At 39.9% G+C, this 288,358-nt stretch overlaps 2 protein-coding genes across 3 annotated transcripts; both read right to left on the bottom strand.

Annotated features, from left to right (window-relative positions):
* Nucleotides 1–142,643: 142,643 nt before the first annotated feature.
* On the bottom strand, nt 142,644–247,198 carry DCHS2 (dachsous cadherin-related 2). Its single transcript, XM_021530219.3, has 20 exons — nt 245,375–247,198; nt 203,240–203,431; nt 196,892–197,123; nt 183,910–184,146; nt 181,574–182,593; nt 180,052–180,227; nt 179,566–179,665; nt 174,188–174,345; nt 172,264–173,098; nt 171,091–171,330; nt 167,016–167,150; nt 166,563–166,772; nt 164,461–165,318; nt 159,651–159,758; nt 156,703–156,914; nt 155,084–155,235; nt 152,319–152,449; nt 150,556–150,842; nt 147,670–147,808; nt 142,644–146,270 (listed from the first exon to the last, which is right to left on the bottom strand). The coding sequence occupies exons 1-20, from the start codon at nt 247,196–247,198 to the stop codon at nt 143,644–143,646; spliced, it is 9,873 nt and encodes a 3,290-aa protein (XP_021385894.2). The 3' UTR covers nt 142,644–143,643.
* A 20,632-nt stretch (nt 247,199–267,830) lies between these two features.
* PLRG1 (pleiotropic regulator 1) lies at nt 267,831–283,207 on the bottom strand. 2 transcript variants are annotated; one of them, XM_021530167.2, is made up of 15 exons: nt 283,141–283,207; nt 281,368–281,474; nt 281,001–281,143; nt 280,039–280,092; nt 278,714–278,807; nt 278,223–278,313; nt 277,909–278,010; nt 276,951–277,043; nt 276,453–276,602; nt 276,243–276,344; nt 275,635–275,737; nt 274,959–275,067; nt 273,301–273,440; nt 271,621–271,814; nt 267,831–270,696 (listed from the first exon to the last, which is right to left on the bottom strand). In XM_021530167.2, the coding sequence occupies exons 1-15, from the start codon at nt 283,147–283,149 to the stop codon at nt 270,637–270,639; spliced, it is 1,551 nt and encodes a 516-aa protein (XP_021385842.1). In that variant the 5' UTR covers nt 283,150–283,207; the 3' UTR covers nt 267,831–270,636. The 2 variants fall into 2 exon arrangements, with proteins under 2 accessions (XP_021385842.1, XP_077639049.1); XM_077782923.1 differs by having other exon boundaries at nt 271,621–271,689.
* Between the last annotated feature and the right edge of the window lie 5,151 nt (nt 283,208–288,358).

The raw sequence follows: 288,358 nt of genomic DNA, 5'->3' as shown, positions 1-288,358 counted from the left end.
TTCTGGAAATACTTCTTGCCAGAACATCCCTGGCATCACAACAGAGACGGTACTTCCTCCCTGAGCCGTGGTGGCCGAGCCAGGACAAGTGAGGGAAATGATGGGCTTGTGGTGACAAACTGGTGCCGCTGCGCTGTCCCGTCACGGCTGTGTGTGTGGCCAGCACCGTGTGTGTGCTCAGGGGCAGCACATGTGTGTGGTGTGACCCAGTGCCACGTTCCTGGGACACCTGTGCCCTAAGCTGCTGCAGCCCAGTGCTGCAGGCTGGAGGCAGGTGTCCCACCCCAGCCGCGGCAGCACCACCGGGGTGCTGGCTGCTCCCGCGGGGAGCGAAGGAACCCAGAGCGTGTCGGGCACACTTGACTGCTGGTCACTGGAGAGAATCAAAAAATTAGAGAATTAACCAAAGCTGTATATAAAAATTAGGTTTTATGTCTACTCTGGGCATTGAGGGGGGCTCTTTTTTTCCTGTAGACCAGAGAGGGGAGCTCACCTGCTTTTTATTCACTGCCACCCTGCTCTCTGCACCAAAGTGAATGCTTTCTGTAACCCATTAGGAAGGTGGAAGACTTAGGCGTTATTCATGTTGTGTCTATGGCCCTTGCAATTATAAACTTCCTGAGATCAGAGGGAATAAATCCTTGCCAATTAGAAGGTCTTTTAATGTCAAGTTGTGACTAATAAACATCTGAGCTGCAGATGTGGTACTGTAAGTGTACCTGTTGTCTCAAACTTTTCTAGCGTTAATTACTCTGGTGATTGCAAGTCATGGTTATGCACCTTAGCTATTTCTGAGGATGAAATAATGCATTTTCTCTTTGTTCCTTGTCCATTTGTGCAATGCAGAACTATCAGCCCAGTTAAAAAAGCAAATTTCCATTTCATCCATAATTTTAAGCTGTGTTTACAACTGCAAAACAATGCTATTTGCATGCTATATGCTTTTGAAGGTGTGCTTTCGCAGTCACCATCACCAAAATTCAACATCTTAATTAAGGAAAACCTTACCATCTGGTAAAAATGAAAATTAGAGTCCCAGTAATGCACACAAACACAGCTTATACAGAACTCGGGTGGGTTTGGATGCCAACAGGTATTAAGGTCAGGCATCAGTGCTCCTTTGGTAAAGTTAAAACTCATTTTTCTATGTCTAGAAATAGTTTTGAACATAATTGGAAACTCTGGATCCTAACTCTGAAATCTGAGACTGTCTGGCATCAGCACAGATTTTAATGACTTGACATGTCTTTGTTCACCCCAGTATCCCAGGGCAAAACACCCCCATATGAGGTGCTTTTTACTCCAAATTCGTATCTTAGTTCCATGGCTGTGGTAATGACAGAAGTAGTTGATTAGTAATGGCCATCCCCTTTCTGTTTCCCCTGGCCTTGTTTATTTCTTAAATAGAGTTTAGAACTTTTTTTTTTCTTTTTTGTTTTCCCTTGGCTTTACAGTAGTACTGCATCAAACGTTACCCATCATCTTTTGTCCTAAGCATTTCAAATGCCTTTCATGAAGCCAGGGCCTCCATGCTGTGAAACACTGACCCCACTGTGATTCCATTTGCAATGTGGTTTCATCTCTTACAGTTTCTTGCTCTGCGTTTCCCCACTGCACAGTTGTGTGTGTGTGTTGGGAGGTAAGAGAGGGGACAGGGACCATTGCTTGAAATCTTGTCTTTTCTCACTCCTAGTTTTCTCCTCATCATCCCACTCCAACTTCTTAATTGTAATATTACCCAAAGCAACCTAGCACAGTATAATTGTGTCTGTGAGTGAAACCTCGCCTTGTATTAATGGTAAGTATTTCTCTTACTATGCTAATGTCTGGAAAGTATTCTGCAGAAAGGCTACCATTTGCTTTAGAATATTTTCTTTGTGTTATTTTGCTCTCTTCCCTGGATCAGCAAGAATATGGTTCAAATATTAATTTTATGGTGTGCCTCTCAAGAGTGGAGTATAATGTTCAATTATGCATTCCATCTGCAAGGCACTGGATGCACAATCCTGCATTAAATAAAAAACCCAACGTGTTTTAAAGAAAAACAGAAAGAAAGGATATGGCACATAAAAACAATGGAAGAAGAGCCTTCCATTATGCTTGCCTTTGTGTAAAATCAGAGGGAGCTGTGTAAACCAGACAGAAGTCAAACGTCTTAAAAACAGAGCTTGTACATGACTTAGATTATGTCATGCTATTAAAATCTTTCTGCAAGATACAAATTTAGAAGTTGAATGATGCCTCAGATAAATATACTGGAGACCTTATGATGCACACATTTCACACACTCATTCCACACACCCATACTCATATGTGCAGGTGTTCTACTTTGCTGTGTAAGTCCCTTAAAGCTCTGCCTCTGGGAAGCATCCTGTCACTGTGGGCTGTGGGAGGAAGAGCTCTCGTGCTTGCAATGACATTCTCTCCTCCTTGGTGTTTTCCCTACAGCAGGAAAATCTGAACAAGGCTGTGGCTTCTGTCTCTGTCTAGAGATATAAAAGTATAATTATCTTGACCCCTTACCCAAGGTTGGTGATTCAGGGTGATATTTGCTTTGGAGTCAAATGGCTATCTTTGTATCATTCAGCACAGTGTAAATCTCCCTGATGATGCTGCCCAAATTCTGTGTTCTCTCAAGAACATCTCTATTTTTCTCACAGCGCTTTTTCATGTGGACTGTGAGATCTTGGTGGCTGTGGAACTTCTCCCCACAGGAGCAGCTGGAACCAGGCTTAAGACTTGCATTTAGGTAATGAGGAGGCCTAGTGAAAGCCCAGTGTTGAACAGCAGTGCTCTGAACCATGCCTGACTGGGGCAAAGGCAAATGCAGATTATCAGGCTGAAATTCAGCAGCAAAGGATGTCTTCAAAGTGAACCCAAGCATAGAAGGAGATGGCCACTTTTCAGTGCAGATGCTTTGAATACTACTGGGAATGGGGCACGTTCTGGAGAGGGAGAAACCTGGTGGAGCTTGTTCTCTGCTCTCCCTTGGGATAGTGGCCCAAGTGCTGCTCTGCGTGGGCGCTCAACCATTCTGGTTTACTAGAAGGAGTATTTCAAGTATTCCTCCCCAGAGTGTCTGCTTTTTTCAGGAAAGCACACTGCTTCTTTCTTTGGCACTTCCCCAAGTGCTCTTGGCAAAGCTGTCAAATGTGTCATTGTAATGGGAGGCCTCTTTGCCGCGGTTTGAGCAGCAAGAGCTGGCTGGGGAGTGCGGGGCCGGTCTGAGGAGGACTGGTTGCAGAGAGCTCTCAGCGGAAATCCTTTGACTCTGGAACTTGTTTGCTCTGGCAAACTCCCTATGCCTGTCTGGACATAAAGAGGGTTCAAGACACATGGCTTTTGTTTGGTTTTCCTGGAGGGAAGGCTTTGCTTTTCATTTGGCTGAATTTCTGGGTGGTAGAGAGCAAGAGAGAGAGAGCGTGCTTCAGGCTGTATTATCTGTGTCTTGTGTGAAGGTGATACTGATGCTTTTCAGTGACCTTTTTGCTTTCTGAATCAGATATAAGTACCACAGAGGCAGGCTCTTCGTGTGATTTTGACAATGAAATAGAGGTTAAAGTATATGAGGGAAGGGTTCTCTAGTTTCTTAGCTGCAGGTGGAGATCAGATGGGTGCTTTCACTCTGTAGCTCCCAGAAGCCTCTCGCTCTTTTTCTGCCAGCTCTGGATCTTCTGTCACAATCTCACATGGCCCTGACCTACCTGGAGAGCTCTCAAGAAGTTAGGAAAGGGAATTAATCAGAAGTGTGGTGTGCAGAAGACCACAAGAACTCCATGAGCAAGAATTACCTGAGTGCAGGGAAAATCACTGTAAGAAGACAGCACAGTCTCTAATGTAATTTTTAAATTTTTTTGGTTGTGGAGAGGAAAGCCTTGACTTTGCCTTCTAGAAGGATTAATTATTTATTTGTGAAATATAATCACATGAGGCAGTGCTTGTAATTGTAGACTTGTTCTGAGAAGATAAGACACAACATTTTGTTAATCCATGGATTCTGGAGAGACTCTAGTTTTTAAAAATGCTTTGAAACCTTGCCATGCATTGAATGAAAAGGCACACAAGTTGAAACACAATGTAGCAGCAAGTCTGATCATTTTGTCTCCCCAAATCCAATCTGCCAGATCCTAGATCATTGCAGTATGTATTAGAGGCCATGTGGCAGGGAAAACTATCAACTTGAAGAGCATAATAAAGTGATGTTGTGCAGCCCCTACCAGCCAGGGATGTTGCTGAAAAACAAATTGTCAAGAAGTGTGTTTTCAGGAGCATCATGTGAAAGGCTGAAGGTTTGCTATTCTGAGAAGGCTGCAAATGTACAACTTGTAAACACTGACATGAAACAGGAGTTCTGAAATTTGAGATTTATTTCCCCCAAACCCTTTTTAGACTCTGGAAAAGAACTTCAAGAAAGCATCAGCCTTGAGCACTGAACACCTAGAACTGAATTGCTAACCCCCTGAAGGCACAAACTTGGGGATTTTTTCACTGATTTTTTTTTTCACTATGGGCAATGCTCCTCCAAATTTTCAGAAATCAGATATCAGTAATTGCACCTTCCTTCTTGTAATAGCTAGTGTGATTTCTAACAAGTTTCACAAGGTGCTTTAAGCACACACCTGTTTCCCTGAGTTACACTGTGGTTTTGCCAGAAATTTGTAAGTTAGATCACAGTCCCTGCTGAACCAGTGGGTGCTCCCAGTGTGCTACCACTTCATCAGATAGTACAGGAAAGTAGGAAGAGATTAAATTACACTAGGGAAAGATGTAAAAGTGCACTGTGTGTCCTGTGAAACCAGTCTAGGGGAAAAAAACCAAACTTCAACAGTGCAAAGGGAAGTCAAGTCTTTAAAAGGGATTGTCCATTGGAAAGTACAATGTCTATAATAAGTCTTTGAATGTATGTTTAGCACAACGCTTCTTGCAGAAATGAATATGTGGGAACTAGACCACCATAACTATCTCCCACAAATACATGCCTGGAAAGTGCATTGGCTGTCTCTCTGCCTTTTATCACAGTACTTTGCAGGTCAATGTCTCTTGGAAGGGCTGAGATTCTTGGTTTGTGCACATGCAAGCATGGAATGAGCTACAGGTGCTGCAGAGCAGCATCTCCTTGCTGAGCAGCAGGAGGTGATCTGTTGCTCAAGCCTTATCTCCCAAAGACATTTCTAATTGAGATCTTTACAGGGCGAGGTGGATAACCTGCATCATGCTTCAGTATCCTGGCTCAATTTGAGTTTAAGGAATTTCACTCTGACTTTTTTGCAAGGTCATCCTGCAGGGGTATATTCCTTTTCAGGAGAGTATTACTTCAAATGTAACATTCATGCCTCATGCTAGTGTACCTGCAGTATTTCAGCCTATGGAAGAAAAACAATTTCTGTGCATGAAGTCAACCAGAGCAACCCAAATCTGCAAAGTAAGTGAAGGCTACTCCTTTCAACAGCAGTATCTTTGCAAAGAATCTTTTATCTAGGAGCCTCACAAAGTTCAGCCAGGGAAGTGCAAATACCTGCACCTGGGGAAAGCCCCTGGGAAGTGGTACATGTTGTGGGCTACCCAGATGTAAAGCAGCTTGGGGAGTTGTCAGTGTGTGCTTGTGGCAAAGACAACGAAATGCACCCCAGGCTGCATTAGGAGTGGTATTGCCAGCAGGTCAAGGGGATGATCCTTCTCCTCTAGTCAATGCTGCTTAGGCCTCACCATGAGTTCTGTGTCCAGCTCTGGGATCTCTGGTACAAAGAAGTAATGGATACACCAAAAGAGAGTCCAGCAAAGGATCATGAAGATGATGAAAGGATTGGAACTCTCCTGTGAGAAATGGCTTAAAGAGCTGCTGCCACTGTTCAGCCTGGAGAAGAAAAGCTTTGAAGAGGATCTCATCAATACTTGAAGGGAAAGTCTATAGAACACAGACAAGCTTTCTACAGTGGTGCCCAGTGACAGGACCAGAGGCAAGGGTCACAAACCGAAACATGAGGTGCTGTGTGAACATAAAAAGAAACTCTTCTATTGTGAGAGTGAATAAGCACTGGCAGAGTTTGCCCAAAGGGGCTGTGAAATCTTCATCCTCAGACGTATATTCAAAACATACTGGACAAGGCCATGGGCAACCAGTTCTAGGTGGCCCTATTTGAGCAGTGGGGTTGGACAAGATGACCTCCAGAGGTCTCTTCCCACAGCAATCATTCTGTGATCTAGGACAGTTACTACTTTAAAAAAATATTTTTCTGAACTGCTTTGAAACTAAGCCATGTGAAAAATAAAGACCCATTTAGGAGAGCAATTTGACATCACATCTTTTTTTGTCCCCCTGTTTTGACTCCCCAACTGAGATTTGCCAGATACGCTGTTGAGTCTTGACTTTATGATCTTCAGTAGCACCAGAACAAGAAAGCAGATGCCAAATAAGTAATTGTGTAGTTTGGCTGGCTTTTCCCTGGTACTCAGCATGAGGGAGGTTGTAATGCTCTCTTCAGTCTTTGATAGAAAATCGTGAATGTTGCAGTCTGTCTCTTTGCGTTCATCTCATATGCCTGAGTCTGAGTGTACCTGGTGTCTGATTCAGTAGCCAAATTTTTAATTCATACTGTACAAAGCAGACAGGTGTGTTTGGTCTGTGGTGGTCTTTTTACTGTCAAGAGTCCACCTGGACTGTGAGTAGGTCCTGATTGTTGTCTATATTGACAGTCTGATCTTGAGAGTTACCTTAGAGGATTTGATAGGATGTTCTAGACAGAGATATTGCATCTTGTGATCTGCAGGGTACAAATAAGGAGGCAGTCAAACCCCAACCTACTGCTTTAGGAAAAGAGGTCTCTTCCAGCCTCCTTGGGTAGGGGCGAAGGGAGTTTTAGACTCTACAATCTGCATACCAGCTAAGCAAGGAAAATAGCTTCCTTCCTTCCTAACTTGGACACAGTAAAGGCAAATGCATTCTGGTGACATGATTTTTCCCTGAAGCAAAATGCTTTCAGAGCTTCACGGGCCATATGGAGCTATGCACATGCAGTTTTCCATGAATATTGCATTAATCCATATTCCAAGTTATGAATTGCAATCAATCCATTCTTGTGCTAACCAAGCTAAAGCTGCTCCCAGCTGAAAAGTCTTTTGAACTCTGCCAGACTAAATATTCCAAGTCTCGTTCCAAGGTGCAGTAATTGTCATTGTGGTTCTCAGACTTTCATACATATTTAATTTAGAGAACATATAGAAATGTGCATTCTGCTTATACTGAAGCTGGTGCCAGTGCTTACAGTGATGTTGTCTGAAAACTAACAAAACACCAAAATTGCTTCAATACTGGTAGTATGTTGATTTCAACTTTAGTACAATTAAGCTCTATTGGTAGTAAATAATTAAAAACCCAGTGTGAATGTGCTGCATGGTACTTTAAAGGAAAGCATCTGCTGCAAAGTGTCAGGCTGTATCTGGCCTTCCTCTGTATTTGTGGTGTTCAGAGCTAGGAGACAGCTTTGCCCTCTTGCAAACAGGAGCCATTTATGAATGGACATATGCGGTGACATGATAACTGCAATCCAAGTTTTCTGGTGGTTCCCATGTCATCCAGTTCTGCTTTGGCTTTTGCAAGGAAAGAATGTCACTTCTGATGTGTAGACTCTGGTGATCTCACAGGGGATTTAGGGTTCTTAAATTATTATTTTAATATCTTAATATTAGTGAATTATATTTAAACTCTCTAAATGAATAAAAATAAACATTTTGATGATGCTATGTGGGAATTCTGTTCCATTCCACTGAATGTGGACAATATTATGCTGTTTGTACTGAATCCTCTTTCCTGTAGATGGGGACAGCAGGATTTATTCATTTTATAAGCTCAGGACTCGGATGTGCTGACAGCTGAGCACCAGATCCTTCAATTTTTAGACCACTTTTTAGAATTGTTTGAATGCTAATTGTTTAACTTCAGTGAAAAAGAAATTCTTAGTACCTTATGATTGGTTTTTGGTGGAGGTTTGAAAAATATTGAGCCTGATCATATTTTGCTTATTTCTCAGCTAGTGGAACTGTAAAGCAGTTTTATTCATTTTAGTATAACACAAGGGATTAAAAATGAGCAATTTGGGGATTTTATAGGGATTCAAAACTCGGTATTCACTCTCCTCACTGCCTTTACATTTCTGTGTATGTAGAATATTTGTTATGTGTACATAGAAATATATATAAAATCAACTGGATTTCATAAAAAATTGCAAAGTGGAAATGGCCCAATCAAACCTTTTCAGAGTAGTTTTTCTGTGAATTGCCATTCCCTACTGAAAACCAAGGACAAATGCCAAGCAGCTCCCTTGGTCATGCTGTAATCCAGCTCCTTCTCATATGGAAAGGGGATGGGGAATGGGGATGGCAGTGAGACAAAGGTGCCAGCAGACTTGCATCAGGCAGAGGCTCATGTCCTGAATTTCTGGTGGGTTTGAAGGTGCCTTGCATTTCAGATTATTCTGAAACTCTTAGAAGTATCTGAGGACTGTCCTAACAGATCTGAAAGGCTTATTCAGCCAAAATTCTGAGGAATCCTGAGGAGAAGATAATTAGCTCCTGTCATTCCTACCCCATTTCTACTCCTTACATTCCTTTGGAGACTCCCAGGAAGGACAGTCCATTTGATATGAAATGCTGAGACAACAGTCATTTTATGTTTTTTCATAAAATTACATTTCTAACCATGTATTTGTGATTAAGCCTTTGTTTTTATTAGTCACAAGGGGTAATTGCATCCAGAAGTTCCCAAAGAAAAAGCTATATTGGGGAAACAATATTTCACTGATGTTTCAATTATATGAGTAATTTTCTAGCATAGATCAGCAATAAACCTCCCTAAAGGGCCTATTAAATAGGAAGGAGGAAAATGGAGGTGGGGTAGTTGCCAGACATTAGTGTGTCTAGTACTTCTGTGTCAGTTCATGCCCTCACTCTTTTTGTCTTTTAGGCAATGTCAAGCAGTTGGCAAAATCCCACGTCACAGGTCGGTCACAGCAGATATGCACAGGAAGGCTTTTTTTCTGGAGAAAGGAGACTACTGGGGCTTGGGTCTCTAAGGCTTTTTTTCTGGAGAAAGGAGACTACTGGGGCTTGGGTCTCTAAGTAATGAGTGCCTGATTCCCTCCCTGTTCAAGTCTATTTCTGACTCTCCTTGCAGTGGAATCAAGGATGTTCTGTCTTTCAATTAACTTTGCTCATTAATTGGGAGAATGCATGATGGAATACAGGATGCCAATAGAAGATGGGGGTGCTTTTCCTAGGGCAGAGTCTGGGATGATGGACAGCAGACAAGGTTCACCCTCCCATAACTGAAGCACCAATGCTCCTACTGACTGAACCCCTTTTGAAATACTATCTGAGGAAGCAAACAGGAGTTAAGAAGTGCCTTAATCACTTATCAGGAGTACCAAGCACTGGTTTACTGCTTTAATTCTTCTCTTAGCTGTGCTGCCATACAAGCCAAAGCCCTAGCATAAATTTTCATTATCCTTTCATAAGACTGTTTTTATTAGTGATGGCTTATTTCACAGTGTCCTGTTTTATGATGTTCTGGCAAAGCAAACAATCCATTAAGAAGATTTTCTGATAGGGCTGTGGCAAAAAAAATATACTCTTAAACATTTCCTAATCACAGTGAGGCAGAAAAAATGGTCCTGCTTTCCCTATTCCCTGTGAAACCCAGCTCAACTTGTGGTGCTTTCTGCTGTGTTATTTATGCCTGCAGAACCCTCCTCTCCTCCACAGGTTCAGAGAGTCCCTGCAGGAGCAGAGGGACTCCTCTGCAAAGGTTGGCAGTAAGAGTTTCTAAGGGGTCTGTTCAATAGCAAGGAAGTATTCCATGAGTTAGTCTCTACTGTGTCTCATGATGGGGCAGGCAATTATTAGTGGTGGCACAGGAGATGCCATTGCTGGATATTTATGGTGGGTTATGCCAAGAGGTACACCCATGTGCCTTAATACAGAGGTAGGAAGAGATGCTTGAGCTGCCAAGGATGCTGGAAACAGCACAGCTTGATGAATATGACATGGCTGATATGTCCCTCTTTATCCCTGGAGAGGTGATGAGGGTTTGCTTCAGAATCTAAGCAAGGCAGCATGCTCTCTGTACGTACTTGGTGAGGGAGCTTAGAAAGGGGCTGCTCCCACTCCCTCCTGTGATGCTCTCTGGAAGGATCTTGGGTATTTATGCCCTCCAACAGCATTTGGATGACCTCATCTGTGCCCTGGAATTACCATCTTGCCCTAATAACAGGATCACAGCTGTATTTTCCTTTTTTTCTTCTTTTTTTTTTTTTTAATTATTATTTTTTAAAAACTTTCCCACTAGCAAGATTATGATCTCCCTGCCCGATTGCTTCACTCCAACTCATCATCACAGCCAAGGGCAGTCTCTCCTCCTGCTCCTCCTAAAGACGTCTGCCACTGGCTGCCACCTTGAAGCACTTGTGAGCTAAGCCTGTATCAACACAGTCTGTATGGACTTCCTCAGGCACTGCTTGTCCTGGGGCTGAGCTCATGCTTTGTTTTTTGGAGGGAGAGGCCAGCACACGTGAGCTCATGCATGCAGAAGGTCTCTTCTGCCCAGCAGGTCAAACATGCTCTTCTCCAAGCTACATTCATTCATTCCTCTCTCCCCCTTATTTTTCTATGTTGTTTTTCCTCCTTATGCCTGTATTTGAGTTGCAAAAATCTGCTAGAAATTAAACTCTGTCCACTACTGATTTAAATACAGGCACGTTCTGATTAACTTCTAGCTCTGCTTATATTTCCCCTTCAGTTTCTCTCGAATTAGCCTCTAATTATCTCAGTTGTAATCACCCAGTGTGATAAAGTTAAAGTAATAATGACTCTTTTTGATAGTACAATGTTCTCCCTCAAAGTTTGATAGTACAATGTTTTCATTCTCAATGAATGTTGTAGTTAATAAAGTCAGAATGCCAAGCTGCTTATGGGAAACAGATTTTTACAGATCCTAAACAAATGCCCTGCATAGTTCATGTACAGATAATAAAAGAACAAAGTAACCATTCTAAGAAAAATTTATATCTTGGTAAGAAAAACCCTATCTGTATATTTATGTTCCAAAACACTGCTTTTAAAGGTCCAGAACCTAATGTCATTGCTTGAGGCCAGAGTTGGGGACTTGAGATGCCTGCTCAGGTTTCTGCACCTCTGTGGCTCTTGGAGCTGGACTGCAGCTCAGGCCATGAAGATATGCACTGCTGAGGGAACAGGTTAGCTTCTCTCATGCCGTGTCCCATATGATATCCAGACATGATGTTTTTCTCTGGGACTCTCACTCTAGGAGGTGTTTTTAAGCATGCCCATTGTACTGCCTGTTCACAGGAGCATTTTGCTTCCAGAAAGGAAACCAGTGTGCCTCAAAACTGAACTAAGCTGTAGCCACAAGGGAAAGTGTTTGCTGGGACACAGCATGGGGAGTGTGACTTGGAGCACCCTTCTTCTGAAGCTGTGTCATGTCACATAAAATAAATCCCATTGCAAGTGGATGGAGTTACAAATGTATGTGACTCAGTACTGAGTGTCTAGGGCATTCAGCTGGGAAAACATGGATGCATGTGGGGAGACAGTTCAGGGTTGCAGTCCATGCATGAAGAATGGCTTTTGCACTTTGTGGTAAGTCAGACATTTGTTAGGACAGCTAGATAGAACCCAGAGACTTGTCTCCAGGTTTCTTTCTTTTTCCTGACCACAGTCACCATAGAGGGTGTTTGTGCCTCCTTTCTCATTCTCAAAGAGCCTTTAACTCACTTTTTAAAGGTTTGCAAACATAATTTTTTATTTTGTTGGTTGCTTTTACCTATTCAGTTGTAAATTCATATCAGGTGTGGGAGCCATGCTGCTGCTTTCACCCTGGATTTACTTGGATAACACTGGCCAGTGGAATTGTCGAAGAGAGGCTTGGGACATTGAGCAGTCAAATGACAGCTGGTATGTGCACTCTCTTCTTGGCTCAGCCAGGTTCTTTCTGCGCTTGAGCCACTTCATCCCCTCTAGACTTTCCATAGTCCTATGCCTATGCAAAAAGGGGCTTGTGGGGGTGCGTGTGTGCAGTTTATGTTAACATTTGTCAAGTGTTGTGTGATCTACAGCAGTGTGTCCTCTTTCTATAATAACACCAGCACTTTATTGGAAGTCTTTGGACAAATGTGTTGTTAGAATTGACTACTGTGATTAGAACCTGAGGTTTCACAGAAGCTTTGGGATAGGCATGTGCTGTGTATTTGTCATCATATCTTTGCCCTCTCTGAATGCAGGGAGCTGTGAAGGCTTGCGCAAAAGGGCTGCCATAGGTGTCATTTTCTTAGAAGCAGAAAATCCTTGATAAATCTTTAAAAGAGCAAGCAGGAGTGGAAACTGGGTTTAATGGTTACCATCTTGGTGGTGTAAATAATGGACAAAGCAAAATGAGGAAAAGAGGCCTTGACTTTGAGGTTTATACTATGTAATTACTGATCTAATTAACATTCATAGCTGTTTTGGTAGCTTCCTCTTCAGCAGCCTCTTAATTATTTAAACCAGTGGGCACATTTGTATATTGCTTGGTATCCTCAGCTTTATGAATAACCATGGGAGATCTTATCAGTGGTTAGAACGGATGTGCTAATAACCACTTTCAAACCCAGAAGAATGGGTGCTTCTGGTATCTTTTATTCTAACAAAAGAAGAACCAAACCTTTCCAGTTCATCATCTAGGCAGAAAAATGGCTAGCCTCATTAGAGAAAGATTTCTCAAAAGCAGGGAAAGCATTTCTCACTGTTTTTGGCATGCTGCAATATCAAACTTGTGAACTTTATGTAAGACACTCAGGAAAGAAACAGCTGTTATGGGAAATGTGCTATTAGTTCTTAATTAACATAACTAATAAGGTCCTCAGTTCAGTGTGAAAAAAAACTAGTAAAGTGCTGCAGTGTGTAGCATTGTATTACTCAGTCTCTTTCTTGACTTGAGCAAACTTCTGCATGGCAAGGCATCAGTTGAGTACAGGACCTGTTTATAAATCCTGAGTGCAGCTCAGGGTTTGACTGGTGCCACCACTGCTCATTCTTACTTGTCTCTAACTTTCTGCAGCTTGAAATTCTCCATGAAATGAAGGATGGTATCTGTTTCAGAGAGGCTTCTCTGACCTAAAGTAAAGTGACCAAACTCCTACTGCATCTTGAAGTCCTTACCTGGCTGTGTGGACAACCCAGGAACGAGCCAAAAGACTCTCAGGATCAGTCTTCTAGGTAAATAACATTATAGGCAAGAGGAGGATATGAGGTTTGTGAATTTCCGTAGGTTATTCCTTATGAAAAATTTGGCACGAGCTCCACTGATCCCTGATGGAAGCATCCAGTGTACTGTCAAAGAGGAGCCTGGCCGCTACGTACAGTTGTCGACATGACTGTGCCCTGGCACACGTGCAGTGAATATGGGCCTCACATTTGAGTCCCACCAAACATGGGGTCAGTCAAGAACCTGGTGGAGTCAGTGGGACCCTCACTGCTGACTCCAGTGGATGGAGCTTGGTGTCAACCTAGGGAGCAGGAGCACCTTCCACAGCACCGCCTCCATGCCATGTGCTCCCTTGCTGCCTCTGGCACTTGCTAGGTTACTCTGTTAGCTGATTTAGCTTACTAGACTGGCCCTAAAGTAGAAAAAAAGTAAAAAAAAAAGAAATTTGAACTCTTGTGCTAGTGTTGGTTTTTGCCTTCTAGTGAGTCATGGTGGTGGAAGGAACAGGCACTGGAGGGAGGGAACAGTGGGGAAGCCTGGGACTGGGCAAGGCTGAGGCTGGGGCAGCAGCAGGAAAATTTGGTGAGGGGAAGAACAGCAGCCCTGACTTGGTCACTGAGCTTCTAGACTGTCTGGGCTGCCTGTGAAACCACAACAAATTCCTCATGTCAATGTCTTTATTTTGATTATTGTTTGAAGGAATCTCCTTGTATCCACTTTCCAATCAAAACATCATGTACTCTCTAAAATCTGAGCATGAATCTGAACATGCTGCACTACAGGGACCGAAGTCCACCCATCATATAACATAGATGAGTGCCTTTGGGAAACAAATACTTAGTCAAAGTTACACTCAATTTGTTTTTTAAGTTTTCATTTTTCCATTTAAGTAACTGTTTCATTGCTATGAGAAACATTAAGAGTTTTCTTGAATTTTTCTTCTTGTGGGTCTTTTGAAACTGAATGTACCTGGTTATTAATGTCCCATTGGAGGATATTTTCACTTACTTAGCTTTAGTCCAAGATTACCTGTGAAGGATTTTGGTGTTTGCATGCAGAAAATTGTGCATTGTTGGTTTGACTATTTGAGCACTTCCATTGTAGTATTTTTTTCTCACTGTACTGTTGTAATTATATATTAAGTTAGCTGAAGGCAGAAATTATTTTTCTTGTGTTACGTCTTTTTTTGTCAGGCTGCAGTTAATTCAACATTGACTTATAAAAACAAAGTCAATGGAATTACAGTTTCAACTACGTTGTAACTTCTTTCTTACATAGTCACGGAAAGAAAGTAAACCCAAGTTGCAAAATGTATGCAGTTTCAAAAGGCCAATTTCAATGTGAGAAAAATGAAGAAAAGATACCTATCCTCAGAAAAAGATACACTAGGTATGCTAGCAAGTACTTTATTTCTAAACAGGTACTGTCTGTGGTCAAAAAGACTGAAGAGTTATTTTTCTGCTCAGACTTCCTCCTATGAACACTTAACCAAGGTGAGAAAGTCACTGCTGCAAATTGCCTCTGACACTCACACTGTATTTTTCCCTGTGGGATATTCTTTCTGTTTGAGTGGAGTTTTTTAAATGAATGAATCACCATCGCAAATAATAGTCAACTCCCCATATTACCAGATGAGCTTTTTGAAGTTTGGTGAAAAATATGTTTTCATTCCTGCATGAGTTTCTTCCAGAGCAAAATAAGACTTGTGGGAAAAGCTGGGCTTTTCCAGCACTTCACCTCCTGAAAATGTCAGCGGTAATTTGTTTTGAAATGGTTATTGGAACATATTCAAAGCACATTATCAAAATATTTTGTCTAAAAACCCCCAACCATAACTACTTTTGATAAAAGACTGTTTCAAAGCATGACTCAACAAATATACAAACCTCAAATTTCAGAAAACAGCAAAAAACTTAACATTCCAGATTTTCCCCCCAATAAAGATTTTGTTTTTAAATAATACTTGCCACCTCTAATAGTCTACTCAATGAGACAAAAGGGTTATCTCTGGAAAGAGGTTCATCTCAGCTGTTTCTCTGGATTCACTTGTTGTTTCTTGGTACCATCTGATTTTGAGGGCAGCTTTGCTCACGTCTGTTCTTTTTGGATTTGCAGCTCTCCCAGCAAGCTCTTCCATCCAGCTCTGTCTCTGTGTCTGCTCCTTCCAGGCACGTATGTGTCAGGTTCCTCATATTCATTCCTCTTTTGGCAAGCCAAAAATAAATCATCCAGAGTAATTTAATCCACTGCTAGGTGTCTTTGCACAAGAGTTTGTCAAGTTCCTGTGACAAATTACTCTGGAAGCACAGTGTGCTTGCCTTTCACCTTTTTTACATTTTCCCCTTGACAGGCACCAAGAAGAATTCAGTAGTAGTGTAGCTGAGTATTTCTTACAAGTTAAAAAAATAGAACTTAGTATTCAGTCCCATCCTCCTGCTGGCTGCACATCCACATGCAGGTAAATATTGCTGCATCCTTTCAGAGACATGAGTGCTATGCAGTATTATGTAACAGAGAGGGTTAATGTATGCTGGAAAGCTGTGAGAAAAGTAAGATGGAACTTTTATGTCAGGATAGGACAATGGGGTTTTTTTTGTTAAGAAAAGGTTTGCTAAGAAGTTAAGAAAAGGTATCTAAAGGTATGCTTAAGCCCTTCCAAGGTATCACACAGGTCACTATTACATCATTGATGATTTACATTTTCTGCTCTGTATCATTTTCTATTCCTGACTTAGAAAAGCAAGTTAAAGCTAGATAAATGCTGGATCTGCTCAAACAGTGCATTTAACTTCTAATAGCTTAATAACCACTTTCTTCTCTCTCATTTGTCATTATTGTGTCTGTTAACAAGAAACTGCTCAGCAGAATCACAGAAGAGCTGCCTCAAGTTTTACTACCAGATTTGTGAGAAGTAATAGGGTAGGACAATGAGGAATAATTTTCAGAAGTGAGGAATAAATACAGTCTTTTAAATTTAGTTTCTATCTGTCATCATCCTAATTAGCAATGGGTCTATTTGATGTCTCAGTTCAGAGAGTGAGCATAGTGCTGTTTTCTGTCACAGTGATTAATGTCTTTTTTGTTAATAACCCAGTAGCACGTACAGAGTCATGTGTTAAATCTATAGAGTATGCTGTCCCAGAACAATTACATGACATATACCCAGTTACATCAGTGATGATGTCCTGTGTTTGGATTGCTGAAAGAGCAGACTGATGACATGGTGGGTGTCTGCTGAACCAAAAATTTCAAGTGACTAGATAGAAGCCATAGCCCTGTGAATATACATTTAATTTAATAATAGTTTTTTACCTTCTTGTTGCTACTCATTTTGGATTGTTTTCCTTGTCACAGGAACCAGCTTCTCTGCACCTTCCACAGGACAGCAGAAATGGAGGGACAATAAAATCACAGCTAAGTGCATCGTGTTCATCGTGTAATATCTCTTATCTTTTCCTGGATCTGGTAAGAGAAATGGGGTATATCCCATAGAATTAAAAAATGTGGTTTTGCTCATATTACATGAACAATGGTTATGAAAGGCAGATATTAAAACAAATCACTAAATTCATATTAATTATAGTGGGATTTTGACCAGCCCTAAGCAGAAGCCTATGGCTTTGAGGAATTTATATCTACATTTTTATTTCACATTTAAACAATTCTGAGACTCCTGACATTCATTTCTTATATTGCAGCAACCATTCTCAGATGTATTTTCACATGCTATGCAAACAAGAAGGTGGCTGGAAGTTTCAGAAGCAGATGAAAGAGAGCATTATCTGCTTTCTTCCTAGAACAGTTACTTCTTCAGCTGCTCTTGTCTTGAAGAAACATTCAGATTTGCATTTTTTGTTTCTGTGAAGGAGAGCAATCATACTTAATGTGGCAACTGACACTAAAATATTAGCTTATTAATATTAATAAATATTCATATTTGAGCAATGTTATTTTTTGCTTATTCATCACATAATTAGGAGTGAGTTAAATACTTAATTGAAAACTTGCAAGATGCAATAGATAATTCTCTGACCAACAGTAAAATTCACAACAACTTTCACCTGACCACACTTGTATTGTCTAGGTTTCATTTTGAGAAATGTAGCACTCTGAAACAACTGGAAAGTGATGCCAAATATTAGTCCTAGTAAGCAGTACTGAAGATTTATCATTTAGGAGGCATCACCAAAACATTCTTCTCTTTTGACTTGACTTAAAAGTTACAATAGTTTAGGGTTTTTGTGAGATTATGACATCCTCACATTGAATATCATCCTATGCTGTGTTAGTGAAAGTCAATGTTAATGTATTTGTGTGATTAGAGTTAGGGAATTAATAATATGTAAGATTTACTTTCCAAACTAATACCCGGAACGCTAAGCTCTTCAAACATTTCTATGTATAGTTGGCATGCATAGCCTCTGTTTTGAGAAATTTGGGAGGAATTGGTTAGTCAAGATCCCACGATCTCTGTAGGAAAGTCAAATACAGATTGTGATTCAGCTGAGTCCTTAGTGCATTAACCCCTGCAGAGCACTGTTTCTCGTTGATTTAAGGGATACATGTGAACCGTGTGTTTTTCCTCACTCAAGGATAGTTGTCAAACTTTCTGTGCATGACTGAAGATGATGTACATAAAAGGGTTTGCACTGACAGCAAACATCTGTACTGGTTTTGTTTCCATATAAAGGGTGCATGCACAGGTTTCTGTGTTACTGCTATGTGTTAATACACTGTTTGCCAGTAATTCTTCCTCAAAAAACATGCAGTTTGACTTTTGCACAATATTTCTTAGGCTTTGGCATGCATGGTTTCACAAAACTATGTCTCAGTGACAGGAATGAGATTTTGATCTGCTTCTGGCAATGGACCTACTGGAGCAGCACTCTTTTAGGAGAAGAATTATGTTTGTTGTGTTTTGTTACTTTTTCCCCTCAGTGAACCATAGGCATGCTAATTGTAAGGTATGTATCACTGGTTAAAGGAGAAGATAAGTCCTGCTGGGTGTCCTTTTTATTTCCTTGTTTGGAAGTGGGAGTGCTGTGTAGAGCTGTGGATGATTTTGCTGATACATGCTCCAGTGTATAGTATGTACTCAGAAAGGTTCATTAGAGCTGAAATAAGCTCCTCAAGGTGATTGATATGATCTTGAAGATCCTGTCCTATCTGCTGCTGAGTTTCCAGATTGGATACACAGGATTTTTTTTTTTAAGACCCATAGCATTTGATCTATCTTTGCAGATTATTTTGAAAAACTCCATACCTTAAACTCTTAACACTGCAAGCTACTTGCTTCTTATTTTTACTTTGATCTTTGGTGTGTTCAGTCTTAACAACTTAGTCTCACTGTCATCTTTCACAGATCTGTGGGAAAACATTATTTCTTTTTGGTACAGCCTATAATGAATCAAAAGAACGAATGTGGTTTACTTTTGCCTATTATTTCACCTGTTTAATTAAATAATTAATCGTAATTGAAAATTCAGCAGAGACACTCAGAAATTCTTGTTCGCTCTGAAATTATTGAGAAAATTTGTTAATTGCCATCTCGCCCAATGGCACTTCATCAACTAGTCTTTTTTGAATATAACATGAATGCTGTAGGTTAGGAAACCTATTTGATGTGTACTACAGCAGCAGTTAGTTTCAGAAGGAGGAAATACATAGTTCAAGTAGCTTTTCATGTTTGATGTCTAAGAAAGGAAGTAGTCACCATGAATTGTGGGCAGTGCTGACTAAATCCAAAATAAAAAAATTTCAAATGTAAAGGTTTAAGAGATAATCTGTTTTTCTGTGAATTTAGTAAATTAATATATAAATTTTGTATGCTGAATTTTTATGCCAAAGTGTTGTGGTTTGACATGGAAAAAGAATTTTTCCGGAAGGAAGAGGCCAATTTGGATATTGACCAATTGAAGGTGGACACAACTCTGAGAACACAGAGGGGTTAAAAGCAGAATTCCCAGGAGAACTCGCTCTCTTTGGTTCCGGTCAGCGTGCAGTGCAGGACTCTCCCCTGCCCGGCCGTGGCTGGGTGGGGAGGGGAGGGCCCATGGCCTGAATGAGGTGGTCCCAAGGGTGGAAGGGCTGGAATCCCTGCCGATGGAAGGGTGGAGAAATCTGGGATGTCTTCGTTCCTCCCCAGAGTCTCCCTCTCTCTCTCTAGAGAAAGAGACAGCAGCAGCAGCAGTTTTATCAGCGGTTCACCGTGGGGAAGGAGAAGAGCGGGTGGAGCCACAAGGTGCCCAGTTGCCTGTGAGAGCCGGAGAATCCGGGCAGAGAGCCAGCCAGGGAGTTGGGACTTTTAACCCTTTCTGAGAAATGAAAGCTTTGTGAAATTTTTCCTCTCCTCGGTTTGAAGGAGAGGAAGAGAGACAGCTTGGACCCTGGGATGTTAGAAGGAGAAATTCTAGGTGGGAGGAGACGACTAAGTGGTTTTTTTGGCTGGACTTTTCCTTGTTGGCCATAGACTAAACCAATCTTCTCCTCCAAGAGAGACTGTATTTTAGGAGGATGCCAGTGAGCCAAGAGACCTGCTTCAGCTTGGAAAAGACAGAAGTGGAGCAAACAGAGAAAAATTAGGGGGTTTTGCCCCTGTCCTCAAAGAAGGAGAAGAGAAGAAGATCTCTGTTTTTGGACCCTCAGCCCCAGGGGAAAATGCAAGGGGACTGTGGTCCCAAAAAATGAAAAACTGAACTCCCTTTTTTTTTTCCCCCTCTTGGCAGGGCATCTTTGAAAGGAAAAATCCTAAAAGCAGTCTGTCCATCCATGCATTAGTGGTGAGAGCACTGTGCATGGAAAGGAGAAGGGCCACCATGGCAAACTTTTTCTCCGGGCGGTGCCATGTGTGACATGGAAACACAGGATGTGGAGCTGTGTTTCTTGGGGGGTCTGTGGCACAGGAGAGACTCTGTTCCCTCGATGGACTGAGTATCGATTGTCTGGAGGGTGGAAACATGATTGGGGTCCAGATTGTGTCTCACTGTGGTTTGTTGGAGTTGGGTGGTGGGAGGAGGAATGCTTTGCAAGGTTTTCATTTTGATCTTTGTGTGTTTTTTATTTTTTCTCTTTTTTTCCTTTTATAGTGGTAGCTTAATAAAGTTTTCTTTCTGTTATTAAGCTTGGGCCTGCTTTGCTTTGTTCTCAATTTCATTTCACAGCATTCAATTGAGAGATTGCATTTTCATGGGGGCACTGGCATTGTGCCAGTGTCAAACCATGACACAAAGTCACCTGAAAAGTCTTGGCCTCAGACCAGTAAGACAAAATGGAAAGAGAGGGAGAGTTGGTTGGGTTTCCCTGTGAGCCAGAGGATGATCTCTCAGTTTAAGGACAAAGCAGGTTTAATTTCTGTTGTTGCTCCTTCCTTGCAACACAAACTCTTTCCTGGACATGAACATTCTTTCCTCTCTCTGCTTGGTGCTGTGGCTAATAACTATTTATGGAATGAACCCAACAGGCTGAGTCTTCTGCTTGACCAATGGTGGTCTTAAAATGCAAAATAGATTAAGAAGCTGATGATATCATTGCTTTTGTGCTGGTGAGTGCAGCTAGCCTTGTACTTTAATAGCTTGCTGGGGAACAGTTCAAAAATTATTTTTGCTGATCTCTGGGTGCCATTATGAACTTACTTAACTTCTATTCTCATTTCCAGACCATTTAGTTTTAAGTCTCTCATGTGGCATTTGTTAATCAGGATATCTAGAATCAGAAGCAAATGAAAGTTAGAATAATGAGAACGGAGTACAAAAAATCTGTGATTTTTCTGTTCGTACATTTTCATTTTTATTACAGCAGTGAAATGCTTAATAATGCTTTCAGCTGGTGTAATATATCTTGAGATGGTAGACCCCATTTGGAAAATCTCAATGACAATAGAAGGATATGCAGTTTTATGACTAGGTAGCAAACTGGAATATCACCTGCATGCTAAGTGCAGCTAAAATAACCTAAGTAATGAGATAATATGAGATAACATATGGGAGTAAATAAAAAGGTGTTGGATGGGTGAAGAAATGCCATAAGTTAAGTCCATATATAGTTCAAAAACATTGCAGTTCTGACTCAGGCTCATGAAATTGTGGAAAGTGAGAGTTAAGGCTGCCTCTGTACTTAATATGCCTTGGTGCCTTTCCAGCAAATATTTTATTATGTGAGCTGTCCCAGTGATTTTGGAATGTGAGAAGCATTGTGCTTGTCTCTGAGGGTTTGACAGTGAATTGTTCCCATAAATCTACAAGCAAGGACAAAAGTCCCTAGAATGGAGAGAAAGTTCTCCAGTTCCGTTTTGTGTCTTTTGTAGACAACCTGTCTGTGCAGCTTGCCCCCTCATATTAAGGCATGACTGAAATTGTTTATTTACAAATTTAGACTATGGTTAGAATTTAGACAGAAGATCTTAAGTTATTTCCCCAGAAAATGTTTTAGTCATAGAGAAAGTTACTTCCACCACTTAGCACAGGCTGTTGTGCAAACCTGCAGTCAAAGCTCTCTTCTTTTTGTCTTGGAATGAAGGCTTTCTCCTTAAATTTTTTAAATGCAGGGGTGAGCTCAATGTAGGCTGGTACCCCATTATTGAGCTATTCTGACATGATGCCATGAAAATCATTGTTTCCTTCTTCTATGAGACAAAAGGAACAATCAAAGCTTTAAGAACTGGCATAAAATAAAATGGCTGGTCTATGCTTCAGATGGTGATGCTAACAGAGGATGAGGCTTTCAGTCTCAGCTCTTACATGCTCCTCCTTTCTTCAGTATCTGAGCCTCTTGCACACCTTAATGAACTGGTTCTATAGCTGTCTCTTTTAGAAATGGGAATGTGAAAGTAGGAAAATGTGTTGCGGAGCTGGAAGCTGATTCCTCTTCCTGCACGTACCTCACCCAGTGCAATTCTCTCAGGGTGTCTCTTCCCATAGCTCCACCTCTTCTGCATGCAGCCATTAGGTTGCTGATTTGTACTGCATTTCCATTAGGTTGCCATTTTGTTCCTGTGTGCTTAGGATGTCCATTTTTCTAATTAACATCAACAGGAATAAAAATAACCCCCCAATTTCTTTAGTTGAATTGAGAGAAAGAGGTACAAACCATCTCCCTGGCATCACTGGCTGTTCTGTAGGGATATCTCTTCAGTTTAGCTGTTAACTCTACTCTGAAAATAAATTCTTTTGTTTTCAGTTTTCTTTTTCTTAGGTTGAAACAAAATACCTTTATACTTACCACTAATATCTCCCAAGACTTAGGGAAAATTAGCAAGGTTATAAAATCTACAGTGTGTGTGGTTTGCTTTTGCAGCTGCACATTAAAGGAAAAGTAATATACTCAATTGTTCTCCTTAGAAAAGCATCTATAAATTAGCAGTCTTTGAAAACTTCCTGATGCCCAGCACAATTTCTATATGTTACAGTCAAAATGTGGGCAGTCCATTTTTGTCACTTGAACCAATTTAAACATTCTTTCCAGGATCTGAGTGGTCTCTGCTCCAACTTTTTTTTTTGGTAACATTTTCTGAACTTGTCTCTATTCTCTAGGGGTTGGAGAAATGGGGTGCCTGAGAGGTGCAGAGTCCCCCCAGTGACTCGGTGCCTTTGCAAGGGTTGGTAAGGCCAGCTGTCCATACTAAGAAAGAGGAACTTAAGGCAAGTGAGAAGATTTGTGTTAACTCTGTTGCCAAGGAGTTTTTCTTAAATTCTCACCTTCCATAATATCTGAGTAAAAATAATATTGAATCTATTAAATCTTGAAGTTTCTTACTTCATCAACACTAGGATGAAGCAGTTTACAGTTTCCAGAAATGCACATGAGTGAGGCAGAGATATTAGAGTTGTTCTTGTCCTTCCATGCCCTGTCCCCTGTGTTTCTTAATCTGCATGTGCAAATTAAACTGAAATTAAACTCTTAATTTATCACCATGTTGTGGTGACAGCAGGCAGGATCAGAAAACTTTAAAAACACGTAGTACCACATTAACATCAGAAACAGATTCTTCCCCAGAGAGGAGAGAAGATTTTAAAGAATGCAGAAAGATGCCACAGGGCTGTAATCCCTCTCACTGCACAGAAAACAAGTGATTGTTGTTGAAACACTTGGAGAGGAGGTGAGTCCAATAATCTGCAGACCATATGTAGGATAAGGCCTTTCCACTGGAGATGAGAACTTGAAATAAACAACATTAGGAGAAAAAAAAAAAACATGGCAAAAGAAAAGAGAGGAAAGATGTTGTATGGTTATAAGTCAGTGTGACCGCCCAGAGAAGTGAACTGCTCCAAGGACCATCCCTTTGGATGTCTTTGTTATAGAGGGCTGCAGACTACCCACGTCCCCATGCTCTCTCTTTGTGCTTGCCATGGTATGCTTTTGCAGGGGTTTGAGCAGCTTCCTTGTCCCTTCATGGGGTACTAGCAGGTATCCCAGGATCTGTGAGGGCCATTTGTGAAGAAAGCCTGTGGTTCAGTTTTAGGAAAGCTCTTAAACACGTGCTTAAGGGATTTGCCGATTTGGACGCTGTGTTCTCCGCTGGCTCCCTCCACGTCTTCTGGCTTACTGACTGCTTGGCTCTGCAAGAGCTTTAGGATACTCCTGCCATTGAAAGCTGGACCCCCTCTTCTCTGCAGCATTAGAAGTGGAGCAGGCATGCTAGCCTTGCCTCAGCAGGTATGTCTTTTCTCTCTTAATTTGTGGTGGGAGATGAGCTCGCTGGCCCCATGATCATCCCAGCAGGTAGGAGCATGCTGTGGCGTGTGGGACCACAGTGGATCATCCTGTCCTGCTGACAGTCCCATAGAGCATGGTCCCCAACCTTCTGCCTGCCATGTGCCTGCCAGTGGCACTGCTCTCCGTGAGGTGATGTCCCATCCCATGGACTCTACTCCAGTGCCATCACTCGCTGCTCAGAGAAACCTCACCTTGCAGTGCGTCCTCTACAGGGCTTTGTCTTCTCTTGGTGGCAGTGAGGAAAGGCATGGGAAAAGGCTTCACTTAAATGGTTGTGCTATAGAAACATTTCTGCTTAAACTTGTCGCATGGGGAGCGGGCAGGGGAGGGGTGGTTGCCTTTCCCATGAAGAAAGGCAGGAATGAGATTTCAAAGCCTTTACAAATATGGCAGTTTTGAATGAAGGCCTTAGACATCACTTTTAAATGCTGAAATTCCCAAACCTCTAGAGCACCAAAGTGATTTAAAACCCCACGTCTGAAAGTGTTTGGCAGGAGTAATTTTCAGAGCTCCTAAGTCACTGTTCTTTTAAATTAAGTTTTACTGCCTTAGGATCTTTTCAATATGTTACCCTTGTTTCTATATTAAACTTCAGATTACAAAATCTACTTAATTGTTTGTATTCCTACAGAGACTGGGTAAATTTGGTTTATTTTTTTTTTTACTCCTGCTTTGCTTCATGCAGGAGATCCCAACTGAGAGAAGCTGGAGATCCCCATTTGATATGTTTTGTCCAGTCCCTGCCTGCAGCAGTGATGCTCCGCAGGGAAATGCAAACTTGTCAAGGTTTGCTTACCTCAGCCCAGCAGGTAGTACATCTCACTGAGAGAAGCACAAGCCTGATACACTTTGGAGATTGACCAGGAGAGATGTATTGCCTGGCAGAAGCAGGGCATGTGTCCCTCCTGCACTGCTTGTGATCTGTGTGCCAGGGCCCCCTCAGGCTCCTTTGCCAAGACAGGTGCTGGTGTTCTTTGTACAGCCACTGCTCCTTCCTTCATGGGAACAGGGCAAGAGCAGAGCCTGTGGCCGTGCCAAAGCCTCTTTGTAGACACCTGTACCAACAACTCAAGATGCAATTATATTTTCTCCACAGGGATTGGGATACACACAGGCTTGTGCACCCATGGCTGAACTGTTGGTTCACTGCATCCAGACTTCCCCTGGGAGAACCTGATGTTAGGTATTTGGAAAATCTGTGCCTGCAAGCTAGCACTATGGCCAAAGTGCCTATAAAAGTGGTGTTTCAGGCCCTCAATAAAGAAGTTGATAAAGAAGTAGTGGGATTGTTTTGTTTGGAGGTTTTCTAATAGGGTTGAGGAACTTTGTAAGGGGCAGAGTTGGGACTTCTGTTAAATCAAGCTTCAGATTTGGATTCTCTATCAAATAGTGCTTGGGCACAGCAGAGAATACAGGGCTAAGGGCTGCAGCTGGGCACTGTTGCCCTGCACAGTGCTGCATTGGAAAAGGAAGGGGGCAGAGAGAAAACTATACCTGAAACTATTCTGCAAACCAACATTTCTGCTAATTCACCTGCAAGGAGCAAACCACTTCAAGGGCTTCATTGAAGAAAGAAATATTTTTCCCTTAAGAAGCTTTAAAAGAAAGAGCCCTCTTGACAGAAAAGAAATCCTGGTGATTCAGCTGAGCAGAGTGCCGTGTACTCGGCAAAAAAAAGTATGAAATGAAAGTGTTAGCAAAGCCTTGATTATTGGTGACAGAGGAGCATTAGCCAAGTTATAATGGATTGTCAAACTAGACTCATGTTTGCTTAGCCTCCCAAGTTCTTTGCACTGAGTCAACATCTAGCCATCTGGGATGGGAGGTGGGGGGAAGTAGGTTTTTGTTAAAAAAAAAAGTGAAAATCAGTTGAATTTATGTTTCTATTCTAACGGAAGAAGTGTTTAAAAGGAAAACATACCTTTCAGAATGAAGCATTTGTTTTTGTTCTCCACAAGTGCTTATTTGAATTCATGTTTGTTAAAGGGCTTGTAGTTAGTAAATCATGGAGGTTTCCCTTGGTAACATAAAAATAGGTGTCATTGGAAAATTTGTAGCAAGAAAATAAAACTGCCTTTTACCCACTTGGACTTCACTTGACTTGGTGAGATATTTCTAAACCTGGTTTGACTTAGAAGTACATTTCTTTAAGAAAAAAAGTACCATTAAGACAGAAATTTTCCAGGAAGACACACAGAAGTTGCAGCAACAGCACCATGAATCATGTGTCTACCCAAGGACACAGCCATTCCCAAGTAGTGGTGCTTGCTGATGAGGGAAACAAAACACTTGAATATGAAAGCAATAACAGCTTGGGAAACAAAGACAGATTTTTCTGTAGCACATATAATTTAATTTTCCAACTTTGTCCTTCTGTATATTAATTCAGTCACTTATATTTAGGACCCCTTGGCTTTGATAGGCACAGCCACAGTGACCTCGTCATTGTATTTGTGTGTGAAAATAATTGTGCCCAGTTTATACCACACTGAAAACTGTGCTGGTCAAAAGCCCAGGGGAGCAAACAGACAGAAAACAGCCAGCTTGAGATGGCTTTGGGTCAGGACCTTGTTCTGATGAAAAAATAAATGATACTTCTGAATACAAAGTTTTGTCTTTGTCCTGCATCGCTCCCTAAGGGAGCTGGGAACAGTGCAGGTATTTTCACACACTGACAGAAGTGCACAGGTAAGAGGAGGCAGGCACAGCCACTGAGATGAAGATTTGACTTTAGCCCTCCAGTCTCAACCAAGGCATTTTGAGAGCCAGAGGTTACCATAGATTAATTTACAGCATATTTGATAGAAATATTTCATTGAGGGTGCAGCTGCTGCTATCTTCAGAGAATTATATGCCTGTTGGTTTTAGTCAGATAACTTCCTGGTGAGAGGGGTTAATCCCAATGGATTTCCTTGAGAGTCGCTATGCTACTGCATCTGTCTAGTTTTGAACAGAAATTGCGGTTGGTGACAGAGTCACAGCATTTTGTTTTGGTATTTTATATGTGGGTAGATTTAGTAACTTTCAAAATTCAGTGCCTCATAATCAGTTTCTGGGTCACTAAAGAGACTTGGCAAAATTTTGGTGTACTTTATAATGTGTTTTTTCTGTTTTAAGTCAAACCAGAGTGAGAGCCTTGACTTTGACTGTTCTGATTTATTTCATCTGCTCTTAGAAGATACCTTTTGTTTTGTTGCACATGGGAAAAAGAAGACCCTGGTGGAACATTGCACTCATAAAACAACAGGAAAAAAGAGAAAAAACAATTATGAAACAGGAATATTTGAAGATACATTATGTCAGTAATTTAATTTTTATTCAAATTAAACTATTTTTAAAGTACGATATTCTTTTGAATTCTGATACACTACTAAAAAAGGTTTATTCAGCAAGGGTTAACTTTCTCTTGTGCACAAGGATCTAATTCATTTAAATCCCAGTTGTGTTTTTAGCACACAAATGAAGTGTTATGTGGTTATGCTGGAGCACTTGGCATTGGGTGGATTTTTCCCATCGTAATGTTGACTTACCAGACACGTGCAAAGCCTGTCCTGTGCCTGGCTGTGGCTGTGCCTGTGCAGCAGCAGGCAGCACTGTGAGCAGCCCCGCTGTGGATGGAGCAGTGCAGCTCTGTGTGCAGTGACCCTCCTGCCACTGGGGAGGACAGTGCATTTTGCTGGGTAGATGTCCTGACCCAAGGCACTCTGCATTTTCTAAACTCCAATTAGGAGTTTACAGGTCTTTCAGACCTGGGAAGACTAAGAAAATGCTTGTGAAATTTAAGCAAAACTGAGCATCTTTACATGCTGTAGGTAGGGTCTTTGGTGCATACGGATTTGCTTTTGGTAGCTGGAGGGACTTTATGCTGAGAAGTATTTTAGAGTGATGACACTCAAGGCCAGGATTGTAGTTCTAATGTAAGGATCACAGAGAATTGGGGTAATACCAAGCCTAGGCCTGTTTGTGACACATATTTGCAGTAAGATGAAGATGAAAAGTTGGTGTTTGCATGTGACATGTTGAGCCCTACCCCTGTATATGATATAATAATAGAAACTTAAGCAATTCTGAAATGACAAGGGTGTATGTTGGCTTCTTGTTGTGAAAATACACATTATTCTAAACTAATCCCATTGAGTGAGAAGGGAGGAGACAGTAATTCTTCATATACCACTGCTGGGCTGTTTCTCATTTACCAAGCCTTCTTTGTACTCTTTTGACAAGGCAAAAGTCTTTGTATGGTTGAAAATATAAATTGCACCTCAGAAAAGGCTTTTTTTACAATGCCAAACTAGCATAAAAGATGTTTGGTGTAGAGATGGCCAGACTTATTGCTTGTCTTTCCTTGGCCTTTTCTCATCAAGACAAACCAGGCTGTTCTGAAACTTAATCAGTATGTGTACTGGAGTTATAATTTGGTTTGGACCAAATTTTCTTTTTTTTGAAGGAAGTGTTAATGTTTCCAAAAGAGAATGATTTTCTTAGGATGTTGAAGCAGCATGGCACTTGTCTTCTATTATGTTCTTTATAAATGTGCAGCCAGGTATTTACAGTGTCTGTGCTTAGCAAATATCTCTTGATTGGGAATTTTTTGCCTGCATGGTTGTGCTACAGGCATAGGAAGTCCTTTTGGATGTTAAGTTAAAAAAAAAGCATTGTAGTTTTTGAAATCAATAGAAGTCTTTCTTCTATCTGAAAGTTAAATAATTAAGACAAGGTGGTGTTAGGTTAGGTTAGGTTGGACTTGACAATCTCAAAGGTCTTTTCCAGTCTAGTTGATTATGTGATTCTGTGAAGATTAAAATATAGTTTTTCGTGAGAGTTTTCATCTCATGTTCATTGCATATTCATTTGAATACTCAATAAACTGAATTTAGCCTGAAAACCTATCCAGAAGTATGATGGGGTTTTAATTCTCAGTGGTAACATTGCATGCAGGAATAATGTGTAAAGGAAATGTAGGGAGTAAGTAAAAAGTAAATGAAGGGAGTAAAAATTACATCTGTTTTCGACCAGACAATTCTGTGTTTACAGCTAGTCACTCGTCATACTTGTATTTTCATATGTTTTGTTTTCAGTGTTAACCTGAAAGAATATGAATCATGCAGAGGGCAAAGATCGAGTTATTTTTTCTGAATATTTTACTGTGGGATTCACAGACTACTTACCCTCAGCAGTACGAAAATCTTCTCCTTGCCTTTAGGCTGCTGTGTTGTGAAAGGTTGCGGTATAATTTGTGTATCCTACGTCCTGATTTCTCCATGGAATAATCCAAAAAGTCCTTGAAAATTTAGAATGCTCCCTTTTAATTGTCACGGTACTTTGGAGTCACTGTGTGCTTAATAAATCTCTATCCCTCCCCCCTTAGTGTTTGATATAGAAGTACACCTTAACTGGTTTTGATTTCAGTATTAGGTTATGGAAAAAATGGTGTTCTACTTTGGATCCGGAGTAAAAAAAAAACCAAAAAAGGAATAGAAATTGTTTTGACTTTGGTCATGATCAATGTTACATGTCAATATTCACCTGTTTCAAGATTTTGCTGTATAGGGGAAATGAAGCCTCTGCTAAATGGGAAAATGTTCCTGAATTATGAAAGATGAAAACCTGTTAGAAAAATGAATGGCAGCAAGCAGCCTGACATTAAATTGTTGATGGTGAAGAGGGTGCATGTAGTTTTTCTTCTCTAAAAGCTACTGCAAACTGATGTGCTATTTTAGCCAGTAAAAGCTTCTCTAAGCATGGCTTGTTTGTCACAGAATTATTCTTATTTTCATTTCAAGCTGCATTCTCTTCTGAAACAGACTTATATGTAGATTAACCTCTTTGGCTAGGGGTACTTATGCCCAGATCCATCAGTAACTTCAGTGCTCAGCATCTCTACCCCTGACTTGTAAGCTCCTAGCACAGGAAACAGAAAAGAGAAATCCAGCTTAGAGACCTAAGTTCCATATTCAGTGAATAAACAGAAATCCATATATGAGAATGCAAAACATTGGTTTTTGCAAAACATTGTCCATAAATATCAGTAATGAGAATTGCTAAGAATACAAATAAATAACATAAATAAAAACCATGTAGTAGATGGAAAACAGAGATGTTCTATTGCATCTCCAGAAGGCTTAGATTTTGGAACAAACTTTGTTGGGAAGTAGCCAAATTGCTGACACTGAGGTCTTTCAAGAAGAATTTAGACAGAATCTAGAAGGGACAGTCTGGGCACAGACTGGAGCTTGATTGAAAAAAAAAGGCAGCACACATTTCATGGGATAAAATCACAGAAATATCATGCTGGAAAAGATTTCAAAATATGAACTTATTTGGTCCTGCTATAAACATACTGACAACATGGTTGCAGTAACAATTAGCTCTAGCTATTTTGTGAACATGATGATATTGGAAATCCATGAGCAATTCAAAATCATTGTGATGTTTTTGAAACTAAATGTTGATTTTTTTTTTCTTCTGAGCTAAAAGACTACTACACCATGAATTAGTGGTAAACCCCTTGCTGTAATGTGCCTAGTGAATTTTGGTGTCTCTAAAATGGGGAGGACAACACTGTCGTAATAAATTATTAAGTAAACAATAAATATTAACATACATTACAAAAAATTACCAAACTTATGTCTGCAAATGGTATAATTGCAGGCTAGACTGTCCTCAGCTAGTTGTTATGTACAGAATGTCCTGTTGCATCCCTTTTAAAAGCAGTGTATTTCTTTTTCAGCTCTATGCTTCAGATGAGTTCCACATGTACTCCAGATTTAACAAATTTATCATTGGTATCTTATTATCATTTGAAATTGCTTCACAGTTAGGTCAGATCCAGAATTCTCATTTGTTTTTCATAGCATGGATCATATTTTAAAACCAAGTGTCTTGTGTATCACTCCTCTTCCAGTTCTCAGTTGTGAAACACCCTTGTGGTATGGATAGTTATTACATCCATGGAAAAGTGAAGTTAAGAAAGTGTTTCATGCAACTTCAACTTCATAACAGTTTAGCAGCTGGGACTATGGAGAGCCAGCACTGTGTGACTGGCCAGTTCTTCACTGCAGGCCATTTCTGAGAAGATCTGACAATCTTGTTTTACTAACTTGTCTGTCTGAGTACGTTGTTGGTTGTTTCTAAGGATTCTGCCTTCCTTGAGTGTCTATCCCTTTCTATCTCTCTTGTCCTCTCTGCTGAGAAGGCCAAAGCTAGAAAGCAGTGTGAAAGGCAGCACCCTCCAAGTCACAGGTTACTGACACTATCTATGTGTGAGTTCAGGGGCAAGAGGGCTACAGGCCAGTACAGCCTTTTCTTCCAGGAAATTGGAAGGAGATCTGGTCAAGTATTCCTCAGTTTCCCTGCTTTTTGAAAAAGGATTTAATTTTCAGCCGAACACCTATGTCTAAGGAAACTGGTTGTTTTTTCTGGAAATTACCAGTACAGAGCTGAAGCTGTACCTCTGCCTGTACTGGGTCCTGCCTACACCCCAAGAGTTGTTGGTGAGGGAAGATGGGGTACATCACAGAAGTCTTCAAGGCATTCTTCCTCTGAGAGACTTCAGGCTGGCTACAGCTGTGTTGTGCAGCCCCAGGGGTTTTTCAGGGGTGTGTAGGGACCTCCATCTTCCTTTCCATACAGTTTATTCTAGTGGGTTTTCCACTTTTTTGAAGATGACTAACAACATGGGACACTCCCTCCATGTCCACTTAGAGCAATTTTCTGTCTCTGCTCAATAAAACGTGCTGGCCAGGATGAATACATTTTAATAAGCCAATTTAACCTGTGGGGTTTGTATGTTCATTTAATGTTTCTCTCCCTTTTTACTCATGAAGAAGTGCTGCCTGCTCATTGTTTGTAATTAGACAGACTCTTTGAGAATGGCTTAAGGGATTAAACTGACCAAGTTTATTTTGTTTGGTCATTAGGATTGTACAGAACACAATGTAAATGTTGTAAATGTGAACATTACCAATCCAAAATGATGTTCTTTTGAAGTGATTACAACAACAACCGGAATTGAGTAAGCTCTGCCAGATATATTACTGCATTTTTATTTGTACACACTTATTTACAGTACAGCCATTGTCACAGATAGGTTGCAGGACTGGGTGGATGACTGGTCTGGGCCCAGTTGCCTGCCTTGTTGAAAACCTCAGAAGCCCAGGAGCATTCTTGGATGGCTTGTACCAGGGCATCCCAAGGCAAAGATGTGCTGCCAGCTCCACTTCAGGGTGTAGCACCTGGGAGCACCACCATGCTCCTGTCAGGTGAGGCATCTATCGTAGGAATACAGTTGACAAGCTTGCAGTTCAATTGAAATATAAAACATTATGGACTCTGGCTAAAAATACACCATTTTGACCAATCTGATACAGAGGTTGTATTGGGATGTCTTGCTCCGTCAGTCTTTCATAAAATCCCTATAGCAGTTAAAAGTAAAAGTTCTCTTGGAAGTGTGATGTGTGGGAAAAAAAGCATTCTGCATTTCTGCTGTTCTTTAATATGGATATTATGAGAGGAGATGCCATTGTCAGGTAGAAGGTTCTTAGAAGGCCAAACCCACTGTGAAAATCTGTTTCAGTATTTATGTGGAAGCACGAATTTAGTTGCTCAGTGGTTACTCACCAGTTCTGAAAAAAACAAAGAAATTATTTTCAGGTTCAAATTAGACAAAACAATGTGAGCTCTGTGACACATTGGACCTCAGTTTTATGGCAAGAACCTCCAGTTTCTTTGGCAGTTCAAAGCAGAACTCTACAACACACTGAAAGATTTGTGGCAGCTTCATAAACATTCCCAAACTCTGCAATATATTGAGCAGTGAGCGATTTGATTATACATATTAAGTAGATTGAAATTGCTCCTTGTATATAGATTAAATGAGGCTTGATCTGGGGTTTTGGCATGGTGAAGAGGGAAGGAACTTGAGACAGAGAAAGGAAGATCTTCTGTGTACATTGAAGCCAGAGGACTTAGAAGAGGAATTTTGTGGATTTAATGAATATAAACTCCTCCTATTTTTTCTATATTTGCTGTAAGTACTAGTTTTGGTGCATGATGGGTGGGCAGGAAGTGTAAGGTGTGTTCTGGGTGAGCTGGAAGATGACTGAGTGCTCTGCAGAAACCAAGAGTTGGGCCCAGGCATGCGAGATCCAGACAGGGCTGCTCTACTTGAAGGGACCTCTTCTGGGATGTTGCAGCACACAAGGTAAGGTAGTCATTGAAACAGTTTCTGGGCAGTATTTGCTAACATAGATAACTCAAAATTACAAGAATGTTGAAAGCTGAAATCTGTGTTGAAATGGTTTTCTTCTCTCTTTTGGACCAAGTGGATTTTTTTGATGATAACTGGCATATTAGCTGGTGCAATTCCAGAGCAAAGAACTTCCAAATTTGATTATTTCTAAGTATTGGGACCTTTCTATAATGTAACTCAGTGCCATCAATGGCTTATCTGAACCTTTTGATGAGGTCTGTAACTGGAGACAAGACCATTTTCTAACTGAATATATTTCACCTGATTAGAAGCAGGGTCCAAAAAAGTCTCCTCCACAGTCAAATAAGGAGGGGATGAAGATAAAACTAGTCCAAGTATTATCTCAAACTAAAGAATGCTTTTGTTTGATAATGAGACTAGATTTTGTAAGGCAGACTATAGGAACAAGGTAGTTAGGAGTAACTGTGGAAGTGCAAATAAGTATGTCTGCAATTGAAGAGTAGTTGGATAATGTCCATCTCATAATAGTCCAAGATATGGAAGAGGAAATTGCAAGTCTGGTAGAAAGGATTTTTATTTTTCATAACCTGTGAACTCCAGCACTTTATGGTTGGGGGATAATGCCTGTATCACCCTCTGTTACAGACAGGGAAAAATAATCTGGGCAGCTCATTAGTGTCATCACAGTTGTGTGAAGAGATTTGAAGTAATAGAGAACAAAGAAAGGCAAGTGCAGAATGTAAAAATTAAAAGCAACAGGAGTTGTTTCAAAGGTGAATTGTACCAGCTGAGATATTTCTCTTTTACAAAGTAAATCCTCTAGAAAGGAATTGAGGTGTAGAGATTCAATATAGTAGGGCTTCAGTGCCACTGAGCTGTGTAGGAGTTTGAAAGAACCTGAGGGAGATGGGAATTTATAGGCAGACTCTCAAGTGATAGGGAACAGTTTTAAGAGGCCACAGAGTCGCCACCTGAAAGGGCAAGGGTTGAGCTGGAGCCACTGTGTTCCTCCTGTAGCATCTAGAAAGTGTTCCTGGTTAATTGGAACACTTAATTGTGCCATTGATAGCTTTGTCACCACAAGTCACAGAGTGCTAAAGCACAGGCTGAGGATACCAGCTGGGCAGCATTGTTTTCTGCTGAAAGAAGGTTTGAAATAATATCTTGGCAAAACCAGATGGATCTTCTGGATGGCGTTTGAGCAGCTGGACAAAATGCAGCAAGGCAAAGGACAAGGTGAAGGAAGTTAGCACCTCAGTGCACATTCCTTTGATGAGACATCCTAACGTAACCTCTATGCTGACTAACAGTTGCTTGCTTTTTAAACAGTCTTTAATTAGGTGATCTAAGTTACTTTTTCTCATAGCATGTCAACCAAGTTTCATGTAAAGTTGGCTGGAGTTACTCCAGCAGTTAGAGGTGGATCAGGCAATTTGTTTTGGGGACTCTTGCTTTTTCTTCTGCAGACGTTAAAGGTATGGATTTTATGAAGGGCAATGCAGAAAGATAATAGTTAATGCATATAAGCACTGTTGATTATCTACAGCAAGAACAGGACTTTCTGTCTCTGATGACAGCACTGCTTAAACCAAAATTTCCATTTTGGGAAAAACAATAACAAGGAATTAAAAAAAATATTTATGAAATTTTGGAAAAAGTAGAATCTGTATTTGGGAATGTTTTGACAGGCAAAAAAGTTTTGGTTGTTCTACTGCTTCCTAAAAAAACTGATTTTTTAAAAATTAAAATTTCTAGATGTTTGGAGCATTGCTTAATAAGCACAAGTAAAATATATCAATATTAAAAAATACAATAATCTTATCTATATGTATACATGCTGGATTTATATTATCTAGTTAGTACTTTTTAAAGTTAAATAGAATAACGATAAAGTATTTGATATTATCATATCTCTATTCTCAGCTCTAGCACAGGAGGTTTTTAGAGGCAGATTGTTGAGACCTACTTTGCAGTGACTATGACAAGTTAGTGTTGGGCTGGGGAATCACTTAGAGAAAGTTTTTGAAATTGGGTCAATCTAATTAACTTACAGTTCCAAATTAATGTGTCAGCCTATGTGGCATATGTTTCAGAGACCCCAATCAGCTAGTTTATACTAGCTTTTGGAGTAGAGATACAAATTAAAAAAAAAAAAAAAAAAAAGCAAATTTTGGTGCTGACTGTCAGGCATCTGATTTTGAGAAAAATAATACTTTGAATCTGTCTTGCTTTAGTTTCTTCTTAATGTGAGATCCCAAGTTGCAAACCAAGATTATCTTGACTTTTTCCTTTGCTCTTTTCAAGGAAAAATTCTTGCTGGCTTCCATTCAGCAGAGCTTTGGACAGAGCAAGGGCTGAGAATAGAATGATTAAGCCTCGGTCAGAACCTCTTTTGCTTCTTTGTGACTTCCAGAACTCCATTCTAAGTCACTCAGATGCACCTCCAGCACCAGGAATTAATCATCTGCTGACAGAGGGAGAGTGAAAAGACATTAGTTTTATAGGAGCTTTTCCCTCTTGAAATTCCATTGCTGTTTGACTCTTTCTGAGAGATGTTGAAACTGAGGATAAATTCAGTTTCAGCATTTTCATACTATTTGCAGTCACTGCCAGGAAAGCGCTGAAGTCTTATGCAATAATGGCCTGGACTCCTTTCAGCGTTTGCTGTGGTCGTCATGGCACTGTAATGATCTCAGCTCCATACATCCCAAGTGCTGGATGCAATCTGCTTGGGGAGGCTTCTCTGCACAGGGCTGAAACTTCAGAAGCAGTCAGAGAAGCAGAATCACAGAAACCCCTGAGCTGGAAGGGACCCATTTGGATCATCAAGTCCAGCTCCTGGCCTTGCACAGAATCATCCCCAAGAGTCACACCATGTGTCTGAGTGTTGTCCAAACACTCTGTGAACTCTGGCAGGATTGGAGCTGCGACCACTCCCCTGTGGAGCCTGTTCCCTGCCACCCTGTGGCTGTGAAACCTTTTCCTAATACCCAACCTCCCCTGACGCAGCTTCATGCCATGCCCACAGGTCCAGTCCGTGTGTTGTATTTGCAGGAACCTCCCGTGTGGCACTGGCCCAGATGGATGGAGTGGCTCTACGTGCAGCACAGGTAGAGCGCAGGTACAGCAGTGTTCCCACCCCTGGGCTCCCCTGCCTGGCTCTGTGGCAGCCTCGCCCAGCAAACAGGATAACAGTGATGCAGTCTGTGAGCCCCAGTGCAGGAGCCCACAAAAGCTTGCACATGGGCCTTCACATAGCGCAGCCTTCCCACCCATTGTCCTGGGGCTCCTCTTGATCCTTTAGCACAAGTGGGCTTTTTGTACCCCCACAGCTCCTGGGAGATGCAGATGGCAAGAAGCAGGCTCTTTCACGTGCCCCACTCTATTGTTTAGAGCACCATCTAAGCACCTGACTGGTTTTATTTTAATGTAGACAGACACACAATGTGATTCAAAATTCACCTTTGGCTCTCGAGGTTTCACAGAAGGCTGCCTTGTGTAATAATTTTCAAGAAGTTGCAGTGGTTTCCCCATTCCCCTCAGACAGCAGTGTTACTGACTTCTGGTTCCAGAAGGATATGGTGTTGGCTAATGGCTGGAACACTGTAGCCTTGTCACCTTGTTTATAGCACCTCTCTCTTTCTATCCATATGACCTACAGCAGGGGGGCTAAGCTATTTCTTTATCATTTTTACTATCTGTGAAAGAAGGTTAAAAACCACCAACTTTGTGGGATGTTGTAAAGCTTTAATGGCTCAAAAGTACTTTGAAATGGTCAGGTAAACAATGACAAATAAATGATCAGTTATTAGAATTCTCTAATTCTCCTCAGACGCATGATGTCTGGCTGCTTTGAAGTGTCCCTTCTGTGTTTGTTTAGGGTTTTTAGTAGCTAAATTGCCTTATCGTGGAGAAACAGGAATAATTCGTGCAAACACAAAAAGTCCTGAAAATGGAAAGAAACAGTACTTGTATAAGACAGGAAAAGAATGACTCAGTATTTAGTTTTTGGAAGAGAACATTTGATAGGGAAAGTGGATAAATTTAAAGGTCAGTCTTGGTTACAAAATAATATTCAGATTACTTAATATAATACCAATTTTTCTGTTATTTCATCCCTACGAGGCAAAGTGCTTGCAGTTATTCAGGCAGCAGACTCTTCCCTTAAGAAATTCAAGCAATCAAAAGCGTATTTGCTTCTCCCTCATTGAAGGCATATTTCCACAAACTCTCACCTCTTTCTCCAACTTCAGGGTTACTATATGGAGAATATAATGAGAAGGAAACTTGATATAGTCTTTGTCTTCAAACTTGTAGAATTGTGATACCCAAAGGAATCAGTACTGTGTGATTTATGACTCCTCTATTTTGTTATGAAGAAATGTTAGACATCTTTAATACGTTAAATATCATGTTATCCAAGTTTGGCTGCTGATTGCAACATGCTTGCCTTTTATTCCCTAGAAGAATTTGCTGAATACCTTTCTGTAACTTTCCACATTGCTATCAGCTTTGCAGTACTGTGCCTTATTTGTATATTTGGAAGTTTTTCCAGTTGTCTGGGTAATTGTACCATCTGAGGGATATTACCCTGCTTTGTAGCCTGCAGATTCCTCTGAATTGTTTCCTGTGTTAATAAAGCCTTTTAATTTTCTATTAAAAAATCTCCAAACCTGATTTAAACTAAATGCATAGTATGTTCTTCTCTTCTCAGAGGGGTCCCACACAGCCCTTGACTGCACTTCCATTAACACCAAGAAAAATTCCTTTTCTGCTTGAAAGGGAGTAAGTGATAAAGTGCTAAAGTGCTGTTGGGGTGTTGGTGATAGTATCAAGCTGTACAGAATTTTTAACAGATAATACTGAAACATGAGGCAAACCTAACCAAAAGAAAAAAAAAAAAAAAAGGAAAATGAAAAAAGAGAGAAAAGACTCAAAATAATTTAAACTGAAATGTTGTGTAAGCCAATGACAGGACAGCAAGTCAGGAATCAAACAGGTCTGTGCTCCGTTCTGCCTTTTGCCTGGAAATCATGTTCCAAGTCAACAGTTTAACCAGGATGCAAAACATCTTTTTTCTTAGGAGACTGTGAAGCTGTAAGTACTGGAACTGTTTGAGTGTGGGAATGTTGCTTGATTGTCTCAAGGTGCAAAGTTTTTAAGCATTATTGTTACATTATCTCTAATTTAAAATACAAAGCTGACTGGTAAAAAGAATATTTGCTGCTTGGTCATGTCACTTCCTTTAAATTTCTTTTCAATTGGTATTTGGTTGTTCAAGCAAAAATAAATATTTTTTTAGAAGTTTGGGATGAAAAAATCCCAAAATATTCACCAGGACAGTACTTTACTGCTGAATCATAACTTTGCTCTTCCACAAGGGTTTGTGGTGAGAAACAGATGTATTCTGCAGGGAGATGGCAGTGGGAAGCCTTTCCCCTTTCCTTCATCCCATGGAAACACATTTCTGTATGCATGATAGGTGTCACTTTCTGCAAGAAGGAAAGAAGTCATCTGAACAGAGAGCTGAGCTGAAGCCTGACCTGAAAGCATATGGGTTTTGTGCAACCTCTCAGCCTGAGCCCTGGAGGAAGATATGTAAGCTTGAGCCTTCACAGCTGATTTCTTCAGATTCTTCCACAAATGCAAGTTCTACTGGTCAGAAATTGGAGGTCTAAAAAGTCTGCTTCATTTTGCTTAGTCTGAATAAGTGATCCCTTACTTTTCAAGAGCACAGTGACTTCTCATCCCAGTATGGTAAAACATGCTGTTGCTTTTCTCTAATGGATGTAAAAAAACTGTAGTGACCTAACAGCCCAGAAGGGGAAAAGCCCTATGAAAATGAAAAGATGAAAACAACAGAGTATTGCAGATCTCCTTTTGTTTAGTTGAGAAAAACTCTTTAGGAGCCAGAAGGTGCTGCAGTAGTACTGAAGGCTAAGATTTCAAGAACAGAAGTTTTACAAATTTACAGAAACTTTCAGCATGTGCTTTTGTCCCATTGTAACAGCTGTTGGTATATGTGTTGAACAGGGATCAGATTATACATGTTCTTTAAATTAAGTACATGCTTAACTGCCTAGTTAGATCAGGGTCTTAGTGGCCTGGCTATGATGAGAAGTACCTCAGATCCAAGGGTGTGCAAACAAACTGGAGAACTGTATTAAGAAATCTGAATTTAGGATGCAACAGATTAAAATTCCTCTGGAAAAAAATATGCAGAGAACAAGTAAAAAACCAATGTGACTTCACAAGGGACCACTCAAAAAACCTGAGGTTAACAAATGAACTCTGGAAATGGAAAACAGAGGTGGCAGCTGCACAAGAACATAATCTAAGTTACTACTAGCAGGAAAAAATGAGAGTTAAAAGCCGTGATGAGTTAAAACTGGGCAAGGCAAAGCAATTCAGGGATGAGGAGGGGCATTTATAAGCATTTTAATGGTACCATATGCAAATGTGAAATGGCTTGATAATCACTGAGAGGAAAATAACCCAAAATCTTCCACATTGTAGATACTTAATTTCATTTTGAAGCTATGTTAGCAGACAGATAGGGGTTTCAAGTAAGTATCTACTGATTGAAACAGAGGAAAGATGTCTCAAAACCAAGAGTGCTTAAAAATCAGCAAATGGAAGTGTGTGCATCAGACAGTCTCCAGTGTCTAAAGAAACAGGCAATAGGGAAAATCATGGGTTAAAAAGGGTGAAGAATACTTATACTTGCTTGAAGCTTGGGACCCCTGAAAATTTCATCCAAAAAAATGTCACTCCTACCAACGCTGTTATGGCCTTCCAAGAGTACTCTTCTGCCTAGCATATCTATGGCTACAAAATGAGTCACAAGTCACTGTGGTGAAATTGGTTTTTGATCACTTGGAATATGTGTCAGTGAACCACTTGTGATAGCATTTATGGCATTCACAACTCTGAACTCACAAAGCCCTCTGAAGCATCCCTGGGATCCCACACCGAATCTCCATCCAGTTGCCTAGCTGTCCTATGTAGCTGTCAGCATGACAGCATTTTCCAGATGAATAAAAAAAGTACATGGAGACCAGTTGGAAAGGCAAAACTTGGTATGTATAATCCTGTGGCCACCAAAGGAATAGTGAAACATGGTCTCTGTGTAGTTCATACACTCATGGCTTCAATGGAAGTGTGTGCCCTAGTGTTTGTTCTCCTTTCTCTGTTCTTCAAGAAGTGTTCAGGCATGGCAGCACACAGACAGCCACACATCCACCCACCACTAGTGAACAAGGGAGCTAGAAATTCTGGGGCGAGGAGGTGGCCTAAAGACTAAATAGAAGGTTGGTGAGGTTGGAAGTGCTTTGGCAGGGAGGACACAAGGAAGGGTAGCTGGGCAGGGAGGAGATGTGGGTAGGGTGGGCTGGGTCTCCAGTTCAGATTGGGTTGGGAGCCATGCTGATATTCCTGAGGAGTTTTAGATCTAAACCCAGCACTGCTGGCTTAGGGAGGCCTGAGGGGGCCTGGCCAAGGAGGTGGAAGAGACAGACCTGGAAGAAAACGAGCTGAAGTACAGCATGAGCCAAGGCTGTGAGAGAGACCCACAGGTGCCTTAAGGATCTGCAAAACAGTGAGATTTTTGAGTTCACAATTTCTCTGCTGCCAGCAGATGCCTGGGGAGGTCACTGGAAATTAACATGTCCATATCCCAGGAGAGCTTTGACAACCTACTCAGACCACTCTTTGCTTCTCCTTGCTCAGATGCAGAAGGTTGGCAGTGGTGTAGGCAGTGGAGATCCAGATGATTTGCTGCCACTGCTCATTAGGTAGTGCCATCAACCCTGTGTGTTGAGACACAGAAAAATCTACTACTTGGTAATGGCATTCAGGGCCCATATGTCCCTGGAAGTTGTACTTGCAAAGGCTAAAATTAAACAGCATGGATGATTTTAGTTCTGGGTTTCTTCAGCAGTATTTTGGGAGAAACCTTAATATCTTGTTTTGAACAGAGATTTCTGTGCCTAATTTCCCTACTACACTCTTTCTGCAGGCTACTTGAGTGGAAATATTTCCTCCTGAACTTCCTCCTTTCAGCTGTGCCACTCTACTTTGGAGTATGATGGATTCTTCCTTCTCAGCACCTGAGTCCAGTAGGACAGAGGAGACAAGGCAGGTGTGTGGTCCTGTGTGTCAGCTGTGCCCAGCATGGGCAGCAGCCCTGAGCAAGCACAAGGTGGACTTGGCACAGGGCATCCCTTAGTATCTGCAATCCATACTGTTTCCAGGGTTTTCCAGTAATTAAACCTCAGGCAGATTTGTAACACGGGAGAAGGTAAGTAGGGTAAGTAGGATAAATGGGAGTATTTCAGCTGTAGATATATTGACTTAAGTAAGCAGGTGTCTCTTGTGAAATGCCAGTAAATGAGAATATATCATGTGAATCCTGATGTTCTTAGAGACGGGCCACCTATGAATATTTGTGGAGCCAGAAAAGGCAAGGTGCATAAATTCAGGCTCTGCTGTGTTACATCTGCTTCCATGGGCTTTTGTTTCAGCATCACCACTCAGTCTTGGGAGTGAGCATATGGCCAAAAATTAATTAAAGAAATCTAGGAGTTCATGGATCTGCAGCTTGCCATTGACAGTGCAGCATGGTGCAGCACACTGGTGGGGACAGCAGCTCTTGGTTACTCCCCATTTTGGAAGACCCATTTTGGTGAGACCCATTTTGGTCTCACCCTGCACTGTGTGCAGGTGATGGGCCCGTCAGCTCACATCCCACCACTAGGCAGAAATGGCTTCTGGTTCTCTGCTGCAGCACTCAGTCATTTTTGTAAAATGCAGGTCCTGGAGTCTGTAAAATATAACCCTGGGTTTTTATACATTGCTGAGAGGTTTATGAGTCCATCTGCCCTGAACCAGTGACATGGTACAAAGTTGTTTCTTCAAAAATTAGGCAATATTTCCTTAAATATAACTTGTGGTATGAGTTTCAGCATTTTGCTATTTATCTGTTCTAGTGAATAATGGAAATAATTTTATTTAAGTGACAGTAGAGGAAAAATTCAATGCCATGAATTAAGAACAGTTTTGAGTTTCAGTATTCATACTGAAATGCTGTTATCTGGAGTTTGCAAATTATGGATTGTAATTTGAGGCTTTTAATAGTGTATTTACATTCTATCTATTTATCTATCTACCTATCTATATATCTATTCATCTCCAGGAGCCAAAGCAAAACTCATCTTGTCACCGCTGATCTCACTTCATTTTTTATTTCATTTTGATCTGTTTAGGATATCTTTGGGCTCTCCTCTTGCCCAGAGAGGAGTATTTAAAGGACGTAAGGAATATTATATAAAATTTATTAAATAAGTCCTGAGAGGTAGAATAGTACAGTTCTCCCAGTTATGACTAAGGAACTGAGATGTTTATGTAGAAATAAATGGGATTCAGGTGCTAAATAGTTTCCAGAGTTGGCCTGAGAGGTTTTAGACTATTGGGACTGGCCGATATGCATGTTGAAAAGCATTGCAAGAAAGCTGTATGAGCAATGTGTTTTGAAATGTGATACTAAAAACTCATCCAAGGACCAGCGTTCAACACTGCAAACATTATTGCATTCTTATTTTAACAGTTCAACAGATATTGTGGTTTTATTTGGAATTTTATATTTGGCTTTCTTTTTGGTTGGTTTTATCTTGTGCTCTCTTAAAAACTGTCAGCTTAGTAAGTAATTAATTCACTCAGCATGAGTAGATTTTGCAGTGATAGAAGTATCAACAAGGACTTTTCTGCCAAGAATGTGGTGGTGTTAGATGCTGTCTAACTCTCTAGGTGAAAGTATGTGTAACAGTTAACTGAAAAACTGGGATCTAAAGGTAAAATTTGAATATGCATGGAAGCATCTAGAAAGCAACTTTTTTCAGACATTCTGGATATTTTTCAAGTATATGTCATACAAAGAGACATATTTATCTCTTGAAAACCTTGCACATATTACTGAGTTTACCAGTTGGCTTGGTCATGTACTTGTGAGAAGAGATTGATCTACAAGTTAATTATTTCATGGTTACAAAATGATCATTGATAATTGCTAAAAGATCAGGAGAGAGGTGAGGTCTTGTACCCTAGGGCAAAAGCACAGGATATGACTAGAACAAGGTGGAAAATACACCAGCTTGGAAATGAAAGCAGCAATAAAAATAACAAAATGTCAAGGTGCTAACATCTTGTGGCAGTATTAAGAAACAACCTAAATCAAGACCAAATACTTGTGGTTTTTCATATAGGATTATGCATGTGATAAAGCCTTTTTCCTGTTATTAATTTTTATTGTACAGTTGAATTTCTCAGGAGAAGGAAGCGCATGGGGATTTTAGCATTGGTGTGCCAGTTTATTTTGTTGATCCAGTTATAAGTGCAGTGCAAAACTCTGTTAAAAAGCTGTAGGGACCAGCTCATGGATAACGTGTAACTAGTTCCTTGGGAAGGCTGCCTCTTCCAGGCAGGACCAACACAGCTCACAGGGATACACATGTGCAGCACTCAGCTGTCAAAAAGTGAAGGGATTCCTGAGAGCAGCTCAGCCTTCAGCAATCTGCATACTAAGTAATCCAAAACTATTGGGCTTGCAAAAGCTACTTTTTAAAATTTGGTCTGATTAACTCACTTTATTTGCATACCTCAAAAAATACTTGTTTTACATGAAGAAGATGTTAACAGAGGTTCTCTTCTTTGCTGATTACAGATTTATGATTTTGGATATATTTTACAATACTTTGTGGTTTTCTATTTTTGGTTTTTTGGCTTAACCCAGGCCAATCAACTCAGTCTCTTGAGGTAACAGAGCAACTACAAAATATCACTTAGCAGCAAGCGAAATGAGTGCTATACAATACCATGGTGGATGATTTTAGTGAGTTCCCATCTATGAATTCATCAGACTTCTTGGAAGCAAAGCAACTTTGTCCTGAAAATAAAAGTAAGTGTCCACAAAGGCATCAAATCTCCCTAATCTGCCAATTTTAATTCCACTTTTTATATTCTTAATGAATGTTCACAGAGTAATAGTGATTGAGTTCCTTTATACTTCAGACTATAAATTTCTCAGTGAACCATTCTCTGGCGGTGTTACAGAATGGGTTTATTTTAATTGAAAACCATGCTGGTAAGCGTGGGATGTTTATATGCTCAATTCAGATTTTCTGCCTGCAAGGAGCCACCGTATCCTCAACATAACCTTTTGCCTTTCTCCTTCCCCATCCCTGTGGTGGGCTGCCCTCATGGAGGTTCTTTCCCACACATGGGGAAGCAAGGATGGCTGTCCCTGCAGCCGTGGTTGCTTCTGCTCACCCCAGTGTGGCTGCTCCCACTCACTGGTGCACTCCAGAATCTGTCAGCTGCTTTCCTTGCCATCCCACTGTGCTCCTCAGTGGGGATGCACATTGGGATCCTGCAGCCCAGCTTTGGACTACTGTTTAAATGTACAGAGGCAAGCCCGAGTGTCAAAGCCAAGAAAAAGAAAGAGGGATCTCTGTGCACAGCAACATGCAGCCTGAAAAGGAATAGATATGTCAGAATGCTCATTCCTAGGCTACACATACAGAAAAAGGAAAAATTTCAATGTTAAAAGAAATAAAAGGTTTCCTGGGAGTAGAAATATTTCAGTCTGCACATTGATAATTTTTTACAAGCTGACATTTGTAAGCAGTATTTCTGACAGATTATTAAAATCTCATCTCTCATTGCACATCCTAGCTCTTCTCCTCAGCTCCTTTTCTGCCTGAGGTGCTCGTGGGTCTGCAGTGCTGAGCTCCTGCTGCACCAGGTTTTGTCCTCCAATGCTGTGAAGGAGAAGCCCACTTGCCCCCTCCTCTGTGGTGCAGTCCCTTAGTATGCAGGCAGGTCCTGTGGGCAGGGTCCAGCTTCCACTGCTGACCATGTGCTCACTGGGGCTGGCAATGGGCAGCCCAGCTCCAATTCCAGGATGGGGATTGTCACAGCCAGGTACCCGGAGTGGTGTGGAGGGAGCTTGTCATGCTGCTAGGAAGAATTTCAAGCTTGGTTTTCCTGTGATTAGTTATGAAAATAAAGCAAAACTAAGCAGGTTATTTACAGGAAGGAAAACAAGTCCACACTGAGGGTTGCTGTGCCTGGAGTCCCAGTGGTTGAATTCCCAAACTGGTGCCTGCCGGCTCAGGAACTTATGGTATTGCCAAGCACCAGGACTTCCCTGGGTCTTGAGAAGTCTGCTTCTTGCTAAGATGGAAAATTACTGGGATAGCCCTTCAGTTGTGATCATCTGGACATTACATCATCCCCTCTGGTGAGTGGAGCAGGGCCACAATATGCCCCATGGGGCACAGATGCTGGGCAAGCAGACCCCCTGGCCAAGGTGGCAAGTGCCCAGTCAAAACAAGACCATTTTATTGACTGACCAGAGTTCAGTGTGACCCCTCTTGGGTTTCCTTTACTTAAAAAGGTCCTGGGTCACGAATAAATCCATGTGGAGGAAGGCAGATCACTGGAGAGTTGATCCCAGGGGCTTCAAGGATGAGCAGGATGCTGCTGAGCCCTGCTGCTGCTTGCTGGGAGCCAGGAGCAGCCAGGAAGGAAGGAGTCACACTGAACTGATCCACAGTGGGGACAACACCCAGATCCAGCAGCCTATGGCCAGGAGAAGGTAAACACTGCAAGAGTGCTTCTGATCTCTCCTTGTTGACCGCGGGGTGCCAGCAGCCACCTCAAGCAGTAAGTGCCTTCTGCAAGCGCTTACAGAAGGGTACAAGTGGAAAGTTAGCATATGTAATCAGGAAACCCAATATATCAGGTGGAAACCACCAACCTCAGTTGGATCCAAGCTGGATTTCTATTACACAAAGTTTTTAAATTATGGAGTAATATCAAAGTCAGCAATAAAAAGCACTGTGCATCAGCTGAAGAGAAGATAGACAAATTTATGGAAAATGAGGAAACCTGAGACACAGCCACTGGCTGGAATTTTGTGGTTGGGAATAGATGCTGAGATATCAATGTATTGTATGATGTCTGTATTACTTACTGTCACAATTGCAGGTTTAGATGACCATTGCTTCTGGCTCTGACATACCTATGCTTTTGTAAAAAACAATTGCTTCCATAATACAGGAAGCAACAATGGAATGATAAAATCTAAGTATATTGGAAACAAGCATTCTGTATGAAACTTGTGGTTTGCTGTCCGTTTTGTAAAACTTAATCTTCTCTCTACAGCAGGAATTTTTTGGCAGCTCTGGTGATTCCACATTATGTTTGTGTATGTTTTGCTGTAGGGTATAACCTCATTTTTGTTCCTAGTTTCAGCACAAAGGATGGAATAAGTAAATATGAATGCATGTAAAGCACACACACACAAATGCATACACATACACACATATATGTGTTTAGCAGCAGGTATTTGTGAAACCAGACAACAGATGGTTCTATGACACTGTGAACATCCTACAGGCTATGAACAGCAATTTCCTAGTGTGCATAAGGTAAAAGGTTTTTTAAAAAATCTTTAGGGACTGTAACAGACCACTTTCTGCTATATTGAGTTTCTGATTAGATTTCATTGCTATTTTTCAATGCAGCCTGTCCTATTCCTTATTTTTCAAGCCTTGCTCTTCGATGGCAGTTAATGAAGCAGGAGTTTACTTGTTATGGTCTGTCTTTCCTAGGTGAGTTCAAAGCACTGAGGTTTTTGGTGCTCTGATCCATTTTAAACCAGTCCTCCTGCTGCAAGGGAGACATGTGATGTGGTCCTGGCCAGCAGCAAGCAGTCAAGGATAGCATATCTTGTCATGACTCTTTAACCCATAGCTCAGGCTCCATGTGAGCTGTTGGTGTCATGCCTTGGGAACTGGAGGGCTTGTGTTAACAGGTCTAAATTCAGATGAAGCTGTATGCCCATGGCATAGCTATGAGGCCTACATGGAAAACCAAAAGCACTGGTGTACACTTGGAATTTTCATAAAAAATGTCATGAAAACAAGAAGTGATTCTTGGGATGAGTGTGGATATTAGAGTTGGGGAGGTCCTCTGAGATACTAAACTTTACCTTCCATAGCACCCTTTGGAGGATTCTTACACATGCTCTTCATGGAGATATAACACGGACCTTGGATTTTATTCTTTCTTGTTAACTCATTATATTTTTTTAAGATAGGGATTATGAAATCACATTGATTGATTCCTGAATATTGCAATACATGCCATTTCCCATCCAAGACAAGAAAATGTATTACAAGTGCCTTTTTAATGAAAGAGAAAGCAAGACCTTCATGTCCTGCAACATCTGCTGGAACATAACCTAAATTGAAAACGTATGTTGTTCTTGTGGGTAGAGAGAACCAGAGGTCTTCCAGTGACAGGAAGTATCAGAAAAAGTTAATGCTGAAATCAGTAAAACAACTATGCGTGACAGGAGGAAAATGAGTACATAACTTTTTTTTTTTTTTAATGAGGTGGAATGGAGATGGACAAAGACAAGACAGAGATGGGGGAAGTAGAGAAGTGGGATTATCTGTGTATTGACAGAACTGTTTATTTGCTCCTGGCAGAAATAAATCCCAGCATATATTCCCTCTAGCTTTCTCTTATTTACAGAGATGGAAAGCCTAATATGTTGCCAAGACCCATTATCCTTCGACTTGAGTCAAACAGTACATCTTGGTTATTGAATCAGGGAATAGTGTGTGTTTTATGAAGACAGAAAGGAAAAGGTAAATTTACTCTTGCAACCTTCTCCTGTTTATTAGTGTTTATGGTTACTACCACTACCATAATGATAGAACTGCATTTTAGGCATAGCAAAGCAATGCAAATAAATAAATAACATCTATTGAAAAATAATTAATTTGTCCCAAACTCTACCATTTTGACTATGTGGGATGGTTCTGTGATGAGGAACACAACATTTCTGAAACACTTCTGGTTGTGATGTGTCATCTGGTTAGCTTGATTTTACCTGTGTTAAGTTTGAAAATATTTCTTATGTGTGTTTTATGCTTTGCCTGAGCTCAAGCATCTCTAAGTACTTCCAATCTCCTCATAAATACACCTTTGTATTCTGCCTAATATATAAACATCACGACCCATGTCTGAGAATGTTGGGAATTTTATTAGGTTCATAAAATTTTAGTTGCGGTCTAGCCCAATGGGTCCAAAATAAATAAACGCAGAGAGCAAAAAGAGTAACAATTTTGTACTTATTTCTTCTCCTCTCCCCTGAGAGTTTCCCCAGTACTGGTGAAGTACTTGCTGCAGTGGTTTCTGTGGCTTGCTATCAAAGTATCTGCAAGCCACCAAGTGAGAGACAGATAAAGAGTATAAAAGTAACTGGTAAGTAAGGGGAGAAAAGTAACTGAAATAGTCTTATTAATGCATTTCACTGATTTCCTTGGTCTCTTTCCATCTTAAGGATTGAAAGAAACTGTAAATAATTGTGAATGACTTGTGACAGTCTCTCCTGCTGCTCTAAGTGAAAGTGCTTGGTTGGGACAGCTTCCTAACCCCTTTGGATGGAACATGTAAACAGTGAGCGTGGCAGAATGGAAACCTGTCTTTTAGCATATAGGGGGAGCTGATTCTTGGACTGAGATCTTTGGTCTGGGCTGGCCCTTTCTCTGGCTCTGGACAGAGAGTGTCATTGTTCCTCCCTTAGCATGGAGCTGGCTTTGCCTACCGCATCCGCAATTGACAGCTAAGTTTGATGCAACAGTACAGAAAAAGAGCTATCAACAATGCCAACATCTTCACCTGATCTATGGGTGAGTACAGCCTTTGCTTGAAGATAATACACTCCATAGATATTTCAGGCATCTCTCTCTCTGCAGACTTACCATGCTCAGGACATGCAGGGTACACAGGACAGAAGCTGTTGCTCCTTCCCTGCTTGTGGAAAGGTGTTGTCTTATCTTGAGATAAGCCTAAATGCATGCAGCCACCATGCTCTTTAAAAGAATTCTGTAGTAAGCTTTTAATTGCTCAGAAAAATGTAGCCCTGCAAGCTTTGAAAACCCAAGAAATCAGCAGGCCATGTCTTATGTGGGAATCAAAACCATATTTTGGGGCAATTACAAAGCTAAATACATGAATTTTTGTACAACCATTGCAAGAGCATCAGAGCCAGAGACACCACTTTTGCAGGAAGAATTCAGAGGTGAACCCTTAAAGCACCTTCTGTTTGTTTATATGCACTGCACTCATTGTGTTTCAATACTGTTGGAAAATTATTTCTGGAAAGTGCCAAATGGCATACATGTTACAGATCTCTTTCCTAGCTAGCTACAAAGCTTACATTGCCTTTTAGGGGAAATAAAGGCAACTTTTTATTGCTCAAGAATTTTAATAAAGGAAAAGATTTTTTAGAGCAGATAACTGTAACTGAGCTACAATTGCAACCCAAGTAACACCATGCAATTTATTTTTTATTTTTCTCAACGCACAACTGCACAGTCAACTCTTCGATTTCCTTGGAAATTTTTCAGCAAGTCAAAATTTTGTTGGAAACATTTACACAGCTTTCATAATGCAAGTTACTTGGGCTTTTGAAGTGCCTTGGATTTGACAGACTCCTGTGAGCTCAAAGGTGAGCTCCTGGCAGCTTTGGCCAGAGGTAGGAGCTGCCAGGCCCTTAACCCCACGGCAGCTGTCGAGGAATCCATGCAGGGCAGGCAGCTCAGGGTGCGGCTCGGATTGAGCCCTGCGTGGGGACAGCTCGAGGGAAGAGGCTGTGACGTGCTGCTGCCCCTTTGTCCCACAGAGGGCAGGAGGAACTTTGGCTCAGACAGGTGTCCAGACACTCAGAGGCACAGCAGCAGCTGAGGACTCAAGTGGAAGACCCCAGCCTCAGGGTATAAAAGCCCAGTGTTTCCTTTGTTCAGTGTCCCTTCTCCAAGGCACAAGCTTGAGCTGTTACTCTGTTGCTGCAACAAAATAAAATTACTTAAAGGAAAAAGAGGTCTGAGCCCCTGACTTGGGAAACCTGGGATTGAGCTGCTAAGGAAATCTTGTCTGTGTGAATGTGAGATGTGTAGGGGGTTGGGCAGGGCACCTGCCGGGGCACTAGAGCCGCCCTCTGTGAAGGGGCTTTGGTCCCAGCATTTAAAGTCTCTGACGGTGGGACTGTGACTGCCAGAGTGCTCCTGAAAGGTCAGAGGGGAAAGTGTCAGATGCATCTGAGGCAATCTGAGGCATGTTTTAATTTGGACTGAGGAATCATGAGTCTTACCATTCTGCACAGTGCTGAACTGTTCTGAACAAAATGGGTTGTAGGGGACCAGTCTGTGGACCAGCTCTAAGGGGACAATGTAGGGACATGGAAGCCAGGTGGAGGAAGGTGTCTTCCTTCAGGTGACTCGAGATGTTGATTAGACCCTGAGTGCTCATGTCACTGCTCTGCACTGGCTGATTTCCACTGTCTCCTGCTCATCCTGCCAGTTGCTGACCCTCATGTTTGCAGGGAGGGAGGGAGTGTGCCTGTTCTGGATGCAGAGCAGGGCAGCGTGTGTGCTGTCCCCGGCTCCATCAGGCATGGCAGCGAGTGATGCTCTACTTGCCTCACCCTCAGCTCAGCTCCCAGCGTGGAGGAGGTGGAAGGGGAGGGCAGGCAGTGCCAAGCCCCAGAGCAGGCAGTCTCCTTGCCCCCGCAGGGCTGGCTGCCAGCAGTCCAGGTGACCCTGTGGGTCTAGCACGGCTCTGGCTGCAGGCCCTCAGCAAGCTTTTAACCATTTTAAAAATTTTCTCTAGCTCCTTTTTTTTTTTTCCAATACAAGTGCAAAAGCCCAAAATTATTAATGCTTCTTCCAAGGCAATGACCACAAAACAGAGAATCAAACCCACAGAAATGTTTTCTTTTAGAAATTACTCACATTTCATCGGGCTTTGCTTATACTGAGGTGACACAGCCAAACCCACTGACAGTTCAGCTATGTGGCCTGAGAAACTCAACTGCATTAACAAAGCTACTCTCAGATGTAGAGCTACACTCTTCATCTTTTGTAAAATACCACACTGCTACTCCATTCCTAGCCTGTCAGCATCCCTTCTCATTGGCCCTTCTGCCTGTCCCACTGGAAATTTGGCAGATGTTGCCAAACTCCTTGCAGCTATATGAGTCAAATATTCACTCTCAAGTGCCTTAGACATATGGGGAGAACTGCTTCTTTGCTCTTAATTTTTCAGAAACCTAACCAAATCTTCCTATTGTGTGAGTTACTTCTTTCTTTTATTAAGAACACTATATTTCATTTCATTTCATTTCATCCTACAGTGAAACAGTTGCAGGCGGCTGCCCAACACTTGTACTCTTAAAAAGGGAAAACAATGCAAAGAGAGGATATCCCTGGAGGAAGATCGTGCCCTGCCCCAGCTGCTCACACATGCAGGACAGATTTTTTTTTCAAGGACAGCAACTAGTCAGGAACATGACTGCTGTTCTTGCCCTTGGAAACGCCCCTCTTTGCCTTGCAGTCTTTGGAAACTTGGCTTTCACTAATGTGAGGGTAGCTGGGGACTCTACTGGTTTTGAGCACTGGCATTTCAAAGGAATTATTATGTCAATGGCCAGTGGCCTGACATACTCTGGGGTGGGACACATTTATGTGCCTGCAGTGGGCAATAAAGTTGAAGGGCTGGTTTCTTCTGCCCTGTCCTGTCTGGAACTTAACAATCTTTGATGGATGAGAAGGAACTTGCACCGACATTGAGTAGGATCTGGCAAACAGTTTTGTTGTTCTGCTTTTGGCAGTTAAGCAAAAAAACCTTGGTTGTCTAGTAGAAAACTAAGCAGTTAGGTACTTGCTCAACATGTGTGTCCTTGGGCTTTCTTTCCTAATGAAATGGATAACATTTTTGGAGCACAAAACCTGGAAAGATGGAAATGCTGTGGTCACTAGCAATTGCTGCAAGGTTGGTACAAAAATAACAGAGGGCCACAAAGCACAGAAAATTCTGGTGAATACTGTAGATAAGTGGAATTCATTTGGCACTGCAGGATGTGTGCCACGAGGGCCAGAGACATACAGGGAGAGGCAGGAAAGATGCAAGATGCTTGTCCCAGCAGCTCATGACTTCCCTGCCACTTAATGCAAGATTATCCCTTCACAGAGGTGTCTTTGTAAAGCGTCAACCAAGGTAAATGTATATGGTTGTCTCCTACTTTAAAGTGTGCTGTAAAACACATGAACAGTGCAGTGCATAAGGAGGAATTTGTATGACAATGTATTTTTCACATTGAATACTTTAGATCAGCTACTATAGCTATGACAAGAACATATCAAAACCCTCTCACTGGAAGAATATTAGGGTTTTTTTGGATGTTTACTGATTAGAATAATTGCTTGGAGGTCATCTGGTCCAACCCCATGCTGAAAGCAGACCTGACTTTTGCAATTAGATTATGTATTCCACAGTCTAGTTTGGTGAAGCTGTGCATCTCTCTGGGAGCAGGAATGCTGCAGACCCTTTCGGTGTTCCTGTGCTCAATTGCGCCCTGTGACAAGAATTTTCTTCCTTCTTTCAAGAGACAGGTAAGAAAACACCTAGTTCCTGTTTTCCAAAGAAAAGCCCAGGTGTAAGTTGAACACTGGACTCTTCAGGCATAGCTGTGCACATTCCTGGTGATAAAGACATTTTCTTTTCAAAGCTTTTACCTATTCTTTGACTGTTCTGTGTCAAGCAGTTCCTGACAAGGGCTGGGAGCAGTCTCTGTGTTGATTTTATCAAATATTTGGTGAAGTTTTTCTTTCTGTTTGTGACTTTTAAATGATAATTCAGTCATTAAGATTCATTAACTGCTTGCTTTGAGATCCGGGGCTCTGCTGGGGTTTTTTTTTGTGTGTTTTTTTTTGGTTGGTTGGTTGGTTGTTTTATTTTTTTTATTTTTTTTTTTTATTTTGGTTTGGTTTGGGTTTTTTTGGTTGGTTTTTTTTGGGTTTTTTTTTTTTTGGGTGGTGGGTTTTATTGATTGTGAGATTTGGCTAAAAAATGTACCCTATTTTGTTTTTAATACTGAGATTGGGAGAAAAAAACTAGACTTTTCCTGTAAGGTGTCACAAATCATAGACCTGTCACTCTGACAGACTGTAGTGGTTTGACCTTGGTTGGTGCTCACCCAATAAACAATTGCAAACCCTATATACCATTGTAGACCCATGAGTAAATGCTTCAAGTGGGACAACATGCAGTGTGAGATACTATAGAATATAGTACAGAAAACTGTTATAGAAAGGGTAGGATAAAGGGGAAAGTGGTACTGTTATGGTGGTTTAAAACCCATTGGCCCGGGTTATCCCTCTGTTTCAGCTGTGAGTTGAGAAGCCGTGGGGCCTGTTCATCTGTTTTCCTTCCCCTCTCCCCAAAAATTCTGTACAGTGATAAGCAATGTCCAGTAGGCAGTAGCCAGGGCCCAGTAAATTACACTGATGAAATGAGACTGTGAGCAAAATTTTAGTAGAATGAGTGTGAATGTTAAGCAGGCAATAAATGTTAGTTTTTATCTTACATAGTGTAAGAACACATGTTATGATCATACCCAATTGCCTTCTGTAGACTTAGATATTTTGTGTTTACTGAATATCGTAAAAAATGGGTATGGCTCCTTGATGATGTTCCTCTCTTTGGGGATGCTTCTTCTTTTATCCCTGTCTTCTAGTTGTCATCAACATTTCAAGGCAAATTTTTAGACTGTGGGCAGAGAATGGTATATAATCTGAAACACATGGGTTGTTGTGTTCTTCTCCTGATTTGTAAGGGAGTGGAGTACCACTTTAAGGTCTACAAACAGAAGCTCACTTCAATATAAATAAAAAGTAATGCTGATAATTCTGTGAAAAAGAGCAATAATTTCTGGTTTTTTGGGCATCAATCATTAGCTCATCATCAAGTTTCTGGATGCTACTTAAGCTGCAACAGCATGGAGGAAAGGAAAGTTTCTTGTGTCACTATCATTGGCCTTCAATCACAAGTTATGAATGCATTACTTTCTGGTCATTAATTTTATGATGTATAAGGCTGTCAGGTATTTTGGGCCCTGGTGATTTATGGTTTTGGAAAAATAGAGCTCTCAGACAGATGGATTTTTGGGGACTGGAGTAACTAATGTAGCAGAGAAGGCACCCATTTAGGGAGAAATCTGTGAGAGATATAGTGTGCATATGAAGAGGACAAGCTACTGGCACAATAATTGTACTATTATGGATAGCTATATAAAATAACAGATGTGGAGAAGTGGGATGCCAAAAAAGCCAACAAGATCTTGGTGGGAAGCTTTTGGCCTGTCAACTTCAATGATCGAGCAAGATGCCATGAAAAAGGAGATATTTTTTTCCAGGAATCAAAAACCAGGGATGTGGTTGCTAAAAGCAAGAATTCCAGGAGAGTGAAGAGAGAGACAAAATGTCAGATAGAGATGTACAATGCATTGCTTGAAGGCTTAAACCTTAAAACATTTGAGTAAAGGCATTCCAGTTTAGAAGTCACTGTGTTAAAGGATAATAACTAGCCAAGAGAATCACGAATAAATGGGAAGTAATTGTGTTTCTCCACTCATGCTCTAGCACTACTGCCCTAACACAGCATAGTCCTTTTCCCGTGGGAAAGGACTGAGTAAGGAGGTCATTTGTGAGGAATGTGCCTAACTCAGAGGTCCTAAGCAGGTATCTCAGCCTTCAGTGGGAGACTGCACTAGTCTTTGTGTTTCACAGGCAATGGCACACAGGCATAGCTAGAAAGAGCAGGATGTCTTCTGCCTGTGGCACACCACTGAACGGACATCTCAGCTTATTCGTAATTCTCAGTAATGAAGTACCACAGGGATATTTTTGCTGGGATAATCATGTTGGCTCTGAAATGTTACTTCTTTCTGGAGTAAGGATATGATTCTACTGCATTTAAGGCAGTCACTTTTCCCACAGTCTAATACTGCAGCTCTACATTTTTGGTATTAGCCAATCAGATGTGTTATAAGTATGAATCGGATGCTGGTTTTAAGGCTTGAAGGGCTCTCTCATAAAGCTTTAATTTCCTCAATGATTTGCAATATTCATACATCTGTCACATTTGCAAAGTATCTGGGCAGGGTAGCGCCAATGGGCAAGGCTGTGCCAGGCACAACACTGTATTATGTCTGCGGATTGTACCTAGTTAAGCCCTAAGTAGGGCTTGACAAGTCACTGGCACATGATCCAAGTCTTTCTTATTTATCAGGGGTACAAGTGGTTTGTGGTCAGTCAAAAGTTGAATTAACTCTCTGGAAGAGCTTTTTTCCTACATTTTTCACATGTTTCTTTTACAATGAGACAGTTCTTAGTCTGCAGAGAGTGATTTATATCATCAGCAAATGTCTAGCAGTAGTATGTAGCAACTCCATCAGTCTGACTGGGTTGTATGTTGCAGGTGGCTCTGAGTGGTTACAGGAAAGGAGAATTATGTGCTTTGGGTAGGGCTTCCACTCAGTTGAAAACATATTCTTGTATTATATTCAAATATCAGTTGATGTCATTTTCCAGGAGTTCATTACAAGGATATATATGCTACTCATAACCTAGTCTTCATTTCACTTTGACATAGATTCAGGAGTTTGCATTAATTTATTACTTTCTTAGGCCAATTTACCCTTCCTCAGTCTTCCTTAATGCCTTGTGTTCATGTGTGTTATCTCAGTTGTTCAGCTAGTTTTGATGTAGCCCAGTCTTTATTGCCTTTCAGACCTGAATACCAAGTGTCTCTGGAAATCTAGACTGGCTTTTATCATATTTCTCTTCCCAATGGCAATATCCCAGGACTTTGTCTGTACAAGCAACTATCCCTTTCCAGGTGCTGCAGTAGCTTTGTCATTTCCTTTGGAATATATTGGGTGCAGTAGCAATGCCAAAAGGAAGTCTGTGGAAGGATTACCATCCAAAAGGAATAATAAAAGTAGTTAACTTGGCGCCATCTGGGTGTAGAAGCATCTGCCAAAAACCATTTGCGGCATCTAAAAGGGGAATAAAACTTGGGCATTCATTTTGGAAAGATGCTGTCCACTGCGGATACGACAGTGCTTCTCCCAAGCACTTTGTTTTGTTGATTTAGGTCAAAGGATGTGCTGACTTGGCCGTTTTTGCTAAGGCTTGTAACCGCTGGTAAATGCCGTTCAGTGGGTTTGGCTATTTCCCCTGAGCACTGACAGGCCCTGGGCTGTCTGCTCCTGCTTGTTGATTGGGAAGCACTGAACTGAACACATCGTGACTCTGTACATTGTGTGTGGGGAGTTCTATTCCATTGAGTAGTGGGGGGTGAGTTTAGTCTCTCCTCCAGTGCTTTTTTGTTGTTTTCTTTAGAATGATGCAGTGATGCCATCAGTGTATTGTATTGAACAGTCAGTTTTTTAACCTCTGGGAACAAATACATCCTCCAGAGTGTCCTGTAATATTGCAAATTACTGCAGACCTTATTGGCATGTATGTTCATCCATGAGTGCAAGTGGTGGAAATGACCCAGCCACTTGTTATTTGTTTTTAGCTGGTTCTTTCCCACTTATTTCCGAATGCTGTCCCGTGCCTCCTCTCATGTACTTTGTTCTTGTTTCTGCTTTGCCTTCCAATACAGGAGACTGCTTTATACCTGTTTATTTTCCTTCTCCAATCTCTAAAATCTGAGAGAACCCTATTCAACTTTCCTCACCCAACTCACTTCCCTCTATTCCTGCTGGAATGGATACCACTAGTGTTGTGTCAAGGCCTCTGTTCAATTAAGTTCTGTATCCTTGCAGACATGTCCTTCTTGCACTAGAAATCTGTTCTAATGTAGCAGAATATAGAGGTGTGAGGGCTCATGGGACGTTTCATCAGCACGGACATCTTAAAATCAGTCTTAAGTTTAAATCACTGAAAATTGAAAATAAATACTGAAAATGCTGACTTAAGCTCCTGCTATTGTACAAAAAGCATCAAAACCTCATTATTCAGGGAATGAGGCCATCAAATACATGTGTGCTTTCCCATTGTTTTCCCTGGCAAAGAATGAATTCATGTTGCAAAAAATTACTAAAAAATTTCTTCCATTTCCTCCTGGTCACTTTATTGTATTGACAGGAAGGTGGCTAAATTGTGAGTGCGCACACTTTCAGCTGAGACTTCACAGCCAATAGTGTTGCCAAAAGGCAAGTACCATCATAGTCAAAATGTGTGATTTTAAAAAATTAGAGCTGATATTGATTGTGCTACATTTCATGTGACTGGAGCAAGGGGTCTGGCTTTGAGAAATCATCATGCCTCTTTAAAAAGATCAGGGCTCAGTCTCATTTTAAAACACTTAAAATTGAAAATAAATCCTGAAAATGCTGACTTAAGCTCCTGCTATTCTACAAAAAGCATCACAAACTCATTTGACCCTCAGAACTGAAATTTTCTTATTTCTCCAAGTTCCAGACCTATATCCTGCACACTTTCTTCATATCCCTCTGTTAAGTACTTCCAGTTGGATTTCACAATGAATAAGGGAAGTAGAAGTTGACTGTATCTGTGCCTGTGTGTGCTCCTATCTGTATCTGTGATCAGGATTCGTGTGGCTCAGTATATATGTGTATATTCTTGTTAATTCTGCCTTTATGAGCCCACAAGCTGAGATGTTTTTGTTGCTGAAGCTATGAGGAAGGAAGATGAAATTACTGTAGCCAAGTAGAAAACTTTCCCTTCTGAATAATACGCATAAGAATATGATGCTAGAAAACAGAGGCAAAGCTAGGAAATCTAACAGACACTGAGATAATTTTATCATATTTTGTGTGTTTTGTTTGTTTGTTGTTGTTATTCTAATATGAGAAAAAGGAGGAGGGGAAGAAAAACTGTCCCATTCCCATCTGTGAAACTCTTGCCCCTCATAAATCACAGGACTCTGCACCACAATGAGCAGCTCTGAGTGCAAAGTGATGTAAATAATGTAAAAGATGTGTTAAGAGAAGTCCCTACTTTTCAAGTTTTGTACATTTCATAAAACATCAATCATTCATTTTTATTTGCCTGTTCTACACAATTAAAATTGAAAATTAAATAAGCAGAAAGGAATTAATAGGATAAACTACTCTTTTGGGAGATCCTCTTGGTAGAGTCCGATTGCATCATGATTTTTCACATCAGTATCATGCAGTAGGTTTTTCCCAGAAACCCTCTTGGGTTTAGAGATGAGATTATTTTTCTCTCTGATCCCCTTTGATGGGTATTTATGGCTCAGATGAGGGGTGGTTTTGGAAGAAAGCCCTTAGTTCTCATCTTGTCACAGTGGCAGTTAATCTTAGTATCTATAATTGTCTAATCATTTGTATTTGCCGTATGTTTTTCTCCTTAGCTCTGGTGTTAAACTTTCGAGGAGTTCACTGAATCTGGCACACATGCTTTTTCATTTGACTACACCTTTGATTATCAGGAGTCAGTGTTTCTAAATACTCAAATAATTTAAAGAGGTTGAGATATCTAAATAATTGAAATGAGAATAGCAACAATAAAACCCATCAAACTGTTTTTAATAATGCTTTTCTTGATAATGACTGTCTCTGCTGGTACCATAGCCCTCAGCACAGCACTGAGAGGCACTGCTGGGAGAAGCCCTATGCAGATGGAGGTTCTCTCCAAGAGGTGGTGCTAACAATTGCCACAGTCGGAATAATTTATTTGTAAAATCTCTATAATCTGCTTGCAACTGTAATTAAAGGTTTTATGTGGACATGTGCGCTTGTGCAGGAGTATGGTGTCCTCCTATTTATGAGCTGTGTAATTGTACGTTTAAGTCTTTTCTGGCGTAGGAAAGCCGCACCATAATGTGTAATTATAACCTTGGTAAGTGTAACACCATTAAAGTTGCAGTAAGTGGTGTGTGCAGCAGAGGAATGATAGGGTGATGACAGAGTGACATGCTGTAACCAGCGTGGCATAATAAGAAGAGTCTTGTTGATCCTGCTATTCTGGCTGCTCTCTGTACCAGCTAACTTTCAGCTCCCCAGGAGAAGGGCAGTGTTGCTAAGCCTCACAGAAACACTGGCTGTGTCAGTAGCTGTGCCCTTTGCTGGACACTTACCCCGGGGCTCTTAAGGACCTAGGGGCTTCAGGGCCTGGGGGAGGGGGGTGGCACAGCCTCAGGAGGTCCTGGCACACCCTGGGGCAGCGGTGCTGGCTGTGCGTGGATGAACCTTGCTGGAGTGCTTGCCTTGGGGTGTCTGTCCCAGCCAAACCCTCCCTGGGCACCGAGAGCCACCTCAGCCTCAGGCCAGCAAACAGCCTTTTTCACAAGTCAGTCTGGGGCTTGCTAGCTGCACCAGGTGCAGACAACTGTCCTCTCTGTCGTCTCTGTTTTCTCAGAGGAGGGGAAGCGAAGCAGCAGATGCTCAGAACTGCAGGCTGCAGGAAGCTGTGGCAGGCACTGTGGTGGGAGTGGTGGAGGACCCAGCAGTGCCCCATGTCACTGATGCCTGTGGTGGAGAAGTGATGTTGGTTTCACAGGGAAGATGTCCAGGTGAAATGCTGTAGGCTGCTCTCCAGCATATCCTGTAGGTGGAAACAACCAGTAATGTCATGAAAAGCAGCCTGGGAGAGCTTTGCCCAAGAGAGCACCAATGTTGCTTGATTTTTTTAATATTGCTGCCAGCAATTCCATGCTCATCTCTGTGTTGGGAAGTTTCCACTACTCTGATACCTGTGGGATGCTGTTAGCCACATTGGAAGTGCATACCAATTAGCATCACTGAGGAAATTAAAGTTCTCAATGTGCGTATGTGGCTTAAACTACACTGCAAATTGAATTAAATTCTCAAAAAGTCCTGCCAGAGAAGACAGCATTTTATTAAATCCCAGCCTTGCAAGCACTTTTATATAAGATTGCAGAGGAGAGCTTTAAAATCGTCCTTATGGCATTTTTAATGGAAGCAAGTCCCAGGGCTGGTTCAAGGCAGCTGGTCCAGTGTTTCTCTTTTTGCATTGGCAGGAATACATCACTAATCTGAAAGCTGTTGAGAGTCTTCTGGTGATGCCTTTTTTCCATGTTTGTGTTTTGTATTTTCTGGCTGAGTTAGACCGTATCCTGTAAACTTACTTATTGTGCTTCGTATTCATTGCAATGACATCTACTGTGGAAGGGAGGGAGAAAGTTTATTAACCACAGGCTCACCTCCTGCTGACTGCAGTCAGAGATGGCCTGGGACAGCACTTTCTGCAGATGTTTCTGCTTTATAGATCAATGGAAACTTTACAGAGATATTTCCCTCTTCAGTCCAAAAACAAATGCCAATAAGTCAAAGATCCACTAACTTTGTGCTGGACAGCAATAATTTTGTTTTTTTAAATATTTTTTAATATATGTACAAAGTAGCTACCAAAAAGTTGTCTTTAACATAGCTTTAAATGGCATCTCTTAGAGCGGTAAAGCTCTGCTCTCCACTTGCAGGGAGCAGTCCTGCTGTCTTTGCCTGCAAATGAAACATCAGTGTGGGCTACAGCCTGGCAGAGACAGGCATGCACAAGACACAAACAATCAGCCATCATCATTAGTTGGTATTTTCTGAATCTCTGTGGACTCTATGAAATAAATATGTACTTCAAAGGATTTTATCCAAACAAAGGAGAGAAATGCCTCTTTCTTTCTGCAGATTATCTTCTTGCTTTGTCAAGGAAGAGCTGACAGGGGAATAAGGGATAGGGATTGGGGGGAAAGGAAAGGCTGCACATCTGTGCCCACTCATGAATCCACAGGGATGGGAACACATGACCCCTTTCTCAGCACAGCACTCCTGTCTGCTACAGCTTTGGGTGCAGTTGTTTCCAAGCAAAGAGGAAATAAGTACTTTTAATATTTTGGCCAAGAAACCCCATCTATGCTTTCAGATCACTAATGTGAAACCAGCGTGAAATGGGTACCCTCCAGGACTTATCTTTGTCTCATACTTTGTGTTTGTGTAAAGGAAACAAGATAATTGTGACTGAAGGAGCTGCTTCCTTTCCATGTGTGTGTTTGCTGCAAGAGTGATGGCATCTGTGGGAAACAGACTTATGCATCCCACTCATGTGTTACAGAGACAGGGAGAACTCTTGGCTCTACAGATGTCTGTAGGAAACTCTGAATTTAGAGACACATCTTTTCATGATGGAAACCTCAGCTGTGTTGAAACTCCAACTGATATTTCAGTGGCAGAAAAATCAACAGTCCTGTCATGAAAGACAAGTTACTTAGAGTATTTTTTGTGGCAGCAAGTAGCAAAATTAATTCCACTGATTGCCTGCCATAAGGGGGCTAGAGATGTCCTCTGACTGAATCAGGCCATAGCTGGAGATATTTAATGTTCCTTTCATGTTTAAACATCTGTGTATTTGGTGGGATATCTGCATGAAGAAACTGCTGTGCTGTCTCTGAGCATTATTTTTTCTCAAAGACCCCAGAAGCATGTGCACAAACTGCACAATAGCAAGAGTTTCCTATAATTTGCTTGGCATTTCTCTGTTGGGTCAAAAAGCCCATGAGGCCATGAAGTTTGAGAGAGAAGATTTCTTTTAGTAGCTGACAATTAAATGCCCACTATTGTGTAACACAGTGGTCAGTCCAAGCAGGTCATGCCAGAGACTTGTAAATGCACAGCTGCCTTTTCCTTACCCAACTCAGCTTCTTTGTTCTAATAGTATTTAGCAAGTGACATTGAGATTAGAAAGGTTCTGAAAAGCTTCTCATTGGTTTGTTAATCAAAGTGACCATGATAATCCAATTTACATTCTGCCTACTCCTTACTTCCCCATGAGCACTGGGCAGAAGTAAACAATTTAGTGCTATGGGGAGCTCAGGCTAATGCAATTATCCTTTCTGGTTAAAATTTCTGTAGACACATTCCTCATCTTCCTCCTGCTTAAGGTCTGTATAAGGTGCTTGAGACAGTTATTTCACAGACGTGCAGAACTACCTCTGGTTTCCTGTACAGATGTACAGAATCATTTCCAGTGCACAGCAGCAGCTTTCAGGATGGCCTATTGTGTTTTATTATTGGCTTCTCTTTAAATATTTCTTCATGCAGCAGCAAGTTCCTGAGCTCACTTTCTAATGGCATAGGCAATCTTGATTTCTCATTACTTTTCAAAAAAATGTCTGCAGCTGACAGCCCATATGCCCCTTTTATTATTTTATAATTTGAGAGTACTACATATAGATCTGGTTACCTCTCTCTCCTTTGCCAATAGGTGCTTTATTACACTGATAGCTTTGCTCAGTGGCCCATCATGCTGGTATAAAGGGGATGTGCAGCCACGTGTCTGGGAGTTCACTGCAATTTATTTAAAACTCTGGATCACTGGTGGGTGCAACCTATAGTCCTGCACCATTATGTGAAGAGTGACATTCTTAGTATAGCAGCTCCTTGTTTAGTAGTGCTGTCTCCTGCTAATCCTCTCTCCAGGAATGAGGGGCTTTGAGCTGTATGAGGAGGCACTCAGCCCCTGCATGCTCTGTGCCAGGAGATGGACTCTGCAAGGGCAGAGCTTGGAGTGTCTCACTTCCCCATGCTGGGGCTTGAGGTATAAAAGTGGGGCCTATCCCTATGAAAGTCTGTAACAAGAGAGCATCCTAAAAATGGCTGGTTGATCTCCCCCTCCTTGCCTTACTGGGAAGGAAATTACAATTTTCCTTGTGATGTAAAGATGTGTCTCTTGCTCCCTTTGGCTGGTACTGCAACTCTTGGAGGAGGAGGGCTCAGCTGTTCCATTCACTAGGGGCCACTGCAGCATCACCCACCTCTGGTGTTTTCACCTGCATTTTAGAGTGTTGCTCTAGAGACCGTGTTTCTGACTGTGATCTCTTTTCTAGGTTTTTAATATGATATATTAATATTCTCTCTTAATAACAATGAAATCTTCACTGTTCCCAGGGCAAGTTTGTCATGCTCTTTTCAGCAGTAGCAGTAGGTGACATAGTGTCCTTTCCAGCTGTTATAAGCAACCAGTCCATGGAGACATGAAACCTTTGACACCCAAATGCCATAGTCAAACCTTATTCTCTTTTACAACACACTGACACTTTTATTAGACTCTGTGAGACTTAAACTTGTGCTTTAGGGAGGATCTCCCTAGTACCTCTCATGGAAGAGTCCAAGGGCTTCTCTGTTTTTCACTTACTGTTTTAACTTTCAGGGCTGAACTTCTCCTGTAAAGTACACTGATTAACTACCTCAGACCTTCTAATGCTACCAGCATTTTATGGTCCTATCTGCACAGATCCATTTTCAGACTCTCATGTCAAGTAGCTGGATTAAGCATAAATTTCCTTTTTTAATTTGTAATTTTGAGGGACGCCTGTCCTTTTTTACCTGTCTCCCCTGGTGTACTTAGAGTGTGATGGTCTTAGTCCTGGTACCTCTCTGGTCCTTTTGCTCTGTTCATTTTTCTCCTAGGAATGTATTTATATTACGCATGTGGGGTATTTTTAATTTTTCAGCTTTACCACAGCACTCTGTTTCTTTCAAGTCTTGTGCAGAGTCTCTACCCCTGATAATTTCTCTCTGATCAAAACTTCATTTATGTAAACCTTTGCAAGCTTTCCACCATCAAAAATGTCATGTGTTCATTCAAATAATCAAAGTCATTGAACTTTAAATCCCTGTAGAGTAGAGGTCTTCTCCTTTGCTACATGAACACAAATCTGTGCTCCATTTGTGCACTGGAACCTGCCAAAACTTTGTAACAAGCACAGGGAAAACATTTGGCATGAACCACCTCCCCAAAGACTTCTCCCCTGAGAGGGGAAATGCCATTTTTTCTGTGTTACATTCTTTCAATAATTTATGTATATGAGACTTCTAAAGGTTTGGCCATGTTTCTGCCCCTCTGCAAAGTCTGGACTCACTGCTTCTGCTCTCTCTTTGCCTCCTTGCCTCCCCTTTCTCCATTTGGTAAGACCTGTGCTTTCACTATTAACACACTGTTTTCTGTAGTTTTCCTTGTAATGTTAATGTTACTCTTCCTGGCACTAGCCTATCTAGAACTTGAATGCACCAAGGAAATCTCATGATGGATCTGGCTTCTTCATGCAAATGCCAGCTCTCTGCTTAGTTTATGCCTCAGAAAATGGATCTCCATGTACAATTCCTCCTGATTTCAGCTATGCATGCCTTTCTGTGCTGAATGTCTTCATTTGGGATCTCTGGCTCTCTGGGGTGGCCAGACCATTATGAGATTCAGTCTTTGAGCATGCTGGGATCTCCAAGTGTCCTCCTGTGGTACTTCATTCCCAGCTTCACAACTTAATAACATCTCAGACACCTGAGAATATAAATGGACATTTTTCAAGCAGACAGGCTGCCAGTCTTATCTTAAAAAGTGTGGATTTCAGTAGAGGACTGAGCATCTTCAACTAGGATTGTGCTTCTGGCTCCATCACTGTTCATTTTTGGATATAACACATTTACCATGACTCAGCTGCCTTATCCATAAAATGAAGCTATCAGTCTCATCTTATTTGTACAGTGCCCTAACCAGCAAAGGAATTGTGGCACTGCAGAGCTAAGTTGACTGAAATAGGTGAGTTATTTTTGCTGAAGCCCCTAGCTTCTCAAAAGCCTGAGCTAACTGAAGCAGTAGTTAGACAACTGGAGAAGTAACTGGATCAGGAGCTATATTTATGAACAGGCAAGGGATATTACTCATGTGAATAATTCATCTGACAAAGACATATAGTTTGCATAATTTTCTAAAACAATGGACTGTAAATATTGCAGTCTGCTAAATTATTTGAGGGATGAGTCAGTGCAATTTAAGATCCAATTATTGGATTCCTTACTCCCAGACACTTATTTGAACAGCACCAGCTGCTGAATGAGTAGGTTCACACTCACTCCAACTGGAAGTTGCCTTTGAGTACCAGCTCAAACATGGCTGATAGAAATCTGGTCCTTCCAGGATCATGGGCTATTGGCTGCTGTTGCAGGCAGTACCTCACCAAGTGTTAACTGTTGCACTAAAACTTGTTTTAAAGAACGGACACTTGTGGTAAAACCTTGCCTTTCTGCTCTAGGTAGCTAAATTGGCTTGGCTTGGTTTTTGTATGACACTAAAGCTCAGGTATGCACAGTAACTTTTGCTCACAGGAACATTTCTGCTCACAGTGAACTTCTTTGAGCTCCGCAACAGCTAGCCTTCATAAGGGATCATTCTGAATTTAGCTTAGCACTCTTGAAAACATTCAACCACTGTGTTTGTTGGTTCCTGGACCCTCACTATCTTCTGGTTAAATAAGCCTTTGTGGCAGAATAATGCTTCATCATAGTATCTGTTTGAATGTGTTTCAGTGAATGGCTTTAGTAGTTTCTGAATGTTATTCTTTCATTCATAGTTGCAAAAAAGTGTCTGTATCTCATGGGAACAGTGACAACCACTTCTTTCTGTAAACTCCTCTTTTTTTCCATTTTATTTCACAAGATGAATTGAGTCAGTGTGCTGAATGGCCATCTGGTTTCTGTAGGACCTGCTGGAAGTGGCTCAGAAGACTGCAGTTATGCTGAGTCAATTCTCTGGAGGGAGAACAGCATCACTGGTAGACAGGACCTTGCTGGGGGCTGCTGCAAGATGTGGCTCTGCATCCTGTTTTGTTTCTTTAGAGACATAATGTTCCAGTGAGAGTAACTATGTCTTGTGCCCCTCAAGTCCCCTTGATCATGATCAGATCTGTGCTCCCCTCCTACTCTTGGGTCAGAGCTGCTCTTTCACCTGGTTGGTTGAACTGCATGGTACAACCTGCACGGCTTGGGCAGATCCACCAGATCTATTTGTTCACACCCACTTGATTGTTATTAACTTACAGTCTGCACCACCCTCCCCCTTCCAGACAGCAGGGAAGGCAGAGATGGTCTTCCTTACCAGAGAGGAACAAGCTGAACTCTCATGAGTTCCCTTGGCTGGGAGAAGAGTGCCAAACAGATATTTCAAATGGAGAAAGTAGCATGGGACAATGAGGACAGTGAACTTCTTAGAAAAGAGAAATTCAGTCAGGTAACACGAAAAATGAGATGGAAAAAATAAAAAGCGTTGGTAAAAGAGGGGGTAAATGGCTTCTTAAGTGCAGCTGGCAAGGGTAAAGACTCTAGTGTCTTCCCAGATCTCTCACTGCTTTTGTGTTCATCCTGGAAGTAATTTCTTTATTTCCCTGGTTTTTGGGATTCAGTTTTGGTGCACCAAATTTAGAATTTTCAAACCACCTTTTTCATCTCTGGGTTAAATAGGACGCAAGACATGGTCTATTATGTGGCATTTGGAGTTAGGGAGGAGAAGACCCACAGGGAATCATAGGCTGCTTGCTCTGTTAATGTGCTGCCCCCTTACTTACCCATAGAATGTCAGTGAAAATAATGGTATTCAGCTCTGCCATGGCACAAAATACAGAATTTCAGGACTGAAATTACTGTCCTTAAGTGAACGCTAACCATGTGACCAGACAAAGGAATGCATTTGCTTGGTCAGTAAACATCTTTTTAAGGGCATTAACATAATTGGCTTCCAGTTTCTCCTCACCAGGCAGGTTTTATTTAGTCAATACCAGAACTATCATAGGCTGTGCTGTTTTGTTCTGCACAAGAGCACTGTTCTCCATGTTACTGTGCTGGAGCTCTTCTTAGGGGTGGTTGAGGACAAACCCAGGCACAGGGCATGAAAAAGTTCAGCTGCTTTACCAATATTGTAGCACCCTCAGCAACCTACTCAGAAAGCTTAGAACTGACTTTGCATTTTTGGACTTGATCTCTGGCACTAAAGTTAATTGGGATAATTCAGAGTTCACACCCATCTCTCTGAGGGTTTGGTTTAAAAATACATGTAATGTGAGTTTTAAAATAATTTCTTTTGATTGAAAGTATTTGGAAATGTTTCTCTCCACTGGTTTTAAAAGGTGTCATTTTTTTATGAATGCTGAGATGTTGATTAATAAAATTCCAAAAGCATTAACTCAATTGAGTGGACTCCAACTTTTCCTTTTTTTATTGTTATGATTTGTGAAAATAAATGCAATTAAAAAAAAATCCCAGCAGCTCTGTTAAACTGTATCCTCAGCAGTCTCTCTCCTGATAGCCTTACCAGATGTTTTACGATGTTAGACACAGGGCTGTTTGCTCCTGGGGGAAGGTTGAGCAAAGCCTTGGCTTAGCACCATCAGGCTTCAGCTGGTGACCCTCTGTCTCAGGCACCTTGGACACCAGCCTCTACCCTGGTTAGGAACCAGGTGGTTTGGTCTCTGTGCTTTAAGGACTTCCCAGGGAGGAGCAGCTACCTTTGGTTGCCCTCTTCCACCCTCCTGATAACAGCTTGTAAGATGTGGTGCTCAGGTCCGTCTTCTTGATATCCCATAATTTCTGAGTCTGGTGGATGGAGGCTCTGGCTGTGCCAAGTCAGGGCCACCTCCCATGCTAGGATGGCTATGGCCACCCAATGCTGAGAGACCCACCAAGGGAGACCCCTCTCCCTGGAGGCTGAGCTTCTGGTTTTCTTCCCAGGTCTTCCCTGGGTTATGCCCTCTGAATGGAGCTGGAAAGGCTGCAAACCTTTCTGTTTGGAAGGGACGAGGGGGGCTGAGGACTTGGGAGGCAGAGGCAGGGATGGCTCATGCTCCCAGCTGCTGATCAGGGAAGGATTTATTGCCCTGGCTGTGTTTGGGACGCAGACTGCTCAGAATAGCCATCCATCCTACATGTCTGAGTGAGCTGCCATGGGAGATTCATTTGTAAACCAGCCTTCCTTCTTCCTGAAGATTCTTTCTCCTTTGTACTGCAAAGGCTAATATATTGTTCAAATTAAAGTGGGCCTGGGGACTGAAGACAGAGCTGGTTATTGAGTGGAATAGACTGATGAGGAGTGGGTAATATATTTAAAGACTGTGTAGGAGCCACCAGGGATGATGTAGTCTGATTTATTTGATTTAGCGTAATTTATAGTACACTAGACTATGTTGTGATTCTTCAGGATTTTTATCAGGAAATTTGCATTCAATATTTAAGTATCTCTGGGCAGAAACATTCTCATTCTTTTATTATTTTGGCTTTAAACCTATCATGTACCACAGAAGAATTTATAAGTGTATGAAGGTTTTTAATAAGTTCACATAGAAAAGGAAAAAGTTTGAAATCTAAGATCAACAAGGGAGTGGGATTCCTGCTTCACCCTTCCCAAGGGCATGGGTGGATTTGTTAAAAAAAGGCAACACTATATCTGCACTAATTTTGTGGTTTTTTTGTCATTAGGATAGAGCCAGCCTTTCTAGAGTCACTGACATCCAAAAACTAGTCTCAGTTGGTGTTGATGGGGACTGAACCTCTCTGCTCGTGCCCACTAAAAATCACAGATGTGGTCTGTTGTGCACCACCTTCTTTTCTGAAATGTTCCTTGATATTCAGGCTGGAATTTTGCTTAGTTTAATAGATGTTTTTTTTAAAACTATTTCTTTGATGCTCTAAGTATGATTTTTGCATGGTAAAACCATTGTATTTTGTAAGTTAGTCTTCTAATAATTTTGTCCCTTTGAAGATCATCAATAAATGAAGATAACTCAGGTGAAACTGGGTCTGTCATTAGGGTGGAAGTGCTGTGGCACAAGATCAGGTCTTTGAGCACCATCAAGACAGACTCCATTGTTTTTCCTGGAAGCTTAAACTTTTCCACTAGAACTTTTCCTGGAAGTTTAAACTTTCTGTTTTCCAGAACAGGAGGGTGAGGTAGGGTGGCAGTGCCCAGTTTGTGCCTTGCTGAAATACCTCATGATACACTGAACATATCAGCAGATGCCATATTCAAAACATCTTAAATGTTCATAGAAGGATCTTGCTCTAAAATTGGTGACACATCATGGTTTCAGGAAGTCTTCTGGGCCTTCTCCTAATGTGATTTATTTCTAGGCGTGTTTCATGTTTTTGTGGTTTGCATCTCATTAAAGCATACTGCAGCCCTTGAGCCCTCAGCCTTAAGGTGTTCAGTTGAGAAAGTCGAATCCCTGGTGACCTGCAAACTGCAACACCATATAAAACCTTTGTTGACAGTCAAGCACACTTGAGTGTTCAAAGTTTTAATAGGCTTAGAGTTAATTCTGGAGTCCACCAACATCTGCATGCATCTGTAATTTCAAGCACCTCTTGGTTGATTTCATACATTATACCTGAATGTGTTTTTGAAACTTTGTCAGCTCTGTGTAGTGTTTCATGATTCATTTGTGTCTTCATAAGCTGCTTCAGTTCTTTTCATTTTGTTTCTTACTTTTTTCCCTCACCCCTTTTCCTCACTGGAAGACGTTCTTAAATAGTCAGTCAGGACTGTGGTTTGGAATGCACTTTATCACACACCTTTTCTGTGCCAAAACCCTTTGCACGCTCTATTGAGGATAACTTTCCACTACTAATGTATTTATTTATGAAATGGCTTTTAAAGACGGTGTAGATGGTGGAAGGCAAAGTGTGATGGGCTAAATCCACATTTGGAGGGAGCCCTGCCCGTTTCTCACAGCTTGCACCCCTGATGTGGAGGCAGGGCTTGTGATCCTGCAATCTCTCCCTCCTGCAGTACCAGCAGCACGGGCAGGGCAGCGCCGCACTGTTTGAGGGGAAAAGTGATGTACTGGGATCTGTGGGGAGGAAGGTGTGGGTGGGTGTGCCCCATTTCTGGCAGGTCCCCGAGGTGTCATTGGGTGCCTGATTTCTGGCCAGGGACATTTGCTTCAGCTGGGAGGATCCTGTTGAGAAAATATAGAAGAGTTGCCTGGAGGCAGATGGAGAACACTGAGGCTTCCAAAAAAACCTCTTTGTACCTTTGCCCTGGACAGCCCTTAGGAGCTGGGCTGGGAGCCGCTGTGCTGGTTTATTGTAAATAGAATAGTCAGTCTTCCTTGCATGTATGAACCTTTACTTCCTGGCAGTTCTTGTCAAAATAATCCTGTTTTCCTCAACACACGTAAATGTCTCTGGGCTCTTGAGAAGGCTGAGTGCCTGTGCTTGTCTCTTCAGGCAGCTAGAGGTGGTGGGGACACAATAGCGATGTTGGCTACACTGGTGGCTCTCAAAACTTCACATGTTATTTTTATTGTTCCAACCCCCAGAGTGCTTTGATTTGATTAGAATCCTAGCTTTATGGTTTTTTTTTTCTTTCTTTTTTATTCTTTTTTTAAAAAAAACAAATTTCTAGCTCTTGTGGCTGTGGTAAAAGGAGCTTGAAAACATGCTTTGGATGTGCTAAAATCAGAAAGGGAACAAAATCCTCTGCTGGGAAATGTGGGGCTGGGACATGTCTTTTTTTAAACTCTGGATTGTTTCCTCTGATTTCAATAGTTCCGATCCTTTTATGAGGTTTTTAGCAGAGGTGTGAGGCCATGGCAGTTTGCCTGAGGTGACACGGCAGGAAAGGAAGTGAAGAACAAGGTCAAGGTGTCCTTGCCACGTGCTGTGCTGCTGCCCCACTGCTTCACACGGACATTTCCCAAGGGCCGGCTGGTGTGTGCCATGGCCATGATGGGAACAGCTGGCAACAGAAAACCAAAGAGTTGGAAAAGGAGTGCTTGCGTCTCATGGCAGGCTAGCTTGCTTCCACATCATGTTTCCTCCCCAGAACATTGTAATGGTGCATTTTCAGTGTGGCAGGTTTTGGTACCTCCAGCCTTGTTGGCACACGCCAGCAAGACCCAGTGCAACAGTTCTGCTGCAGTTGGCAACTCAGTAAAATTTGGCTTTTGGCAGCATTAGTCTGAGTGTGTGTGCACTTTGTTCCTCTCAGATGTCACTCCTTTCTGAAAGAGTGGAGCTTTTGTCATGCCTCATGGCTGAGCAGTAAAGCAGTGAATATACAATAATGTGTTCTAACCTCCTACAAATTAACGTGTAGGAATTACTTTGTGAAAAATAGTCAGATGTGAGCTGGAGAGACACTAGTTGCCAATTGCTTGTGTTCTGCTGCCACTTGGAATTGGTTTACAGTTTTCCTATGGCAAAATAATAGTGACTGATGCTATTGTGTTTATGCTGGTTGATGTGACTGAGGCAGACAGCTCTTCTGGACTGATAAAAGATATTTTAAACTGCAAAGAGACAAAGTAAAGGGTAAAAAAATATACAAAGAGCAAGTCCCATCTTAAAAAAAATTATTAACTTGCAAAGAATAAATTTGAGTATGTTTATATTTGTCTATCAGATATTTGTCTTCTGTCTGATATTTGTCTGTCTGACATTTGGTTGATACTAAGAATTGGTGTCTACTCTCTCAGTAGAAATATTTTATTATTATTAATAACTACTTGTTAACTCTGGCATCTCTAGTATGCCAGGCACTCTGTAAAACCTGAGGAAAACATAGTGTGTCCCCAGAGAGCTTATGCTAATCTATTATATTCCAACAATATTTTTTTTAGTGCCGTGTATAAATCATTCTTCTGGCAGTATTTAGTGCAGAGGTTTACACTTCCCCATTTGTGACAAACAAATTTGCCACAGTGAAAATACTATGCAGTTCAACCTAGCTGTATTTTATGGAGTTTCTTTTTGGGCAAACCATTGAAAGACATTGCTGCAGAGAGGCCCTTAACACACATTTAAATTTGAAATCTGCCTAAGCACCATTAACTTTAATGGCCCTGAGCACAAACTTCAGGCTAAGCATGTGCTGAACTGCTCTACTGATTGTGGACAGATTAGGCCCATAAAATTTTGGTGAAATGTGGTGTAAGCCATCAGAGATATTAAAATCCCCAGGGATTCTCTATGGAAGTGGATATCACATCACCTGTCATGAGGGGCTGTGTTCAGATGCTCCATCAGGCAGCACAAGCTGACCTCCCATCCAGGACTATTTTTCCATCTGAGGGATACTGAAATCTTCATCAATCCTGGGGATCATTAGCAGCATGGACTCTAATTTGGTATGTGTAGAAGTGCTGCAGTACTGCCCCACGTGTAGGAGAAGACAGCAGAAGAAATCATGTTGGTCAGTAGTGTGAGACAAAGATTTGAAAAATAGCAGACACTCACTGAGTCTAACTAGAGCTAAATCTGTAGTTAAATAAGAGAATATAATGAAAAATAAGTAAGAAAAATAAATTTAAAGTGCCCTGAATAAAAAGTATAATGTAATTTCAAGGGGAGAATAACTGACAAAGTGTAGTATTGGAACAACTTAAAAAAAATAAAGTAATACCTAATGAAGTTTATGGGGACCATTAATGTAGTGGCTTGATTCAAAAGGGTGCTTTACCCATATTCAGAATAATGCCCAGTTCAGTCTTATTTATTTAACACTTGGAGCCAGCTTGCATCCTCTGTTAAACTGCCATCAGGAAGCACTGGAGATGAACGATGTTGCCCCCCTACCTCCTTGGGAATCCGATATGGTGGATCCATATTGACACTTGCCTGACGGCAAAGACCTTTTGATTATTTGCTCAGTCACTGCCTCAAAATTACCCCATATGAGCATTTTGTGAGACTCAGGGGAGTCAGACACAGAAATCCTTCCTAACAGAGAGAAGTATCTGAGCTAACCTTTTTCCACAGGACCATGGTACAAAAAGTTCTGTAGAAAATGTGGAGGTAGGGAGCAAAATCAACTACAAGTTCCTTGGTTGCCTCACCACATCTCATATGGCTTCATCCTAAATTTCTGAAGAGATACCACTGACTGAAGGGATTTTTCTGTTCTACAATACCAGACCTTTTAGCTTGAGAATAAATTCAAGTGGGCTTTAGTTTTTCATTATAGGGAGCACAGGCAGAAGTGGACTGTTTCTTAGGAAACCATCTAAGTTGGGTGGTTTGGTAGATCTAAGCTGTGCTGGATGTTATGGAAAGACAATATTAAAAAAACGCAAAATAGCTGATTCTCTTTAAGCTTTATGAATGAGTATTTTTTTGGCTTACGCTTGGGAATTAGGTCAGGTTGGCACAAACTGTTCACTGAAAACTTTACTGAATGCATGAAAGCCCTCAGAAAAGAAAGACTGCTGCAAGACTGTGGCTCAGACAGATGGGTAAAAAAGCAGTTTCTATCCCTCTGATATATTTTTAAATGTAAATATATAAGTACAACCACTTGGAGTAAATACATGTGTGAGGGCAACTGCATTCATTTGTTGTGAGACTCTCTAGAGCCAGGAGTCTTCAATAATTAAAGTTCTAAAATCCCAAAGCAGTTACATGGTGGTTCCTCTGTTTTTAAACTCAGTGAAAGTCACCTTGTTTTTCTGTTTAGAATATGCCATCATAAAGAGGAAATCTTCCAAAAATTATTCAACCACAGCATGACTTTGTGGACTTGCTTTAACTTGTGTGACATGAAGAAGAGTATGATTCATGTCCTCAAACAGCTCTGTTGGATTGTAAAATTATTTACTAAACAAGCAAGAAAATAGTTTATTTAGAAGTACTAATGACAAGATTGACAATTGGAAACCAGTAAGAAAGAAGGGAGCAATAAAATACTAGGCAGCCAAACGATTGTGGCTTGATATATCTTGTCTCAGCTTTTCTTTGATTTTTCCCAAAAGAAGTTGGCAGTGACAATAGTAAGGCTGTGAACAATGTAACAATACAATATACTCATGCCAAAATGTAAATACAAAAGAAATGTTTTAAAATATACTGTATCAAATTATCTGCAAGAAGCAGAGAAAGATGAAACACATTTTCAGTTCCTTGGAAACACAGAGAAAAATCAAATGCAGAGCTTAGGAGTTTATCTTTACATGGGTATAAATTCCTTATTTAAAATTTGATCCCAATTATATAAGAACAAATGAATACTTTCATGATGATATGATGGATGGGGTTTGTGAATATGTTTCATCATGATCCTAATAAAATGAATTTTAAAAATCCCAAAACTCTGAATATCTCAGCAACTCTTTCTCTAAAACTAAGGGTAAATGAGGATGTATTGATTTTCTAATGAATTTTAAATTCCACAAATGGGAGCTTTTTAGGACCAAGTTATTAGGTGAGCATGCACTATGACATTTTTATAAGGCTGTCAGATATGGTTCTTAATGCAATCCCCTTGTATGGACAATAACTCTTTATTAACCCTGGATCGACACAGGCAATAGAGAGAATATGGAGGGAGGAGAAAACAGTCTTAAGCCAGTGTCCCACCCTGTGTGCCTATATGTAAAGCACAAGAGGCACAAACAGCTTTTCTACCTTTAAGTCCCCTCCCCTCCCCTCCCCTCCCCTCCCCTCCCCTCCCCTCCCCTCCCCTCCCCTCCCCTCCCCTCCCCTCCCCTCCCCTCCCTTCCCTTTCCCTTTTTCCCTTTCCCTTTTTCCCTTTCCCTTTTTCCCTTTCTCCCTTTCCCTTTCCCTTTCCCTTTCCCTTTCCCTTTCCCTCTGTTTTTATAACAAAACAAATGTCTCATTTGTATTGTTTTCTTACAGAATGCCATAAAGTGATTATGTTTTCCAAAACTATTTCAGTGAAAGCCCATGAATAGGTCTGCAGAAGTTCAAGCAGATGTTCAAGTATCTGATCTCCTTTTCCTCAGTTCTGAGTCAGCTGAATAGGAGTCCAGCCAGTCAGCCTGGAAAACGTGAACTTTATCCCCAAGTTAATGTCTCTGGACTCATGGCTGAAGCAGACAGCATGCTTTCCCAGGGAGGCTCAGGGTCACAGCTGTTACAATTGCTGGGTGTCTCCTAACTTAGGTAGGTGTACTAGAACTTATCTGAAGCACCAGAGGTTGCTTTGGTTTCAGAAGGGGAATGAAAATGTTTCCCTCTAGCAATGTTAGTCTTCTCTGGCCTACAGCCAAGCCAGTTTGCAGGTGAAATTTTATTTCCCATCAAGACCATGTGCCTTGGTCACTACTCAAATACTCTCTTTTGCCCCTGTAAGCCAAAATATATATTGTTATACTGAGACAAATATTAACTATTTGATACATAATGCCCCATAGTCCTCCTGCAGTCTTTGATAAAGTTCCCTTCACTGCTCTTGTTTTCCTAGCTAAGAGCTAGTTCAGGAAAGAGATGGGTGATAGCATGCCTGTGATGTTGAACTCTGAGAGGAAAGTTGAACGCTCTGCTTTTTGTTCAATATAAACTTGATCTGACATCACTGGGACTTTGTTTCTAGGGGGTTCTTTTTGCCTGAAGTAACCCACTGTCTTTCAGTGGTCAGTAACAAAAAAACCAAGTAGTCAAAGACGAATACTGTGATGGTCCTCTCTTCCATCTCTAGCCTGTAGATTTTTCAGCCTGATTTTACTTATTTAGTGGCTATGTTTGCATGAACAATATGCCTACATCACTCCATAAGATCAAGAAACCACCACTCATAAAATGTGTACCTGAATTATTTTTATTCTTTTCTCAACTCAGAAGAAATTATTAGATTTTGTGCTATGCACTCCCACAACAAAAGAGTATCACAGTATCCTCTGATGAGTGAGTGTAGGAGGCTGTGAATTAAGTGAAATACATTTATTGGGATCATCTAGTTTAACTTTAGGAGAGAGCTGGTTGTCTCAAACCTCGATGCCCTTTCTTTTCTTAATGTCATGTAGATAGGACATCTGGCAGAGGCTCAGTCCCAGTGCAATCATGAACATTAACCCTGACTAGCCCAAATCACAACCAGGTCGGTTCATTCTCTATAGCAAAAGAAATCAAGCACAATGTCCTAGTTGCCATTTTCTCAAGTACATGAAATAATTCTGCTTTCAATAAATATCTAGACCAGGCTGATTGCAACACCTCCACTCCAAAGAACCTTTGTGCTAATAAAAGAACACTATACTTTTAAAGTTAGTCTCGATTTAATTTTCAGCAAGGGCATGGCAGTATGCCTCTATAAAAACTATAGCCAGATCTCATTTGTTCTGTTCCCTCTATGGGTTATTGCTGTAATCTAACTGACAATTATTGCATCTTATGAATCCCTGAACAAATATTAATTTACAACATGTTCAGTTTTGTTAAACATCAAAGAGAGTAATTTATTAATTACATCAGCAATATTTTTGACTTAACTCAGGGCCATTTCTCCTGCCAGTCCAGGCGTGGACTCAGCATGCCAGCTGATAATTGCCTGCAGGCACCATATGAAGCCCAAGCTCTGCCTTCCAGCAACATGGATGTTTCTCTTTTTGAAGGCAAGGGGGCAGCTCCCTCCCCACATTCCTGGGTGGAAGGCTTATCCCAGAGAAGGATAGACTCCAGGGACATCTGCCTGGTGCTAACTTGACCTGCAGTACCCTTGTACTGAAGGAGAAAGTCCTTTCAGTGTGGTAGCCTCAGTGTTGTGCCACTCCTCCTTCTTCATAGGTATTTCACTGGCCTTGGAGATGCTGGTTTTGCATGTCTAAAGCAACCTTTCCATGTGCCTGCTAGAGAATGTGCTTGGCACTCCCCTTGTGGTACAGGTCTGACAACTCAGCAAGCAGCAACCACCTTCTTCCAGGTCACTGGGAAGCTGGAACACCCTTGTCTAGTTCTTCACCATTTTTGCCTCCAAACTTGGCTGCTATGAATTGAATTTGGTGCAACTGATGTTCCACAGAGTGTAGGAAGCTCAAGGAAACACTGGGTGTACACCCTGAGCTGTAAATGTGAGATACCACTGAACTCTCCTTCCTCTTAGGGAACCACAGCTCTGGAGAGGAAACGTTAAGATAACTGATTTTGGTGCCATTGATTCACATGGTTTTTTCCTGCCTGGGCCTCCTCCCTCAGACATGTTCTATGCTTGCACCACATAGGATTTTATCTACCTTCTTCCGCCACTTTCTACCCTCCATGATGGACATTCCACTCCTGTAGCTGCAGATATGATCTTAAAATGGTCAGGATGCTGTTATTGCTGGATTTTTGTTTTTCATTTCACATCTTCTCTGATAAAGTGGGCAAAAAACTTGTGAGGGTCACAGTCTTCTGCAATTGGCAGCAGAGGTACTTCCTACTCTCAAGCATTATTTCATGTCAGTGTGTAATTGCACTCACAAAGTTGTCTACACTAAATGTGAGCTAAAAATGTCCCCCCGTCACAACTGGAGACTCTGGATGCAGGAAATACATAGTCAAAATGTAAGAGTCCAACTTATGGCTTGCCTGAATGTTTTATTGTCTTTGAAAGGCCTGACAGTTGGTGTGAACTTTATATCAGATATCATTCCCGGCTTCAAATATTTCCATGTGACTGGTTTTGGTTAAAAAAGGCATTTTGTTGAATTTAATTAGGTAGAAATACAATTTAAGGGCAGATAACACCCCTTCTCCTTACTAAGGAAGATGGCCTGGAGCATTGCTTTGTGCTAAAGTGTCTCCCTAGCATAACTTTCTGGCTGAGAAAACAATGTGCTGCATCCAGGAAAAATATGAAGGCTGTAACTGTGCCTAGAAACTGTCACACTGGTATCTTTATAAATTGCACTGATGATATGAAAACAAAGTGCCTTAATTTAATTATGCGTGTTTTCCTTGGTTAGTGTAAGATGAGTTCTGATGGGAGATATGAGGACCTTTATCCTATCAGACTGTCTTGAAAGGCAGAGGCAGAAGCAGCCTCTGTCTGCACTGCAGGGCCATGGGGTGCTCACCCATCCCCTCTTTGAGGATCACGTTTTGCTCTTTCCATATTCACTGTACCCACAGCTTGGACGGTGACATTTCGGCTACAGCAACAGAGAAGCAAAGGAAGGGACTGGGAAAAACATCTAAGTGGAAGACTTAATTCAGCAATTTTCTTTCCTTTGCTTCTTTCTTTGTGAACTGCCTGCAGGCGGGTGGGACATCTTCCAGATGAAGTGGTGACTGACAGATGAGTTTCCTGGCCTTCCTGAGTGCTGCTCTCTGGGCAGACCTACACTCAGACCCTTTTGATGTGCAAGGACAGTGCATCCTCCTGCCACAAATGCATAGGGAGAGAGAGTTTGCCCTGGCTTGATGCAGCTCCCTGGGCTGGTGTAGGAGAAGGAGTGCAGGAATCTCCGTGCCATGGGGCTGGGAGGCTGCTGTGCCCTCACCAAGGAAGGAGCTGCAGCTCTAGGAGGATCTAATGGTCTCTGACCTTTCTGCAGATCACATGGAAGAGGGAGATTCTTTGCAGCTGTGTATCGTGATATAAGGCACACCAAGCACAGAAATGCATTGCGAAGAAAAACAAGTGCTTTCATTTGGCATTTCAAAAAATACAGAGAAAATGAGAGAAGAGACTGCAAAGTTTAGGAGAGGTGATTGCTGCCAATGCATTTAAGTGGGAGACATCTGCAGTTAAGCAATCTATGAACTAAAAACCACATCAAAACATATTTGGTGATGCTCTGGTCTGAGCATATTGAGGAAGAGGTAGGACCCTGTTATCATACTGAGCATCCTAGGAAATGGGAATTGCACCAAGTATCATGCACCAAAAATAGTAATATTTTTACAGGGTGTCAGGCACTGCACTCCCAGGCAGTACTAAAGCAAATGACTGGGAGTAAATGGACAAGAAAACAAATGGCTGGAAAGATAGCCATCAAATTCCTCTTGCTTCTTTCTCTGGCACTTAGTTTCCTCTTAAAAATGTTGACAATGTTCCTTAGACAGAAAGAGAATAGAAATGGAAAAAGTAAGTGGATAGACCGTGGTTATGGCTTATTTTCTTTCCCCAACAGGGGAGTATTGTGTAACAGAATTTTGTTCAAGTATCATTTTTATTCTTAAAATAGTTATTATTCTCCATACTTCATATGAAACAAGAGCTATGTTTTGGGTCCAACATAATTCTTGATAGGCTGTGAGGGGGATTTTTTAAAAGTTATAAATAAAAAAAATATATTAATTTTACATTAAATTAATTTAAACTAGAATAAAATTAAATAAAATATAAAAGAAAGTATGAAAAAGGCTTTTTAGTGTGTATTTTGGGGAAAAAAGGGTATTTGCTGACCCAGGCGCTTTGAGTACAGTATCTTCTATCCTCTCTTCTCTAATAAATGAACTACAAAACTGGAGACAAAGACAAGTAAATTCTGAAGACAGTGACCAGATTCTGATATCAGGTATAATCTAATATCACTGGATTGCCATTACTCAGAGTCAGAATGACATCCACTGGGAGACTGAGGGCCTCTCTTTAAATAACTCCATGAGCAGATACAATTATTGTATGGTCAGAATGTATAGTGCAACAAACAATGTGTCTAAGTGCTCCTGTACCAAAACAAGATCACAAGAAACCTAAAAGTGCTGAAAGAGGAGAGATTTTGTATGGTTACTCTTCAGAAAATTACAGGAACTCTCCATCTAAAGCCGAAAATCTAAGTGGCAAAATTCCCAGCTCAATCTTTCACCTTTTCTTTTCTGTTTGGGATTCTTTTACTTGCATTGGGGCAGAAATATTATTAAAAGAGCATCTTTCAAAGTGACTTCAATACTTCCTTGAGTCTTGAGAAAAGATATATAAACCTGAGAAAAGTGTGGAAGAGAGGGGAAGTAGCAAGGGGAAGTAGCGTTGAAAGACTGTGGTTATTCATGGGCAGGTTGTGTTGCAGGGTCAATGTGTTTCTTTCTGAGCAAGACAAAAGGTTTAAGCAGTCCTTTCTCCAAATATATTGCCAGTATAAGACAAACTGTTGGACCTAATTCAGTTTTCATTCATTCTATCCCAGCTGAAACAGCTTTGGGAAATTTAGTGTGAGAAGCTTCCAAAAATAGGTAGAGAAGTTAAAAGATTGATGGTGGAGATGGCAGCATTCATGGGAAAAGGATCAGGTAGCCACAGACTCCCTCATCTTCTCTATGCCTTAAAAAAGTGTCTGGTTCTTGATGAGTTTTGAGTGAAAATGGATTTCTCTGGTGTTATTAATTTTATATTCCTTAGATCACCTTTCCCTTTATATTAGTCCAGCAAAATAAACAAAATAAAGAAGTCATAGTTTTGATTTTGAGGTGGATATGTGTGAAATTGAGGTCTATGTACTGTTATATGTACTTTATATATTTTTTATATTTTAATATTTATATTTATATTTATATATAATATGTATATGCATATACATATGTAATATATGTATATGTCCTGTTATATGTATGTCACATAGACAGATAATCACAAATAGGAAAATGCAATCAATCATGCCATCACTTTTTTCCCAGCCCCTCTCTCATGTGCCTGCCCCTGTTAAACCATTGATATGCAAAAATGTGTTAACAAAAGCTGGCATATTTCCATTGCTTTTGCATTTTTGTCAAATCCTTCTGTAACACAAGGGAAATACTTGCCCCTCATTGTTTTAAGGAGCAATAATCCACTTGGTAAGTGGAAAGACTACAGTGCAAAAGGTTTTAATTTAAAATCCCAAAGCAGAAAATCGATTATTGCTGAAACAACCAAAGCCCAAAATCCAAGTATCGTAAGAAGAACTTCTTTTTTAGAACTAAGTTGCTTGATAATGCAAGAGGGTAATAGCAGTTATCTGAAGTTTAATTAGGGCAGTTTGTGCAAACTTCCTTAAAAACATTCTTCACCTGTGTGACACTCCTTGCTAATGCAGCTGGCCACATCACTGTCCCTTCTGTGATGTGGATCTCCAAGTAAAGTCACCAACTCCCCCTCTATAGTGACATCTTGAAAAAGGAATATCCTGAAAGATCCTGTAAATTTACCTGTGGGGAAAAAAAACCCAAAAAACACCAACAAACCATCAGCTTTAATAGGACTTGTCATCTACCTTACTGCTTTCAAAATGGCGATTTGCTTCAGCTCTCCCAAAGTTACTTCTTGATAACATCCATCATATATCTGATGGGCCAACTAAACTGCACTAAACAAAAGCTGCTGACACATATCCTAAACCCGCTACTAGAAAGTAATGATTTTGAATTAAGTTTCCTTGGCAAGCTACAGAAGTAACTCATCTTTCAGGCTTTGTGAATGCACAGTTTCTGGAGCTGGGAAGCCATTTAGTGTGTTGGCACAACAATATATGAGCTCTGGAGATTTGGGAGCACAAGCTTAGGATTGGTTAAACAAGCAGATGTCTTAAACAGGGCTGCTAAGTGGTTTAAATGAAACCAATGTTGTGCCACGTAAAAGCATAAATAACTCTCTTCCACAGGGCAAATAAATGAAATTCTTCCCAGAGACCTCTAAGGAAAAGAAATCAACAAGCTCCCTTGAAAGACCTTTTCTGTCTTAGAAGTTTATTACTGGTTTCTGTGGCCAGTTGAGCTGCTCCACTTTTAATAAATGACAGTGAAATTCATTTAGTGGCCACTATTTCGACACTTGGGTACACGAGGTTGTATGGCTCTGGGAGTGCTGGCAAGGGAAACGGTGACATCCACCTGCCCATGGGTTATGTGCAGTTCTGTGCTCCTGGGGCTTCTCACTGGGAGCTGTCCCACCTCTGCCCATATGCACAGACACCAAGCAGCACCAGCACTCACTGACTGACACTCACTGCCATCACATGCATGCCTTTCCTGGACTGAAGGTATTATCTTCCTTTTTTTATTAAAAAACTGTTTCTTAAAAAAAAAAATCCAACTAACAAAAAAACCCCTAAAAAATTAAAACCAAAGAAAATCAAAACAAATCAAAATAAAACAAAAAACCCTAAACTAAACTAAACTAAAGTGAGCTAAATTAAAGGCTCTGCTGTAAAAAAAACAGAGTGCTGACTCTGTACCATCTGGTGACTTCTTAACTGCAACCATGCAGCACAGCACAAGTCCTTGGAGGGAAGACACAACTAATGAGATGCAGAGATCCTGAGCTGGTTAGAAGTAACACTAGATTTTTGTTGTCTTCACCAGTTAATGTGATATGTAAATGAGGAACATATGATAGGATTTGAAGCCTGTCTGTAGGAAACACACCAGTGTAAGTGCTTAGGAGGAGGTGGTCTTCCTAATGAATATGCTCTTTGTTTGAGAATGGAAGTGAAGTCCTAGTTTTATTCCATCATTTTGTGCTACTTGTCTAAAGCAGTACTTATTCCAGGGAATGGCAAGTGTTTGAAATTTGAATGTGATGCACTCCATTAGCTGGAATTTGTACTGTCATGCCCTGACTTCTGCACTGCAAAAAATCCTAACCCCTTCCTCAGCTGCTAGAAGTGGACTTCACAGTGTATCTGAAGCCAATAAGAAATGCCTAAATCTGCTGATTTGTACCAAAGCTAGAGTTAGCACAGCAGACATTTTAAATCAAATATAAGACAGAAATTCCAAAAGAGACACCAGGGGTTGGATTTCCTCATTGTATCATGGCACCTAGTCTAGGGCTTTGCTTTCTGACCCTGCTCAGTGTCTCAGCTTCTGTGGATTTCTGTGAAGTCAGGCAAATGGTCAACATCTTTGCAAATCAGTTCCATGCTAGGACACTGGCTAAGAGCAAAGGAAAACACTTTTAGACATCAAATTATCAAACTGTTTAAACTTTCTGCTGTGTAGTTCTTCTCATTGCACTGAAAGCCATTCAACACAAGTAGCAAAGCTGGGGAGGTTCTCATCTCGTCTTCCTGCTATCTCCTGGTTTTAATTTCTTGTATCTTCTGTTAGTCCCTGTTCACAACTTTCCTACATTTTCTTTATGTGGAGATCCTGGGATGCAGCTTTTATTTTTGAAGCTGGTATAATTAAGAGGAAAATGAAATGCAGAGACAGAACACAGCCTTTAGCTTTATCTACCCTGAGAGGGTGGATTGAATTGCATTCTTAGTCCACAAATTTGAGAAAATTTAAAATTTTCTCATCTTTTCTCCAGCAACTTAATCCTTAATATCAAAGTCCAGTAGTTAAGAAACAGAAACATACAAAAAATCTTAGGGATCCACTTAAAATAGCAGATATTTTTGATGATAAAAAGTTGCAACAAGCTATTTCCCAGCCAGCTTTAAAGCAAGAAATCTTGGTAAGGATTCTTTTATAACTCAAATCAAATAAATAAAATTGCCCACTGCAATAAGAGGAGTGTTATTTGCATCTTAAATACAATTTGTAAATTTCAGATTCCTTTTATTTAGATGTAGTCCTAGGGACTAGCAATACCACATCCATGGATTCCCACATTTTTTCAGTGTACTGTGAAAACATCTGCTAGTACTCATCAAGCTCCTCTGTGGTTTGTTGTCCCCATTTTACAAGCTGAAGGAATTAGACAGGTTAAAGGACTTGCCCAAGACCACACAGGGAATCGGATGACAGAGTAGGTAGTAGAATCATAATTTCCTGGCTCTACTTCCAATTACCTTGTGCCAAGGAAAAGGCTTTTCTTTCTAATGCAATGCCTAGGTTATGTGACTTTGTTCTTTCTCTCTCTCTCCCTTACTCTTGCTCCACCTCACCTAAAATGTAATTGAAAAAAGTTCTCTCCTTTAGTATGCAGCTTTGTATTTAATCTGTGGTGCCAAACAGACCAAATGAATGTTGTCACAACTCCAGAAAATGCAGGGAGAGTTTATTTAGCTGATGTGATGGCATAGATTGGTTATTAAAACCTCACAAACTTCTGCCAGGGAGGTGACCCCTTGAGTCTTGACTAAACACACTTGTGTTAATCAGGCTGTTCTGCAGAACTTCTCAGACAGGACGGGTGCAAAGCTGACAAAACAGTACCCTGAAGCCACAGTACTCCACTATGGATATTACCCAAAATGCTCCCATCTACTCCTCATTTTTCTTTTCCTGTAGCTCTCCAGTCAAACATGCCTGTCTTAGTGACAAATGTTGCGATGCAGTAGGAAAAAGGTTACTTTGCCTTTCGAAATTAAGTCTCCTGAGAAGGTAACCTTCTTTTTGTATTTTAAAAGTGGTGTTATTTCATTTCCTATTAAAGGTTGAAGTGATTTGGTATTATTAACATATCTTCAAGATTATTTTTTTTAGAATCACTAACCAGTGCCCTTTTACAGATGCCTTTCAGAACATTTTTGGACAACTAGTTATTATCATTCCTGCAGATCAGCTATCACCTTATTCTCACCTGATTTTGTCCAGTGCCTTGTTAGCTTGAGCATCCAATAATAACTAGAGATTAATTAATTAGAAGTTATGTTTTCCATCCAAATTATGAGCAGCCTTGCAATAGCTGAATGTTGCATGGTTCCTCATCTGCCTCTGAAGTTGTTCTTGCAGGGAAATGGTTTTCTTATAGTGCAGAATGCCTTAGTGCTGCATTATCTCACGTTCTCTGACCACAAGGCTGGACTACATCCTTATACATTCTTATACATAGATATAGGACCAGAGTTTGAAAAACTTTTAAGCTTCCAGTGAATTATTGCTTAAAAGTAGTTAACTGATTCTTTAAAGTGTCTCAGATACAGCATAATGGTCTGCTGCCTGAGGGCAAGGGCTGCTCCTTGGGGGATGTCTGAGGAAGAACCAGTACCCACTGTTAACTGATGACACTGTTCATGGTACCTCTGAGCAGTGCATGAGGACACTACAAGCTGTGTAAAACATAAATGAGTTCATATCTGTCATCATATTAAGCTGCAAAGTTCTCACACCGCTCTTGTAAAAGTGACAAGAATGGGACACAAGAAACTGCATGGCAAAGATTTTCTGTGGCCTCATCCATATGAGCAGAGAAAGTGTTTGTTAGTGGCATACCTTAATAAAAAAATGTGTTCAGCACAACAGAATGGATTAGCACAGCACTACGTATTCAGCAGAGAAGTTCAGGTTTATATCTAAGTAAACATATGGTTACTTATCTTCTCTGGTACCAGGTGGTATGATATGTGTCCTGCTTTACTGTTGCTCTATCATAATCCTCAATACTTATATTATATGAACATGGATCAAGTTGTTTTGGTTTCTAATAATGCTTTTTATGAGGAGTCACTGGGCATAGTCGTCTGTTTATAGAATATTCTCTGGTTTTATATTGGCCAGAGGTATACACAGGCATCAGCAGGGATATGGTCTGTCTAGATGCCAACTTTTCACAGAAGAAAAGCTTCATAAATCACTTCCCTGAACTGTCAGTTCTGTTAGCAACTCCCTCTGGTGTTGTACAGCTGAGGGGGTTATGTTGAGCACAGCACTCGTCTACAGCCAGAGGAGCCCTGCTTTTGTTTATTTTTCTTTCCTAATTACCTATAGTAAGAGAAAACTGGTCCAAGCTGAGAAACCTTTAGAAAACACACTGGATGATCAAAATACCATGACAGGCTTCTTCAGTGCCTAAAACTTAATTGTGCACAGTAGCCTGCATCTCTGCTAGAGTCAGCTTGGAATCACTTCTTCCAAAGCATTGTGGTAATAACCATTCCTTGCTGACTTTAAAAAAAACCAAAAGTGTTTCTGAAAAAGAAATGGTGTGGATGTCTGGACCTGAAGACAGACAGCTAATGCAGACGTATGGACAATGCACACAAAATCTTCCCAGTGTCAGATGAGAAGAACATGGGCCATAAATTCTCTGTCCTTAACTTATAGCCACACATGGTTTTGCTTATAGCAGATGTTGTGTGAAAATTAGCTGCAGCTTGTGGCTAATGGAGGAACATTTGTAGAAAGGGGTTCAGGAGGTGAAGGCTATTTTTAAGACTTCTGTATGTAAAACTAAATCTCTGTCTACAGCAAGGTGGCAGAGTTAACTGAAAGTGCAGGTTGTAGGCACAGAGGGGTAGGAAAATAGTTTGCTTTGCACAGCTGCCTTATATGAGGCTGCTTGTAGACGTGCAAACATGCAACTTAGTGATTGCACTTAGTTATTTTATCTGCTTCAACCCATTGCCAGTTGCCACTTGGCATGAAAATTTCTCTGCTGAATATCAGAGAAGGAAATTAAATGAGGTGAAAGTGCCTGTATTGTCTTGCATGCTGCTGTTCTTTCCCATGCTGATGTGCAAAAATAAGATGGTGCAGACTGGCCTTTCATGCTAGCTCTGGTGCAGGAACCAGGAGAGGTTTCTCTTTCCAAGCACTGATGCCCATCAGCATTTGCACCTGGTTGCCACACAGCACTGCTTGCCCCCTTTCCCCAGATCCATGTGGCCTGATTTAGGTGCAGAAAGGTGCATGCATACTGCAGGTAGTGTTTCAGGGAGCTGGAGCCACCAGGATTCTCTATCAGGCATCAGCTCTCAGAGGGGTATACAAGGGTTGACCGCTGAGGCTGATGGGGAAAAACTGTCCCTTGGTGCCTTAGTTGTATTTCCCTCTTCCCTAAATACCTCCATCATGGCCTCTTTCAGGAAGGTGACTGGGGTGGTTTTGCCAGGACAGGCGATGGGGTTTGGAGGCACAGAGGGCTGGGCCAGCCACCACTGAGGTGCCAGGCACGTTGGGCAACTCTTTGCCTTCCTGTGTGGAGCGTTTGCCTTGGCAGCCAGTGCTCAGCATACATCTCCAGAACTTGGAGGGAAATTTTCTGTAACTCCAAAGATACTGGGGAGAGAGAAAAGCAGCTCACAGTAGCTTCATCCTCACAACATAGCCTGCCTCCAGCAATCACCCTAGCAACCAGAAACTGAAAAGAAGAGCCAATGCATCTTTCTTCAGACATCTAAGCTTTATTCCACCTCTGTTCGTCTTTCTGCTTTTCCCTGAATATGCAGACAGAGCTATCTTCCATGTAATATTTGCTATATGGAGAATTATACAGACTAATTTTCTGCTTTTTGAAACTCCTTAGTTAGCCAGTTCAACTCCTCTGTACCTGAACATTTGCTTTCAATAAGAAAAAATGTTGATTAACTCGGTGGCCTGGCCAAATCTAGTAAGTTTTTTCTGGCAATAGCTCTAATGAGTCCCATTTATTAATTTTTCCCCATACCTTACTTATGTAACAAATTTCCAGATATTAACATCAAGAAAGGCAATAATTTATGTGTTGTATGAGAAAAGTAAAAACAAACCAGCACACTTCCTTTTGTAGTTCTGGATTTCATGCTCACTTAATACATATAAAAGGACCATTTTATAATGTATAAATCTGGAGCTAAGTGTTAAAGCATGGTAGTTTATACATGTGATTACATACAGGCATGTATGTGCTTGTATATACACATGCAGATTGTAAGATGTCCATTGTAATCAAGTGGCCACTGATCCATGCTGCCTTTTTATTTTTGGCAGGTCTTTACTCTGTTTTTTTAACACCCACCTCTCTCTGTGTCTCAGGGGAATGCTATTTAATGTAATTATGCTAAACTGACATTCTCCTTGTGGTATTTAACAAAAAAGAGTAATAATTTTTTAAGCATTCATATATTACGAGTCTGTATTTTTTGGCTCTAAATTAGAATGACATTTGATTATGTTTTTAAAATATTATGGCTGGATAAATTAATTACTCCAGAAAATCCAGAAGAAACAAACAATAAAATAATAATAAACATTAGCTGCCACCTCAGTCCAAGCTCATGTAGTATATGTTAAAACTTTATTATTTCAAGTGTATGTGTAATTACAGGAAGGTGGAGGCCATAACTAATGTCAGTGCTAATGGAAACCCATGGTTCATGAGCATTTTCCTGGGAGCGTATGGTTCCCAGAGAAGGCAGGGGGCTGATGGGGTCCTTGCTTGCCCTGCTGGGAGGTCTCTGGGTTTAGCACCTCTGTGGGGCTCACACAGGACACTGGGCATGCTGCCCCAGAGGAGGAAGGTGTAGTGCCATGTGATAGTGACACAAGAAGGGTAGCACATGCCTTGCCCCATGGGCTGCACCTCACTCTGGTGGGACCACTCTCCTCGCTAAGAAAGTGGGCAGGTTTCCCTCAAAGCACTGTCCTTTACTTGCCAGGTAGAGCCAGCAGCCAATTAATTCCACTTCTGGTTCTGCTTTTGTGATGCTTGCCTCTGTCCATGGAAACTGGACTCACACTATCAATTTATTTCTCATTCTGTGGGCTACCAGCTGGTAATGATATTGTTTACTCTTGTTTACTCTGACCTTGGCTGGATGTGAAAGAGAGACTTAGATGTAAATGGTTCCATCTCCCATTCCCAGACCCTTGAGCCATTATTTTCTTCTGCCCTACCAAGAAACATGCTGGTTTTAATAAAACATATTGCCATTGCTTTGAATATTTATACCCATGAACCATTCAAAAAATCTATTCACATTAGTCAAGTTAGGCAAAAATAGCTCAAAGACAGCAACCACTGCCAACATTTTCTTTGGTTAGTGCTACCGAAATGTCCCATTTCATTCTATAACTGAATTTCAAGATAGTTATTCCTTATTAATCATGAGCATACTGCCATTAAGACTGCCAAGTAACAGTATAGCCAATATAACTCCTACCCACTTTATAAAGACAAATATTAAAGTCATCACTTACTTTGTGGCTAAAAAATGGAAAAACACAGGAGCATACCAGATGAACCTCAGACATCACACCCTTTGGCACTTGCCCCAGAATTTGCTGTAAATGCTGTCTGCTGTCAAATCCACCTGGTTACTGTGGATCCTGGTTACTGTTGTCCTGGCCATCCAATGAAGACAGTGGCTGTGTGTGCCAAAGCTGAAAGGCTTCTGTGGTGAAATTGTCTCTGGCTGGGAAGATGCAAGGACACACCTCCTGGTCTCATACACACAAACTTATCTAAAGCTATACCTAATGCCTTATCAGGGCCACTTTTGTGGACCAGCCTGTGGCAGTGTCATATGTTATTATGACTTTTTAAACTCATATTTCTCTTAAATTTTTCCCCTGTATGGGAAATAGACATTTCTACACCTCAGTCCAGTTGCAGATAACAGCAAATGTTGCATTGGAGTTTCCTATGGGACAGAAAGTCTCACATTCAGAAGGCTATTGGCAATATGCAGCACTACATGGTGCTTAAAAAGGAACAGGCAAGCTTACCTGGGGAACTGATTCACAAGGTACAGTAGCAGGGCTCTGGGTCTCTGACAGGCAGTAGCTCATCATTATGATACTGCTTTTCAATGACAATGTAATCTGGAGCATTGCCTCTGCTCCCTGTCGCGATTTCCTGGAAAAGGATGGAGAAGCTGTAGTGATTTACTTGGGTTGTTGTGTCATTTTGAATTTAATAGACTAAGAGATCAGTGTGGGTGCTTTGTATGCCCTTCTGAGAAGTGCACAGCACAACCTTTCTAGCAGGATGAATAACAGCTCATCTAGCAGAGAGTGGTGCAGCAGCATATTCTGCTGTCTGCTTAGCCTTGGAAAAATGCATTTTCCTAGATAAAGGGACTGAGGCTGGGGTTTAAGGGCATGCAGATATCTTACTGCTGCTCAGATGAGTCTTTTCATTTATCAGTGTGCATTTTTCACACATTCAAAGTACCTGATCATTTCTTCTTAGCTTTAAGAGTTTTCTGCACATGAGTTAAAGAAAACATTGCTTTTCTTATTTATCTCATTGTAAACTTTAAAAAGGTGACCCTCAGTGAATTGTTGTGAGTACTTTGGCACATACTTATTTGAGCTTTGGCAAAACCTACTCAAACACATTAACAGTGTACACACAGGCACAAATCACCATTAATCCTTGTTCAGGGGAAAGTTTATGGGGTCCCAGCTGTACAGGGCTTGATGCTAAGACGCAAGGTCTTGTCCTGGCGGAGCCACCTGCTATTTTCCGAACCCAGAGGGCTGCATTTGCTCATCAAGGCAATAAAACATACTCTTGTTCTTGCTGGCAAGAGGGGTTTTGAGAACCACAGTCCCGATGACATAATGGGCTGCAACACACAGAGGGAGACAGCGTCCCCAGCTGCCCCGTGCTGAGCACAGTGAGCTCCTGCCTGCTCACTCCATAGGAGCCAGGCCCTGGAAGGAGTCCCTGGGAGGAGAAGAATGGGCAACTGCAGCAGTCACCCAGCAGTGCAAAGGTGCAATCCTGTTGGTGCAAATAGATGAATATTTGTGGTTTAACTGCAATGGTTTAGCTGGAAAATTATTCAAGTAGCTTGCCTCTAAAATGTGGGGATCTTCTGGCAGAGGTGAAAGAGCCAAGTCTAGTTGTGGTGCTGGCACATCAGGCTCTAGGGACAGCAACCACATCCACCTCAGCACAAGAGCACACTGTATGGACCACTGTTGCATTTATTGGACAGACAGCATTTATTCCTCCAACTGCCCTAGGACAAGAGCATGACCAGTTGGATGTGGTCACTTCCATCCTTCTGTTTTTCATGTCCATTTGCCCTGAGTGGCCCTTTAATTCTTCTCTGGTAGCATGAACTGCCACAAAAATTTACAAGTGACTGAAGAATTCCATGAATTTGGAGGAAACTGATGTCTGAATGTAGATTTAAGCCCAGTAGGCGACTCTGCCCAGGCAAATGTCTCCTCAATAGACTGGTGCACTGGGCTGCTTTGCTTGGGCAGCCATCTATGTTACACAACTGGCAAAGTGGGGTCCACAACTGCTGTTTTAAATGCATTCATTAACATGCTCTAGATGAAAAGCAGGAGTTATATGAAATATCCATATTGCTGGTACTAAATGAATACTTACGCTAGACTTTAATAATATTCTGTGGGACAATAACCTCTCAGCTGCCTTTCCAAAGTGTTGATTAAAAAAAAAAAAGGACAAGAAAGAATGGCCATAAATTGGTTACAACACTCATTAAACCTGTCTTAGAGCAGCTTCTCCCTGCCGTAAGCCAGGGCAGGTTGCCAGCAGAGAGGCAGCACAAGGGCTAACTTCTTCCTGTCTGTATCCCACTGATGGAGCCACCTGAAATCCAGAAACTGGATTCCCACTCACCTAGAAGCCCTGAAACAGGGGGAGCACTGAGGCAGCCAAGCACTGGATCCTTGTGCTTCCTGCATATGCAGCCAAAGGAGCCTCAGAGGGAAAATAAGTGACATGGAAAAGTGTCCAGCTGTAAATTATGCTGTACATGGGATACAGAAATCTGGGAAGCTTTGTAGCAGGCAGTTCGTCTGGGGAAGGGCCAGTCCCTAAGAAGACTGGCTCAGAAAGTCCCATTGTGCCCTAAATGATGGACCAGAGATGTGGCCGCTCTTTGGCTGGGACAAGTCACCCCTCCAGAAGTATTCATTTCATCTGGTTTCAAAAGATCCTGGAGCAGAAAAATAAGGCTTTTTAAAATATAGATTATATAAAAATGTTTTTGTGGACCTGTGTAGGGGGTAATAGACAAAAAGTTATTTTTTCAGTGCATATTTGAAAATAAACCTCCAGTTTGTATAGCTGGAAAACACTCTCATCATGCTCATTGCTCATTAAAAGTTTGGGGTATTTTTTTTTGCATATGGTGACTTCTTCTAAGAAAGGTTATTAAAAAAAAGAGTGATTAATGACATAAACTGACTATAAAAAAATTTGCAATTAAATAAATTAGAAGAAATCATAACCCAGCTTCCTTAGGTCAAAGAAAATGTTGACGTGCCTACAGAATGTATTGTGCTGTTACTGCTGTATCTATAATGGAAAGTTCCTCTTCATCAAATTCACTAAAGCCAGGCATGTTTTCTTCATGAATCTTTCCTTCTGTTTGGGCTAGAGAGAGATGAGGAGAGCTCCACTCAGCAGAGAGCAATAACATTTTCGCAGAGGGAGCAGTTTTTGTAGGGAAAGAATAATCTAATTTTTAAGAAAACACATCCTTGCAAATGTATGTGTAGGTCATCATAGCTAAAGCAACCTTAGAGTTGCTAGCCCTTAGGGAGCTTTGCTGATAAGTGTTACACACACTGATAAAGTATCTGCATAGAAAATTCTGTAAGATGACTTCCACCACCCATGTGGAAATCCCTCTCCGTTTCAGAATAGCAGGTATAAAATCTTAGCGTGTCAGTTTTATCACATCCTGCAGTCCTTATCCAGACAGAGAGGCAGTGGGGAGAGGGGAAATTAAGGGAAATGACTGAGATGAGAGCCACCCAGATCTGAGCAGATTTTGAAGTGGGTGTCACTTTAGGATCTTCCTTTCTATTATTTGTTGTCAGCCTCTTTCTTCAGGGACAGAAGAATCCTGTATGAATTCTGATGGAGAAACTGGCTTTATGAGCCTCTATGAGGATTCAGTTTGTATAACAGGGTGATGTTGAAATAATTGGAGGATTCTCCAAAAATTTTCCTGGTGTGAAATATCACAAAAATTGATCTTTGAGAATTCCACTGTTACCATTTTTCCCTGGGGCTGATGAGAAATGCTTGTGAAGCTACATGCTGCTCAAGAGAAATTTTCTTTCTCAATCCCTTCATCAAAGCAAATGAAACAAAGTCTTTGGATTGTTTTTTTTTGTTCTTTTTTGTTTTTTTTCTCAAGCATCTCTGGTGGACAGAACCTGGCCTGAGAGCAAAACCAGTCTTGGAGCTCCCTGAAGGACTGAGCATCCTAATGCTAACCTGGAGCTCACAGCTATGGATGACAAAACCATTCTGAGATGCACAGTCAAACTGCTCTTTGCCCCTACTGTCAATTTTCAATAATATTTCAAAAGCACTTTGGTGGACCTCTCCCTCTCAAGGAAACCAAAACACAGGAGTGGCAGAATGGATCTTGCAGACAAGTCTTTCATTGCTGTGGGGAGTACAATGGTAGTGAAAGATGCCAGCTGTTCAGTAGTAGTTCTTCAGTGGATGGTGAGTTGTACTACACTGTATCATAAGAGTATTCTGACAAAAAACTTACTTCCACAAAGCTAAGACTTCTAATTGAATGTTTAAGGTACTACATAATTTTTTACATAATGTTTTCAGGATGATATCAGAAAGTAGAATATACATCTGGTAATGTTATTCTCACACAGTAAAACACAGAAAAATGTGCAGTTAATGTACAAAGCCCAGAAAAGATGCATTTAGATAAAGGACTTATCTAAAAGTCACAGAAGTCAGATATGCAGTGCCTGGGGCTATGCTGGGAAATTGTATTTACATTTACTGAAGTGTGCTTCCCTTGTTTTTCCCTTGTGGTCGTAATGATTCAGAAACAAGTGTGAAGCAGCTGGCAATTAGGTTTTGCCACTCAAAAAGCTAAAACTCTGTTAGTAATCATGGCTAGGAGGCTGAAAAGGATGGATGGAAGAGAAACACTTACAGAGACATGTATTTCTGCACATAAGAGGTGACAGAGGTGGTGGAAACAGTGTGTCAGAGAACATGCTTTTTGAATCCCTACACCTACATCACTTTTGTCTGTGCAATGGGACTATAAATGTCTGAGCCATACAGGACAATCAGGAGGGTGTAGAGGCTTGTGGAGGTCTCAGACTTTTTCAGCATTGCCACATGAGGAAGAAGAGGCTTAAATCTGGACAGCTTTGGCATGGGATACTGAAGTTGGGGATGCAGCAGAGCTGTAGATAAAGAGGTTTGCTCCTGAACCATCAGAGCTGGGGCAGACAGGGGCTGCCAGCACTGCTGGTGAGCCCAGGGGGGACAAGGCTCTTGACCTCTCTCTAACTCATGAGACATCCCTCACAGTGACCTGAGACAGGTTAAAGTTGCAATCTACAGAATTAGAGGTTGCATCCTTTGTTTCCTGGTCTATCTAGAGACCTACTAGCCTGCCTAGAGCCTGACTGGTGTTTAGAGCCACAAGAAGAAGAGAAGCTTGCATCACATCTGATGATTAGTGACAAGAGCTGAACTCCTTTGATTCACAGTGGTTAAAGAATAGCAGAGAAAATATAGGTAAGTGGCTGACTTCTAATATCTAAATGCTACAAGCTAAAACTAAGGATATATTTTAAGGAACACCTTGCACTTAATTTCTTTGTAAGCAATATGCTGTAAGATTTTTTAAAGGCATTATATATGTGACTGAACTTAATTTTAACTGTAATACATAAAGCAAGATTTAATAGCTGGCTTACAAGAACTAATAAGCAACTAAAGCTATCCTAAAGTGTCAGTGTGAGTCTGGATGAAAAGAAATGCCTTCTCTCTAGCCATCTGTTACACACTGGAGTTAAACAGACACACAAGTGCTTTTTCCTGGAAGCCATCTGCACAAATATTGATTGAGTAATTTCATAAAATTCTGATTTAGTAATTTACCAGCTGACAAGGTGATAGTGCACAGTGTAGGCTTAAGTTTCCTGGCATTTCTACTGCAGCTAAAACAACATTGATGTGCATTTCTTTTGCCACTAGCATTATTGCAAAAGGAGACATTGGAATCAAATCCAACATAACCTATTGAGAGAGTCTGTAAAATATTTTCCTATTAACATCAGAATAAAAAATAATGTGGTATTCCAGAAAATTGAATGGCACTTACATTCCATAATCTTCATCAGATCAACTTGCATGGGGTTTTGTTTTTCCTTTGCCTGGTTTGAGGCTGTTTATATTAATTCCATCCAGTTTTATTTTAATTAGTTTAAAATTTTAGGGATTCATGATCATCATGGTATTTAAATAACTGAGTTTCAGCATCTGTCAGCAGTGGCTTTTTCAACCCTCAACTATTTAAGAGCTGCAATCTTTCTTCATTTTCCCTCCCTCCAGACACTGACTTTGCTGTTGTGACTCATGCCCTCAGCACCCCTGGCAGGCAGGCAGCTGTCTGCAGCAAACCACTGCTGCTGGGTTTGGAGCAGCAGGTCTGGGCTGGGGAAGCAGGCACGGAGATGCACCCCCCGTGCAGCTTGTCCTTCCACCACCTCTCTCTGTCCTGAGTTAGCAGTGCTCTTGTCCTGCCTCTTCCCATAGAAATGGATTTTTCCAGGGATAAACTATCTCACTGTGGTTCCACTATATTTTCCAGTTTCACCCCTTAGTGCCTTGAAGAGGCACAACCTTTCTGAGATGATTAGAGGTAATTTTGGTCCCATCCTCTATCAGTGATTCCTGATTCCTACAAGGTTATGCCAATTAAAAAATTGATCTAAGCTAAGAGCATAGAACCATATAGAAACCATAGGACCAGAAAAATTAAGGAAATACCTTTAAGATCATAAAATCCAACTGTACAGGTATTGCTGCCAAATCCGCCACTAAACCATGTCCACTATGTACAAAATATGGGAAAGACTAAGACTCCTTTGAAAAAATTTTCTTCTGTGAAGAGTGAGCAACCAGGTAGTAGAAGAAGGGTTAGCCACAATAAGACTTCTTTTAGTATTTGCAGTGTGATAGAGGCAGAGTTTGGGTGCCCAGTCCAAAGGAAAACCATACTGTCATTCATGCCAAAGAAAAACCCTTCTGGAAATAACGAATAATTTCTTTTTCCTAGAAGTTTGCAGTCTTACCTCAGACCCCAAAAACAAGGCCGAGGCAGACACAAGGGGGCAGCTGAAGCACTGCACTCCCTCTGCTCCATCAAGAGCCAGAGTTAAAAAAAATGGTCCCATCTGCACTGATGCTCGGCACTTTGGCGTTGCCCCTGCCTCAAGCTCCATTTTTGAAAGAGCAGGTTCTGGGCAGCAGAGATGACTCAGGACACAATGCCAGGTGTGGGTGTTTGGAAATGGCTCCATGGGGCAGTGGGATCAGGGCAGCCCTGGGCTCTGGCCTTTGGTTGCACAGGTTTTTGCAAGCTGGAACCCTACAAAAGTTTTTTTGGTATCAGCACACTGAGGGCTCTGGCTTAGCCTCTAGAGATAGGAGATGGGGTACATCAGCTTCACATCTGCAATGGGCATCTCCACCCCTCCTAGAACAAAGACAGAGTCTTACCCTTGGCGAGCATGGATTTGTCTTACAGCATAGCTTTCCTGCTTTGAGGGGGCTGCAGCTCTAAATACCGATGAAGAAATGTGAAACCTGTCAGGGACAAAACTTCCAGTTAGCATGGTAGGACCCCATGATCCATCCTAGCCACTGAGATCAGCTCAGATGGTGTTAATAATGCCAAGGTTGTGGGTTTGATCCCTGTATGGGCCATTCGCTTGAGAATTGGACTTGATGATTCTTGTGGGTCCCCTCCAACTCAGAATATTCTGTGATTCTGTGGTTTTGAGAGTGTGTAATATGTTTTTCACATGGGAACAGGCACACAATGTTCATGAACACCATTTTAGATGCCACTGCTTCCTTTGGTCCAGCATGGGTTGAATCCCATGTGTCACTTAATGCCTTATTTACAGCCAGTCTGGATAATAGCAAGAAAACTTCACCACAGGACCAGTAAGGCCAGAAACTTACGAAATCCCAAGCAGAGGAGTAGGGGAGACATGGCCACCTGTAAAAGCTTCTTGCCAAAATGAATGGAACAAACTCTCCTCTGTGTCCATTGCAGATCAGGCATGAAACGACAGGCTGTCACTTCAGCAGCGATGACTGAAGAAAAGCATTTTACCAGAAGGGGAAGTGAGTCATGCAATAAATTGCTCAAGAAATTTTTTCAGCCTTCAGCACCAGGGGATTTAGAAAAAAGTTAGATGAACCGTGAAGATATTAGTTATAGGTGACCCTGCCTGCGGTGGGGAAAGGGCATCCAGATGCCCTCCTTAGCCCTCCCCCAGCAGACTCATGGTGTTGTATGTCAGCCCACTGTGACTGGGTCTGCCACCCTCCCTGCACAGGAACAGAAATGTCTGTCCCTCTGTCACCATCATATAGTTGAAGACATATTAAGTGAATGCATATGCATATATTTATAGCATATATTTCACAGTTTAATTATGAGACAGTCTTCCAACTTAAAGCTCCTAAACTGTTCACAAAGGAAGCCTCTTGAAGTATGAAATGTATGAAATGAAAAGAAATCTCACTTGCACATGCTATAGTTTGCATTGCATTGGCTGGAATAGCACTGAATTTTTAGGATTTAAGGGATAAGGTTTATTATGCTTCTGTCACACCATGACTTTGTTTTATAGGAAGTAAAATGTTGTGAGGAACAAAATGGGGAAAAACCGCTCAACAACCTAAAGAATCAATTTGAGTGAAGGCTTTGGAAAACACTATCATTTTATGAATAATTCCAGCACTATGCTTATAGCTGTATCCTAGCAGACAGAAAAAAAACTGATCTGTTCTTTATACAAACACAAGGGGAAACTGGAATCTGACCTTGTCTCAACCCTCTTTTGCCCTTTCCCTCCTTTGGGAATCTGGGATCAGCCCAGTGTTACTGCTGAATGATGCTCCTATGTCAGCTCCCCAGCCTGGACATCCAAGCAGTGCTCCTTCAGATTGGAGAGAATAGCAAGCTTATTTTGAGGAGAAATGAGCTGTTCTGAGGACAAACATTCACACAAATTAAATTAACCACTAGCCTAAAAACAGGACCACACAGCCATCATCTGAAATGCAGCACTGGAGCCTTTCATTTCCCACACGGCTCTCCTTGATGCTGCAGGGCACTGTCTGGGGATGAATCTTGTACCTCAGTTGTTCAGCAGCAGAAATGAGAAAAGGAGCTTTGAGGAGGAAGCCTGAATTCATGAGGGTACTGGGGAGCACATGAGGATGTAGTGGTGAAGGGATGATGGTTCAGGATGAAGCTCAAGGTAGATTTGAGGTTCTTCTGCCTGTCAGTCTGTTTGTGAGCCATGCCAGGTTTGGATGATTTTTCTAATTAATCACAAAGAAGCAGAAGCAGAATACTGGCTGCTGAGACCCAAACTTCTGGGTTCTGCTTACCCCATTCACAGAGAGCCAAAATAGAGTTTTCCAGATTTTCAGAGCCTTTCTATGACCAGAGTTCGATTTCCACTTGTAGTACATTATACAGCTTTTCAGGAGAAATATTTCAATGTGTCAGTCCTGGTTCAGTAATGTTCTACACTTAGATCACTGACAACAACTCTATTTATAAATATTTAAATCAAAATTATAAGCATCTGAAGTTTCAAAAGCCATGAGAAGGCAAAAGTTCAGCTAAATTGCTTGATTGTAAAATCACAGAATTATAGAATAATTTAGATGGCAAAAGTCTCCTTAAGATAATTGAGTCCAACCATTTTCACATAAAACATTTTCAATAAAATATTTGTAAGTGAAAACACATGACTTTTGTTTTTTTGGGTTAATACATGAAACAAAATGTTCCACCAACCTACTTTTGTATGTTTCTTTTCAGGAAATCTCTATATATGGTCACATTAGGAAGTCCTTCTCTCTAGTTGAAATTAGAAGAGAAAACACCACAGTCACTTGCATCATCATCTTAAAAATTAATAAATAACAAACCCAGCCCATTGTACACCACTAATCTTGATCTGTGGTATGAAACATGCTGCCATGTCACCTGAGCAGTTAAATGCTAGCTTGGAACTGACCTCTCTCTTCACACTGTACAGAGTGAGGAGATCAAGGTGAAAGGTTCCCTGGGGATGAAGGTGACTCCAGCAGCTGAAGTGCCCTGCATTTTCCAGCATTCCACGGTGAGGCTGGCTTTACAAGAAATGCTCTTCCTGAAAAGCAGCTGACAGTCAGACTCAAAGCTTGTGACATTTCCCTCACAGCTTGTCTTATGCAGCCTGTGGAAACTTGAAGTTTCTGCGTGCTCAGGAGTGCAGCTCCGGTCCCCAGGAGAGGTTTGCAGCCCTCAAAGGACAGACAGACAGCAGTAAACCATGACAAACATTACCCAGACCCATCCTCCACCGCTCCCTCTCCCATAGGCAGGAAGCCTCCAAGGAGAAGAGCAGTAACTTAGGAAAGCCACTCGGGCAGGCCCATCGGTCTCATTCCCGCTTGTATGAACGAAGCTGTCGGTGGCGCCTCTGTGCCCCAGCCTCCTCCAGCCACCCGCGTTTGTACAGGGCCTGGGGGAAAGCCCACAACCCTAAGCTGCCCTGCTCACTGTCCTGCTCTCCAGGAAAGCCCACCTGGGACCCTAGGAGACACGTGCTGGTCTGTGGTGGAGCGTGACACACGTCCCTTGGATCCAGTAACCAGGACCTGTTTGCCAGAGAGTGACCCACCTCTGATCAGGTATTTTACTTGCAAGAGATGTACCATTCACAAAGCAGTAGCTAAAGACAGCGTGCTAATAACTACCATAGCTGCCTTTTTACAGGGCTCAAGTCACCAGGGAACATAGACTAATTTGCTGTAATTGGTTTAATATGTTTAGTCTGAGCAAAATATTTTCAGCCCAATAGAATTCTGAGAAATCCCATGTCAGTTTTAATTGGAAGAGGGTTATGGCAGCACCCGAGGTGCCCCAGGGCCAGGAGGTGCAGGTCTCGACTGGCTTCCCCCAGGCAGGGCACAGCCTCCTTTGGGCCTGCCCCAAGGCACCCCAGCTGGGGTCTGACCTTGCTGCTCTTGGAAACAAGATCTTCACTGCCTTTTTATTTTGTTTGTTTTTTGTTTTCTTCTTTCTTTTTCCCAACCCCTTTTCCCTTTTTTAATCTTTTTTTTTTTCTTGCTATCTTTTCTTCCTTTTTTCTTGTTTCTTCTTCATTTTTTACACAACCAGAATAATAAATAAATATCTGAATGTCAGTGGCAATTTCTAAGCAAGTAGGCAAGATGAGTTTAGGTGTTGAAAACCCTACACAGGGTATGCCTGATTCTTTGCAGAATTCTTACGTATACTTTCATGAGGCACACAAGGATTTGCATGTGAGGTGCTCTCTGCTTGTCATCTCCTTCTGAATGCAGCTGATAGTGGCTTCAGAATATCATTGTCACGTCTTCTGGGCAATCAGGAAGGTCTGGACTCGGGAGTGGGGAATTTCCTTCTGCAGAGACAGATGACTTAAGACAGATATAAGGTACCATAACCCCATCAAATTTATTTCGAAGTATGTACATTCCTGAACAAGTATATTAGATGGCATAAGTAATGAGAGCTTAATAGTTCACAGATGATGTGCTCACACACATTTTGCAAGTTCCAGCAGCCAGCTGTAGCCAAGTCCCCAGTTTATGTCCCTGATTCTTTGATTTCCCCAAACATTGCTCCAAGTGCGTAAAAGTATTAAGTCCTACAGCCATTCCCCTCTTCCTTTTGGCCTTGGAACTCTGCAATGTGAAATAAAACCCAACTGAACTACCAGCAAAGCCTTTTTTTTTTTTTAATTTTAATTTTTTTTTTTATTCTAAGGGTCTGATATCTGTTGACAGCTGATGCTCAAGTTAAAAGTTGTCAACTATCTTTATCAGTTAAATGGGCTTATTGCTGTGTGGGATCAAAAATAACCCATTACTGGTTTTGTATCTATTACTTTAGCCATGTTATATAAAGTCAGACTTTAGTCTTTGTGCCTCAGACATATAAAATTGCCAGCAATGATGTTATAAGTAAAGAGAAGTTGATCCTAGAGTTTTACCTGTACAGAATTTACAGAATCAGGTTACCTCTGAAACAATTCTATTGTTTAAAAAAAACCTACTTGAAACATGGTTTTGCACATATTTAGATTGGTTTGACACAAGCTTACCTCCACTGAAATTAGTGATGCCCTTCAATTTATTTCAGCCTTGCTGGGAGAGATCAGTTTAGCCTATTAGATCTGCAGGCACATATGTAAGTCTAACAGAAAAAAAAAAAAACAAAAAACCAAACAACCGAAAACCAAAGAAACAGACAGCAAAACATATCACAATTTTGGTGGGTTTTTTCCCCTCCACAACAGCAATCAGAAGTCTACAAGCAATCACCACCCTGCCCAAACACACAGCAGTGATGGCCTGGTAATAACTGAGGGAGTGCTATGACTGCTCCATGGCTATGGGTCCCAGGCACAGCCACGCAGGAGGGGGAGACACAACCTTCCCATATTCCATAAATCCCACCTGTTTCCCACCACTTTGGTGAGAGAGCATACACAAACCTTGTGCTCAACTCTACTCAAAACTCTGGACCTAATAATCACTGTAATTACAAATTCATTTAACATTGAAAGATACAGTGATATGCCAAAAACAAAACAAAACAAAACAACCCCAAAATTTGCAACAAAAAAGAAAAGTAACACATTGTCTCCAGACTCCAGATATCAGTCCTTGGGTTTTTTTTTTGGAAAGAGCTGTGTTTCACAGGGTACTGATGTGGAAAGACAGCTGGCCCTGCCTTGTGCATTAGAACAGGTTTATCTGCCTTTTTCAGGTGGGAAGGTCCAGCTCCTCTCCAGGTTTGATTCCTTCCAGTAAATGGCATAAATTATGTTTTCTGAGCAAGTTGAAAATTTGCTTCAGTGAGTACTGCAAGGTTTGCTTCAAAGCTTCCATGGCCATTTGTAAATTAGTGTAAAACTTTGTGCTGTAGGTGTTTAGGAAATCAAAATGCATTTGGGGGCTCTTAAACACTGATGGACACTCAACATACTAGGTAAACCATGGTAAATTCTTCAGCAGTGCCTGCAAACAGCCCAGCTCCTTCCCCTTGCACTTCAGCAGTCCTTTACAAACTTAGCTTAGACTTTCAAAAATTGTCCCAGTATTTCTTGTTACTCACAATGTTCCAGAGGAAGAACCTCAGGAGGAATACGTATGTCAGACACAGCTACAAACCTTTGCTCCTGTGCTTTGTGTTCTTGTGAGAAGGTACCTGGAATATTTTCTGAGCAGACGTTTCAGCCTTGGAAAAAAATTGGATTTGTGTTTGGTGTTCAATAGTTTGAGGTGGTAAAGGTCTGTGCAGCCATTTTTTATTCTGTGTCTGGATATAATTACTTTTATGGGAAGAATGTACATGCTTTCAACATCTTTGTAAGCTTGATTCATCGACTATTAAAATCATCTTGATATACAAAATCTCCAAAAAAGTCCCTTAAACAAACAAAAAAGACCCCCACAACAGCAACAACAACAAAACCACAAAAAAAACCCCAAACAAGCAAACAAAAAAAACCCCAAAAATAACACTCAAAAAACCCCAAACAAAACAAGTCTCTCAAGTGGACTCTGAACTGGCAAAAATCTGTGATCAATATTCCCCTTTCCTTCCTCATTTCAACCTAAAGGATGGTAAGACTCACTATCCTTAGAGAGCAAAAAAGTAAGCTAATTAATAGATAGCTGCTGCTCTTTACTTAAAAAAAAAAAAGTAGACAAAACATGAAATATTTTCCTGTGCTATTTCTTTTGAGTCAATATTCAGTATGGATATGAGCTGTATTTATCAATTAATAACTAAGTTTCACATATCTGAATACACAGGTCTAGGAGGGATACTCAAGCAAGGAAGGCAAAAAGAAAATAAGGCCTTGGAGGGAGAGTTTTTCTGGGTCAGACTAAAAGCTGCAGAAGTTTAACTGAGCAAGAGGGGTATCATCACCAACCTTGAAATGTAATATTAAGAATTGTACATCATAATGCAGTTCATTTTTCATAAAATTTTTCATTTTGGCACTATCTTGCAGGCTGAGGAGAAATGTGGGGATTCTAACCATGTTTTCCTGTCATTTATTAAGTGTCTTTACTCAGGTGATGTGTAGAGCTGGATCATTTCTTATGTCCTCAAGAATGGATGGAACTTAGTTGTTGCCACTAAAACAAATGGGTGAGTTTGGTAGTTCATAAAAACAAAGTCATGCCTGGAGAGTTATTGTGAAGTAGCCTGACAAATCTCCCTAACAGCAAAATGAACATCAGCTCAAGTGTTTGGGAGATGCCTGTTCTGGACGCTAAAAATGGTGACTTTCTCTTCTGTTTGACAGTGACATACAACCAAAATGTTTTCTTGAGATAGCAAAACAATGAGGAGATTTTAGGCAGAATATAAGGAAATAAGTCCTAATGGTCGGGTGTACTAGTCAGTGGTATATCCACCCCAGGGAAATGGTGGAGGGAAGCCTAATTGATTGAATAATTTAAAATTGTATTGAAGAGAACACTGGAAAATATGCTGTGAATAAAAAACTACCTTCCACTGACAGATCTCTGATTTCTGCCATTCTTCAAAAAGCCAACAATTTTGGGAGTGATGTATTGCTGTGGTTGGGGAGCCAAGGCTTCAGGATGCCAGATCAGTCACACCTGAGAGCAACCATAAGGCACTAGGGCCATGTTGTGTACAAGTGCATCCAATGAGGACACCTTCCTCAAACCAGTAATTAAAACCCAATGCTAGATGGAGTTTCCAGACTGAAGAACCTCACATTGGAAAGACCCCGTTATGGCTATCCTGCAGCTTGGAGTGTCCCATGCTGCTAGGGGGATCAGCGAAGAGATGAGCTCTCAGGGAATACCAGGGAAAACAGAAGAGTGCAAAGGTATGTATCCTGATGGAATGTTTGAAGCTGGGTGGAGATACTCAGACTGGGAAGAAAGCAAGTAGTTTTCCCTTGGGAAAACCGGGGGAACTGCCCTGGCTGTCCTACACCAACTTGATAGAGCAGGCAATGATTGTTGTTGAGGAAAGCAATAAGAGAAAGGTGAAAAAGCACACCCACAAGTCCAGAAATCCTACTGTTCATTAAAATAATCCATATTAAAAAATTATGACACCCCATCACATTATTGCTTTTACAGAAAACCTCTGTAGCTTGTGCAAACCCAGTTCTGTCTGTTCCCCTGTGGAATAAAAATAGGGAATGAGAAAGACAGACACATTCTATTCCAAAGTTTTCAAGACTGACAGTCAGTTCGGGGACCTGCTAGTTTCCAATCTGCTAGTTAGTTCTCCACACCATCTCTGTGACCCATCACTGTCACCCTGAATAATGGCACCTTCAGCCTGCAGAAAGTGCCTTGGGGTTTTCACTGGCAAAAATGAAAGAAGCACAAAAATATTTTCAATCAGGACTGGAACAAACTTCACATTGCACAGCTGCAGTGTAAGTGCCGTCCCCCAGAGACCCTCTAGAATTTGATTAAGGTATATGGAAACTTGACTCATATTTTATGGACATTCATTTTCATGATACATTTTTAAAGAGACAGCATATATTTCCATTCTTTGGAAGAAATTAAGGTTGTTATTTTTAGAGGAATAACATGTTTGTCACATGCAGCAGATCTTGATGGCAGCTGAAGCAGCAGCATGGGAGCTGTGGCATTAGTTGCTATGGGGGACTCTGGTGGGAGAAGCACCATGAACCATTGTAGACATCACATTGATTTAAGTTTTAATTTTTAAAAGGAAGAATAAGCAGGCTTAAAGCTGCCATGGGATGTGTACACCAGGCTTATGGGAGCATCAGCATCAGCAGGCAGGGAAGGAAGCACGGCTATATTCTATACCCACTGGCAATAGCCCAATCAAAAAAGCTGTGATGTGCTCTGGGACAGAAAATAGCCTTGAAGAAGGATGTGGTCCCACCTATCTGCTCACAAAAGAACCTTTGGGCTGACACTTTATCAGACTAGGGGTAAATAAATTAATAAATGGGCAAACACATAAAATGGGCAAATTAATAGCAAAATGGGGTAATGCTTAGCAGAGCACATGCCCTTTAGGGCCAATCTGTATGCTTTGAGAACTGCCAGCATGTGCTGCACTGGCTCCCAAAAAGTGGGGAGCATGCAAAATCTGCTTACCTGTAGACCTTAACATTTCTGCAGGTTATGAAACTCATAAGATGCCCCAGCCACAAAAACAGGCTCTGCTCCACCTTCTACCTGGGCCCCCAGGGAAGACAGGGAATCTGCTGGGGATTCACACTCCTGGTGCCAGCAGAATAAACCCAGTTGTTTGCAGAAAGATGGCAACTCTGTGAAAGACATACTTTGCTAAAACCTCATTATCACAGTAGGAACACTCTCCATCTGTTTTTATGCAAATAATTTCAAAGTGTATGATTTGTGTAATGTATTTTGTTTGAATTAGTTTTCACCAGTGAGATGAGGATAAAGATTTTCTTTTATATTACACAGCTGGTTTTACTTCTTCTTAGCATCCGATACTTTTATTATTTCTATACAAATTCCTTTACTGCAGGAGATTTATTACTTATAGTAATCTTGCGTGCTGTGAATTTCTTATAGCTCATTCATTTGGCCTTTCATGTTACTACTCTAGACGGGAGATAGCATGAAAGGGAGGAGATCTAAATCTGGTCAATATTATGGGGTGGTTCATCAGGAATCATGCCTGCTGTCTTTTTTAGCGTCCAACTTTTTATGTACAAATAATTAACTAACTAGTTAAAGAGAGCAGCAGAACCAAATTTTTAATGTATCAAAATCCCTCAGAGATGTTGAAAATTATTAATGTCCAGAGACAAATATTGCTTTTTATTACATTGCCAGAACAGGACCCCTAAACCCACCAGTGCTAATGCAAATAATAAATAACAATGAAACCTGCAGGAGCAGTTTCAGAAAATGCATTGATACTGAACACAAAACTGCATGTCTAGCTAAGAAATTGGTTGAGTACAGCAAAATTTTGTTAAGTGATAGAACCAATAGCAAATGTGATGCCATTTCCTGAGTCATTTGTCCAAAATAGAGGATAGGAGGAAGATAATTATGTACGTTCAAATAATTTTCTTTTGGCTATTTTGGAATAAAATCTTTTGATTATTTTTTTTCTGAAACAACATTGCTTTTAGAAGAGGTAATGGCTTTAAACTGAAAGAGGGTGGGTTTAGATTAGACATTAGGAAGAAATTCTTCACTGTGAGGGTGGTGAAGAACTGGAACAAGTTGTCCAGAGAAGCTGTGGGTGGACAGGTTGGACAGGGCTTTGAACAATGTAATCCAGTAGAAGGTGTCCCTCCCCATGGCAGGGGTGTTGGAACTAGATAATCTAGATAATCTTTAAGGCCTCTTCCAACCCAAACCATTTTGTGATTCTGTGATCTTTGCCATAGGATGAGGTGTTTCATGCAGCCCAAACCAGAAGCATATGGACTGTGATGTCCTGTCACTTTCTTGGCTGAGCTGCTCTTTAGACATAACTATGCAGAGGATCAAAGGTTATTGACAGAAGTCATACAGGTTCAAGTTGTATATACTGAGCCTTCTTTGATACAACACTAAATTACTGCTCCTCCATCTAGAGAGATATCCCCACAAGATTATGTTGCTTTCCTTATGACTCTACTTGATATGTATCAAAATAGCATTTGTAAATGATGTGTGTGAGGGGCTAGGAGGGAAATGTAAAGTAAGCATTGCAGAGGTATAGCAGCAGGGCAGCACCACTTAAAACACACTCAAGAGATTAGGAAGTGTAAGCAATTTCTAAGTGTCACCTGCACTGATCTCTACAAATAAGCAAGAGCAGCGAGATAGACAGAGAGAGGCAGACATGACATAGGAATCTTTCTTCATTTTAGTTCAAGCCCTGACGGTGCAGGGCATGGATTTAACAGTGGGAAAGTGAAAAGCTCAGGATGGCAAACTAATGCTCTTTTGTTGAAAGATAGAACCCACAAAGCCTCTATACCACCCACACCACCCATTTCACATGTAAAATACAACTCACTTCATCCCTGAAAGCCTCTGGATTTACTGTTGTATATAGACTTATTGCAGGTCAAAGTATAAATCTGCATCTGAAGCTACAATGGCCTGGGGAGCAATATCTGGCATCTTACAGAATCAAAGAATTGTTAAGGGTGAAAAAGATGTCTAAAAATACGAAGATCTTGAACCAGACTCACCCCTATACATGGGACACTGGGTCACTGAGCATCAAAAGATGCGCAGCTCCATTTCCACTTTGGGCTACTGTGGGACCAGTGTCAAATCTTACTTAAATCCTCCCTGTGGGTGTATGTGGTACAGAGGGGATACAAAGCATGGAACTGACACTGCACCTCAAAAGCCAAGGGCTGAAACAGGCTGAGTAAAACCAGTTTTCCTTCATCTTTCTCTTTGGTTTCAAGTGAACAGATTAAACACTAATAAGCCATTCCAGTTAAAGTAAGTGATGTAGAGCAGTGTAAAATTCAAGCAATGTCAGAAGGAAAGATGTAAAAATTGTTTTTGGGCATTGTCTGTTACCTTTGCCTGCTGAAAAGACTTGTTGACTAAACTGGATCACTGGATCACTTGGATTTTCAAAGTTTTTTCAAAAAGATCCAACCAAGCAGGCAATTTCTGATATACCTTAAAATTATTAAAATAATAATTAAGAAAACAAAACAAAACCAGCATTGCTCAATTTTTTGGTGAGAAATGGAGTTCAACTTGCAGTTTCATTTTGTTTCCTTTATTTACACCACTAAAAATTGAGTACTTTGACTTTAAAACAGCCACTGGAGGCCATTGGATCAATACATAGGTGGATCTGCCTAACAAGTTACTGCACTCTTGTCACAAGGCTAGCATCAAGCTATGTTAGACATAAATCAAGGGAAGTAAGATGACTTTGTTAACTTATGGTGTATGTTTCATTATTGTACAATTCCCTGTTGTGGGGAACATTTGTAATCTCAGCTTCTATCAGCTGTTACAGCTAAAAGGCAGAATTGGGACTTCCTGAGGCCTCTTTTGAACTAGAATAAATCAGGGTATGTTTATTTTTTAAGAATTAATTCTGTTTCTTGTCTGCCCTCAGCGTTGCCACAAGAACATTGTGATTTCTTCAAATTGTTTTTCGTCCATCACATTTATCATAGTCCTTTATAGATCTGCTTCTATTCTACAGATAGGTCATTAACCATTGACAGCATTTGATAGCTGGTATCCAAAATTCATCCTGTGCTCACCAATTGACTCCATCCTCTAAATCATAGGGTGTAAATAAATTCCACACTCTTAAGCTAGGGGACAGAGGAAGCAAGCTGCTCCTCCAAACAAGGTGATAACTTTCAGTAATAGCCTCGACAAGCTGAAGAGTGAGGCAGCATGGGCTGGAGCACCATCTGCTGGCATCCTCTCTGATGACTGCTTTTGCTTTTGGTTGCTCCCTCGCATTCCTGGGCACCGCAGCTTATTGCACCCAGAGGCCAGCGTGGCCAGGGATCCTTGCCCTCCCTGCTTTGCGGGGCACAGGACACGGTGGCAGCCCCTGGGGATGCGGGATGCGGTGGCTTTTCTCCCCACTGGAGAGTGGCAGGAGCCCAGGGGGCTGTGACAGAGCTGACACTCCATCCCCCACACTCCCACTGCCCCGCGGCTGAGCACGGGGCAACCTTGACACCACTGCTGGAAAGGCAAATATCTCCACAAAAACAGCTGCAAATTGCAGTGTGATCAACTCTCAGACACATCATTTTTTGCTTTCTGGGTATTGCTGACCTTGCCTCAGGCCTTCCCTGAGCAGAGTGGAATACTGCCAGGAGAATTAAATATGTTTGTGGATTTATTTTTTTTCCCCCCAGTACATCACCATAACTGTTCTCCCTGTAAAACATCCTTACAGTGTCTGCTTTTGTAACTGTCAGAGGACATTCACATATTTTCCCTTTCCCCACATTAGCTGCTGCAAGCTCAGTTCATGCATGGATTTCTTGCCACAGGCATTCCATAGAGGACAGAAGGGCCCAAACAGCTGTGGAGAAATCCTGGCTCATGTGGAGGTCTCCACAACTTGGAGCATCCACAGGTGCCAAAAGAAACTTTTTACATGGCCACATTTTCTATTTAATAGTCACTGGATAAAACACACACATACACATACACACACACACAAGAAGCTGCGAAGGAGAGACCAGCAAGAATGATCTTTAAAAAGTGACCCACGAGGTCACTCAAAGTACCCTTTAGATACAAAAACCAAGAAAGGGAAAGCAACTATCCTGTCATGCAGCATGGAGAAACAACACATTGTTCTCTGTGTCTCTGGGAGTGGGACAAAGTTAGAGAGCTCAGCTTGCCAGGAAAAAGTTCAGATTGGACACTTTGAAGACCTCCCAATAGGATAGATATTAGAGCACTACAGCAAGCTGCATGTGGGGTCTGTATGGCCAGGACCAAATCAGGCTTTTCTCAAGAATGAGGGAAGAGTAACTGACCTTGTCCCAATGCACAGGGGTGGACCTTGAAATCCTCTTCCAGCTGTGTCTTCCAGCCTTGGTGTCCTGAGTGCAAACTCATGTACCCCTGGTGCAGAGTTCCCAGAAGGAAACACATTTGTCCTCTTAGAGGCACATGTTAGATGTCTGGAGACTAGGGGAAACTACAGATGAAGTTAGGAAGAAGATGAAAGTGGATGTTCAGAATTAAGACATTTTTTTCTCCCACTTTGGAGCTGAAGTTTGGCCCTGTGTACCATGCTCAGCTGTATTATTATGCATTATTCCTCTACACATTCTCAACCTTATGAGAAAAATATGGCTCAAAAAACTCAGGTGCCATTTTAGAATCTAACAGGCAGACAGAATTTTTGCCATGTTAGAATGAACAATAAGGACCCTTACCTGCATAAAACTGAGAATTCTCATGGTGAACAACTAGATGTAGGAGGAGTGAAGAAAAAAGGAAAAACCCCAAATTTTAAGGAAAGATAGCAGACTAAATTAAAGACTAAGTTTCAAAGGTTTCCAAGCCTCTGTCACTAGCATCAGTGCACTTAATAGAAATCATGCTAATATGCAAATGTTTTCAATTAAGCTATTATCTTTTCATATTTTATTTGTTTATTTAGTCATGGTGTTAACAGCAAAAATATATTTTCAGCACAGGGCCTTCAGGGGTATTAAAGAAAGTTCCTTTATTATTTCAGGCAGATCCTGAGAATAGCATATATGTTTTATGTATATGTGGCAGATCAGTGAAAGCATTTCCTCACAAGACACACAAATCCAACATTTTGTGTTTTGTTCTCATGCAAAGGCACAACAGGAAAAAAAAGTTATGAAAGACACGGAGCAGCAAGCTAGGAAAAATCCTGTAGGCAAACATCACAAAGAGCCAAATACTCAAGCCTCTTTAAATCAAGACTTCCTAACTTGCCTTCTAGATCCCAGTATGTAAGTGACACCATCTCACACTCTCACCTGTTTGGGTATAAGTCTGGAAGAGAAATACATACTTCATCTTTGGATTTCACCCTGCATGCAGAACCACATGTGTGCCTCAAATGTGTCCCCAGTTGAGGATTAAATTTTAATCTGCATTTTAAAACACATGTGGTGGTGATTGAAAAAAATTGGGGAAGAAACATTGCTGTAACCACAAGCTATTTAAAATGTTGATTCTTTGAAACTGTCCTGAATGCTGTAGAGCTGGATTAACCCAGCTGGTGGGGTGGATTGATACGCTGCATGTGGCTGATGTGCTCATACACCTGGTAAATTGTACACATATATACACAATGTACAATGTTAGTGACATATTTAAGAAAAAGAAATTGTAGGGATTTTCTCCAAAGTACAGGAGTTTCTCCAAATTTCTCTATTATGTGCAGATGTATACAAGCAAAATGTGTTTGAACTCAGTGATTGTCAAGATGGCATAATGAGAAAGCTTCTTTGTTGTGATGGTGCACAACTCGGGGACACGTTTTTGAATAAGGGAAGTATCTGGGGATTAACAGTTTCTTGAAAGCATACCAGGCTGCTAGCTACACATTTCAATACTGTGAAAGAGGACAAACTTGTATATAATAATCACCTTGTATCATCTGTATCCTGCCCATATACAGGCTACACAGCTGACCCCTGAGTATGAAAAAGCACAGAATGTAAAATTTGTTATATAAGCCTATGCCTTGAGATAGTGCTAGTTTCCTATTTCTCTGGACTGCATCAACACTGTAATGAAAACAAACCAAAGTCTGAGGAGGTCACAAATGCCACATTCTGTCTGCTGTGCTAATGAAACTTTTAATTAAGAAATTAGTGAAGCTAGTTAAACTTCATAAAACTGTTGATTGTGTTGGCCTAACACAATTACAGTTCTTGCAAAATCATACCTTTCTGCTAGCTTTTTATCCTTTCTCTTGGGCATAATGCTCAAAAAACATAGAACCATAGCATTTTTAAACTCCACAAAATGTAATTTGCATCACTGGATTTGTGATGCCGTTGTTAATGGCCAAGATCAATAAACTATTTAAGTGTGTCAGTATGCTTTGCTGGCTGCCTGTAGGAATGAAATCAACCCAGTTTCTACTGTAGCCTTGTGAACTGGAGAAACTGAGTGTGTTGGAATAAATCCACTTATGCTCACTGGAAAAGCGTGGAGTTTATCTCTGAAAGCACACTTTCAAATTTGCTAGATGTTGAATGAGATCAGTATGTAAAATAGATCACATTCATTTTTGGTGATATTATGTCATCCTCAAAAATGGGTTGAGCTCTACATGTCTCAAATTCCAAATCATATACTTGGTCCTGTAAATTTTGTGCATGATTTTGTAATATCAATGTCCATCAGTGAACTCAGCTTCAAGTAAACTAAAATTGTGAGTCTTAAATTCATAATTCATTAAAATAGAACACTACAGGAATACTTGTGAATAAAAATATTCTCTAACAGGAGCTGCATGGATTTTAAAGAAGTTACAATGAGCACATTTCTGGACTTTATTTTTGTACTAAGCTATTAGATGCTAAGGAAAATAACTCACTAAAAACTTCTTCGTAAGTGCTTATATGAATGTCTGTTATGTTGTATTTCTGTGCTGCACAGTTGAATAAATAGGGAAATAATGTAGTGTACATGTTAGCAAAGCAAGGCATTGGCTCTATGAGGCATGGGGCAGGTAATGCCAGTATTAATTTTGAGTCAGGTAAATATTTTTGATGTTTCTCAAACCAGATAGCAAAACAGATCCTGAGAAATCCAGCCTCCTGATAAAAAATGATGACTAGAATATAATCACAACAATGGCCAGATTTCTGCAGGGATAACAGACCAAGCTTCCCCAGGTTACACCTACAGAAGTAAACCAAGCAGTGTCAGGAAATATACTATTTACCAATGTGCATCTTCCAAAAATGTGCTTCTTGCTCTTACTGCTCCTATAGGGACGCCCTCTGCCATTGCAGCAAATAAGTTGATGAAAAAAGATGAAAAAGAGCCTGAGATCAGAAGAAGAGGCTCTTTTTTAGGGGTTCCTTCCATATTTGCTGCAGTTTCATCTCACAGATATTTTTGGAGAAGTGAAATTCTCTGAAACAGAAGGCAGAGGGCTGGATTTTGTCAATGCACCCAACATTCCTGCCCTGTGGCCCTGCTGTGCTTGTCAGCTTCCTTCAACAGGTTTTGCAGGCGCTGAGGAGTGACAGCTGCATGTTTCCCTGTGAAAGGAGCATCATGCACTGAGGCTGTGTCCACTTCCCTCAAAGCACCTGGTGGCTTTGTGGGAGGTGCTGAGAGCAGGCAGAAATGCTGCAGTGATGAGTGGATGGTGCCTATTTCCCTTAACCCGTGTTTCTGGGATGAGCTGACAAGCTGTATGACCCCAGGACTGCTCTCCCCTCGGAGCTCTCAGGCAGGGGTAGTGCTGCTATCAGCCTCGCCAGGGAGCTGGAGGATACCAAAGGGAGGAGGCAGAGCTGCTGCCATCAGTGCAAGGCCAAGGGCTGCAGGGACACGATGGAGCCACCTCTGACTGCAGCGCCTGATTGCCCCCTTGCTCGCACACACACTGAGCCACAAGTGACTCGAAGGCAGCACCATAAACAGCAAAGGATCAGGCCAAATAGGATTGAGGTCTCTACAAGCCTTAGTATTTTTAGTAGCTCACAAAAGAATTTCCTTCCACTCCAGCCCTGTACCATCAAAATTGTAATCTTTTGTTTTGCTCCACCATAAATACATAGGCTTTGAATGTTCTTTTTTTCCCCTAAAAACAATCAGCACAAATTGAAGGCATCTCAGGCACTTGCTGAAGTACCAGGAACTATTTAAACCACATGCCTAGCTACCTCCACACCCTATTCAGTTCTGACACATTTCCAAGTGCAGAAACACCAGGCAGAGCTGAAATGCTGAAAACCGTCTAAACCCACATTGTCTTGGGAACATAGATAATTGTTTTCAAGGTCTGTCTTTTTGTGTCATCTGAATGTCATAACTATCTTAATATCTAATATACCATTTGAATATGCAGTTTATTTCTATTAAATAATACCAGTTTACCACAGCTGAAGGCCCTTGGAAAAAAAAACCAACCCTGTTAGACCACGGCTTACCTGAATTCTGTTTTTCCAGTGGTACTACACAGAAAAGAAATATGTATGGCAAAGTACACACTGCAGCTGGCAGCTAAATGAGGTTTGCTGTAGTATTTTAGTGGTGAATCTTGGGGCCAGCCCATCATCATGTAAATCCACACTCCTTTGTTGGTGTGGTTTTGTAGGAACCTGGTACCATTAATGTCTCCCCAAGTCCAACAAAACAGTTCATCAGTGGGGAACCCACCAGTCCTGCTTTGCAAGTGAAAGACTCATCATGAAGTCTTTCAATATCAGCAGGCTATTTAAAAATGGAATTTGTGGCAGTCTGCAAGAGACTTCTGTAATTTCAATTAGGCTTTCTTTGGAATGGGCTATCTGAGAAAAGTATGGCTTTGGAAAATAAGGGCTTTATCTACTTATTAGCAAGTCAATAAAAGCCATGAAGACTCCAAACTTCTGCTTTGGCTTTGTGTGCCTTAACAGACCAAACAACCTAGCTTCATTTGAAACTGGTTTCAAATTACTTTCAGATGGCTGGATGCAGATGAAAGACTGTATAAAGGTGTTCCTTATTCTATTCTCTACTCCCTAGACTATTGGGCTATGTGCTGACACTTGGATGCTTGTTTTACAATATCATTTGACATGTGGGATTTATGTGTCAAAATTTCATTTAAAGCCAAGAAAACGTCAACTAGCAACTACAGAGAAGCAGCAAAAGACTGTGCTTTTCAAGACAGAAGTCAGTGATTTGGACACTGCCAAGTCTTAACCCTGTACCAAGCACACACAGACAAAAATTTCACCCAACTGCCAGCAAACTAAGATTCCTTTGGTGTGTTCTGCTGAGATTCCATTACTGCCTTTATCATTAAGAAAATAATATAATAAAATGAGACCTTTTCCCTGAATGCATTAATAAAGATAACTTGTTGGTCAAGCTCCAAAACCACTGGAGCCACATTTAATTTACTGCCTTTATGGATTTAGGATTTGGTTTGCTGCTATGTTCAGTCCACTGCAACAATATAATGGGAAATTGTAATGGCATGTTTAAAAGAAAGGGTTTATAATTTATCACTGAAGCTTTAAAATGTCATGTGCAGACATCCACAATTAAATGCTACCAAAAATGGACTTTTCACATGGTTTCACCACAGCTCACCAAAGGGGAAAGTGAAGAAGAGCCAAATAATCATCAATGTAGCTTTTTATGCCAGTCACCTTAAGCAGTTTGGTGCAATGAACAACTAAAATAGCTTTTGAGGCCTTTGCAACCCCATTTTGCTACTTCTTATGTCAAGAGTAACTGTGTATTACTCCATAAAATATCAGATACCATACTGTCTTATTCCCAATCAATAAAAATAATGAGTTATGTAAAGGTGTTTCTGATACCTTATTAGTAGCTGCTCAGAAAGACACTGGTATTTTGTCCATGCCTAGTTTAGACAGTAGAGACTTTGCCATCACCAACACATGAAGCACTGAGAAAACCAGAGAATCTGTGAGGTGGAGCACCACAGGCATCACATCATGACAGAGATAAAGGTGACATAAAAGACCTGTATCCCAACAATATCCACACAGGAAGAGCATTGCTTATTAAGCAATTGCCTTTGCACTCCTCTTCTCCTCCTGGGGCAGCAGGATCCTCCTCTTTCTCCTGCTCAGGCTTTAGGAGATGACAGCAGGAGCTCAGTCATCATGTGGCTGAGCAGTCTCTCGTGATCCAACCCCTGGCTGAGAACACATAAAAGCCCCTGACAGAGGGTGGTCACCAAACCCACACAGTTCATCTGGATTAATTTTAAGATTGCAGAATATGGTAAAGAACCACACAGTTCATCTGGATTATTTTTAAGATTGCAGAATATGGTAAAGAATATGTGAAAAATTCTTTCAAATTGTCCTAGGAAATGCATCCAGCTCTTTACTTTGGGGCAAGGCAGAAAGGAATTTGCCATTTTAGATTTACCATCAGGACTGATTAAATGCTTTGTAGGTTGTGTTGGATAAGGCATTCTTCCACTCAGGTGACAAAAAAGGCCTTATTTAGAAAATGCAGCTTGTCCAGAAACTTGCTCTTACTGCAGAATTAAACAAACACATTTTTTATTTGTGTTTAAGAGTTTCCATTTCTGCAGCTTTTGCCAGAAGACTGAGGAGGTCTGTGATGTGTAATTTACTGCTCAGTGATTTTAAAGATGAATATTTGGATTCTCATTGATATTTGGTTTTTGTTAGCTCATTTTGTTACCAGGGTGGTTTCCACAAGCAGCTTTATATAAACTCAATCTATTTTCTTGTTCTGTCTTCAGGATACAGTATGTCTTGCTTCAGAAAGAATTTGGAAACAAATGCTCTGGGGTTTTTTGGTTTCCTTTGCTTTTCTTGCTCTCCACAGCTCATGCTTATACTTTCTATTAATTCCTTGCTGAAGGTAAATTCTTTATTGCTGGGATTTCTGTCAGTAGTTTTGGGATTCCTCCTCCTCCTTGCAGACCTGGAGAGCCAGGCTCTCCAGAGCAATGGGGGACACCGCCTGCATCCTCACTTTTCACATCCCAAAACCTACCTGAAGCCTCTACCTGAAGTCTCCAATAGGGCCCCACCATGGCCAGTGAGAAATAGCAGAGACCCTGAACATTCAGATCACACCAGGGACCTTTTGACCAGCTCAGCTTTATCACTGTATAGGTGCTGTAAAATCCACCATGGCCAAAGCAGTTTTTAGGAACCTCTAATAAGTGAGAGTCCACAAAAAGTCCTGAAAGCCATGATTTTATGCTCAGATCAAGTTTAGAAGTTGAAATCCAAAATATGAACCCTGACAGCCCATGCTCAACAGGCAGGGGACCCTTCTGGGAGCACCAGGACCTGGATGGCCCCTTGGTAAGGGCTGAACATGGTCCTCCTGCCCACACCGGGTGCCGTCCAAGCCTTGGCAGCTCATCCAGTTTAAGCCAAGTCAAGGCCCACAGACAAGACCCACTTAGATAGTCACTCCACAGGATGCCCAAGGACATGCCTGAGAACAGGACTTTTCACAAAATACAGCAGCAATGCTATTGAAAGGTGGGCAGGGGGAGGTGACACACCTTTACACAGCAGCCAAACAGCTGGAACGCTCTGCCAAGGAGCGAGCAAATCCACTTCATTTCCTCCTCCCTGTGGAAGGCTTACAGCTCACCAGGTTCCCCGATTGTGTTTCACCTGGGCACCTAATCAAACAAACTGTTCATGAAGTAAGAGCTGACTGAGCAATATTTCAAACCCTGCAGCTCCATGTACAATAGAAGTTGTTTTAAAATTACTTGCCAAATTAGCTCAAGTGAGCCAGAAGCACGAACTCCTAGCCAAAGCCCTCAGTGCAAGTCTGAAAGTTGAAATAAAACTTTTAGGGTTCTTGAAAGAACAGGAGATGAGGGAAATGGCATTCACATTTATTACAGAAATGTAATTCATAATCCCAGTGGTGGGAATGTTAATGCCATATGATTAATGACTTGAATTTCTTTGTGAAAGCAAAAAGATCTCTGGAACTGAGGACGCTACCAAGAGCAAATGAAACGCCCTGTAATCATGGCAATGATTCAGAAAAACAGATAGGTATGTGCCCTACCTTAAGTACCTGCTTAAGTGCTCTGCTGCCTAGGGCTGTGCTTGAGTCAATGTCATTTTTTCCTGTACTAATGTTTGTCTTGCCTTTTTCTTAGAGAATGCATTCTGTTTCTGCTTAATTTAATTTTTAAGAAAAATAGCTTTCCAAAATGGCTAAAAAAATTTCAAATATTTATTGACTAATGTTTTTTATCTACCATTATTAATGCATACAAGAACTGCCTCTACAAATTAGCAAACTTCAATATGTCTACCATCCCAAATAAAAAGCATGTGTATTCCAACAAAATACCTCTGAACTCCTCTCTTGACATCAGATATTTTCACCCAAAAATTAATTCACTTCTAGTTGATTTCTCCTCCCCCTTTTCTTCACATTTTCCTGTAGTATAGAAAGGCTGTGGCAGGCAGAACAAGATAGGTACTATCTTATACTGTGGGTATTCCACCATGGCATATGAACCACTACCTATTTGTTGCTGTGTTCATAGAAAGTGAGGTTAGTTAACTGTCACAGAGACACACAAAAATAACACAGTAAGAAGAAAAAACATCCAGCAAAGTCTGAATTACAATCTTACAACCTTACAATCTTACGTCCACATGTTGTGCAATTTCCTATCATTGATAAATCATTGAATTCTTATGAGCAGGTAACTTGGCACTGACCATATCCCTGTCTGAACACCAGATGCTCTATAGGACTGCGGTTCTAAACCTACATCATCTTTCAGTCAATCTTGTACAAGAAATACAGTGATTTTTAATTGAACGGGAAAACTACTAGGTGCATATTCCACAAAGTTTCAAATGAGAGAAGTATGTGTCATTTCTCATTTGGACAGGACTTCTAAACCCCTGCGACTAAAGTCTTCAAAAGAAAGAGCCTCTCAGAAATCTAAGCAGAGTGATTTCAGTGTCATCTCTAGGACATCAGCAGTAAAGCAAACTGTGACAATTCAGGTCACCGAAATTCTGCATTAATGTACCACAATTCCTATAAATTTCTCCTATGAATAAGAATGCTTTCAGATTAAGAACTGGTAATTTATCTCTACTTGCTGCTCCACTGTGGTTACTTCAGCTACGCTCCCACCCTCGGAATCACAACAGGGGTGACTGCTGGTAACTGACAGCCTCCCTCCCCCCAAATTATTTATTTACAGCCAGGAGTGGGCAAGGAAGAGAGGAAGGAATATAATTGTTAAAACATAGGTTCTACTCGGAACTTTTTGGGGTTTTTTCCCGATAATATACATTGGAATTTCAAGTAAATGGAGTGTGTAATTCATTGTGAAATGGACACAGAGTTGACACAGAAACAAGTTCTCTGAAACACACACCAGCACATGCATGGAAACGCATATATGTCTGTTCTGTGCTCGGACACACAAGGAAGCTGAGTTTCTTTTTATCCAGTTAACTGTATGTTTCCCCTAATATCTTACTTTCTTTACTTTCAAACTCTTATTTTTAAATTAAGAACAGTTTTTTAACTTTTTAAATATATTTTTTTAAATGACAAAGCTGCAGCAGACTTGTGGTAGGCTTCTGGAGGGCAATTACCCAATTCCACAGCACCAGTCCCTTTTCTTTTTGGATGGCAGTCACAGACTCCAGATGCCAATGTACTGAGGCTAATTTTTTCCATCAGCAACATCTAGCTATTTGGCAGGCAGCTCTAGAATTTTTGCTGGCTGCCTCAGAGCAGTTAAATGGCAGCACTCTCCATATATTGCCTGGGAAACTGATTTACCTGGGTGGTATTTTAACCAATGTTTTACCTTACCCGTACATTTTATGCAATGGTTTCCTACCAATAAACATGCCTGTGAATTATCTTCACATTAAATTTCCACAAAGACGCATTTTTATTTGTCAGAGTCCTGTGCTAAAATGCTCTTTCATGATTCACAGGCTCCTGTGGTCACAAATCCAGGGTACCAGGATTACTGAGCTCCTGTGCTGAGGGACAGTGGAATCCATGTACTTAATCTCCTCAATTCACCAGTCAACCTGAGAGGGACAACAGCTAAATGGTTTCAACCCCTGATCCCAATTTCAAATTGCATTTGTTTGCAGAATATTTCCCTTCTCTGTGTTACTTCCACTGGACTAAAACATTCCATATGATTCAAAACTTTTAGGACACACTAACTTCCAGGTGAAAAGCTATTAAAAATTTGACTAATTTTTAATTTGCTTAACAAATTTTGGAAAAATATATGCTTTTTTTTGCTTTCCTGTTTTTTTTCCTGACCAGAAGCATTAATGGAGTTTTTTATGAATTCACAAGAAAAATTATATGCCTGTTGTCTTAATTTCTTTTCCAAACCATGCCATTAACTTCATATTATACCATACAGATCATACGCAAATAAATACTGGTGCTAAGTTTACACATATATCTAAAATCACATAAATGTATATATAAACATAATGCATACTATCAGGTGCACAGCTTAAAAATACAATTACTTAAAAATGTATAATGCCTGAGCTGAGTGGCACAAAACTGGACCTCAGCAAAGGTGAGCAGAGGACACAGCTCCAGATGGGAGAAGGGCAAGACTGAAAGGAGAATTGAGGCTCGTGGTGCCCATGTGGTACTGGATCAATGGGACAGACCTGCACCTGGGGATATTCAGGCTAAGCATCAAGACAAAGTTTTTTATTGCATAGCTAAATGTCACCCAAACTTGTCTGTCAATAAGGGAGATACTCAAAATCAGACCCAGGAAGTACCTGCTGGAAAAGGTGTGGGTTTAGCTGATGTTCCAGTATGAAAGGGAAGAGCATCTGGGTGGTCCATGAGCCCCACCACAGCTCTGTGAGCCCGTGACTCCAGGCTTGCTCTCCTGACTGTCCTCACCTCTTTCTTTCACCAGAGTTCTACTCCCTTACAAATGAGAGATGACAGGCCATTGCTTTTATCCCCTGCAATCAAACCATCCTGCACTTTCCAGGGAATGATGAACTGTAGTCTCTCCTCAAAGGAAGCCAACAATCTGCTGCTGTTCAGCTCAATGCTGGATGTCTTTCTGACTCACAATGATTAAGCCTTCTGTTTATCTGTTTATTAAACCTTTGCATTTTAATTAGGGGTCTGGGAGAAGGACTGTTTTCTTTGGAAGAGGAAGGATGTAATTTTCATTTTTTTCCCTCTGTTTTTCCTTCCTCTTGGGAGAGTTCCCCTGTGGAGCTTAAGTGTGGATAATTTGCTGTCTGCATCAGGAAAAGCATCATGTGCAGAGTGCATATTCCAGTGGGCAAAGTGACCCTTGGCTGCAGGACACATGCCTCAGAGCAGGCAGGCATCCGTGCAGTGCTGGGCAGCTCTCCCCACTGCCCGAGATGGGAAGTGCCTGTCCTTTTCACTGCCTGTGCACTGCTCCGAGCAAAAAGAAGTCTCCTACCTGTTCCTATAGAAACAGGCACCTTTGTCCATCTGTGCTGTGCGGCTGCAGGAAATGTCACGTTTAAGCACCACTGATCTGATGTTCATGTGCACTCAGAACCCTCCACAACTTTCCATCACTGCAGGGTGGGCTTTACAGTTTGTGATGGGCTCCCTCCACATGAGAAACAGGTTCTTCATCACAGCACTGTTCCTTCTGTTCATCTTTTTCTGCAATCCCAGCTGCTTTCAGTGCTGTCAGAGCCTTCACAAGAGCTGTGCCTGCCTCCTCTGGAGCTGATGACAAGCCACATGAATGACCACAAGAACATTTTGTCTCATTCCTCTGCCTGAAGCCTTTCTCCTCTCCACCCTAAGCCACAGACTTAGCCAGAGCTGGGGAACGGAGATGAAGAATTAAACCACTTTTGCTCTGTGTCTGAAAAAAAGCATAGCAAGTGTCATATTTTGTAGAAAGTAGTAAACAATCTTTTTTCTCTAGGATTGAATGCTTCAGAATGACAAGAAATACCTCTTGAACTTTCTCTGAAGTTACATTTCATATCCATTACTGACATGGTTATTTACAATATCCATATTTTCACCAACATACCATCCTAGGAAATCAGATAATAATAGGAACCAACTGTAATTTCTATTTTAAATTTGTGGAGGCCAGGTCCTCTTTAGGATAAATTGAAAAGTCTTCCTCTTGCCTTCACCAGGGATTCAGTTTTGCCCAAGTACTGGCAAACCACCTGCAGGCTGATGTGTCCTTGCTGCAGATGGAGCCCCTGGGAGGACCTGGCAGTGCCAGGGCTCCCAGTGGAAATCCAGGACAGTTACTCCATCCATTTATCAGTTTCACAAGGAGCCTGCCAATATTTTTAGTCACCTACATGCTCCTGCAAAACTGACTCCACTGCCAAATATGACTTCTCCTTATGGTGTGAAAAATGTTTTGCTTAACAACAGAATTTAAGAAGCCTCATCCCCATGCCAAATGTGATATTGCAAAATTCTGAGAAGCTATATATAGCTTGCAGCCTGACCTCCAGAGCTACTTAGCAATCCTAATTTCCATGTAACTGAGCTCATGCCTCAGTGTCCTTGGTTAGGTCATATTGTCTTAAAAAAGATAAGTTGGATGGACACCCATGGGTTAAATTGCATAGAGATCAAGATAAACCTATGGAGACCTAAAGAAGTCATGATTAGATGTCAGCTGTTACCTCGTGCTGGCATTCTGGGGTTATGCAGAAATGTAAGCTCCACACACACTGTTGACACTGCTGTTTGTCCTGTGAGTGCTTCTTCTTGGACAGCAAGAAGTCGGATCCTGGGACATAAATCCCACTGCTATTTTATCACTGACTGCTGTCACATGGAAGATAAAACTTGCTGCTCCCCCTGCCTTGCTGTCAGCCCTTTTTCCCCCAGCAGCTTGTCAAACACCATTTGCAGATTGCACAGCTTTCATCCACCCAGCAGTGGACGCCTGCCTGCCGTGACTCCACACGGCCACAGCTGCAGGTCGTAGGGAGCACTGAGCACCATCCACCTCCTGATGCAGCCCATACTGCCCCATCCTGAAGCCCACTGGTGGGCCACTGGGAATAGGAATATCCAGTGTTTGTGGTGAGCAGCAACACTGACATTGCAATGGTGCTGTGTAATTTTCAAACTTGAGGCTGCAGCTTCTTGTGTCCTTAGCCAGGAACAATTTGACGGCTGCCTTCATACCAGCTGGGCTCCAGCTCTACAAGGCTTCACCCTTCCAAGAGCAGCAGCAGTGGAAAGGAAATACAAAGAACTCAGAGAGAATGGTGTGACAGGTGGAGGGCTGTGTTCAAGTGTGGCAGTGCCTCATGCTTCATTTTTACTGCATTATCTGTTACAGATGTCTGTAGGCTGTGGCTTCCCAGTCTCCTGTAAGATCAGGCTCTGAACAGGAGAGACCAGATGAAGGTCTTTAGCTGAGGAAGAGAAATCAATTACCATGATAGATAGGTTGTAGCAGTTGGAGGTGAGGCAAGAAAAAGAGCCAATGAGCTCTCCTACAGCCCACAGCAATGTAAAGCAGCTGTAGTTCCCCTTCAGGAGGTGTTTCCAGCCACATGAAATAGCCACAGCCAACAGAGTAAATGTCCACCACCAGCCAAGTGTACTACCAGGAGCAGCTCCTGTCAGACTCAGAGGCTTCTGAAAATTGAGCCTTGAAGAGATCCTACTGGTATTTGTATACTTGCATGGCTCAGTGCTTAGAAAGTGGTCATCTTTCAGCAAGGAAAAGTGGTGGTAAACCAAACATTTTTGCCCCTTTGAAAAATGTGTTCACTTACAAAATATTTTTTTCGTTATTTTTTGCATGAAAGTGGGTAAAATTTAAAAAATAATGGCACTGAGTGCATCACATCTTAGGTGTTCACATGACAGGCTCTGACATCTGGTCTTCAGAAAGAATCAAGAAGTAACCTTCTGGAAATGAATCCTTTCTAAAGTTATTTTATATAGGTATACAAGAAATATAACCCCCAAAATAACAATTGCTTTTAAAAACTATTTTGAAAAACTAGGAATCATTCCACTATAATTTTGATGCAGCAATAATTAATCAATCAAATTCTGCTGGAATATTTGTACATATAGTCATATATATAAGATCATTATTTTCTTACCTCTTATTATATTAATATTCAATTGCTTACATATAACAAGTTTGGTTACTATTTTAGGCATAGAATAGCTTGATTTTACACCAAACTCCCTGCTTAGCTCCTGTACTTTCTGCTCAAAAGATCTGAAACACAGCACTTTTTTAATATTAAGAAAAATACTATATCTGAGGTGCTTTTCCAGTGATGTTTTTTCAATGAGAAAAACAGGCCCTGCCAGATATGAATAGTGGCCATGTGTTAGACAATGGTGCTTGTTTAATTTGCAATCATACACAAACTTAGCAGTAAACAACCTCAGAGAATAATGGGCATTTGATGGAGAGCATTTTTTACTTGGGACAACAAACATGAAAGTCAAGATGAATCCATTGCTTCAATTTCACAGACAATGTGAATTAAAAACAGGCTCATACATTCTGTTTTAACTTAGAGAATAAAAGGTTGTCATTGTCTAAAACACTAGATTCATTTTCAATAAAATTCAAAAGTTATTTTACTTCCTCCTAGTGGTTCTTCCAAAAATTTCATAAGCAGGGATAGCTGTGGTAAATATGGCAAATTAATTTTATAACTCAGATAGATGTGAGACAGCAAACAACTGCCTTGCTATTAATTGATAGCTACAGAAAAGGTGCAATGGATCACCTCAGACAGCTCAGATAAATCTTTTTGTGTTTAACATTTATTTTGAAAACACAATTTTGCAAATGATTGATGCGGAGAAAATTGGCTGCTTTGTCCTTCTGCCATATTAGCTAGAAATGTCCATATTTAAAACTTAACACACCCCCACAGACATAAAATATGCATGGGAAAGAATACTGCTCAGCAAAGCATGGGGAGAGGAGGCCACTGGGAAGAGCACAGAAGCAACAAGAAGTGGATGCCCCAAAACATAAACAAGCAGGAGGATGGTAAGCAAGCCCCAGAAAAAGTGAAAGGAGACAAAGAGCAGACGGCAGTGAATAAATAAAGCCAGAAACATGGCAAAGATTATAAAGAATTTTTATAGTAGAGGAAAAAGACTGTAAGAATGGTAAAATATTATTTATTAACTCCAAGTCTCTGCATTTTATGGTGCCCACCTGATTGGCAGGTGCATGATCCCAGTTCACACAAAGAAAACTCACTTTTCAGGTGCATTGCTGCATCTGGAGGGAGGTGTTCTGTATTTGTTTTGATGTGGATTTTTGCCTACATCCACAGGCTGTCATTTTGCTGAGAATACCCCCAAATGCTGAGGGAAAAGAACCTGCCACAGGCAATTCCATGGGGAACTCTCTGCCAAGACTCTCTAAAAAATTATGTTTTGTCAGTTCCTCAGAGAGGATGACTGTAGATGCCACACATGGGACATTCAAATTAGAGGACTGAATTGCATGGAGAAGACAAACATTTGAGGAAAGTCTGAGCTCTCTAAAACTGGAGAATAATCTTGGTCTGGATAAAAAGAGAGGAAACAATCTATACTTGGTATGCCACGCATTTCTATGACAGAAAATATGAGCTAATAACTACCTCACCTGATAGCTATTTATGAAACTGCAAAAATGTGTATTTTTTACCAAAGCAACAACAGTGAGACACATGGAAGGACAACACATCCTGGTGACTCCATACAGGGACTTTGAGAAAGAAACCTACTCTGCAGTACAAGTTCTGTGTTAGATCCTTGCCTTTCTGTGTGGATTAGATATACATGGATGGATGGATGGATGGATGGATGGATGGATGGATGGATGGATGCGCAGTTCCCTTCAGGAGCCATTATATTATTTACTGATATTTTCCCATGTGCAGTAGATTGAGCACATAACAGGCTAATATTACTTATCCAAAAGTGCACTTTGTGGCAGACTGACTAAATCTTGCCTCCCACCTGAAAAATGACAAGTAAACAATTGTAAGAGCACAACAATACTCCAACAGCTAGGTATGAAATGGATAGTATTTAATGATAAAAGACAAGTTGTTGAGTCATGTCTGACTAAATTAGATGCAAACTAAACCATCTGTTTATATTCCTCTCTGGCAGGGGGACTTTTACAGGGGGCTGTAACAGTGGATTGACAAAACCTGTTTAAAATGAGGACACAGTTTTTGCAGTAAACCAAAACGGAGAGAAACTTCATTCACCTCTGCCCCCTCTGAGGGGGCAGGAATTTTTGTTTGCCATCAGTATTAACTCTTTCATTTGCCAGGGTTCATATCCTTGGCATGGGTGATCAGCTTTATTGGTTTTATCTATTCTTTCAAGGAAACAGTGAAATGTCTTTTCTTGATTTTACAATTTTGAATATACTTCCCCCCATGACAATCAGAAATCCCAAGGAAATCTGAGTGGGGTAGGTGGGACGTGTAGTCCCAGTTGGTTTATCAGCCTCAGCGACTTTCTAAAGCATCTAAACCCCATGCCCACCATGGCCTGTACTCTCTCAGAGCCTGGATATTTTTGCAAGGTTTCTCATATCCAGATGATGTGTACAATTTCTCTTAAATGCTGTAGAAAATCCTTCTGCAGATACCAAATCTCTTCCAGGCCTGTATTCATTTTCTAGACATCTGTGTGTGTGTCACCTGGATGTGACTGGAAAGCATTGCAAAGGCCCCTTTTGGCAATGTCAGGATGTTATTTGTGGTAGTTAACTTGGGCTTCCCACAAATAAAGCCACTAAACCTTTAGCTCCAGAGCCACAGCTGTCTTCTTCTTTAGAAGGTATTTACTATAGAACACTCTAAAGTGTTTGTTGGTGTCTGCAGTGCATAATCTCCTGATCCAATGCTTTAGGTTTAAAATCAAGCTGACACTTGCATCAGTCTTGAAAAGTCATTTGTGGTCACAGAGAAATCTCCCAATCATGACCCAAAACAACTCATTTTGAATGCCATGAAGATAAAGGAAGGTCTTTTCCCACAGAGTGCATGATGATATGGTGAAACACATTGTCCTTACCATACAGAAACTGGAAGTTTAAAGGAATTAAAGGGGAGTGAAGTGGCTCTTGAAGGCACTTTTGCCCCTATACCATGTAGCTTACCTTGTGTCATGGCAGATACCAGGCCCCCACTGGACAACACTTTTCTGGTTCTCTTTTTCCAGGTATCTGTTTTTGCTTGTGGCTGGGCAGAACATGAGATGGTTCCTGTGATCTTCACTGCCTTCCTTGGATATAGCAAGCCTTCCTGCAGCTGTCTCTGGAGCAAAGGTAAGACTCTCTGAGAAGAGGTCACCAAGGCATTTGAGCTGTATCCTTGGCAGCAGATGCCCTTTGCTCTTTCTTCTCATGGTACACGCTCCAGCTCCAGAACCATCACGGAGTACAACTGGGCTAAATATGCAACATGGGTGCAAAGAAAAGGCTTTGCAAAGCCAGATACTAGCACAGTCCTTCCACTCTGGGACTATGATGAATGTTTATGCTCACAGCACTGACTGTTCATTAGCAGAAGCTGTCATTTTTTCATCTGAGATCACTTAGCTGAAGTATTTTGGAAGTAAATTTCTGGCACCTCTCTTCATGAGGAATGCCAGACAGCAAACTGCTCACCAGCTGCTGCATCTACACTTTTAAATAATTGACAGTTCCATTTTGTTATTTTTTACAGACTAACTGACAGTTCCTTAAGAGATGTGTCTGTGCTTCAACTGAAGGCATATCTGAAGAAACAGCAGACTGGAGATGCAATTCCTCTTTTTCCTCTTCCTCCTTAATGTAAATACCTTCAGCTTGAAATGTCAAATATGGGACTCTGCCATATTATCTCTTTATATATAATCAAAAGGAAACACATTTCCAAGGATGACATTTTTATTGTGAAATAACCTGTTGCTATTTTAAATACTGTTTTAATTGTGGTTGTCAGGAGGTTTGGAGACTAGTTTTGTGAATGGCAGTTCTGAAGGCAGGAAAGAGGGAGTTTTTGCTGTGTTTCCTCATGGGAACCACTCTATGCTCACCTGATCTCTGCCAGGTTCTTGTGACTGAGACGTCACACAGTGTAGCTGGTCTGCAATGCTGCAGCTCTGCTGGGGACACACACACTGGAATTCTGCCTTCTAATGTAGCTGGGACTTGACTGATCAACATGGTGGAAGACTGGGACCTAAGCCCTAAGCCAGAATCCAGAGTTAAGAGACAGCTGAAGGCCCAGCCTCCTCTCCACATGGAGAAGGCAAGCAGCCATGTGCTGCAATCACAAACATCCTTTCCAATGGTCACACATCTAAATATTCTACTAGACTCCATGGCAACAAACAAATCCAGAACAAAAATGCAGAAATCTTGCAGATCAGTAGATGTGTTCTGAGCTCTTGGATACTAGACCACTTGGATTAAACTGTCTAGCTTCATAATGTTTGTGGGGCAGTGAAGGGAGGGACCTTAAACTCCTCAATTCATTGTCATATCTAAGCTCTTGCTCACATTTTCAAACAGATGGAGCAGATACTCATCATAAAGGAGTATCATTCTCTGATGATGTCTTTACACAGTTTCGTGTGACATATTAATGAGTTTACTTGGCTTGTTTACAGTGCTCTGTTGACTAAAGAAGGGTGACCTTTTATTGAAGAAATGCTTTTCTCTAAGAGATATTTATTTAAGTCAGTCAGAATTCTTTGTGATCTGACTGATATTTTCTGGCCAAAAATAATTGGACCTTCAAACAATTCAGAAGTTCAAATGTTTTGCTTTGTCATTAACTTCAACTGTTTTGCCTCCTGCTTTACTAAGGACTTTCTTAAAATACAAATGTTTTTATTTGAGCTTTCAACTAAATCAGTTTTTGGTGGTGGTCATGATTTTACAAGGACATAATTAATTGAACCTTCTTCACTATGTCCTGCAGTTTTGGGGTTGTCTACCAACCCCAAAAGCTCATTGTCTTAACACCTCTCTCATGCAGGCAGCCAGGGACAACTATTTGTCCTGTTTACTGAAATTTAGAAATGCCTTCCTAGTGTGACTTGCTGCTGTACAGCATTAATACTCCCTAACCTTTCTGATCCATAAGGAAAGAGTTCATAGGCAAAGTAGCAATGGTCAAAATGCTCAGGGAGCTTATGATCACAGCATGGCCACTATGCTCCAAACCTGGGTGCACAATTACAGTTTTTCTAAAGCTGGGTCTATTTTTGCCTACATGAGACTGTGTGTTGTGCCTAGAGCTTTTATGTCATTAAATAAAGCACACAGGAAATTACTCCTCTTAAAGCCCTCTTAGCTCTACTTCTAGTGCCAGTAGAGGCAGTCTCTCCCTGTGAAAAGTGCTTGTGCTATTGCTTCCTCCTAAAGCTTCAGTGTTTTACAGTAAGCAGCTCCTTGGAAGGTGAAGGCCTCAACCAGCAGTTCAGAGGCCTTTCTCATTTGACTGGATCTGGATTTATTTGGTGCTCAGAAGGACAAGTTCAGTAGAGGGACATGAGTGTCACTTATCAATACTGTTGTCACTGCCATGCCTTAACTCTAAACCCAACCAATATGCAACCTTTTCTTTAATAACAAGTGCTAGAAAAGGACAGAGTTGGCACAAGAGTCTCTCTGCAAAGTACAAACATGAGAAAGTCCCCATACCATATAAGATCTCCTTGATCATAGATGCAAGGCTGAAGGCTCAGCTCACATTTACTTAGACAACTGAACAGGCAGCCTGAGTTAATCCATTAGCCACCATGATTCTCAGACTCCAGAGTACTGTGACAAATGTGACCAACATTGCACCAGGACAGAGTGCCATACCAGAACCAAAAGTGGGGTGCTAAAAGCTCTCAGGATATTTGCCATGAAAGCAGCCACAGCAGGAGGGGGAAGTCTGGGTTTTTTCCATGAACTTAGGACAAAGCAGTAAACATTCAATCTTCTCACAGGAAGCTTCTCTTCACGCTACTGTTGTTTTGTTCACCCATGTCTGAGCAAACTGGATCAAAGCTCCATCTAACCCAGAAAATCTAGTTTTTTCAGAATATGTTCCCAAGTTCCAGCCACTTGTGGCTGGAGGATTTCCTGAGCCAGAACAATATCTGTCTATGAAGGTCTCTGGGAAGGGTTTTCTTCCACAAATTTTTGCAGGAAAATTTTAAAATTTACATACAAACACAGCCCTATATATGTGGCACGTTTTTGTTGGTATAGATACATTAGTTCAGAAGAGACTATGTATGATTGGTAAGAAAAGTTATTGTTAGGATATCTGCTTAGTAGAGGCCAAATGGTTACATAAGCAAAATGAATCCAATTAGAAGTTCATTTATCCCGACAACCACAGTCTTCTGAATCACTTATTGTTCAGGCTGAAGTTTTCCATGCCTAAAGAGAGGTTTTCTTATCCCCTTGCAGTCAAAGCAAAATCCCTGCAACCATTTTTAGGTTATGGGAGAGTGATTCTAACCAAATTTTTTCCAGAAGAACTACAGTAAAAACAGATGAAATTTGAAACTTGGTCATGACTGAGTAATCAATGAAAATTAGTGCCTTTGCATGCTTTGAAAGTAATTTGCTTTCATTTAGCAAAGTTGTGGCTTTTCACAAACAGCGTGGTGGGTACTCATGGCTAAGATGTTGTCTACAGGTGGATGTACTGAAGAGGTGAGTCAGCACATGCACAGATTTCAAAAAGATCTCTATGTTGCTGCAGAGCCTGCCATTCACTGAAGTCACCCTGTAGAAGAAATAATTCTCTTTTATGGGTATGGAGATCTGAGCTAATCCAGCTCTTCAATTTCTTCCAAACTCCACCAGGTGTGAGGGCTTTCTGCTCAGATATAAGAATAGGGTAGCACAGGAAAAAGGGAAGAATCAATAAACCAACTATCTTTTCTAAATGCTTTACTGAGTTTGAAAAAATCTGCTTCATACTCTCCCCTGTTTTAAGAAAATCCTTGCATCAGCTCAGCTTTGAACATGGGAGAGTCCTGTCAGAAAAACCAGTGGTGCCCAGGCAGTCAGGGATGTCCCTGAGATAAAAATGTTGGTGATTAGGACTCCTTAAGACAGGTCTTACCTCATAACTCCTGTTCTTGGATGAGTGCTTTTCCTGCTTTGCAGCCAGGGAACATTGTGAGTTCTGGGCCAACAGAGGCAGTCTGATATTCCTGCTGTATTCTGTGCATTCCTTGAGACAGTGATGACAGCCAGGTCATCTTCTGAGCGTGACTCTTTAGGGAGTCAACAAAGTTAAAAGCTGATTGCTCAGGGCACATCTCCACAGGTACCTCAGTAAGGAGTTCACTGCTGAGTAAATAGGTCAGGATAGGCAAGAACCTTGGAAAGACCAAATGCTTAAAAAATTGATAAGCCAGTGACTAAGTTAGGCTACTTGAACCTCCCACTCTGCTTCTGGAGGGAATATTTCTTCTAATGGTGGCCACATCTGATTGTTTTAAAAGTTTCATTGTGCTTGAAACAATATAAGAAATCACATAAGGCCACAACCAGCAAAGGAACAAACAAAAATCAGCCTCAGCTTCACCCAGTCACATTTTTTGAGAGTTCTTCTAAAATATCTCAATATCCCTACACATCACTCATCTGCACTTCTTTGTTTGCATGAATAAATGGTTCCCACAGTGTTAGAAAGGTTTCAATTCTGGCATTAATCTTCAAAGAAATTTTTATTAAGCAATTTCCTCCATGTCAATTTTTAGCACTTTAAAGTAAGATTCCTCTTCTGGGAATTGTTGCCTTGGACAACTAATTACAAGAGAAACTCTTTATTGACAGAATTTATAAAAGCAAGGATAAAGAAAAGAACACAATTTTGACTAATCTGAAAATTACTGTTGTCTTTTACCTGTTCTTAAAGTCTTTAAAGCATTTGGATGATACAAGACAGATTAATACCTTGTATTTATGCACCACTGGGAAATACCATTATCCACCAGGCAATACTGAAACACAGAACTCTAAGAGTTATTTAAATGATTTACAACTTTTGTATATTCCTTTTTTTTTAAATCAAGAGCTCATCAGTTTAATATATTTATCTATTTTGTCCTTCATCAAACCCACAACATTCTCTGAACCCTTTGAGAAAATGAAGTGAAGAAACAAGGTTGGCCAGATAAAATCACATAGAAAGTTATGAAAAAAAATGATGCTAGAATCACTTTCAATATTGAAAACACTATAATGGGTGACCAGGGAAGCATTAGATCTAAAGAAATAAAAGTCTTCAATTATGTAAAACCTTAGGTTTTCACTGCTTTACAAGTTTCAATACATTTGCAAAGTTGCAGCTATTACTGAATAAAACCTGCTACATAAAACCAAAGAGAAAAAAAACCATGACAATTCTTATTTCTTTGAAAACAGAATTTTTTCAGTACTAATTTTACTAATTCAAGACTGAAGTGTGAAAGGTATCTAATACAAAATAAGCAAGTTATATATTCTTTCCAAAACATCAAAGATATTTTACTGGTGCACTAATCAACCTCTAACAATCAGTGAAAGACCAACTGGAATACTCCAAAGCATCTCAGCACAGGAAAGTAAGAACCAAGTCAGACCCCAGAAGAGTAATTTTTAAAATTTTTTGGCAACATAATAAAGTTGTTTCTGTTAAAAACCTTAAATTACCTTTACTTTTATAGGCTCTCAATCCCACTGCTTGAGTTTTCAAATTTTGTCACTTGCCATGGAAAGACTTTAATCACATGGTAAATGGTTTTACAGTGAGCAGGAGTGCAAGTGGCAAGATGCAGAACAAGGAACTTATCCTCCAGAGTTTAATTTTGATGGGTTGCCTTTGATCCCACAAAGACCAGATCACAACTTTAGTTGTGCCCATCCTAGCAGTGGGTGTGTCACTTCAGGAACCTACCAGAGAACAAAGCACATTCCAAAGAAAGAAATTACAGGACCTAGCTTAAAACTCTTGATCTGCGATTCAGGAACTTCACCAAAAAAAGAAACCTGGTACTTGTGCCAAGCCATCTAACAACCACAGAATTTGGGTGAGTGTTCAGTTCACTTCCTTTTTTATCTGTTTGGCCAGTCTCCAGCTTTCCTCTTCAAGATCACTGGGTTTGTTGACAGCAGCCACTGTCAAACAAAGTGATTTCTTGAATATTGTATTGAATTTATTCTGTTTTTTCTATCTATACCTTGTGCAAATGATAGGAACTGTTTAACATTTATGGGAACGCAACAGAGAAAAGAATTTGAAATGCATCAAAACTATGCAAGATGAAAAATGTAAGAAAAGCATTCAGAATGTCTACAATAAAAGAAAGAGAAGGAGACAAAAGAAGTCAAAGATTTGTTTTTTCTTTGGTGAAAGCCAGCCAGAAATTCTTGAAATTCTTCAAGCTACATTGATCTACATCTTCTAGATCTAATTGTGAAACTGCACAGGATTTAAGCACATGTTTCCATAGACTTTTCAACTACTGGCAATTTCTGCTCTGACAGAAAGACTATCTCTTATCTTAATGGGACTCTACAGCTTTTACAACCTATTCATTAAAGTTGTTTCTGACTCCAAAATTTGGTTTCTGAGTCGTGAGTTTTGTGAAAGTCATAAAGTGTTAGATTTAATGAAGCAGGAAGCATAAAATTATGTAATTTTTCATGCTGTGAGCACTCTTCCACATATCTAGGAGATCTGTCCTGGGTGAGAATTCCTCCTGATGCCCTGGGGAAGAATTTGATTCAAGTGAGTAATTCCCAAATGGCTAAGTTACAGTCTTATACTTGCAGGTACTGAAAAGAGGTCAACCTTGTGGTTGATGTCTAGAAGAGGAAAAGACATTAGAGAGAAGAAAAGCAGTGGGACTTCTCTCTCCTGTGTTCCCTGACAGAAACAAGCTCCTGGCTTGATGCCCATTCAAGAAAGGACACTGTATTGCATTTGAATTGAGCACTCTGACCAGGAGGAACATTCATAGGATAAAAGAGCTAATTAAACCACCAGCAATCCATTTAAAACAACAAAGCTTGCTGAGAAAGTTCCTGGGGAGAAGGTACTACTGTTGAATTTAGGGCATTTCCTCCAAGATTTCCACATAAAATTATACAGTTATAGGCTGCAGTACATAAAACCCAGTGATTGATTCAGCCCTTGAGCTACAGATGATGCTCTGCAGAGTATCAGCAGACAGGAACTTGGGATCCAGCTGTGGTAGTTTCAGATGCACAGAGGACTCAGAAACCAGTCCTGTGAGCAGGGTGATGCCTTCCCCAAGTTGACTCCCCCCAAGAATAAACTATGAGTCTCATCCATGGAATTAGCCTGCTCAAAATAAAAACTACTGATAAGCCTAATGACCTGCCTAGGCTGCAAACAAAATATTTAGTGTAATTGAAGAAAACAGGAAGGTCTTCCTACCTGTCTATGGTTAAAAAACAAATCTATCTGTCACTGATGATGAGATATTCTGCTTTAACAAGCGTCAAAAGTTCTGAAGATACTTTTTAGAGGTTTCTAAATGCATTATTTATAAGTTCCCTTCCTCTCACAGAATTCTTTATAGCTGGAATTGTAGTATTAATGGAGCTTGGCTTTACAGGCAGAGACAGAAATAGAAACAATAAAACTTTAAAACTTACTAAAATATTTTACGAATAAGCTGCTCTAAAATATCAGGCATCTACAGAGCTGTGGTGTGAAATTCATGGCTTCTTGGAGATGACCTATATAACTCACCCACAATATCTTCACTCAGAAATACTGAATCTTTCCAAATGCACACTGCAAATCTTTCTCAGACCACATTCCAAAAACGTTACAATTTTTATATCTATCCCAAACACATATCTTCTGTACTTTCACATCTCTAAAGTGGAGTGAGATGATTCAGTAATGCAGCATTTGATAGCAAAATATGCTTTCATCAATCTGACTACAGCTCTCTGGATTGACTTCAATTCCCAAAATAATTTTTGGCAGGAAGAGCTATTGGGGGGGTGTGGGGGGGTGTGGGGGTGTGGTGGGGAGAAAGAGAGGCAAGGAAACAGAAAAAGAAGAAAAAGAGGCAGAAACTGGAAGCTTAAGTAAAATGTGCCTGCCTTCAAATTTTCATCCATTATTTACTAAATGTGAACATCTCTATTACATTTCAAAATACCTTGATGAGAATTCAAACAAAATATTTTAAAATATTTGAATCTGTGGGCAAATTTTGAAAAAATTCAATTGCTCCCAAACTGTCATGAAGAAATGGCAGTTCTAGATAGCCTAATGGATTAAACAGAGCTCTGTGAGTTATGATACCCTGAAGAGTACTGAAGCCCATGCCAATATGCACATTCTCTTTTGTACTTGCATTCATGTTTTATGCAACCCTTTAAAATTAGTATTTTCCTTCTCTGCACAAATAAAGGTAAATTCTTTCTTCAAATACAAATGGGTGTGAAGCACTGTTAATTCAGAAGTGTTCAATGCGGTTTGTTCTTCTGAGGGAACATGAAGAACCTCCAGCATTATTTATGGATAATAGGCATTGTCCTGTCCATTGGTAAATGAAGGAATGGTGGTGTTATAAAGGTCAGATAACACATAGCAGGATGAATATGGCTGAGCCAGAACCTGGGGTACTTTGCATACAACAATCAAATAAAAATTAGCTGCAAATACTTCAGGTCTACAAATGTTAAGCTGCAATTATTTTCAGTATTTAAGAATAGTGGAATAACAACTGAATTAAATATATTTCAAGGTGTTGAAATCATAGGTTCTGATGACACAAATTTATCAAGGACTCGAGAAAATGACATATGGTGTGACAGTAGAAAAGGTTAAAGAGATTAAAACAGACACAATTACAATGAGCAATCATATCAGGTGCTCCTTAACCTAAAGCAGAAAAAGATATTATACAATCCAATAGTTAGTGGATGAAATTTGGCCAATTCACATATGAAATTACTCCAAATTCCCTTGTTTAAACCGACCAAGCTCTGTTTCAATCAGGCTTGTTTCTGTTGCTGACTCTATTGGAAAATATTAAGCAGTCCAGAAAAATCTATCTGTCTCTACCAATGACCTCGCTCCAACTCTACTTTTCTCTGCCAATATACTCTGCAATAAATGTATCATGTTGCAGTTCTAGAATTAACTCTTACTTGGCATTGTGTCAAATGTCTTTCTGAAACTCAAATATATGAATTGAATTTATGCATTTAGCTATCTTCTCAAAGAGTGCAGTGTTTGGGCACATGACCTACCCTGTATTCATGCACAATACTATTGCATCTGTGTGTCCTGATTTTTCCCCAAAGCTGACTCCATTCCAGAGGAGGTAACTGTTGGAGATCTGGGTGAATCCTTCTATTTTCCCCTTATTTGCTAGGGACACTCCATAATGACTTCCAGTGGCATACTTTTATCCTTTCCTTGGTTAAAAGACACACCATTTCATGCCATACCATACCATGCTGTTGGGCAAGCTAGCTCTGTACCCACATACTCTATTTCAGCTTTAGGACAAGAACTATAATTTCCCTCTGAGTACATTGTCTTCACCTTAGGGGTTATCCCTTTTCCTTCCTGGCCCTTATTACCTTTGTCCTCTCATTAATTCCATGGTCATCATTATCAGTAGCTTCACAGCAAATTAAGATTAAAAATGCCTTAAATTTAGCTAGAAGAGATTATTTTTAACCTTTACCTCAATTTTCAGAGTTCCTACTTTCTTTCTTTTTATGAGCAAAAAGCCTTTGGCAGTTTGCAGTAATATTCTCAAGTCCATTCACTGACTTTTTGCAATCCTTACACTTTGTCCCCTTTTAGACATAAGCACTTCTTACTGGACAGTCGGTACCCCGTGGGGTTCTTTTGCCCTGAATAATCTTTACTATCCAGACAGTTCCAGCTAATGTTCACATCTTTGGCTTGATACAATTCTAAACCTCTCCAGCATTCAGACTGCTGTGTCCCAATGCCTTCACCTCTATATATATGAAAGTTTGTTCTTTGAAGTCAGTAATCCTAGAATTCAGCTTATATGACACAGTAGGGAATATGATCAAAGCCTTTTTGGGTAGCGTAGCTATGTCAGTGTGATGTTCCACTTGAGCTAGTGAACTTTGAGACTGTTAGCTGGAGCAAAGAATGTGGCAGAACAATTTCAGATATTCAAATCAGCCCATTCAGAAGTAATTTGGTTCTCTTTGCTAGGTAGATAATGTTGTGTAGACGTAATTCTTAGTTACAGACCTATTTCTTCCTTTTGTTGGAGCAGGCTTTTTATTTGTTTTATTTTAACAAAATTAACTTTTGGTTACAGATACAAGCTTGTTTTCTCCAGTAAAGTCTTCTATAGCATGCTAATTTTTATGAAAAGCAAAATTAATACAGATCACCTTTTGTGAATAAGTGTGTTAGCTCTATATAATTAGCAGTATCTGTTTACCAACCATATATATATTATTACAGAAAACACCCCAGCAGTACAGTTACAGAAAATCCTATGTGTACGTATATACCTGTGCCTAAGTCAACCTTAGAGGCTACAGCAAGCTCTGTAACCAACCAAAACCTGCTATACCTGGACAGTGCACATTACAATTGGAACTCATCTCACCTCCTTACCTGATCTTTCTCTTCTATGTAACACAATCAGGCTTGAGAAAACATATGTGTGTTCCCTGACCTTCTCCACGCTGTCTTCTATTCTTTCCCTCTTCTTGGCTGACCAGCAGAACTATGCTGAAGGTCATTGTAATGCTTTTAGGAATGGTGTTCTCCAATTTAGTGCTCCCACACTGCTGCTCACTCCCCCTCACCACCCTCACTCCTGTGTTGCGATGAAGAGGAGAATTGGAGGAACTAAAGGCAAAAATCACAGGTTGAGGTAAGAGTAATTTACCGGAAAGAGCAATAAGACAAGAAAACGAACAGTAACAGTACCAATACTAACAACAGAGGGTATAAGAAAAGAAATTATTCACATGGGAAAAAAACCCCAAACAATAGACAGTAATGGATTGCTCCCCTTGAATGGAAGGAAATCCTGTTCCCCAGAAGAGAGTTCCCTTTCCCTGCCCCCAGCAATGACATCAGGTGGTATAGAATAGGCCATGGCCCCTCCTGGCTACTGCCAAAGTTAACTTTGTCCTGGCTGGAACCAAGACAGTCATCTACATTGCAAGGTCCTGACGCCCCAGCTTTTCATCACTATCCCTGACAGACTCCAGCAGATAGTTTATTTTGTCAGGAGACTGCAGATGAGCAAAGAAGCTTTTTTGTTTCTCAGAGATTATTTCTCTGTCAGGTCTTTGACATGTAATTCTGTCCCTGGCAGGCAGTACATCATTTTCTTATACAGCTGAGCTGTCAAGTACTCAGTCCTTTCTAACAGGGAGTCTTCACTAACAGAGATCTACTTTATGTCTGTTATGTATCTTTGCTCTTCCTTTCAATTCCAGTTTATCCCATTCTCTCTTCTCTATTATAAACCTTCATATCTCCATTGCTGAGACTCACAACATCTCTGCTTAGGAGAGTCACCCAGTAAACAAATACATATACATTTCAAAAGAATGTAATCAGCAGTCACTTGAAAGATTTTGCTCAGATCCATAATTAATTTCTCTCTTAGGAAGAATACCCCAAAATCTGTCTTTGTATTATTTATTTTCGGCAGATTTTTTGTAAACTAAGAAGCTTGGTGAGTGATGGGTTTGATGGTGTATTTTTAGTCCCCACTATTGCCATAAGATATCACTAATTCTGCCATGGAATACATATCAGGCACTTTTGTTTATACATGTGAGAATTATCATTGCTACAAAACAAAAGAACTGTAACGAAGGACTAGCAGGCCTGAACTCCCCAAAGTATTACCTTGCAGTATTGGCACAAGACCTTCCTAAGGAGTCAAGATTTCAAGCATGTGGGTGAACTGGATGGGCCTTTTACTCACTGTCATGCTTTAAAATTCAATTATCAAGATGTCCTCCTTGCTTCATCATTTCACCTTTGCACTAGTTGCAGTAATCAAATTTCCTTGTTGCTTTTTGTCTCCATGCTATAAACTTCACTATTTAACTCTGCAAATCACAGAAGACCTCATTAAACCTCACACAAAAACCATTGTAAAGAGGAGGCTTGTATAACTAAACCTGCATTTATCTGTAATTATAATGATAGAACACACCACATTCTTTTAGCAGGATATATTCACAACTTGGCTCCACACCTTAAGTGCTTAGGGATCAGAATGCCCAATTTTCAGTTATTAAAACTAAGTTAAAAGAAGTATGTGAGGGATGAAAATGGTCAACAGTGAAACATTTTAGCTACATATGGAAAAAATCTGAAGGAAAAATGGGGAGTTCAAACATATCAGCGATCAAGCCTAGAGTTTATGACATTCAGCAACAAAATTAAATACAGTTTATTGTAATTCTATTTCCAGAGAAAAAAGCAGGCTGCTGACATTTACCAATCTCTACCCAGTGAATATATGATCAGCCAATGGCACAAGATGCTCCATTAGTGTGACAGAAGACAGATTTCAAAACCTATATGACTATGGATTTCAGCCTAAAACCGAAAAAACACATACATCTCTCAAAAAACACAATCAAAAACCAATGCCACAACATCTCCCAAAACCCAAATAAATCCCCAAACCCCAACAACCAGTCAAAAATTCCCAAATCCTTCCTGGTTATGTTAACAGTTACCAGGATAATTTTGAAGACTAATTCCACTTGACCTCAGGTAGGCAAGTAGAGAAGAAAAGTAGAGAAACCTTGTCTGAAGGTGCAATTATTTTGTGCATTCAGTAAAAGCAGTAGCAAATCAGGCAGCCAACTGTATTTTACATAAAAGAAGAACAAGGAAACAGTAAATGACCTTTCCCTTACAGACTTTCCCAGATTTCTCTAAAAATTGCTCCAAAATAAGCATATAAAGCAAGGTTTGCACCAATTACCTGGAAGCACAGAGGAACCACTCCAAAGCCCAGCCCCCTGCCCCATGCTGGCTCTACTATTTTCTAGGGTCTTGATTTCTCTTCTCTTAACGCTCTCTCTTGCTGGTTTACAGCCCTGCATACTGAGGAGACAGCTCTCCATTACCACTGACTCTTGCAGGAGCATCAGCAAGACATATGTTGCCCATTTCTTTTAGGTGCATTTTTTATTCAAGTCCCACTTAAATCAGTGGAAGAAGTCTTGGGATGTTGGATCAAAACCCAGTATTAAAAAAAAAATACTTTGAAATGAAATAAACCTTATAGTTTGTTAAAAGGGAGATGCTGGAAAGTAGTCTGCACCCAGCAAGATTGGGTTTGAGACAGAACTTTCAGAGTTCAGTGCAAACAAGTTTGATTTGCTACTCATTTCTTTTGGTTATGGCACCAGTAACACCATTTTGGAAACTCTTTTGAGTTTCCCATTTGAAAGTTTTCAATGAAATGGTGAAGGTGTATACAGGCAACAACCAGCTATTCCCCCAGGTCGAGCTAGTGAGTAGTCACCATCTAGCCCCAGCCACTCCAAAATGTCACTTCTTTACAACAGCTACTGGCAGCTGAATAGCTCTTACAATCAACAGCTTGACTTCCATTTTCTGAGTTTTCTGAGAGCTTTCCTAGGCAATCAACATGCAGTTTTAGTGAAGGGGACCAGTATTACATAAATACTAACTTCCAAAAAAAGTGTAAAACAAACTATTTTCAAGAGGATAAGGCTACACAGATGTGACTGACAGTTTTCAGTGTAGTTTGTAAGGCAGAAATAGTTTGTTTTAAACATGATAGTCGAGAAATCTGAGTTTTCTAATTGTAATGAGATTTGCATTTGAAGTTTGGAAAACCATGATAGATTTCTTCAGTCCTTTACTATGACATCTGCATTTTCAGGTATATGGTTTGGCTCCTAATGCATCATCCAGTACAGGACTTTTAGGGTCAGTCAAACATTTACACAGTAACAAGGCAGCAATTGTGATTTTTATGACTATCATCAGCTAAAGGATTTGGTACTTTCTTCATTGCTCAAGTAACTCATACGTGTCAAGAAACAGAATACTTTTTTGTAATTGTAGCCTACCCTGCTGCCTCTCAGTATTCCTTACAGATGCTCCTCTAGTACTTTTTACACATTACAGAAGAAAAGTATCTGGTGTTTTATGAGGAATAGCCCTAGCATCAATGTAAAGTGCAAGTCTTAACCAAAAAGTTTTAGATCTTCATTATTTCCCTTCTATAAGGCCCCTTTTCTTTTGCTTAGGCATTCACATTTTTTCCAGTGTTTTTTAAATGTTGTATGTATTTATGGAGGAATTTTCAAAGCCACCAAGAGGATTTTGATGTCAGACTGCAGCTTTTTGAATGAGTTCTGAACATACAAATCCATCCACAGATTGAATATACATTAGGCTTTCCATACGTGCTAGCAAACAGCTAACAGAACTAGCAACTATGAGGCACCCAAAACTATACTCAATTTGATTCTGCAACACTTTATTTATTGCAACCAGATCATCTACAGGCAACTGAGCCACATATTGCCATGGTGAGTTGGTTCTGTTGTGACAGACATTAAGAGCAAGAAGCTGCAAAGCGATTTCACTTGCCAAGCAAGCCAAATCCTAAATATAAACCTCCCACCACAGTATATTCAATTACAAAGTCACAACTGCCTCCTATTCCAATTAGTGTTTTTACAGGAATTTGGGGAACACCCCCTTCCATTTGCAGCCAATCAGTGCAATTCCCTTCCTGCAAGGATTCAATTCCTCTGCATTCTTCAGCCCCAAAGGGCTGGTTTTGAAGGAGCAATGTAGGCATTGCCATAGGGAGGAGGTCTAATCCCAATGGCCTCACACATGCCTATGGTGGACAACTGGAATGCAAAGTGGTCTTTGAGCTGGAGAAGTATAAAGCCATATGGGCACAATTGTCAGTCTGGTGCTAGCTGATGTTTTAGTAAATTTTTTTTCAGGGCAGCATATTTGCAGTTTATAGATATCTCAAAGGGAACAGTTAAATATAATTTTCAAGAAGCTACATGTCAGTTATAGAAAACAAGTGACATTTAGCATAGAGGATGGACGGCTACTAAATGTAAACTATACCAGGAATTGTCAGTACAATAGACTTAGAAACAAGGGTTCATTTTATATCACAACTATTTTTACCTAAAACTGCTTTAGCAATAACATTTATCTTCAGCTGAAGAAAAAATACAAACTAAATAGGGACTTGTGTAGGTAATTAGTGATTTTAGTATCAATTTAGAAAACAGGCATACAATGTTATAATTCCTAAATAATAGGTACCCTGTAAATATGAAGGTTTTTTCCCTTTGCACAGAAATCTGCTTGAACGTCAACATAGCAATGACTACCGGTAGATGGAATTTTTATATCCATTTGGTAGTGATTTACACCAGTGTTTTCAAGGCTGCCAACAAGCAAATCCAGAAGGCAGGCAGCCAAAATTCCAGAAGAGACAACTGTCTTTTATTTTATAGCTTATGCTTTTTGAGCTTAATATGATTTTCCACTAACAAGTTCTGTACCTTCTCCAAAGTGCTAAAACTGGTGTGCAGAATTGCAAAGTAACACAGCCTCTTCAAGGCAAGCTAATATTAAAGTCATGGTAAATTATAGAAGTTACACTGTTTACTTATGGGAAAAAACCAGTAAGGTTAAAAGAACTGTGCATGATTTATTGCAGGCACTTGTTTCAATGTTTAAGTTTTTGAACTTGACTATATATGACACAACAATATTTCAGCTAAGTGTTGTTTCCCATTTGATAAAAAAATATCAATAAATACATAAGAAACAAGAAAAAGATTGCTATAATACTTAAATGGAGCACAAAGTATTCATTTGCTATATCCTGTGCTTGATAAATAGGATGCAAATCATATATAATCTTAGAAAGGCATCAAAACCAAGTGTAATTTGAAGGGGCTAAAAAAGCACAAACAGAAACAATTTTCTTGTTTTTCAAGAACTCTAGGAGGTGGGCACCCATTCCCAAGGTGAGGTCCAAATATTATCCTAAATATGATTACTGATGCTTTCTAATGATTTCTAATGCTAACAGCATTAGAACATTTGTAAGAGCCATATTAGCAAAGAAACAGCTACTCATCCATTAGCCTAGACTCTATATATGAAATGAAGGCATTCCTACCTGCTTCATATCCATCAATGTGAAGGATGAAACAGTTTTGCTGTGTAAAGCATTTATTCTTCTACTGGTTCCTATGTTGAAAAGGTGACCCCTCTAAGGATGGCACGTGCTCATTGCTCACCAGAGCAATCACTGCCACTTGTCCATGACAATCTGAAACTAAAATCAAATTAGTGAAGTTGTTGACTTCACAAAAAAGGTAGCTCTGCATGCCTTCTGATACTATAACTGCACCGAAGTGAGCACCCAAAGAACATCTTTCAGTATATGAGAAATTACTTTATGATTTCAGGCATTTAAGTTAAAGCCAATCAGGCTGTATGTAATATAATGCCAACAGGCAGACAATAATATTCATTCTGAAATAATGTCCTTATTAATTCTGAAATAATATCCTTAAGCTGAACCTCTGGTTTTAGATATGAACTGGGAAGGACTCCCTTTTTTTGCTTTCTTCTCCCTGGCACAGTTTTTTGCCTGACTACACAACTTACCATCCCATCTTCTTTCTTAGTAAAATTTGTCTGTCCCAATGAATTTCTAAGCTATGTCTCGTATCTGACTCCATGGCAGTACAAAGAACAAATGGTAGCTTTAAAAGACACACACTTGCATAGCATCATGGAATCTGTTGCATGTGCAGGCTGTACAGTCAGTGTATCCTCAGAAACAGGATCTTATTCAAAAACTGGTTATGAGCCCACAGGCTGCAATTGTTGACATGCAAGCTTGAGAAAAAGCAGCCACTGCACATGTGCTACTGATCCCACAAAACCACTCAGCCTAACCACACTGCATGCTTTCCCTCCACCTGTTAAGACCCATACAATAGATATACCTCTGTGCACCATCTGACTTGTAGCAGACTCCTAGGTACCAATTAGACCCTTCTTATTGCCCAGTTTTAACACACATGATGCAAGGGACTTTTAAGTGTACACTGAAGAAAAAACAGAGTTATTATAGATGTACTGTCTGTTTATTTTATTGATCAATATACAAGCATATACAGCATGTGTATGTGTCTGGATATACATACGTACACAAAATGCCATGTGTATGATACAACAAACAAGGCCAGGTTACCTGGTCCTGCATAGATCTTTGATCCAGCACAGAACCAAAGACCAGGGTGGAGGTATACAGGATCTTCAGAACTGTAACACTGCTCTTACAGCTGCCTGAGTCCCACCTTCTGTAATATGACAAAAAGACAATAGATATCTACTTGAGATCTAGTAATAGAGAAGATGGTTGCTCTTCTCTTACCAATGGTTATTCTGTTTTCCAAGGGTGATCCATTATTCAGATTATTGTGACTTGCTGGCTTTAAACCAGGAGATAAACAAAAGGTGCCCAGAACCTGCTGAGTGGGTTCCACAGCACAAAGATAGCTAAAAAAGCCCACTGAGGAGCCATTGCAGATGATAAAACCACACCAGGCCAAACAGATCATTAGGACCCAGAGGCCGAGATGCAGGAAACCTGGGTAAACACTAGAGAAAGAGCTCAGCACGAGTCCTTGTTTTATCCTTTGCCCACCCCCCATCTACTGTACCTACACATCCCTCCAGTACCCTCCTCTAACACCACCACAGAAGCAGTCAGAACCCACAAGTATGTTAACAAATGTTTTCCACAATAAAGAATTACTTCATTATTTGTTATTAATGTATTTTATAAGAAACATGGTAAAATTGATCAAATTTGTTATTAGGCACTTGGTTGTGTGTTTTACACAGGAAACCACACTTGTGAGCTGAAAGAGAAGTGTATTCTCACAGTGTATTCTGAGAAGAACAAGAGGTATAGTTACAAAATTTCTGACTACTTTATATTTTTACATTTTAGGCTCATGAAAACAGAATACTGGTGATGCAGCTCTGACAGGCATATTTTGCTGTTAAAAAGTAATAAAATACATTTTAAGCCATATTTTTTATTATAAAATACTGCCAGTTAAAAACCTAGACCTGAATTTCTTCCTCTGTTGCAAGTTCGTAGCTTGGATCAATAAGACATGTTCCTATAATTTTCCCATCAGACAGTACTGGAGAAGCAGAAGGTGTCTGCATGGTAAGTAGAGAGAGAGTAGGAGAAAATCTGGGGGTCATGGTTGGTGGAGGGTATCCATGATTATGGATAATAGGAGGATAAGAGTCTTTATTAAAACCTTGCCCTGATGTTATATTTGGCATTCTTGGGGGCACTGTCCTTATTCCAGGCTGGGCTACTGATGTTATCAAGGGAGGAGGGAAAACAAGAGATTTCTTCTCCTTAGAGAAGCTGTGAATGTGAACATTTTCATCTTTCAGTTCTGCAATATCATTAAACACTGAGGCAAGAGGTTGAAATCTGGGTTCGCAGCTGAGCACATAATCCCAGTTATAACCACCTACGAGATCCTCATCTGAGGTGCCAACAGTTGCAATCAAATCACAGCCAGAGTCTTTCCCATCTGACATCAGGACATAGTCTCTTGTGAGGTCTGTCATTATGCCTTCCTCTTTTATTCCAATTTTCGTAAGTGTTTGAGACAAGATTTTATGTGCACAGGCTGTGTCACAAGCTTCTTCTCTGCTTTCTCCTTTAATGGTCTGCACATTCTCCATGCTTTGCATGGTAGCTGTGACATCTGTTTCTCCAGAATGATAGGAGAACGGATCAAACTCTCTTGGGATCCCCAAGTCTGGCATCTGCGAGCCATGCTTGCTCACTGCTGAGCCAATGCTTTTTCTGCAAGGATACTCATAGATCCGTTTGATTTCCTCATCGTCTGCAGACTCACCTTCAGCAGAACCATGACCACTGGAGTCTGAGTGCCTGCAGGAGACATCATCATCCTTCCCCTCTCCGAGTCCAGCTAGGCTCAGCCATTTTGCTATAGCACCCATAGGAAGCATACTGCTCTCAGTACTTTGGATTTTCTGGCACTCCTTGTCTTCTCTTATTGAATTCACATCAGCAGCTGAGGAGGATACTGGGTTTTTTTTCACACAAGCATTAATCAGATCTTTCTGCTTAAGTGTCAGAGTAAGTGTGATAAGACTGATGGCAAGCAGCAGAAACACCATCAGTGAGATGGAAACACTCACTGTCAGGCTGTGTGCTGACACTGTGGGATCACTCTCAGGAGAGTTGGAAACATTTACAAAAACAGTGCATGCTGTAAACCTTGATGCAATTTTGGGGCTATGAGCTCTTACCAACAATTTCAGAGTATCATCATTCCTTTTGATGCCATTTTTCCTTCTGTGAACAGTCTGAGTCAAATAAATATTGCCACTGGTTTGATTCACAGAAAAGAACGGAGAAGGTTTTAGAAGGGAGTAATGAACAACTCCATCCAGTCCACCATCACTGTCTGATGCTGTCACTCTACCAATCAACTGGCCTGCTTGATTCTTCTCAGGGAGATTAAAGAAATAATGTTCTTGTGTAAACACTGGGTCAAACTCATCTCTCCCCTCAATATCTACCTTAACTGTAGTGGTAGTCAATGAATCACCTTTGTCTTTTGCTTGGATTATGAGACAGTACCTATTTTGACTTTCATAGTCAAACATTTGCTTTGTATGAATATCTCCTGTTAAAGGATCAATGAAGAACATGTCATGGTCTCCAGCAGCTTCACGATGAGCCAAACATGAAGACTGAATGGAATAGGTAAGGTGCCCATAGGAGCCTTTATCAAAATCCAATGCACAAACAGCACACACAAAAGAAAAGGTAGGCAGATTTTCACTGACAGTGCAGCTCAGACTGGGAAACAAAAAAAGTGGGGCATAATCATTGTCATCTAGGACACTAACAAGAACAACAGCAAAAGCCATATTTTTTACATCAGTTCCTCCATCTGTGGCTTGGATAACTAAAGTGAATTTCATGGTATCCTCATAATCCAGCATTTCTGTCAAATTTACAGATCCTGTTCTACCATCCAAGCCAAAATACCCTCTGTCATTTCCAGAGATGATAGCATAAGTGATCTCTGCGTTAGTGTCTGCATCACAGTCTTTTGCTGAAACTTCAGTGATGTGACTGCCTATGGGGATGCTTTCTTTGACATGAACATGATACTCTGAGCTGCTAAATACTGGAGGGTTATCATTAACATCCAGAACAGTTATTAGCACTGTAGCAGTTGAATTCAAGGAGGGTGTTCCATGATCAGAGGCAAGGAGAACTAACTGGTGAGAAACAGCTGTTTCCCTATCAAGAGCACTGCTCAAAACAAGACTGCCTATAAGTTTGTAGGATGTTTCCGACCCCACAACACTTGTTTCCACAGAGAATAAATTCTCAGCATTGCCACCAATAATAGAGTATTCAACAAACACGTTGTCACGCGTCCAATCACAGTCGATGGCTGAGAACAGAAGGACACTTTCTCCAACTGAGGCATCCTCACTCACACTGAGATTGTACAGAACCTTTGTGAAGTGAGGGGCACAGTTATTGACATCTCCTATGTGCACCTCTATGGAGGTAACTGCATTCAGAGGAGGACTGCCACCATCTATGGCCTCTATCAGGAGACGAACAATGGAAATATTTTTCAGCTGCATAACTGGTTCCGTGGAAAACAGTGAACCTGAAAATAAAATAAAATTAACAAAAGCCCACAATTCACAGGCAAATAAATGTGATTCCAAAATCTGATTATAAACAGTCATATTTGAAAATGACCCAGCTGTAATGGCTGTACACAACAAAATTACTCTCTTGCATCTGGAGAGTAAGCAGTCAATGTCTGGATGAACATCAGAGACAAGTGGCATCCCCCAGGGGTCTGGGACCAGTATTGTTTAATACCAGTGACATAGACAGTGGGATAGAGTGCTGCCTCAACAAGTTTGCAGATGACACCAAGCTGAATGCTGCAGCTGACATGCCTGAGGGATGGGATGCCATCCAGGTGGACCTGGACAAGCTCAAGAGGTGGGTCCATGAACCTCATGAAGTTTAACAAAGATGAGTGCAAGGTCCTGCACATGATTCAGGACAAATTTTGATATCGACAGAGGGCAGGGGAGGAAGGGATCAAGAGCAGCCATGTCGACAAGGACCTGGGGGTACCAGTAGATGAAAACTTGGACATGACCCATCAACGTGCACTTACAGCACAGAAAGCCAATTGTAGCATGGGCTGCACCAAAAGCAGCATGGGCAGCAGGGAGAAAGACATGATTCAATCCCTCTGCTCTTTGTTAGAGTCCTACTGGAGTGCTGCATCCAGCTCGGGAGTTCTCAGCAAAGAAAACATGTGGATCTGTTGGAGCAAGGCCAGAGGAGAGCCATAAAAATGATCAGAGGACTGAAGCCCCTCTCCTGAGAACAGGCTGAGATTGTTCAGCCCAGGGAAGGCTCAGGGAGACCTTATTTTGGCCCTAAAGAGGGTTTCTAAGGAGGGGAACAGACATTTTAGTAAGGCCTTTTGTGATAGGACAAGGGATAATGGTTTTCAGCCAAAAGAGAGCAAATTCAGATCAGATATGAGGAACAATTTTTCTCAATGAGGGTAATGAAACACTGGAACACATTGCCCAGAAAGGTGGTGGTTGCCTCATGCCCAGAAACATTCAAGGTCAGGTTGGACAGGATACTGTGCAACTTGACCTATTTGAAGATGTCTCTGCTCATTGCAGGGGGGGTGCACTAGATGACTATTATAGATCATGTCCAAACTATTCTATGACTCTAAGAAATCATAGCTAATGCTGTGAAAGCAAGACCTCCCCTCAATGATGCAGCATCAAATACACATACTGCATTTTGACCAGAAAAAATACACATGGTTTGGGGACAAACTGAGAACTCCAGTCTTTGATGCAATAGCTCTCTCCTGATAATGGCAGATTTAGCAAAAACAGGATGGACTTTGGCCACCACAAATTTCCAGAACTCAAGTAATCACTGGCAACAGGTGAGAAAGGAACAGAACTCTTTGATTTATACTTAAAAAGTTGAACTAATAATCCATGCAGACTCACCATTCTTGTGATCAATGCAAAATCCTTCATAGGGAGAGAGGATTTTGTAGGAAATCATTCCATTACGTTCAGAATCCCTGTCTATGGCAGAGAGTGTCAGAACAGTGGCATCCATAGAAATGAGCTCTGGCAAGTTCACCTGACATATAAAACAAAAATGCAGCTTAATAAAAGATTTTTAGATATTAAAAAATTGCCTTTATTTGTTTTTATTAGTAAAACTCCCAGATTTGGAATTCCCGGATTTGGAAGTTTTACCTACACATTTTCTTCTGGAAGAAGAAGAAACCAGAAATAGCTGAGATATTCAAAACTATGCCTTCAATAAGGCAAAAATTCTTAGTAAGCTTTTAACAGTAGTAAAATCCATCTAGTTTATTATGACAGCAAGTTCAGAAAAAAAATAATGATTTTTTTCAAGAGTACACTTATGGACTGCAACTAAAGTCTTTTCCCCTTGCTTTCAAAAACCCCTTAATTTCCATACATGGAATATTGTCTGCAGTCTCTGTCTGGAGTATACGACTGAATGCTAAAACAGCCAATATGTGCACCCTGAAAACTCCAGCACTAGGGAACTTCAATCACCACTGGATTATTCCTAGAATTTAACTTTCCAAAATGCTTCCTTGTTTTTCTTCTAGGAAACCAAGAAAGTCCATTCCCTTTTAAAAAATGTACATTGTTTCAAGTCCAGGTACAGCACTTTTGTGACCAAAGTTTCCTTCCACCTTGTAAATCCAATTTCAACTGGACAGCATGATATAGCAGCTACCTCTGTCATAACTTGAAGTGTCAGTTTAAGTAATTTAAACAGAGAGGTTATATAATATATAATAACCATATACATATATTAAACTATACATGAGGAGCATAAATACAAAAACACTTAAAGTAACAATAAAAGAGTAAAAATACAGGATGCTGAATAAAGAATTATACATATCATCAACCAAAAAGAAGCAGTGTATTTTACTTGCCAAGCAACACATCAAAACATCAGGACAGTGGAAAGAGAAGCTCAGTAGTTTACATTTAAAAAGTAAATAAAGCTACACTGTTTTAAATCAATTAATAATGCTCCCTACAATGTCTGCTCCAATCTACAAAAAAAAAAAAAAAAAAAAAAAAAAAAATATTCTAGCACTTACACAAGCAAGTACTTGCCTAAACTACTCTCCAAAATAAGACACATATGAGGACTGAGGAAAATAAAGGTCTAAAAATCACTTGAGTATTAATAATGCATTTTTTCCAGAATGTAGATTTCTGATTTTTCATGGGAAATGTACACAAATTCTGTCAACTCAGACCCCCAAAAGTTTCACAGGTGCCTACAGTCTGTCCCAGACATATCTAAGTGACTAAACTACTGTGCCTGCAAATGCTCAGAGGTAGAAAATTCTTTACTAAGCCAAATGTTTAGACTTATTTCTTTACTAAAACTGCCTGAGACTTACAAATGGAGCATTATTAAAACCAAATCTTCTGTGGTGCCTCATATTTTTGGCTCTGAAGACATCTACCACACAAAAAAAGCACCCAGTCAAACAGCTCAGTTCACAGGATTGTAGAATGGCTGGGGCTGTTGGGTACCTCCAAGGTGTAATTCTTGTTCAGAGTAGGGTCACCTAAAACAGGGTGCTCATGACTGCATACTGCTGAGTTTTGAATATCTCCAGAGACAGAGATGCCCCAACCTCTCTGGACAACCTGTGCTAATGCTTAGTCACTGTTAGAGTTTGAAGGAAATTAAAAAAGTTTCCTGATGTTTAAACAGACCTTCTTGTACATCCATTTGTGCTCACTGCCTCCTGTCCTCTCACTGGACACAACAGAGAAGGCTTTGATTTGCCCATCTTTACTTGCCCACACTAGTATTTACACAGATTGGTTAGACTGAGCCTCCTCTTCCAGAGGCTAAAACATTTCTTTATGTAGAGGGTGGTCAAGCACAGGAACAGGTTTCTTCAATAAGTGGTCAATGCCTCAAGCCTGCTCATGTTTAAGAGGTAATTGGCCAATGCCCTTAACAACATGCTTTAGTTTTTGGTCAGCCCTGAAGTGATCAGGCACTTGGACTAGATGATGTTTGTAGATGCCATGTATCCCAAACTGTTCTATGACTCAGTGATTTTATTTTATATAAGATCCACTGTCTTTAATCCCCACTTGTCTTAATGGCCCACAGCTGTCCATAGTCATTAAAAGATTTGTTTTCACTGTTGGACAACTTCACTTCTACAATAGTACCAGTTCAAATGCTTGTCCAGGAGTCCAGAAGCTGAGCTCTGTACCCTCCTCAGTCTCAAGGGATGTTGGGGAGGTCAAAACTCGTATCCTTCACTCTCTAGGTGGGTGCCATTGCCGTAAGGCAGCATTACACATTGCAAACTTTATGTGCATCATCTACCACAAGTGCAATTGTGGTACACACCTCGCGGCAGCTGTGTAACTGAAAATGAAAAAATTAATGCCGTAGTAATGGGGCCAGTATAAAGGTACCAACTTGTTTAGCATTCTCTCAGAAGAAAGAAGTTCTGAACACTGGACCCTGCTTCCCAAACTGGATTGGATTGTATCCAGTAACTCCTAGTGATGAATGCATGGTTTATGAGCTAGTATTCACACCAATTGCCTTCTGAAGACAGAAACCACAAACACTGAAACTGAATAGTTTCCTCAGTCCTTTTAGCAGAATTCTTAGGAAGGGGCTGGAGGTCCCTAGAAGAGCTCTGCTCTGTTTCTGATGAGTAATAGTTTGCAGAGACCTTTCTTCTCTGTGCTCACATGCATTCAAAGACAAATATGAACAAGCACTCCTACTGTTTATCATCCTATATGGAAAGACACCACATGTTGATTGTGCATTTGCCATGTTCCCACCTGATAAAAATCTTGAGTAAACATTGGAGGGTTATCATTGATGTCCAAAACAAGGATGGTGAGTTCTGCTTCTGTTTGATGCACAGAATCAGAAACTATGATATGCAGTGTATACACAGCAGTTTCTTCAAAATCTAATGGTCCCACCACTATGATGACACCAGTGTGTTGATCGATGGCAAATTTCATTTCAGGACTATTATCATAAATAAAACCAAATTGAAGTGCTGGCCTGGAGTCTGCATCACTTGCTGACACTTGAGTCACTATAAAACCAGGCAGGGTATCTGAAACAATAATTTTGAAAATAAGTCAGAGTTAAAAGATAATGTTACAATTTCTGAAGATTTTGTCTATTTTGTAATATTAGATCTTGGATATATGTAATCTTTCAGTATAGCTTTTGATGTATTTAAACTTTGTGGTTTGCAATAATCACAATACCTAGAAAAGCTATGGAAACAGTAGTGTATTTCTTCAAAGGTATGTGCTGTATCCCAATTTTAATTTGGGTTTTCTTTAGACTTTCCCAGATACAGTATAATCACAACAGTTTCTTCACCAGCAGCAGGAACTCACATGGTTTTCCATGAGCATTTAGGTGACATGTGTTTACTGAACAATGCCACAAGAATATTTAACTGAGGCATTAGAGACCATGATCTGTGTAGAACCAACAAATGCAATTCTGGAGCTTTTCCAAATGAGGAGAAGGCCCCTAGAGAGAAAGAAGGCCTTCAGACAGACCTACATGGCAAAAAATATGAAGAGATCAAGGTATAATACTACGAGATTGAGAAACCGGATACAGACAGCTTTTGTCATGGGCCAATTTGACAGTACCAAAGATTGCAAACTGAACCTATTAATGATCATTTCACAAAGCCTGGAACTAACAGAAGCTAAACTGTTTCTCATTTACATGCCTTGAGCACGAAGCCTCAAAAATACTGTGCCATGTCCTAAAGCAAGGGTTCTTAAAGAGAATACAAAATACTAATTAAGTAACCAGTAGTTTACAGCTGCTGTGCATCTATGAATTCTGTACTTGTCATTACCAGTGACAGATGAATCTAGGAAAGACTAAAATATATCAGAAAAGACAAACTTGATATCTTTTGTTAACAGGAATACTGGGGCTTATAATTTTTCTGCCATGTATCATAATGCATTCACACGTAAGATGCTTGTATTTGAAAATTACAGGCCCAGGACTCAAGTGCCTCAAGTGCAGATGTTGAGCTAATGTCACACAGGATGCATGCTGGGATGAGAACTCAGGAGGTCCTGAGTCCTTCTGTTAATGATCATCAACTGGACTTAGTTCTAGAGTTTGAGTAACACTTCATTCAAATTTATAGGAAGTATTTCTTTAATCACAATGAAGTTCAAAATGTCTCATTTCTAGCAATGCTGGTTTTAACACCAAACATTTTTATTGGAGAAGAGCAGAAATCAAAGACATATGAAGAGTACAATACTGAAAATGAACAGATTCAAGTTGTTTTTCTGCAGATTTCTCCCTCCTCCTAAATAGCCTATGGTTTTATTCCAAACTATTCACAATGTCTAAAGATTAAAAATAATGACAGAAAAAAAAAAGCAGATCACAATTTGCTTTGATATTTCAGCTTTAATACTATCCATTATAATTTTTACTGCATTTGTTTATTTACATGAATCACCAAAAGCACTAAATCATTATCTGAGAATTCCTAGCTTCAGGAATTAGGAAAGAAACTTAGCTGTACTTTCACACTTACTTTCTGGGACCTCCACTTCACCTAGTGGTTGGACAACTGGAACATTGTCATTAACATCTAACACTTGTATCCTCACAATAGTTGTAGCAGAGAGTCTGGGGTTTCCTTTGTCAGCAGCTTGTACAACCAACCTAAAATTAAAAGAGGCACTAATTGTCACTTTTGATCAGAATTCACAGAATTATCCACCACTATTATAAGAAGGGGAAGTTTTAAACCCAAAAAGAATAGCCATTTCTGCTTCTCATTGCAACTCTTAAATTCCATCTTTCTTTTTGTAAGGTTGACTGTGCGCGGTTTTACTTTATGGTTTTGCAGGAAAAGTGTTCAGGAGATTCTCCATGGCAAAAGAATGGAAAAATCATACAAAGAAAAGGAACTGTTCATCTGTACTCATCTAATCCAATTTCACACCAAATGTAAGTGCTAAATAACTCTTTCAAACAAGACACAGGTCTCTTGTTGGTAATTCAGAGCAGCAATTAAAACCTTAGTACTAAATTATCATTTGAAGGAACTTGACTCTCTTAATTGTTTATAGAAGGACAAAAGGGATGTCGAAATTGGAAAACACAAAAACATCCAAAACAGTATTCAGCCAGAATGCCCGCAGACACCGAGTAGCCCTTCTATGACATTATAAATTCAAGTGATAAAGTAAATGGCAAAGTTCCCACTGATTTTAGTGGGATCAGAATCTTGCTGTCAGATTAGAAGAGTTTTGACTTTACACTTCCATTTCACATCTGCATAAGGATGGGTGGTAAATTCTATAAACAACCTTTTCATTCCCACAATGTAGCAAAGAAAATGGTAAGCAGCAACATGATAAACATGGATAAAAGGTTCACTCTTCATGGGAGGCAGTTTCTGATCAATAAAAAGCAAATGTAAACTGATATTATTTGGAAGACTATACCACTTCCCAGTAGGGAAGATTCCAGACACAAATACACAAATTCAAAATTAAATCTAACTTGACAGATGATCTTAAAAAAAAAAAAAGGAAAAAAAGGAAACAACAAGCTCAGCTAAAGAATATATAGGTCAAAGCTGAACATCGCAAATAAATGTTTTATGTACTGACTATTTTCACATTGCACCATATTTTTTTTTTTGCCTCCCCAAAGATCTTCTAAACACTTTATTTCTCCATCTTTCTTCTAAGTAACTTAAGAATTGTCAAATCCATATTTTACTTCTTATATGTTCACTTGACAATATGGAATACCAAGGCTGTAACTCAAGCTGTGGCTTGAAGCATTTCCATTCCTTAACCACACCAGCTCTACTCTGGGTATCCTTGTGGTTTCTGATCCAACAGAAGATAACTTAAATTGCAGGCTAGTATTCAATCAGTGACCATGCATAATTCCATATAGAAAGTATATTTTTTCTAGAATGAATATTGGTAAGGTATACATATGGAAATATTTTACTAAAAATAATCACTTTCTATGGTTTCAGGATAAAAATACTTTCATATAAACATTTTAGACAAGGCATTAAAATTAAGGTTCTGTCAACACTTTCATTATAAGCCGTCTTGTATGGGACTTAGAACTTCTGGGGATGAAAATGTTCAATTCAGATATATAAACAACTCCTTGCAAATTGGAAAGAAACAATGGTAACATTTTGACATCAAACAGGAAATAGTTTTGAAAACTTCTTTTGCTGTTCACTTTTCACCTAACATAATACAAATTAATAACTCCTTTTAGAGAGAAGGAATATCAAGCCACAGATTCCCTGAGCAAACTGTCAAACTGAAAGTCTTGAATTCAAAATAGATACTGAAATAAATCAGGCTGCCATTTAAAGAGATATATGAGAATTATTATCTCATTAACAGTAGACATCCTTCCTTTGAAGGACTTACTCCAAGGGTTCTTTTAAAGTACTAGTCACAAATAAAATGCATTATACTATTTAAATTTTTGAAAGTCAGAATTAATGTTTTTGATTCAGTGAAAAACTGAAAAAAGCCCTCCAAAACTTGGTCCCACAGAACAGGAAAATGTGCAAATATTTTAACTGGTGCCACAACCAGATGGAAAAAAAAAGTATCTTCTTCTGACACATACACAGAAATAATATTTTTTGTGGAGATTGCAGTACTTAAAACGGGTCTATTAATGAATTTTCATAGTAATATTTTATCTTCAAGGCACTATTTATTTCCTTTCTAATTCCAACTATGGACTAACCCATAAAGAAAAACTGTCATGTCCACTTGACAATATTTATTCAGAGTTTCAGAAAAACTGGAAAAAAGTATTACTTAGTACAAGACAGGTCATAGATAGAAACCGTTTAAAAAGAGCCTTTAATCACATTATTGAGTAGAAACTTTGAACTATCTAGCAAATAAAAATGAGAATGTATCCCTATTTCTTGGATTTGATTTGAGTGTTTTCACTGCGTCTTTATAAAGTACATTTCCAGAGAGGGAATGGCTGGACAGTTATTAATATACTAAAATCCAGGAACTGTCATTGTTCCTATAGTAAATAATCACAGTTATATCATTAAGTGTTGTCATTGATTAAACTAGACTATATTACTTTCTCTAAATTTGGTAACTACACAAGAATCTGTAGTAGAAATGGGAAGCTTTAGAGCTGTTCTCAGTGCTGCCTGGCTTGCACCCAGGTTCTGTGGGCAATGGATATCAACAGGAAACTGTGAAATATGTAACATGAATATTCTCAAGTTAGATGAGACAAAAGGAATACAATTTTATGAGAACCTTATATACAAACCTGTAAGATGAAGTGTTTTCATAATCTAGGCCTGTATTAGTTGCTAGAATTCCTCGCGCTGAATCAATTAAAAATGTTGCATTTTCATTACCAGATACGATTGAGTATTCAGTTTCTCCATTCAGCCCACTGTCAAGGTCAGTTGCAAATACCTGTTTGTGAGCAAACTGAGGCTTAATTAAAAACAGTAGAATGTGATTTCAGAAAGAAAACTCTTATACTACAGTCAGATATTTCTGATTACTTTCCTTTCGTCTGCACATATTTAAATAAATCATCGTTGTCCACAGCTTGAGTGTTGTGTAAGGTAACAAAATCTGCCCATGAACTGCAATGGGCTGCACATGAATGAGTAATTTAAAATTCAGCTACATAAAGCATTAGGGCTGAATGTAATCATTTTACTATTAGGTTGCTATTAGAATGCTCTCTCTGTTGAGCACATTAAAATGCATTTTCTCAGTGGTACAGGACTGACCTTTAAAGTATTGCTGCTATACAAACAAAGAATAAAATAATAAAACTACCAATTTGGAGTTTTCATGGAATAGTTCATTAATTACCTCTTAAAAATACCAATCAGAAAATGTAAAAACCAAATCTGCAAAGATTTGCCAACAGAATAAGGAACAGTCAGCAGCAGTGAACAGGTTTCTCAGAGTCCTCTTACTCTTTGAAGAGTCATCTTTGTACTTTTTGGTTGCTGAACAAGCACTATAATGAGTCTGGGATCCAAAACATAGCAGAGGCAACCAGTCAGATTGAATAAAGAAAACATAATAGAATGTATTCTGTCATAAAATTTTGATTACACATCTGGCTTGACTGCCTTTTGATATTTCTCCATTCCTGGACATATGTTTCTCTAAATACAATGTCCATCAGTTTCTAATCACTTTGCCTTGGAGGCATTTGTAGCTTTTCATTTATTTATTCTCTAGAGAGGGAATATCTTTAGTACCTAACATGACCCTCACCGTGACCTGACTTGCAATGCAAGAACATGTACTGAGGAAATTATGTGTTCTTCTAGTCCAACTGATGTCTCCTTTTGCTCTAACATGGCCAGCTGGAAACATTTTGGGAGAATGGACCCATTCAGAGGAAGAAGTATTTGCACACTGAAATTAAGACAAGCTGCTCTTTAGGCATCAGATTTTAAATTGAACACTTGGGTTTGACTCTACTAGTCTGATGAGTAGAAAGTATTCTTTTTATTGCTATAGTCCTTTCAGTAGAGGCATTAATACAAGAACCAGCCTATATTGTAACCAGAACCACAGATTTGAATTGTATTTTTCAATTCCTTGAAGATAGAAACAGAATTTTTTAAAAAGATAATTTAAATTCCAGGTGCACAGTTATCCAGGAGATACAGATTTCTCTTTCAGTTCAAACAGACCTGAATGAATGATCTGATGTGAAATATGGTCTAGAAAAAAAGAATAATGTAATATTTTAGATATCCAAGCAGACTAGTAGCAACATTAAGAATCCTACTCACAGTTTTTAAGACAGAGTGGTCCAGGACAGAGCTAACGGGATTGTAGTGATGAACAGATCAGCCAGACTTCTTTTTAACTGCAGCACTGTGATTGGGAAGATATACTTCCACTTACCCGTATGATGTCTGCTTTAGGACTCTGGTCTTCCCATACTGATGCTTTATAATAGCTTTGCTCAAATTTTGGTGCATTGTCATTCACATCTTGAATCAAAACAGTCACTCCACAGAACACTGAACTGAAGCTATTTTCAGCCACAACTGTAAGATGTATTTTAAACTTATCTTCATAATCAAGGTACTTTGGCTCTTTCACTGTGATTGTACCTGGTTTATTACAAGAAAAAAAATCTCAATATGTGACATACTAATTCAGGAAAAAATATGTACAAATGCAGTTATGAAATTCTGAACATATGTGGTCACCTCCATTGAACACATAACAGAATTCCATCAAGCTTGCCATTGTGTCCTTTTTCTACCTACCATCACCCCAACATGCTGGTTACTGAATAAATCTTGGATAGCTAAGTTTTCACCAACCACCACTACATTGGCAATTTACAAAAACTAAGCCAATTTACTAGCAGAGGAATAGAGACAAAGTTTCTGCATGACGTTCCCTCCTTGGCACACAACACTGTCCTTCATCTGACAGTGGCTAGATCTACCCCTCTCCACCAAAATCCACATCAGGCAACAGCTGTAACAATTCCTGTATCTGATGGATATACAGGCAAAACACTCTGATGCAGTGAGCCCCCTCCCCTAAGCTGTTATTCTATCAAAAATAAACTAAGAATGAGACTTATTGAGATGACAAGGACAACTGGCCACCTCCACATTAAACATGAAATGTCCTTGGAAATCCATAGTCATTGTTTCAATGTTCTAGGAACATACTCATAATTCTTTATTACATCTAAGCATAAAACATACTTGATTTGTATATTAATTTTCCCTAAAATTCAAATTCAGTTTTGCATGGACTTTTCAGTAATGATGTCATGAATCTTGTTATCCCAAACTTGGGCTATCATAAGAATGCATAAACTGTGGCTCCACAAACTAATGATTTTTTTTTTTATTTTCTAGGATAAGCAAATATTAACTATTGTTTATGGACCTACATCTTGAACATAAAGATTTCAAAGGTGTTTTATTTTCAGCACACTTAGCAATATCACATTCTGTTTGCAGAGAAAAGAAAACAGACAGGGGCAGAAGAAATATACTTCCAGATGGCAGAGAGCAAAGGCTCTAGCATAGACTGAAACAAATAATCAAGTTTGAGGTAACCACCTAGGAGGAACATGTGAAAGAACCAGAGTTGCTCATTCTTCAGAAGTGCATTTGAAGAAAAAACAGGATAACAGTCTTGAAATATGCAAATAATAAGGGGATTGCCTTTGTCTTATGTTTACTCTTCCTAGATTATGAAATAATAAGTTTAAAACATTTCAGTAAATATTCAGATAAATATGAATAAAAACTTTCCAACTGCCAAGACTTTCGCAGACTTTTGAGAAGGTTTTGCAGAATCACTGTCCCTGATGGTTTTTAAGGTCCATACAAATTTCTGTCATATTTTGGCACAATTAATTCCCCTCCTGCACTGGAGGGGGACACTAGCTCATGTCTTTGATTCACCTCCTACTCTTTCTACAATTCTACAGTATAATAAAAAATAACAATGGTAGAAAGTCTTCTCCAAAGTGTGGTTAATTAACATCAGTGCTTGAAAAGGCAAGTAGAGCAGACCTTTGGCTGTTCAGAATATGAATTACAGACAGGGCATTGATACAGCTCAAAAATACTTCTTCTGTAGAAGCAAGGAGTAGAGAATTACTGGTGTCAAAATTATGCTAATGTAAGCAGTGATCTTCAAAAGTCCTTAAAGGTTGAACTTCAGTTATTTTTTTCTAAAAAAGAGAAGAAAAGCTTCTGAGGAAAGGAAGCAGAAGAAAACACAATGGATCAAATGTCTCAAAAAAAGACTTGTGATAAATTCACTGCTATAGAAATTTCACTCCTGTTTGCTTCAAAGCATCATGTAACCATTTTTCAGCCTAGATTGATACAAAAGAGAAAATAGCATTTGAATTTTCTTCTTTTTTTTCTTTGAAGGTCACATTGGAGAAGATTAACTTCCTCAGTAAAAAACCTCTCTGGGCCTAAGATATTCTTTAAGGCTAATCTGTCTAGTTTTATTTCAGTGAAAGAAGAAGGACTTGAAAATCAGAAATATGCACTTCAAGCACCTCTCATCTAAAAAAATTATTTTACTGTTATGCCATCTGTTGCCTGGTGACATCAGGGTAATCAGATGTAAAAGTGTCCAGAAACTCAGGGATAAAGCAATTAATGGTACAAATATTTACACTGTTTCTGAGGAAAACTGTTTACACTGTCTATATGCCATCCCAAAAAGAGAGACTGCAGTTATTCAGAAGGCAAACTTATTACAGACTTTTAGGAGCTGAGAAGTAACCAGAGTATCTGTGCTCTGTTACAAGCCTTAGAGGAGAAAATGTAAATGTACATGGGGAACACCCCATACTCCTGCACCTGTAATTTCTGACTGAAGAGCAGGTGAAAGCCCAACTGCTGAAGAACACAAATACAAACACAGAAAAATAAACAGTCCTGAGTTTAAAGCGTGTTGAGGTTTGCCTGAAACAAAGAGCATTAAAATCAACAAGAGTCTAATGCTTCTACTTTAGAAGTGTTTTGAAGGATTTTATTTATTGAGTTTTTGGGAAACTGTATGATGAGAAACAGGATGGAATCTCAGCTTGGATCACAAAGCAGTAGTTTATCAACTCCCAACATCTGGTGATTAATAGTAAATCAGAACTGAGTGTTTTAAACAGGGATACTGGTGTTCAATTTCTTTTTACCTCAAGTTTATGACAGTGCCTGGATTTACTAATGACCTGCTCATTGTAACAGAATTATTACTAGGGAGTACTCTTAAGATATCTAGCCCTTGTTCTTGTGGTAGGAACTTGCTAATGCTCCAAAATACACACAAACACTTGAAAAAAAAATTATAAAATGTACCTGTAACAGGGTGTATGGAGAATATTTCCTGGTCACTGAAGATACTGTATTTTATGTCTTCTCCTGTAAATTTGTGTTCATAGGCTTCTACTGTTAGAAGTGATGTACCTATGGAAGAAGTAAGACATTTTAATCATGTCCACCCTAGAAGGTTTTGTTGTAATTTTATAGTATTGGTATTAACAGCAAATGTACAACTATGTACAAGGTTAGGTGCTCATTCATTAGTTTAGTAGACTATAAGAATAATTCTCCATGATTTTTCCTATATTACAAATTAATAGCCAAAGTACTGTCTATCCCTCCTTCCTCAATAAATTACACATCTGATAACAACTTTACCTGCTTAAATAAAATTCTGGGATTTAGTTTTTCCTAACTGCAAACTCACAGGAATCACTGGAGTTCTCTCTTACCTGAAGTCATACCTAATTATTTTTGGTTTTTGGTGCATCATGTCACCCAAAAATAACCAGAAAGAGTTTATTTTTTTCTCCATTTATCAGGATTCACTTTGGAATTTTGAACAGTATCCTAAATTAAATATCCTTCAGAATTTCAATTAGCCACCTTTTGACAAAGAGAAAGAAAAGATGAAACTATGCGCATAGCTATGTGTCAATTCACATAGAATCCAAATTCCATTAAAAGATCAATAATTTAATATAGAATGCAGAACACATGAAATAGAAATCCTATTTGAATAAAATAAAAAGGAAAATGTTGAGTTCAATAAATTATCCTGCTCAGAATCATCACATTTAACAAAAATACAGTAGAGTTAAAAGGCATTATCAAAACCTACAAATAATTATTATTTTCAAGTGACATGAAATTATCCAGCATATATGGCCATTGATTTAAATGTTTTTAATTATTTAATTAAATTGTAATTGTTTCCATGCAGCTGTGATGGAATGAGGCAACCTGAGCTCTTTCAAACCCCATTAGAGGAAACTAGTTATTTTATTATATCACAAAGGTCATACTGTTCATAGTCAGTGTCCTGGATGCCACAGGAAAAGACTTTAGTATAAAAAATGAGAGGGAACATTGCTATTACAGTGACAGTTACATATTACATTTGAGAAACCAGAATTTTTCTATTAAGAGTTTACTATCTGCTCTCAAAATCTGTCAAAAGAAAAATTATGCAAATTTTGACATGTAATTTGCTGTACTTGTCAATATACTTATGTTTACTAGAAAAGCTTTGGAATCAACATCCATCTGTCCAGTATGTAAAGACAGATATATGAATGCTGACCTAGAGTTTTTAGGAACTAAAATAAGGGGCTGTAGGTTGAATTTTGATTGCCAAGCATCTTTGATTTACTACAGAAAACTGCAAGGACAATCATTGACACCATCCTCAGAACAGAGTTAGAGATAAAACACCCCAAGGTCTGAAGATTATCCCTCTTTATCTTTTAACACTGTCTGGATCTTTTTGTTTGTTTGCTTGTGTGTTTAAGAAGAAATACTACCAGAAATAAAGGAAGCAGCAGCATTTCTACTTGAATCCTTGTTTTTCAGAGGTAAGGTTAATAAACTCTTTTTCTGAGTCCTCATATCCTAATTTTTAAGCTCCACATTTTTCACACAGATAGAATTATTTACAACTTTTTTAGCAGAGTATGAATCTCATATGTTCTGATACCTTTCACAGAAAAGGATTGCTCCAAACAGTGAACTTTTACAGTTCATTGTCAAAAAAATATGACCAAAGTGTGAGGTCAGCTGTGATATAAACAGGCCCTATACAGATAAAGAGCAACAGAAAATGTCCATCTTCTGGAACTTGCCATTCCAATCACATGCAATTCAGACATTGCCTCAAACAGAGGTCACGTCATGTAGCTCTTAACAGAGAAAGATCAGGAAAAGGGAGCTTTCTCCCTCTAAACACATCGAGGCTGAGATCAGCACTGAAGATAGAGCAAGGCAGCAGGGAGATCAGGTTCAAAGCAAAAGCAGTCAGATTGGCTTGAAATGCTAGGCAATTGACCTCTGAATTAGTAAAAAATGTTGAAAAACATGAAGAGTGATGTAAAATATGTAAATCCAGGGGTTTTTTTTCAGTTTAATCACATACAGTCTGACTGCATATGGAAACTCAAACTGTTTTATACAGCCCAGATCCCACCATTATGCCTGCAGACTCAAAGCCAAAACATGTCAGAGTGAACAGCATTTGCCTACCTGGTCAAATCAGCTCCAAAACACTTGCTGAATTCTTTGTTAGGACATGTATGTTTTATATATATGGGGGTTTTTCATCTGTATGTCCTAACACCAGCACCATACAGAGCTGCTGTATGACTGTAGCATTTTCTTCTTTCTTAAGTCATCATTATAGTCTCTTTTCACCATCCTCTGCCATCTAACCTGTGTTCATCCTTGCCATTATTTCTTCAGACCTCTTAATTGCCATGAAATGAAAGGTTGAGCACAGAGATAATGATTCAAGAACTGTATGGACACAATCCTGTGCCATGTGCTCTGCGATGACCCTCCTTGAGCAGGAAGGTGGAATCAGATGACCCTTTTGGTCCCTAACCCTAACCTACCTCATCTATTCTGTGATTCTTTGACTTAAAGAATGAGGGGATACATATTTGATATCTAATAGAAAAAGAAAATAGAGGAGTCAAGAAGTTTTACTGGTGAATCTGTCTTCAAGTGTTATGCAAACAACCATTCAACTAGAAGTTGGGTAAATTATAAAGGTTTCTTACCCTCTGAAGAGCACAGTCACTTGATTATTTATTGATTAGCTTTTAAGTGTCTGCTGTAGTACAGTTTATAATATTTAAAGACATTAAATATTCAATATTAAACAAAAAAATATAAAAATGGGGTATTCTAGACATCATTAAACTTGGAGGTCAAACACTTAAAGGAAATGTGACCACAAGGACCAGTTTCTGAGGCACTTGCCCATTTGAGGGTTTAGACTAAATTAAAACTAAGGATCCTTGGCTTTGGTTTTTTGTCGTTTATCTTATTCATATTTTTTATTCTTTTTAAAATAAACGTAGAGTTTTTCCACTCCTTCAGTTAAGGCAGACATAAAATTATGAAGAGAAGTCACATTTATTAATACCAGTTCTACAAATAATCAGTATGTAATGTAAATCTTCCCTGAATACACTGGTACCATTCACATTTGAAGGATCACATCCTATAAGTTAACTTATATGAGAGTTTTAATTACAATCATGCTTTTCTTCCCCACTGAAATGTAAAATATTTTATATTTATTTATGCTTATGAAAAAAGGAAAATAGTATAAACAGAGACAAACAGTACTAGTATTTGGTAAAATCTCTTATATTCTTAGAAGAATTTGATCTTAGCAAACAGAATTATTATTAAACACAAACTAACATTTTTTGATCAAACCCGCCTGTTTACCCTGAAGCTTTGCTAAATTTCCTTTAATCAAAACAACTTAAATTGAATCTTAATTATATTTCTATAGATTGAATGGGAGAACAAAATGGCATTCTGATACCATGGTTCCTTGGGGCATTTCTGTAATTTCAGGCTGGCTTTTTAGCCTGACCCAGAAACACAGCTACACTTAAAAAATCTAGGATTAGAGCAGTTTATCTATTGCCATAAAGCTCTTATCTTTATTTTCTTTCATTAAATGTAACAATTCAAAAATTTGGCTTGTAGTCCCAAACAAGCACAGAGAAAGAAATGTCTGAATAACCACAGCAGTAATTACTGCAACAGCCTTCTTCACCCTTCATTCTCTCTTCTGTTTGCAATCATCCAAGAATATTGATTGGTTTTCCAAAATTACTAACACATTTCTTATTTACTAATTCATAATCCAATATGCAGGCTGTTACTCAAGATCTAGGAATGCACTACTCTCAAAAAACCCTTAGGATGTAAGGGAATACTGCTTTTGTTTTACTGAGGGAAGTTTGAATTATAAAAGAGAAATGATTTGTTCAAGGTGAACCTCATGAGCTGTTTAAATTGAGAATATAATGCAAGTCAGATCTTTAAATACATCTGGCCAATTAAATAGTGAGATTTGTGGACAGAAATTTGTGAAAGCCATTCCTTTCTGCCCCTAATCAGGACAGAACCAATCCCAATGTTGGAGAAGATACCACATCTAATTGGCTGGAGGGAAACTACTAATGTTCTTTGAATGATAAAAAGTAGAGCAGTAATTCTTATCAATATCGAGAACAAATCCAAATAAATCTGTTAGCGCCTTGTGACTGAAGCTGGTTTGTCCATAGGTGTCATTTCATAGTGCAGTCTCTACCCAGAGAGACACTGCAGAAGTCTGTCCAAGTAACCATGTACCAATAGCCAAGGTACCAATAGGTACCTTCTCTACCCCATCCTACTCCCCTTTCTCCTTCTTCTGCAAAGTTCAAAACTTCAGTAAGGTATTTATGAAAGCTACTACAGTTTGTGAAGGGTTTTGTAAAAACAAGAAATGCCAGGTTCCCAAGAAATGCAAGTGGTTTCCAACACTCAATTCATCTGAGCTTGTGTGCATTGCTCAGAGAAACAACAAATAAATGCTGCCATTAAAAAAAGCCCATCATTAATTTTGCTAAATGAATGAATCCACTGACCATTAGACAGCGCCTCCTCCATTGCATGTTTTTCATGCTGGTGCATTTGAAAGGGGCAAAGAGGTATTGGCTACATTCACATTAACTTTTCCCTGCTGCTGCACAGAAAAAAAAGGTTTCCCTGTACTATTCATCACAATTACCAGCCCAAAAGGAGGGGAGATTAGTGACTCCAAGAAGAGGGATTTCATGCCCACCTGCTGCACTGTTCTCAGGCACAATTGCTTCGTACAGGCTGTGGCCGAAGGAGATCACCTCCTCTTGCCCTTCTGTAAAGACAATGACCACAGCTGTGGCTGTTCGAGGTGTGGTGCCTTGATCTGAAGCTGTCACCAGCAGCTGAGTACTGAAGGCCTTGGAAGCCAAGGGCTCCTGAAGAATGATGTCACCTGTCTTCACATCGATCTGAAATACAGTTTCTGCCATCATCAAATTAAAAACAATAGCTCCATTTGATCCCAGATCCACATCCTCTGCTCTCACACTGGCTACTGTCTCATTCACAGCAGTTTCAGCAGGCACAAAGACCCTGATAGGATTCTGCAAAAAGACAGGATCATTGTCATTGACATCATCAACGTGCACTACAACACTGACAGTGGTGCTCTTTGGAAAATGGGTGCTACAGTCACTTGCCACAGCCCTAAATGTGTACTGGGACTTGGTCTCCCTGTCCAGTGCCTTTGTAGTAATGATGGATCCCGTGACACTATCGATGGCAAATGCTCCATAGGTGTCATCAATGAGGGAATACATTACTTCACCATTCAGGCCAGCATCTTCATCAGAAGCAGAGAGGTCCAGGATGGCTGAGCCTTCCTCTAGGTCTTCTGTCACAGAGATTTGATACTGGGTCTTCGCAAACAATGGGCTGTGGTCATTTTCATCCAAGACTGTTAGATAGAGCTGTGCAGAGGAGCTTCTTGAGGGACTGCCTAGGTCATGGCACTCAATTACAAGCGTGAAATTGCTGATGTCTTCTCTGTCTAAGCTACGAGTGATCAGCAGCTTGCCTGATGTGTTATTTAGTATGAAGTATTCTCCAACATTTCCACCTTTCAAACACATAAAAAAATTAAATTATCACAAACAACTACTTCTGAAAAAGAACCTCTTGTGAATGCTCCATGCTAATTACAATAACAAGGCCCAATTGCTCATACAGCTGGTGTTCATGAGCCTTTTACGTATTTTATTTCTCATACAAATTAAAACCTGTATTTCATTTAAATCAGCAAGTGGCAATGATAACAAATGCAGAACGTCATATCAATTTACAGACTGGCATTTTGGCCAGATGCATACCTTTTTTCCCAAACCAGCCCACCTTATAAAAGCTTGTGCATCTATGCTGCTGCATGAAGTGACCTCTTCCCAACCTTAGTTACAAATTACACAAATCTATAAAACATTGCTGACAATTGTCATTGTTTGCTCCTTGTTCTCTTCTACAAACCTATCTCTTGGAATTCAAGAGTTGTACAAGGTCATAATTTGGGGGCACTGGGAATAAATATGAACCAGTCAACTGAAAAGTCAGCATTTTTAGTAACAGTGAATGGCTGGCATACTTTATAACATGCAGAAAGACCAGAGGTAACTAAATTAAATGTCACAGAAGACCACAACATTAAAACCAAGAAAACAAAGGAATTCATAACTGTTTCTTCAAAGAAAAATGTGTTGGTTTTTACCACAGTAGCTCTCTGCCTACATTTGAGCTATTGCTAAGAGCCACAAACCAAAGTAAGCACAGCAAACTTGTATTTGTCCAAAGATACTACAGGAGGCTTTGAACAGCTGTGGAGCTTACATTGGCATAGTGGACACAAGGGAGAGTTTTTCAAGATGGAAGCCAAGTATGGCATTACTAATTGCTGGGTGAAAGAATCCCTCACAAAATAAAATTGAATAAATATCATTAAATAAATAAATTTCAATTAATTCTTGGGTATCTTTTCAAGGAAATATTTACATTCACACTTCTACAACTATAACAAAAAGGACAAAAATTATGCCTTCATGATTAATGCCTCATTTCAGCATTTGGTCTTTTTTTTTTTGTTTCTGTGTTCTGCACTATTTCAAATCCAGAATGCAGAATGAAAGTATGCCTGGGAAGTGCTTATTAGTGCTGACAAAAGGGTGAAAGATTTCTTTTATTTTCCACATAAAAGAAGCATGTTGACAAGATGGGAGCTAGGGAGGCTTGGTAAAGTCAAGACTAGTCTAAAATTTGGATGCTGCTGTTTATATATTTCCCTGATTTATGCTAACAAAATGATGGAATAGAACTTACCAATTATTTTGTATCTTAGAGCTCCATTATTGCCAGTATCCATATCTACAGCCCGGACAATGTAAACAACAGAAAGCTGTTGGTTCTCTGGAATAAAGATCTCAGAGGGAGGAAGAAGAAATGTGGGAGAGTGATCATTTTCATCCAGCACTGTGCAGATTACTGTCACTGTGCTTGACAATGACGGAGTTCCACTGTCCAGAACCAAAACTAAGATCAATAAAAAGAAAGCACATTTCATTCAGTGGTTGTAGTCGCAACAATTAATGTTCTTTAATAATATCAGAGTAGAGAGTTATTTGTCCTATGCAAAAAGCATATGCTCTTCTGTACTGGAAAATCTTACCACTTGCATCTAATTCAGAAGGCAAGAAAAACGTAATGCTGATAATAATACCTCACTCACTCTCACTTCCCACTCTAGAGGCATTTATAGATATTTCAAACTGCTACCTTTAATATTGAAAACCTCCTGGTTTTCCCTGTCCAGTGATGCAGCTGTTACAAGTTCTCCACTGTCCGAGTTCATCTTGAATTTCTCATAACCAACTCCTGGTAAGATTTCGTACTGAAGCAAGGAATTCAGCCCTTTAAAACGGAATGGAAATCTTAGTAAAACACAGCAACTCTTCTCACATTCAGGTCTACTTATTTCTTTCTTTTCCTTCCAGGTTCTTCTGAATGACAATTCCATACAGTTCCCGGTCAGACCTATCAGTTGTCTGATATATAGTTATATTGTGCAGGGATATTACCCTTCCCACCTTTCTCTAGGAAATAGGCTAAAACTTTTAAAGGTTTTAGAAACCTTTCTTTCAAAGTTGCCCATTATAGTTGAGCAGGAAATGAGACTCAACATTCTTACCTACTGTGGTTGTAAGATAATCCCTTTCATATTTCTTCTCATTTCAACATCCTCCCAAGGAAAGTATAATGTCATCTCCATCACACTTATATTATTACCTTTAATTAGTTTAATCCTATGTTATACCCAAAGGGTTTGACTATTGTGTCCTTTTTTTTTTTTAATTTTTTCTTATGTTCCATTCAACCATTCTGTGTTTTTCCCACACAGAATTAGTCCTTTAGTAGGGCAGAAACAGTTGGTACACCTGAAAAATTACATGATACTTCTAGTCATATGAAAACTCCTGTTCAATGTCAAACACTGCCTACCTATTCTCATCTGCTGCAGTCAAACACAAGACAATCTGCACTGGAGTTGATGGGGAAACACCCATGTGAGAGAAGAAACAGAGCCTATAGTTTTTAACATATTCAACTTCATTTGCCTTTGAATAGCTTTGTTAAGTGGTTGACACTGCTACTGAAATTTGATTAAGAGAATTATTACCATGAATGCATTCACACCTAAACTAAGTCAAGGGAGGGATGAATACAATACACAGCAGGAGGAAAAATGACTTACAGAAATCTTTTCAGCTTTATGGAAGAAGGAAGAAAAATCACATCAGTGAGGACAATCAAGGTGAATGTCTTCCAAGTGTCAGGTTACTAACATACATTTATCTGATCTGTCCATATCAGATAGCATGCAACTAAATTTTAAAAGCTATTTACAGTTCTGCCTGCATTTATCTATCCTTTATCACCCATATGCTACAGATGGAAAAAAAGAGACACAAAGCTGCAGGTCTGATACTATTAGCTTCTTGTCTCTTGCAACTGAGCTGCTTGAACCCAGTTTGTTCTTGAGCAGATTCCACAATGGACACTATTCACAACCAGGGCTGAAAAAACATGGGTGCCATCCAAGTTGACTATTCACACAATACTGAAGTTAAAACTTTTAACTCTTAAAGAACACAGATATGTGACATCTTAATTACATTTATTTACCAAGCATTTACTGACTCTTTTCCCATATCCAACTGCTAGGAGTATAAAGTAGCATTAGGAAAAAGCTGCACACTCTGCCCAGGAGAGGAGCATGCTGAGTGTACACATGCACACACGACAGCACAGCAGTTAGCACACTGGCATTCAATCCAACTTGTGGGTTAATTATTCAGTAGCACTAGTCACACTTTAGGGGCTGAAATTACAAACTGAAATAAAAAATGGCCCCCCTGCCCCAAATCCAGATTCAAGTCTCATCTTTATATGATTTTACAATAATGTTTAATGAACAGCAGTAAGCCCTGTCCCATAACTTGAAGTCAATGGTTTCTATTAACCTTTTAAGATTTTTTTCCTAAGGCTCCAGACATAACGATTGAACCACAGAGGTGCACATCAGCTTAAAAGGAGACTTACCAAATGCTAGTTTGGTTTGCTATTTTAGTCTTCTGCAAAGGCCTAACTCAAGAAAAAAACACAACCTATTTTAATTATGCTGCCAGTATCTTTGCTTTCCTGTGTGTATTTTTCCAACATGCATATTTTCCAAAGTTAACATCTTTTACACTTGCAATTAATGTTGAGATGTCAGTTGTCAGCTGGGCAGGGGTGAGAGCACAGAGGGCTCCCTAAAGGCTCCCAAAGTCAGGCAACTTAAGTGCAGGTGTTGTAATGTGCAGGAGGGTTTCAAGGATATTCGTGTGAAAGAAAACTATTCCAAAGTCAGAAATTCTACTTGTGATTTCCCCCAAAAATGACCCCCTTCCAGTCACAAAGAATGAAATAGAAAGGAAAAGGTTGATAATGGCTGGTTCCTCCCAGTGGTCACACAGGGAACATACAAAGTGAACAAAAAAGTGTGATGGGAAAAAGTCCTTCACTGAGATTATGCAAATATTACTGGGATGTGAACTGCGGTTTAAAGAGTGTGTAAAAATATATATATAATGGAAAAACAAAAGAAAGAAAAAAAAAAGAAGCCCACGACAGGAGTAATCGTATTCAAAAATTGTGTTCCAAAACATAAAAAAAGTGAGTAGCATTATATTTATATGACTCCTATATAAATCAAATTTTCTTACTTTATGAACATCACTTCTATATTAATTTAAAAAAATTCTATGACACACCCATGACATGGGGCCAAATCATGCAAATGTGAGAAAAAGACCGAACAGAAGGACTGTGGTTATTGGAAAATGTACTTTAAAAAAAACAGCAGGAAGGAACCATCAGCTACAGCAGTGCTCCAGCCCAAAGTGTCTGCACAGGCAGGCACACACTATGCCACCCAGTACACTTGGAATGCCCTTCCTCTCCACCCTGCCAAGCCACCCAGACTCCCTCCCACTAACTGCTTTGGAAATTTCCTTTCTGCTGTATTTCCCACAAGATGTGAAAAAAATATGAGGGATAGAAAAGGAGGGAGAAGAATTCAAGCAAATTCTCAGTTGTCTCCTTTATCTTCCAAACCTTTCTTCAAGTATCACCTTTTCTGTGATCCACAAAAGAAAGAAAATATTTGGAAGAGTGAGATACAGAGGCAGACTGCAGTACAGCTCAGGTGTTATGGAGATCATAACAGACAGGAATACATACACATTCCTAATTTCTAAATACTTTACATACTTGTGGGAGAATGTCTTTTCTACATAATACATCTACTGAGCCCACATCAACCTTTTGCAATCAGTATGTGCTCTACATTAAAATTATAAATCTTACTGAATACATAAGATTATTTTGCTAACAAGTTCCATTGTCTGTTGTTAAGTCTTACACAATTCTAAATAAAGTACTGAAAGTGAACCCACAGTAAAAATGAAGTCATTCACAGAGCTGAGACTACCTTTGGGCCAAAGATGGCAGTATTGCAATATTTATCTTTCCAGATTTTATTATTTATCACACAGACCTTGTATAAGTGCTCCAGCACACAGACTACCTGTAGCATCATATGCTATGCATTTTAGGGAGTTCAAAAGAGCAGGTAGTTGAAGAACTGGAGGGAATTTTTGTTGCTTAGCAGACTCTCTCAGGTTTAGTCCTTACATGTGATTCACTGAGGAGATGAACCATCCCCACATCTTATTGATCCATTCTGTGTATTTTTGAAAAGCAATACATTAACACTCTTTAGCATGTAAAGGACTATTTAAAACCCGGAGCAGCTTCCACTACCCCTTCACAGCTCAACCAGCTTGAAAACCTTGGATGACAGTGCCCCTCTCTGGACAGAAAAGATGAATGCACATTTGCCGGTTGTATTCTAAAACCAGGACTCTTGACTACTGAACTGCTTTAAAACTATCCAAAACGCTCTGATTGAGAGCAACAAAATGTTCAGCTGTAAACTTTGAGTTGAATATTGTTCACTGATTTATAACCAGAGCACACTGGCTTTCTTCATGTGAAACCTACGATATGCTGTGTCACACAAGAACACATCTTATATTTAATATACCCATCAGTGCTGAAACTGCCCCAAAGCGCAAGTCAGAATACCTCCAAGCTCCAATTAAAGATCGAGAGTCTGAACTAAAACTCATATTTTGAAACTCAAAAGACATGCATTACCTCAGGAAGACACAACAGCTGTACACGCATCAAGATTGGATTGGTCTACTATGGTCCACAAGTAAATTACAAGCAAAAGGACACAAATTACCTGCATCTCGGTCCACAGCCTCCACTCTTATGACAAACTCCCCTGGATCTCGGTTTTCATGAACTGCAGTCTCATAAAGCTGCTTCAGAAATCTCGGGGTCTCATCATTCACATCAAGAACAATGATGGTTAGAACTTGTGTGGCAGAGAGAGCCGGGCTGCCCTCATCAAGAGCCATGATTGTCAAACTGTAGTGCTCCTGAACCTCACGGTCTAGAAACTGAGCTGTAGTTAAGAGTCCTAGTTTAAAGAAAAAAGGTTTTAAAAGAGTACCCTGGTCCAGCTTAGGATCCTAGCTGTTCCAGCACTCACAGTTTCAATGTAGCATCATCATGCCACTGCTGAGAGGCTTCCAGACTTTACAGTCATTCATTACCTTTGATTCCCTCTAAAGTGCTGATTGGGCCAGAAATACTGCCTTTGGCATCCAGGGAAATTTGGATTCATGGAAAATGAAAGCGAAGTTCAGAAATTGCTTTTTATTTAACTTAGGGCTTAACTTTTTAGCTATATTTAACTTAAATATTTGTCTTCTTTTGCATGTAAATTATGCAGTTAGGAGCTCTGTAAATCAGTGTCAGCTGCATCACCTAATGGATTCAAAATCAGAGTAAGAACCGGAAAATATTACAACTATTAAGACGATATTTGCATTTGTGAGAATATAGTATAATAGTTAGAAAGCAGAGAATTTCAGAGGGCTGAAGAATGAAATTCATCAGCACTTTGAACCTTCACTGAACACGTTCCACCCACAGTATAATGCAGACTGCCTGATCTCAACTTTGCCTTTCCTCATGTGTACATATCATAACGCACATGTGTGCACATGCTTTAAGTATGCATCATCCCAAAATCAGAATGAAACATTTCACTGCATTTTCTCCCTACCTTCCTCAATACACTATTAGAAGATTCCCCAGTACACCCACACAGCACAATAACAGTGTTATGCCAAAATTTTTGAGCTGAGTCTCACAGTGCTTGACTACTGTGCTCTGCACTATCCTGCTTGTGTGGTGCGCTGCCCAAGGCAATCACCCCTGAGGACAGTAAGTCACCTGGGCAGAGTGCCACACTAATGTAGTATTTCACTATTGTATGGTACACACTCCCAAATGTTACTGTGAGAATCACAACACAAGAAACCCCAGAGAAGAGAAGTTACAGTACCTGTGATTTTATCCAGTACAAATGCTTTGTTTTCATTGCCTGAAAGAATGTAATATGTAACTTGTCCATTTCTTCCCTCATCAGGATCCTTTGCAATTATGTGGTGTACAAGGAAGCCCACTTCCACATCCTCCATGACATAGGAAAGAGGTGAAGACATAAAACTGGGGCTGTTGTCATTGATATCTAAAATAACAACTTTGACAGCCAGGGAATCCAGCCGACGGTCAGTCAGATTTATTGCCTGATCTTCTGCAAACACCGTCAAGATCACAGAACGAGTAATCTCCCTGTCCAGTGGAGAAGCTGTGGTCAAGGTGCCATACAAAGGGTGAATAAGAAATGGACTTTCACCTGTGTTACTTATTTCTAAGGAATACTCTATTTTGCTGTTCAGAAAACCACCATCTCCATCCTTTGCATTGAATGTGTAAACCAGAGTGCCAATGGGTACATTTTCTTCTATGCCAATCACTACAAAGTCATCTTGAAAATGTGGAGAATGGTCATTCTTATCTTCTACATCAATACTTAGGAAGACAGTGCTATTTTGTGGGGGATCATTATAATCCTTTATAATAACTTGCAAAAGAAAGTGTGAATCTGTTTCATAGTCAAGCTCCTTAGAAAGATAAAGGTCTCCTGTCAAGCTGTCTATTTCAAAATGAATATTATCATCTTTAGCAATGCTGAAATGCAGTTTCCTGTTAAGTGCTCCTTGGTTACTCGGCACCTTCAGAGAATCCAACACTTGTGCAGGTTTAAAATTTTCAGGTATGACAAAGTGCTTGAAGTGCTGAGAAAAGCCAGACCTCCCATTGGGAAGTGGGATCACCTGCAACCAAAACACAAAGACTGCAATACTTTCCCACTGTTATTATGAATATTGTAATGTGTAGTGGGCTGACTTTGGCTGGATGCCAGGTACCAGAAAAGCTGCTTTCTCACTCCGCTCTGCCACTGGACAAGGGACAGAAAACAATGAAAGTTCATGAGCAGAGATAAAGACCAGGAGAGATCACTCAGCAAATACCATCATGGCTAAAACAGACAAGAATTAGAGAAAATTACTAAACTTACTGCAAAAAAAATCAGAGCAGGATAATGAGAAGTAAAATAAGAGTTTAAAACCACACCTTTCCCCCAACCCTCCCTCCTCCTCCAGGGGTGGAGGGAGGCAGGGAATGGGGGTTACAGTCAGTTCATCACCCATTGTTTCTCCTGTTGCTCAGGGAGAGGAGTCCTCTAACTCTCTTTAAATGTGGGAACAGCATTTGCCTTGCCTGGACTGAAGCTACAAGCTATCCAAAATTAACCATCTCTAGGGTTACTTGAAAATAGCAGCCTCAATGACATTCAGCCTCTGACAGAGGAGTGCACAGGTGGCCTGGACAAAGCAGCCCCACTGTGGCTCAATGAACAGCAGGTGGCTGGCTATGGAATGAGCACATGCTGCATTTCACACTCCCATGAAGAGCAGCCTTGTATAAATCAGCACAAAGACATGAGATATACAAGGTTATAGGAACAGAATTTAGAAAAGAGAGCAACTTAGTGGAGAAAACAAAAAAGTCTATGCACTTCCCCACTTTCAGTCCCACTTGATATTTTTCTCTCTGCCTACCTGGATATTTTCCTATTTCCCAGTGTTTCCAATGATCTCCTAAAGCACAAGCATCATCTATTTGCAAGATGATCCAGAATGCTGTTGTGCATTCTTAACAAATCAAAATGAGTCTGCCCTCTCATTTCCTCCCTCAACAGAAAAACAGCTAAGGAAAATTACCATGAGACAAAGTGCTTACAATTTTGAGCGTCTTCCTTTTTTAAGTTTATTTCCCAGCCTTTTTCCAAATTTTTTTTTTTCTTTAAAGAAATGAAGAATTTAACATAATTGTTCTATCTATACAAGGTAAATAAATACCTGGATGTAAACAGCAGCACGTCCTTGAAGCGAAGGCATCCCCTGGTCCTTGGCTATCACCATCATTCTGTAGCTGGATCTCTCAGCATGTGACAGAGGCCGGGTTGTTCTTAACTCTCCACTGACAGCATCAATCTGGAAGTATCCTACATCCTCTTCTGTGGGGTAAAAAAGGGTATGTGTTATTGCAAATCAGTAACAGCTTGCCTCCATAGTACTGAACATTGTAATGAACAGTGAAAAAGAGCAGGACCTGGAGGAAAGGAACCTGCTGCACTCATTTGGATCTCTCTGGCTTGTTTGGTTCACCTCCTCTTTCTTCATTGAGTACCTAGTTATTATAAAGCACTTACTGTGGATTTAGAAAAATATGGGGAGAAACTGCAGAGAGTACTAAAGCAGCAGCCCAGTTTTGTACCAACTTTACTCATACCTATGGTGTGTGCATCAGGAGGGTGACAGATAGCCCAGGACTGGTCCTCCTATTTCTGACCTTGGCAGACAGGGCCAGAGAAAGAATTAAGTCTTAGTCTCCAAACTGGCATGAAGGGTCAAGTACCTCCTGTGATTTGCACATTAAAGGGCCAGCAAAGAGCACTGTTGACCCCTACAATACACTGTGACTGCAGCAGTGCCACCTGCTCTGGCTGTGCTCTGTACCAGCAGCCAGTTGGGGATAGCTACAATCTTACAGTAAGCTGTTGCAGAGAAACATATGAATATTGGAAATTATGCTTACATATTTCAAAAAGGACTGGTGGCACTCTAATAATAAGTGGCTTTTAATTAAAATTATTACTTGCAGCCACATCATTTATTTGAGAGTTGCAAAGAATAATTTTACCACAGATTAATAAATAGCTCTTCATGACTTAGATAATCATTTAAGTTGAAGAAAAGATTCTTAAGATCATTGAGTGGAACCTTTAACCCAACATTGCCAAGTTCACTAAACCATGTTCCTAAGTACTATGTCTATATGTCTTTTAAATACCTCTGGGGGCACTAACTCCATCACCTCCTGGGCAGCCTGTTCCAATGCTTGACAAACAATTAAGTAAAGAAAATTTTCCTAATATCCAATATAAACCTCCTCTGGGGAAAAAAAGACTGACACAAGGCTCCCCCTTTTTCAAGAAATTGCATACAAATTATTTTAAAATTTTAGTAAAGTGGGAAACATATACATCACCAGAAACTAAGAAAATCACAATCATTATAAGTACAGTGCAGATGTAGTACACAAAACATGCAAAAAAATCTATATTTCCATAGACACCTAAGTGAGCATGAAGCTGTTTATGTTCTCCAAATCTGCACATTCAGATTATTTAACTGTACATATAGATGCTCACTTTTGTATCCAATTATATCACCTGCAACTGTAAAATATTTGCCCCTGTAATATTTGAAGAAAAAGAACACTTAGCAAACTGATTAGAAAACTGGGTATTCACACCCAACAAACAGGAATTCTTTTCAATATTGTTCTGCTATTTTTTGCATGAATATAGCTTTCTAATTCTCCATCAGTCCCTTCTGGGTTGAGTCTTGCTGTCTGGAATATTAACAAGGAAATTTCCAACAAAAGGAAACAATATATAGAGACAATTATATTGAGTGAGACAGTCTTTCATTTTGCATTTTTCATGGCAGTTTCAAAATATTAATGCTGTTATATTTCTGTTTTCACAAGTAGCTTTTAGTTTACTTTCCTGGGGTAGGTCCCAACAATATGTCTACAGTCACAGATCTGCTATTTTCTTCCACATAATATTTAATGACACAAAATTCCAGCTAAGCAAAAGTCACAGGAGGTATGAGAAACAGAACATATAATGTGAATTGCATGTTTATATTTTTAGTATTTTGCTAAAACCTGCACTTACACTAAAATTCAAATATTGCATGAAATATTTTTGTGCATATTTCAGTGGCAATGAAAGTAACAAAAACAGTCTGAAAATATAGGAAAAAGTCATTGTATAGAAGAAAAAACTCTTGGGATTTCTGTTTTGTGTTTCACATTTTCATTTTTTAATCTAATACCACATTATAAAGACAGCCAAAACTGAAATGTTCCCTATTTTTTTTGTAGTTTTATCAATCTATTTTTTAAATGTATTCCAAATGTAGCTATTTGATTGAAAGTCAGAAAAAAACTTTTACACTGAGAAAAAAGTTTAACACCTATACAGCATGTCAGTCATTACTCTAAAAGCTCACACTCTCTGCATTTCCAGAAACATTTCCTTAGCTCTCATCTCCCTAAGTCACCTGAATTAGACAACTGCTGCTTATATCATACACCCTAAATAGGTCCTTTTGTATCTGAGGAGGAATGGAAGAAAATATAGTAGAAATGGATAAAAAATAAGCAAACTGGAAAGAGCAGATGAAACATGGAACAGAAAAAAAAATTAATCTCTCAATAGACTCCAATGGCCTCAGTCTCTCCTTGAGCTTGCAAAAGTAACCTGCCAATACATATGTGTTTACAATTAAATTTTTCACCTCTGCCTTTTCCAACATATTTCATTTACATGAGGTTGTCTAAAACTCAGATGCTCTTTCAGCTCTGTGCTCTCAAAGACAATAATAGAAACTGCAGTTTAGAACCAAAAAGAAAAAAAAATGGTGGCCTGAGAAACACCAAGCAATGTATTACTGTGAACTTTGGCTGTCTGAACATTCAGGCCTTACAGAAAATGGCATTTAGGCAAAATTACCCAGAAAGCAGTCAGAAAGTAACACTAGAGATTTTTCAGAGATTACTGACCTCTGCACAAAGTGATAGCTATGTATTTTTACCTAATTTCCTGAACAACTGTTTCTTTCCTAGGTGTTAAAATACTTACTGTACTGAACAAGTCCTTCCTCTTTGAGATGATGACAAAGTTGTTTCCTTTAACAGAAATGAGGAAGGCAAGGCCATGGCTCCCAAAGAGCATGAACATGATGAGGGCTCGTGCAGAAATGTAGCCCTCTGCAAGTCTATGAATGCTCTGCATGCTGCTTGCAAGTCATCCTAGAGAACAAGGACTTCTTCACATACACATGGAGAGCATTTGGCTATTTGTGCATGTTAGCAGTGTAACTAGGATTCTCTTGGCACTTGTGTAGTTAAGGGCTAATGTTGCAGTCACATAATTGCTCTAAATATGACTGTAAAAGCCTCTGTCAATGCTAGACTTAACACACAAAGCAGTAGTTCCAGATGCCCTATAAATACACACTAATTTCTGTTATAAATGCTATACTGTATCCTATTGACAGACATAAAGAAGACCAGGAAAACACTGACTGCCAGAATCACTAAGGAATTAATAGTACACACAGCTGGGATTAATCTCTCTGAATTAGTGATAACACAGAAATTGAGGCAGGGTCATGTGACCACCCACTTCCATACACATACATTTTTAAAGGATTATTTGCTTTGATTTTCCAGGATGAGGAAGGGGCATTTTGAAGGAAAACTTCCCTGTAACCTAAAATTCATCTGGTGTGTAAACCTCATAGTTCTTTACAGATTTTTCCTCACTTATTTTGTGGGCATTTGTCATTAACATTCCTGCATAGCTTAATATATTGCTGCTATTTTGAAATTTCTTTAAGATCTCAATAACATTAAAAATTACCCACCAACATTTACAAGCTTAACAGCTGACACTGACACTTGCAGCTCACCATCTTGTGGCAGCCCCATGACTGAAGAATAGAGCACTGCCCTGCATGGAGTTCTCCAATTAACCTGCTGTCTCTCTGTTTAAAAAATATGGCTGTAAATCAGATCATGTTTCTTCTTCACATTTAAGTACTGAACAGTATCCCAGAACAAGAAAACACTATTTTAAATATAAACCAGTCAAAAACTTCACCATGAAACAGAAGACCAGATGTTAAAGGCTGTGAGCCAACTAACAACACAAAAATTAGTATCAGAGAAGCTCAGATGTTTCTGGATTTGTTTATCAGGAAAATATCTAGTTCCAAGTCTGGGAGGGATTTTTTAGTGTTTTTTTACATTTGACAGGGAGGGAGATGGGGGTGTGTTTGCTGCTGTTTTTATGCTTTTGTTCTTTCCAGAGACAGCTTTTGCAAGACCAGTCATAGTTTGTGTTGCTTGTTATTTTTATAATTTGAACTCTTACTTACTCCCCTCTGGGGGCTCTACAGTGAAGCCAGTAAGAAAATCCAATTGCTGTTTGAAGGAAGGTATGGTTAAATACATGAATAGGCAGAGAGCCCTGAAAAACACTTTCTGTATTGCCTGGCCATCACTCTTGAAACAAAGGGTTGCACACTATCATTTCCTTTTTCACAAGGGGGATCTTTTTTGTGCAAAATATTCTTACTCACAATGCAGAAGTCTAAAATATCATCCAATTCCTTCTGGAATAGGCAGTCATTTATATTCAAATTAAGGGAATGATGTTTTCTTGCTCTGATGAAACAGTAAGATCTACATGCAAATTACAAATCCCAATCTTAAAAAGTATTGATTACGTTAAACTGGTAGAACAGAACAGAAACCAAACAAAAAGGAAATAGTTCTGTTCCTGGTAGCTCTTACTGTTTTGAAGCAATAATGAAGGAAAGCAGGAGGAATAGACCTCCTTTCCTTCCTAGTTATAGAGGGAGTTCTCACTTTTACAAAAGTGTAGCAAGTGGTATCCAGCAAATCCAGACATCACATCTATGCCTCCTACCAGTATTAATGTCCCAGTGCCACTCATGTTCTAATTTAGGACTGCTCTGTTATTAATTTCACTGCAAACAAAACTGGATCCTACAGCTTACCCCAGAAGTGAACTATTACGTGTAGGAATGATGGCGAAAACTAAAGAGAAGTGTTTTTAAGCAGCCATGCTATGTCAGGTTAACACACTGCTAAACAAAGGGTGAAACGTGAACTAAAAACCACAAACCTCATTGTTTGCCCAGATTATGTGCTGATCCCTCTGATCTCTGTCTCAGACTGTCACAAACTGTTATTTTAGCAGGAAAACTTTCAACTGGTCATGGGAAAAGGGAGATCACTTTTCCTTTAAGATGTTAAACAACTGACTGAAATACTAAACTGCAGTACAAGATCATTGTCCTAGCCTTTTCTAAGAGCTGTTTGAACACTCTCTGGCCAGCCACAGAAGCAACTAAACTGCATTAAAGATGGGGCAGAGAGCAAAGGGAGGAAAGGCAGTTGCTTGCACTTCCTTAAATACTTTGTAAGACGCATGATGATGCTGATTCCTATTTACAAAGGCAGCTTTATTCTACCCAACACAAAATAAATATAAAATCTTGTGTGATACATTCTTTTTCTAAATACTAGTTATTTTGATGTATTTTTTTGTATTAACCCTTTAAATTCTTACCTGATTCTATTGAATATAACACAAAGCTGTTGTTTCCAGAATCAAAGTCTTTTGCAAAGATGGTGGTAACAAGTGTCCCTGATGGCTGTCCTTCCAAAACCTGTCACCAAGCAGTTTATAAATGATTTGCAATTATACATAGATAAAGCCAGTCTTAAAACAAATCCCTTGCCATAACACAAGAGTTTAGCTGCTGCTCTATTTTCCATTTCAGTAATATTTACAGTGAGTGCGATGAACATTTCAGGAGATGATTAAACAACAAGAGCTCTAGAAGCCCTCTGTCGTGGTCTGCATAGAGTGCTAACTCAAACATCTTTACTATGGCAAGCTCAGAGGTCAGAACCCAGAAGGGTCGCCACTGCACACAAGAGCAGCACTATGCTGGTGCCACCCTTGGGATCTGGCGGAGCGCAGCGCCCCGCGTTGGGAGGACCCGCAGCGCGCGGTGCAGCCGCAGGGGGCGCTGCGCGGCTCCCGCCCCACCTGTCGGCGCAGCGCCCCCTGCGGGAAGCGCGGCGCGTGGTCGTTGCGGTCGCGCACGGAGATGCGCACGGCGGCCGTGGCGCTGCGCCGGGGCTGCCCCGCGTCCGTCGCCAGCACACGCAGCTCGTGGTGCGCCCGCTCCTCGCGGTCCAGCGCCGCCCAGTTTATGATTTCACCTGGCGGCCAAGGAAAAGGGGGAGAAATGCAGTTAGGCGTTTACTGTATGCTAGCACTCAGTGTATGCGATTATGCATTTAATTTAATGTGAAATAATGAATGATACGTGTCCTCTGATACACCTGACCCCAACATGAAAACCTCAGCTTTTCAAACCCTGTCCTGCAGAAATATTCTGTCAGAGTTTTGCATATGCACTTTAGTGCCCTATGACATCTTTTACTGTACACTGGGTGCCCCAGAGCAAAGGTATAAAACAGTACGAACCAAAGTGCTGACCTTCCAAAGAAATCCATCTGGCCTTCACCACACTCCAGGACAGATAATGCATGAGCACAGGGGTTTAAGTGCTGACAAGGGGCCTTTATTAATTATGTACATTAATCATAAATCTTTATGTCTCCCATACATTCTGGTAAACCCAGCAAATAAATCTGACTAATCTTCTCCCTGTCTGCTTAGCCACACCCAATATAGCCAGAGATTTGTGGCTGACCAAAGCTCATCACACATGTTTTTTTTAAAATACTCTTGGTTAACTCCTAGTGTTCTGTTTGCCTATAAACTTCCATAAGTGTACTCAAAAGGAACCTGTTTTTATTTTGAGATTCATACAGAGAAATTATGTGAAAGACTATTCACTCCCCATGGGGACTGGACATCTAGAAACAGGAATTTTAAACAGCAGATCATTGCTTCCTATGTATCATTTTGCTAAACTGGGGTATTTACTGTGCCTGTATCCCTTGAAGGATTCCCTTCCTTTAGGGTCTCCACACTCTGGTCTCTGGTGTTATACTCTGTAGACATAAACTCTTGAGGCATTTGGGATTCACTGCAGAGTACACCCTGTGCTGGGAAAAATTTCTCTCAGCCAATTTGACTTCTGTGATGCCATGAACTCAGTTTTGATATCAGTTACAGAAGCATTCACAAGTATTTTAAATCACTTTGTCTAACTTCATAAGTACTTTTATAGTTACTTATGGCTGATTGGTACTTTTCAACTCTACTTGATCACAGGCAAAAAAATTTCTCATATGAACTATTGAAGCTATACTTAAATCTTCTTTTAATTTGTTTCAGCCAAACACTGAAACTTATGACCAAGTGACACAGAACAAAGTCATGGAAAAAAATAATTCTAAGGGCTAGTCCATTCTTCATGAAAATATATTTGGTTTATTTCATTCCCTAAATTGTGACACTCTGAGTTAAAATATTCATATATCAACCAAAAATATTCACAGCAGTTCCTGGAAGCTTTATACTTTACTTCCGTACCCTTAGGGAAGGCTGCTTTCCAAAAGCAATATTAGGCACATTACAAATTATAAAATGCTACCTGTGTTGGAATTCATCTTGAAATACTTTCCATCAGACAAGAGGAAATAGGAAAGCTGTCCATTTCTTCCCGAGTCTTTGTCAACAGCTGTAATGGTGGCAACCACACCACTAGGAATCAGATTTTCTTCAACTTCGAAGAAGTAGCTTTCATGCATAAACATGGGAGAATGATCATTTTCATCCAGAACATTAACTATTATAGATGCACTTGCATTTTGCCTAAGGTTTTCATCCTCAGATGTGCTGACCAAGGCTCTAAAACTCAGCATCTGTGTGCATTCGTAATTCAAATGTTTCCGAAGATAAATCCAGCCAGTATCAGAGCTGATTCCAAATGCAACAGAATCAGTGCTAGGCTCTAAGGAATATGTCAGATTGGAGGTAACTCTGTGTGGATCAAGTGAGTGGGCTTGAACCTGAAGGACTTGGGCACCTGGAGAGGTGGCTTCACTGACTTCTACTTGATACACCAAGCTTTGGAAAACCAAAGTAGGGCCCATCTTCTGCTCTTCAATAACAACTGTCAGTGTCAGCAAAGAAGTCAGAGGAGGACTTCCACAGTCTTCAGCTGCTATCTGTAGAGTATATTCCTGCTGCTTTTCTGCCAACACTGTCCTGGTAAGGTTTACCACTCCGAGACTTGGATCAATGCTAAATGCATCTGACTGCTTGCTTGCAATACTATATTTAATTGCCCCATTTAGGCCACTGTCTTTGTCTTCTGCATGAGCAATGTAGACAGCAGTGCCAGGAGGCTGGGTGTGTGAGATGGTTACCTTATCAGATTTGGTAAGAAACACGGGAGGGTTGTCATTGATGTCTGTCACAGATATGTTGACTTGAGTGCTGCTGTAGATGGGGGAGTCACCCAGCTGTGACTGAACAGTGAGCACCACAACAGACTGAGCTTCGTGGTCAAGCTGTTTCTTGGTGCGGATAATGCCAAACTGAGGGTCAACAGAGAACTTCCCATGCAGATCACCGGAGCAAATTCTGTAAGAAACCACTTCTAGTGAATCTAGAAATGGAAACAACAACAAAAAATGTAAAAAATAAAATTGAAGTGATAGCATAAACATTGGCAAGAACATCTGGGGAGAATGCATGCTGTTAAATTGAATGGAATAAATGTAAGCTACACAGATGTTTGACATTCTTGGGCTTTTTATGCTTCCTTCTTCTCATCCCTAGAGCCCTTCAGTAAAATATGAATGTATAGAGTCTGTCCATTTCTGCACTGTGTGATTTTCATCACACTGGTATTATAAAACTCTATAGAGAAAATCACATAATAGTCTCTTATTTCTCCCTGATCTAAAATACAGAAAAAACACGCCTATAATCTTGTGGGAGCAATTTCACTACAAACAGGCATTCACTATAGCAAGGAATGAAACAGGTGGCAATTCCCTGAAAAAAAAATCTATTTTAATAAACATACTGTTCATGAGTGACCATTGTAACATTCATACACCAGATGCTACCTAAGGCACAAGCTGTCTGAAGATTCAGGCTCACTACCAAGGCCACCCCACAGGTGCTATCTCCACCCTGAGGACAGTCCTTCCCAAAAGAAGGAAATGGGAGGACCTGACTAATCAAGCTTGTGTGAAACCTTGTCATCTACCACCTTACAATTTACAGATGCATCATCAGGCTGTTATGTGGACTCACAGATCCCACTGCTCTGCATAGGAACCAAATACGTACAGCTCTCAGGATGGGGCTCTTTATTACCAAGGACTGTCAGGAGCTAATCCATTTCCATTTACAAATGATAACAAAACCAGATGGATTAAATATATTTTCAAAAGGTCCTGCAAACATTCATCTGGATTTCTCCACTTAATTTGAGACAATGAGGGATTTTGTTTGGTTGGCTGGTTTTGGTTTGGTTTTTGAGGGGTGGCCAGGAGCACTTCTTGCAGATCCTCTGAAACTTCTGAATACTCTCTGATTTTAAGTATTGCTCTGAGATTTGCCTTGCATGGCTAATGCTTTAACACGAGCCAGACCATCACACTTACTTAAACCTTCACAACATGCTTCCTGTCTCCTCAGTTACAATTACAGAGATCCATCAGGAAGAAAATGGAGGCCATTGCCAATCTCTATGGACCACCAAGGAGAGTACCATGCATCTCCAACTGTTCTAAAGAGCATCTTGATACACCAGCCATTACATCACTTGCTGTACATACCAAAGGTAAATTCTATTTAATGCTTGACAGACTGAATGAATAGCATGGAGGTTTATGGGGAAAAAAAGTCATCTACAGCTACGTCCAGTTAATGGTCACAACAAAAATACAACATAAGCTCTGAGTGACTTACTTGGAGGCTCTCTGGCCTTTACGGTGCCAATCACACTGTCTTCAGGTGCATCTTCTGGAACAGAAAAGCTATACCGGGATCTCTCAAATATGGCAGGGACCAAGACAGTCTGAAGGATGTTTACTGTGACAGCTGCATTGCTGGCAGAGGGAAGACCACCCCCATCCCGTGCAGAAATAGTCAGGAAGAGTGCAGAATGTGCCAAGTGGCCAAGAGCTGAGGTCAGGTAAATAATTCCTGAAAGTACACAGAAATAAAATAGCACTTAAGAGACATATAGGATAAAATTCAGCAGGCTGTCAAAATAGTTTCAACATGTATTGCTACTCTAATAGAAGGTCGGACCGTGTGGTAAAAAATAGCACTCCCAATTCAATTTTTGAGAGCCAAGTTCTTTTCAAACTGCATGATCTTTACCATTCACTGAGCCACTGAAAGACAGCAAGTTCTGTTTCAAAACAAAGTGTCCATAATTCTAATTTAAGAAACACACATTCAGCTAAATCTTTAACAACGCTAAATTTTACTACTAGTCTATACCAATTTGGAAATGCTTCGGGGTGGAAAAAAAGTGTTGTCTCAGAAGATTAATTTATCTCTGCAAATGGTAAAGTTATGTTATTTCAAACAAGCTGTAGAGACATTCTGCTTAAGTAACTCATGAAGTAAAACATCCACACAAATGGAGTCAAAGCTCCAAAATATAAATCTTAGGAGCAGGGGACTCTGTGAGAAGTATCTGGGAAGAAATCACCTGCAGTCTGATTGCAAGTTTCTGTCAAAACACCCCTTAACAGTGAATTCTAAAGTCCATTGAATTTGCAACCTGCTAACAATTACATTTTATATAAACGTTATGAAGTAATTATTTGAAAATAAATATAATGTTCAGTCCCAAAATATAGCCCTGTGGAAGTACATTCCCCAAGATAATCTATTTGTGATGTAAATTTTTCAACATGAAAATTAAGATGAAAGGTGACCATAATGTAGGAAAATTTTTCTTAGCAATGAGTGAGTTTAACTAAATGTACACTAAATGCTAGAGTCACAGTGTGTTAAGTAGTAAAATTGCCGTAAACTCAAGTAATTCAGCTAATAGGGACAACATTTTACATACCTGCAGATATTTTTAAGAAATCACCTATCTTTTTGTAGAAGCTGGTAAAGACACAGAACCTCTGGCAGTTCAGTAAAACCAAACATTAAACTAAACCTTTAAACCTTGGGCTACCTTTATAACTTCCTGTCTGTCAAGACAAGTTTAGTAGGGATGATGTCTGCAGTTCAAGTTGGACATTTAGTGGTTAGACAGGGCAAAGCTAGAGTTAGCTCAAAGTGCCTTAGGAGAATCAATGGATGATTCAATGAGAATGTATCTTCTCAGAATTTAGAGTGAATTTTCTACAATCTGTTTTTAAGCAGAATAATGGAAAATACATAAAATTCTTATAAATACTCAAATGTACATGCAATATACTTTCCAAATATACTGCTAGGACACCACAATAAACTGTGTCTTGACATGCTTAAAATGCAGTAAAAGGGTCTTCAGGATCAAGGGAAAATGCTTTTCACTAACAAAAAGGAAAGCTTATTCCAGTGTGACAAACCACACCCAAAGCTCAACAGTGACACATACAGATAGATTCAGGGTTCAGTACTGATAGCAACTGACAATAACAACCCTTTGCTAACAACTGATGCAATTCTAAGAAACAACCTTATTTTGGCTTTTTTTTTTTTCTTGTGATGGTTGAGTTTTATGATTACTTCAGCAGCTCAACAAAGTAGTCCTTCAAGGACATAAACTTTTGGTATTTCCTGAGGTAGTCTGAGCATTGTAGCTTGAAGGAAAAAAGAATTTAATTATTTTTCCCCAGAGGATAAACATATACACATGGATTTTTAACATAATTTATGTCCAATTAATTTAAACCAATCAAATGGACTGTACGTTACTAATTTTCCAGTTGGATATTGTTCTATTGACAAGGATATAAATACGTACTCCTCATTTTAGATACTTCAAGAGGTATGTGGGAACTGAAAAACTTCTCCAGAAAAGCATCAAACTGAAAATCTTACTCTCGGAGCAGTAACTAAAGACTTCATAACATCCTTTAGCAAAGGGTGGAGCAAACAGAGCTCCACTCCAGGAGCTCTGAATACCTGATGAACAGAAATATTTCAGAACCAAAGCTCTTTCTCTGCTGAGCTAGACACATTGCAACACACTCCAAGCCAGTTCAGTTACAGAAAGCAAAAATAAAATTAATAAAAGATTTTGTTTTCTTTCTTCATTCTTTTGCTGTGTCATAGGGGAAAAGGGTAATAGGCAAGTACATCTCACCAGCTCAGCTCTCTTTTGCAGGAGCAGGACACCATAAGAACAAGACCAGAATCCAAGTAAGAAGTATGTGTTTTCCATATGGTTCCCTCAAACCTCAAAAACTGTAGTATACAGAAATTTAATAACCCATTTTTATTTTTAACTATGTACATTCTGTTTCTTTCAGTGTTTGTAGTACAGGGCATTAGCTTTGCATCTGGTGATACATAATCTATAGAGACATTTGAGATAGCTCAGCTATCTTGGTGAACATGCCTCATTAGGCTCTACTATGGCACCACATGGTGGGAAAGAAGTTGTAGAAGAAAGCAGCATCTGGGATTTCACTTTCTGTATGATTAGGTACAACAGCAGACTGTGACTAAAATGGACAGTTGGGACCACTTGGGCCAAAAGCAGCTGCCAGCACACCTGAGAGCAGGCTGGCTGGGTGCATTTCATCTGCTGCAGCAAGGTGCAGAGGTACCCAAGTACTACACTGCAAAAGCAGAAACACAGAGGAAATTGCAAGGAGCAGGAACTGTCAAAGTCACAGATTCAGTGTGTGAAACTCAATAGAGGCATGCTGCATTAAGTAACAGGCTGAAGATGAACCATGGTTTTCCTTTCTTCCCCATTCTGTAATTAAGATTAGGGTTTATTATTGCTATTACCACAATCATTTGCAGCCTGTAATTCAAAGCTTCAGAGAACTTAAAAGACAATTAGCTTGCTGTGGTACAGAATATGATCTTCCATTATGAAAAACAGTTTCTACAAACACTGATAATGAAAAGGGAATAATGAGACAGCTCCTCTGCGAGGAATGTTTTACCAAAGCTCCCAGCAAGGGACCACAAAGACAACTGTGGGTCAGCTTCAAGAAAGGTGACATGTTTCATGTGGCTTGACTCACCATATAAATGAATAGTCTTATCTGCTGCTTTTAAAAACATTTAATTTCCATTTTTGAAATTAATATCTATATCACTGCAGTGCTTTGAAGATTTTAACTCTGGTTAATTCCTTATTCTGCATGACAGAGAGCTGGAACCAATTCTGCTCCACAGGTGAACTGCACACCAGATGAAGCATTAACACCCAGCCTCATTCACACCTTGGCAATCTCATTTTCCTGACTAGATCTGCATGAGCACAACTGATTGCAGATCCCAGCCCTTATAAATCAAAAGCATGATTACAGACTGCCTGCTGCCTGGATATGATCTGGATACAGATTTCAGGCAGAACTTGCAATGCTGATTGCATGTTAACAACTGCCACTGCATGTTGTAGTCTGGGAAGAGCTCTGCTCTGAGACAGGTCAGCACAGCCATGCTGGAATTCGCAGATGTTTTGCTGCAGAACAATCTGTGCCCAAGGGCTAGCAGAAATCTTTACAATGGTTTGGAGGACTGAATGTATGGGGAGAACTAGTACTATTGAAGGCAAAATCATGACTGCCATCTCTTTCATCTGCTTCATACTTCCTTACTCTATATTGTAGGGCAGAAACTTCCAAGAAGTCTTGCTCTTCACTTTGTGCCTATTCACCCAGAAGGTGCAAATGCACTAATGAAGGACAGGACTCTGTGCCACCCACCATCCTCTAGCAATGGCAACATTTCTCACAGGATTTTGCTGTTCTTATTTTTGTGGAGGTACACCCTATTCCACAAGTGGGTCAACTGCTGTTTTTCAACAGTTAAAGGCAGGAGACAGGAATCCACATGTAATGATTATCTTAAAATACATTTTTTATTATATTCATGATCCTGTGTTCAGTCCTAATCTTACAAAAGCATCCAGCATCAACATAGGTTCACTCACCAAAATAACTTTTTTTGTGGGAAAAAAATCATACTGGTTAACTCGATAGGATTTCCACACACATCTCCATTTGAGCACTTTGAAAATCTGGTTTTGCACGGGGTTCTCCCATAAGCAAAACAAAAAATCAGCCCTACATTTATAGCCATTTCTAGGTAAACCAAATGTTTTCCACATTTGCTAAAGTGCTGCAAAGAGAAAAATCAGGATGCACTAACTTCAGTAACAATGTCTGGATTGCATAGGTATGCATACTTAAATGGCTTCTAATATTATATCATTGTTCATGCAATAAAAAGACAAGTTTAGAACATGACAAGAGAAATCAAGTCAACAGTTACCAGTGGTGTTACCTAAGCCATTGAAATGAAACACCCTAACAACTTTTAATGATGGCACTATTTCTTCAGCAAATAACCTAGGATGAGCCAGCTGGCATCACCTGACACAGCTCAGACAACAAGCAGATGGCCAAAAGGTCCATATGGCTCCTCACCCCAGCTCACCTTCAAAGCTGGCCACTGGACCTGCTGTTCACTACTGTGCAGGTCAGAGCTGACCCACTGATCTGCCCAGAGCACCCCCCTAGCTTGGCAGCCTCCTAGGGCATGGGTGCTTGCACAGCTTTGCTTTTTTATGTCTGAAAAAGCTTCAAGATGAGCACAGACAGGGTGATACTCCAGAAGATCAATGCAGTTAGGTGTGCATTTTGCATTCATGTTAAAATTAGCATTGTTTTAACAAAGACTGATAGTGTTTCTGCTTGACATTTCTATTTAAGTTTATCCAACCCATTGCCTATGCTGTCATCTTGGCACTGCACACAGGCTCCAGCTTTAGCATTTCACCTGTACTTAAAATGCACCTTTTTACTGAAGCTGCATGCCTGATGGTAACCATAGCAACACTGCCAAATAAGACTGAACAGTTTAATAACAGTCAGGGGAAGGAAGGAATTAATAAGGAATTATATTGTTATTTACAATCTACCCTGTAATACACACAGCTTCACCTGACATGAAAAGTCTTTAAAAAGCTTACTTTTAATGGCACAAATGCTGGTTTGCATTTCAGCAAAGAAGATGACCTCTTCAGTTTGAAAATGTTCAGTGTTTGAATGTATTTGTAGTAAATAACTGATTGAACCAATATCAATCTTCTAGCTACATTTGTACTTTACAGTTCTCATAACCCTGTACTGCAGATGCTTTCAACACTGCCCCATCTGTAGCAAATTCTTGTGCTCAATTCATAGTTTTTCTCATAGAAAGAGAAATAAATATAAAAGGACTTACTTTCTACAACCAATACTATATAAACATACTGTGTTTAATCACAGGAATTTGCTTAGCACATGGAAGTCTGGTCAGGGAGTCTCCCCATAGCAAACCAGTACCTGGATCTATAAAGTAACATAAGCAATCTTAATACTGCAACTCCCCCAGAAGCATGACACTACTATTTGAAATATTATAGTTTACAGAGAGTTTTAGTGAGCTAAGTAGTATTCATCAACGCATAAAATATGAATTTCTAACTACAGCAGTTCCATTATTCACAAATGGAATACCCACCTGAGCATTAGCCTCTAATGTTGATCAAAAGAGGGCATGAGTTTGGTACTAGAATGGTTTTGTATCATCTAGGCTGTTTTCCCTACACAAGTGCTTTTTAGACAAAGTCTTGTAATTTGGGATGCAAAACTTTATGTTTCTAGAGACTACAGTCTGCCAATTTAAAAGATCAGGTGCCTCCTAGCTTTCTCTATTTTGTACTATTATATGTTTAAATAATTATTCCCTAAAAAGCCACAAACAAGCCACACCATAAAAACACCTTCTGAAAATTCTACTTTTTCAGTAAAACATAACTGAAGAGATATAATTTGCTAGTACAAGGAGATTTCCTTTGTTTCTGCCCTGGTTTATTTCCTTTAATCTGACCTAATAGTAACTGAGAGCTTGTTTGCTGTCTGATTGTGTACAAATGGAACACTTTCACACAAACACAAGTCCATCTAGAAATCAAAGCTTACACCAGTAAGCAGGCAGGATTTTAGCCTGGTGAATTGCTGTATTTTCAAAGACAAAGGCAGAGACCTCCCCCCACAATCTGCACAGCTCCAACCCTGCCACACCTTCTCAACAGGTCGCCTTTCTTTGCTTAGCTTACCAAAGTTTTCAAAAAATGTCCTTTTAGTCAAGGACCTTTTCAATCAAACTGCCAGCCTCTAGATCCAAAAATAGTGCAGTGCACAACCTGGTAAGAAAACACAACTGCCATGACAATCAAGGATGATTTCTTTGAAAGTACTGTACAAAAAGATACATCAGGACAGATACAGAATGAAGCCTGCTATAAGGTAAAGATATATTTACTCTTCTTACATTAAGAGCATTATAAAACATTCCAGATACTGCCCTTCATTTACATGGATTGATTTTCTGCTGCACACATTTCCCTGCTGCATTCATTCTAACATTGTACCACAGCTGTCTGCTCCCTTGGCGTGACCTGCCATTTTCTTATTTTCTTTAGGCTGAGAACACAAAGTACACTAAATATATCCTGTACTCTCAGACCCATGCAGTCTCTAGCAAAGAAAAGGATTGCTCATTTAAATTTTAGTGGATAAATATCATACTATTCCCCTCCTCTAAAATGGGCTTAATGTTTTCCTTTTCACCATTTTTTTTTTAATCAGACCACATCATCTGTGCAATGCCATGGAAGTTCACTCTTTGCTGCTTCTGGTGGGTTCTTCTGTTTCTGAGGTCTGACATGGGCTTAATTAGGAGGAAAGGGAGGTGGGCTAGAGTATTTTTGTTAATGCTTTACATTCTTTCATGCACAATAACCTAATGTATACTCATTATTGCATGGTTGAGTTTTTAGCACATAACTTATAGGAGTATTTCTCTTTGTAGATGGTTGATTCTATTGGATTTTATACATAAAAGAAAAAAGAGATACATTAGGAGCTAGCAGTATGGATATTTTTTTCATGCTGTTCTGCTGCAGAACTTTCCTTCAGGGCCAAAATCTGCACCCTTACACTTACTACAGCAAGTTTCATGTGCTTCTAGGACGATATACTATTTTCTGCATTCTTTATGGTAAATTTCTCATTAGGTGAGATCTCTGTGAAGGTAAATGCCCACAAATAACTCAGCTGAGACCACTAATTTTTCTTTTTTGATTTAACTTAAACAAAGTTCTTCAAAGGTGAAAACTTACTGTGCTAAACCAATGTCTCAGACATATTACTCTGATTTGCAGCATTCCAAATATGCTAGCAAAATCATATGACAGATCAGAAAGACAATAATTGAAGAAAGTGCAGTTTAAAAAAATGGCCTCAAAATGTTCCAAAATAAAGCACTCTTAATTTTAAATGTTATTTATGTGAAGCTCTTCATATGTTTAGCAAATGTACTACATGCTGTAGGAAAATGCCAAAAGTAGTTTAAAAATAAAGTATTTTTTCCTACAATACTATACAAAAACATCATCAATCATCAGAAATATGGTCCTTGTTTTCTTTAAAAAGGGTGTATCCCCATTTTACTTTGATGCTTAGTAAAATCTGCTATATATTAAACACTGCATAATACATGGAGTTAAGCACAGTTTTGGGGGTTTTCCCCCATAAAAAGAAAGTTGGTATTCCAACATTACTTTTAAACCTGTATTGCAATAAAAAATAAAGCAATTAAAATTTCCAAAGATGCAGCAGTTAAAAAACAGTTCTATTTTTAAAATAAAACTTAATTTTTCAGCCTCCTTAACTGGAATGAATTTATTTTGAACCAAATCTAAATAAACATTTTAAGTTAGTTTGCCATTAAATTGCATTTACATATGGTTCTATAGTGCAGTAATTAAAGTAGTACAGCACTAAAATACGCACTGCCACAAGAAACATATACCAGTGAGGCACTGTTCTGTACAAGCCCTACTTTTCTCTTCTGTTAAAAAGAAATCAGAGTGTATCTTAAAGAGAGTAGGGTTTTAGCAAGTCAAAATTTCCACAAAAGAATGTTCACTTTGCAGGAGCTGTAGTTCTGTGCTGTTTTTTTTTATTTTAATGTTCAACTACTAGTCAGCCCTTGCAACAAGGCTTGTCTGTTCTCCTCAAAATGTTTTTTTGGTGAAAATAAGTTACAGAAAGTATTATAACAAAAGGGTGATCCAAGTACCTTCAAGTCAATGGAGAGATTTTCAAGTATCTCAGTGTACTGTGTTTATGTGGCAAGCATTTGGCCACGTGGGGGCTACAGGAGGTGGTGAAGACCATGGTGAGGCAGCTGTCCCCCTGCAGCCTATGGAGCTCCACCAGAGATCCACCTTCAGCCCATGGAAGACCCCTTGCTGGAGAAGATGGATGCCCAAAGAAGGCTGTGACCCCATGGGAAGCTCATACTGGTTCAGGTTTGCTGGCAGGACTTGTGACCCCACAAGAAATCCACACTGGATCATTCTGTTCCTGAAGGACTGAACCCTGCTGAACTGACCTGTGCTGGAGCAGAAGAGTGTGAGGAAGAAGGAGCAGCAGAGACAACCTGTGATGAACTGCACAGTTCCCATTCCCCATCCTCCTGCGCTGTTGGGCCAGAGGACGTAGAGAAAATTAGGAGTGAAGTTAAGCGCAGGAAAAGAGAGGGGTCAGGGGGAATGTCCTCTATGATGTAGTTTTTATTTCTCATTACCTTCCTCTGATTTGATTGGTAATAAATTAAAGTCATTTCCTCAAAATGAGTCTCTTTTGCCCATGACAGTAATTGCTGAGAGATTTGTCCCTGCACTTTTCTTGACCCACAAGCCTTTATCATCATTTTCTTCCCCTGCACAGCTGAGGAGGGGAGTAATAGAGTGACTTTGCTTGGCACCTGGCATCCAGCCCAGGTCTATCAGCCATATTCACAGACACATTCTCAATAAAAGACACAAAAGGAAGGTCATAGCTTTTGTTCTAGTCATCTAAGTTAGGTAGAAATCACAGAAACACAAGCCTAAATATCTTATATATTTGAAAGAAACAGAAGCTAAATTAAATTTTTGTATTTCTGTAGCATACACTGAACAATACTTTTCCCTACATGGTTTTCATGCTAGGTTTAAATAACAAATACATTCACATGAAGATAAACCATGGCTGCTGTCTTTTGCTTAGCCTTCAAGGAAGTTTTCTCTGCACACAGGGATTAGCTAGGGGATGTGTTTTAAGATTATGAACAGGCTGTTTACCTGAAGATTGACACATGAAGTCGCACTGGTCCAGAATAATTTTCAAGGACTATTATTATATTTGTTGGCTTGACACAACTTCCCAGATCATGATGATAGCCATCTTTTTACCAAAATGGCATCACTAAGATCAATGGAAAAATTAATTACATGGCATTGGGTGAAGGTAAGTATTAATGCTGTTATTGTAATTTAAGTATACTAATTCAGTTGTTAATCCTAAAGTCAAGCACTGCATAGGTTTTCTGCCACACTTATGATTGCATCCTGTGACTTACATTTTTAATTACCAGCTCAGCCATAACTATAAATACACTGTCTTTCAGACAGCTTGTTAGGTAACAATGGGAAAATAAACATAGCTCATACAGTTTCTTAGCCAGAAGAGCTCTCAACTTGCCCTGTTCTAATCAATTCACGAGTACTGTTCATAGATCATGCATGGATCAGCTATCTACAAAAGGCAACATAATGAAGCCAAGATGTTGTTTACACCAACACTAGAAACAAACGATAGCAAGAGTCACGAACCAGCAGAGGAGATGGTTTACAGTTTCCTATCCATACATTTTTCTAGTTACACAGTTCTTAAAGTGGTTTTTCTTGTGGAAAGTCTATCATCAATCAAATGAAAAACACTTCAACTTTTTAAAAAATGGAAACACAATAAATGTTATTTATGAGGACAAGAGCATATCACAAACAATAAATGCAGTGTCTAAAAGCTAAAATAGCAAACAAATATAACTAATAAAATCTTGTTTAGAATTGAGGAAAAAAAAACAATCAGTGGAATGTCTGTCTGGTTAATGAAAGGATGTTCCTTCCCACTCCCAATGAATTTATCTATTTACAACATCCACATGTCCCAGTACTTGAAACAAAAGATGGAGCCCCTTCAAAGAGCCTGGATGTGCTTTAACCTCATAATATCTATGTATCAAAAGGAGTATTGTTATATTCTACATAGTGAGGAGTTGACCAGCTGGTATGATATTTTGAACACAGCTCACAGAAAAACTAAGAGCTTTAACAAATAAGAGCCAGAAACAAGACATAGCAGTGAAGGTTTCAATTATTATTTTACTGTTTTATCCATTTATCTTCCAAAATATCAAAATTTAATTTTTAGTGAGTATTCTAAGTGCAGCACTCAACAAACACCCCTGAAGAAAATTACAGTGAGATAAATTTTCATGCCAAGAAGAAGAAAATGCCAAAAAAAAGAAAAATTGCATGTCATGGACAAAAGCATCATCTTGCTTATTATTTTAATGTATCATAGTGTAATGTGACACACTGTTTGCCACTAATTACTTTGAATCTCACTATACTGAAAATATCTCTGTCCACATAAAATATCAAAGGTTATAATTAACATAGTCAAAATTACTAGTGCACTGATTTTCATTTCTCCTTTCTATGTTCTCGATCATGGAGAAAAAAATAACTATTTAATAAAATTTATCAGGCAGGTAAATCCACAGAATTCTCCAACACCACCATTTGTCCTTCTGTTTAGGTCCTCTAATAATGAGAAGACCAGATAAAACAGAATATGACACACTGTAAATGGGAAAAAAAATGCAGAAGACAACAGAAACAGACTGCACACCCATAAGCTCAGAAAAACAGAGACCAAACTGTAATATCATTTCATTTGGCTTTCTGGTTTGAGAATCCATCTCCTGAAGAATGCCTGTTCTTTCACATACTTGTCTGTTGCCCTCTGTCCACAAAAAGTGCAACCCAGCTAACTAGATGAAGTCCCTCACATAACCTTCAGAGAGGCACAGCTAAATTAGGCCATATATCAGAGCATATGAAGACAGCTTTAGCACAATGAGTGCTGGAAAATGTCTCTGTTGTAACAAGAAGTAACTTGTAACAAGAAAGGGGAAGAGCTCAAAACCTCTGTGCCCTAACAGGGAGCCACTAGTTTAATCTCTCTCTGAATACTAAACAGATTTTCAAGCTCAAAGACTACAAAAATTCTGTGTGATATATTAGCAATTTTAAATTTTTTTGTCGCTGTTGTTTTTTTTGTTTTTTGGAGGGGGGGATTTATTTAGAACCTTTATTTTTTTCTTCATGCTCTAGTTTAAAAAATCATTTGCCTCACTATGATTGAGCATAAGCCCCATTGTCAGTAGATGTGGAAGAATATAAATGGAAAAAGGGTATTCAGGAAAAAAAAAAAGCCCACAGCATTAATATTAATAAGTTAAAATTAGACACAGTCTGACCTTGTGAATTACGCAGGAGATCTGATTAAGTGCAATCAGGTTCCAAGCACTATAATACTGGGAATAGTGTCTGACCTAAGAGATTTTCTCATCACGAAATGTCAGCAATAATGACCTCAAGCAACTTCACCCTGAATTTGGTCTGCTTTTGATAAAATACTGTGATAGATCCATGAGGTAATAGTAACTTACAAGCTTATAGAGTCTTCATCATTAAGCATGACATTTTTCCTATACAAAGTGCCAAACTGGAAAAAGAGGCCAAAAGGTCACAATCCAAGGAAGAAGCCTTTCAAAAGGCTTTCTTTCAGCAGAGGGTTGCTGCAAAGCCAGTGCTGCTAATGTGATCCACAGGGGCACTTCTCTTCAACAAGCCTGATGGGACAGTTTTAAAATGACCAGTTAAATGCCTGTGGAGATCCAGCTCCCTAATTACTGACTGACCTACATATTTTTGACATCAGTTATGCCCCTGAGAACCTGACTTGACAGGTAGTTAAAAGTCTGCAGTTAAATAAATTCTGAAATAGCCAAGACAAGCAGCCTAACTTCCTAAGAAGATTAGTTTCTTCTGCTCATCAGAATGTTTTGGGAACTGTGTAAAAACAGACAGCATTTTGCAAGAACAGAACCTTGCAAGATTTTGAATGCCAAAGAGCTAATATATACATACATGTATCGCAGTTTAAAAAGATCTTAAAACATATAAACATATATCATAATCTGTACCATGACCATTTGTTGATCAGGATATATTCACATGCAAGGGCTGGCCCTCAAGAAAAATGGCAATTTCAGTTTAGTCAATCACTTACTGAAAAGCACACTTACAAAGCTAAACATTTGAGTCAAACAGGGAGGCAAATACGCCTTGTAAGACTGAGCAGAATGAGGACTTATCCTTGCACAGTATAGAGGAAGATCAGAACAGAAGCAGAGAAGAAATGAAAGGAGCATCTTGAAGGGTATATTTTTGCTCTTCAAGAATAAGCCGTGAGAATTCCAGAAATGCAGATAGTTTTGTAAAAAAGTAATCTTTTATTATATCCGACAATGATCAATAGATTTAGAGCTGAAAAGAGTGGATAAGTGGCATCCTGTTTGCCCTTCATTTTGCTAGCATATACTATTTTTCCATTTTCCGGTTATTCTAGTGATTGCAAATGCTTCATGTTAAACCTTAATCCTCCCTCTACCTCTAGTATTATTTTCCATCAGAATCTAAGTTTCACCTGTGGGATATGGCTCCAAATACAAAAAGCATCATCAAGGAAAATATATATCTTGTATAATTATCACCTTTCTGAATCATAGATTCATACAGTACCTGTGGATGTATCGACTGTGAAAAAAGAAGAAAATTCTCCTGGGACCAGTTCATATGTGACAATGCCAAATATTCCTGAATCTCTGTCCGTGGCCACAACATTGATGATTTCTGCTCCTGGCTGTGTGTGACTGCTGATACTTGTCACATAGATGTCTTGTTCAAAAACTGGTTGATTGTCATTAATATCTTCTATCTCGATGCGAACAAAAGCTTGGGCACTCAGACCACCCTGTTGGATAAATAAGGAAAAAAAAAACCCCAAAGAACAAGATCAATTTTTAAAATAGTATGGTAAACAATTGGCTTCAATCCATCATTAGGAAATGGAGCATACTGCGACAGTTTTGATCAATGAAAATGTTGATTAAAAGCAAATTACAGTATCTGCAACACCTCAAAACACTGTACAGAAGTAAGCCATGTGCTCAGCACAACACCAAGGGCTGAGGGAGTTCGCAAAGAGATTCAGCTTCTCTACAATGGTGAGGCCTGAACACAAAGTCAGTTTTGTTAATGCTAATGAGCACTGCACATCAAAAAACTTGCTAGTCTAACCTCACATGCTTCTGCTGACATCTCCAACACACCACTTATTCCGTCACAGATAAAAGTCAGGGCTTTATGCTCCAGGAAGGCATGCCCCTCAGGTAACTGTGGTTCTCCAGTAAAGCAGGAATAACTTCTCTCTGAAACTTTCAGATGTAAAAGCATGACCATTATAATGGTGAACATGAGGTTTTTCCAACCAGGGAAACAGCCTAAAAGCAGTGCACGATAGCCAAAAGCTGACCTGTCAGGCTGCTGTCTATGATACCTATGCTCAATTTACTGACAGATGCCCTAAAAAGTCCACTAAAATACCACATGGGACCACATTTAGCCTTGCTCTGGAGTGAAACTGAAGAAAGGAGCAACTACAAGCTGGCTTACCACACTATACTACAAAAAAATACTGATTTGCTATGACAAAGCACTGAATTTTGTGACAACCTGCAAAAAAGACCGTTCTCTGGGTACTGAAGTGTAGATCCCACAGGCACCCGAGTGAAACTAGTGGCAATTTACTTCTTAGAGGACTCCCTCCATGAGTTTGGAGGGTTTCATGTTTACAAGACTATTTTGTAGCTGTAGGAAGTACAAGCATTTTTAAAAGAAAGCAGATTCACTGTGGCAGAGATAACAGTGAATTCTGGGGCACTGGCATGTTCAGAGGCACAAGGCAGCATAGGCATATACAGTCAGCATATGGTTTATGTGGTACATTAAAATACAGATGGAGGAAGAATCCTGAGCTCTTCAAAGTCCACTGAGCGTGCTGTCCTTGTAGCAGTCACTTTGAAGAACTGCTGACACAGATCAGATGTTCATGCACACACAAAACAAACTATGCTGAGCTAGTGCAAACTTCATTTTGCAGTCACAGTAGCCGTGATACAGAGAAAACCACACCAACCTGAACCCAACTATGTTGCATATTTCTGCAATCCAATTGCTTACTTCAGTTATTTTTAAACCTGACCTTCGTTAAACTATCCAAGGATTCAGACTGGATATGACTCCTTTAGACTTGCCCTGCCATATAACAATCTCCCACAGAACTACTTTTGAGGGTTTGCTTAGTGTGTCCACAGGTTCAGACTTATTTTTGAAAAAAAAAAAAAAAAAAAAAATTACAGTCAGCATTTACTTTCACTGTGTTGTGATTTTTTGCTTTGTCCTGGCTTTTTTGTTCTTCTGTGTTGTAATGTTAATTGGGTGCAGTGACATTCCCATAAATGCTCCAGTAAGTGGAAAATTAAGATGATCTTATGCATCATGTGTCTGTGTTTCACCCACAAAGGAGGAGATCTATCCCACATCCTCCTGGTGCACTTCTGAAGAAAATAAAGCATGGAATGCTTCCAGGGCTCTTGCTGCTGCACAGGCAAGCCAGCAGCCAGGACTCTTGCCTGAGGACCAGGACTCTAAAGGACAGTCAGCCTAAAAATGACTGGGACTGCCATGAAACCCCAATATGCCAATATGGAGAAATGGAGATGGCAGTGAGCCCAATGCCAACATCCCCACTTCAGGGCAAGCCCCTTCTCCATTACCTTGATTTCCATGAAAAGGAAATCCCTGTGCAGGAGCTAAAAAGGGAAGGCAGGGGAAGGGGAGGGAATGTGCTCTGCTCAGTGTCAGAATATGCTCTGCGTGTCCACGGCTTTCACGTACTTTAGAACAGAAATCAGAAGTATTTTTAAGGGAAGAGGACCAGGGAAGAAGTCAGGTCAAGAATAAAAAGTATCTTAAAAAAGATGGTTGGAATAAAGTGAAACCAAACTTACAAGAGCTTGTAAATTTCTTTCAAGCTCCGTTTTTATTAAACAGACATAAAAATCCCCAAACCTCATTCTTCAGCCAATTTGTATTTGTGCTGCAGAGTTATGTAACGATTGAAAAGTCTTTTGAAATTGACCAAATTTTATGATGGAGACAGAACCTTCTTTTCCTGAAGAAGCAGTGCATACCTTCAAATGCTAAGTATGATATTTACTTAATAACTTAATGATATTAACTGGTTGTGGCCCAGTTCTTGCTCTGACAACTGAAAAAAAGTATCATTCCAATTGAGAAGGAAATAAAACTCCTATTTCTAATGATGTGGATATACTTCATCTACTTAGAAGCAAGCAAAATTTTTATCTTCCAAAACATGAAGGCTGACTTATATAAGATCTATTGCTGACAGAAAATTACATTTGTCAAAACATGTTAACAAGCAATGTAAAGCCACAGCTGTTAATTTCAAAATCCCTTATCTCAAATGTTCAAGTATTTTTCACTACTGTTGTACTCTCTGGTGCAACAAAGTCACAATGACTTCTCTGTCAGAGTCCTGAGGGTTGCGTCCCTCGTGGAAGAAAAAGAGGACATAAACTACCATCAAGTCAAAATAACAACAATTAATGTTTTCATTGCTTCAGAAAGACCAAATCTCTGTGAATAGCTAAAGCTATTAGTAGACCTCTTTATCAAGTCTTTAAAAATATATATTAACCTTATTAACCTGCCTTTGGCAGGGGAAAGTCTTTGTCTTAATAAGTAGAAATGATTTTGAGCAGCTGTATTTCTTTATTTCTGTGTTGTAAAATGCTTAAAACTCCATCAAGATTTTCATCACAGTCTCTAAAGTTTTTGTCAGTGAATCATGCTGTCAAATTTTTGTTCCAAACTGAACTGTTATATACAGAATCTCTGACATAAAGGCTTTTTTTTTTTTTTTTGTAAACCTAAAGGATATATCATCATGAAGTAATGTTGTCAAAGTGGAGAGGGATCTCCAATTATTTCAAAACCCTTAAGTTTTTCAGAAGCTTTGCCTGTGAGTGTTAAGTGTTTATATCTAGGTTTCAACTGCTCCAGTGTAAAAGACAAAGAAAACTGGATAGGCAGGGTGGATTACCAAAAAGCAAGAGACAAGACTGTCTCTATGCAGAAAGGCAGTAAAAGAATCATTAACACACCTGCTGATGGTGAACCCTTTGCAGTGACGATGAATCAACTGAAAAGCTGAAGACCTACCATTTCATATAGGGGAGACAAGGATACTTCTTTTCATCTTTGATTTATCAGTGAGAGTGCCCCCACAAGCTCTCACAGGATGTTTATTTAAAACCAGTTTAACAAAAGCTGTTTTCCACCTGCCTCTCCATGAGCTCTTGTGTGCAATTGAAGTTCACTCCTTACATTTTCTACACAATGCATAAAAGACATGACTGACAAGTTCTAAAGCCATGTAATGGAGTAGCCAGGAACAGGTGGAGGAAACTGATAGTTTTGCTGTAAGATAAACTGCATACCACCTGGAAAATACTTTATTTTCCTCCTCATTTCTAATTAGCTGTGTTATTTACTTTCCTTTCCATCTCTCTAGTCTTCTTTGTCACAAGTGACCTTTCATCCTTCCTCTCTCTTTTCTGTGCACATTTCTTCCCTGATCACAGCCTCTACTTTGAGCCCCACACCTAACATCTTTAATTGATCAAAATCAGCAGCAGAATGTCAGAAGATAAGACAAATATCCTACTACAATTCTGCTTTAAAGGTAGAGAGCTGGTCAACACAAGTTCAGGTGCACTAAAAACTTTGAAAAGCTGATACTGAATTTAGGTGCTTTAGTATTTAGGTGTCAGATGGGCAAACTTCTACAAAGTGCTGACTTCCAGTAAAAAGATCAAGCCTTGCCTGTCACAAACAAAGCAATAAAAAACTGAACCTTTCTCCCCATTACTGAAGTTCTGAAAACACAAGGTCCGTAAATAGAGATAAATGACAGAGCAGTTTTAAAGTTAAATACTCTGTAGTTTCAATGCATTGGTTATTTTCCTTTAACTTAAGATTTATCAATAGAGCAGTAATTTAACTAAAAAAATTAAGACATCAAGCTTTTCATTATGCAACATATTTTCTTTCAGATTTTCAAAATAATTTTCTGTACCTGAGTATCTTAGAAACTTTTCAGAATTTCACTGCTATTGTCAAGCTCTCACATAGCCTTTATTAATGACTAATCTTGATATTCCAGATGTGTATGTCCTTTACATTTATACATCTTCAAAACATGTGAATGAGAGGAAAAATAAAATTATGAAGTATAGAAGAATGCCTAATTTTCTGCTATTATACATTTCAATACAGACTGCTTTACTCTTCAAAGTTGGTTTGGATATGTGTACTCAAGTATAAATTTTGAAGACAGAAATCACACGCAAGTGAAATTCCAAAATGGTCAGACAGAACTATTTCTGCTATAGACATTAGAGGAATGGAAATTATATTAGAGGAATTAAAATTATAGAATGGTTTGAGTAGGAAGAGATCTTTCAAAGGTTCTTCTGTCCAAACCCCCTGCAATGAGCAGGGTCAAGTTTTTAGACATCCAAATCAGATGAGTATGGAAACAAATATACAAATATATTTATGTATTTTTTTCTGCTCTAAAGAAATCTATGAGGAAGAAAAAGCACACTGCTAAAGGGAATATTAATTAAGGAATATTTCTGTAGCCTCTGAAATGAACACTGAATTGGGACACCTAAAGAAAAAACATTGTTTAACTATTACACAAATACCTGAATTCAAAAAAACAGATATACCCTCAATGGCTACATTCCCGAAATGAAATAATTAATACAACCATCAACTGCAGCTATTTAAGTTAATCTACTCATTAATATAGGAATCGTAGTTCATTAAGTTTCTTCGGTGTACAATAAAAAAAAGACATTTTAATGAAAAACTCAGCATTTCTAACACAACTGCATTTTTAAAAAGTTACATTAGATACACTTAAGACATCATCCTAAATGCAATTTTGATCTTCAAAGTAAGAAATAAAAACTGCATAGCCTGAAATAATTGAATGTCAATGTTTTTCAGGACAAATTGTACTGCAAAATATGACCTGAATAACATTTCAAAAAGTGTCCTGATATTAATTTTAACATTTGAAGGCAATCAATAACCTTTTCTTCATCTTCTTCACAATTCTCTATTAAGCTGAAGAAGGTAAAGAACAGTATGACCTGGGTCTTACAAAGCAAACCACCTCAGACTGCAAATCGCAAAATTAATATTTTGTAATGAAAATAATATCATGAATAGTTTTCTTCAATAATTTTTCTGGAGTTTACTAGCAAAACTTTTTGTTACATGGCATCAGGTGGCAAGGTGTCCATCCCCAGACATCTTTATATGTCCCCACCACAGCAAATGTCTCCTCACCAGGATCTGCAATGAACTATTTCAGGCACATACAACCACGCCACCCTTGCTGTGCCATGAACGCTCACCTCCAAGCATCAGCTGTTGTACAGTAGGAAAACTTTCAGACATGCAGCTGCAGGGAGGCTGCACCCACCCATGGCAGCAGCAATGGCACAGCCAACTAGAAAGGACCAGGAACTTACCCAGGAAAGTCACTGCCACCCACAGTAGCCATGCAGTTCTAGCCCATGGTACTGTCTTATAACTGCTGCAGTGATCTTGAAAGTAGAGAGCGGAAGTAACTTGGAGTCCATTGGTTCCAATAGGAGGAGGAAAATTAGCAAGGACTAACACATCCTAGAAACCTATTTCTAGACCTTATTTAGAATTCCTTGGGTATTTCCCAACCAAATTTATTAGTTCAGGTAAAAATTCACAGTTCATGAATATAATTTTCTGCTCTCTTTAAGGACAAGACATTTTATTCAAATTCATGTAATTTTTACATAGTTGCTACATTCTCATTTAAAAGAATACCAGACATCCAAATTTGCAAATGCATTCACAAATTTGGCAGTGTAGAAAGGTGAAACTTACCCCATCTGTAGCTTTTACTAAGAGATCATAAGTGGTTGGATCTTCTTCTCTGTCAATGTCTTGAGACACAAAGATCTGACCAGTGTGTGGGTCAATCTGGAAAGCTTTGGATTTTTCATAAAAATTAAATCCATCGTAAAGAGAATATTCAATTTCTCCAAACTGGTCAGCATCTGCATCTGTTGCTTTGACCTGCAGAGAGACAACAGAGATAAAAATGAAGTCAGTGAAACTATTACTCATCAAAAGAAAGTGTCTATGATTTTTGAACCCATTTGTGTTGTGAAAGCAAATGTGTATACACAGAATAAATTCAAATACGTTCTGCTACCTAAGCTGGCTTCCAGCAGTTCGTAAAATATCTCAGCTACTGACAGTGTAAATATCAAACTTCTTCCTTTCCCATGATTGGAAAAGCCATGTTCTTAAGCTATGTCATTAGGTGATACCTTAAGGTATTTTCCCTTTATGTTATTTTTATCAACAAAGATCGCTCTTAGGGAAAAATCAGAAAGTTCTTATGTCACATATAGATCAGAAAGGTGCAGCAGGACATCCTTACCTAATGTATTCTATAAAAGACTCCCCAGATCTCAATTTAGTTTTCACTTGAAAGATATCTTGGTGGCACTTATGCTTTTTGACCCACAGCTGGTATTTTGTATGTTCCCCTTTCAATTTTATTCCCCTATGATCTTTGATAACAAGAATTCTCTGCTGAGTTTGGCTCTTCCCTGGCACATTCTCTTGCGATGTTTTTATAATTATTTTCTACCAAAATGTTTCTAAACTTAAGTGAAAACTACGTACATGTCAAGATAACCAGTATTTTCAGTTCTCTAATTTGCCACTATTGGAGACACATAAATAATTTCTCCTTTACAATTAGATCCCTTTTCTACTTTTTCTTTGAAAATGGTAATTTCTGTAGGTTTTCCATCAGCCCATCTGTACAAGCACAATGTCTTAACAGAGGCATTAACAGAGAAGACCCTAACAGAGTTTTGGAAACTTTAGTATCACAAAGCCCAAGAGTTAGATTAGAATTGGTGGGAGCCCACAGACAAGACCTGCACTAGCCAGTGCCTGCACCTGACACCGGCTGATAAGGTGAGACCCACAGCCATCAACCACAGCCAGGGCAGAGGTGGAGGTCTGCACGTGCCTGCCTGTACAGAAAACCATCTGGCACAGTTTTAGGTAGAGTTTCAAAAGAAACAGTCCAGGCCAGGGAGTATTCTTAGAAGTAAGTTTGGATTAGGTTGTCCTGTTTGGATGCTATAAATTAATTTTGTTGCATGGACACAAGCTATGCCAGGTCATTTGGCCATGGGACCCAGAACAGCTTTTGGCTGCTGTTCCTACCAGAACAAATGTGGCTATAAAGATCAGTCAGTGTCTGCATCACAAGCTCCCTTCTTCGCCCACACAGGAATTGTTTTGACACTAAGATACTTAGCTGTGACCGAATTAAAACCAAATGAACAAAACATGTCTTGGGAAGGCTGAAAAACATGGAAGTGGGGAAAGGGAAACCACATAAAAAGTGTGAATTCAAATCATAAAGTTCATAAAGTTAAAACTTACTCTAAACAAGTTACATCAATCAGAATTTTAAAATGACAGCCCAAAAGATACACGTTATTTCATTTGTTTTTTTTTTTTCTTGTTGTGGTTTGGTTTTTGCTTGTTTTTCAGACTTTTCCACTTCTTCATGGAAACTCAAGATATTTTGTATTTCAGAAGTGTCACTGGCCTGCACCGCATACTCCATAACATTTTTCCTCCCATAAGAAAGTTTTTCACAATGCCAAAGGCCGTCATTCCAGAATTGCCACAGCAAAAAGCTCCTTTAGGGGAGCCTTGTGCTTACAGAGACCTTCATGCCCTTTTCACACCCTTGCAGTTTGCATCCCACAGTTGCAGCAGTGTGCAATGCGTGGCCACTCCTGACCTGGGTCCAACCACTCGTTCTGGGAAATTTAAAAGCAAAATTTACAATCACGCATAGCTGAACAAAGATCCAGTCCTAAAAATGCTTAACAGCTATATGTAAATCAAGTCTACAACATGCATGTTTCTCCAGCCTAGTATTTTGTTATTTCTGTCAAAAAAACAAGAACAGAACATATGTCTAGTGTGCTCTCAGTAATCTACCACCCTAATGTTATGGAACAATAATTACTTGGCCCTTATGAGAAAAAGCATTTCAATTTATTTCTTTTGCTTGAAATCCAACAGGGGTGACAGTACTGAAAGGTTCTGTCTGACTGTGCCTACATGCAATTACATGCATAAATGCTAACATTTTTGTCTGCAATTGAGCATGAGTGATTAATTGCAGGTGAAATCTGGAGGTATTGTTAGAAGTTTAGCTCATTAAATTCAGTGACTTGTTTTCTTTGTTGTAAATTATGCAGTCCTCAGACTTTGAGCAGTACATGTAAAGGCATAATGAGTGATGAATTTAAATAAAAATGCTTTAGTTCAAGGCTATGCAAATTTAAAGGTCTAATTGTGATCAACTTAAATTACTATAATCATCTTTCAGGCAGCAGAACTAAGTGCCATCCAGTTTTGGAGAAAAATAAAATCTTTCTCACCGTTCAAGTACCTCACATCCATTCAATTTCTACCCACTTAGTAGTCCTTTTTTTAATCACTCACCATGGAACCTTTGATCTGAAGAGGGAAGATCAGGAATTAAAAACAAATGAAAAATTTCCTGTAGCAGACAGATCTGACATTGAATGGCACTACACTTGAGGTCAGGGAAGCTATTAACTATGATCATAGAATCACTGAGGCTGAAAAATGACCCTTAAGATTATCAACTAAATGCAAGCTGATTTAGAAGGAGGAATTCAGTGAACACATGCTAACAAATTCAAGTTTTTTGACACAATTAAGAGACCAAGTTATTGAAGATTTTGGGAATTAAAGCACACAGTAGTCACTGTTGATAGCATACTGAGAGCACCAATCCTACAGGGTATTGCAGCTGTTAACTGCCCAAGAGCTGTGAGTTACAGCAGCCCAAACAGGAGGAAATGAAGGCAGCAGCAGGAATTTTCACAGTGGAGTGATCAAGAGTGTTCTATGTTAGCAATATCACAAAGGTGATGGAGTTGAATGGATTTATGTGCCTTGAAGAAGTGGGAGGCAAGAGAGTACCAATTATGTAACACCTCTGACAAGCCTGATACAAGATTGGAATCTTGGAGATAAAGGGAAGAAAAGGAAGGGTTATGCCCCCAAGGTCTTCCTCCTTTCACTAAATATGTTTTCAATGCAGTTAAGTTGAACATCCAAGTTTTTAAAGAGTGTAAACTTGGGAATAAGTTCAGGACAAAATATTTCCCCTAGAAACATTTTTTAAAGCCAACAAGAGTCATTGTATGGATAGCTCCTGGCTGGACTTCTCCTGTCAGTCATGCTTCCTGTATCTTGCATCCTTTGGTCAGCTTGTCCAATGCCTAGACTAAAAATCTGTCAGAGAAAAAATGTTTTATCTGTCCAGTTGACACTACCAAAAGTGGTCAGACTTCAGATATCCTCTCAAGAGGAGAAAACACGGGGATCTAGAGAAATGTTGTGCAGAACAAGTGAAAAAATCTGACCCACCTGTGTGATGTTCAGACAGACTTGTGCAAGAGGATAATAAATGGTGTGAAGTGGAAGATACTAAAGGGTGTAAGAAGACAGACAAAATTCAACAGTGTTGCAAGTACAGAAATAATCTTCCATTGCATATAGAAAGAGGGGATGATCTCAAAGAACCTGTGATTTTAGGGGTAACTACCCAATTTTCCTTATCCACACGTGCATTTCAACCCTGTAACACATGTCCAGGTTTAAACAAAAAAAAAAAAATGTAGGCAGTACACTAAAATAAGAGGGAACAAAACCATTTTTAGCACTATGCTGAGAAAGGAGAGACTTCAGAGCTTACAGAAAGCAAACATTTGGGAGATCTTCAGCTGCTTCCACAATCACTTCAGTGGAATGATGACAATTCATAGCAATGGGAAATATGTCCCCATATTTTACAGGCATTGAATAGTGTAACCAAAAAACTAATTGTAAACAAGATTATAGAGAAATAGAGCTACTAAATTCCACATTACTTTAAACAAAATAATTTTAAGAGAAAATACTTTTGCTTGTTTGTTTGGGTTTTTTTTAGATTTCCACTCCTTTTTATCCCCAACAAATAAAAATTAAGTCTCTGTGATTATACATACCTTTATTTTGCTTCCTAGATATTATTTCCTAACAAATGAACGTATTTTGAAAAGCAGAGCAAATATTTTGCATTATATCCAAAATGGGGGAAATGCCTTGTGCACACAAAACCACAACAGAAAAGAATCCTATTACTTGCAGATCAAAGATTCAGAACTTATATAAAAATATTTTTTAGGATTTAGAGTATGCAGCCTTAAAGATGACTGATTGGCAGTGCTGAATTTCACATGTGAGTGGCCAGGATTAATTTTACATCTTTCAGATAAGACCAGACCACTGGAAAGACCAGGTCATTTGGTTAAGTCATCACTGTGGTCATCTGTGTTAGCAATTAAATGAGATTAAGAAATATTAAATCAATTCTTCACAGCATAAGAATTTTTCCCATACCACATATTCTGTCAAGTTTACTTCACTTGATTTCAGCTAACCAAGGTACAGATTTCATAGCTGTTAAAATCTGTTTGGTGGACTCAATGTCAGATCGTAAGACAGATTTTGAGCATTTATTTTTTGCACAAGAAGTCTGTTCAATTGTTTTAGCTCTACTGATATAATAAAAAACAAGTTAATTTCCAGCAGTCAATTTTAAAGAAAATCAGAATATAGGGTAAATAAAAGCATACTACACTACTGAGGGAATCAGGCCCAGCCAGGATAGGTTTAGGAAAGACAGGGTTCTGCTTGACTGACCTGATCTCTTTTTATGGCAGGTGACCCATCAAGAGAATGAGGGAAAAAGCCATGGATGTGTCTACCTCAACTTCATTAAAGCCTTTGATACTGCCTCCCACAGCATTTTCCTGGACAAGCTGGCAGCCCATAACTTGGAAAGGTGTACTCTTGACTGGTTAAAAACTTGCTGGATGGCCGGGTCCAGACAGTGGTGGGAAATGTGCAACCACCTGGGTGAGGCCACCCCTGTTCCATATCTTTATCAATGATTTGGTCAAGGGGGTTGACTGCATCCTCAGTCAGTTTGCAGACAACACCAAGTTGGGGGTGGGGGGACGACAGGTAGAGAAATCTGATGGAGGGCTGGAAGCTCTGCAGAGGGATGTAGACAGACTGGATTAATGGGCCAAGGCAAATTGTATGAGGTTCAGCAAGGGAAAGTGGCAGGTCCTACACTTGGATCTCAACAACCTTGTGAAGGGTTAAAGGCTGGAAAGTTGCCCAGTGGAAAAGGACCTGGGGATGCTGGTCAACAGCAGCTGAACATGAGCCAGCGTGTGTCTAAGGAGGCCAGTGGTGTCCTGGCCTGTATCAGGCAGAACATGGCCAGCAGTACCAGGGCAGTGACTGTCTCCTGTGCTTGGCACTGGTGAGGTCGCATCTTGAGTGCTCTGTCCAGTTCTGGGCCCCTCACTACATAAAGGACATGGAGGTGCTGGAGCATGTCCAGAGAAGGGCAACTGAGCTGGTGAAGGGTCTAGAGAGTAAATTATATGACAAGCAACTGAGGGATCTGGGGGTGCTTAGCCTGAAGAAAAGGAGGTTCAAGAGTGACCTTACTGCTCTTGACAACTGCCTGAAAGGAGGCAGGTGGGAGTTGGCCTCTTCTCCAGGTAACAAGTGACAGAAAAAGGGACATAGCCTCAAGTTCTGCCAAGGGAGGTTCAGGTTGGAAATAAATTTCTTCACTGAAGGGGTGGTTAAGGAATTAAACAGGCTGCCCAGGGAAGCAGCGGAGTCACCTTCCCTGGAAGTGTTTGAGAAATGACTGGATGTGGCACTTAGTGCTATGGTTTATTTGATATGGTAGTGTTTGGTCAAAAGTTGAATGTGATTTTAGAAGCCTTTTCCACTCTTAGTGATTCTATGACTGCGTACTCAACAATATTCATCAAAATGTAAGACAAGACTAAATAGACAAAAGGTGAAAACCACTCCTAAACTATGGGAACAAAAAAAGGAAAGTACCAAGGAGCTGAAAAGGTTCAGTGATAGAGTTAGGTTGCTGTCAATGGTGTAAGCATGGTTCTGGTCCTGCAGTCAACAGCACAAAACCCAGCATCCTTACATTTGACATATTGAAGGACAGCAGGCCTGTTCCAGGCAGTACAGCAATACCTGACAGCAGACCCTTACCAGAGAAGATTTTAATTCTTCATGTAGGCAGCCCAAGCACCACCAGAATGGTTAACTACTGTAGAAGCATCTGCTCTGCCAGACCTTCATGCCAGGTCCACAGCCACAGGGAAAGGAGCAGTCTGAGTTGGTGGGATGCTGTCAGCAAAATATGACTAGAAATACTAGCAGTGAAATTACTGGTAGCAGGCATTTTTCAAGTCACTTGGGTGTATTTGTATGATAGATTAGCATGCATGTTGCCACAATCACACATTGTCAAATGTCTTCAAGCCAGTGCTTTGACTTACAAGCCTGGTTAGTGAGAAAATAGCCTATCAAATACAAACCAATGGTCTCTATCTCACTGCCTGAGGCAGAGGGTAATAAAGACATTACTTTGGAATTTTATTTATCTGCCTCAGCACCCACGATTAACCTGCTCCCTAGTGCAGCAGGTTTAACATATGGAAATGGGAATAAAGCTGTAGATCCACTTGAAGTCCTAAAAGCATGAGCCTTGACTTCAAGAACAGGAACTATTTTCCTGAGGCCTTAACAGCTGGTCCTTGATAATTGCACTGACAGCAGAAAAAGCCCCATTCTTCATTCTCAAGCTGGGCTGCATCTGGAAAGTCACAAATTAAAATAACAACTCATATTTAAGCTGCTAATTCAACTGGCATTGATGCTTACTTTGCCAACCACCACAGGTACCAGATACTCAAAAATTCCCCAACAAATAAGAAAATCATTAGTCTTTATCCTTGCTCTGATACAAAAGATCTTCACTGTGCTGGTCAGGCCAATGGACTTGACTAATGCCAATCTTTTTGCATTCTTTTGATCTGCTATAGGATGGAGACTACCACAGCTGAACAACTGACAATAAGCACTACATAGACATGACCTTGCTAAGTTGTACTCAAGCTGATGCCAATTCCCAATTCACTCTAGAAATTAGCATCAGTTTTATGAAGGTGCTAATAAGAAGCAAGTCCCATCAAAACATTCAATAATTCCCAACAGCCTTTCAAGTGAAAAGAGGAAAGCCTAAATGCAAGCATAGACAGAGGCCAGGCAGCCTTTCTGCTCAAGGAGAGAATACGAAATGTGGCATTCACTGTAACCTCAACTAAACATTACATCTTAATTTGATAAGGCTTTTGGTTTTGGCTTTTCAAACAACTACACTGTTTGGTTCTTTTTTTTTTTCCACTTGTGCCCCCATGAATTGTACAGAAATTCCAATTAACTACATAGATTTAAAGTAAAACTAACCCTGTTTCACATATGAATCTGTCATAAAAGATAACACTGATTTTTACCTTCTTTATAATACACCAATTTTTATAACATTCTGTATCTTCCCCACAACAAACAAATGGAAAGAAACTTAATTTACATGATGAACGATTATGAGATCTTAGTTTTTTGCCTTCTCTGCTCTTCTGTGTATCTAATGGATGACTGTGAAAAAAACCTGCCAATAAAAAATATTGACAGATCTTTGATTTACTGCTTTCAGTTAGTCTACAGAAAACAAGAAAAATTAAAATCACTGGAGGAGAAAACAGCTTAAGAACATTACAGCATCACTCTTTCATTCAGACACTTCAGCAAGTGAAGTCCAGATCCTGAAGAACTAGGCATTTCAGTCTTCATTGTGATCTGCTATTCCTGCTCTGATGCTAGCCAGAGCCTGAATTCACTCCAGTTTAATGCAGATGTTCTTGACATGCTTTAAGTTTTGCTACCATGCCTTCTGCAAGACAGCACAAGCAGCTAGATCCCATTGAGGTGAGCCAAGATCCAGAGGTGTGGGAGGCAGGTCCAACCTGGAATGCCTGACCTTATCACTCTTGCTACACTAATAGGACCTGGACCACAATTATACAAAATACAATTGTCAATGTCTGAATGCATAGCAAGCAGCTGTACTGCTAAATGCCTACTTATCATATGATAAGTCATGTGATATGTCTTTTTGGGAGTACTAAGCCTGAGCTCCAGCACAGAAAATGTCCGCTTAAAGGACCATCTACTCTGTCAGTCTGTTTGGTCTACATTGTCTTTCTTATTATTGTGCAAATATAATAAAATAGAAAATAATTTAATGTTATCATCTGTGCAAACTGAAAGAACAGAAATAAAAAAAGTACTTATGTGGAAAGAAAAAGGTATTAACAGCAACTAGCAAATATTTGCATTACGAAAGCCTTATTTAATCATCCAAAGTCTAACCCCCCTACTTTTCAGTGAAAGCAGCTCCATCCATTTGCTAATGCTGTTCACGTACTCTGCTATAATTTTAGATTTTATAACATGCTAAAACCTTGCTATGCACAATTAAGGATTTAAGTACAAATCCATTTTTATTCATTAGTATGCTACAGAGTCCCAAGACTGAATACCTCTGCCAAGAAACAGCAGAGCACAAAAATCTCCCTATTCTGTGCTAATTACATAAAGCAAGGAGCAATGGGTTTAATAGTTGAGAATATCCATCTCACAAATAAATATTCATACTGAATATGCTATTTTAATGATTGCACATTGGAGCACGTTTGAACTTTTAGTGGCAGGATTATTTTAGAATTATATTAATAAGTTATTTTAGAAAGCACAATTCAAGGTACTAGCTATCTTGTTTAGGACAATTTAATATGAAAAATGAATCAATAGTGTAACTTATTAGTAGCATGTATAATAGCATTTATAAAAAGTTGTTAGAATAATTCCTTTTTTGCTTAGATCAATTATAATTACTATATTTATAGTAACAAATATATACTTATACAGCTGCAATGTGATATATTCTTTAACTAAAGGATTGAAGTATGTATCCTGAATTCAGACTATGTGTGTGATCTTAGAACACTAACGACAAAAAAAAAATATTTTTTGATTATACTCATACCTATGATAGACAAATTGCAGGAGGATGCTACAAAGGAGAGAAAGAACTCTGTAAGTAGAAAAGCAACCTTGCACCCGGCTGCATTCCTTTTGGCAAAAGGATTTTGAGACAGATCAAGAACAGGCTCCAATAAAATCTTATAATAAAAACTTTGTTATTGGTGCAACATTTGATTTCAGCCAAGTCAGTTCCTGATGCAGATGACCTGAGGCAAATGGTAAGAAGGTGGCAGGAAAAGTTCAGTCCATGTAGAGCCTAGACCCTCTTTAAGCAGTGGCATGGTCTTAAGATAGGCTAAATCTAAACACTTACATTTGTGCAAACACTTCCCAATCCCCAGAACCAGTCTGAGCTGCTAATTCCTGCTTGCAAACCACAACACTCCAACCAACATTCCTGACTGGACTGCTACAATTATTTATAGAGCTTTTTTGTGAACAAGACCACTAAGAGTAGTGGTCCATTTAAAGAAAAAGAAGACAGAATGAAATCCAAGAAGCTTTATTTGTATATAGTCAGATTATTGAAGGTTTTTCCCTAGTTCTTTTCCGAGTCACATTAGCAAATATCAGTGAGCAGCCAAGATTAAAAATTCAAACTTTGCTACAAGCCTGAAAGGATTTGTTACTGCACCTTCACAGTAAGCAGAGACTATGTGTGAGCTACCCAGATTGCCACTTACAAATACACTTGTAAATTACTGCACCCCTTGGATAGATATGGTGGTTTAACACCACCGAAAGGGTAGTAAGGCAGGCCAGCTAGAGGCCTCCTGTCACTGAAGAAGAAACCTGCCCATAAAGTCCTAGCAGAAAGTTAACTCAGAAAATGTACAGTTTTGCTTAAGTCCAGAGAAGATGTCGGAGAGGGTCAACCCAGAGCCCAGTCCCTCCCACATCTGTATTACAGCTGTAGGTATTCCATGCAATGTACATGGGTGTTTGCTATTGCAGAGAGCTGACTGGTCACTACCTTTCTATAAATCAGGAAGGATTCCTAATTTTAAAAAAATCTAAAAACAACCACAAAACAATCAAGCTGATCAAAGTTAGACAGATTCTTTTGCATTTCTCATGGCATCAGTTGTTTCAGTTTATTTATTTACTGAAAGAGTGGCAGGCTTCCTACTGCCCATACTCTATTTTACAGATATTTACCTTTCAGACTGCTACACAGGTCAATGATTTAAATGACAATGGACTTGTTTAATTTACCTAGTCATCCACACACTCTTGAAAAGCAGGTACTTCTATTTCATCCATGAAAAATCATGTTTTTAATGACTAGAGGAAATGTACTAATGTAAGTTAGATAAACAGCAATATCATTATCATCATCATCTGCTCCATTTCATTTTGATCACCATGGTGAGGTTCAAGAACACCACTTCAAGACAGGCTTTGCAGAACATATAAGTAAATGAAGGCAAAGGTTTCTATCACTTTGCATGTCTAATGCTCAGAATCCGAATGCTCATTTAAACAGATTGCCAAATATTAACAAAAATGAAGTGCCTTCCAGAATCCCTTTGGAAAGCTGGCCTCTTCTGTCCTGACTCCTTCTGAATATCTGTTAACGTGCTTATGTCCAAAATGACAGTATTAATAGTATCTTCTAGCTTGGTTTTCAGAAATATTGCCTGCAAGTTATTGACGCCAAAATCTTGTGTTCCTAAGTGTTAAAAGAAGAATAAACTCTATTCTAAGGAAAGCATACATTTTGTGTAACTGGAGTCTTATAAATCATGTACCATTTATATTTGGAAGTAAGCAGATGAGGGCTCTCTTAGTTCATTTCTGCTTTTATGGAAAATTTAAAACATGGCCAGACTCACAGCTTGAATATTGTATTCACAGCACTTGAGAGAAAATATTTTCATATTTTGTTCATTGTAGACTAAAAATTAGTGAGGGATCTTGTATTTCTCCCAATAATTGTTGCAAAAATGAAGCCTGACACAAAGAATTGAGACGTTTCACTTCTCCTTCCTTCTAAATCAATTTTTTCATATACACATCAATGTTGGTTTCTGTCTCTCTGACACTGCCTGTCTACATTTCTAGCTATTTTTGCTTTACACAGGCCTCACACTCACAGAATTTAGGGGCTAACAGAGGATAATGTGCAACAGTAAACAATCCTCAAAAAGAACAAAAGTCAATTGCATGACATGAAGCAAAATCTGGGATAATGTCTAATTAAAAAAAGAATCCAGTAGTAATTTATTTGATTTGAAATACAAAACCCACCTAGTGCACAATAAATGTAACTAAACTAGCAAGTTCTTAAATTTAAGTTAGATGCATATTTTACAAACATGATTCAGATTACCCAGCTTTGAATATGTGGAGATGGCAGAGCCACTCCCAAAGAATTAAAGGGAATCACCTATGATCCATGATATTTGAACAATGATACACAGAAGCATGACAAACTCACTACTACTCTAAATTTTACACAAGACAGAGCTTTTAAACACTCTTAATACTTGAAACTGAGTTTACCATAAAATAGCTCCCAATCCCAAACTTAAAGTTCTCATTAGTATTCCGAGAATTACACTTCTTCATACAACAGAAATTCTGTTTGGTGAAGGGCTAGTAAAATTTACACATTATCATGCCAACTAAGTAATACACATCAGTAATAAAAATAATTGCATATACACTCTCTTTCACAAGCTACAGATCTTTGATCGAATGTAGTAACATTTATGTCATTCAGAATGATGGGGCCAGAAGTCCTCTATTCCCTTTTCAGACCAGGCATTTTCATTCATGTCTAAATGAAGCCATGTGATGCACCTTTCCTTGTACAACCAGTGCCTGCTCATACAGCCTCCACACACAAACCCAGCTAACTACATGGTGGCCACAAGACCAGCATATGTTCACAAGTCAGGATATGCATCCAGACTGTGCACTGAGTGACAAATATTTCATTTGTCACTGTGAGGGATGCACCTCCATCAGATGGGAACCCAGAAGCAGACTGTCCCACTGAGCTGCATGCACCACACAGAAATGCAAAGTTACCAAAGTTCAGGCCAGAACAGTCCTGAGCCAACTAAGAGGGCCAAAGAGAAAGGGTCATGAACCTGCAGCACAAATGGACACCACCCTCTCCCCACCACCATTATAAGAGATGGATTCCAAACTCCAATTTCTACATTCATCCTTTGCTCATGAGTTCAGAGCACTTAAATAGCATGAGCCAGTACCTGACAAACATGAAGACCTTTACAAAATACACCCCGTAACTGCAGGAACATCATATGAGGGAATAGTTCATGCAAACACACAAGCACAGAGAGTGACTAAATTTCATGGTGTAACATTTAAGGAAAGCACACTGTGTACTAGCAGCATTTTTAAATTTGTAAAAATAACAGATGTATCAAGTTCTGGGAAGGAAATGAGAGGGGCTGATGGTATAAGTTGGCCACAACAGTGATACAGACACAAGCATCATTTTCATTTGACTAGGAATTCTCCTCCAGACAGGACACTGAAGTCCTATACTGTTCCATAATTCTTTCACAGCAGAAGTCAGTTGTTTTAAAGTGGAATATGATGAAAATCAGATGGTTAAGTCCATTTGCTCAGCTCCAGAATTCTCCAAAGTCTTTTGTTTTGTTTTAGGAAAAGGAAATACTCTGTTCTGGGAACTGGTTCTGAACATTTTGAATTTAGCCCTTTCAGTTATTGAAAGGGTTAACTGGAATTTCAGCTTCAATGATCAGAAGAATGAGATTGTGCTGGCAAGTAGAGAAATTCTTCAGTATTTGCTTTTCAGAAACAAAAATTAGAAACATAGCCACTCCAAAAAGAAGTGCATGTCAAACTTGGTATATGCAGAATGTATACATCCATAATTTTTGGAAATATTGAGGCCTCCCTGAATATTCAGACACTGTGTCTCTAATATTAAATCACTTTATCACATGTGCTGGTTTTACACACCCCATTCCCTATTTCCTCATTACTTTTTCTCAAACTAATGGATGAGACTATTTGAACCATGGTATTTAAACAGACCAGATATTCTGATTAAACCAGAAGGATCTCTGCATTTTTGTCACATCTATGTGCTAAATTTGTAACCCTTTAATTTCCATTGCTGTGTAATGTTCCCCCATTTTCTGGAGAAGCTAAACATTAGAATAGCAAACTGCTGAATAATGAAATTCTGCTCTCAATTGCTTCCATCTTTTACATATATTATTGGTACCTGTCCATGATGTTTGTTATTCTCAGCTGCCTTTACTGGAACTTTCCACCATATGGCCGAAAAAATGGCTTGTTTTTCCTGACCACTGCCATGTCATTTCATCCCTAGCCCTGGTCGTGTCCTTTCCTATACCTCCTCAGAGGGTGGCAGCTCTCCCTCACCAACAGCCATACAGCAGACACATAGCAACAGTTTCTTAATTGAACTTTTTAAACAGTTTCTTGCTTAGACTTGGCTCCTGCTAAACAACAGAAATGGGAGTCACAGCAACTAAATTTCACAACAGAACTATCATATTTCATCCACACAAGGGACCCTGGAGAGAACACAGAAAAGAGATGGGAATATCTGGGTTCTTTTTGTGTGCTCTTTCCACTTTGCACCACTGGTTTCCTCTTTGGTTGTAAATATGCCAACATATTTTGTTCTCAAGATCTCATTCCACTACACAGAATCAGAGGTTGTTTCCTAGTTTGTCTCATCGCATTACAATCTCATTTTTTCCCCCTTCCTTCCCAAGTGAAGCTGTATTTTTTTGAAGGAACATTATAAAGATTTAAAACTTCCAGATTGGAGCAGAGCAGCTGAACCTTTAGTGCAGGACCTGGCTACTGGACAATGGTCAGTGCCAGAGTCTGAAGATCTGAAGAGCAAGATGCAAAAACTGCACAGTCAACTAAACTACTCTCTTCCCCTCTACCATGAATTGCTCAATGTAAGTATAATAGTTAAACAGGCTAATAACCAAAGGTTAGGGTTTTATTATTTCTTTAAACTCTTCTAAATTAACTGGTTTTACTTGTGTTAAATCCATAAATATCCAACTTTTCTCAAAAAAAAAAAAAAAACAACAAAAAAAACCCCTGCCAAAAAAAGTCATGGCTACAAATTGTCTTCCCAGGAAGAATGTTCTCATAATTTTTTAATTTATGCCTTTTCAATGCAATGAAGTATTTTCTATTGTTAGACGAGGAGTGAAAATCTCCTAATATCTACACTAAAATATTAGATTATTTCATAATTCCTTTACATGGTGCCCCTTTACTTATTTTCTGGCCAAGATAAACAATACCAGTCTCTCTCTTCTCTTTCTCCTTTCTGAAATAGGAAACACTTGACATCAGTCACAGCCTGTGTTGGGAAGCTAGACTAATGTATCTGCAGAGTCCCATCATACATAAAAAATCCATCTCCTTAACAAGTACGGAGCCAGCATTGTCCTAGAAAAATCATGGAGCAGTACCAGTAAAGATCCTTTTCCACAGATAGTGATCTACTAATCCTTGATATTCATCCGTGCTTTTGTCCACACAGATTGCAGTAAAGTCCCTTTTGCCTTTGGGTACATTGGTAATGACTAATAATTAATTGCTGCTAATGATCAGTTAGGCATGAACGTTGAAAAGTCACAAAGCGATCTCTTGAAGGAGTGACCCCAACCCATCACAGCATATGTTGAGCTGGGAGGAACTCACAAGAATTGAGTCCAACTCTTAAATTAATGGGATTATACCCATGACCTTGGTGTCACCATGTTCTGACTAACTGAGCTACTCTCAGTTGACACTGAATAATGAACCAGAGTCCTCCATCAAGAAGGAAGATGGAATTGGTTGGTCTACCTTTATCACTGTTGGATCTGGCATCAACAGGCACCACTGTGGCATACCTCCACAACAGCTTATGACATTTAGATTCACTTCACCACAAAGTGAAGAGCTTGTTTAACTGGCAACTGTTTCAAATATGAAAATACACCATTTACTATAGCACTTGAAGCCTCCAGTGTGCTAAGTGAAAGGCAGGATGCAGTAATGATGCACGGAGCAGGACAGAAATCAACTCATAGAAAGGCTAAAGAACAAAAACTGACATTATGGAATTATGGAACAACTCATGGTCTAAAGTGAGCACAGCACCTCTGCAGCTCAAATTAACTCCAGCAGAAAAGTGATGGCACAAAAGGGTCATACAATTGGAGGACATCCACTGTCTTAAATGAAAAAATGGAAATTTTAAACTTGACATTTTGAAAAAGTCAGTTCCACTGAAGGGGGGAAATAAATCCAATCAAAACAAATGATCATGAATATATACATGTGCTACTATCAAAGAACTACTTTCCAAAGAGGTGAAACCTAAAAGTGAAAAAAAGCAATCTTCACAGAAAACCTAAATGCAAGACAATCATATATTAAAATGCGATTCTTTCTACAAGATGTTACAAAATACAATTCAAAAATTTATGAAAGAATTAGTTATGACAAGAGCGATGGGACTTGATGGTAAAGCAACTGCTCTGTCACAAAGTAAGCATACTCCATCTGGTCCACCAGTTCTACACATGCACACTTGGAGAATGAAAGAAGGCTGAACAATTTAATAGTCAGGTACTGTAAATGCAGATGCAGTTTTTTGGGACAGGAAACAGAAACATGATCTCCACATAGCCACCACTCTCCGTGCTCCATTACAATTCACAGCTCTGTCATTTGAGCTGCTTCCACACCAGTAACCCAATGCCTCAGCCTAAACACACATCTGGTAATGTCATGCATGTTGCATGCACTGGGAGCACAGGTGGGCTCATATAAAATAAGTGTGCTTTGAAGCAAATGCAGAATGGATTGGAAGTACATCTAAAAATAATTAACAGTATAAAATAAATAACAGTAGCAACCAAAGCTCATGAACAGTGAGCTGTCCTAAATAATTATTGGTAGACCCATTTCACCATTAACACACATAAATAGCCTGCATCAAAGAAACAAAATGCTTCTTGACAGCAACAGAGCTAAACAGAACTACAAAGCAGGGCATTCTCACCAATTACTTGATTATGATAGTTATCTGCTAGGCTGTGCAATATGCTCAAAAATAAACAAGTGAGTGAGAGAAAGATTTATAGAAAAAATAAACAACAGAAATGATACTTTGTATTCTTATTATGGGGCAAGACTTTCTTTGAAGTTACAATACATTCTCTGTCTGTCAGTGAGGTAATTTCCAAAGGCACCATAAAATGGAACAGTGAGATTTACATTTATTTTCCTCTCACTAATGGCAATAGAAAATGGCTTTTCTGTCTATGAAAACTGTCCATAAGTAGTGTAGTATTCTTTACTCACAAAAGATTGTCATTATCAGGAGAAAATATCAGGCAAATAAAAGCACTACTTCAGACATGCACTACTACTGCTTCTCTATTATATGAAATCCAAGCTGTTAAGGCAAAGAAGTGTCTTTTGCAATTGTGCTAGGAACACAAATTACAGTGAATGGGAGTTGATTACATATATTTCAGTAAAGTCAAAGGAGATAGATTCATGAGTTATGCATCATTTAATCCTTAAATTATGGGACCCTTCCCATCATCCTCTGATTCTATCACTTGTCTAATGCAAACATCATGGGGTCATTTCCTGCAGCCTTCTCTCCTGCAGGATTTGGTCTACTTTTGCAGTATATTAAAAAAGCTGGAACTACAAACTGATCCTCTACTAAATCCTGTGGCCATTAACCTTTTTTTTTTTTTTTTTTCTGTGAAGAACTACTTAATTTCCATTTGGTTCTATAGGCATCTTCCAAAGGCACAATTTAAAAAGCTACCGAATGCTTCAAAACCAGGAGCTGCTTAGTCATACTTTGCAGGACAGACCAAGATTTGGATTACTACAATTAGCAATAATGAATACAAGCTATGGCAATATCAACTCATGGGCTGAGTTCTATGAAACAGAGCTGTGAAATTGAATTACAGAAGTAGGAAAAGAGCAGAGGGGAAATTCAGCACAAAACTCCAGGAAAACAAAATTATGACAGAAATCCAGGTCTCCAGCCTTAAGAGAAAAAGCAGGTACATGTCATGAGCACCAAGTGGTACAGTCCTTTGTGCTAAAGCTGACCTCAATAAGAACACCCTACTGGCTACAGCATCTGGCTTTTCACAGCCCACCATACAAAAGTCTCTTTTCTGATTCCTTGAAGATGCACTTCCAGCAAATTAGAGTCATTCACCCATTCATAACAAAGAACATCAATTTCCAAGAAAATTTCAGAGCCAAAATCCACTTTCTTTTGAAGTCACTGTGGTTCCTCCACATCAGCCCACAAACAGGCAAAAAAAAATTCAACAGAAAGTTTAGGAACCTAATCTAACTACATTAGGAAGATAACTCTAAAGTAAATTAAACAAATAAGAGGACAAATTCCATTCAGATTTTGTTGGTGTGTAAATAAATAAAACGACTAATGGGAAGAAGAATGAGCTCTCATGTAAAGACAGCGATACCAGCATTATGCATTGCCCTTGCTTGCCACAGCTTTTTCAGGAAGATGTGCAGCTTCACATACAGCAAACTTAATATCCCAAGAGTGAATTCAAGTTTATATTTGTTTGGTAAATATACGGCCACAGGACAATATCTCCTAAAGTATGTAACATAAACGAAGGTAAAGGAAGGATAGGATGAGACCAACTAAAGAACAGAAAGAAAACTGTAGGAACTATCTGAAAAAAAAATAATTTTGTAAAACCATGATACAGGATAGGAGAAAAATGCAGTTACAGGTGGGGGCTCTTTTCCCTAATTTTAAGGAAAGGTAGGAAAGTAGTTCTGAAATTCCACTATGAAATTAATATGAAGTTATACTAGAAAAATAAAATTAACAAAACAAAACTAGATTCTATAATAAAGACTTTTAAAACATGGCAACATTGCTGTGAATTCCAACTGTTCTGCAGCACATGGAATTCAGGATTTTAATAACTCTACCATATTAGCATGCAAGGGCATTTACAAAATATATGCCAAAATCAATTTCCCAGCACAGGCAGTATTCTCTATTACTGCATGAAATCCTGAGGGACGGGTTTGAACTGACCATGACAGCACTCAACACATTTTGAAACCAACCCCACTGTCAACACCTGTGCGTTCCAGACAAAAGAAAAGCCCTTTTTGCAGGCCAGCACACAGAAAATGATCTCTTTCTCAGCATTATTTTCTACCCTGCAAGTATCTCCTTTCTGTACTGCCATCTAATCTACAATCTGATGAAAAATTAACTATTTGCTCTAGCTTCCCTTCAGTCTAAAAAACTCCTTTAGTTACAGAAATGCATCTTCAGTGTTTGATTTAAAATTCTTAAACTAAGAATTTTCACAAATAAAAAAACTTACTCAATTTCTTCTTTATTATGAAATTATTAAAAATAGATTTAATACAAAATTTAAATCAAATTGTGTCATCACATATTCACCCTCCTTTAGTAACCTTTCCCCTCGAAAAGAATTCCACTGTTTTTTAAGATGCTAGCCATGGACTGGGAAATTTCCAAAAAATTAGATTTATAATGTTGTCACCTTGGCTTTCAAAGGCAAATGAATGTAGACTCTGTGCCTTTATCAAGGCTCATTTTACACCTAGAATAGAAAATAACATCACACTGTGGCAAGTAGTGTCAGTGATAAAATGTGAGAAAAATCATGCTGCAAGTATTTATCTGCCACTTGCACATTGAGATAACGTACCCAAAGACAATAAAAATCAATTACTAATAAATATTAGAAATGGTTTGCAAAAAGTATGAAGGGATAAAGACAAATTATAGGAAGCTTTGAGTAACTGGTCAGGTTTCTTGGACTGCAGCTTCATGACAGGCCAGTGCTTCCAGTATCACTGCTCCTATTGATTATAACACTACAAAGTGCTCTGCCCACAGCTCAGGCTGCCAATGCCAAAATATTGAATGCCACAAGGAAAAAAAAGATACATTTCTGGAATTAAACAGACTGTACAGTTCATGCATTAAGTATAAAATCTCCTACTGTAAAAGTGAAATCAAAAGCAAAGACAGTACGCCAATAGTGAATGGGATAATTCCATGACAGAAGTAAAAAATATCTCTCACTGCAAAACACAGTGAAACAAAGTCTCTTCAAGGAAGTAATATTACAGCAGACCTTAACAAAATATTTAAATCCTTAATGAATACCTGCTTATCATATAAGCAGGTCTGGTCAGAGAGATCTCACCTTGAAATTGAACTCATTAATGCAAAATCAATAACTTCATGAGAGCAAATTACATAACTCAAAAGATCAGGTGTAGAAAATCACAATTTTTAGTTAACAAATGCCATGGTAAGCATGAATGTACTATGTCTGTTTTACTTTATATACGGCTCCTCTGCATTATTTGAGGAATTAGGCTAACTCCAAAGATCATCTGGCTTTATCCATGGGCCTACTAATCATTGATAGACACACTGACAAATTTTAAAAACTTCTCATCTTCACAGGTGTTACTAACAGCAGCTGGGAAAGTAAGCTGGTTTTGCTGCTTTGCAGATAACAAGGATTTACAGTTTTGAACTTTGAATCAGTGGGAATCAGAAAAACCTGCTTGTTTAGTGCCATGACAAAGTTCTGAGGTGAAACAGAATTTTTCTACACCACTATTAAGTGAATAGTACTAGATCCTCTCTGGTGCATGCAAAAGCAGATCATTATGTGGACATAATCTTTGTATGAAGCTGTAGCAGCTGTCTCACATTAAGATGCTCAACGACACAAATACAGTTATAATACAGATGCAAAATCACCAATGTTGCATTAATTTTAAGCTAGTATATAGTTGATTTAGCCCCTTTTTTCAGAGAGCGTCAGAATCCCATAAATCTGAGCTACTGTTGAGGTCTTGGTCCTTATTTTCTTTGGCTAGGTTATAGCTAAACATATCTACTCTCCCTCTTTTTTGAGCTTTAATCACTCAGTAAAGTAATTATTATTATTTTGTCTGTTGGGTTAACCTGTCCACAATCACATACTACTTCAACAAATTTTAAAGGTCATACAGCAGTCATTTTGTGTGCAACCAGATAATGTCATGTGAACAACTGCATTTGGACATTTAATGTCAACAAGTCTAATGAGACTTTATTAATTTTGTGGGAAACTCTCACATATTTCCTTAACATACATTTGGTTCCCACAAAAGCCCCAAACAGCCAGCCCTGGCAAAATGAAACCCCTTCTTTACTCTGACAGGACAAGTTCCTGTTGGAGTATACCAGCATCAACCACAAAGGAACCCACTTTTAGTACAGAGGTTTCACTATCTGTACAGTTTTGGGCTGTTTTGTTTTTCACTTGGCTGCCAAAAGGACTAGTTTCTTCCACAGTGTGTTCTGTGACAAACAAAGCACCAGTAACAAGTCCATGATACCCAGTCCCAGTCATGAAGGCTTAGAAGGTATAAAAGTAAGACTGTTCATTTGTAACATGCTACAAAGCTCTTCCCTAAGAATCTGGGTTTTTAAGATCAGGGTAAATTTAACTTTTCCCCCTTGTTTTTCAGTTATGTCATATTCCCTTATAAAAATCCTCTGAGAAGGACCTCCTTTAAAGCACACCATATTTGGCTATCCATTTATTCAACTCCCTTATTTACTTACTGTCTGTAAACCCCCTGTTCCTGAGGAAGCCAAGTGAGACAATTCACAAGAATTGCCTCCAAGTCTATTCAGGAACTGCCAAGAAGTGGGATTCCTCCCAGCTGAGGATGTTATTGCCATAAGCATCTCCCAGGGGTCACTGGGCTTATGGTGAGCTGGTTTTAGAACTCTTTTCAGAAAATCCAAGGGTTCCTGCTCTTCCTCTCCCCAAAACCACTGGAGAAAAATTAAATAATATGGCTTATGTACTACCAACATCCCTCTCTGCTGTGATATACAAAAGCAAAATTTCACAGGTATCCAAGATGTAGGATATGTAGTGGACAGCTGATTGAACTCTAGCAATCTTCAGATTGTCCTAGTGGAAAAGAGAAGTTGTTATAAAACCCTAACACCTTTCAAGTTTCCTTCATATCAGCTGTAATCTCCCTACAGAGTATTAGGCTACCTGCTCTGGTATTCATCTGAATTTAACATTCTTCCCAAACTCTCAAAGTCAGAACAGCTGCAGGGGTGGGGGAGAGGAGATGGGGGAATTTGAGGAGTGGGTGGTGTCCATTCCTGCCACAGCTGGACTTCATCACAGTGATCCCAAGTTCTTCCACCTTTAGGCTTCACAAGTTTGACTGCAACAGAGCAGATAACCAAACACACCACAGCCTCAAATCCTGGAAGGGCTCCTACCAGACTGAAAGGCAGCACAGCATTTGCTCAGCAGTCACATTCACTCAGCACATCTCCTCCCAGTTTATTCTCCTTTGACTAACCCCACCATTAAACAGCAGGTCAAATATTAGGCTTACAAGAACCATGGCTGAAAGCACCACTAGATTCTGAATGAGAAAGATGTGCTCTTGAAGAAAATCCTTCCCTTGAACAAAATGAAATTGTTCCAGATGATTACAGAACTTCCCTTCTCAACAAGGCAATGAACACTGAAACAGCTGTTCAATATTCAGCTGTGGTTCAGTCACGTCCCACAGTGTAAGAGTGAAGGCTTTCAGAAGCACTGGCAGATTTTGGAGAGTCAGAGGGCCACTTGATGATAACACCGTTACATAAACAAGGAGAGGAAAAGAAAAGAACAGAATCACTGGAGGGAAACTATAGCAAAAGAGTTACTATCATTCAGGGCTGAAATAAAGTACATTGTTAGCATCCATTACAAGAAGGAGATCTGACAAAATGTTGAGGAGGTGGAGGAGCATTCTCACATTTTCAACCCTATTTATACAATTCTGTTAAGTTCAAGTATTCTTGTTGACAAATAGAAAAACCCCTTCACTTTCAAAACCACAAAAACATAGTTGAAGAGGAGACCTTAAAACTTATTAAGGTCAAAATTCACCACACCTTTTCAATATGGCCATTTCAACAGGCTAAGAAATTATGTAACTACTAAACAAAAATCACCCAAGGAGGGTTTATGAAAACAGTATTTTTATAGTATCATTCTATGTGCTTAAGAAAAATAGAATTTTTTTTCTCACACTAACAAACCCTAGTACATTGACAAGTTTTATAAATTAGACTTAATGTGCTCATTTTCCAGTCATTGATGTCACACAGCAGTGCTTCATTTTGCACTTTAATGACTTCTTTGCATATATCATCTGGCAGTGCCAAGCTTCCCATCCAAAAGTCTGGATAAGGAGGTAGCACCAGAGCTCTGTTCCATAAACTCTCAACTCCCAAGAAACAGCAACTACACTCCCTGCTTTTGTCCCAGAACATAATGCATACAACTCCTTTACTGTAACTCCATCTGCCAGCATGAAAAAAAAAAAAAACAACTTTTTACTGTTTATTTCAAGTTCTGACCAGTGGACTTTCATTTGTGTGTTTGTTATGCAGCCATCAAAACAAGTTACTTGTGAGAACAAGTTTACTCACACCTATTCATCCACAGTCAAAGCTGAGGATAAACAGCCATGTAAAGTTATCACTCCAGCACAGAGAATAATATCCAGGCAAGTGGAAGTATTTTCAAGCAGTCAGGATTCTTGCTGCCTAAAGACAATGACCACAAGTCTCATGAAGGCACGTGAGACTTCTCAAGAGAAATTAAAAGCAGCTGTTAAATTTCTCACTCTCCTTTGAGCCCTGATTTCACCATGAGGAATCAGTATCCTGTTTTACAAAGGAAAGTGGGTGGCTGGTTTCTTTTTCACAATAGGAGTTGACCTGTTGGTTCTGGAGCTCCTCAGATGAAGGCACTTAGACACACTACAGCTGCTCAGCTATGGAAGAAAGCCAATTTCATTCTGCAATGAAATACTGCCCACAGTCATCCTGAAGGTATAAAATGTATGGCTTTAAATTTGTTTTAGGACTGTTGTTGATGAACTGTATCTGAAAGATACATAGGCTATCTACACAGCTAGCGTGAAATTTTTCCGCAATAATGACACCTGGAAATTTGACGATTACTGTTAACTAAATAATCTCAAAGTTTTTAATTCCTATTGAGTTTTTAATTCACTGCTATCAAAGAATTCAAGCCTTGATTCTTAAGTATCTCTGGACTCTGACAATGAAATCTAGCAGCTCTTCATTTATAGATGCATCTAAAGACAGAGAAGACAGAGTACAGAGAATCAAAATCTGTTCAAAGTTGTGATATTCTTTACAGTATCAGAGACACAGAGAGAAAACTCACAATACAAAACATTATCATGTAGAAAACCTCAGAGATAAAGTTAAATCTTGTCTCCCTCTTTATAGTTATAAGCCAGGTGACCATATAATTACAGGTACTTAAATGTCTCAGTAAAGTCCTAGCTACTGGAATGTTCAAGGGCTTAAGAAAGGAATAGGCTGGAAGATAGATTTTTTTTTTCATCATGTCCAGAAACACAGGAGAAAAATTTACCTTTTGATAGAAAAAATAGTAACATTGACAGAACCAGAGAAGCTTGGCAGTTAATAATCTAATCTTTGAAGCTTGGAAAAGTCTGCTAATGTGTGTCAGCAATTCTCTACAGGAATGAAACAGACTGACCACTATCTTGGGTAGGACTGTTTGAGATTTATCAGCCAGAACACAGAAAGTCAAGCAAGAAACCAAAACTGAATCTTTTGTTGACTTAATTAGAAAAAGAGAAACCCTGCCAAACACAAAAAAAGCATGACAGGACGAAGTGTTCTGCATTTGTTGCATTGATGTTACTGAAGTGCTCCTGACTGCTAAAACATGGAAATGCAAATACTGCTGACAAACGTAAAAGCCAGCAGTATTATTAAAAGCATGGTTTTTATAGGAGCAATTTTTTTTAGCACAAAGAACAAGTGACCATATCCTGGTTCATGCTATGAAAGTTTCTAATGCTGTATTGCACTGGTGAATATTATAATACAAAGGCTTAACATGAGCAACTGAAAACCCCATGAAATAAATAAAATCTCTTTAGATACTTGGAAAAATTTTTCTATCACATTCAGTTTTCACAATCTGTTATGCTACATCTCACAACATGAAGAGTTTCACAGGATAAAGCACAGTGCAGCAAACTCCTGTATTTTATACAAGAGAATTTGGGAGGAAAGTACCTGTCCAGAAAGACCGTAGAAGACACATGTAAGAAGTTGAAACAGCTTCCATTACAAATCAAATAAGAAAAACAAATTAGTCACATGGTCTAGGCTAGAAATACTAGACACCTTGATAAAAAAAAAAAAAAAAAAATAGGGAAGAAACAAGACTAAGTTCTATAGTTAAAGAAGAAGACTAGGAAAAAAATTACCTTCTCTCCCATTCTGATTTAACCACTATCATTCAAGCTGCACATTGTTATGGCCTTACCTGAAAGCAAAACTGCAGAAGAGCCTTAGTAACCTGAGGCTTTAGAGGACAAAAGCTTTACATAAGGCTAAACATGGTTTAGAGCTGGACCAGAGAGGGAAAGGTAGCTAATTACTTTTAATTCCCCTTATTACAAACATTAGTGTCATCAAGAAAATTCAGTGTACTGTTTTGCACAATTCCTATGGAAAATTCTGATACCTAAAGTTCACTGAAGATTTTTCTAAGTACCTGCTGGACTTTTAAAAGGCAATATAGGTACTACCTCCATTAAGATGTTAAAAAATCCCCTAACTTTTGCTGTGGAGGCTCACCACAACCTAGTATATATATGTAAAGGGGCCTTTCCAATCAAATAATAAAGCTTTCTGGTGGCAGAGTGGTTGATTAGTTTCATCTGGTAGCAGGATAACTGCAACACATTGTCCTAATGATCTTCAGCCAGGGAATTTTAAATTTGGCATGCCCTTATCACATCTCAGGATCTTAACAATATTTTTCAGATACTAGCAAAATTAAGAAAGACAATAAGATAGAAAAGACAACTACCGTTAGCTTCTTAAACTCATCCATTTCTAATTGCAGAGAACAACAGCATAATCTCTAGTTAAGTAGAGTTCACAAAAAGGCTGTATTTGTCAAAGGAAAACAGTTTGTGAGACTTTCAAACACCCAATATTAATAAAGATTTCTCCCAACATACAACTACAAAAATGGAAACCTTTGTTATCAGTGTACATTCAGGATGCTAAGTGCACTTACAGAGGTGTTAATTGCAACACACAGGTTTAGTGTGTTGCAATTACTGTGTCCAGTAATCTATTTTTCCAGCTCACAACACATAACGAGGGACAAACTAACACATAGTAAACAAGTCAGTGATAGAATAGTCATCTAAGTGGCAAGTGAAGGCAAGGGGCACATTAAATGCTGAACAGGTGAAATTTCTAGGGAATGGGAATGACTACATGAGTAATCTCTCCTGCAGAAATTAAATCTATTATGCAATTAACTGCCTGAAGTGTTATATCCCACTACGGGGATCACAGCTGAAACTGTCCCCCTTCAGATTGTTAACACCTGGAGAAAGCCATTAGGCTTGGAAGTAAATCATTGCCTTCCCCTGCACCTAATCCTGCAGAGGCATTCCTGACGACTTTCACAGTTTTATACCCATTTCTACAGCTTCCCTGCAGGTCCCTCAAAAGTCAGTCACTGATATTCAGTGTTTTCCACTTTACATTGAACTAATTAATTCAAGATAATGAAGTCAGGCTTTCAGTATTAAAGAGGCTTCTGGGGGAAATAAACCAACAGCAATGGTAGGGCGGAAGCACAAAGAGAACTGGAATTTCACAGTAAATTCTCCTTTATGAGAGGACCATGCTTTACTGTCCAGGACTTTTCTTTCTCTTTCAGTTTTCCTCTCTTTTTTTCACAAGATGAATTTCTTGTCCTGGATTTATTATGATCAGTTTCCTGGGAAACATCCCGGTATGTTTCAGCATCTCACTGGATTAATATCACAATGATTAAGAACACCTTCAAGACTAGAGTGCTTTCCAAGCACAGGTTTACAGCTGTAATTCTGGAAAACATATATGGAATTTTCTCTGGTTTTAATGTACAAGAAAAAGCCTTCACCTACACATATCACACACCCCTTTCCAAAAAAAGGAAAATGGGAGCTTGATTTCTGCCTGTGTCCCTTCATGAGTGAATTAACAACTGAGTTATTGGGGGGGAAAAAGGAAAAAAAAAAAAAAAAGAGAACATTTACTTTATTAATTTCTTTGCTTCCTTAAGGATCAAAAATATGCTTTATTTTCAAATGATGTCAATGTTTTGTTCAGACTGCAGCACCTTGTTAATTTCGTATTTTAATATTTAATAGGAAGTGGAAAAAAAAAGCAGTGAAACAAATTTCAGGATCATTCTAAGTGAAAGCCTGTATTAATTTTTCATTTCAGAAAAGGTGGGATAAGATCAAAAGCACTGAACCAGAGTAAGTGTGATAAAAGAGCCAATAGAAGTCATATCTCTGGGGATTCGAACCAGAGAAGATAACAACAGCCAAATCCTGCTACTAATTTTGTGTTGCTGGTCTAAATGTAAAAACCATATTGACAATCAAAAAATCCACCTAAAAGAACTGACTAATAGTACCAGAGTTACTGGAAATAGATAAATTACTCCAAAACACACAAATGGAAAGAATAAATTAAATATGGCTCTACCAAATCAGTGTTAGTATTTTAAGGTTTTGAATAATAGATCACATAAAGATCATCCATATTATTGATGCTGCAGCTAGATGTGATCAATACATTTACAGCTTAGTAACTCTCTGAAGATATAAAATCCCCCTGCAGTTGTCACAAATATGCATAATGTTCCCAGAATCTAAATCTGTGTACTACATTACAGTTTCTAAGGCCTGCAATGACTGTACATATGAAGAGAATGTGAACTAATCCAATGAGATTAATTATTCCAGAGGAGTTCTATGCAAAAAAAAAAAATGTTTTCAAAGTTCACATTTTCAATGAGAGTAGCCAAATAACTAGAATTCAACTTATGTTCTGTATTATATTGAATTCCATTTTTATTATATTTTAAAGGATAAGACTTAACACTACCACTTTATTGCTGCAAAAGAATATGGCAAGAATATTGAATGGTCTTAGTACTGTATACTTGGTAAAAAGCATTTAGATATCTAAACAGAAAAGATTATTCTAGATTTATATGATATTAAAGGGTGCTATCCACCATGATAATGACACAATGCCTCTATTTTTCCAGCCACTATGGATGGAAGCTTAATATTCCAATCCCATCTCTGTATTTGTTAGTCTGCCTCCTCCTTCCTATTATCTTAAAACTGTTTTTAAAACCTTCCATCAGGACATTAACTACCTGTGTAATCTTTTCTCCCATTTCATACATGCAACAGCAAAGCTATAAACAAAAGTAGGCTGAATTATAACCACAATTACATTCATGCTTAAGAACTTCACAGATTCAAGAGGAATACAATTGAGATTTTTATTCTTCCAAGTCAGTAATCCTATCTCTTGCTTATAGTGATGTATCTTATTTAATTCAATGAATATTAATTCTAAGAGAGATTACAGATATTCTAAATATTCAGAGGTCCTGAATTTTCTAGAGAATCTTCAAAGGCAGGGTGAGGAATATGACAGATAACTGTCTGCCTCTTGAAGCTCTGTGAAGGCTTCATTAACAATTCCACCCAAGAAAATAAGTTTTAGTACTGCATGATGAGAATATCCACACTCACTGTGACAGTCCAGGAATCCTCCCTGTAAACAACTCATGAACTTGTCTGACATTTGGAAATTGTTTTATAAATACTGGGTTTTTTAAATTGACTAGCTCTCATACACGCTATTTCCAACCATATCACTCCAACCAGACAGAACAACTGGCCATTAAGAATAACAGTTTTATTGGGAGAGATTGATTAAAGCCAGTAAAGTGTTTTCTCCTGCTTGTCCACAAGGAGGAAGTGGAGAGAGCAAAAAACACCCAAGCAAGAAAAATTCACTGAGCAGATAAAACACAGGCTTAAAAATCTTTGAAACAAAAGCCTACATAGGCGGCAATCTCACTAATTTTTGGAGAGGAGAAGGAAGGTGGTCTTATTTAGCTGGAGACACATAAGTTCACGTGAGAACAAAATCAGAAAAGCTTTGTTATGAAGAAAGGCCGGAAAGTGCAGAAGCCAAGAGGAGCTGGGCTGAATCCCAACAGTCACTTTAAAGATTTATGGTATCTCCAGAAGGTGCTTAGAGACCCCACAGAGGTTCAGATTCCAGGGGCTTAAAGAATGAATGGCCTAATGAAATAAATCCTTAACACATAAGCCAGTGAAATGTCCCACCAGAGGAGGAAGTCTACTGGCAACCCTGTTTAACCTGTATGTTATCAAAAAAAACCTAAAAAAAACCAGAATGAATTCATGTGTAAGTCCGTGAGCCAAGAGAAACATAAATGGTTAGTCCTTAGAGCAAGAAGATGAGATTTTAACAGCTGCAAAGTGTTGAGCTAATGCTTCAGAGGATATTCTGCTGTTTGGTAGATTCTTTCCCTCAGTATCACATGGAATAAAGCTGATTATCTGCTCTAGGTCTCCTTGGCCCCAGGGCTAGACTTGAAGATATACAGAGATAATTAAAATGCTCTTGGAGAAGGAATATCACCAGGAATCATTTCTTTATAGGAACTATTGACTTCTCAGAGACTCATAAACCAATGAAAATAGCAAAGCCATTGGATTTGAATGTTTCAAGCCATGTAATTATAACTTAAATTTAAATTAAATGGAGGAATGAACAACAGTTAGCCTGTATCTCAAAGTTTATATGATAAATACATAATTCTTAAATGAGCTGTTAACTAAGACAAAATAAAAAAAAAAACAAAACAAAAAACAGAGGGCTGGATATGAGAAAAGCCTAAGACTTCAGTTAATCACTGAAGTGATATTTTTTAATATAAAAAATATTGGTATTACTGGACAGAAGAAATTAAAGAGAAATGTGTGTACTAAGATGAAATGAGAGCATGCTGTTAAAATTGGCCATTTTAATTGGCCATTGGGGAAGGTACTGCTTCCCCACTTCTGCAGTGGTTGTGGCCAGCATAATTACAATGAGGACGCAACAGGTCCTCACAAGTAAAATTCGAAAAGCATTCGAAGTGGGAAGACCCAATATAGAATTATTATAAAACACACAAATCAAACTGTGAGTTTGCAACCATAACCATTCTAGATCTTAGCAAAACAATCTCTCATAAAAAATATCAAATGGAGGGACTACAGAAAAGAAGAAAAACTGAATATGGCAACTACAATGCTATTAGCCTGATTTTAAAAAAGACTATTAGAACAACTTTCAAAGAATAAAGACAGAAAGGAAGACCAACCATTTGCCAAGTACTTCAGTATCCTTCCAATAACAGGTTTTTTTTCTAGGCACAGAAGAAAGGTGATCTGTATTTAATAAAGCAACCAATAGAAATCACATTTCTTTACATACTACTTAGTACAGACAGCACAGCTTTTAGTAAAAGAATTATATTTTATAAAAGTAGGTAAAGAAGGAATCAAAACAAGTCATCTCAAAAAAGGGAATTGACAAATATGGTGGTTGTATTGATAACCAGTTTGTTAAATCTATTAATTAACCAGAAAAAAGCCCAGAACATAAGCAATTCAATAACGTTCACTAATTCCTGAAACTAGAAGGCACTACCAATGTAGGAGATCAAGAGGATCTTCATACAGAACAAGAAGACTGAAGTAATAAATACAGAATGACAAAATATGAAATTACATACCAAAAAACTAATATCTTTTGCTGTGACCTGGGAATTTATTCATTGGAAACTGAAGAAAATAACCACAAACATGGATGGCTATAAGTTAAAATGATCCAGCCTAAAAAAGGATAAATGCAAACCGATTTAACCGATTTAGGTGAGATGTTACCATTTAAGTAAGTATCCTCTTAAGTATCCTCTGCAGATAACTTGTCCACTTGGAAAACATTGAATGTAGATGATGGAGCAGAGAGGCCCAGTGGTCTGGCTAGAGCCAGTGACTTGATGAAAACACCTGCCTGACCATGCATTTCAGAAGGCACAGCAGTTCTGATATGTTTCCCAGAAATTTGGGGTAGGCAAGGGGAGGTTTAGTCACTGGGAACCTCTGGGGATGGTGGGTACTGAGATATGCACCTGATAATCCCTACCAATATCTCTAATTTCCATCCACACTTTCTAGTAAAAACCACCATGATTAGTGCATGCTCATAGGCCTAAAACATGGTTTCCATTAGAAGCAATTAGCAAGAATGACAGCATAGCATAGAATCAAAGTCTCAAAAAGTGCATTATAAATAGCCTATAATAAGATGTAATAGGCATGGAAAACATTTGTGTTTCCTGGTGATTTCTGAACAGGGCATTTCAACAACTAAGTTTTAGAAACTGAGGGATAACTTGTGTCCCACAGCCACAAAGTTCTGGAAATGTTACACATGGTCCAGACTAACTCCCAAATACTGGTTAGGGTCCTCTCTTCAGACAAACATTTCTGAAAATTAAAAGCAGTTAGCCTTTCAAAATGGTGTCTCAGCTGTCAGGTCTTTCCCCCATCCTCAGATACAGGCACACATAGATATTAAAATTTAAAAAAAAAAAACAACCAACAAAAATTTTCATTAGTTTTGAGAAAATGTAAACATTACTTCTTTAATTGAATGTTACAAACCTAAGAGTCTTGGGGTTTGTTTTTTATCAATGGAAAGAGAACACAAAGCAGTCTGGTATCATAGCAAAATAATTATAAAACTGTACCCCTGCCAAAATTATTGCTAAAGACACCAACTTCAAAGACAGCTAAAAAAAGAAAAGAAACAAATTCCAGGATATGGAATTTTACTTTCATAGTAACAAAAGGGAGCAAACAAACAAACATGGGTCAAATACATGAGAGGTTGCCGTTCTTCTTTCTTGTGAAAACCAGAATTAAATGCTTTCTTTTAGATACTTTAGAAGTTATACAAATCTAAAACTAAAGGGAAAAAAAAATCTAACTTGTGACTTCATTTTCAGATTAAATTTTTGGGGAAAATAATTATTCTACTATTACAGCAACAGATTGTTTAAAATGTGTTACATTAAGAAGGTGTTCTGGGCTCTGGGAAAGCAGGTCACATTTAGTTTGTTTAGTATTAATTTGTTTCATCCCTTTGCTCCTACAGTGTCATGCATAGAGCACTCTCCTCCCCTCAGAAACCCACAGACACACATTAAATGAGCTGGGATTTTCAAAATGCAGAGGACCTGAAAATCCCCCCAGAGAGCAAGCTGTGGCTGATTTAATTGCAGCATGTGTCCTGAGCTCCCTGGATGTTTGAACAACAAAAGCTTTTTGAAAAGATGCTCCCAGTTCTCCCCGCTGTCTCTCAACTTGTCCAGACACCAACTGGAGTGACATTGTAGTACAGTATTACTATAGAGCTACACAAGCACAAGGCAGTGGCAGGAAACACCAGGTTTTGTCTATTTTAAAGCACATCATTACCAAATCTTGTGGTCCGATTCAATAGACAGTGTTCAATTTGAGCAAATTTTGCCCTGCCCTACTTTTGCACCATGAGCTGGAGATTAGATCCTGACTGGGGCTCCAAACACCAAGAGAGCCTTGGTACTACTGATGCTTGGTACTACTGAAGAGCTACCCCAGAGCCTCACTAGAATAAGTAGAAATATAAGCACAGCATGCTCCAAAACATCCAAAGGGCTTTCAGTGATTTAATTTCTCACAGTTATGTTTCTGTTGGATGTCTTCATGAGCAGTAGTATCAGTACAGAACACAAAACAGGTTTTGAGTGTTTTGTGTACCGTACTGAGCAAGTCCTGAGTTGGTGCTTTAAGGTTACTTGCCTTCCTCTGAATGTAACTGCAAATTCGAAGTTTAAACTCTGAGTTGATACATTCTTGAGATGAATGTATTTTCTAGTAGTACAACAAAAACCCTTTCTATACCACATGCACTTATGGTCCCATGGATAGCTAAGCATTAACAGAGGGATAATCCCTCTCTCCAAAAGGTTATTGTCCTCCATTTGGGAGCATCTTAAGACAATCTTTTCAGAAAAGAATAACAAACATTGAGTCCATGTCCATGTAAACATACACTGATTCTGCAGAAATGTCAATTAAGCATCACAGTGATCAAAGCAGCAAACTGAAATGTATCTATAAAATTACCTAATTAATCAAAATGCAATAGCCTATCCAATGATTAATGAAATAACCTTAAGTAAAAATAATTAGGTGTCTATGTATCTATGCAGAGTGTTTAATATGTGACCTTACAGGTGTAAAGAAGTAGAAATAAAGATATCAATGTATCTGATAACTGATAGACATATAACAATAACTGATAGACTGATAACAGCCTATGAGAAAACAGTTTCATACAAATGATAGGTCCAATATTAAGGCCTCAATAGAGAAGGACATATGGAAAAAAGGGCTTTGGTAAATCATTGCTCTGCTATTCCTGGACATGAGTTCAAAATTCAAAGCAGGAAAAAATGTGTAGAATAAAATTCTGTTTACTGGGGTTTTATGCAACTGAAAACAAAAGGTCATGTAGAAGGTAATGTGCCAGAAGCAGAGGGCAGTCATCTCCAGCAGTTTCTTTGATTGGTAAGATACATCCAGTTCCTTGAACACTGCATTAAACCATATGTGTTTGTTTATAATTGTTTAAAAAAACATACACAAGTTGTTTGTCTTGCATATGTTTAGCCAGACATTAGCTAAAAACTGCCCTTCCTGTTGCCCCTTTCCCAGTACCAGATGTAGGCACAAGTCAGTGGAAGTGGAGCAGACATAGGCATGACAACCTAATTCCCTGCATGAAGGAAGTAGCTGGGGACAAGGAGGGGGAAGGGGAGACATAAACACTTTACACAAGGTCAGTGCAGGAGATAGAGACATCTGTCAGGGCTGGAAGTTAGTACACTTGCTTTTATTATAGCAAATAATGTTAGTACTGCAACAGTTTATGCTGAAAGAAGTTCAGCCTATGACCACAACTAAATAGGCACGACTATTCTGATTTTTATTTTAAGTCATATCCCACAGGAAATTGAACTAGTAAAGTCTGGCATAAATGTAATGCTTGTTTTCATTTAGTACAGAGAACAGGAAGAGAGAGAACCTAGAGCTGCGTCTCTAATGTACTTTCCGTTATAGAATGAAAACCCACTTCCAAACAAAGCACTTCAAAGCATTTCAAAGTACATAGATTTGACCTGTCTAGAGTAACCAAAGTTATCACAGGGAAGCTTGTGGAAGTGAGGAAATAGGCACAAAAGAGGATTGCAACATAAGCATTGTCTGTCCCTTAAAACATGTTCTGCTAACTCTCCCTGTCAGATGCTACAGTGAAGCTTGGGTTGTACTGTCAAGTTCACCCACTTAAAGAAAACCCAGTTAAAACTTTCTTTACCCTATTTCATTTAAATGGGATTAACTGAGAAATATTATTTGACTCCATACACAACACAACCACTAACCCACCTACTTTGGTACATATTTCCTGCCTCTACCTTAAAGACACTTAACAAGTATTTATCCAGAGGAGTCAGCAGAGATTTTATATCTGTGCGCTGTATTTTATATACAGCACACAGGTCCTTACAAACATCCCTTCTGCATTAGAGTGCACTAGTAGTTACTGTAAATGCTTCCAGTTACTACATTTAGTCATGTATTGTTAGAAAGTATACAGCTATTTAATCACCTGCACATTATTTATATATAATATAAAATTATATACACAAGTTTATATAGGAGAGTAGTTCAGTACAAGAAGGTGAGAAGTAGCTGCACATCTTCTGTTGCAATGCTAAATACACCACCATTCACCAGGCATGACAGATATCTCTTGCAATTCAATATTCTGAGAAGAATTATTTCACCTAAGTGCCAATGAAATTAATGATTTTGTACAGTTTCTTATATAGTTGTCTCAAAGAGCTTAGAACTGATTGAATGAACTGTGATTTATGAGCATAATTTAAAAAATCCATTACTCGTCCTGAAAAAAATGCTTTTTTACAGATATTAGTATGCTTTTCTCATAGACTGAGAGCAAGGGCACTATCTTCTCTTAATTCTCTAACATGTGAACTTTCTTCTGCTACATTTCCTTTGTAAACAAGGCTTAATTTTATATTTTCACCAGTGGCACGTTTCAGCATTTGGTGTTAAAGAGTAGCTGCTGGCCAAATGCTTTTTTTTTTTTTTTGCAGCTAATAAGAATGAGTACTGAAAATGAATGGAGAGGCGATACAGCAGATGTGTGAAATCATAAGGAGTTGGACCAACAATTCTCCTTGTCTCTAGGTTGAGAGCAAAAGGTGCTTTCTCCTGGAGTAGGCAGCTGACTGACACACCCACCACCACAGCATATTAGGCCAATGATGCTTGGGACATGCTGAGGTGAGGGCTAGGTAATTTTCACAGAAAAAAAATAAAATCCATTCAGGGATACAAATGTGCAGAAACTACCTTGCCTAGGATGTCCTCAAGCTGAAAATGGTCAAACATCAAGAATCCATGAGGGAAAATGTCACATTTGCCCAGCTCTTAAACTCATCCAGGGCATAAGCTTTTAGCTTCTATGAGAAGAAGAATATGGGGCTAGATGGGATATTGGTCTGATACAATACATACACTGACTTCTGCATATAATACCTGTCCCAAATGAGCTCTGTGTTATATTTCCCCAAAGAGTTTTGTTAGCTGATATCTCTGCTTCCATGCTGTTCACACCTGCAGCAGGATTTGAACAATCAATTGGACAGAGAGCTCCACTCCTCACTACAGAAGTGTTCATAATAGCTTGACACTCTATGTGGAGTATAGATTGCTCAGACAAATTTAAAAGAAAAATGCAGTCTGGAAAAAACTTATTTTTTTTTCAGCATGCAACTAGAAGTTTGTTTCCAGGAATGAACTGAGCCATGAAGTAAAATTAAAAGGTTCATCCTGCTGTGTGTCAATCTGCTTGCATAATAAGGTGGAATTTAAGGGATTCCTAACTCATCTGTTTTCCAATGCTTTAAAGCCTTCCAGAAAAGACTAAGCATTCTTCATTCTGACCCAGCAATTAATGAAAATCTGTAAGGACAATAAAATGCTACTAATATTTGATAAATGGACAGACACAACCATACCCATCCATTTACAGATTATTAATAATTTGGTCTAGTATACTGTAAGACAACTGCTGATGCCAATTCTTTGTAAAAGTGAATACCAGCAAAATCCATCCATTTCTGAATTGGGATGACTTCCATTTAAAAAAGTATTTCATGACCATTACTCCCTAAGGTCAGTGGCTATAAATGAACTCTTGCTGGACACTTAACAGAAATGCTATTCATTATGCTGCATAAAAATCTAAAAATTTAGCAGCCAAAGGTATTCAAGGACTCTATCTTTGCCACTGGTGCTCTGAGTAGTCTATTAGCTAATATTTTAATACACAGCTCTCTGCAATATAAAGTCTATGATTAAGACTTTTTAATATCATTACTCCTCTTCTATGATTAGGGACACATCTAATTTCTCCAACAAGAATATCTTTATCACATATGCTTCTTTTCCTATCACAGCTACCGACTAAAGTAGGCAGAAAATGTTGGAGAAACTTAGCTTAGTCACATGTAAGCTTTCAAAAATTCCCTTTTTCCAGACCCAGTTTGCTGACATCAATTAAAAGATTTTCCTGAGAACTGGGGGAAAAAAGGTAATTTACTGCAATAGTTTTTTTAATGTTTTTATTCTTAAACTTTAATATAATTTTTAACTTTCAAATAAAAGCCAAATGTTTCCATGTGTTTTTGATGTTTCAATATTTCATATGTTCTTAAAATTGTGAATTAAGGTAGCAAACAGCTGTGGATTTATTATACAGATGGGGGGCAATTACCTTTGGAGATCTGATTTCTTGTAGGTGTTAGATACTAAAAATTTAACACTTGCCACATTTAAGAGTAACCACAAACTAAGAGGAGCAAAAGTGAAAGGCTTCCAATTTCCATTTCCCTGGACCAGAGCTTCTTATATCTACAAAGCACCCATTCACTGCCAGACAAGGATTGCATCAAGGAACCGAGGCTCATTCTTACAAATGCTTTAATTATTAAATGGAACAGCTTTTCTATTTTTAAAATGCTAAAAGGCCACCATAAGAGAATTCTCAAGCAAAAGCATCTGGAGAGTTCCCATTCACCTGAACTTACCTAATAATTAAAATGATGTATTTTGGGGGTTGATTTTTTTTCTTCATTCCTGCAATCAACTCAGCATGACCATCTACTACTGCTGCGCAGATTCAAAGAAACATCTATTTATCTTTGAGCCCAGATCACCCACACTAAAGCTACATCTTAATAGATCACAAAAAGTTGTGCATAGCCACAAAAGCCGACTTTATACCCACAAATAAATAGTTTTGCATTTTAGTTACAGATTAGATGACAAATTTCTTTGCTGTTACTGTAGTTTAGTCTGTGCTTTGGTGTCTCTGTTGTCAACTGTATTAGTTTTGATACACGGTAGCATTTCAAGTCAACAAACAAAATCTGTCTTTACTGCATCTGACTTTAAATTGAATACAGTGAAAATAAGACCTGGAGAGCTCAAGAAGTGAACACAGGAATTCATAGCATGACATCTTTAGCTACTTTCTGGTTTACCTGTAACAGGGATGAATTTGATTTCATAACTCTTTAGAATTTACATGAACCATCTTTGCTGGCTTCATTTCTGCTTTCAGTAATTGCAGTGTGGCTTAAATGATCCAGAACTAAAACCATGAGGGAAAGGACTGTCCTTTTAGCTCCTTGTTTCAACATTCAGGGAAAGAAAAGGAAGAAAAATATGCTTTGCAGCCAATGCTGGTGCTACCTGCTTAGCGTCTCAATGACAGATTACAGTCTCTAAGTCTCCATCCCTCAAAGCAGGGATGTATCCTCCTTTCCTTTCTGTCTTCTTAGTTTTCTTTCTTATTTTTCAGAAGGCAGAGAAAAATTAGAGAAAATGCATGTTATAATGTCTTTTTTAGAATTCTCTCTTTCTGCAAGTAGCTCTTGGAAATGTGTTTTTCAAGAAAGTACAAATAACAACTCTCAAATATACTAAGCACTTAAAAAATCCTCAAACTACATGCATCCCTCTAACATATATTATGTCTTTAAATAGTATTTTCTCAAATCTCATGGATTTATTATTCCATAATTCCTGGCATACCTAGATTAGTTTTAAAACCTTTAAACAAAATCTTTGCTGTCATTGCATTTACAAACCTCCCATAATCTCAATATCAGAAAATATGTTATTTTTAAATAAAAGGAACAGAGAAGCTCTACCCAGTAAGCCTCTTTAATGGACCAGAAAAGTGCAAGTTGTCATAACCCTGGAATACATGTGGGTCTGTATCATTCGCCAGATAACATATGTTTTTTCTCTTCCTCTGCTCTTTCAGAGACGACTCTAAAGCCAATAAACATGAATTTTCTAATACACCATAAAAGAAAATAAATTTACTAAAAAGCTACTGACATGGCTGTTACTAAGTCATGACAATGTTCTCTTCAATATGCAATTACACTTACATAACTTGTTAGACTTTTCATAAGAATGCACGTGCACTATTAGAGAATGACCATCACACATTTATACCCTGCAAGCTACAGCACATTCTGGCAATGGAAGCAAGTTTAGCCTACAAGCCCCAAACATACACAGAATGTACTGGGCTGTATAACATAAAACAAACATCTTCATTAAGTTCAAAATATTAGTTGAATTGACAGCTGTCACCATCACCAAATCATTAAGCTTTGCAGAAGCCAGTATGGGAAATACTCTTTTATGTAAGAGTCCACAGAGAATAAGAATGTGGTGTTTCCATCCCATCTAGGTAGAAAACACGAGGCAAACTGATGCCAACATGATGTGCTAATTTCTCCTAATTCAGATAAAGTTGTAGCCTGCTCAGAGACGGAAAGAGAGAGAAAGAATATTGCCTTTTAGTACTCAACTTCAGCTAGAAGACAGGAAATCCTGACAAATCTGGCAATAGAGTACTATAATTCAGAGATATATTGTGCTAAAGAGAACCATAACAATGAATATTGAGAAGCATTACAATCACCAAAAAACACTTGAAAATAAAATTTGCAATCAGAATTAAACCTCTATTATCAAGGCAAGTTTATGACAAAGCTTTATTTCTTAATTCATTCACAGAATAAGTGCATGGCTTATTCTATTCACTTAGACAAAGAGAGACTCTTTGTCACACCCCCTTACCCTTAGGCCACAGAGGTGCAGTTATCAAAGAGTTACACATCATCAGATGCTAAATCTACCTAAAACTGTCAAGCTCACACCAAAGAGTGCAGAAATAGAACATAATCACCACCATCACTCAACAGCTGATGGACATTTGTAATCACTTGTAAAAGTATAGTAAGAAAGACAGGATAGCACCCAATGAGTTCTCACTCATTCCTCCATCTTATTCCATTTCTCTAGGCCATGCTGAAGATCTTCAGGAAAATAGATTTGTATTATGCTGAAAGTGATTAAGGCCAGTGGCAACTCAAAAAAAACCATGCAGTACCTCTACATGAACAAACCAGAATGTTGATACACCTGCAAAAATCAAAGCATTACTAAAATGTCTGCAGACATCACAACACACCAAGAGGGCTTCTGCTGCTTCCCTTTTAGTTACTGCAAATTGCCTTGATCTACAATTTATTTCTGGTTGTGTTCACTTTTACCTTCCTGTACCTTTTATTTTTAAGCATGCCACCAATAATGCTTAAATTTTAACAAAGGTGTGTCTTTAACAACTGGCAACAAACCAAAAGTTCAGTATCCAAAAATAGGCCAAAGTTAAACAAATGTAGTTAATGACTTCAAAATTCTACTTACATCCTTCACTGCATACATCTGCTCTACTTTCTAAAGTCTGATAACCCACTACTTTCCCACTGATTTTCCCTTTTCTTCATTTAACTTTCTCCCATTTGTCTGCTCAGATTTCTGATCTCCACCTGTGTTATTTACCGTGAGGATACAATTAGGATTCATTACGACATTTCTTTCTTATGTTAGTTAATGCAAACAAATTTCATTTATTTTTCAGGATTCAGATTCTCCCATATTGGTCAAGCTGCACTGGAAGGGAGAGCCTTTTGTCCACAAAGAAAAGTCCAGACATATGTCTGGAACAAAGCAGTATTTCCAGAAGTGGTTGAAAACTATGTCTTTTAAATACATGGTTAATTCTTCTAATTGGTGAATTCCTAGAGACAAGGAGGAACCATTAATACAGACTTACATGCAAGTTGATCCATTTCACAGGACTAGCCCATATTATGGGCTACTTCTGTGGAGAGTTGGGGGAAAATGGAGATAACCTGAATGATCACAGTAGGAGTTAAAAATTTCCCAGAAGAAAAGAAATCCCCCATTATCCACATGCAGCCAAGAACAAGCTGTGCAGTTATTTAGTGGCTGGGCAGAGGCACAGCAAAGCACTAAGGTAGAAAGCTCTGGACAAATGGTGTACAAGGCAAAGGTTTGTCACCAGCTGGTGCCCAAGCAAAGGTTACTGATGAACATGACTACTTCAGTAATGCCCTACTGCGAGAGCCCCGCTGTTTGCAGAGGGATAAGGCTAGAGAGATTTAGAAAGCTTTAGAAGACTTCCAGATATCATGATTATGACTCAAATATAAACCAAATGTTTATCACCACCTCCCAGGTTGTGGAGCAGAGGAAGATGTGACATGAGCAGGCTTCTGCAATATCTTGGTTTGTTTCCTATTCTCCAGGAGCAACAGGAACAGAATCCATGGCTACCTCCTTCTCATGCTAGCTTTGAAGTTCATGAGCCCACCTGGAGCCAAGACTCACATCACAGACCCTAAAAAACACCTTGGCCAAACCAAAACCTATTTTCTACATTCTCATCACTTACTGCAACTCCTAGAGCAACAGAAACAAGGCTGCCCACTTCATGATAGCCCTTTCTGCTCTCAATCTTTGAATAGAAGGTTTCCTTTCCTGGCTTTATTACCCGTGTTCCAATCGTTACCAGGACGTATTTCTTTCTTTCTACTCTCTAAACAGGATTATGGCAGCATGGTGACACTTCCAAAATTCAGTGCACCATGAGTGATACCCACGCCCATGACATTACAGTGGTCCTAGAAAATCTGCACTATTAATGCATAAAAACATTCAAGAAAAAAAAAAAAGTAAAATCACAATTACAGGTTATTCTCTTTGAAATACTCAGGAGCCCTTCGGGAGGCTTCTAGCCGCTTCAATCAAAAGCAAGCAGGCGCTATCCCTCAGCCCCGCCGCGGTGTCCGGCTGCGGCAGCGCTCCCCGACGCCGCCGGCCCCGCTGCCTTTCAGCACCACGGACGCCGGGGCTGCCGCACCGCCCCTCGCTCCTGCCCGGGACACGGCCAACTCCTAAAATTACATTATTATTTTCCTTTTGGCTTTCCTGGAGCCACCTGTGCACGATGTTCTGGGGTTTTTGTTTGGTTGGGTTTTTCTTTCCCCCCGATGGTGTTGAAGGAAGACAAAAGGGCAGTGTGATGGGATTTTCTTTCTGGCTTGGGATACCAAATGAAAAGCTCCATGAGCTCAACTTTCCCAAGGGTTTTATAGATTAAATTGTACTAGGGCTGTACAAGTTGTGTACTTTTTGAGCTCAGAGTACAATTGGAAAAAAGAGAAAAAAATATAGAAGAAAATTAATTTAGAAGGACACCTGAAGATAAAGACAGATTGATTTTTCATCAAATGTGAGGAAACACATTGCAGTTCTCCCTAGGTCTCCTCTTTAAGTAATGGTTTTTCCCAAATCCATGTAAGTTCTGCACAAACTCAGAAACATTCACAGGCCCAGCTGTTGTGAATTTTCTTCTGCCAGAAAAGGCTTTGTTCTGTTCAAAGGTATACATTCTGTAATGCTTTTCCAAGCTAAAAGCAAAAGGGCTCTGTCAACTTCTGGCCCTCTAAAGCCTCCATTCAACCTCACCTGCAAAGAATAAAAAGGGGTTTTTGCGGACAAGTAAGACATTTCTCTCTATTAGGACTAATCAGTTTCTGCCAAGGTGGGGTGAGCTGATTCACATCGTCAGCAGAAAGCTCGGAAACCATCACAAAGACCCTGAAGCGCATTTTAATTTCACGCCACTGTGTGTTCACTGTCTGCCCTTCTCTCTGGCTCGGTTTGGGTCAAGCTGCCCTCGGGGACGGGTCCTACCTGCTCTCTGAAGACCGTCCAAGTCCTCAGAAGTATCACAGTTGGTTTTGCTCTGGGGTTTAACCAGACTTGATTAATTGATTTATGATTTACCCATACCTGACTCCCTCTGAAGCCCTGAGCTGTGCTCATGACCCACGCTACAAGCGTTGCGGGACAAGGAACGCGTTTCTCAGGGCACACGTGAGGACGGCGGGAGGAGGGCCGCGCTCCACCTGCCGCGCTCCCTGCTCCCGGCAGCGCTGGAGCGCGGCGCCGGTGCCAGGGGGCTCAGCAGCGTTCCAGGGCAGCGGCCGCGGGGCCGTGCGGGGCCGTGCCGTGTGGGGCCGGGCCGGGCCGGGCCGGGCCGTGCGGGGCCGGGCCGTGCCGTGTGGGGCCGGGCCGTGCCGTGCGGGGCCGGGCCGGGCCGTGCCGTGTGGGGCCGGGCCGTGCCGTGTGGGGCCGTGCCGTGCCGTGCGGGGCCGGGCCGGGCCGTGCGGGGCTCACCTGGAGGAGGCGGCGGCCGCGCGCGGCGTGCTCGGGCAGGCGCGCGCGGTACACGGCGCGCGCGAAGCGCGGCTCGTTGTCGTTGGCGTCCTCCACGCGCACGCTGAGGCGGCACGCGGCGGCGCGCGGCGGCACGCCGCCGTCCCGCGCCACCACGCGCAGCTCCAGCGCCGCCTGCCGCTCCCGGTCCAGGCGCGCGCGCGTGCTGACGGCGCCGCTCCGCGCGTCGATGCGCAGCAGGGCCAGGGCGGCCGCGTCGCCCTCCAGCGCGTACCGCACCTCGGCGTTGGGCGAGCCCGGCTCGTCGGCGTCCGAGGCGCTGAGGCGGAGCACGGCCGTGCCGGGGGAGGCGGCCTCCGAGACGGCGGCGCGGTAGTGGGGCTGCGGGAACGCGGGCGTCTCGTCGTTGAGGTCGGCGACGCGCAGCAGCAGCGGCTCCTCGGCGGAGAGCGGCGGCGTGCCGCCGTCCGTGGCCACCAGCCGCAGCTCGTACAGGTCGCGGCTCTCTCGGTCCAGCGGCCCCGCCACGCAGAGGAAGAAGACGCCGGCCCCGGCCGCTCGCAACGCGAAGGCGCCGTCGCCGCCCAGCAGGGCCAGCGCGATGCCGCCGCCGTCGCCCTCCGCACCTTCCTCGTCGCCGCTCTCGTCGGCGTCCGAGACGGAGACTCGGGCCACGTAGTCGCCGGGACGCGCCCCTTCGGAGACCCGCGGACCGCCGGTCTCGGTGAGGTAGAGCAGACGGATGGAGGGCCGGTTGTCGTTCACGTCCAGCACGGCCACGGAGACGAGGACGCTGGAGACCTCGGGCTGGGCGCCGCCGTCCCGCGCTTCCACGACCAGGCGGTGCAGGGCCCGCGCCTCGCGGTCCAGCGGGCGGCGGAGGCGCAGGACGCCGCTGCGCTCCTCCACCGCGAAGTAGCCGTCGGGGTCGCTCTGCCGGCGATTGATGCCGTACCGCACCTCGCCGTTGGCACCCAGGTCGGGGTCGGTGGCCCGCAGGCGGCAGACGACGGTGCCCGGCGGCGCGTCCTCCCGCAGCCGCGCCCGGTACTCGCCGCGGCTGAATGCGGGCGCGTTGTCGTTCTCGTCCAGCACCCGCACCGACACCCGCAGGCGGCCCCGTCGCCGCGGGCTGCCTCCGTCCCACGCTTCTACCACCAACCGGTGGACGTCCGCCCGTTCGCGGTCCAGCCGCCGCAGCAGCACCAGCTCCAGCGGCTCCGGCCGCGCATAGCGCAGCTGGAAGAGCGGCGGCTCCCCCGCCGCGCCGCCCTCCTCCAGCAGCGCGTAGCCCTGCGTGCCGAAGCCGCCGGCGTCGGGGTCGCGGGCAGCCGGCAGGCGGAAAGCGGTGCCGGGAGGGCTGAGCTCGGAGATGTTGAGCTGCAGACTGTCCTTCGGGAAGCGTGGCGAGTGGTCGTTCACGTCGGTGACAGCGATCTCCACCTGCACCACCTCGCCGCGCAGCGTGGCCGCCACGAAGCTGTAACGCGCCCGCCGCTCCCGGTCGAGCCGCCGCGCCGTGCGGATGATGCCCGTCTCCGGCTGGACGTGGAAGTCCGCCAGCACCGCCGACTCGCCGCTCCCCTCCGACAGCAAGAAGCCCCCGGGCGGATCCGCGCCCGGTGGCAGCCCCGCACAGATGTCGCCCACCAGCGTCTCGGCCGGCAGCCCCTCGTCCACTGCCAGGCTGAGGTTATACACCGGCGCCGCGCTGCCGCCCGCCGCGCACAGCCACAGCGGCAGCAGCAGCGCCAGCGCCCGTCCCGTCGCGGGCGCGCCGCCCTGCCCGCCTCGGCACCTGCCGGCCCGCAGCCGCCGCGCCATGCTCGGCCGCTAAGCCGGCATCGCGGGCAGCCGGCACCCTGCTGCTCGCCACCGCCACGCAGGTGCCTCCGCCTCGCCGCCGCGGGAGCAACTCCCGAACGCCGCCGCCGGTGATGGGAAAGACGAGCGTGTGAGAGGGGGCGGGAGAGCGGCTGCCGCCGCCGCCCCGCGCAGCCCCCGCCCCGCCGCCCCCCGCAGCCCTGGGGCCACCGCCCGCCCGCCCACCCAGCGCCCGGGGGGGCGGCCGCGTCCCCCACCCACGGACGTGTCGAGCTGGGCCGGGATGGTGTGGCTCTGCTCCAGTGCCCAGGATCCGGAGAGGTCTTCGCCGAAATTGATTACTCGGGGAATCAGCTGGCTTCCTGCTGATGAGGCAAAGCGTGACTAGCGCACGGGCTGCCTCTAGATGCAGAAGCATGGCTCGTGAAGGAGAAGAATTTAAATGAAACAGAAATCTGCGAGGATAAACGAGTTTGCACAGTTCAGCGAGGATTTGTCTCGCCTTAATATTCTGGTCCTCATTTTCCATTAAAAGGCTTGCTTGTTATCCTAGTACTAGGTCAGTAAATAGCAACTCAGCCTGGTAGGAAAGCATTTACCAGAAGTAAGCTTTAAGTGGAAACTTCAATCAGTTTCAGCAAGACTGGAACTTTTTCCCTTTACCACTGTTCCTGACTCCCATATCTATCTCAGAATGGTCTAAGAATGAAAAAGTGTTTTTTCAATGACACCGAGAATACACAGTATCATATAAATGCTAAGTACCAACCATCCATCTATCCATGAAAGTCAAGGACAATACTTCAGTGGTTACTAGTTTCTTGCTGTTCCCACTGATCCTTTACAAACTCAATTTCTCCTTTCTGGCAGGAATCTAACAGCTGTTCAGAGAAAATGAAATTCATCCTAAGACAGACAAGTAAAATCAGGGCAAAGACAGTAAGGAGGAATTACTATAGCTTAGTGCTCTCCAATGAAGGGGCACTTGAGAGGGCAACTGTTTTACCATTTGCCTCTTTTCAAAGTCATGGAAGAGCTACGCATGTACACTGCCAGAGCACTCTAAGGAAGGAGCAAACTCACTGCAACAGTGAGGAAAAGGTGAAGAGGATTTTTTTTTTTTCCAACATTTTTGAGATCTACACAATGCCACTTATCTGGGTTAAGAACTAGGTTCTAAAGTTTAGAAGTCCTAGTGCATGTGTGTAGTTGCATGGACAGGAAGGGGAACCCATGAGATCACATTCACTATATCTGACTTGCAGGACACCTCCTTACACAGGGAAACGGGGCAGAGCAAAGCTAGATCTTGTCAGATCTCCTTAGGCACATTCTGAGAAAGTCTCTGTATATTTATACACTGTGATAATTACAAGCATAGAAGCAAGAAGGAAATGCAGAGGCCCTTGCCAGCTTCCTTCATATTCATTGAGAAAACACATGGATCCTCCCCAAGTCACAGATGTTCAATATGAAAATGCCTGAATTCCACTGAATCACAGCAAGTTTAGAAAAACAGCCCATGTCCCTTGCAGCCCAAGTTGTCACTAAGAAAACATGTGAATCATGTTCCATCAGGCACATTCACCAAAAAACTAAACAAAACCTGCTGTTGACATGGTCAGGCAGTGCCTAAAGAGCAAAATTCTGTGGTAAGATACAGCATGCATAAAGATAGCAGGGTGAAAATAAGACTGATGTAGTTATCTGTGGTTCTGGCAGTATTCATGTATTTTGTGAAACTAGGACCGTTTAACAGTTTTATATGAAGTAAAATCATATAAAAGCACTGCCCAACTACAGCATCTTTACAGAAATACTACATCTTCAAAACACTATAGAGATTTTGCCTACTGTGAGCATGAGCTTGAACAGTAGGCATGAGCTTGACCTCTTAAATGTTCTTCCACTTTCTTTGTGTTCCTTCCTTCCCTGAATCTATTCTTTCCTCCATTCATTTCTTACACATTTTCTCTTCCTTTCTTTTTGCCATGTTCATGACCTCATTCTTTTCTTCCACAAATCACAAGCAGAAGTTTCTAAATCTTGAGGAGATGTTTGCCATCTCCTGGATATATTTAGCTGTCCCTGCTGTTCCCCATCTTCTCAGTGACATGCTGACCTACACAAAAAAGAGAACTGACAGTTCTAAGACATAGCAGGAAGCTGCCACAATGACATTATCCCAGGGGAAGCAGGGTGTCAAAGTTTTAGTGCACTAGCCAACTCCTACATCCTCAACAGATCGCTCTCATAGTGAACACACTTGTCAGCTCCTCAGATCTATGAAGTCTTCCAGTGTAAAAAGTGGACAGAAGGAAAAGCATATTATTTGAAGATGAGGGATGTTAGAGTACACAAAATGCCTGAGCATTCCAGTTGTGATTGCCTGTGGGTGAGCTAGCCTGCTCAGACAGCAGAAAGTTACTTCTGCCGTTCTCCCATTCCATTCCTGGAGGTGGCCACCTCTGACCTTGTAGGCAGGTGAACAGCATAGGAATTCACTTTTAAGCCTGTGTCTTCAAGCAACCCTACATGAGCATCCCACTAATCCACTATGCAAGGCAGTGAACTCTGGTGCTCCCGAGCAGCTCCACATGCCAAATTCAGCTGTCCTGTGGCAGGGACCCAACCTCCAGGAAAGGAGCAAGGAAGGAAGCTGGAAGGTGACAGCTGTATCAGCTGCTCAAATTTAATCAGCCCATATTTATAAATCACAATTTACTATAGCTTAATCCTCCTTGGATTAATTGGAAATTCTTTTTCCTTCCATGAGAATTAAACTATACCAAACTAAAGCCGGTATGACACTAGAATGCAAAAGATAACTGAAACAGAGATAGTGTTGTTCCAACCATAAAGGTCTATCAATGACAGAATTAATTCTACCTACAAACATTGCCTTGCCCACACAACAGCTGTGGCAGCTGAAGATGTGACCCTCCCAAGCTGAGGACATGGCTGAGGTGGTAAAGCAGTATGACCACTTCCTTTTCTGCTGCTGGCTCACTGCAAACCATCTTCAGCAGCAGTTTGAGCCAAGCCACCTGACTCGGGGCTGACGCAGGGCGGGAGCGCTGCAGGATCCATTCCAGCGCTCATTAGATGGGCGGTAACAGCCAGCTGAGGGCCGAGCGTGGCTGAACTGCTCCAGACAGAGCTGAAGCAAATAAAATAAAACCTGAAAAATTTTCCATGAAGTTATTTCCTGCTGTTTGAAGACAGCATGGGCTCAGCTGCTTGTTTCTGCCTTTCAGCCAGTGGGCACCATGCTTCCATTTCTGCCTACCAGGTGGTGTTCCCTGATCCTCCGTAGGTTTTGTTTAAGGACAAAGATTAGTTGAAGCAACGCTGAAACAATGATTTCCATTAACCCCAGTGATATTTTTTTTCCTATGCTGGGTTACAGAACGCCCATATAAATCAGCTTTCTGACAAAATTGTGGCATGGGGAGGCACTAATATCTTCAACTATTGCAGCTGGATCTAAGAAAGAATGTTTGTCTCAGCCTCACTGGCTGGGGTCACTGTGGATATTCAGCCTGTAATATATGATATATGGAGAAAGCATTAACTTTGCAGAGCATCAGGTGTTTCATTATTTATAGTTCCCCAGGCACACATATATTGATTTCAGCAACACCTCCTTGAAGGAGTGTCAGCTGCACAAAAGATTTGCTGGTGACCACATGGAGGCTGGTCACAGTTACTATAATAAAAAGCTATGTAGGCACTGCTCTCCTTATAAATGCAGGGAAATGTAATTACAAGTATTTTTTTTTTTTCTGGTAGCCATCATTTAACTCTTAATCACAAGTTAATTTGCCAAACTCCTTTTGCTGTGAAATAATAGATGCTTTGCCTTCTCTGTGGAAAAATTGTGTAGTTGCCATAATCTGATTGGAAATAGTATACCTGAGTCAGTCTTCAAAGGTAGGAAAGGCTTTCATACTGTTTGTAGTACAGATAGTAGTAGAGGGACCACAATGCCTTCACCTGTAGAGCATGTTGCTGCTGCCTTCTGTGGGCAATTACTTCAGAATTTGTCACTGAGATATAACCATCTAAGTAGGATTACTCAGATCAATATTTTCACATTAAATTTATTTCTAGTCCACTTATCTCATATGCTGTCAAACAGACTTAATAGTTTGTCACAATTTTGTGTTTCCATTTTCTAGATCTTCATTAATCTCTGCTGTCAATCACATTCTGTTTCTGCACACCTTCCCAGCTGTAAATCCAATCACTTGTCAAGGTGATTACTCAAATATACTGATATTTGCCTGAAAAAATTGGCTGTGTCCTACACATGTTAAATTTATCCCACTACTCACAACAGGATGAAGACATTTCTTGTTATGCACAATATATATACAACTGATATTTTATTATGAACAAAGTTAATAAAATAAAATAATAAAAATATTAAAATAAATATTAACATAATTAAATTAGATTTTACTAGGTAGGTGTTCATTCAGATTTTGACATCCTAGCTAATTTTATATCTATACCTATATTTACTTTATAAACTTGGTCACAGATTTAATTAATCTAGCAATGAGATTTTATCCAAAAGTAAAAGACCCCATATTTAACAGCTGTTCACTGCCTCATTTGTAATTAACATGATATGGGGTTACCTTTAAAACAGAAAAAAGGCTTATTTTTTTAGATGTCTGTTACTCTAACAAGCTGATGCAGATTTGAAGAAATCTCTTTAGGATGGTCAAGGGTTCACCTTTACAGGCCAGGAATAAATACGCAAGAGCTTCCCACTACATGGGTTGCATTCCACATAAAGCTGTCTTTTGCCATCTGCTTTGCTACTGCTGAATCCAGACCTTGGTGGCCTCTTAAAACCTGAAAGGTAGATCCAGAAAGCATGAAAAAAAATATCCCAGGCTGGATTTAATATTCCTTGGATATAATATCTCCCTTGACCGCTATGTTGAATTTACACATAAAATTTATGAGATTATCTACATTATCAACTTTTCTCACACAATAATAGATTGCAACCAGCAACCAGATCCAGTAGTCAAATTCTATGTGTGTAGAAGAGCAAAAGAAAAAAAGACGCAGATGTGAGAAACAAAATGGGACCAAATTTAGTTATCTGATGTGTTTGTCTGAACTGCAGATAATACTGAAAGTATGCAATGACCAAACACATTTGCAGGAGCTCCAAACCCAGATAATCTCTATCTGGATGCAGCCTCTTAAATCAGGGATGTGAGTGCAGCATTATGAAAGTTATTCCATATCTACAAGATATGATATTTTAGCATTTACTATATTTCCCAATCTATCTCTCTCTAAGCTTTGAAGCTTTAAAAATCAAGAACTGGCTGAGAGCATGCAAAACAAAACCATTACAACCATATCTAAAGACACAGAAGTCATCAAGCAGAGGATTGCTCTGAATTAGCTCTTCCCAGACTTCCCTTCAGTGATGTCAGTTAGCTGATGCTAACGTTGGCCAGCAATGTGCACAGCACTAGTAGTGCCAGCGAACCAAAATGCAGTAGTTGGAAGTTAAAAGTCAGTTAACAGAGTTCAAGCTGCAAACAAGATGCAAAGAGCAAGAATAATTGCAAAGGCATGCCATGGGATAGGATGCATTTTCTGTCACTTGCCATCTTTAAATCAAGGTTAGACAGTTAACAGACACATTCTATTTCAGCCACAAATGACAGGGCTTTAGGCAGGAATTACTGAGTAAAATGAAGTCAGGCTAAACGATTAGGCTGTTCCTTTCTGGCTTTCACATCTATGAAAATCCAGCTTCCCAGGGCAGCTGCCCTGATCACAGAAGAGCAGCCCACACAGTGTGCTTGAGACTGGAAACCTGCTGCTATCACTTCATCAGCTGAAGTCCCTGCTGAGGACTTGTGGCACTGAAAGGAGGGAGGGTCTGCACATAAAGCCATATCTTAATATGCTAAGCCACTCTGACAGCTGATTCCCTTGCTGCATTGAGCTAAGTAATTAATTAAAATAGCTGTAAATCAGAAGAGAGCTTTGCTTTTAAAAGTGAAATATACCATAATCCACGTGTGAATTAATGCCCCTGGCTATTTTCTCTCTCTCACGTGTACAAACACTAAAAGCAATGAATTCACCAGCAGTTTTAGAGCCTTTGTATTCCTCTTCCAGATGATAATTTCATAAAGAGTTTTGATGCCTGAGTTTTGGCTGCTGTGCTACAGCTGACACTGCCACAATTACATTCCTGAAAGGTTCACATGTTTTCTTAAACAGTCTATTAAGACAAAGCTATAAATAACACAAGAACAAAGCAATCCTCCTTGTCCCAGTTATAAGTGCCCTGACCTGCTGATTTTCAGGGCACATAGTATTATGCAGTACTATGTATTTCTCTGGGGAGGTGACAGCTGTGTGGCTGGATGGGGTGAAAACCACCCAGCAGCTGTAGGGGAACAGATGTTTGTGTTACCTCCTGTAGCAGGTTTATTTGTATTGGCAGCTGTAATATAAATGCCAATTTGTACAATTGCTGGGTAATTCTGCTGATGTCATTTTGGTCAGTGGTAGTGGAGCACCTAGCACCTTCTCCATAGGCACTCGTTTTTACTAGATATACAAATCTTAATTAATTAATCCTATTTGATTGAAAATAAGCCAGACTGAGTTCTGGAGACAGAAGTTGATTGTCTATTTTAACTTAGGTCATATAGGTGGCATCTAAAAGCAGCTCTGACAACTTCCTCAAGCCTCTTCATGTCAGCAGGGGGAAATCCTACTTTTAGGGTGCTGTCACTGAATTATCCAAAATATATTTTTTTTTTTTAATAGGGTTTATCACTACAGAATCTTTATGGGGCTGAGAAGGCTCATAATCACCATTCCACAGAGGACTGCAGGCAGATACTAAGATAGGGCACATTTACATCCTGCAATGAACAGAGACCCCTGAGGTGAAATTGAATCTGCTCTTCAGCTGGAGGTGTCACAGCACCACCTTAACGGGCTCCAGCCTGAGAAACCAAACCCAAGGTGGGCTTACATGCTGGAAAAGCCCCAACCATCTCACCATCACAGCTGCTAGTGCCAAACAGTCTTTGCAGTTCTGCAAAGACAGTGATGACAGGCAGTGAATGCACTGGGGTGGGAAGCTCCTTGTGGAGCCCTCACTCCATGTGTGCAGTCACAGAGGGCATCAGCAATGCAACCTGCACTTCCTGCATCCCAAGACAGTGGCTTTGGGCTTGTTTTTCCCTGCTTGCTTTTGCTTTTACTAGTCTGCTCTAGTTGTATTTCACTGCTGACCTTTTCTTTTCTTTTTTTTTTTTTTTTTTTAATGTGTGTGTATGTGTTCAAGAATAAAATAACACAGGGTTTTACCAATTTTAGCTCTGTATTTTCTGCTCTGGTGATGGGAATGTCAACTATGAGATGCTTGAGATCACAGCATCGCAGCAGTGGTTTTAAAGCTTCAAACATGGACATCACTCTGTTACCCACAGCAGATTGTTCCCCACCATAAAATAGTCAATAAAAATATATTTCTAAATGTTTTTTCATCACTCCTCGAATATTCATGAATATTCACATATTTGATTATGTTATCTTTAACATAACCCTAGGTATGGGTTGCAATGCTTCCATGTATCATACTGCAGTAAATATAGAAATCAGTGTATTTCAGAGTGAACTCAGCCAAAAAGGATAGGAAGGAGAAGTTTCTTAAGCCTTTAAGTAAGGCATAAGATAAACTTCTGTAATGTATTTAGAGTAAAAAGAAAGACTGCTAGGCATCTGTAAAAGGAATGCAGGACTAAACCCATGTACATTCATGCACTTGAATATGAGAACAGGAACAAGAAGATATCATAGAAAGACCAAATTCCTACAGCTAATTTTAGGCAAGAACTGCCTGTAGGCCCAGCTTACTATTTCAATTACATTTGCTATGTGTTCATGCCTGACTTGACCACATTGTTTCTGAATTCATGCATCAAAGGGTTTATGGCTGCTTCTTTCAAAATAACTCAAAATGCATCCCATCTCTGAACTGCGCTGAAAAATGCCATCAGGAGAATGAAACTGGATTCCTAAACATGTTCATCAGAGTAGGTGTCTTGGGTACAGCACAGCTGGGGTGCCCTCTCCCAGTGCCACAATGCCCTCAGCCACAGTCATACTCTAAAACTGGTGCCAGCACTTCAGGGATTAGAAAAATGCATCTATTTTTAAATACATTTTCTTCTTAACAAGAGTTACAAGACTTTTCTAGGTCACCTAGGAAAAGAACTAAGGCTATGCTTTTCAGACTTTACCAATAAGAATGATATGACACTCTTGAAAGGAATTGTGAAGTGTTTAGGTCTAGAACAGGATATGCAACAGATCTCACTCTGCCGGAAGCAGACCTCAGGCAGAGGGAGGTGTGACTGCCTGAAAGGGGCAGTTTATATGAGAAATCCGTGTTGCTCACATCTAGCAAAAGTAAACCAGCACTGAGAAGGGCATAAAATATCCTAGTGAATTAAAATGGCATTGTTCATTTACAGCACAGTACTTGTTCGACTGAAAATTCAGAGAACAGAGAAACTGGGCACTCTGCTGTCTTTGGGCAGAACCCAAAGTCATGATACAGATGGGCTCCCCACTGCCACACAGGGGCAGGGACATCAGGCCCCAGATCATGCCTGCTTCACATAGGAGCTCACTCTGCCTTTCAGCTTCCCAGCCCTGACCACCATGTCCCTGCCTCTGCCTACCACAAACCTACATCTGCCCACCACCTCCCAAATGAAAATAGGAAAACTGCTCAGACCACCACACATACCCAAGTAATCACACAGGGTAAAATGACATTGTCCCTTCAGTAAAACCTGCATGCTTTCTTTCTGACTCTGTTTTCAATTTACTGCTGCATGGTGGGGAGGGAAGAGGAGGAGGCCATCAAACTCGCTGTGGCTGTAGGAATTTTTCTAGGTCTGGGAGCAGTTCACAACTTCCTCACTTATTCTAAAGTAAACAACATGCACAAAAGTGCTCCTGCAGGGCTGAATATGGAGTCTCTCTCAGGTTCAAATCTCAGTTTACACCCATAGAAAAAAACATATTGCCAGCATGAGCTCATGACAGGGTGATCTCTCTCTGAATGCTCATTTTGGCTTATGCACTTGGAACAGCTTGCTGTTTCCTCTGTAGCTCAGTCGTGTGATATTTCACCTCACTCTTCATCAAGAGCCAGGAGGGGTCTGTAGTGCAGAGGAATGAAAAAATAACAGCAGTTTTAATTTAACATGCATTTCTTTTATGAGAGGGCCTTTTGAAATGATAGACAAAATTTTTATTTTCACGCACAAAGGCATTCTCTGCTAGGGGAAGATTTCAGGTCTGCATTTTCTCTTCCTTTTTTCTCTCTGTCATGAATGAAATGCTTTCAGCTGTTGACACAAGCTGTCAGAATTTCATTGCACTAAACAGATTGTTGCCAGCTGGTGGGGAAGGTAAAATGAATTAATCTACATTGAAATAATAGTTTGTACTTTTGAAATGGCATTCATTTACAAGCCCTAAAGCTCTATATACATGTGAATGAATGAAGCTTTATAGTGATCCATTGGGAGGGGTAAGCAGAACATACACTTTTCAGTCCCAAGCACAGAAGGCACCTGACTTGTCCAAGGTTAGACTAAATGCACCTGAACCAAGATCTACTGAAATCAATAAAACATTTCCTGCAACTTCAAGGCATGCTGAGATGAGAGCTAAGCTAGTGACAGAAATAGAAAATAATTCATAACCCTCAAATCTCTCTTCTAATTGCTATTTTAGGCTACTTTTCTTCCTTCTGTTTTAGAGCAGGCTTAAGTCAGAACATCAGCCAAACCATGAAAATTTATTACATGATAATATGATACAAGAGAATTTGGGTTAAAGCTTTCCAGAAAACAAACAAACAAACAAAAAAAAAACAACCAAACAGCAACAAACCCAAAAAACAAAACCACATTGCAAGGACAAATAATAGTATTTTGTGGCCAAGATAATATTTAAAGGAAATCAGAATGAGTTCAAATATTCCCAAAGGCTTCTTTGCTTGAACACTAAAGCATTTACCTGAAATTTTTATTTACTGAAACAACTTTATGCCATTACTGCCTTGGTTAAAGGGATAGGGCTATAGCAGAAGTACCAGTTAGAATTCAGGACTCAGTAGTGTACCAGGGAACTGAAAAATCTGAACCACTCCCAATTGTGCACTCTTAGGCTGCTAAACAGATGCAAGTCTTTAGCAATGAGCACTTAAATAATCTTTTAATTTAAACCACACCTTTTTAATTGCAGTAACTGCCATGTAGTCATAACTGTAGGATCCACTTGGAAATACAGATGTTTCTCAACTATATGGAAGCAAATTATCATGGCTGGGATTAGTCATACCACAGCGACAGGAAGATACCCAAGTTGCTCTGAAAAGACAGGCTTATTTACTTGCACACAATACTATCCAAACAGCTCTACTGCTTTCTCACCTGAGCTGGGCAAAGCAGATCTGTCAGTAAAAGTTTGGGTCTTCTCTACTCTGCAATCAACAGCATCACCAACATTTTTATCCTACCAATTATTTGTAATATCTGCTCATGCTCTGATTTACATGGGCTTTATATTAGCTATGGTTTTATTTTCTCCAGGTGGTCACTTCACTGCATATTTTAGCTAAATGCAGTTTTAGTAATGGAGGGTTCCCCCAATTACCCAACCAGAGTCCTGCAACAGAAAATATCATGGCATTAACTTCATCCTCTTTCTTTCCTTCTCTAAGTTCCAAACCACTTATTCATCCTCTGGAGATGTTCTGACCAGGACAATAATGGAAGTTTCTTCCATAAAAAGAACAGAAATGGCTCTCCAGCTACCCCTTTTCTCTCTTACATTAGCAGCCTTCCAGGCCAAGGGCCAGCACTAACAGGTGGCTGAGCCAGGAAAGGACAAGCTCCTTGGGACTGTTGAAACTTCCTGGGCCAAAAGTAACATATTCAAACCAAGGCAAGAGGTGGCCAAAGCCGACTGTGGAGCACAGGCATTGTGCATTCACAGGGGATAAAGCAAGCCCATTAATGTCCATGGGTGTTGGTTTCTCATCAGGTAGAAGATGCATCTTCACAAGGAGCATGTTGAAGGAACCTGATGCTGGGAGGCAGAAACCTGGCTGAAATGACAAGGTCTGTGTCCACAAGGATTTTTCAGAATCTCCCCGTGCCAGGTAACAAACAAATAAACCCCCCAAAAATCTCCTGGCTACTAATGATTTTTTGAGCATTTAGAAATCCAGCCAGAATGAGGTTGGAAGCCTAACTAGGCCTCTGGATCATAGACTTGGAACAACCTAAGACAGACACCCTCAAAGTGGATACTCTCCTTTCTCTGCTGATTACAACCCCCATCCAGAAAACTCACCTCAGCCTCCTTCAGATCTGGTTTCAAACATTTTCTCCCCATCTGTGCTCCTTCCTCAGCTAACTCTGTGCATTGCTGCTGTTGATGGATTACACAAAACAGAGATACAAGATGAAGTATGTATTGTTAATGTAGTAAAGACTCTCCTATCCATATTTCTTTCCAAGGACCCCAATATAAATGAAGGTTGCTCCCCCTAAGCCAGAGAAGAACAATCCTCATATATTCTCCACAGGACTATTTTAGTTCATTCACGAATTATCGTAACATATAAAAACATATGTAAAAAGTATCGGGTGAAACGCCTGCCTGACTGGAGTCAATGGCAAATCTCCCATTTATTCCAAAGGGACAAAATTTCATCCACTAAGTTCCAAAATTAACATTTTCTGCCTACATTTTCTTGGATATATATATATTAGGCAGATGCTCTGTGTTCGCTCCACAGCTAAAGAAAGTTATTATTTTCATGCAAAATGCAGTCTTGTCTCCCCGCTAGAAAATAGACTTTGAAAAATTTCTCCAGAAAATAATACCAAATTGTCAGGCTTTGTACTGTCTAATCTGGGTTTGGCATAACCAAGTGAACTCGCTGGCTGCTAGCCCTGCCATTAATAGTAACAGCACAGTATGGGACTTCTCCTTTGGTTTTCCACTTGTACATGCCTCTGTGTACAATTTCAAACACAGTTAATCATGAAGCAAGGAATAAATGGCAAAGTGGAAAGGCTGAGGATGGGGAAATACATTGAAACTCCTCTCAACAAGTAAAAGGGCAATGACCTGAGCACCAGGGAGAATAAAGTGGGGCAGAAAAATGTGTTCCGGGAGGATACATAGCCATCCTGGGAGCAGTGTATGACTTACCTCTCACAGCTTTCTGCTGCTCCTCCACATGCGTTGCTGCAGCCACAGGACAAGATGCAGGCCAGCATTTCATGTTTCTGTGAATTAATCTCAGCTGCCTCAATTTGCACCAATAAACTGGGCAGTGAATCACAACAGGCTGGGACAGAAGCAGGCTCCTGCCAAGGACTGCCTCTGGCCAGGGCATGGAGGCTAGGCAGGTACATGGGAAATTATTCTCCCATGCACTCAAGTCACGGGCAGCAACACAGCATATCCAAGGACATCAAACTGCTGCTGATCACAGGTAAAAAACTCCCCAAGAGGTGAAGATAACTGGGATAATAAGTATTTTTCTGGGGGAGGATGAAGAGTGTTAAAATTCTCTCTTGGGAGACTTTGATTTCCTACTAAATTACTCCTCTTTAAACTCATGCCTGGCTTTCCTTCTTCCCATCAGCTAACATATTAAAAAGCCTCACCAGAGTGCTGGGAGATGCAATTCCCTCTTCAAAACCTACTTCTAAAGCAGCCATTCAATGCAGGGAGCTTTTGTGTGTCCTAGTTCAGAAGCCACTTCACATTTTTTGACCTCTCTGTTAGAGAGACAAAACTCTTTGGCTAGTATCTCAGCCTAGGGATATTTTCCCTCTTTGAAGAAACACCAAGAAAAGGCAAAGGCACAACAATGAGAAAATAGTTCAAACTGGAATTTTGAACAGGTGTTTAGACAGAACAAATATTGATCCCTCGGTTCATCACCTTCTGAATTGGGAAAGAACATGAAAGAAAGAAGCAACACATTAATGCAGTTAGAACATTTCAGAATTAATTAAAACACCCCATCCCAGTATGCCCAGCATAGTCTCTCTGGCTGCCTCACCCTGATAAACATTTACTGATTTAAAAAAAATACAAAACCAATCAGTGTGGTAGAAATCACCTCCCCTTTTATTACTAGTACAGATTCAGAGCACAAATGTAACTGCAGAATTTGCTGAAGAGGGCTTATGACCAAAAGTGCTGGCAGAGAAAAGACATTTTACAAAATGCAGTCATGGGGACAATGTAACTTTTAAATTTCTCTGCCAGTGTATGTTGGGTGGATTTATTTGGTCTATGAGGCAAGATTCAAGACTTATATGTTGGCTTAAATCTCTGCTAAGGGAAAAGAGGAAAAATTAGGGGTTTAATAGAATAAATTTTATAGTATGAAGTTTGGGAGGTTTGATCCTATGGCCCTACTTCTGTGGTGGGTTTATACGAGACATAAAGCACATGAAAAATCTTGCTTCAGTGTTACTTCTCAATACTTATTCTCTTGTGTACTTTTTATTTCTATTTCCTTCTGTCAAAGGAGAAAAAGCCCAAAACAGATGTGGAAAATGTAAGTAGATAGAAAGTGAGTCGATCAACTAGCCAAGAGAGATATTTCAAAAATGTTAGTGCTTCTTAACCACACCTTGCTTTTTTCACCATCTTATCCCTGGTACCTCCAAGTGTCCTGTTCTCAGCACACAGGTCAGCTGGGCAGAGCTCACAGCAGGCTTGGGCTCACACTGGGGATTTCTGTGTGCAGTACCATACACATGAAAACACATTAAATGATGTATGCATGAGCAAAGCTGGCTCAAAGATGTGGATCAAAGTGAAAAAGAAGGAAAATGAGTGAAAAGAAGGACATGAGGCAAAGACAACAAATAACATCAGTTTATCAGACCATTGAATGAGGGTGTGTTTTCATTTAAATGGAGTATTTAAAAATAATAATAAAGAAACTCATCATATTAACTGAGGCAACTAATGGAAAACAAATGCATGGCTTCAATGAGCCAGATACAGAAAAAATGCCAAAGAAGAAATTTTGGCAAGACAAAGAAGACTTCAGAGCAGAGCAAGTACAAGAACACTTCCTCTCCCTCCTCCCATTATGGGATGCAACAGCAAGGGTCACCATACACACAGAGTGCATATCACAACATTCACGTCTTGATTTAAAAGGAGAAAACAATGTGAAATACCAACTGCAAATTTAGCTTCCCAAAATTTTCTCAGTAATGTGCATATGCTTTATTTTCTCCAAGCTTAATATCCAGCATGAAAAGTAGATGGTTTTATGGGGTTTGCATGGCCAGGTTTTGGCAGTGTGTGTTGGTGGGGACGGATGACCAGGCAGCAAACAGCCCAAAGAGCTGGGCACATTTCCAAATAGCTCACACTGCCCTGCTGAAGCTGCTGTCATTGCCACTAGTTCCTAGGAAAGGGTGGCAAGAGGTGGGACCTGTATGGAGCAGCACAGGCTGGATCTACCTCAGTACCTGTGCGAAAACCTCCAAACTGAGACATCGCCCCCAGGGCTGGCAGACCTACACCACCTTGATCCCAGTAGGAAACATTTTGGATTTTAGTAGCAAAAATGCTTCAATACTAATATTTGGACCAATAGCCTGGATGCAAAGCCATTCCAGCAACCCCCAGAGATTTGTAAGAAACAAGCTTTGCAAGTAACTACAGTTGTTGAGCCCCTGAACAGGAACTAAACATAACATCATGGGGCAGGATCCATTTCTGTGCTATGCTTAGTTACTGCTCAGGCTGTGTATTTGTTAGGGACATTGCAGGGAGGCAATGAGCAAAGCAGATGTAGAATTTCTGTTTCCCAAACTGCATTGACCTTGCAAAAAAAAAAAAATTAGAAATCCAATGGAGTGAATCAGTGATACTTATCAGTCCCATTTCAAATGCAAAAAAAAAAAACCAAAAAAAACAAACAAAAAAAACCCCAAAAAAACCAAAACTATACATAGCTATTTGGTGGAAAACATGTGAAAAATGCAACTCTATGCTCAGTGTGCCTTATAATTGTGTCAAATTATAGATTACAACCATTATTCTTATTGTTGTGATGCTTTCAGACAGGAGAAGCAACAATGCTGTCAGCAAAACAGCTTTAGAGTTTCTACAAACTCCACAGTGAATTTTAAAGACATTACCCTATAAACACAACTCCAGTGTTTCCAGCAGGTGATCCTTTTCTGACCTCTAGGCATCAAGAAACCCATTTCTTCTTCCCCTGTAATGCACTCATTTCTTTGTTGGTCTCTGGTGCTCAGGAGGGAAATAACATATTATTATTTTATTCTGCTCATGAACCAACAAAGAGGCTTTTGGTAGGAGTGGAAGAAGGGGCAGAGCTCTGGGTTGGGGGGACAGTGATGTGGCTGTGTCTCTGCCCACCACCTCCCTCCATTCTGGAAGGGGCAGGCTGAGAAAGGGGAAGGACAGGGTGCAAGCAGGAAGGAGGAAAGCAGCATCTCACTGTGCTGACCACTGTCCAAATCAGTCTCAGCACAGGGGGAAATTACAGCAGTCTAAGGAAAACTAAAAGCACTGAAAAGGAATTTTAAAAGCTGAGAATCAAACGTATTTTTGTAAGAGGCTTAGCTGACTATAACTACTTATCATCAAAATGTGAAGCTAAGACATTTTAATTTTTTCCAAGGTAAGTTTCTCAGGGAACATTAACTTTATTCTCTCTTGCATAATACAAATTATGTTCCCCTTATACTGAAAGAGAGAAGTGACTTCACATGAACTGCCTGTGAGAATCTACAGGAAAACCTTTCAGGGAAAAAAAATAAAAAAAGAGAAAGAAAAGGAAAGAGGATGAGCAAAGTGTATTCTTTAAACAGGAACATTTCTAAATTCAACCACATACTACTTTGGTCCTGTCTACACTAGAGAAAAGCACTAAGATAAAAAAAGTGAGAACTGACAAGTCTTAAAGCAAGGAAAACAGTGTGAAAACACAGTATTGCCCTGAGGTAAGAGTGACAACAGCTGTGTTATTTTAAAACATGCTGATTCTAGTGGTTAACTGTGAGGCGTGTCCTGCAGAAAATCACAAATTCTGTTTGTCACATCCCACACACCTCTCCACACAGGTATCAGTTTTCACCAGAGTTGTTTCAAATTAACCAGTGCAGTATAAGCAGGGTGTAAGGCACGCACAGAACAGCACACAGACATTTGTGTTCTAGGTCTTCATTTTATAAACACACCTCGCCTCACCATCCTTTTGTCCCCCCTTTGAACAGTGAAACAACATTTAGGCTTTTCTTTTTGGAAGACATGTACGGAGATGCAATATCCTCCAGAGTAGAAAGTTCTCCCATTTTCTACTTGTGACCATTATTGGTAATGGCTCCTTGAATGAGATTTTTTCTTTTATTTCTCTATAGGTACCGTGTTATCATGAGACTTGTATGTCATGGAATATTCCTGAGTCCAAAATTTTAAGACAATTTAAAGTTTGACCACAATTTAGAGGTCATTATTATCTGCAATACTAGATCTGCTTACTATTCACAGCAACTATCTATGGGGTTTAAGAAAATAAGAAACTGTGAAACAGAAAAAAGCCAGACATTTTCTCATCACAAAGACAGCTTTTCATTCACAGAGATTTTGGGATTCTTCCACCAGAATATCCCCATCTCAGCTTCACCAATACAAAGCATCTGCCAGGACAGTCAGCCAGGTTAGCCTGAACATTTCTCAGTGGAATGCTGAGGTTTTAGTGTTGTGGTGTGTTTTTCTTTAATTTGATATTTGCTCTGTGTATGTTCAACCCCCCTCCCCCCCCACCACCTCTCTTCAGTAGCTGTCAATCTTCCCAAGCTCTGACCTAATCCTCCCTTTCCCTGTCATTCCTCCTAGCCCCCTCCCCTGCTTCCAGAGCATTCTCTGTCTATTTGGTGAGGCTCAACACCCTATTGCTTACTTTGTGTTACTCCCCTCCCGTTTCCCCTGATAGGTTTGTGCTATGTTAGTCCCATCCTAAACTCCTCCCCAGCCCTACCCTCATTGGTTATAGTTCCTACACCCCACCTCTTGAATTCCTGTATAAAACCTTTGTTTGCCCTCCCCACAGGGTCGTGGGGCTCACTGAATAAACCATCCAGTTCACCCCCAAGTCCCGTGTCGCCTCTGTCTGTTCCCCACCACCAACTGGGACAGCAGAGCTTCCCAGGGGGAGCGGCCGCCCGTTCTCTTCCCTCGCCGCCCAGCACGGCACCGCTCGGGGAATCGCGGTGAGAGGAGCTGACCATGAGATACAACAGTTTAGCAACTGCTACTGGGCACACAGCTGAGCTGAACAAGTTAAAAAGAGAAAAAACCCCGACATGATTTACTTGAACATCTTCCTCACTTTGGTTTAGGTTTCCTTTGTGTATGCCTCATTCACTCTCAGCCTTTACCGCTTGCCTATTTTCTGTTACGAATGTGAAAACTGTTGTCAGACTTTGTTATTAAAACCAATGTGAGGCATTGTTAACAACCACTAGTGCATCTTACACTCAGTGTGCTGTACTACTACCATTTCTCAAGAAAAATCAAGTAGAGTGAAAGGAACTGTAAGGATGGAGGCAGAACTATTATCTATCAGCAGCAGCTTGAATATCAAGTTATTCAGTCAGTATTTTCTGTATCCAAGAACAACTTCCCACCACAAAACACTTCCCCCTGCATAGTTCTGTCAGAATGTTTGATGCAGCAAGGCTGGATCACACAGGGACCTGAAAGAACAATCGATAGCACTGCTTGCTGCACCTGGCCAACATGAAGCTCTCCAGAACAGCTGAAGATCTCACAGGCTCCTCAGGGATGTTGTTGATGGAAGAAGGCCAGGACAAGTTTGGGGGAAGAGGGAAAAAAGAAAGGAGTTACCAGGTCATAATTAATCAGACTGGAGATACGGGCTAGAGATAGCTTCCAACTTCTTAGCAGTGTTTTCACCATTAAATTTCCCAAGAACAAAAACTGAGAAATTGAAACCTGTGAGAGAATACAAAACTAAAACTGCACTGCCACAGGGTTATGTTACAGGCAGTGTGTGGACGTTCTCTTCAGCGTGTGAATCTTTTGCCATTTTAATCACTCCAGAAAAACTGCATCACTGAACTGGCAACTGCATGGCAACTAAAACTGTAGAAACACCAGCAGTTTTCTTTCCTCTCATACATTTAAAGGACATTTAGAACCCCACCAAAAAAATCACAAAATGAGAAAAAAAAAAAAAAAATCAGGTTTTCCCAGGAAAACAAATAAACTGCACTTCACTACATTAATTTATTAAAGCAGCAAGCAATTTTATCTATGCTTTCATTTACCTACTGTGATTGATTACTAATTACTTTTGAATTCCCTGTTAAAGTTTGATTTCGGGCAACACAAAACTCCTTCACAGGGATTTTCAGTTCCAAAGTAATTAACATAATTAATAGATTCTGGTCAGATTGTATTGCCAAGCTTACTTTAAAAGAAACATGCTCATTAGCATGCTGCATGGAAAGAAAAGATGTTGAATGAGCAGGAAAGAATTAATATACCTACAGGACATGAAATGTGACTCATCTGGCAGCTGCAGCTCAAATTTTTATATGGAGTTCTTATATTCATAATCTGTGTTGCTGCTTTATTGAGAGCAGATCTCTAGTTGTCAGTGCAGGAAGTTTGCTTGTCAAGGGGGTTTACTTGGAAATAGTTAAGTCATGTTATGATTTATAGTGTCTTTTCCCAGATTAAAAAAAAACAAACAACAAAACACTTTTGGATGTAGCACAAAGGTTTTTCTGTAGCACAAGCTACACTCTTACTTGGGACAAGTCTCCCAACAGCAATGCATCCTGTCAGCATGATATTCTGTGGCTATAAACTCACTTCTCATTCCTCAGCTCACCACCCACCTGTGAGAAAAAAAAAAACAAACTCAGTGTTGTAAGGTAATCCCTACATTCAATCAGCTGTAAAAACAAATAGCCTTTTTTTTAAGGATATTCACCATGCAAACTTTTAACTTTACTTTTAAGCCTTGTTTAGAACTGTACTTGCAAGCACTTCCTCAGTGAAAATCCCAGTGTAGCTGCAAATCCCTCCAGATTTATCATCCTGCAGTGGTCCACAATTCTTCACCTGCCACTGAATTTTCTGTAGTATACTGAGTTATAATTTGAAGCATGAGGGCACTGGAACATGCAGATATATACAACACCTGCACTTTTCAGAAATGCATTTCTAGCTTGGTGTAAAAAGATTATTTGCATCAAGGTGCCCACATTTTCATTTTCACCATTGGCTGTTCCCCCATTAACACACTCTTGCTCCTCCATTCTTCCATTTATACTCATCTAATCCAAAAATGCCTCCTCTACTAAAGCCTGCCAGGTAAATATAGCAAGCTTTCAAATAGTAGCTCTAGTCTCCTTTAGTCTTAATTCTTCCACAAGACTTTTCGCCTCCCTGAGAGGTTTCAGTTAATTACAGTTTTCTCATCTGATCTCTGAGAAATCTTATTTTTCTCTACGTGTAGCCTTTAGTACTCATAATTCATTCTGATGGTGCATTGACTCTCCCTTGCACTCCCTTGCTCTGAAGGACTTAACCCTTCATCCCTTCTCTTAGTGATGCCTCACCTGGGAAAAAAAAAGACATTTGCAGCATCTAAAAGCTCAAGAATTGTTACTGGAGCAGAAAGACTAAAGGTGACATGCTTTGCAAAGACATGCTCTCCCTAAAAAGTAAAGCAAAGGTGGCAAAACCACATTGGCAGAAATAAGCATTTCACACATTACTGCACTTCTCAAAAACAAGGGTAAGGTGTGCAGGATTTTTGAGGAAAGAAAAAATACCCCACCACAATATGAATTTCCCAAGCATTTTCAACTACAGTTTTCTTGTCAGTGATTTCAACCTTCCTTGCAAGGAGACAGACATTTAGCTCAATTATTTTACTGCTGAGGTCTAATTTGCAGGTGAGTGCCTCCAAATAATCCACCCTTTAGATACAAGTTTGGGGCGTGTGTACTCTTTATATTCAAACAAAAACCCTAAAGAAAGGTTAACAAAACCCTGGTGCTAACATGCACCTCAAAGAAGTGAACATGCTCCTGACCTAAGTGCACAACTAAGTGTTACAAACCCTACCCACATAGATTCAGCAATAGAAGACTAACACCTAAGGGATGATCCCACCACAAAACTCTCACCCAGAACTTGTCCTAGAACACTTACTTAACTCCAGAGGTATTTTGATGTTTTATACAAACATGCTAGAGAAAATGCATGAACAATTCTGTATCTGTTTTGCTAATCCCTTCATGCAGACAGGAAGCTCTGCATAAAACAGCAATCAATAGTTTCTCTTTTCCCATTACAGCTGACGTGCAAAAATATTTCTTACTGTGCTATGGGAACAGTCCATGTTGATACTGAATTACTTTCACTTCAATACAGTTGGTTTTTTTCTTTTTACTATAAAACCATAATGGAAAAAAGACATGAATTCGTATTGTATGGAAGGTTTTATTGATTGCTAAATTGCTGTTGCTTACATCAGGTATAGCACTTTAATTCCAATCCAGCAAAAAAGAAGCTGCTGTTAGACACTTGTTTCTGTAAGCTTTTCAGTTGCCAAATACATACTGCTCTGCACAACTCTTATGCTGCTAGCAACACAACAGTGTTGTAGCTGCACAGCTGACTCTGTATACTTCAGTATAAACAGAGTGATCTGAAAATTCGTTACTTTACCAGTTCCACTTTTTTATGTTACAAACAAAACCCATTTCCTCACTTCTCTGCAATTTTATACACAGTATAAAACAAATCTCAGGGTTTGTGGTAGACATTATTTGATATATATAGAAGACAACATCAAATTTTATGAAATTAAAGACAATAATAATTTTCTGTGATTAGACTCCCATTCAAGATTACTCAAACTGACATTGCATTGTGACCCTTCCCAGAAGCATGGATAATCGAACCAGTAGATCAGATCCTCCTCTTTTCCTTCATCTTATGACTGACATGGACAAACCTGATGTCACTGCATAGCCTACATGATCAGGCCTACGTATGTCACCATCCAGGCTTACTCATCATCAGAGAAGTACTTTGATGAAATCTGATAATCTTGATGCACCATAAACAACACTTACATAAAAACATGTGATGATATTCACATTACTGTCAAGGAGAAGAAAAAAATACTGGGAAGGAAACGAACAAGTGAATCAAATGCTCAAGAATACACTTTAAAAAAAATCAACACTTCAAACAGGGGCAGCCTATCCTAGGGCCAAAAGGAAACATTATCCCAAGTAATAGTGCAAAGACTTTAATGTATAAACAAAATCTTTACTGAGGGCACAAAAAAGAAATCTTCTTGTAACCACTGCCCTAAGATATCAAATTCCTGCAATCCAAAGAAGAAACATAGGTTCTTAAGGAGACTTTCTGATCTCTCTTCAAAATTATAAAGAGTAAAATAAATGCAGTTCCTAAAGCAAAGTGTCAGTACAGAAAAGACGTGCTAGAACTATGGCCCATATCTAGAGCTGTAATTTCTCCTTCCTCATTCCAAGCTATCAAAAAAAAAAAAAAATCAGACACTTCTTAAAAAAAACCCAAACAAAATGAAACTAAAAAAATCCTCAACAAACCCACATCTTTTCAAGTTGTTTCTCTCTGCTCTGGTTTCCTAAAGAAGATTTCACTGTGAGCAACAAAATTCTGTGTAACACCAATAATTCCTTGATTTCTGGAATGAAGCATTAGTAACTGCATACAACATGCATAAACCACAATCTGGATTTTTAACTGTTATATTAGTTAACATGGAAAGAACTGTAATCAAGATCCAGAAAAATTCAAATTACCAGTGAAATAAAAGATGCTTAATCCAACTCATATACCAAATATTCCCCTCCTATTTTGTGAAGTTACTTCCGATAGTAGCTGTCAACTAAAATTCAGTTATTTATGCAGCATGTACTCCCTTAAAATAACATTGTCAAACATTCAGATTATAAATACAAGACCTCCTATGTAGCATAAAAAAGACAAAAATTGTCATAATATAAACAACATTTAGTTTTACTAGCTTTCTGTAAATTACATTGCAAATAACTCACTTCTCTAACATAAATCCTAGATTTGAAAGAAGTCAAACTGGTAGAGAATAGAAGTAATTATTGTGACGTGCTTGACATCAATGCTTTGTACCAATGAGGCCACAGACTAATTTTCAGCATCTACTCAGCATAAGACTTGCCAGCAAATTTGCCAATAATGGAATGGCCAGATGAAAAGTATTTTCTCCACTGCCCTGTGAAAACAAAGTACTTTAGAGCAGCACAGACATCACAGATAAGCAGTAGCAAGGAGGTTTATGTGTTTACTGCTTGTTACGTGACTATTTGTAGAGCCAGTGAAAGATTTGTCCCTTCAGAAGTACAAACTATCTTTCAATAACAGTTTATTTTAAATTCCATCCTAATATCATGGGAAGACAACAACCTGTAAAATAAGGCTTAAATTACTTAAGAGCTTTTCCTCTAGCTGAGTTTTAAAAGTTCACTGCACTCTACTGTCATATATGCTTTAGATAACTGAAGAAAACAAACAGTCAATCGACAAAGAAAGTCAACTGATCCTGCAAACAAAATGATTTGACAGCGGTCCTTGCTACAGAAGACCCACACTGAAATAACTAAGTGAAAATGAGTGCATCCATTTGAACACTTTCCTGGGAAAGATACACTCTGAATATCCATTTCCTTCAATAACACAGCACCAGCAATGCTCAGTGGCCGTGTTTATAACAAGGTTTATACCTTATAAATCTGTTTTTCTGCTTGTTTCTAAATTACTCTGTAACTCTAACTTAGTATAGACTTAGCCTATGTATAATAGGCTAAAATGTGAAAGTGTCCCCAAGGAACTTCCAGAAGATGACTTCTATGCATAAATTTGTGATTAACTTTTGAGGTCAAGCAAGGGTGTTTCAGACAACTTAGCTCATCAAAATATTTTTGTAAGAATTTATTTAGTGTAAGTCTAAAAAAATAACCACCTGGACATCTTTTTCATGAACCATGCATGCTCCACAAAGTTAAGATTCAACTGGTTTGCTGGAATCGCAACAAAAAAAGACAAAAGGAAAGAGAAATAAAATTTATTATAAAACATGTTGAAATAGCAATGACTTAGCTGACTTCTTGCTCTGCTCTTCTAGGCAGAACAAAATGTGACTGAATGCTCTCAGGAAAGCCAAAACAAAATTACAGAAGTAGTATGTTGCCACACTAAAATCGTTTTCTCTTGATAATTTCTGGTTTCCAGCTGACAGGATGGGTTTCTTCAGTCTAAAGGGAAAAGAATAGCATAAGGATTATTTTAAACTTTAAACTCGCCTATAATTAAGGTTTAGTTTAAAATACTACTTATGAAGTATATGTACTCTATTTCATATGTAGCATTATAAATACCTAATCTACAATGTAATTAATTTACCCAGATTAAAATTTCTATCATCTTACTGTCTGAAGTACATAGCAATACTTGTTCTGGACTTGTCTTTTTTTTTTTTTCCAAAAAGGAAAATGATCAGGTTACCAGTGACAGACATATCTACATCAGTATCAGTAGATGTCATGGAGTGTATTTTGCCCAACTTCAAAAAAGATAAAAAATTCCTGGTTCTTTATATCTAAGACTTACTCCTAGTTTAATTCAGTGAAAAATTCCAACACTTAATAAAAATTATGACATTCTTTATATTGGAGATATACACTGATAGACTGTACAATCATCTGCTGTCTTTTTCACTGGTAAATGAATTCATATTTTAGAATAACAGTTTGAAAATAAGATCTTGACTCTAAATTCTAAAAAGGCCAGTAACTAATCTAGATCATATAAATAAGTACAGTAAACCTTAAAAGTGCAATCATTTTGCTGATTCCCACATTTTTATCAATACAACCCCACACAGTTTCCCACTGGGTTCAAAACTCAGTGTACAGGATCGTATTCAATTTCTCCAAACTTCAACACAAAGGCCTTTTACAGAAGAGTTCACAGACCTATCACTTATTTGTACTACAGCATGTAACAATAATTAGGAATGCAGAAATTAGCTATTGTCCTGTTAATGCTAATACAGAGGTCTTTCAAACTTCAACAAAATGGGTTATATAAGTCTGAACATGTCTCCTAGAGGTATGTGTCATATTTGTCTAAATTTTTCTGATTTTATGAAAATACTTTAAAAAGACACTTTGACATACCGCAGTATCATCTTCTTTGTATACTTTTATGGTTTTATCAGCTTCAGCTGTTAGCAATCTGCTTTCTGACTGGTCAAAAACACAAGCAAATATTCCTGATTCACTGTCCAAAGAACCTGGCTGTACGGCTGCATGTACTCTCTGGAAGTTGTATCCAGTTCTCCAGTCCCAAAGGTGCATAGTGCCATTATCAGCTACAACAAACAAACTAAACAAATTTAGTATTCTGACCAGTTAATTTCTATGTATTTTCTAAAAACAGCATCATGAACAACTAGTAAATACATCAGAATACATCACACAACATTCATGCAGAATAGCCCAGTACACCCTACAAATTTTCCTATTTTCTGCTGTTTTCCTTCCTCAGAAACTCATTCAGATTTTAATCAGATAACCGTGAGAGATGATACACTACATCACAGGGCAACTTCAGCAAGTTGTTTTTGGAGGCACAATAAGGGCTGGTATTCTGAATATCAAGCACCCTGCTGAGAAGCTCCACTGAAGTTGAATGAGGCAGCATCATCCCCCCAAAGATATCAGAATATTAAGGACTCTTACTTAATGCAAAGTAGGTTTATTTTTTGCAGAGATGTCATTCCTGCCAGTATTGCTGCTACTGGCATCAGCTACAGGGCACTCACAGCAATCTGAACTCTATTCAGAAGGATGCTCTCAAAATTTTTCAGTTACAAAACCCAATATCCTTCAAAAGCATTATCTAGCCAAAACAGATCTATTAAAAATTAAATTTCTCCACATATGCCAGCTAGACTAGAAAGCCAGATGTTTCAAGAAAGGTGTTTCTACAGTAGAAAACTCCAAAGTAAAATCAACTTTTGATTCAGCATCATCTTGTCTGAAGCTGCTGTAGATAGCGCAAGGATGTAAAGGGGAGAACTGATACTCAAATTTTAACTTTTTAAAGGTTGCAATTAATATCAGTAAAATGATAATAGGTTTTTTTTATGTGGAGAAGGTGTTTTTTAAGACTCAGCTACTCCTAACATAAAAAATTCTTAAAAGGATAATCTGAAAGTCTTCAAATAATAATAAAGACATGTTAGTCTATTCCAGTATTTTCTGAGGTTCTTGATCTTACTGGGGATGAGCCATTTGTAAAATACACCTTTATCCAAATTTTAAAATCAAGGGCCCCTTTTGCACATAGTTAGAAACATAACCAGAGTAAGGTGACAATTTAATTGGCTGTTTTCCCAACTCCTGCTTAGCACATTTCCATTTTCCTCCACATCCCTAGCCTACAGGACCAAAGGTACACTGGCCCAAGTGCCTTATTCCCAGTCACCTTCAGCAAGATGCTTCTACATCCTCTATCCAGTCTCACTGCCTCAACATGCAGCTAACTCTAGAGGAGGCACTAATAACCACCAGATCATAAAAGATGGACTCTGGAGCCCCACAGCAGCAGCCAGCTGAGAAGAGGAAAACTCTTCCCTGCAGTACATTAGAAGTCCTTCAATTTTATTTTGTTTACGTGCAGCTCAGAAACATCCAAGGACATGAATGTGGCCTTACTCACTACGAAATGAAATTATGTCCTACAGCAGGCTGACAGGCCTAGGTGAAGCAGAGTTCCATGAGCATCCCTGACTAAGGATCTCCAGACACATATACATGGGAGAGAGTAGAGGAATGTGTATTTCTCATTTTTACCTCCTGAAACCAGAACACCATCAGAATTTACAGCCAGTGTGTTTATAATAGCATTGTGACCAGAGAGGTTCTGAATGAAGTTTCCATCAGGGAATTTCCACTGCTTAATATTATCTGGAGAACCAGATGCAAATGTGTAACTGAAAGAAAATAAACACAGTATATTAAAGCTCAAAATAGCTGTAGTGAGAGCAAATGTTGTTCATTAAAACTACTGATAAATGCTAGTTGCAGAATTGCTTAATATTAAAACTGCTTTTCTGACATGTTTACTTCACATGAAATTAAGCAATTTTATGAAGTCATGAATTACCTATTCATACTGTTTTCTTTCTGCTTCATAAACTAAACTTTATAACATCCTATATGCCATAGGATTTAATATGCAAACGAACATTTAAAATGCACATTAAGTTCTCTTCAGTTGTTATTCTGGCAAACTTTCAGGTATCAGGGCATGATCAGCAAAAGTAACAGAATAGAAAGGCAACAAACCCCAAGCATAGATTAATGACTAGTCTTCCAAAATTACATAAGCAAGGAAAAAGCCCTGTAAAAATGTAACTACGAAAGACATTTTCTTCCACCAAGTTACCCCAAAATAAGAATTTCCTTCATTTTAAGATGTGCAAGCAGTTACACAGTTGTTTGGGTAGCCCCTGTAGGAATACTTTAATTTGCCACAATGTCCAGAGAATTTGCTGTCTATTTAAAAGATACTACAAATAAAGAAGTCGAGTATTACAAGAAAATACCACAGCATTAAAAAAAATTAGAAACACTGAACTATAGGCTGACAGTCACTACCATTTGACAAGAACACTTCAAGTCTATTTTCAGAAAGGTGTAATTTATGAAGCTGAAACATGAATTACTTTTTTTTCAGAATGTGAGTAAAATAGAGGCTTTTTGTATAGCTAACCAGCTATACAATTTTTCAGGCACACACTGGAACAGAGTTTATTCATATCAAAGATTCTGAATTTCTGATAGAATGCAATTTTAAAATATTAAAGGCACAGAAGCAATCAAGTTCTATGTGAACTCCTTTTCTCCATTGTTTTAATGGGGATCTAAAGAGCATCAAAATATACCATCTAAATGCTGTATAGCATCTAAATGTTGTGCATCTAAATATAGCACCTAAATTCAGAGCACTTCCAAGAACATCTGCTTCAAAGCTTCAATTCTCACACTGAGTTTTGTTTTAAGGCCAGTTAATACTGAAATGTCTTGTGCAGTGAAACACATATTCAAAAGAAAGACCATTCTATTAATCACTGTCTCCTTTAGCATTAATCACATGTGTGCATAGGCACATTACAAAACTACTGCAATTTCTGCTCACAACCATTCAGTTACATATTTATTATTAGCCTTACGTATCACTGAGTTTTAAGGACTGAATGAAAGTCACACGCAAAAGTAATTCTGTGGGATATAAGGCATTCTCAGGATTCCTAATGTACACCAATGCCAGTACTAGGGAAGCACAATCAGTGCAGTAAAAGCTGATAATTGATATGTACCTTTTTGCATCATCCTAAGTGCATTAGTTTCTCAAGTTATTATGCTCTACTATTCTAGATCATCATTCACATTGGCTCTCTTCAATTCTCAAAAAAGTGTGAAAGTGTAACAGAATAAAGAAAACTTACTGTCTTGGATGCAGCACTACTGCTCTTACAGATTTCTTGTGATTTGTTAAAGTAACACGAGTTTTGCCTGCCACCAAGTCCCAGAGCCGTATGGTAGTATCATGACTGCCTACAATTAGAAGAAATTGAAAAAAAAAGTAGAAACCATCACCTTGATTTTATCATAATCACTACTTTGCTAAGGCAGCCAGAATGATGTGAGAGAGACATAAATATTGTGCTAATGTCACCTGAGATGAAGATGATGCCAGATTGCAAAAATATTTTTAGCCAGTTTTAAATCCAAGAACTAAGAAGTCACACTGCAAAGCTGGAATTTGACAGAATGGGAACAAAGGTGAACACTTAACCATAGTATTGGACACTCCCTAACTGAAATGGGGAGAACTGAAATATTACAGAAAATGCAAGTCTCAATACATATTGCAACACAAATGACAACACCAGGAAAAAAAGGAAGTGCAGAAAAGCATTCAAACAATGTACAGTCATATTTGCTTAAACATGCCATTAATAGTATGTAATAACCACAGCATGGCCCATTTTCAACAGAAACTAGTATGAGATTTGAGCAAATTCACCAAGGTAACATTAAAAACATCTCACAATTACTCAACAAACACATTCACCATTAGGTTTTTCAATCATGTTACTCATGAAACCACATCTACTATACCTGTAATAATTTGTGGTTCTGCAGCTTGGCACTTCACAGTTGCTACTGCATTTGTGTGTCCCGACAGTGTGTGCACACTGGCTTTTGTCCTTACATCCCAGATCTATGAATTCACAGCAAATATGTCAGAGGTCAGTAACAGGTGCTTATGCAATGTATTTTAGGCACTGTCATTATTTACATCACTTCCTTACTATAATCCTACAGATTAAAAAATCATATTTAGGTGGTATTTTTCACCCAACCATTTATTACAGAACTGCCTCAGCTGGCAAATTTCAAGGGCAGCAGGAACCTGCTAGTGAACTTCCAGGCATATGGATAATTCAAGTCACCATAATCCAATACCACCTTCTAAATACTAAGCAATCCTACATATACTATGTAGTCTACCTACTCAACTAAGAAATAAAACATTATCCTGAAGTGACATGGCACATTTGTGCATTTGGCTTTCAATTTGATCAACAATATAAGACAAAGCTAACATAAATCATCTTAGTATTTCATCTAAATTGATGATAACTTTTGCTAAGTGCTCATTTTTACAAATGAAGATAGTAAAATACAGACATCAAGATGTTAAAACACAACAATGCTATACTTACTCGTGCTGTTGAATCTCTGCTGCATGTCACCAGCACATCTATTGTTGGATGCAAGTCTAAGCCATAAACAGCACTTAGATGACCATGGTAATGTCTGATGACCTAGATGAATAAAAACCATGCAAAGTAATAATTGAAAGAATATTCTATATGCTTTGATTTCTGTATTTGCTACTACCAATTCCTTCAATTAAAGAAACTGCAGCTTACCTTATTGTATTCAAGATCCCAGCATTTCACTTGTTTGTCTTCTCCACAAGAAAAGAGGTATGGACTTCTAGCACTTACTATCACCCCACGTACAGTACTGATGTGTCCCGTCAAAGACAATTTCAATTTGCCACTAGCAAGGTCCCAAATCTGCACCAAAACAGGTATTTTAAGGTAAAAAGGAAAAAGCTACACAGTAAGTCTGGGTGAACAGCCCAGATGTAACTGATGCTGCTGCAATGTAAGTTAAAAATACAGTCACATCAACACTTGCTCTTCATATACTAACATGTAATATATGAACTCTCAAAAAAAGAACTAGTGCTACTACACAAATCCTTTGTGAAAAGGTAACAAAAAAAAAGTTCTGTAGTTCATTATTCTGCAAACAGTAAACAAGAAACTGTTTCCAAGGGCTGGAAACACTTTTAAATAAAAAAGACACAAAAAAAACCCACCCCCTGCAAACTTTGTCAGTCATTTCTTCCAACCTCTTACCTTTATGGTTCTGTCAGCAGAGCCAGTAACAAACCACTGATTTCCTGGTTCTACTGCAATACATCTCACCCAGCCTAGATGACCACTGATAACCTTCAGAAAGAACAAAAAAAAATTCTGTATCAGAAATAGTACAATACCTTTTGATGTAATTTTCCTTCTCCAACAGTGAAATTTACTAGTATTTACCAAGAAAAGTCAAATGTAAAATCAGATCTGAAGACAGCTTGATTTCTACTTCAGTTAAAGAGAAAACTAGAAATTTACATACACCAGACTTGGGGAAGCTGCAATACAGAAAGACTGTTCATATAAGCAACCTTTTCACATCCTTTGAGAGTCCGTAACACTTCCAACACTCGAAGCTTTGCAGAGAAAGACTGCATTTGAGCAGACTCTTTATGCTGCTGTATAGTGCTTATACAAAAAACAATTACAGAAACACTGTCCATTAAATAACATTATAACCTCTTAAAGCACACCATCACCTTCTTCTCCCCAAAACAGGGGTATGAGAGTAGGACACTTGCAATAATAAATGGAGACTGATCTCACAAGAAATACTCTGCCAACACATGCTTTGCTTTTGACAGCCAGTTTCTCTAAATTCTCTGAAGTCATTCAGCTAAAATCAAGCCCCATAACTGGTATCACTGGATGCCATGTTTCATATACTGTCATACAGCTCATTTCAAGATTTAAAACACAACAAAGCTTCTTAGGCAGAAATACAGCAAACCTTCCATCAGATTTATCATAACACAGCTACGAGAGTAAAAAAGAGGTTCAAAGAGAGAAACTGCGTGTATACCATTGAGTTGTTACCCCTTTTTAATCACATTTTAAAATCATATTTGATTATATTTTTGTGAATAAGAACAAAAATTATTATTTGAGGTCTTACATAGAGTATGTTTACTTTTATATGCACGTTCATGTAATATAATTTCTAACTTACTCTGTACAGTTTCCAAGGTGGATGCCACTGAGGTTTGGGCATGGTTGGAGCCTTCTTTGGCATTAATGCAGAATTTTTGTTTCCACCAGCTTCCACCATAGCCTGTAAATTAAAAGAAGGGTTACTCTTCTACTTTGTAGCTTATCTCTCTGTTCAAAGCCTAAAACTTTCTCATTCTGCCTTCTCAATACTGATTATATTTAGTCAATCAGGAGATCTCCACACAACACACAGACAGATCCAGAAGCAATCTGGTCAACACCATGTCCAGTTGTACACAGTCTCACAGACTATGAGATGTGCAACAGACTCACCACAGACATCCCAGGAGGCTGGGAACGCTCAGATATTCCAGCATGCCTGTAAATGTCACCCACACCAGCAGCTGTCCGGTTTGCATCCAGCCTAGGGGGAGTGAAAATGGTTCATGAGTTGCAATCGACTTTCTCCTGCTAAGTGATCACAGGGCTGCAGCCAGCTGAGTATTGTACACCTCTCAGCATGGAGAGTCCACAACCCCTCTTGGCACCCTCTCCAGGGCCTGACCACCCCAAAGTAGAGATACCACAAAGCTTCACATTCTTATCATCTAACTAAACAAATTTTCCCTTGTCCCATCTTCTACCCACTCCCTCTTGTGACAATACAAAATAAAAAGCATACAGAAAAACAATGCCCGTCCACACTAAAAGCAGTTTCTTTAAGAATATTCAAATTATTACTCCAAGTAGCTCCTATATCAGCTTCTGTGATTTGCCTTGCAATTCCCAAAAATAACAGTGTCAATGAGGTAACACAGCAGTACCTGGACTGGGAAGCAGGAAGTGCTACAGCTAAGGACTGTGCTGCAGATTCACTTGGCATTCTCTGGACCTTAGTATCTGCTGTCAAAGCCACACCTTTAAAAAAAAAAAAAACACATTAAAAACGAAGACAACTCCTTTAAGCAGGAACTCAGAAGTGTATTATACAAACATATATATACACATATACCTGCAAACAAGGGCCTGACACACCTGTAATATCAACTCTCATCCTTCAATAACATTTTCACATTCAATTAAAATCCACTGAAATCTTTATTTTGGCACAAAACCTTTCCATCTTGATCTACTACATATGTGAGTATTAGAGGATAAAGCAGTATGTCAGTGGAAACAAAGAAAAAAAGTCTAATTAGGAGCAGCATCCATCTTTAAATCCAGCTTTAACTGCTATGAAAATCCAAATATCACAGAAATAAACATCATCTTGTGAAGCACTTGCTAACTTGGGCTCTTTAGTACAATCTATAATCCATCCCTATGCAGTGTTTGGCATCACAGAGTGGTGCCCTAACCACAACAGGCTTAGTCCTACTGAAGTGCAAATCTCAGACTACATCTTCACATTTTTAACCTTATCTCAAGAACAGCAGATAATGTCTAAAAAAATTAAAAACTCTTTGTAAAGTATAGTTTTGGTGCAGACTGGTGAACTTAACTCATTGCTTTATTTATTTTCCTAACCCAACTTCTGTCAGTTGACAACAAACTCAGTATTTGGGCAAAATATTCAGGTTAAAGCAAGAAACAGCGAAGAAAGAAATTCGATTTTCAACCCTGATATAAATGATTCTATTAAAAGAACACTAAATTTAAGGAAGCCACTGAGCAATTCTTGTCCCCACAGTTAGAAGCAACTAACTATGCCTGTTTTTTAATAGTTGAGGGTCCACTGAACACTCACATCTGTTAAGTTATAAATCAAGACAACAGATTTTCCACTATACTCATAATGAACTTAAGAACAATAAACGATCAACAGCTAAAACTAAGCTCTTCCAAGAACACAGCAGGATCCAGTAACAGTGGCAATGAGCAATGGCCAGTGTAACAACACAGAAACATAACCCTTACAAGCACAGGCAAAATCCTATTACACTAAAATTGTTACACCCTCAAGTCTCTTCTCCAGAGCAAGGTGGTGAAACCTGCCCCTTTCTGCTCTGGTGATAAAAAGTAGGCAACATTCCACTACTATTAAGTATGGATTCACATCAAGAGGAAGCCTGCTCCTGCTAGGATGAAGGATAACTTGTTCATACAGGAACTCAAAAGATCCATAAAACACTTGCAAAATTTTACTTACCAGGCCCAGACGGGTATGGGTGTGTACCAGTTACCATATACTCCACTTCTTGTCCTAAAGTGCAAGAGAATGTTATATTAATAGTTATATTTTATACTGTTCTGCAAACAATGCACTCAAACAGCAAATAGAGGAAAAGAGAGCAGATCATACACAGCAAAAGAAACTGGTAACCACCTCCAATGTAGTTAGACATTTCTCATTTTCATTAATTTAAGTTGTTCTGGTTATCTCCATTTTAGAAAACTCAACTGTAAAAAAACAATTAATTTGAATGGTGAAGCGACCTGTTATCAAGAGGACTCAAGAAAAAAAATCTTCATGCTGCCTTTGAAGCAGATACCATGTATTCAAACAGCACGGGTGTCTGAAACGTAAGCTAGTCATTTGGCTGTCTGTAATTTTCATATGGTATCTACCTAATACATCCACATTTTATACATTACAAAACACATATTTAAATAAACTCTACAGATTTGAAATAAAGCATTTTCTGGTTTAAAAATTGCACAGCTAAAAGACTGTAAATATACTATGAAACAAAATAACAAAAAACCATCCCAAACAAAAAACAACGCACAAAAATGCCTAAGCAAACAAAAGTCAACCAAAGAGCACGTCCTTAACCATCATGAACTTGCAAACATAAGAAATACATTACTCAACTGTAACACCTAATACACTAACAACTCCACACACTAATGTTACCAAAAATTACTCTTTTTACTAATTCATCACTATAAAAATCCACAGCACCCAATAACTCCTTTGTTAAAAGCAAAGTGATTTCTGAATCACTTACCACCTGTGGACCCTAGCAAAAAAATACCAATCAAAAAAGGGTTTTTTTTGATTTCTGCATTTATCTCCAGTGGATTAACGCTAGACTGCATTCTGAAGATTTTACATCACTGAGACTGTTACAAAAGAAAGAACAAATATAGCACTAGGGGCCAACTAACCTTGATTTCCAGAATACTGTTTGTGTCCATAGGGATCCCCCGTGTTGGCGCCTCCTTTCTCCCTCAGGTTCTCTTTGAGCGTGGGCATGTGCAGCACTGAGCCGTACTCCGTGCGCAGCTTGACAGCCATCTTCACCTTGTGACTGTGGCAAGAGAAAAGCAAAATCCTCACTGAACCCCACTTTCTGAACCGCTACCAGGTTTTGAAATATCTTAGAGAGGATGTCATAAAACTTAACTTTACAACCCTAATATTTCTCTCCCCTCAAAACTACACTGTTGCCAGTACAGAAATATCTGAATTTCTGACTTGGGTGGAGCAATCACTGACAGAGTTTAAAACTTCACTGAGTGCAGCAGCACTTACCTTTCTTCATCCAATGGGATAGGTTTGGCATTATCAGCTACAAACATGTCATGGGTTCTCTTCAAAGACCTGAACACAAGTGTGTGCACAGAATGCTTTTGCACTTCCTAAAATAAAGAAAAGAGTATTTAAATAAGTTTGAACAGATCTACATCAAAAACTGAAAACTGAAACATAAATTGAACTGAGTAGCAATTTCTCAGTTCTATGACATGCAACCATTTGGTTCACAGAAGACACTAATATTCTTGGAAACTAAAAAGTTAAGTTATTATGTCAGTTGTTTTACTTCAGTGTTTATTCAAAACTGTATTCTATTCCTTGAAAACTTACAAGAATTTGAAAAGCAAGCCAAAAACTTTAATCCAACTTTCTGCACTGGCATTTACATGACAAATCCATGAATATAAAAGCTTTTATCCCACGTCCTTCCCAGTTCTGTTTTCATATGTAAGCAATATAGAAGCCAATTCAGAAAAACAAACAAACAAACAAAAACCACCTGTACATTTTCCTTCACTACCACTGTGAAAAGAACATGAGCAGTCATTAATTTCTATGTACAGTACCACTTCATGTTAACATGGCTAATCACCACCCAAAAACAGCAGCTGTTGACAAACAGAGGAGTAGGTACCACCATGTCTCCCCAACAGGGAAGAAACTTGCTGCAAGTAATTTTTGATGGATGCTTTTTGAAAAAAAATAGCTCATAGTGTTGCATCAGGCAGCAGTTGTTGCACCTTCTTCTACAACTCTGACAGCCCCACATGCCTTCAGAAGTGCATGATATTCACTCCACAGTAAAGATTCTACCACCTGTAAAACCAGTGGCCTCCTCCACAGGTGTGCTCGCAAGGCCTCACAAAAGAAGCTGGCTGACAGAGTCAGCAGTAGGTTTCTGGTGGTTAAACATCACAGCATCACTTCCCCACAATCACAGAACAGAATGTACTGAGCTGGAAGTGGCTTACAGGGATCACGGAGTCCAGCTCCTGGCCCTGCATAGGACACCCCAAGAGGCACATCCTCTGTGCCCAAGAGCATTGTTCAAATGCTCATTGAACTCTGTCAGCCTTGCTGCTGTGATCACTTCCCTGGGAGCCTGTTCAAGCACCCCTCCACCCTGACCTTTGCCTGATATCCAACCTAAACCTCCCCTGACACAGCTTCAGGCCATTCTCTTGGACCACCACAGATCGGATCCACGATCAGATCGGAGCCTGCTCCTCTGCTTTCCCCTCGAGAGGAAGCTGTAAACTGAAATGAAGTTTCCCTTCACCCTCTCCTCCAGGCTGAATATGGCAAACGACTTCATCCATTCCTCACTCCGACCATTCATTCTGACTATTCATCTCCATATGCTTTATACCTTTTCCCGATGTTGTGGTACCCAAAACAAACCCCAGCACTCGAGGTGAGACCGCCCCAGAGCAGAGCGGGACAATCCCCTCTGGTGACGAGCTGGCGGCCCGATGGGCCCCAGCGCCGGCATTCGGCACAAGTCTGGCAAAGCAAAGCCGCTGCTCACTCCCGGCCACACACGCACACTCCGACCCGCACCTCGCTGTCCCCGGGCCGCAGCGGGCGGGGCCGCGCAGATGGAGGGGCCGCCACGGACCATCCCTACAGCCCTTTCCCACCCGGGGACTGCGAGGGTGCAGGGCGGCGCTTCTCCCGCCCGGCCCCAACCCGCTCCCGCTCCCTGGTCTCGCCCGGAGCGTCTGCAGGCCGCGACAGAGCGAAGGCGCGGGGCCGCTCCCCGTGCCTCACCTCCGCCATGGCGCCGCCGGGCTCCCCCGCCGCGGCCGCTCTGGAGCCACTTCCGGCGCCTTCCCGCGCCGGGCCGGAAGTGACGCCTGAGCCCGGGCGGAGGCGCCGAAGCGGCGGGGCGGGGCTTATGGCAACCCCTCCACTCGCTGTGCGGTGGTTCAGGGTTCGAGCCCCGCTGGCGCTACCGGAGCAGCCGGTGCGAGTCACTTCAGCAATGTGTACAAATATAGAGAGGGGTGGTGACAGGAGAATGAAACCAGGCTCTGTCGGTGGTGCCAAGCAACAGGACAAGAGGCAGTGGGCAGAACCTCATGCACAGGAAGTTCCACCTGAGCATGGGGAAAGCGGCACAGAGAAGTGGCGGAGTCTCCATCACTGGAGATAATCGCAGCCCTGTGCCGCATGCTCCGGGATGGCCCGGCGGGATCCGATGACCGCACTCACTGCGGTCCCTCCGGCCGGAGCCATCCGCGGCCATCCCGGGGCGCGCTGTCCCCGGCGGCGGGCGCGGCGCAGTGCGGCCGGCGGCCGGCAGAGGGCGGTGTGGCGCTGCGGAGAGGCGGGAGCGGCCCGGCCCGAGCGCTGCCCCGCAGGATGCGGGATCGAGCCTGGGCTGGGCAGTCCCGCTTCCTTGGGCCTGAAACTATCGCACTTTGCAAGTGTTTAGGGCCGTGGGGCTACAGGGTTCATGTGTTGCTTTCCTCGTGAGTTCTCAAGGGTAAAGCCATACGGTGTTGAACTGCGGCGATATTGGATGTTAGCCATTATAGCTGATCTTTTGGGAAGGGTGTCTTTAGTTTGGCTCCACAGGACCTCATTTTGATGAAGAGCAAAGGGTGTGAACAAGCTGGCGACCCCTGTACTTCATGTCAAAGTGTTGGCTGTGAAAGGGCAGAGGCTATAATTCTATTACAAACGTACCCTGTTAGTCCACCAGGTATTTCACTTCCATTTGTGAGCAGAATAACTAAATGCATTTGTGCAAATTTCAAATAGGCACCTACTTTCTCCACATATACTCACCTGTTCTTAATTTTAAGAAGTCTTGTCCTCCTGAGCAGTAGCTGGGATTTGGCAAGCTCATCTTTTGCAGCCACTCCGTCATGATGCTCTTCTTTACCACCAAACCAGCCACTCGCTCTGTCTGCTTGCCTGCATGCCTGAGCTGTGAACAGTTTGCAAAACCATCTGAGCTAGAAGTAATTCAGTGCAACATAGCTGGTTCAAAACTGCTGTCTTCTACAGGACAGCGTTAGCTTGGCATTTCTGGCACACAGCTTGCCTACTTGACATAAATATCGTGTCTTTTCTGCAGTTGGTGGGTCACTTCTGGTGGCTGCGCTGGTGCTTTGTATTTAGTAATTTAGGATACAGTGATGGAAACGTGCTCGAAGTGGCTTTGAGCCCCATCTCCCGTTCTAGGTAGAGTCGGGAAAAGATGCCAATTACATTGTGTCAGTAGTGGGGAACTATTGCCAGCTCAGCTTCAAGCCAAGGCAGGCAGGTTTCATGTTTAACAAGCCAGCCTATTTTGGTATTACCTCTGGTGTGGCTGGCAATCCCCGTTAGATTTCAGAGCTTGCCATAAACACCAGCACAGCATCTCGCAGAGAGGGAGCTTTGTCTGCCCTTGCTTAAAGTGCAACCTAGAGTGCAAACTCCACAGGGCAGTGTGTCAAAATGGGGCAAGTCTCTTACATCCTCTTGGGCTGATGAGGTTAGACTGAAGATACACAACATTTGAAAGGAAACTTGGAGAGAGCTCAGAATTTCAAATAGGTTTATCTTTCTTTTTTAAAGTTGCACGCAGAATAGCATGTGCCTGCTTGATCACTCAGTTGACTGGTGGATTTGATGTGTGGAAATGGTTTAAAGGGTAGTCTCTGGCTGTTTATAGAGTTGTTTCTTTCCTATTTTCTGTTGAAAGAAATCAGATTTATTTCCACTGCTTTTTAAAGGGAAACAAAATTTGAAATATGCACTCTGGTAGCAAAATTTTAAAAATTATATTTAGCGAGAAAACTTGTCTGCACTTGTTATTACTATCAATAGAAGTATTCACATGGCCCTGGAGTTGCTGTAGTTTTCCTATTTTTTTTTACACATAAACATTCCCCTCAGAAATTTATAACCTGAATTTGTTTCCTGTTATCCTGGTAATGCTTTAGAAACTCAGAGGACAAATTCATCTTTTCAGAGTTTTCAGAATCCAGTTAGGGGACAAATTTATTTTTTTTTCCCTAGAAGGTTTAGTCTAGGGTGAAATTTAGACCTGGAACATCAATAAATCATGACAGTAATATTAATAAGAATATGCACTTCATTAATTTTCTTTGTTACGTATGACTTGATGTGTGCTTGCATGTCAGCTACAGCTGCAATTCTGGAAATAGCTAACAATGTATTATTTTATAAGCACTATTTCATAGAAGGTGACTAACAAATTGGATGAACTTTTAGTGTTATATGAAAGCCAAAGTGAATAGCCCAGTCATTAATGTTGCTCCCAGAACATTGAGATAGCATTCACGATCATTTACAAGAAATCTTTGAAGTAATATTTGCTACCAGTAAAAGCAAATAAGAAGGATGTTCATCTCAGCAGAGGTGAACGTTTAAGTTTACAATATTCTTTTCATAGGATGGCACTATTACAACACAACTGTTTTAAAAGGACATTTCTAAATCAACAGCTATTTTTAAATTGAAACGCTATAGCTCAGTGTAAGCCAAGAAGGTTCTGTTCCCCAAGACCTCCTTTGGGGATGCATCCAGCTCTGAAGAGCCATGATCTGGTGATCACGGCTCGCCTGGGTCGGGGGGTTTGTGTAAAGAGGGTTGCATCACTGGCCAGCACTACAAACACCAGGGCAGCAGGCAAACAGCCGTTCCTCAAAACACACACACGCCTCTGCCAGTAAGTGCCTTTTTAATAAAAAATACTGTACACAGGGGTGTCCTGGAACACAAACAGATCCATGGAGTATTATTGCAGTTTCTAGCAGACATGCTGTGGTATCACCACCACATTACCTCTGGGAACACCTTCTCTTTAACCACGTCAGTTGGAGGAGGGAGTATGAAGGAAAAGAGGTTGTTCTGTTTTGAAGAGAGTACTTCTTTGATACCATTTTTCGAAGAAATGTAAGCTATAGTTTTGGTTCTTCATAAGGTTTTATTCAATCTCTATAAAGCGTCAACCTGACTGTAATGGTTTCAAGCATGAGAGTAAATCACATCTCATAACTGAGATGCTAATGGAGATTAACTTCTGCTGCCAAAATGCTTTCCTGTATGTGTGTGTGTTTGCCAGGATAGACTCCTCTTTATGTCAGTCCAAATTTGGACCGTTTTTGTTGCTAAAAGCCTCCAGGCACAACCTCTGCAGTGCAGACAAGGCCCTTGCTTACAGATGGACAGTCACACGATCCCTGCCCTGAGGCATCTGGTCATTTGGCAGGTAGCCCCAGCCTGCTGGGGTGTGACATACACGTGTTGCTCATGGAGAATCCTTGTGGAGACACCACCACCCAGCTCTCCTAGGGAAGCCTATGAAAGGTACTGGAGGTCAAAGGCTGAGTTTCAAAGGGCAAATCCCATCTAAGGCAGAATAAGCCTGGGGGTTTCCCATGCTTGGGCTCTGCAGTTGGCTTGGTGGCTCCTGCACCAACTCTCATCATGCAGTCTCTGACAGCTTCTGCACAGACACAGCCAGGGCTCTCCATCAGGCGCTAAAGAGAGCTTAATGCCTGAAAGAGAGCACCATAAATTACTGAAGAACATGCTGATAGTTTCAAAACAGATTTCGCACAAATATCACTTGATATTATTAACATTTAATTAAGATTTGTGTGAACTGAGCTGGGATAATTTGAGTTTCTAGCTCAGGAATAGTGAGACCTAGTTTTAGTTCCACTGTATCACAGGCTGCTCATAAGCCCTGGACAGAGGTTCAAGGATTATGTCCCTTCCATATGAAAGATGAGAGTGGCTGAACTTCCCTCAGAGGTACATGGAGGGAAAACTGTATTAAAAGTTAGGATATTCCCAAAACCAATGATAACATCTTGGCTAGCATCCATAAGTGGAAATAACTTGTTAATTATGTCAGTTTTGGCCATAGACAGATTTCTTAATGTCTTAGGGAGAAGTTTGTGTTCTTCCAAATCTAATAGTGTTGGTGCTGTCCTCATGCAGATCCAGTTCAGTGGAGTTTCAGCTCCTTGAGCCATGGCTGATTTGGGGCCAAAATGTTTAATAATTAAACCAGTCAGGTTAAACAGTTTTCATATTTTGTGAATCTCTGTAGTTTACTAGAATTCTGACAACAGCATCAATACAGGAAAAAGGTCTAAACCAATACATTTTAGCTGTTCTTATCTTTGATTCCTGTAAAATCCTCCTCTCCATCATGTTAGTCTTTGAAATGGAAGCTTAGACCACAGTCTACATCCCTTCATTGTTTCAGACATTGATATGAATGACTTCAGAAAAGTGTGCTGGCTCCACTTGGCAGATTTAATTTAATTCTGTATATTATAGTCATTTATAACGCCTGAGAAAATCACAATATATAAACACACTGAAATGTTAAAACTCTGCCAATATAAGATCTATGATATGCAAGTTCCTATAAAATATTAGAAAGTATGTTTGAGCATTTCACTATGATTTCAAGTAACTTCATGCTGTTATTGTCTCAAGAAATTATTAAAAACATTTAAATAATATTTGAAAGATGCAATTTTTGTATTAAAAAAGGAAACCAGCAAATTAATATGCAAAATTGAATTATTTTAGTTCATTTACAATGTAACAAGTCTATATGAATGGGATAATGAATAATATTGGCTTATGCTTACAGTATTAATCTGATCTTTAATAAATCAAACCTACTTTTATTCAAAATTATTAATGTAATGAATATAATATACCTTTCTTTTCACTTTTATGTTAAAAGACCCAAATATTTGCACACCTATCAGGCACCATTAAACTATTTAGAAAAATGCAGAAATCTATATGATGTGAGTTGTCTTCACATTTAATATGATATTTCTGAAACATTCACATTTTCAGCAGGGGAAAAAAAAAAAAGGAGCCATTACAATGTGATCTAATAATTTTTTTCTTTGGCCATTCACTTTTCCAGCTGCTTTAAAACACTTGTGATTTTTGAGAAAATGGTAACCTTGTGTAATCTGAGCAGGAGGTACTT

This window comes from Lonchura striata, chromosome 4 (assembly GCF_046129695.1).
Source record: "Lonchura striata isolate bLonStr1 chromosome 4, bLonStr1.mat, whole genome shotgun sequence".
In the NCBI taxonomy this organism is placed as follows: Eukaryota; Metazoa; Chordata; class Aves; order Passeriformes; family Estrildidae; genus Lonchura; species Lonchura striata.
This window is presented reverse-complemented; position numbering and strand designations above follow the sequence as displayed.

Bases quoted from the DNA above. Each gene is read 5' to 3' on its own strand.
- PLRG1 (XM_021530167.2), bottom strand. The intron at 281,144-281,367 runs GTAAGTGCTGCT...CTCTTGCCACAG, and splicing joins ATCCCATTGGATGAAGAAAG to TCACAAGGTGAAGATGGCTG. The intron at 276,603-276,950 runs GTAAGAGGTTGG...GTTTTGGTGCAG, and splicing joins CTGCTGACAGAACCATAAAG to ATTTGGGACCTTGCTAGTGG.
- DCHS2 (XM_021530219.3), bottom strand. From the start codon at position 247,198: ATGGCGCGGCGGCTGCGGGCCGGCAGGTGCCGAGGCGGGCAGGGCGGC. The intron at 197,124-203,239 runs GTAAGTTTCACC...TTTATCCAACAG, and splicing joins TAGTAAAAGCTACAGATGGG to GGTGGTCTGAGTGCCCAAGC. The intron at 171,331-172,263 runs GTACTGTAACTT...TCTTTAAACTAG, and splicing joins TGTACTGGATAAAATCACAG to GACTCTTAACTACAGCTCAG.